This window comes from Tamandua tetradactyla, chromosome X (genome assembly GCF_023851605.1).
Source record: "Tamandua tetradactyla isolate mTamTet1 chromosome X, mTamTet1.pri, whole genome shotgun sequence".
In the NCBI taxonomy this organism is placed as follows: Eukaryota; Metazoa; Chordata; class Mammalia; order Pilosa; family Myrmecophagidae; genus Tamandua; species Tamandua tetradactyla.
The window spans coordinates 113,484,512-113,772,869 of NC_135353.1; the positions used below are offsets into that span (position 1 = coordinate 113,484,512).

At 39.5% G+C, this 288,358-nt stretch overlaps 4 protein-coding genes, 1 non-coding gene and 2 pseudogenes across 21 annotated transcripts; 3 read left to right on the forward strand and 4 right to left on the reverse strand.

Annotated features, from left to right (window-relative positions):
- The first annotated feature begins 15,406 nt into the window (after nucleotides 1-15,406).
- On the forward strand, nucleotides 15,407-15,871 carry LOC143671259 (low molecular weight phosphotyrosine protein phosphatase pseudogene; annotated as a pseudogene).
- Nucleotides 15,872-55,219: 39,348 nt separating this feature from the next.
- On the forward strand, nucleotides 55,220-78,840 carry ALAS2 (5'-aminolevulinate synthase 2). 2 transcript variants are annotated; one of them, XM_077146440.1, is made up of 11 exons: nucleotides 55,220-55,312; nucleotides 60,182-60,377; nucleotides 61,049-61,171; nucleotides 62,003-62,113; nucleotides 66,100-66,322; nucleotides 66,870-67,054; nucleotides 69,641-69,820; nucleotides 72,369-72,533; nucleotides 73,054-73,322; nucleotides 74,399-74,561; nucleotides 78,560-78,840. In XM_077146440.1, the coding sequence occupies exons 2-11, from the start codon at nucleotides 60,197-60,199 to the stop codon at nucleotides 78,721-78,723; spliced, it is 1,764 nt and encodes a 587-aa protein (XP_077002555.1). In that variant the 5' UTR covers nucleotides 55,220-55,312; nucleotides 60,182-60,196; the 3' UTR covers nucleotides 78,724-78,840. The 2 variants fall into 2 exon arrangements, with proteins under 2 accessions (XP_077002555.1, XP_077002556.1); XM_077146441.1 differs by having other exon boundaries at nucleotides 66,870-66,928.
- Nucleotides 78,841-79,630: 790 nt separating this feature from the next.
- APEX2 (apurinic/apyrimidinic endodeoxyribonuclease 2) lies at nucleotides 79,631-87,084 on the reverse strand. 2 transcript variants are annotated; one of them, XM_077145039.1, is made up of 6 exons: nucleotides 87,019-87,084; nucleotides 85,611-85,694; nucleotides 84,786-84,966; nucleotides 84,128-84,274; nucleotides 83,326-83,395; nucleotides 79,631-81,018 (listed from the first exon to the last, which is right to left on the reverse strand). In XM_077145039.1, the coding sequence occupies exons 3-6, from the start codon at nucleotides 84,860-84,862 to the stop codon at nucleotides 80,098-80,100; spliced, it is 1,215 nt and encodes a 404-aa protein (XP_077001154.1). In that variant the 5' UTR covers nucleotides 84,863-84,966; nucleotides 85,611-85,694; nucleotides 87,019-87,084; the 3' UTR covers nucleotides 79,631-80,097. The 2 variants fall into 2 exon arrangements, with proteins under 2 accessions (XP_077001154.1, XP_077001153.1); XM_077145038.1 differs by having other exon boundaries at nucleotides 79,632-81,018; nucleotides 86,515-87,079.
- Nucleotides 86,820-215,357, forward strand: PFKFB1 (6-phosphofructo-2-kinase/fructose-2,6-biphosphatase 1). 15 transcript variants are annotated; one of them, XM_077145050.1, is made up of 17 exons: nucleotides 87,120-87,220; nucleotides 87,931-88,595; nucleotides 137,575-137,700; nucleotides 177,062-177,104; nucleotides 178,890-179,015; nucleotides 181,738-181,831; nucleotides 182,661-182,727; nucleotides 183,579-183,653; nucleotides 184,148-184,204; nucleotides 186,252-186,373; nucleotides 190,567-190,774; nucleotides 193,505-193,651; nucleotides 196,116-196,220; nucleotides 210,888-211,017; nucleotides 213,519-213,581; nucleotides 214,630-214,694; nucleotides 215,064-215,357. In XM_077145050.1, the coding sequence occupies exons 5-17, from the start codon at nucleotides 178,922-178,924 to the stop codon at nucleotides 215,121-215,123; spliced, it is 1,287 nt and encodes a 428-aa protein (XP_077001165.1). In that variant the 5' UTR covers nucleotides 87,120-87,220; nucleotides 87,931-88,595; nucleotides 137,575-137,700; nucleotides 177,062-177,104; nucleotides 178,890-178,921; the 3' UTR covers nucleotides 215,124-215,357. The 15 variants fall into 15 exon arrangements, with proteins under 15 accessions (XP_077001160.1, XP_077001161.1, XP_077001159.1 ...); XM_077145053.1 differs by lacking the exon at nucleotides 181,738-181,831; XM_077145048.1 differs by lacking the exon at nucleotides 177,062-177,104.
- Nucleotides 215,358-216,069: 712 nt separating this feature from the next.
- On the reverse strand, nucleotides 216,070-225,662 carry TRO (trophinin). The gene is given in 14 exon segments (XM_077146705.1): nucleotides 216,070-216,222; nucleotides 216,368-218,505; nucleotides 218,925-219,039; nucleotides 219,590-219,652; nucleotides 220,072-220,114; nucleotides 220,209-220,288; nucleotides 220,991-221,082; nucleotides 221,585-221,664; nucleotides 221,921-221,984; nucleotides 222,101-222,176; nucleotides 222,178-222,203; nucleotides 222,705-223,865; nucleotides 224,181-224,254; nucleotides 225,582-225,662. Coding segments are annotated over 12 exon segments (3,972 nt in total). The 5' UTR covers nucleotides 224,226-224,254; nucleotides 225,582-225,662; the 3' UTR covers nucleotides 216,070-216,222; nucleotides 216,368-216,378.
- LOC143672380 (small nucleolar RNA SNORA11) lies at nucleotides 219,275-219,395 on the reverse strand. The gene has a single exon (XR_013169833.1). It is a non-coding gene; the product is annotated as a small nucleolar RNA SNORA11 (small nucleolar RNA).
- A 40,593-nt stretch (nucleotides 225,663-266,255) lies between the features above and the next one.
- On the reverse strand, nucleotides 266,256-269,329 carry LOC143671145 (NEDD4-like E3 ubiquitin-protein ligase WWP1; annotated as a pseudogene).
- Nucleotides 269,330-288,358: the final 19,029 nt, after the last annotated feature.

Genomic DNA, 288,358 nt, shown 5'->3' on the forward strand with positions numbered 1-288,358 from the left:
TGGAACTCAGCATCAAGGGATTGAGAAAACCTTCTCGACCAAAAGGGGGGAAGAGTGAAATGAAACAAAATAAAGTGTCAATGGTTGAGAGATTTCAAACAGAGTCAAGAGGTTATCCTGGAGGTTATTCTTATGCATTAAATAGATATTACCTGTTTAGTTAAAGTGTCATGAAGAGGCTGGAGGGAACTGCCTGAAAATGTAGAGCTGTGCTCCAGTAGCCATGTTTCTTGAAGATGTTTGTATAATGATATAGCTTTTGCAATGTAACTGTGCGATTGTGAAAATCTTGAGTCTGATGCTCCTTTTATCTACCTTATCGACAGACAAGTGAAATATATGGATTAAAATAAATAAATAATAGGGGAAACAAATGTTAAAATAAATTTGGTAGATTGAAATGCTAGTGATCAATGAAAAGGGAGGGGTAAGAGGTATGGTATATATGTTTTTTTCTGTTTCTTTTTTCTTCTTGTTCTAAATTGATGTAAATGTTCTAAGAAATTATCATGATAATGATTATACAACTTTTTGATGATATTATGAGTTATTGATTATATAACAATAATGGAAAGATCATATGTTAAGTAAATCAAATCAATGAGTTGAGAGAACATATGACAAAAGAGATGAAGGATATAAATAAGACATTTGGTGATCATAAAGAAGAAATTGAGAGCTTGAAAAAACAAATGGCTGAACTTATGGGAATTAAAGGCACAGTAGAAAGGATGAGAAAAACAATGAGGACGTACAACAGCAGATTTTAAGAGGCAGAAGAAAGGGTTAGTCAGCTTGAGGACAGGACATCTGAAATCTTACACACAAAAGAAGAGACAGGGAAAAGAATGGAAAAGTATGAGCAGGGTCTCAGGGAACTACATGACAACATGAAGCCCATGAATATACATATTATGGGGGTTCCAGAAGGAGGAAAGAAAGAAAAATGGGCATAAAGAATAATGAAGGAAATAATCACTGAAAATTCCCCATCTCTTATGAAAGACATAAAATTACAGTTCCAAGAAGTACAACATATACCAAACAGAATAGATCCACACAGACTTACACCAACACACTTGCTAATCAGATTGTCAAATGTCAAAGACAAAGACATACTGTTGAAAGCAGCAAGGGAGAAGTGATTCATCACATAAAAGGGAAGCTTAATAAGTGTATGTGCAGATTTCTCAGCAGAAACCATGGGTGTGAGAAGGCAGTGGTATGATATATTTAAGATACTAAAAGAGAAAAGCTGTCAGCTAAGAATTCTATTTCAGCCAAAATTGCCCTTTTAAAATAAGGGAGAATTTAAAACATTTACAAACAAACACTCACTGAGAGGGCCTGCAAATAACTGTAAATCTCTACAAGAAATACTAAAGGCAGCATTACAGGCAGATAGGAAAAGACAGGAGATAGAGGTCTGGAGAACAGTGTAGAAGTGTAGTGCATCACTAAGAGTAATAAGGGAAAGAAAAAAGATATGACATACAAAATCCAAAAGACGGTACTATCTTTACAGTAATAACATTAAATATTAATGGAATAAACTCCCCAATGAAATGACATAGATTGGCAAAATTGATTGAAACACTGGGCCCACCTATATGCTCTCTACAGGAGACTCACTTTAGACCCAAGGACAAAAATGATTGAAAGTGAAAGGTTGGAAAAAGATATTTCATGCAAACAACAAACAGAAAAAAGTAAGGGTAGCTATACTAATATCCAGTAAATTAGACTTCAAAGGTGAGGCAGTTAAAAGAGACAAAGAAGAATACTATGTATTAATAAAAGTACCAATCATCAAGAAGACATAACAATTACAAATATTTGGGGCCAGAGAGTCCCAAAATATATGAGGCACACACTGACAACACAAAATGGAAAAATAGGCACTTCTACAATAACAATGGAGACTTCAATACAACATTCTCATCAATGGATAGACCATCTAGACAGAGGATCAATAAGGAAACAGAGATTTTGAATAACACAATAAATAATCTACACTTAGACATTTACAGGACACTGAACCCCACAATAACAGTATACACATTTTTCTCAAGTGCTCATCGGTCATTCTCCAGGAGAGAGAACATGTTGGGTCACAAAGCAAGTCTCAATAAATTTTAAAAGATTGAAATTATACAAAACACTTTATTAGATAATAATGGAATGAAGGTGGAAACCAATAACAGGTGGCAGTCCAGAAAATTTTCAAATATATGGAGGTTAAACAACACACTCTTAAACAACCAGTGGGACAAGGAAGAAATTACAAGAGAAATCAATAAATATCTTGAGGCAAGTGAAAATGAAAACACAACATAGCAAAACTTATGGTATACAGCAAAGTAGTGCTGAGAGAGAAATTTATTGCCCTACATGATTATATTTAAAAAGAAGAAAGAGCAAAAATCAAAGAATTGACTACACATGGAGAAACTACAGAAAGAAAAGCAAACTAACCCCAAAGCAAATAGAAGATAAGAAATAATGAAGATTGTATGCAGAAAACAATAGTGAATCAACAAGACAAGAAGTTGGGTCTTTAAGAAAATCATTGTAAACTGAGCTAGTCTGATAAAAACAGACAGAGGATGTAAATAAATAAAATCAGAAATGGGAGAGGGGACATAAGTACTGACCATACAGAAATGAAGGAGATAATAAGAGGATATTGTGAGCAACTATTGGTAACACATTAGACAACCTAGATGAAATGGACAACTTCCTAGAAAAGCATGAACAACCAACATTGACTCGAGGGAAACAGATGACTTGAATAAGCCAATAACAAGTAAAGAGATTGAATCAGTCATCAAGAAGCTCCCAAAGAAAGAAAAGTCCAGGTCCAGGTGACTTCACATGTGAATTCTATCAAGTATTCAATGAAAAATTAGTACCAATCCTGCTCAAACTCTTCAAAAAATTGAAGATGATGGAAAGCTACCTAACTCATTTGATGAAGCCACTATTACCTAAATACCAAAGCCAGACAAACATACTATAAGAAAAGAAAATGACAGACCAATCTCTAGTGAACATAGATGCAAAAATCCTCAACAAAATACTCACAAATCAAATCCAGCAGCACATGAAATGAATTATACATCACGACCAAGTGGGATTTTTTCCAGGTAGGCAAGGCTGATTCAACTCAAGAAAATCAATTAATGTAATTCAGTACATCAATAAATCAAAACAGAAAAATCACATGATCAACTCGATGCAGAAAAGGCATTTGACAAAATTCAATGTCATTTCTTGATGAAAATACTTCAAAGGATAAGAATAGAAGGAAACTTCCTCAACATGATAAAAGGAATAGATGAAAAACCCACAGTTAAAATCATACTCAATGTTGAAGGCTGAAAATTTGCTTCTAAGCTCAGGAACAAGACAAGGATGCCTACTGTTACCACTGTTATTCAACAGCGTGTTAGAAGTTTTAGCAATTAGACAAGAAAAAGATACAAAAGACAGCCAAATAGGGAAGGAAGAAGTAGAACAGTCACTGTTTGCAGATGACATGATACTATATGTCAAAAATCCCCCAAAAATCTACAGCAAAGCTATTAGACCTAATAAATAAGTAGAGTAAATTGTCATGGTATAAAAGCAACACCCCAAAATCAGTAGTGTTTCTATATATTAGTAATGAGCATTTTGATGTGGAAATCAATAAAAAGTTCATCTACAATAGCAACCAAATGAATGAAATATTTAGGAATAAGTTAAACCAAGGTCACAAGAGGCCTATACAGAGAAAACTACAAGAAATTGCTAAAAGATATCAAAGAAGACCTAAGTAAATGGAAGGACCTACATTGTCCATGGACTGGAAGACTAAATATGGTTAAGATGTCACTTGAATACAAATTGATTTATAGATTTGGTGACCATAAAGAAGAAATTGAGAGCTCATAATGGCTGAACTTATGGGAATGAAGGCACTATTGGAAGGAAGAGAAAAACAATGGAGACTTACAACAGCAAATTTTAAGAGGCAGAAGAAAGGATAAGAGACCTAGAAGACAGGACATCTGAAATCTTACACACAAAAGAAGAGATAGGGAAAAGAATGGAACAATATGAGCATGGTCTCAGGGAATTACTTTGTGTGCAAGTAAGGGAAACCCATATCCAAAGGAAGTATCTATTCCAGTTAGAACAAACCAATGCCCCTTCCATGACAGAAGTGGTCCAATGTAATCAACCTGCCACCAGGTAGCAGGCTGATTATCTTGGGGAATAGTGTCATATCAGGGAATGAGTGTGGGTCTATTGCTGACAGACTGGGCACTCAGGTTGGCCTTGGTGAGTGAAAGTCCATGTTGCTGAACCCATGTATAACCTCAAGCCCTACCATCATGCCCACTTTGTTCATGAGCCCATTGGGCAATGGTAGAAGTGGCTGGGGAAAGAGGATGACCTGTGTGCTAGTTTGAAAGGATTATGCACCTAGAAAAGTCATGTTTTAAACCTGATCCAATCTTGGGGAGCAACCATTTCTTTTAATCCCTATTTACCATTATAGATTGGAAACTTGATTAGATTATCTCTAAGGAGATATGACTCGCTCAATTGTGGGTATTAAACTCGGATTAGAGGGAGATGTGACTCCACCCATTCAGGCTGGTCTTGATTAGTTTACTGGAATCTTTCATTTCTTTTTTTTTTTTTTTTTTTTTTTTTTGAGGGGGATGCATTGTCCGGGAATTGAACCCAGGTCTCTAGCATGAAAGGTGGACATTCTAACCACTGAATTACCCATGCACCCTACTGGAATCCTTTAAAAGAGGAACTATTTTGGATAAAGCCATGAGTCATCAGAGCCCAAACAGCCAGAGACTTTTGGAGATGAAGAAGGAAAACACACCCTGGGGAGCTTCATGAAGCAAGGAGCCTGGAGAAAAAGCTTATAGATGTCACGATGTTTTTCATGTGCCTTTCCAGTTGAGAGAGAAACTCCAAACTTCATCAGCCTTTCTTGAGTGAAGGTAAGCTCTTGTTGGTGCCTTAATTTGGACATTTTTATATACTTGCTTTAATTTGGATATTTTCATGGCCTTACAACTGTAAACTTGCAACTTATTATATTCCCCCTTTTAAAAGTCATTCCAATTCTGGTATATTGCATTCTGGAAGCTAGTGAACTAGATCAACTTGTATCCACAGAACAGGTCATCTTATCTACTTGATTATTAAAACATTCCAATGCTGAAGTCACCCTTTGGTGAACATTGGCATGAGACACAAATATCTTCATATATTTTGCCCACTCAGAAAGGTCTATCCACATACCTCTTCACCAGACCTCTTTGTCACAAGTTTTGCAATCATATTCCTTCCATGTCCCTGATCATCCAGGCAAACCATTAGCAACAGCCCATGGGTCAGTATACAAACATACCTGTGGCCAGTTCTCTTTCCAAGAAAAATGAACAACCAGATGGACTGCTCAAAGTTCTGCCCATAAGGAAGATTTCCCCTCACCATTATCTTTTAAGGATATCCCAGAAAGGGATTGTAGTGCTGCAGCTATGCACTTCCTGGTGGTACCTGCATATCATACAGAACATCTGTAAACCAGGCTCAAGTTTTCTCTTCCTCAGCCAAGTGACTGTAAGGAACTCCCCAAGAGGCCATAGCTCTGGTCTGGGAAAGAGATGGCATTGTGGCAGGAGAGGGGGCCATGGGCATTTAGGCCACGTCCCTATGTAATTTACTTGTGCCTTCAGGACGTGCTCAAGCTCTATCTCTTCTATACCATTTCCATTTTATGATGGAGTGCTGCTGTGTATGCCCAGTTTTATGGCCTGGTAGGTCAGACAACAACCAGATCATGATAGGCAACTCAGGTCTTGTGGTAACTTGGTGGCCCATGGTTAAGCATTCAATCTCTACTAAGGCATAGGAGAAGGCTGTCATGGTCAGGTTCATGTGTCAACTTGGCCAAGTGGTGGTACCTGTTTGTCTGGTTGGGCAAGTGTTGGCCAGTCTGTTGCAATGAGGACATTTCATAGATCATGATTATGTCAGCTGCATCCACAACTGATTCCATCTGTAATCAGCCAAGGGGAGTGTCGTCTGCAATGAGTGATGCTCAATCTAATCACTGGAAGCCTTTTAAGGAGGATTCAGAAGAGAAAGGCTCTCTTCTTGCTTTGGCTGGCGAGCCTCTCCTGTGGAGTTCATCCAGACCCTCCATCAGAGTTGTTGGCCTCACAGCCTGCCCTGCAGATTTTGGACTCTATGTTCCCGTGGCCATGTGAGACACTTTTATAAAGTTTATATTTGTGAGTGTTCCCTGTTGATTCTGTTTCTCTAGAGACCCCTAAATAATACATCTTGGTACCAGGAGTGGTTCTTAAGAAATAGAATCTTAAAAATGGGTTTTTATGAATGGCTTTCTACTCTGACTGGACTCAAAGGTACTAAGGACTCTGATTCCCATAATCAGAATGACACTCCCAATCCACGGAGTGAGTTCGCAAAAGAGATAGTCAAAACATCACCATTCAATTCTCCCAATGCTTCACTTGTATGAAGCCAGCTCTGGGGGATAACGCTTTTGGCACCTTTACAGAATTTTGTGGAAATAAGAAGTATAGAGATGTTGGCTGGTTGTTGTTAGATACACTGGCTACATTAAGGAATTGAAGGGATGGGCATGAGGCTTCAAATGAGAAGCTTAAAGGCTGTCTGACAGATGTAGAATCTTCTATGAGTATCCTGAAGGAAAATCTTATTTTCTGTAGCCGTAGACTTGAGATCTCTGAAAATCAAACTCTGAATCTTATTGTTAGAGTAGCAACTTTACAACATGAACTAAAATCTCAATGTTGCATGGTGTCTGCTGTTAAAGTGAGGACATTGATTGGAAAGGAGTGGGATCCTGAAAAATGGGATGGTGACATATGGATTGATAATGATGTCGGAGGTGAGGTTGAAACCCTAGGTCATGCTGAGTCCTCTCTAGATAACCCTGAAATGGTCTGCCCTGAGGACATGGTCACGCCACCTCCAGCCTGCCTTGAGGAGTTGGCCACCCAACCTCCTCCTGAAGGGATTAACCCTGGAGTGATTAATCCTGTTTCACCAGATGAAACTGCAAGTGAATGCCCTGAAGCAAATGGCTTAGAAGATATTTCTAATTCTTTTCATGACCCACCCACACCAACCATCATTTCTTCCAGACCTATAACTAAAGTCCCAACAGGCCCTAAAGGTGAGGTACAAAGTATCACACGTGAAGAGGTACATTATACTACAAAAGAACTGTGTGGGTTTTCCAATTTATATTGACAGAAATCAGGGGAATATGTGTGGCAATGGGTTTTAAGGGTGTGGAATAATGGTGGGAGAAATATAAGGTTGGATCAGGCTGAATTTATTGATACGGGCCCACTAAGCAGAGATTCTGCATTCAATGTTCTAGCTCGAGAGGTTAGAAAAGGTATTAGCAGTTTATTTGGATGGTTGGTTGAAACATGGATCAAAAGGTGGCCAGCATTACCTGAGGTTGAAATGCCAGAGCTGCCCTGGTATAATGTAGATGAGGGGATCCAGAGGCTTGGAGAGATTGGAATGTTGGAGTGGATTTATCATGCAAAGCCTGCTCTTACACCCCAGGAATGTCTGAAGGATGCACCTTTTACCAGAACAGTGAGAAATAAATTTGTGAGACTAGCACCATCATTCCTGAAGAGCTTTGTAGTTGCACTTCTCTGTAGGTCATATATTACTGTAGGAACTGCTGTCACTGAGCTGGAATCCTTAAACACAATGGGGATGACAGGATCCCGAGTTGACAGAAGCCAGGTGGCAGCACTTTATTGCCAAAGACAGGGTAGATGTGGCTGTTATAAAAGACAGCAAATTCAAAGCAGGCATCAGAATTATATGACTCGCAGAGATTTCTGGCACTGGCTAGTAAATCATGGGGTACCTAGAAATACAATAGGGCAGTGTACTAAATTCTTGTTTGAGCTGTATAAACAAAAGAGTTCTAGATCAAGTGAAAAGAAGTCTAACCTAAATTACAAAAACACAGTCACGGCCCCTTAATCAATTTCCAGACTTGAGACAGTTTACAGACCCAGAGCCCCTTGAATGAAGAGTAGGCTAGGTCCTTTAGGGGAGAACCCTGTTACACTGCCACAAATCTATACTGTTAATCTTCCTCCAAGCCTTCCCCAAGGAGACCGACAGACTTTTACCAGGGTAACTGTGCATTGGGGAAAAGGAAATGGTCAGATATTGCAGGGATTATTAGACATTGGTTCAGAAGTGACATTAATTCCAAGGGATCCAACACGTCACTCTAGCCCACCAGTCAGAGTGGGGGCTTATGGAGGTCAGGTGATCAATGGAGTTTTAGCTCAAGTCTGTCTCACAGTGGGTCCAGTGGGGCCCTGGACCCACCCTGTAGTTATTTCCCTAGTTCCAGAATGTATAATTGGCATAGACATACTGAGCAACTGGCAGAATCCCCATTTTTGGCTCTCTAACTCATGCAGTGAGGGCTATTATGGTGGGAAAGGCCAAGTGGAAGCCACTAGAACTGCCCCTACCAAGCAAAATAGTAAATCAGAAGCAATACCGGATTCCTGGAGGGATTGCTGAGATTACTGCCACTCTTAAGGACTTGAAGTATGCAGGGGTGGTGATTCCCACCACATCCCCATTCAACTCTCCTATTTGGCCTGTGCAGAAAACAGATGGGTCTTGGAGGATGACAGTGGATTATCATAAGCCCAACCAAGCGGTAACTCCAATTTCAGCTGCTGTTCCAGATATGGTATCATTGTCTGAGAAAATCAATATATCCCCCGGTACCTGGTATGCAGCTATTTTCTCTGGCAAATGTTTTTTTCTCAATAGATACTAGTAAGGACCACCAGAAACAGTTTGTTTTCAGCTGGCAAGGTCAGCAACATACTTTCACTGTCGTACCTCAGGGATATATCAACTCTCCAGCCCTATGTCATAATCTTGTCTGCAGGGAACTTGATCGTTTCTCCCTCCCACAAGACAGCACACTGGTCCATTATATTGATGATATCATGTTGATTGGACCTAGTGAGCGAGAAGTAGAAACTACTCTAGACTTCTTGTAAGGCATTTGTGTGTGAGAGGATGGGAGATAAATCCAACAAAAACACAGGGGCCCTCCACCTCAGCGAAAGTTCTAGGTGCCCAGTGGTGTGGGGGATGTTGAGATATCCCTTCTAAGGTGAAGGATAAGTTGCTGCATCTGGCCCCTCCTACGACCAAAAAAGAGGCACAATGCCTAGTTGGTCTTTTTGGATTTTGGCAACAACATATTCCTCATTTGGGTGTGCTACTCCGGCCCATTTATCGATTGACCAGAAAAGCTGCTAATTTTGAGTGGGGACCTGAACAAGAAGAGGCTCTGTGACAGGTGCAGGCTGCTGTACAAGCTGCTCTGCCACTTGGGCCGTGTGATCCAGCAGATCCAATGGTGCTGGAAGTGTCAGTGGCAAATTGAGATGCTGTCTGGAGCCTTTGGCAGGCCCCTATAGGAGAATCACAACACAGACTCTCAGGATTTTGAAGCAAAGCCTTACCATCTGCTGCAGATAACTACTCTCCTTTTGAGAAACAGCTTTTGGCCTGATACTGGGCCTTAGTAGAGACTGAATGCTTAACCATGGGCCACCAAGTTACCATGAGACCTGAGTTGCTTATCATGAGCTGGGTGTTATCTGACCCACCAAGCCATAAAGTTGGGTGTGCGCAGCAGCACTCCATTGTAAAATGGAAATGGTATATACGAGATAGAGCCAGAGCAGGTCCTGAAGGCATAAGTAAGTTACATGAAGAAGTGGCCCAAATGCCCATGGTCTCCACTCCTGCCACATTACCTTGTCTTTCCCAGACCAGAGCTATGGCCTCCTCAGGAGTTCCTTACAGTGAATTCACTGAGGAAGAGAAAGCTCGGGCCTGATTTATAGATGGTTCAGCACGATATGCAGGTACCACCCAAAAGTGGACAGATGCAGCATTACAACCCCTTTTTGGGGTGTCCTTGTAGGACAGTGGTGAGGGGAAGTCCTCCCAGTGGGCAGGACTTGGAGCAGTGCACCTGGTTGTTCATTTTGCTTGGAAGGAAAACTGACCAGAGGTACATTTGTAAACTGACCATGGGCTGTTGCTAAAGGTTTGGCTGTATGATTAAGAACTTGGAAAGACCATAATTGAAAAATTGGTGACAAAGAGGTCTTGAGAAGAAGTATGTGCATAGACCTTTCTGAGTGGGCTAAAAACATGAAGATATTTGTGTCCTATGTGAATGCACAACAGAGGGTGACTTCAGCAGAGGAAGGTTTCAATAATCAAATGGATATGATTACCCATTTTGTGGATACCAGTCAGCCTCTTTCCCCAGCAACTCCTGTCATTGCCCAATGGGCTCATGAACAAAGTGGTCATGGTGGTAGGGATGGAGGTTATACATGGGCTCAGCAACATGGACTTTCACTCACCAAGGCTGACTTGGCTACAGCCACTGCTGAGTGCCCAATCTGCCAGCAGCAGAGACCCACACTTAGCCCCTGATATGGCACCATTCCCCGAGGTGACCCACCAGCTACATGGTGGCAGGTTGATTACATTGGACCACTCCCATCATGGAAGGGGCAATGATTTGTTCCAACTGGAATAGACACGTACTCTAGATATGGGTTTATTTTCCTTGCAGGCAATTCTTCTGCCAAAGCTACCATCCGTGGGCTTACAGAATGCCTTATCCATCGTCATGGTATTCCACATAGCATTGCTTCTGTACAAGGAACACACTTCGCAGCAAATGAAGTGCGGAAATGTGCACATGCTCATGGAATTCACTGGTCTTACCATATTCCCCATCATCCAGAAGCAGCTGGATTGATAGAACGGTGGAATGGCCTTTTGAAAACTCAATTACGGTGCCAACTAGGTGGCAATACCTTGAATGGCTGGGGTAATGTTCTCCAGGAAGCTGTATATGCTCTGAATCGGTGTCTGCTGTATAGGGCTCTTTCTCCCATAGCCAGGATCCATGGGTCCAGGAACCAGGGGGTGGAAATGGAAGTGGCACCATTCACTATTACCCCTAGTGATCCACTAGGAAAATTTTTGCTTTTTGTCCCTGCCACCCTGATCTCTGCTGGTCTACAGGTTTTAGTTCCAAAAGGAGGAGTGCTTACACCAGGAGAAACAACAATGATTCCATTGAACTGGAATCTAAAACTGCCACCTGGTCACTTTGGGCTACTCATGCCCCTGGATCAACAAGCCAAGAAGGTGATTGCGTTATCATCTGGGGTGATTGACCCTGACTATTACAGGGAAATAGGACTGCTACTATACAATGGAAATAAAGAAGAGTTTTCTTGGAATATAGGCGATCCCCTAGAGTGTCTTTTAGTACTACCATGCCCTGTGATTAAAATCAATGGAAAACTGCAACAACCCAATCCAGGCAGGACTACCAATGGGTCTGAAACTTCAGGAATGAAGGTTTGGGTCGCTCCACCAGGCAAAGAACCATGGCCAGCTGAAGTGCTTGCTGAGGGTAAAGGGAACATGGAATGGGTAGTGGAAGAAGGTAGTGATAAATATGAACTATGACCACGTGATCAGTTACAGAAACGAGGACTGTAATGCTGTTTTGTTCCTGTTATACTATTTAATTTGTAAGATATCAAGTTTAAGAATGAATGTTACCCAAGGACTTGCACTCTATTCTGGAGAGAGTTAATGTGTGTCCATTTATATACAGGGCAGTTGAGTATTGTTAGGTGAAAGAAAAAAAAATGTGTGTTTTAATGTTTTTTTATTTAGAAATTAGGCATGGTTTAAGGTGATATATATAGCTGCCAAGTTGACAAGGAGTAGACTATCATGGTCAGGTTCATGTGTCAACTTGGCCAAGTGGTGGTACCTGTTTGTCTTTGGGCAAGTTCTGGCCTGTCTGTTGCAATGAGGACATTTCATAGATCATGATCACGTCAGCTGCATCCACAGCTGATTGCATCTGTAATCAGCCAAGGGGAGTGTCTTCTGCAATGAGTGATGCTCAGTCTAATCACTGGAAGCTTTCTAAGGAGAATTCAGAAGAGACAGGCTCTCTTCCTTCTTTGGCTGGTGAGCCTCTCCTGTGGAGTTCATCCAGACCCTCCATCGGAATTGTCAGCTTCACAGCCTGCTCTCCAGATTTTGGAGTCTGTTTTCCCGTGGTCACGTGAGACACTTTTATAAATTTTATATTTGCATGTGTTCCTTGTTGATTCTGTTTCTCTAGAGAACCCTAACTAATACACAGGCCAAGAGCTGTTTCTCAATAGGAGACTAGTTATCTGCAGAGGATGGTAAGGATTTACTCCCAAATCCTAAGGGTCTGCATTGTGATTCTCCTATAGGGGCCTGCCAGAGGCTCCAGACAGCATCTCTATTTGCCCTTGACACCTTCAGCATCATTGGATCTGCTGAATCATATGGCCCAAGTGGTAGAGCAGCTTGTACAGCAGCCTGCACTTGTCACAGCACCTCCTCAGGTTGCAGCCCCCACTCAAAATTAGCAGCTTTTCTGGTTACTCAATAAATGGGCGAGAGCAGTACACCCAAATGAGGAATATGTTGTCTCCAAAATCCAGAGGCCAACTAGGCATTGTGCCTCTTTTTTGGTCATAGGAGGGTCCAGATGCAACACCTTATCCTTTACCTTAGAAGGGATATCTCAACATGTCCCACACCACTGGACACCCAGAAATTTCACTGAGGTGGAGGGGCTCTGTATTTTTGTTGAACTTAATGCCCATCCTCTGACATGCACATGCCTTACCAATAAGCCAAGAGTAGTTGCTACTTCCTGCGCATTACGTCCAGTAAACATGATATCAATATAATGGGCCAGTGCTACGTTTTGTGGGAGGGAGGATGATCAAGGTCCCTACAGACAAGATTATGACATAAGGCTGGAGAGTTAATATACCCCTGAGGTAGGACAGTGAAAGTACACTTCTGGGCTTACCAGCTGAATACAAATGTTTCTCATGGTCCTTATTAACGGCTATTGAGGGAAAAAACATTTGCCAGATGAATAACTGCATAGCAGGTATCAGGGCGTGTGCTGATTTTCTCAAGCAATGATACAATATCTGGAACTGCAGCTGCAATTGGAGTCATCACATGGTTAAGTTTATAATAACCCACTGTCACCCTCCAAGCCCCATCTCTTTTCTGCAAATTCCATATAGAAAGGATGAATGGAGATGTGATGGGAGTCACCACTCTTGCATCCTTCAATTCCTTAAAAGTGGCACTAATCTATACAATCCCTTGAGGAATCCAATATTGCTTCTCATTCACTATTTTGCTAGGTAGGGGCAGTTCTAGCAGCTTCCACTTGACCTTTCCTACCATAATAGCCCTTACTCCATGAGTCAGAGAACCAGTCTGGAGATTCTGCCAGTTGTTGAGTATGTCAATTCCAATTATGTATTCCAAAACTGGAATGGGTACAGAGACCCACTGGACCCACTGTGAGACAGGCCTGATCATTTATCATCTGACTTTCTTAAGCCCCTACTCTGACTGGGTGATCAGAGTGATGTTCTGGGTCTCTTGGAATTAATGTTACTTCTGAACCAGTGTTTAATAAGTCCCCAAATTTCTGATTATTTCTTTTTCCCCAGTGAACAGTCACCCTGGTAAAAGGCCATAGGTCTCCTTGGGAAAGGCTGGGAAGAAAGTCAACAGTGTAAATTTGGGAAAATGTAACAAGATCCTTCCCCATGGGTACCAACCATCCCCGCATTCAAGGGGGTCTGGGTCTGTAAATGTCTCAAGTCTGGGAGTTGATTAAGGGGCCATGACTCTCTGTTTTTGTAATTCTTATTAGCCTTCTGTTCACTTGACCTTCTGCTTATATATTTCAAACAAGAATTTAGTAGACTGCCCATCTATTTTATTTCTAGGTATCCCATGATCTACTAGACAATGCCACAAGTCTCTGCGAATCAGATTATTTTGACTGTTGCTTTGAGTTTGCTGTCCATTAGGGTGGCCACATCCACCTTGTCTATGGTGATTAACTGTCACCACATGGCTTCTGCCAACTCAGGATCTGATCATCCCCATTATATTTAAGGATTCCAGCTCAGTGGCAGTGGTTCACAGTAATACATGACATACAGAGAAGTGCAACTACAGAGCTCTTCAGGGATGATGGAGCTAAACTCACAAATTTATTTCTCAAAGTTCTGGTAAAAGATGTGTCCTCTGGGCATTCCTGGGGTGTGTGAGCAGGTTTTCCATGATAAATCCACTCTAACATTCCAGTCTCTCTAAGCCTCTGGATCCCCTCATCTACATTATACCAGGGCAGTTCTGGCATTTCAACCTCAGGTAATGTTAGCCACCTTTTGATCCATGTTTCAATCAACCATCCAAACAAACTGTTAATACCCTTTCTAAACTTTTGAACTACAATGCTGAATGCAGAATCTGCTTAGTGGGCCCATATCAATACATTCAGCTTGATCCAACTTTATATTCCTTCCATCATTATCCCGCATCCTTAATATCTGTTCCCACACATATTCCCCTGACTTCTGTCTATGTAGATTGGAAAACTCATGCAGTTCTTTTGGAACATAGCATACCTCCTCATGGAGTCACACTTTGTACCTCACCCTTCGGAGCCTGTTGGGGCTTTAGTCTAGTTATAGGTCTTGAAGGAAAGAGGGGTAGTGTGGATGGGTCATGAAAAGAAACAGAATTTCCTTTCAAGCCATTTGCCTCAGGGCATTCCATTGCAGTTTAATCTGATGAAACAGGATTGACTGAACTGCTCCACACACAGGAGTGAAGGTTGTTTCCCCAAAGGAGGTGGTTACAGGTTTAGCAGGCACTGAAAGGTTAATCTATTTAGGTAGAGTTTGGATGGAAGACTCCTCTGGACAGACCGGAGGCCAGGAAGCTGTTGTCTCAAGGCAGGCTGGAGATTGGATGGCTGTTTCCTCAGAGCAGGATGCAGGAGGGGCAGCTGTTTCCTCAGGATGGATCATTACAGGTCTATCTAGTAAAGGCTCAAAAGAGAAAAAGGATATTAAAAAGACACTACGTGGTGCAGTGCAATGATGGCTCAATGGCAGAATTCTCGCTTGCCATGCCGGAGACCAGGGTTCAATTTCTGATGCCTGCCAATATCTCCTCCCCCCCAAGAAAAGACACTATGTGAACATAACAAAGAATTTGAAAGGATGTAAAAATAACAGCAGAACTGATGGAAATAAAAGACCCAATAGAAGAGATAAAAAATACACTAGAGATCAAATTCTGTCGGGTCATTCTGTCTCACACTGTGTTTCTTTTTGCTCTTGAGAAGATGGCCCAGCCACCCAAGTCAGTGGTGTTTGTATGTCTTCATAACATTTGTCAGTCACCCATTGCAGGAGCAGTTTTCAGAAAACTTGTAACTGATCAAAACATTTCAGATAATTGGGTGATGGACAGTGCTGCAACATCCAACTATGAGACGGGAAACCCTCCTGATTATTGAAGGCAAAACTGCATGAAGAAGTATGATATTCCTTTGAATCACATTGCCTGACAGGTTATCAAAGAAGACTTTGCCACATTTGATTATATACTGTGTATGGATGAAAGAAATCTGAGATATTTGCAAAGAAAAGGGAGTGACGTTAAAAAATGCAAAGCAAAAATTGAACTTGGGAGATATGATCCACAAAAGCAACTTATCATTGAAGATCCCTATCATGGGAATGACTCCAACTTTGAGACTATATACCAGCAGTGTATTAGGTGCTGCAATGTGTTTTTGGAGAAGTGACAGTAAAGCTGATCATTGCATCCATGCAATGATCAAAGGAAGCAATCAATGGAAGCAATGATTAGCACACCTTTACAGTGATGATCTGTCAGTCAGTGTGGTAAAAAATGTGATGTTTCATAGCTCAAGGCCACAACATTTTTTTCAATTGACTTATTGTTTCTTATCTTTAAAAATATATAATTCAAAATCAATGTTGTTTTTGCAAAAGAATTCATAAACATATTTGATTCAGATAGCTTTTGGGGTACATTAAAGGTTTTTAAACAAATTGGACCTCTTCTTTTGCCCAATTACAAAAATAGTGGAACAAACAAAATAGTAGGACCACAAAACATAATGTTTTGTAACAACCTTTTTTTTTTCAGTGTTTAATCTTAGGGTACTATCCAGTGATGGCTAGCCTTCTAATATGCTTAATTATGATCTTAATAAGTAATTGAAACATCACTTTCAGCTCCAGGTCAATATCTGAGCCCATTAAGACTTTTAAATAATCTACCTCTTTATTAAGCCAAAAATGTATAGCTTGATGGACAAATGTCCTCTATTCACCTACACCACCTTTTTTTCTTTTATTTTACCCCAGGACCTTTTATTGAATTACATACCCCCCTAGTCATAGGAGTTCACAATCTTGATTGGAAGTATTTTGATTTACAGATTCCCAGGGTGCACATTTATATGTTAAAAGGATAAGAAAGGGAATGATTTATGGTAGAAATCTTTAGCATTAGTCTTATTTTTCTTTATCTAGTTTATTTCACAAGGAAGTCAACTTTTTGCTCCCACTTTGGACCACTTTGCCTCTGAAACTTCAATTAAATCCAGAAAGGACACTGTATGTTATTTCATCTTATGCTCACTTTGACAAATATGTTTGCTTTATATGCATATATAATCCAAATGTCAAATATTATATATTGGCTTATGGGGGAATGCTATTATGTTGAAGTCCTTATAAAACATATTGTATTCTTTTATCAGTTTTTCATTTATAGGTCATTACTGTGTACCTTGAGATAACTGTAATTTCAAATTCACCTGGATATATAACAGAAAAGACTTCTTTCAAAATAAACTGGGAAATATAAAAATACAATTGAGATAAAAAAAATACACTAGAGGTACTCCACAGGAGATCTGAAGAGACAGAAGAAATCTGAAATCCTACGGATTAAAGAACAGGCAGTGAAAAGAGTGGAAAAAGTGCAGCAGAGTCTTAGGGAATTGAAGCACAGCAGAAAGTGCACATACATATGCATCAAGGGTATCCCAGAAGGAGAAAAGAGGGGGAAAGAGGCATAAAGGATATTTGATGAAATAATGGCCAAAAAATCCCCAACTCTTATGAAAGACACAAAGGTATATGTCCAATAAGTGCAGCATACTCCATACAGTATAAATCCTAATAGACCAACTCCAAGACACATACTAATCAAAATGTCAAATACCAAAGACAAAGAGATAATTCTGAAAGCAGCAAAAGAAAAGTGATTCATCACATATAAGGGATGCACAATAATTCTAAGTTCCAATTTTGCATCAGAAACCGTGGAGACAAAAAGGCATTGGTATAACATATTTAAGGTACTAAAGCAAAAAACTACCAGCCAGGAATTATTTATTCATCAAAACTATCCTTCAAAAATGAGGGACAGTTAAAACAGTCACAGATAAACAGAAACTGAGAGAGTTCATGAAGAAGAGACCTGCCCTACAAGAAATACTAAAGGAAGTGCTATAGGCTGAAAGGAAAAGACAGGAAAGAAAGGCTTGGAGGAGAGTGTAAAATGAAGAACTTCAGTAAGAGTAACTAAAAGTTGGGGGAGAGAGAGAGAGGGAAAGGGAGAGGGAGAGAGAAATAAGAAACAACATATAAAAGCCAAAGAATAAAATGGTTGAAGTAAGTACTGGCTTTACGGTAACAACACCGAATGTTAATGGATCAAGCTTACCAATCAAAAGACAAGATTGGCAGAATGAATAAAAATTATGATCCATGAGTGTGTTGTCTACAGGAGATGCACCTTGGACCTAAGGACACAAATAGTTTTGTGCTGGTTTGACTCTGTTTGTTATCTACTCCAGAAAACCCTATATTCTTTTAATCCAATCTTGTGGGGCAGACCTATTGTTGGGTGAGTCTCTTTGATTAGATTGTTTCCATGGAGATGTGGCCTTACCTAGTCAAGGTGGGTCTTAATATACTTGCTAGAGTCCTTTAAGAGAGAGATATTTTGGAGAGAGCCAAGAAAAGCTAAGAGAGAAAAGAAAATGCATTAGGAAAAGCCAGAATGACCCACAGGAGTAGAAAGAGCCATTCTGAAACCAACTCAGGAGAAAAGGGCCAGTAGGCATTGCCATGTGCCTTCCTATGTGACAGAGGAACCCTGGACACCAGCCCTTCTTCAGAGTCAAGGTATCTTTGCTGGATGCATTCATTTAGACATTTTCATGGCCTTAGAATTGTAAATTTGTAACTTAATAAATGTCCTTTATAAAAGCCAATCCATTTCTGGAATATCGCATTCCAGCAATTTTAGTAAACTGAAGCAAGGTTGAAAGTGACAGGCTGGAAAAAGATATGCCATCCAAATAATAAAAAGAAAAGACCTTGAGTAGCTATATTAGTACTTGATAAAATAGAATTTAAATGCAAAACTGTTAAAAGAGAAAATGAAGGACATTATATATTAAGAATGGGAAATCCACCAGGAAGAAAAATCAATCATTTATATTTATACACCTGACCAGGCAACCCCAAAACACATGGGTCAAATGTTGACAACAATGAAGGGAGAAAAAGATGTCTCTACAATAATAGTTGGAGATTTCATCAATAGATAGAATATCTAGACTGAAGGGCTCATCAACAGATAGAATATCTAGACTGAGGATCAATAAGGAAACAGAGAACTTGAATAATATAATAAATTAAATAGATCTAACAGACGTTTACAAAATATTGCAACCCAAAACAGCAGGATATGCATTCCTCTTAAGGGCTCATGGATGATTCTCCAGGATATGCCACACTTTGGGTCATAAAATAGGCCTCAATAAATTTAAAAAGATTGAAATTATGCAAAGCACTTTCTTTGATCAAAATGGAATGAAGGAGCGGGCAATGGTGGCTCAGTGGCAGAGTTCTCACCTGCCATGCCAGAGACCCGGGTTTGATTCCCAGTGCCTGCCCATGCAAAAAAGGGAAAACAAAATGGAATGAATCTGGACTTCACTAATAGGTAGAGAACTATAAAGCCACAAATATGTGGAAGTTAAACAACACATTTAAACTATCAGAGAGTCAAAAAGGAAATTACAAAGAAATCAGTAAAAGCTTGAGACAAATAAAAACAAGAATAATAAATACCAAAACTTATGTGATATACTGTTGGTAGTGCTGAGAGGGAAATTTATAGCCCTAAATGCCTATATTTAAAAAAGAAGGAGCTGAAATCGAAGACATAACTCTAAACTTGGAATTACTAGAAAAAGAGCAGCAAACTAACCACACAGGAAGCAGAAGGGAAGAAATAACAAAGATTAGAGCACAAAGAAATGAAATTTTGAATTAAAAGAACAGAGGATCGGGCAGGCCACGTGGCTCAGTAGGCAGAGTTCTTGCCTGCCATGCTGGAGAGCCAGGTTCGATTTCCGGTGCCTGCCCATGCAAAAAAAAAAAAAGTAAAAGAACAGAGGATCAGCAAAACAAAAAGTTGGTTCTTTGAGAAAAGCAATAAAATTCACAAACCTTTAGCTAGACTGACAAAGTCAAAAAGAGAAGATGCAAATAAATAAAATCAGAAATGAGAGGGGGGACATTACTGAACCCAAGAAATAAAAATTATCATAATATGCCAGCAAGGTAGACAATGTAGATGAATTGGAACACTTCCCAGATATACATGAACAACCTACAATTACTCTAGAAGAAATAGAATACCTGAATAAAAACAATCACAACTAGAGAGGTTGAGGAGCTGATATCATCAACATGGTGACATAAAGAGTTACTGAAATCTCTCCTTAGAGATTCAATGTAAACAAAAATTAATTCTGAATTGTTCAGGACTCAGGAGGAAGACATAGACTTGAGAAGAACCCCAGCAATGCCAAATGGAAGAAAGAGAAAAAATATCAGGTAGAAAACTTCCGTCTCAGACCAGTCACAACTCTCCTCTTCCCCACACTTGAACTCACACAGTGTGGGAGGGAAACAGAAACAGCAGCTGGGATCTCTTCCACCAGGGACACAGAATATAAATTTTCTCATAGCAGTTTGACAGATCCACACCACTTGGGGACCCAGAGGACTAGGAAGGACATTTCAAGGCCCGGACAATGACAGACAAAGAATCTGAGAGAACATGGGCAGACACTGAGTTTCCAGGTCTGGTTTTAATGCCCTTCCCCCACCACTGAGAGAAACAGCAGAGGGCAGCCTGATCCTTGCCTGGAGTTTGGCTGAAAAATAGGATGGATGAAGGAGTCCTCTGCCATGAGTAAAGTGAGGGACACAGCTCCACACTGAGCCAGATTTGGGGAACACCACAGTTCTAGCCCCACCTGGAAAAACACAACTTGGGCAACAGGTTTCTGAGGATGATTAAATTACTGAACAGCACCATCTGCCGGACAGACCAGAAAGTGCAAGGGAAATGAAAGGCTTTGCAGGGAGTTTTCGGAACATGTCCCAGGCCCATAGTAACTTGTCTAGAACCCCAGCCCAGGAACTGACCCCTGTTTTGGCTGAGAAATACAGACAGCCCAACTGCTAAAGCAGTACCCTAAAGCTAACCCAGGTCTTGTGGGCCAGCATAAAACTGAGCACCACTGGAAGAGAGAAGACTTGTTTTATCCCCAAACGGAGACTGTTCTGTAGTGCCCAGTGCTTACAGCCATCCCTGAGGCAGGCAACTGTGGGTGACTGGTTTCTGGGAGAGATTGTGGGGCAGAGCCAATCTGATCACTGGCCAGCAAGAGAGACAACAGACACAGAACAAAGCCAAATAACAAGAAAACCCTAGGCAAAATAGAAAAAATGACCTTCAGAATAAACTAAATAAGAAAATAAGATACCTCAACACCAACAAAAAATCACAACCTATACCAGGAAGCACATACCAGGAAGCATATACCAGGAAGATAAGGCCAAACCAAAGGGACAAATTAACACTTCAACAGAGATACAAGAGTTGAAACAACTAAATAAAGATGTTCAAGTAGATCTTCTAAATAAAATGCAAAATCAAATCAATGTGGTGAATGAACATATGGCAAAAGAGATGAAGGATAAAAAGAAGGCTCTGGGTGAACATACAGAAGAGCTCAAAAGGATGGAAAAATAAGTGGCAGAACTTATGGGAATGAAAGACATTAGAAGAGGTGAGAAGCAATGGAGACATGCAACAGCAGATTTGAAGAAGAAGAAAGGATTAGTGAACTAGAAGACAGGACATCTGAAATACTACATACAAAAAATAGATAAGAAAAAGAAAGGGAACATTTGAACAGGGTCTCAGGGAACTAAATGACAACATGAAGTCCATGAATATATGTGTCATGGGTTTCCCAGAAGGAGAAGTCAAGGAAAAAGCAACAAAAAGAATGACAGGAAATAATCACTGAAAATTTCCAAATTCTTATTAAAAATATAAAATTATAGGCCTAAGAAGTGTGGTGTACCACGAACAGAATAAATCCAAATAGACCTACTCCAAGACACTTATTAATCATATTGTGAAACGTCAAAGACAAAGAGAAACTTCTGAAAGCAGTAAGAGAAGTGATACTCACATACAAGGGAAGCTCAGTAAGACTAAGTCTGGATCTCTTAGCTGAAACCATGGAGGCAATAAGGTTGCGGTGTGATATATTTAAGATCCTGAAAGGGAAAAACTGCCAACCAACAATTTTAGATCCAGCAAAACTCATTCAAAAATGAGGGAGGTTAAAATATTTACAGATAAACAGGCAATGAGAGTTCCTGAAAGAGACATGCTCTACAAGAAATACTAAAGGGAGTGCTACAAGCAGGTAGGGAAAGAAGGGAAAGAAAGGCTTGGAGGGAAGTCCAGAAATGAAGATGTGCAATAAGGGTAACAGTGTAAAAGGAAAGAGAGAGAAAAAAGATATGACAGATAAAATCCAAAAGAAAGAAGGGTTGAAGAAAGTAATGCCTTTACAGTACTAACAGTAAATGTTAATATATTAAACTCCCCCAATCAAAAGACATAGATTGGCATAGTAAATACAAAACAGGAGCCATCTATATGCTGTCTACAAGAAACTCAGTTAAGACACAAGGACAAAAACAGGTAGAAAGTGAAAGTTGAAAAAAAGATATTTCATGCAAACAACAAGCATAAAAGCATGGGGGTAGCTATACCAAGATCAGAAAAAATTAGTCTTCAAATGTAAAACAATTAAAAGAGACAAAGAAAGAAACAATATGTTAATAAAAGGGACAATCCATCAAGAAGACATAATAATCATAAGTATCTGTCCCAAAATACATGAGGCAACACACTGACAGCACTGAAGGGAGATGTAGACACCTCTACAGCAATATTTGGAGATGTCAATAAAACACTCTGATCAATGGATAGAACATCTAGATGAAAGGATCAATAAGGAAATAGAGATCTTGAATAATATGACAAATGAGCTAGACTTAACAAACATTTACAGAACATTGCACCCAACAATATTAAGATATACATTTTTCTTAAGTGCTCATGGTTCATTCTGCAGGATAGACCACATGTTGGGTCACAAAGCAGTTATCAGTCAATATAAAGAGACTGAAATTATACTAAGCACTTTCTCAGATCACAGTAGAATGAAGGTGGAAATCAATAACAGGTGGAAGATTGGAAAATTCACAAATATATGGAAGCTAAACAACAGGCTCTTGAACAACCAGTGGGTCATAAAACAAATTACAAGAGAAATTAGTAAATACGTTGAGGCAAATAAAAATGAGAACACAAAATATCAAAATTTATGGGATGCAGAAAAGGCAGTGCTGAGAAGAACTGCCCTTAACACCTATATTTAAAAAGAAGAAACAGCGAAAATCAAGGAAGTAGTTGCTCATCTGGAGGAACTACAGAAAGAACAACAAACTAACTCCAAAGCAAAAGAGGGAGGAAATAAAGATTAGAGCAGAAATAAATGAAATTGAAAACAATAGAGAGAGAATCGATAAAACTAAAAATTTGCTGTTTGAGAAAATCAATAAAATTGATGAACCCTTAGCTAGGCTGACAAAAAAAAAAGGAGACAGGATGCAAATAAATAAAATGAGAAACAGGAGAGGGGAAATAAGTACTGACCCCACAGAAATAAAGGCGATACTGAGAAAATATCATGAACAACTATATGCTAACACACTAGACAACTTAGAGAATGATTAACAACCAATGTTGACTCCAGAAGAAATAGAAGACCTCAACTAACCAATCACAAGTAAAGAGTTAGTCATCAATAAGCTCCCTAAAAAGAAAATTCCAAGGCCAGACGGCTTCATATGTGAATTATACCAAGAATTCAAGAGAGAAATATACTAGTCCTGCTAAAATTATTTTTTTTACATTTGAGTAGGAGGGAAAGCTAACTCAATCTATGAAGCCAACATCACCTGAATACCCAAGCCAGGAAAAGATACTACAAGAAAAGAAAATTACAGATGAACCTCTTTAATGAATATAAATGCAAAAATTCTTTACAAAATAATTGCAAATCTAATCCAGCAGTACTTTAAAAGAACTGTATACCATGACTGTGAGGGTTAGGCTCTGGAGTCAACACGGCCAGGTGATGTGCCCAGCTGTCTGGTCAAGAAAGCACTAGTTTAACCATTACTGCAAAGATATTTCATGGCTGGTTGATAAAACAGAAGGCTCTTTTATAAAATCATCAATTGATTGAAGCTGTGGCTGATTACATTTACAATCATCTAAGGGACTGTCTCTTACAAATGACAAAATTTAATCACCTCAATTTGATCCAATCATTTGAAGACTTTTAAAGAAGAGAGAATTTTCACTCTTGTTCAGCCAGCCTCTCCTTCAGAGTTTGTCAAGACCCTTCTTTGGAGTTGCCGAATCTCGCAGCCTGCCTGAAGGATTTGGGACTCACATTCCCACAGTTGTGTGAAACACTGTTATGAATCTTATAGTTTCAGATACATTCTGTAGGTACTGTTTCTCTAGAGCACCCTGACTAATACAGCTTGGTACTGGGAGTAGTTCTTGAGAAACAGAATCTTAAAAATAGACTTTTCAATTGTTTTTCTTCTCTGATTAGACTCAAAGGCATTAATGACTCTGTTTACAATAATCAAGATGGCATTCACAGTCCATGGCATGAGTTGGCAATAAGATATGCAAAATATCAATGTTTGATTCTACTTAATGTATGCTTATAGGAGTCAAGGCTCTGGGTGAGTGTTTTTGACACCTCAATGGAGTTTTAAGAAGTATAATGATGTTGGCTGGTTAGTCTTAGATACACTGGATGCAGGTATGAGGGAAAGGGATGAGCTGAAGGCCTCAAATTTGCAACTTAAATGCTGTATAAAAAGTTCTATGTGTACCCTGAAAGATAATCTTAGTTCCTGTGGTCACAGACTTGAGATCTCTGAAAGCCAGACCCAGAGTCTTATTGTGCAAGTAGCAGGTTTACAATGGGAACTAAATTATCAACCTTGCAGGATGTTTGCTGTCAAATTAAGGGCATTAATTGGAACAGAATGGGATCCTGAAAAATGGGGTGGGGACATTCGGGTTGATAATAATGGCAGTGGGGACATGGAAACCCCGGATTCTGCTGCATCTTTGCTAGATAGACCTGTAATGGTTTATCCTGAGGAAATGGCTACCTCACCTCCAGCCTGCCCTGAGGAAATAGCCACCAAATCTTTAAGCTTCCCTGAAGAGACAGCTACCTAACCTCCAGCCTGCTCTGAGGAAACAGCTTCTGGACCTCCAGCTTGCCTTGAGGAAACATCTACCCACCCTCCACTCTACACTGAGGAGTTGACCATCCAAAATCCACCTGAAGAGATTAGCCCTTCAGTGCCTGCTAAACATGTAACCACATCACCTAGGGAAAAAGTCCTCAGTCCTCTTTTGGGAGTGATGAATCCTGTTTTACCATATGAAATTGAAACAGAATGCCCTGAAGTAGTTGGTTGAAAAACACTTCTAATACTTTTCATGGTTTACCCCCACCACCCCTCTTTTCTTCAAGACAAATAACTAGACTGAAGTCCCACTAAGCCCCAAAAGGCAAGGTACAAAGTTCTGACCACTGAGAAGGTACACTATGTTCCAAAGGGAGTGCAGGAGTTTTCCAATTTACATGGACAGAAATCAGGGGAATGTGTGTGAGGATGAATATTAAGTGTATGGGATAATGTGGAAGGAATATAAAGTTGGATCAAGCTAAATTTTTTGATGTGGGCCCACTAAGCAGAGATTCTGCATTCGATGTGGTAGCTCAAGAGGTTAGAAAAGGAGGATCGGGACAAGATGGCAGCTTAGTGAGATGTGGAATTTAGTTCATCCTGCAGAGCAGCTACTAAATAGCCAGGAACAGTACAGAACAACTACTGGGGCTGCATCAGTGACTGGACACACAGCATATACCAATCTGGACAAGCTGGACTAGATGAGACCACATATAGAACTGTAAGTTCCCCAAGCCAGGGAGGCCGGCATCCCTCACCCATGGGGAGGGAAACAGACTTCACTAGCAGCAAGGGCTTAACTCAACCAAGCTCCACTTGCAGAATTAACTAAGAAATTCTAACTACTGAAAATAGGTCCCAGGACAGAGAAACCTGGAATAAGCATTAAAGATAGTAGGAGTTTTTGTCCTGGCAGAGAGGGAGCAGGGCTGATGGAAAAGAACAAGCCCTGAGGCTTTTTAAGTCAGACAGCACAAAGCACTGCAAAAGGGCTGGACTCAGGGCTCTGCGAAGATGATGGAATAAGATAGGTTGAGTTCACCCCTACTCCAAGGAACAACTAGAGAAGGATGAAAAGGTGACTGAGACAGCAATTCCAGGGTGTAAGTGACCTGGGAGGGTCTTCTATACCACATAGGGAGGCCCCGATTAGAAGAGTTGAAGAATTGAGATGCAGAGAATCAGAGACCATCCAGCTGGTGCAAACAGACTAGTGTACCCCCTTCCAAATGGAAGTCCAGAACCCTCAAGAGTGCACAGATGGGGGGCTAGAACAAGGAGGGGTCTACCTCTTTATCCCCCACCCTGCACCCTGCTCCTGTGCTCCTGAGCTGTACCATGTACCCATAGTCCCTGTACCACACCTCTGCAACCCCACAACATGTACCCCATGATCAAAGGCAGAAGCATAGCATCCGCAACCCGTGCCTATACCTGTACTGCAATGCATCACCACACTGTTCTGCCCTACCATGTGCCCCACATTCTGCTCCACAGCCATTCTGCAAATACAAAGCTTTAGACTACTGAAGGAAATCAACTTCCAAAGTAAACCAGTCAAGATATTTACATGCCATAAAGACAACAGAAGATCACTAAGCATATCAAGATGTAGACAGATACAGCCCAGCCTAATGACCAAATTAAAACACTGGAGGAAATAGACTAGCCCAAGGTCAGCACTGCTCCATGGAAAAGTTAGAAAAGGGACATGAAGGCAACTGAGGTGGCTATTCAGGAGTGCAGATGACCTGGGAGAGCCTTCTGCACCACATGCGGCAACCCTGGTTGCAGAGGCCGAGGAGCTGAGAAAAAGCTGCAGTCTGGCATGGAGTCGTGGAGCTGCAGAGCCCATGGGAGTGCATGGATGGGAGCAAGGGACTAGGAAGAAAGCGAAGCTACATTCCTTGGGTGTGCTACCCTCACCAGTGCAGCCCCATGACCAGCGACTCACCCCACACTCCATGCACCTTGGCCCTGTGATTTGCTCCTATTCCCTGTGCTCCAGGCGCCCCCACAGCACCAGCCCCCCGTGCATATACCTGCCCCACACCCCCACCCCAAGTGCAGCCCAACTCACCTCTCCTGCATGCCTCCCAAGCAATACATTCCCCTCCTTGCTCCCTGCAGGTTGCTGCCAGTGTATAAAGGCTGCAGGCACCAACTTCCATGACTAGACTACCCCTGCCCCCCCCACCACCCATAGTGTCACACAGCCTCACTCCACCCCGCCTGAGTTCTGCACATCTGTCTACTACACTCCCAGGCCCACAGTCACATCATTTGGCTCTGGGAACTGCAATTTACAGTAGGCCTAGAACTATACATGCATACAGCCCTCAGCCACACTTCCAGCTCTGAGAAAGTGCTGACCTACGCAGCTGGGTCACATCTGCTCTCAATCCATGAAGGCGTAATGCCTACCTGCTGCCACAGCTCTACCCATGCTGACAAAGGGCCCCATGCCTTAGACCAGCACACACCAGGGTTATGCCCCCCAGATCAGTATACCCACACAGCTACATCCTGACTGGCTGCAAGGAACCCACGTTCAAAAGCACAGCGTAACATCCCAAACCTGTGCCTATATCTTCGCTGAAGCAAATCACTGCACTGAGTGCCCACCCTGTACCCTGCACCCTGCTGTACAACCATCCCTCAAACACAAGGTCTTAAACTACTGAAAGAAATCAACTTCCAAAGTAAATCATTCAAGATATTTATGTGCCACGAAGACAGCAGAATATCGCTAAGCATATCACAATGCAGACAGATATAACCCTGTCTAATGACCAAATTAAAACACCAGAGGAGACACAGACATTGGAACAACTAATCAAAGATGTTCATACAACTTTACTTAATGAAACAAGTAGGATATCAAATGATGTAAAGGAGATCAAGAAGACAATAGAAGAGCATCAGAGGAATTTGAAAGAATAAATAGGAAAAAAGCGAATATATTAAAGACTCTGTTGACCAAATAAAAAAGATACTAGAGGCACATAACACCAGATTTGAAGAGACAAAAGAACGAGTAAGTGATATAGAGGACAGAATAATTGACTTCGAAGACTTAAAACAGCAAATGGCACAAAAGATGGGAAAAAATGAATGGGAACTCATGGAAATGATAGACAAAACAAAGCACACAAATAAAAGAATCATTGGTGTCCCAGAATGACAAGAGAGGAGTAAAGGGCTAGGAAGAGTACTTGAGGACATAATGGGAGAAAACTTCCCAACCCTCATAAAGGACATAAATATACAAGTCAGAGAAGTCCAATGAACTCCAAACAGATTAAATCCAAATAGGCCTTCCCCAAGGCACGTACTAATCAGTCTGTCAAATGTTGAAGAGAGGCAGAAAATCCTGAAAGTGGCAAGAGAAAAACAATCTACTACATACAAGGGAAATCAAATAAGACTGAGTTCAGACTACTCAACTGGCACCCTGGAGGCGAGAAGACAGTGGTATGATATATTCACGATCCTGAAAGAGAAAGACTTCCAGCCAAGAATTCTGTACCCAACCAAATTGCCCTTCAAAATTGTGGGAGAGATTAAAGTTTTCACAAAGAAGTCCTGAAAGAATTTGTCAAGAAGAGACTGGCCCTACAAGAAATACTAAAAAAACTTCTGCCAGTTGAAAAAAAAAAAAAAAAAAGACAGGACAGGGATGTCTGGAGGGGGGCAGAGGATTGAAGAGTACCATTAAGGGTAATTTAAAGAATACAAAGAGAAAGAGGGAAAAGAATATATAGATCTGATAAATAAAATAAAAAGGATGAGATGGTGGAATCAATAAATGCTTTTTCAGTAATAGCTTTGAATGTTAACAGACTAAACTTACCAATTAAAAAACAGAGATTGGCAGAATGGATTAAGAACATAATCCTGCTACATGCTGCTTACAAGAGACTCATCTCAGACAGAAGGATACAAATAGATTAAAACTGAAAGGATGGGAAAAAAATGTTCCATGCAAGTTATAACCAAAGGAAGCAGGAGTGGCTACACTAATAACTGACAAAATAAATTTTAAATGTAAAGACATCATGAGACAAAGAAGGACATTATATACTAATTGAAGGGTCAATTCACCAAGAAGATATAGCAATCATAAATGTTTATGCTCCCAATCAAGGAGTTCCAAAGTACATGAGACAGACATTGGCAAAACTGAAGGGAGTGAAAGATGTTTCAACAATAAGAGTAGGAGTATTCAATACACCACTCTCCTCTATAAATAGAACAACAAGACAGAAGATCAACAAGGAAATAGAGAAGGTAAATAACTTGATAAATGAATTAGACCTAACGGACATATATACATCATCGCACCCCAAGGCACAAGGTTATAGATTCTTCTCTAGTGCTCACGGAGCATTCTCCAGGAGAGATCAAATGCTAGGGCACAAAACAGGTCTCTATAAATATAAAAAATATTGAAATTATTCAGAATACTTTCTCTGATCACAATAGGATGAGGTTGAATCTCAATAACCACCAAAGAACGAGAACATAAACAAATATATGGAGATTGAATAACACTCTCTTAAACAACCAGTGGGTCAAAGACGAAACTGCTAGAGAAATCAGTAGCTATCTGGAGATGAATGAAAATGAGAATACACCTTATCAGAACTTGTGGGATGTGGGAAAGGCTGTGCTGAGATGGAAATTTATTGCCCTAAATGCTTATATTAAAAAACAAGAAAGAGCAAAAAATCAAGGACTTAATAGCAAACCTAGAGGAACTTGAGAAAGTACAGCAAACTAACCCCAAAGCAAATAGGAGAAGAGAAATAACAAAGATAAAGCAGAGATAAATGAATGGGAGAACAAAAAAACAATAGAAAGAATTAATAAAACCAAAAGTTGGTTCTTTGAGAAAATCAACAAAATTGATGGGTCACTAGCAAGACTGACAAAGAAAAAAGAGAGAGGATGCAAATAAACACAATAAAAAATGACAAGGGGTGTGTCATTATAAATTATAAGAGGATACTATGAACAACTATATGCCAACAAATTAGACAACATAGATGAAATGGACAAATTCCTGGAGACACACAAACAAGCTACACTGACTCAGGAAGAAATAGATGGTCTCAACAAATCAATCACAAGTAAACAGATTCAATTGGTCATGAAAAATCTTCCTACAAAGAAAAGCCCAGGGCCAGATGGCTTCACAAGAGAATTTTATCAAACATCCAATAAATAACTAACATCAATCTTGTTCAAACTTTTCCAAAAATATTTGAGGAAAAAGAAACTTTATGTAACTCATTTTGTGACGTTAATATCATTTTAATACTAAACTGAGTAAAGATGCTATAAGAAAGGAAAACTACAGGCCAATCTCCCTAATGAGCAGAGATGAAAAATTTCTCAATAAAATATCAGCAAATCAAATCCAACAGCACATTATAAGAATTATACACCATGACCAAGTGGGATCTATACCCGGAATGCAAGGATGCTTCAACACAAGAAAATCATTTAATGTAATACATTAAAAAATCAAAAGGGAAAAATCACATGATCATCTTGATTGATGCTGAAAAAACATTCAAAAAAAATCAGCATCTTTTCTGATAAAAACACTCCAAAAGACAGGAATCAAAAGTAACTACCTCAATATGATAAAGGGAATATATGAAAAACTGATAGCCAGCATCATACTCAATGGAGGAAGACTGAAAGCTTTCCCCCTAAGATCTGGTACAAGACAAAGATGCCCACTGTTACCACTATTATTCAACATTGTGCTAGCTACAGCAATCAAGCAGGACAAAGAAATAAAAGACATCCAAATTGGAAAGGAAAAAGTAAAACTCTCATTATTTGCAGATGATATGATACTATACTTGGAAGATCCTGAAAAGTCTACAGCAAAGTTATTCGAGCTAATAAACCAATTCAGCAAGGTGGTGGGGTATAAAATTAAAGTGCAAAAATCAGTAGCATTTCTAGACACAAGCAATGATCTGGCTGAGGAGTCAGCCAATGGAAAAAATTCCATTCAAAATAGTAAATAAAAGAATCAAATACTTAGGAATGAACTCAACTAGGGATGTAAAAGACTTGTACACAGAAAACTACATAACATTGGTAAAAGAAATCAAGGGAGATCTAAATAGGTGGTAAGACATTCCTTGCTCCTGGATAAGAAGGCTAAATATAGTTAAGATGTCAATTCTCCCCAAATTGATCTACAGATTCAACACACTACCAATAAAAATTCCAACAACCTACTTTGAAGATTTGGTAAAGCTAACTACCAAATTCATCTGGAAGGGAAGGAGACCCCAAATAGCTAAAAGCATCTTTAAAAAGAAGGAAGAAATGGGAAGATTTACACTCCCTGACTTTAAAACCTATTATAAAGCCACAGTGGGTCAAAACAGCATGGTACTGGCACAAAGACAGAAGCATTGATCAATGGAATCGAATTAAGAGTGTGGAAATAGACCACCAAATCTATGGTCAACTGCTTTTTGACAAGGCCTCCAAATCCTCTGAACTGGGACAAAATAGTCTTTTCATAATTGGGCATGGAATAACTGGATATCAATAGCCAAGAGAATGAAAGATGACCCCCATCTTAGACCCTACACAAAAATTGACTCAAAGGGGATCAAACACCTAAATATAAGAACTAGCACCATAAAGCTTCTAGAAGAAAATGTAGGGAAACATCTTTAAGACCAAGTAATAGGGGGTAGCTTCCTAAACTTTATACCCAAAGCACAAGCAACAAAAGAAAAAATAGATAAATGGGAACTCCTCAAAATCAAATGCTTCTACAGCTCAAAAGATTTTATCAAAAAGGTGAAAAGACAGCCAACTCAATGGGAGAAAATATTTGGAAATCACATATCAGACAAAGGGTTGATTTCTTGCATATACAAAGAAATCATACAACTTAACAACAAAAGAACAAACAACCCAATTATGAAATGGGCTAAAGATATGAATAGCATTTTTCTGAAGAGTAAATACAGATGGCTCAAAAGCACATGAAGAGCAGGCCATGTGGCTCAGCAGGCAGAGTTCTTGCTTGCCATGTTGGAGGCCCAGATTTGATTCGTGGTGCCTGCTTATGCAAAGAAAAAAAAAAGCACACAAAGAAATATTCATTTTTGTTGGCTATAAGGGAAATGCAGATCAAGACTACAATGAGATACCACCTCACACGTATAAGAATGGCTGCTATTAAACAAACAGGAAACTATACATGTTTGGAGAGGATGTGGAGAAACTGGGACACTTATCCACTGCCGGTAGGAATGTATAATGGTGTAGCCACTCTGGAAGACAGTTCAGTGGTTTCTTAGGAAACTAAATATCGAGTTGCCCTATGACCCAACAATAGCACTACTTGGTATATACCCAGAAGATCTGAAAGCAACGACACAAACAGACATTTGCACAGCAATGTTCATAGCAGTATTATTCACAATCGCCAAAAGATGGAAACAAACCAATGCCCATAAACAAACGAGTGGATCAACAAAATGTGGTATACACATACGATGGAATACTATGCAGCAATAAGACAAAATGACATCCTGAAGCACATGACAAGATGGATGAGCTTTGAGGACATAATGCTGAGTGAAATTAGCCAGACACAAAAAGACAGATACTGTATGATTCCACTTTTATGACCAGCATAAAGGTATAAATCAGAGGTACATAATACAGAATATAGGGGATTTAGAGATACATAGAAACTGGAGATGGGTGAACCGTTAGCTAATGAGGTTGAATTCCAATGTAAGGAAAAAGATAAGAGTGAAGGTGATTCTCTGGTGGGTCTAGAAGTAATATAACCATATTGAAGATGAATAAGATTGAAAGGGGTTGTATAGGCCTATGTGTCCCACTGATTCACACTAGAAATATGAATTAGTTCTCGGAAGAATTACTTCAAAGATATGATTCTTGTATAAAGAGTGTTTAAGTCCAGGGTACAGGGGGATAACTGCTATTGCATGTGATGAGCTATGTTCAAAAGGAAACCATCAGCACTACCACAACAGCAGAGGTAAATAATGCGGGCGAGGGACAAGAGTTAAGAGGAGGTTTACATTTCCTATTTGGTGAGTGTGTGTTTATTGGTTTTCTGTCTCTTGGGAACAATGAAATTATCTAAAATTGAGAATGTTGATGGACTGTGGACTTTGGGCCCTCTACATGATGCCAATGAATGCAGGTGGCTGAAGGATGCACTGACGGAGAAGTAGATTGGCGAACGATGGTGTATACTTATGAATGAAGGTTGTGCTTCTACAAAAAGGAACAAAGTCATGAGGCAGGCAACGATGTGAATGAACATGTGGGATATTTGGTGAGACAACAAGCCAGAAATAAATGAACAACAATGGTATGGTCACCTTTAGAAACTGCTTATAAGAAAACAGGGGCCTAGATTGTAAGCTTTTAGAGCAAACACATTAAGTCCGAAGTGGTGATTAATATTTCTGATTTTTGAGAGGCTGTTTTATATATATATATAACCTGATATTCAGAGATAAGAATGAAGCTGAACAGGCTGGGGTTAAAGTCATTCAGAAATAGGGGTAAGGAAGACAGTGTCTATGTTTTAGAACCACACATACTCTTTGAGACCATTGGAAGAAAGGTTTATTTGGTCTGGAACTGAAATTTTCTGTAAGGCATAATCTAACTCAGTCTAACTGTATATCTCATTTGAACAATTGAAACACAGGGAACACAGAATGAGAAAGAGGTCCTTTAATCCTGTATAGATTAGTGTAATGCCTGGAAACATCCTAGACTATATTAAGCAGATAATCAAAAAGTATTGGGAAAGTCCATTGAGCGATGGGAGAAAAGTTATGGAACTATTAAACTTTACCATCAGGGAATCCCCTGATACTGTGTCAAACTTTAGGGACACCCAAATCAATAGGCCATGCCCTCTATTGTGAGGCTTACTCATGTGAAGCTTATGTAGTAGCATAAAAGCTTAGACTACCTATAGGCATGCCTGAGAATTATTTCTGGATGACCTCTGCTGTTGCTCAGGTGTGCCCTTAGTCTCTCTAAGCCCAACTCTGCACATGAAATCATTGCACTTCCCCCTGTGGGAAATGACATCCAAGGGTAAAAGTCTCCCTGGCGACGTGGGAGATGACTCCCAGGGATGAATCCAGATCTGGCACGATGGGATCAACTATTCCATCCTGACCAAAGGGGGGAAAGAAGTGTTATTAATAAAGTATCAGCGGCAGAGAGAGAGTTCAATAGAGTCAAGAGGGTTCTCTGGAGGTGGCTCTTATGCAAGCTTCAGGTAGACCTTGCTACCTATCATAACCTGCCAACCTCCAACCAGGACAATTCCAGCCAATCCTAAAGAACACCTAGGGTAATAGGCAAGATTTGTCAAGGGTTCCATTCAATAGAGTAATTTTCCAGAAACCTACAACTTCCACATGGGTCTCTGGGCCAGATAAGTCCTGAAACCTAGCCCAACTTCTCCATCAAATACATCCATCTCCCTCCTCATATTAGTGATCTTTCCAATATCAAAAATTTAGAATTACCATAGTCAATTCTAAATCCACACCCCTAAAGAGAGATATGGAAAGATCAAAGGTGATGATGGAGTTATACATAGAAGATAGGATTTAACAAATGAATATGAAAGCTGAATCATTAAATTGATATCTCTTTTAGTCTCCCATATTTTAGAGCAGCTAGAAGTAAAAACCTAAAATTGTGGAATTGTAACCCATGCCAAAGTCTGAAATATGTCCTACAACTAATTGTGTTGCTGTGCTTCGAAATTTATATCTTTTTTTGTATCTATGTTATTTTTCACCAAAAATAAGAAGGATAAAAAGTAAATTGTGATGATAAAAAATATTCAAGCCCTCTAGCCTCTTATATTCTGGAGCAACTACAAGGAAAAATATGAGAAGATCGTATCATAGCCCATGACAAACTCTGGGATCTGTCCTGTAACCACTTGTTGAAGAGTCTTTTGAAAGGTATTACTTTTTTAATTTCTTTGCTTTGTATATATGTTATATTATACAATAAAAAAGTAAAAAATAAAAACACTGAAGGAGACAGATTTTGGAACAACTAATTAAAGATGTTCATATAACTCTACTAAATAAAATAAAAGAGAGGGCTAATGACATGAAGGAGATCAAGAAGACACTAGAAGAACCTAAAGAGGAATTTGAAAGAATAGAAAAGTAGCAGAATTCACAGAGATTAAAGATGCTGTTGACCAAAAAAAAAAAATTTATTTGAAATGCACAAAAGTAGATTCGAGAAACTGAAGAAAGAATAAGTGAACTAGAGGACAGGGTTACTGATTTCAAGCACTCAAAACAGCAAATGGCTTATAAGATGGAAAAATTTGAATTGGTTCTCAGGGAGATGATGGACAGAACAAAGCATACAAATATAAGAATCATTGGTGTCCCAGGAGGAGAAGAGAAGAGTAAAGGGTTTGGAAGATTAGTTGAAGATATAATGGGGGAAATTTTCCCAACCCTTAAAAAGGGCATAAATATGCAGATCAAAGAAGCCCAATGAACTCCAAATAGAATAAATCCAAATAGGCCTTCTCCAAGACACACAGAAATCAGTGTCAAATGTTGAAGAGAAGCAGAAAATCCTGAAAGTGGCAAGAGAAAAACAATCTACTACTTACAAGGGAAACCACATAAGACTGAGTTCAGACTACTCAAGTGGCACTACGGAGATGAGAAGGCAGTGGTATGATATATTTAAGCTCCTGAAAGAGAAAGACTTCCAGCCAAGAATTCTGTTCCCAGGCAAATGGTCCTTCAAAACTGAGGGAGAGATTAAAATTTTCACAGCAAACAAATCTTGAAAGAATTTGTCTGCAAGAGACTGGCCCTACAAGAAATATTAAAAGGAGTTCTGTCAGTTCAAAAAAAATGACAGGAAAGGGAGCTCTTGAAGAACACCAGTAAGGGTAATTTAAATGATAAAAAGAGAGAGAAGGAAAAGAATATATAGATTTGGCAAACAAAATCCAAGGGTAACCTGGTGGATTCAAGAAAAGCTTTTTCAGTAATAACTTTGAATGTTAATGGACTAAACTTAACAATTAAAAGATGTAGATTGGAAGGATGGATTGAGAGCTATAATTGAAATATACGCTGCTTACAAAAGACTCATCTTAGATATAAGGATACAAATCACCACTATTAGTCAACATTGTACTAGAAGTTCTAGCTAGAGCAATCAGGCAGGACAAAGAAATAAAGGCATTTAAATTGTAAAAGAACTAAAACTTTCATTATTTGCAGATGATATCACACTGTACTTGAAAAATCCTGACAAATCTTCAACAAAGTTAGTGATGCAATAAACAAATTTAACAAGGTGGTGGAATATAAAATTAATGTACAAAAATCAATACTTCTATACACAAGCAATGACCTAACTGAGGAGTCAGTAAAGGAAAAAAATCTATTCAAAATAGCAACAAAAAACCAAGTACCTAGGTTTGAACTTAACTAGGGATGTAAAGGACTTGTACACAAAAAGTACATAACATTGCTAAAAGAAATAAAAAAGATCTAAATGGATGGAAAGACATTCCCTGCTCATAGACAGGAAGGTTAAATATAGTTAAGATGTCAATTCTACCCAAATTGATCTAAAGATTCAACACAGTACCAATCAAAATTCCAGCAACTGACTTTGACGACTTGGAAAAGCTAGTCACCAAATTCATCTGGAAGGGAAAGAGATCGTGAATAGCAAAAAGCATCCTTAAAAAAAAAAAAAACAATGAAGTGGGAGGATTAACACTTCCTGATTTAGAACTTATTATAAAGTCACAGCGGTCAAAACAGCATGGTCTTGGCACAAAGATAGAAGTATCGACCAATAAAATCGAGTTGAGAGTGCAGAAATAGACCACCAAATCTATGGTCGACTGATTTTTGACAAGACCCCCAAATCCACTGAACTGGGACAAATAAATGGCCATGGGAGAACTGGATATCATTAGCCAAAAGAATGAAAGAGGACCCTTACCTTACACCCTATACAAAAACTAACTCAAAGTGGATCAAACACTTAAATATAAGAACTAGTACCATAACATTTCTAGAAGAAAATGTAGGGAAACATCTTCAAGACCGAGTAATAGGAGGTAGCTTCATAAACTTTACACCAAAAGCACAAGCAACAACAACAACAAAATTAGACAAATGGGAACGCCTCAAAATAAAATGCTTTTGCACCTCAAATGACATTGTCAAAAAGGTAAAGAGGCAGCCAACTCAATGGGAGAAAATATTTGGAAATCATACATCAGACAAATATAAAGAAATCGTACAACTCAACAACAAAAGAACAAACAGCTCAATTATAATATGGGCTAAAGATATGAGTAGGCATTTTGCTGAAGAGCAAATATAGATGGCTCACAAGCACATGAACAAATGCTCATTTTCATTAGCTATAAGTTAATGCAGATCAAGACTACAATGAGATACCACTTCACACCTATAAGAATGGCTGCTATTAAGCGAACAGGAAACTACAAATGTTGGAGAGGATCTAGAGAAATTTGGACACTTATGCCCTGCTGGTGGTAATGTATAATGGTACAGCCTCTCTGAAAGATGGTTTGAGGGTTCCCTAGGAAACTAAGTATCAAGTTGCCCTATGATGCGGCAATAGCACTACTCGATATATACCCAGAGTAGCTGAAGGCAGTGACACAGAGAGACATATGCACACTGATGTTCGTAGCAACATTATTCATAATTGCCAAAAGATGGAAACAATCAAATGTCCATCAATAGATGAGTTGATTAACAAATGTGGTATATACACACAAGGGAATATTATGCAACAGTAAGACAAAATGACATCCTGAAGCACATAACAAGATGGATAAACCTTGAGGACATAATGCTGAGTGAAATAGCCAGACACAAAAGGATAGATAATGTATGGCTCCACTTTTCTGAACATGCTAAAGTTAAAATCAGAGGCTTATAATACAGAATATAGCAGATTTAGAGATACATAGAAGCTAGAGATGGTTCAACACTTAGCTAATGACGTTGAGCTTAAATGTGAGGGAATAGATAGAAGTGAAGGTTGTTCACTAGTGGGCCTATAAGTAATATTACCATATTGAAGGTAAACATGATTATAGAGGGTTGTATAGAACTATGGGTCCCACTGATTAACACTACAAATATAAATAAGTTCTTGCATGAACCACTTCAAAGGCTTAATTCTTGTTCAAGGAGTGTTTAAGTTCAGGGTATAGAGGGGAAATTGCTATTGCATGCTATGGGATATGTTTAACAGGAAAACATCAGCAGTACTGCAGCAATACCAGGGGTAAATAATGGGGGGTGGGGAGGGGGAGGGACAAGAGTTAAGGGGAGGTTTAGATTTGCTGTTTGGTGAAGGTGTGTTTATTGGTTATCTTTGTCTTGGGAACAATGAAATTATCTAAAATTGAGAGTGTTGGATTGTGGACTTTGGACATCATACGTGATGCCTAATGAATGCAGGTGGCTAAAGGATGCACTGACAGAAATATTGGTGAATGGTGGGGTACACATATGATTGGATATTGTGCTGCTACAAAATGTAACAAAGTTGTGAGGCACGCAACATTGTAAATGAACCTGAGGGACATTTGGTGAGGCCAAATAAGCCAGAAACAAAAGAGCAATTATTGTATGGTCTCATTTAGAAAATACTTATAAGAAAACAGGGGCCTAGATTGTAAGCTCTTATAGCAGACACATTTTGTCCAGAGTGGTAATTATTATTTCTGGATTTTCAGAGGCTGTTTTATTCATGTATAACCTGGTATTTAGAGATAAGAACAAAGCTGATCAGGTTAGGACAGGTAATTCACAACACAGGGGTAAGGAAAACATTGTGTATATTTTAGAACCTCACCTATTCTTTAAGACCATAGAAGAAAGTTTTATCCTGTCATTTTCTGTAGCACATAATCTAACAAACTGTCTAGATAGCTCATTTAAACAATTGAAACACAAGGACCCTAGAATAAAAGTAAGGGCTTTTAATCGTGTATAGATTAATGTAATGCTTGGATATATCCCAGAATACATTAAGCAGATAATAAAAAGTATTGGCAAAGTTCCTTGAGGGATGGGAGTAAAAATGTGTAGCTATTAAACTTTATCACCGGGGAAACCCTTGATACTGTGTCAAACAATCATGAGGGAAAATCCTCCCAGTGGGCAAAACTTTGAGCAGGGCACATGGTTGTTCATTTTGCTTGAAATGATAACTGGCAAGAGGTGCATTTGTATACTGGCCCATGGGCTGTTGCTAATGGTTTGGTTGGATGGTCAGGGACTTGGAAGGAGCATGATTGGAAAATTGGTGACAATGAGGTCTGAGGAAGAGGTATGTGGATAGACTTCTCTGAGTGGGGGAAAAATATGAAGATATTTTTGTCTCATGCCGATGTTCACCAAAGGGTGACTTCAGCATTGGAATGTTTTAATAATCAAGTAAATAAGATGAACTTTTCTTGGATACAAGTAATCCTCTTTCCCCAACCACACTCCTGCTATTGCCCAACAGGCTCATGAACAAAATGGGCATGGTGGTAAGGATGGAGGTTATACATAGGCTCTGTAATGTGCACTTCCACTAACCAAGGCTGACCTGGCTATAGCCACTGCTGAGTGCCCAATCTACCAGAAGCAGAGACCGTCACTTAGTCCCTGATATTACACCATTCCCCAAGGTGATAAGCCTGTTACCTCATGTAAGCTTGATTATGTTGTATCACTTCCATCATGAAAGGAGTATGATTTGCTCCAACTGAAATAGACACATATTACAGATATGTGTTTGCCTTCCATGCATGCGATGCTCCTCTCAATACTACCATGTTTGGACTTATCAACATTACTACAAACAACAACTGTTAAAGAAACCAAAAAAAAAAAAAATACATCAGGCTTCAATTAAAGATAAGAACAAAGCCAATGTGTTTGGGACTAAAGTAAATCAGAATATAGCATAAAGGATGACATTGTCTATATTTTAGAACTTCACCTATTGTATGAGACCAAGGAAGAGAGTTTTATTTTGTCCAAAACCTAAATTTTCTGTAGTATATAACCTACTCAACCTTTCTTCATTGCTCATTTAAACAACACAAACACATGGAGCTGAGTATGGGAATGCAGATTTATAATTCTGTATAGCTTAATGCAATGCCCAGATACATCCCAAAATATGTTGGGCAGGTTACTAAAAAGGATTGGCAAAGTCCCTTGAGAGTCTGGAGAAAAAATATGGGATTATTAAATTTTACCACCTGGAAAATCACTGGTACTGTCTCAAACATTAGTGACTCCCAAGTCAATAGGCCAAGACCTTGATCTTGAGGTTTGCTCTTATGAAGCTTATTTCTGTAGCAGAGAATCTAAGCCTACCTATAGTTATGCCCAAGAGTTACTTCCAGAGAACCTCTTTTGTTGCTCAGATGTGGCCACTCTTTCTCCAAGCCCAACAAGGAAAATCATTACCCACCTCCCTTACATGGGACATGACAAGCAGGAATGAAAGTATCCCTGACAATATGGGACATGATTCCCAGGGACGAGCCTGGCCCTTGCACCAGGGGATTTACAATGCCTTCCTGACCAAGAAAAGGGAAAGACATGTAACAAATTAAGGTATCAATGGTGAAGAGAGTTCAAATAGAGACCATTCTGAGAGACCATTCTGGAGGCTAGTCTTATGCAAACTTCAGCCAGATATTCCTAATCACCATGGTTTGTGAAACCCCAACCAAATCCATTCCTGTTAACCCTAAAGAACACCTAGGGCTCTATATGAGAGCCTAAAAATGTTTTACACACTAAGATTACTTTCCAGAAACCTACAACCTCCAAATGATTCCTAGTCCTGAAATCCAGAAGGGCCAACATCTCAAAAACTATTGACTCATTCCAACCCCCATCCCATATTGCTGACACCCCTTTCCAACCAGAAAACATTAGAATGGGTACAAATACCCCTAAATACTGGGAGAAGGATCAAGGAGAAGGAGGAGTTATAAGAGAGAAGGTAGGATTTAACAAGTGAGTATGACTGCTGAATCATTATATTGACATTTCTTTTGGTCTCTGATGTCTTGGAGCAGGTAGGAGCAAGAACCTGAAATTGTGGAACTGTAATCCATACTAATCTCTGAAATCTGTTCTTTAACTATTTATTACAAAGTACTTTTAAATTTATGGCTTAACTGATTATATATGTTATATATTTCACCATAATAAATGTTAAAAAAATTGAAAGCTTTTGCATAAAACCATGTATGCATTCAAAATTGGAATTTCATTTTCTCTGTAAAATAATGTAAATTGTTAGTCTACTCTTAATGAAAGGTTATAAAAAGTTTTCCTTAACCATGTGAGTATGCTGTCTAAAAGATAAAAAATTTACATCATATCAAAATAATATTGTTCGTTAATGTTTATATTAATTTATCATCCTTTATTTCAGAACACGAGTCTTCCACTCTTAAAGGAAAACTGTTACAAAGGATTTGCTCTTTTACCTTTTAAAAGTAAGGTGCAGGAGCCATGGTGACTCAGTGGCAGGGTTCTCGCCTGCTATGCCAGATACCCAGGTTCGTTTTCCGGTGCCTGCCCATGAAAAACAAAAGACAACAACAACAAAAAAAACCTATACAAGTAAGGTGCAAAAATAATTCACCGCATTACATAAAAGTGACTGAAAGTATTACAAAAATTAAAAGAAATTTTCTATCCTATTATTAGCTAAATTTGCATGGGTAAAATGTTTTTCATATGTTTAGAATTCTTTAAAATTCCTAAAAGCTTAACAATGTTCTATCCTAATATTAATCTGTATAATGTTACTATTGCAAGTCATAGAAACAACAGTTACACGACTTTACTCTAAAGCCTCCCTAAAAAGGCATATGGTCAGCTATAAGTAAAAACAATATTTAACAAATAGGACTTTGAAAAGCCACCAAGACAGGTATATATATTGTAGTCTATCTGTTAAGTAACAACCACAGTAAGTGTGTAAAGGTAAAACAGGACAAAACTTCTGCTGTAATTTGTCAAATGTTTTTACTTCTAAAAGTAGTTTCATTTAAATGCTTATAATTTAGGCTTAAGCTGTAAATTTTATAGCAGTGATATTTAATCCTGAGTTTTAAATGTTATTTCTAAATTCCTAAATTCTTCACTCTGTGTATAACCTAAAATTCCCTAGAACTTTAAGTTTTAGGATAACACCTAAAACACAAGACTAAAGGTCTCCAGATCTAAAAATCAGCATTGCTCCACACAGCTATCATTAAAAACCTGTAAATTTTCTATAGGACACTATCTAATTTAACCTGTCTAGTATTTGCAAAGTCCCTTGAAGGACTAAAGAAAAATTAAAACTATTCAACTTCCCCAGCTGGGGAATTCTTGCTATTATCTTAAGCAACAGGGGCTCCTAATTTAACAAGCCAAACTATGGTGAAGCCAAAATCCTACCGCCAGGGACTTTAGCTCTGAAAGCAACACTAATTGCCCTACCATGAGCTCTAAAACTAAGAAAAGACAAAAATCTATGCCTTCTTATTCCTACAGTCGGTTCACCACCAGTGTAAAAATAGCTAGGCTTTCGCTACGTTAAACACTACCAAGAAATACACAATTTCATAAATAGCATGTTCTTGCCAACAAAAATAACTAATTCATTACCCTGGCCATCAACATATAATATTAAAATCTCTCAAGGAAATAACCAGGTTGGCCCAGCAGCTAAAGCCATAGCTGAGCAATCAAGCCCCTTCTAAGCCTCATTCCTACACAACTTAATTTGCCACATGCACCCCCCCCCCTTATTTCTGAGTTAAGCAGGAGTGAGTTACCCAATTGGAATTCATTCTTTTTAAAAGCAATTTTATTGAAATATATTCACATAGCACTATTCTAATATACTAAAAACTGAAAAGGGGTATCTAGTCACTGCAGAAGAGTAACCTCCAGAATGAACTCTTGCCTCTACTTGAAATGTCCCACTCACTGAAACTTTATTTAGTTTCATTTCTCTTCCCGCTTTTGGTCCTTTTGGCTTTCTCAGGTCAACATTGCTAGGGCCAGGCCTCACCCCTTGGAATCATGTCCCATATTTCCAGGAAAATTTACACCCTTGGGAGTCATGTCCCATGTAGTGGGGGAGGGCAGTGAGTTTACCTGCAGAGGTGGCTTAGAGAGAGAGGTCACATACGAGCAAGAAAAGACAGTCTCTGGGGGTGACTCTTAGGCATAATCACAAATAGGATTAGTTTCTCCTTTTCATGAATAAGTTTCGTTAAAGCAAGCCCCAAGATGGAGGGCTTGGTCCATTAAATTGATGGTCTCCAATGCTTGCAAAAACATCAGGAATTCCCTAGTTGGGGAAGTTAATATTTCCACATTTCCATGTTTTCCCCATTCCCCAAAAGCGGCCCTACAAATACTTTTTATTTTCTGCCCAGATTACTCTGGGATGTATCATAGCATCACACTAACCTACACAAACCAACAAGGTCTCACTCCCTATGGAAAGTTCTGTGTAATTATGGCATTCAAATAAACCAACCATAAAAGCCAAATTAGACAATGTGTGCTTTAGTTTGTAAGCTTCTGGAATGCAATATACCAGAAATGGAACAAATTTTAAAAGGAGAATTTATAGAGTTGCAAGTTTACAGCTCTAAGGCCATGAAAATGTCCAAACTAAGGCATCCAGGGAAAGATACCTTGTCTCAAGAAGGCCAATGATGTTTGGAGTTTCTCTTTTAGTTAGGAAAGCACATGGCAACATCTGCTAGCTTTGCCTCCTCATTTCATAAGGCTTCCCCAGGGGCATTTTCCTTCTTCAACTCTGAAAGTCTCTGGCTGCATGTGCTCTGTTGGCACTAAGCTTTTTCCAAAATTATTCCCTCCTAAAGAACCCCAGTAAGCAAGCCCACCTTGCATGGGTTGAGGCACATCTCCATGAAAACCATCTAATCAAAAGTTACCACCTACAATTGAGTGGATCACATCTCCATGGAAACAATCAAAACGATCCCAACCAGCAATATTAAACGACGATTAAAAATCTTGGCTTTTCTGGGGTACACAACAGAATCAAACTGGCACAGAATGCTACAGAAAATATAAATTTTGCACAAATAAACATCTCTTCTATCAGTCTCACACAGAACTTGAAGTTTTAAAACACAGTCAATATCATCCTTTACCCTTTAGTCTGATTTGCTTTAATCCTAACTAGATCAGCTTCATTCATATCTCTAATTGGAGTGTGATCTCTTTTTCAGCATTTTTAACAGTTGTTGTATGAGGTAATGCTGACTTTCATAGCTGTAGAACTCAGGTGTCACACAGATACCCTAAGTTCCAGGGAATGATCAGGTGATACACAAAGAGCTCAGCATCTCAGAATATAGAAATAGCTGTTACAACTCATGAATAGATGTGACTGCAGTAAGAGTTTATAATCTAGGAACCTTTACAATAAGCCTTCCTCTGATACTCCATGCTCTCAAATTCTATTCTTATCATTTACACGTTATTGTCAGCCTATATTAGTGAGGCATTATAATATTTAATTTTATATTTGTGGGGGGTTTTCTGGCTTATTTCACTCAACGTACCCTCCTCAAGGTCTAATTCATCTAGTTGCGTGGCTCACAACTTCACTCCTTCTTGCAGTCACTCAATATTCCATTGCTTGTATACACCACAGTTCACTCTTCCAGTCCATCAGTCACTTCACTGATTGCAAATCATGAATACTACTTCTGTATGCACCAGTGTGCAAATGTCCATTCCTGTTCCAGCTTTCAGTTTTTCAAGTATATGCCTAATACCGTGGTTCCAGGATCATAAAGCAACCCTATATTTAGCCTCTTGTGGAAGCACTACACTGCCCTCCAGAGGGGCTGCACCATTCTACTTCCTGCCAAAAGTGAATATCACACTCTCCACATTTTCTCCAGCACTTGAATATTTCTGCTTATTTTTTAAAAAGTTTTATTCACACATTATACAAGTCATCTTAAATAATCTATGCTTCCCGGCATAATCACATTGTTATGTATTTACCACCACAATCTATATGAGGACAATTCCATTTCTTCTGCAAAGAAAGAAGAGAAAAAAAATGAAGAATAAAAAATAAAATAAAATTGGAGAAACAACAACAACAAGAAACCCATACTCCTCCTTATATACCACTCTTATTGAATTTAGCTTTGGTGCATTGCCTTTGTTACACTGAGTAGACGCACATTACAATATTACTGTTAACTATAGACCCTAGCTTGCATTAGTTGTATTTTTTCCATTTACCACCACATTTTCAACACCTTGCAATGTTGACATTCATTTGTTCCCCCTCATGTTAAACATTTTTATATTTGTACATTTAATCACCATCATTGTCCTCTCTACGTTTCGCTAAGTTATACAGTCTCAGTCTTTGTCTTGTATCTTTCCTTCTGGTGTCATACATGCCCCTAGCCTCCCTCTTTCAACCATACTCACTCCGCTTTGTTCAGTGTATTTACAATATTGTGCTAGCATCAGTTAGTACTGTGCCATTTATTTCTGGATCTTTACAATCAATCCTGTTGAACATTCTTTACTTCAGAATCAAATATCCAGTCTCTTCCCTCTTACTCTCTCTTGATAAACTATGTTCTCAACACTAACTCTCAAAGTTTGCTCATATTATTTCTTATTAGTGACACCACACAGTATTTGTCCTTTTGTTTCTGGCTAATTTCATTCAACATAATGTCTTTAAGTTTCATCCATGTTGTTGCATGCAGCATAACTTTATTGTATAACCTTACTGATAGTCTTCATTTCTACACTCTTCTCCAACCTCTCTCTCCTGTCTTTTCCAATTTACCTGTAGTGTTCCCTTTAGTATTTCTTATAGAGCAAGTCTCTTGTTCATAAAGTCTCCCAGTGTCTGTTCATCTGAAAATATTTTACTCCCCCTCATTTTTTGAAGCAAAGTTTTGTCTGATAATAGAATTGTTGGTTGGCAAAAATTTTCTCTTTAAGTATCATAGGTATATCGTACCACTGCCTTCTTATCTCCGTGGTTTCTTTTCTGCTGAGAAATCCCCACATAGTTTTATCTAGCATCCCTTGTATGTGATGGATCATTTTTCTCTTGCTGATTTCAGAATTCTCTCTTTGTCTTTGACATTTGACAATCTGATTAGTAAGTGTGTTAGCGTGGGTCGATTCAGATCTATTCTGTTTGGGGTACTCTACACATCTTGGATTTGTAATTTTATGCCTTCCTAAGACATGGGAAATTTTCAGTGATTATTTCCTCCAATATTCTTTCTGCCCCTTTTCCCTTCTCTTCTCCTTCTAGAACAGCCATAACATTCTATTCCCTGAGACCTGCTCATGTTTTTCCATTCTTTTCCCTATCTGTTCTTTTGAATGTAGGATTTGAGATGTCCTGTCCTTTAGTTCACTAATCCTTTCTTCTGCCTCTTCAAATCTGCTATTGTAAGTCTCCATTGTGTTTTTCATCTCTTGTATTGTGCTTTTTATTCTCATAAATTCTGCCATTTGTCTTTTCAAGCGTTTGAGTTCTTCTTTATAGTTGCCCAATGTCTTCTTTATATGCTTCATCTCTTTTGTCATATCTTCTCTCAACTAATTGATTTGATTTTTTACTTTATTTAGCATATTTGATTGAACATTAATTTATGGTTTCAACTCCTGTATCTCATTTGAAGTGTTAGTTTTTTCCTTTAGGCCATATCTTCATTTTTCCTAGTATGACTCATAATTTTTTGCTGGTGTCTTGGCATCTGATTTCCTTGATTAGTTTATTCTGGATGTCCTTTCACTCTTTTACCTAGGGTTTTCTTGTTGGTTGGCTTTGTTCTCTATGTGTTCTTTGGCATTCAGTTCAACTTATTCTAGAGCTCTAGCCTAGCTTCTATTTAACTGATCATAATTTTTCAACACTTGTTTTTCTGGTTCTTGCCTTACCTATATGGAACCTTTCTTTTTCAGGATCATATCACCAGATATGATTGACCCAATCGGATTTTCCCAGACCAGAGAGGCCCAGTTCTCAGGAGTAGGCTGTAATCAGTATCAAGTTTCCCTGAGGATGAGATCCAGCAGGTTGTCAGGCTTTCCTGTGAAGTCTATAGACTCTATGATCTTCCTATCCTGCCAAACAGGTATGTTATATAACTCATTTATAGCAGAAAAAAACAAGTAGGGGGATTGAAATGGTCATTGAAAACCTCCCAGGAAAGAACATAAATAGACATTTGCACACTGATGTTTGTATCAGCATTATTCACGATTCCCAATAGATGGAAACAGGCCAAGTACCCATCAACAGATAAATGGATAAACAAACTGTGGTATATACATATGACGGAATATTATTCAGTTGTAGGAAGGAATGAAGTCCTGATAAGTGCAACAATGTAGATGAAACTTGAGGACACTATGTTGAGTGAAATAAGCCAGAAACAATAGGACAAATATTGTATGGTTTCAGTAACAGGAACTAATTTTAATGAGCAAACCCCAGTAGCTAAAATCTAGACTACAGTTTACCAGGAGATCGAAAAGGGAGTAGAGAATAGGCAGATGATACTTAATCTATGCAGAAGGTAAATAAAGTTGAATGTAAACATTCATAACTGGATAGCACAATATTATGTGAGTGTAGCACAATACTGTAAGTGTAACTAACAATATGAGTATGAGTATGGTTGAAAGGGGAAGACTAGAGTCAAGTATGTCACTAGAAGGAAAGCTGGAAGGCAAACATTGGACTGTATAACAGTGAAACCTATAGTGGTAGTTAATTGCAATGACTGTAGTTAATTGCAAAAATATAACAATGTTCTCTCACAAACTAGAACAAATGTACATCACTATTAAAAGGTGTCAACAATAGGGTTGTATATTGAAAAATACAATTCATGCAAACTAAAGACTATAGATAACAGCGACATTGAAATATCCTATCATCAATTGTAACAAAGGCACTATACCGAAGCCGAGCATCAATAATAGGGTGATGTAAGGGGTATGGGAGTTTTTTTCAGAGAAATAAGAATGCTCTCTTACTGATGGTGGCGGGGAATGTATAACTATGTGCTTATACCAAGTGTCATTGATTGTATACTTTGGGTAGATTGTGTGGTGTGTGAATAAAGTTGCTCATTAAAAATTTAAAAATACGTATCTCACAAGAGAGAAAAGTCCAGGACCAGACGGCTTCACAAGTGAATTCTGCCAATCATTACAAGAAGAATTAATACAAATCCTGCTCAAACTCTGCCAAAAAATTGAAGAGTAGGGAATCTACCTAACTCATTCACAAAGCCAACATCATCTTATTACAAAAGCCAGAAAGTTGCTACATGACAAGAAAATTACAGACCATGTTCTCTAATCAATCAGGATGCAAAAATCCTCAACAAAATACTTGCAAATCAAAACCAGCAGCACATTAAAAGACACCATGATAAAGTGGGTTTTATCCTAGGTATGCAAGAGTAGTTCAATGAAAGATAATCAATTAATGTAAAACACTACATTAACAAATTGAAGGGGAAAACCACATGATGATGTCGAGTGACATGTAAAAGGAATTTGACAAAATCAAGCATCCCTTCTTAATAAAAACACCTCTAAATTAGGAATAGAAGGAAACTTCCTCAACATGATAAAGAGCATATATGAATAACACATAGTTCACATCATACTCAATGGTGAAAGATTGAAAGACTTCCTACTAAGATTTGGCACAAGCAAAGGATGCCCACTCTCACCACTACTTTTCAACACTGTGCTAGAAGTTTTAGCTAGAGCAATTAGTAAGAAAAAGAAATCAAAGTATCAAAATTGGAAAGGAAGAAGTAAAACATTCACCTTTGAAGAGGACGTGACCTTATATCTAGAAAGCCCTGAAAAATCTATAACAAAGTTACTAGAGCTAATAAATGAGTTCAACGAAGTTATGAACTACAAGATCAAACAAAAAAAAAACAATAGAGTTTCTGTACACTAGTAATAAGCAACTCGAAGAGGATTTTTTTTGTTTAGTTACTATTTATAATTCTATTATATATATATATATATAATACTATTTATAATAGTAACTAAAAGAATCCAATACCTAGGGATAAATTTAACCAATGATGTAAAGGACTTATACACAGAAAATTATAAAATATTTCTAAAAGAAATCAAAGAAGACCTAAATAAATGGAAAATATTTGAATATATGAGAAGGATCGGAAGACTAAATATCACTAATATTTCAATTCTACCCAAATTGACATACAGATTCAACACTATCCCAATAAAAATTTCAACAGCCTACTTTGCAGAAATGCAAAAGCCAAACATCAAATATGTTTGAAAGAGCAAGCAGCCCTGAATAGCCAAAAGCATGTTGAGAAAGAGAAATAAAGTAGGAGGACTCACACTTTCTGACTTTGAAGCATATTACAAAGCTATCCTAAACAAAACAGCATGGCACTGACATAAAGATAAATATGTTTATCAATGGAATCAAATAGAGAGTTTAGAAATAGACCCTCACATGTATGGGCAATTGAATTTTGACAAGGCTGCCAAAGCTACTGAACTGTGACAAAATAGTCTCTTCAAAAAATGGTGCTGTAGTACTGGATAGCTGTATCCAAAATAATGAAAGAGGATCCTTATTTCATCCTTATACAAAAATTAACTAAAAAATAGATCAAAGACCTAAATAGAAAAGCTAGGACTATATAAAAGCTAACATAAAACTCCTAGAAGAAAATGCAGGGAGGCATCTTCAAGATTTAGCAGAGGTAGTTTCTTAGACCTTACACCCAAAGCATAAGCAATGAAAGAAGAAATAGATAAATGGGACCTCCTCAAAATTAAAAACTTTTGTGCTTCAAAGGACTTTTTCAAGAAAGTGAAAATGCAGTTGATTTGATGAGAGAAAATATTTGGAGACCACATATCTCATAAATATTTAATATCCAGGATATATAAAGAAATCTTACAACTCATCAATAAGAAGATAAAGAGCCCAATTTTAAAAAATAGACAAAAGACCTGAATAGACACTTTTCTAAAAAAGGAATAACAATGGCTAAAAAGCACATGAAAAGATGCTCAAAATAACCAGCTATTAGAGAACTGCAAATAAAAATCACAATGAGATGTCATTTCACACATATTAGAATGGCCAGTATCAAAAAAATTTTAAAGAAGCAAAAAAACCCAGAAAATTACAGGTGTTCCAGAGGCTATGGAGAAATAAGAACACTTATTCACTGCTTGCAGGAATGGAGAACATACAGTCACTGTTGAAGACAGTTTGGCAGTTACTCAAGAAGCTAAGTATAGTTTTGCCATATGATCCAGCAACCTCATTACGAGGTATATACTCAGAAGAACTGAAAGTCAGGACTCGAACAGATATCTGCACAGCAATGTTCATATCAGCATTTTTCACAAAAGATAGAAGTGACCAAAGTGTCCATCAACTGATTAATGGATAATCAAATGTGGTATATACATATGATGGAATATTAGTCAGTTGTAAAAAGGAATGAAGTCCTTATGCATGCTACAACATGGATGAACCTTGAGGATATTATGTTGGGTGAAATAAGCCAGGCACAAAAGGACAAATATTGTATGATCTCTATTAGCAAACTAACAGAGTTAGAATCTTAAACATAGTTTACCAGCGGACAGATCGGTGTAGGGAATGGGGAGCTGGTGCTTAATGTGTACACAATTTCTATTTAGGTTTATTGTAAGGGTTTGGAAATGGATGGTGGTAATGGTAGCACATCATTGTGAGTGTAATTAACAGTACTGAATTATGCATGTGAATATGGTTGAAAGAGGAAGTTTTAGGTTGTGTATGTTCTAGAATGAAAGTTAGAAGATGAAACATTGGTCTGTATAACACAGTAATCCTGTTGTTTACAATGGACTAGGGTTAATAGTACAAGTATATGGATGTTCTTTCATGAATTGTAAGAAAGGTATGACACTAATACAAAGTGTTAATAATAGAGTATATGGGGAAAATACACCTAATGTAAATTTTGAACTATAGTTAATAGTACTATTTTAATATTCTTTCATCAATTATAACAAAGGTACTGCACTAATGTAAAGTGTCAACAATAAGGGTGTGTATGGGGACGCTGTTTTTCTTATATGAATTCTCTGTAAACCTACAACACCTCGAATTAAAAAATAATAATAATTTTAAAAGACATTATGCTAAATGAAAGAAACCAGACAGAATGTACTATGTATTGTATGATTCCATTATATAAAATGTACATATAAATAAAACTAAACATAGATTAGTGGTTACGTAGGGATGTGGAAGGATAGAGGGATTGAGAGGTGACTGCTAAGGGGTATGGAGTTTTTCTTTTTGGTAATGAGAATGTTCTAAAATTGATTGTGGTGATGAATACACAACTCTGTGAATATACTGAAAGATACTGACTGTACACTTTGAATGGATTGTATGGCATGTGAATGTATCACAATAAAACTGCATTAAGGGAGAAAGATCAAAGGTGATGTTGGAGTTATACCGAGAAGGTAGACCTTAACAAATGAGTATGATTCCTGACTCATCATACTGATATTTCTTTTAGTCGCCAGTATTTTAAAGCAGCTAGAAGTAAAAACCTAAAATTGTGGAATTGTAACCCATTCCAAACTCTGAAGTCTGCTCTACAACTAATTGTTGCATTGTGCTTTGAAATTTATTGCTTTTTTGTATATATGTTACTTTTCACAAAAAAAGAAGCCAATTGTGATTAAAAAAAATTTATTCCTTCTGGTCTCCAATGTTCTGGAGCAGCTAGAAGGAAAAATCTGAGACGATGGTATGGTAGCCCATGACAAACTCTGGGATCTGTCCTGTAACTACTTGTTGAAGTGTGCTTTGAAAACTGTTGTTCTTCTTTCTTTGCTTTGTATGTATATTATATTATACAATTTTAAAAGTTTTCAAAAACTGCATTAAAAAAAAAGAAGAAACACAAATATACTCCAAGGAACCATAGTGCACCTGGAATGTGGCTCTATCAGGACTCATGCTGCTCTCTGATTTCACTCTTGAATGAATAGGGGTCATAACTTATGGAGGAGAGAGATGTGATATTAAGACTGACCCTGGATTGAGTGACCCAGCAAAGCTCTGTATTTCTTCCTCACCCCCACTTGTCACAGAGAATTGGACCCATCTTTAACTGGTACAGCCTTTTGGAAAATTACAAAAGAATTTTAAAAGTCTCACACTCTTTGTCTCAAAATCAATACTAATATTAGATTGTAGTGATGGCTGCACAATTTGGTAAACATACTAATAATCATTGAATTGAAGACTTAAAAGGAGTGAATTTTATGGCATGTAGACTATACCTCATTAAAGCTTTTAGAAAATCAATGCTAAGGAAATAATTTAAGGTACAGACAAAGCTTTAATTACCATGATGTCCATTGCAGTGGAGTAACAAAATGAAAAACTGAAAACACCTAAATGGTCATCATTACTGGAAAAACTAAGTTAAAAGTGGAATAGCCACGTGATGGACTACTAAGTGATTATTTGAAAATGTTTGAGAGGTTTGAAGACAAAGAAAAATTATTATAAAATAATCAGTACTTTTCTAAAATATATATATATATACACATATCATATTCTTCAAAAAATCTCACATAAAAACTTAGAAGAAAACATCAAATTGTTACTAGTAGTTATTTTTGTGTGGTGGAATTTTAGTATGTTTTCTATATAAAAAATTTTTATTATTTTATATAGAAAATTTTTTCTAGAGGGCATATTGTTTAAAAATCCACTCATTGCCATTATCCCCATTATCCACTGGGGATACAGAAATGAATCAGACCTAGATCCTGATTCGTGAAGAATTTCTCAGCAAGTAGAAGTCAACTAACATGTAAAGCAAATCAGTGCAGGGAGAGAAGGATCTTTAGAGAAGAGAGTCAGGAAGTGTTCCCTGAGGAGGTGCCATACAATTGCTTGGGACATAAGTTCACCGCCCTCCCACACACTATACTGCCTTCCAAGGAGATGAGAACCATACAACCACTACCCAAAGATAAAGATGAATATTTTCCCATAAAGGAGAGATGACATTAGACTGACCACTCACCCACCCTGACCAGGAATAGTACAGGGAGGTTCAACCTAAGAAGCAATTCCAATGTCCTGGGAAACCCCAGCCACCTTTCTCTATCAGGACAGTTTCTTCTCTAGGATAGCTCATAGGTCTCCCAACCTAACAGTAGGTTTTATCCCCCAGTTTCTTTCCTAGGTACAGGCAGAACACATGGCAGGAGCATAGAAAAAGGAAATGAATACAACATACATTTCTTATACCTGCTCCTGCTAAAGGTTCCAGATCCCCGCCCTCAAGTTGCTTGAGGTCTGATGGGGGAGGAAGACATAAAGCAAATACTGCCAGTACAGTGTGATAAGGTGTTAATATCCACACTATTGAAAGGTCTCCCACAACTAAAAAAGGAAAATATAAACAACAAAAGAATAGGTATATCTTATTCTCACAACCCTATAAGGTAGGTTTTATGATTGTGCCATTTTACAAATGAGGAATCTGAAGCTTAGTGAACCACACAGACACTGAATAAGATAACTGTGGTTAGTCTGGCTTCAGAGCTCATACTTTTAACCCACTATCTTTTACCACCAATCCATTTCAAAAATGGGCAAAAAACAGGATCAGACAATTCACAAGAGGAAATATTCAAATGATGACAAAACATATGAAAAGATATTTAATATAATTAATAATCTATGAAAAGAAAATCAAAGCTACTCTGAGATACCACTTCTAGTGCTTATAACATTAAAAAATATTTTTCAAATTGATAAGAACAAATCGTGTTGGTGTGCTTGTGAGAAAACAGACACATGTACATTCCCATATCCCACTGGTGGTGATGTATAGTATATGTACAGTGAAAATTGGTAGCATCAAACTTTTATATGTCTATATACCCTTTGATCCAGGAATTATTTTTCAGGATGTTATCTTTTTAAAAAATACTCTCACATCTGCCTAAAGTTATTCATTATAACGATTTTTCATAATGGAGGGGAAAAGTCCCAGGAAATAACTTAAATGTCCATCAATAAAGTAATGGTTAAATAAATTATGGCATATTCAGATTCTGGATTATTATAACTCTACAGAATACATCTAATTTATATGGAAACATCTACATGGCATGTTGATATGTGGTCAAATGGGGAAAAATGAAATATAAGACTAATATAGAGAGAATGATCACATTTATGAAAACATAATATCAATGATAATAATCTGCTTCACGGATGAGATTTCCTGGTTATGACATAGTTCTGCTGCTCTAGGAATGAGAGTGGAAGGGAAAAAAGAGAGTGAGAAAAGAAGAACACATAAAAGAGATAATGAGAAGGCAATAGAAAAGAAAAGAAAGGTCACTTCAAAATTTTAACTGTATATTCTGAAAGGGAGAAATGGTAGAGCTTAAAGAGTGTGGGTTCTGGAACGAGTCTACCTGGGTTCATAGCTGGCCACTGTACTTACTAGCATGATAATTATGGTTACATTAGCTCACCTCTCTAAGACCCAGTTCTTTCATCTGTGACATGGGTATAACAGTACCTATCTCTTAAGATCCTTATGAGTCTGGGCTAAATTAATCCATATGAAGTACTTAACAAGAGGTCTGGTGTGTAATAAGCACTTACTCAATATTAGCTGTCATTTCTTTGTAACAGGCAGTATACTAAATGTTTTCTTTACATCATGTCATTGAATTGTAATCCAACCCCGGGATGCAGTGATTATGAAAACTAACTCTAAGAGCTCATCGATACAACACTACATTGTGATATGACTTCAAAGCTTTTCCCACTTGTGCTACAGTTGCTTCTGGTTTTTATTGCCCTCCCCTTTTATAATTGAAGAAACTGAGGTTCAGAAAGATAGTTTTGCTCAAGGTATCTTAGCTGTTTATGAATGGCCTGATTCCAAACTCAAGGAACTCATTCTGTTACTTCATTGAGAGAAGAGAGAAAAGAAAGAACACAGAGAAGGGTGAGCCAGTGCTGGGTAAGGAGGGAGGTGAGAGGGGACTGCTTTGGGTTTTATCTCTAGCAGAAGCCTGAGATACCTTTGGGGCCAAGACAGGGACAGGCTAGGGAAAGGCGGAGTGGGTGGAGCTGAGCAAACGGGGGAAGGGATAAATGCCTGGTTCTGACCCGTAACACCAACCCGTCCTTTGTTCGTCCTCAGTGCAGGGCAACAGGTAAGAACTGCCTTCAGCCTGATGCCCTCTCTCTGGTCTGCCTGCCCACTTCTCAGCTTTCCTTTTTCTGTCTTCTCCCACCCCTATTTTCTCTCATTTGTTTTCAATATCACTCTCACTTCATTTCATCTTTCTCTGACACTCTGACTTTCTCATGTTTTTCCTTCCTCTGAGTTCTTTCAACATCTCTCTCAATCTCTTTCCCTTTTCTGTCTCTTTCATCGGTTCTGTATCTCTCAAAAAGTCCCTGTCTTTCTTTTCCCCTCCTTCTCAGTTTCCCAGTAAGATGTCTTGCTTTTTTTCCCCCCTTCAATTCTCCACCTTTACTCCCTTTGTCTCCCTCTCTCCCTTTGGTTGACAGCAGAGCTCAAAGGGTCAGATCCTAGGGGTCCAGAGCTGGGGAGGAAAACTAAGGGGACGTGGAGATAGTGGGAATGATGAATTGGATAGGGAGAGATTTGGGGAACTGAGATATGAATAATTAGTAGAAATAGGGGGAGAAGGTGGACAAGGAATGCTGTGTCACTGAAACAGCCCTATGGTGAAAGTTCACTGTGGAACCTTAGGCAAGTCATTCACCTTCTGAGAAAAAGAGCTTTGCCTATGATTTCCACAAACTTTCTAATTTTGATGTGATCGTCTAAATTTTTCTGTTCTAAGAATTTCTGATTCTCTGACTCTAGGTATCTAAAATTCTGCTATATTCTTCAGTGGTGGGGAGGGGGTGGGAGGGAGGGAAGTAAGGACTGATGCTTCCAACTCCTAAAGAGAAGTAACTACTGCCTCTCCAGGCCTAAACGTATTGTGCAAAGCAGAGTCACAAAGGGATACAAAAGGGATAAGGACATGGTGATGAATAAACCACTATGTGATGATATTGTGAGTCACTGATTGTAACCAGATCAAGAATGTTTGTAATTCAAGAATGTTTGTATGTTTGTTTATAATAAAAATATTTTTAAAAAAGGGATAAGGAGAGGGCAATATGAAAGATAAGAAAGGAAACCTCAAATTTTTAACTGTGTATACTGAGAGGAAAAGAAGTATAGTGCTTAAAAATTGTGCATTCTGGAAGCAGGAAATGGGAGGAAGAAATGCTGCCATGAGTGGTTTCTGGCTTTCCACTGGGTTAGGACTGTGGTTGGTTCTTCTGACCTCTGGGGACTGCAGATTGGGTGTTGACATGGGACGCTAATTTTAAAGGTGCATGGAAAACCTTTGAGCAAAGATATGTACCTGACCTGAAATTCCACCATCACCATTTTGGGCGAAAGTATTGTTTTAAGAAGACCCCTACAAGGATTACCACACAGTGGGAGCAGAAGTTGTTAAAATGTAGAATGAACTAATGAAGTAGTGAATGAATGAATTTTAATAGTGCCTGACATTCCACTTCAGTTAGAGATCTGTTCCTTTGGTAAAGTCATTGGTCACAGTCAAACTAAAATGGCCTGCATAGGGAATTATATTATGGTGCAGCATAAGGGATTAATGTCTTGGGTCGGGCCATCAGTCAAGAACATATGTAGTACTATTTGAATCATAGATCCATAGCAGTTAAGTTAGTGGGGTCTGGAACCAGATTGCCTAATTCAAATCCTGGTTCTGGTACGTACTCACTCTGTGACCCTGGACAGGTTACTTAATCTTTTTGTGCCTCAGCTTTCTCACTTCAAAATAGAGATGACATTAGTGTCTACCTCACAGGGTTGCTGTGAGGATTAAATGTGTCAATACATACAAAGCATCTACAACAGGGCCTGGCCCAGTAAATTCGCCGTGAGTCTTCTAACTATCAGAACCAGATGGGATCTATATAATTATCTAGTGCAATGATTGTAAGGAAACTGAGGCACAGAGAGGGGAAGTACAGAGTCCAAGTTCACACCATAAGTTATAACAGGGTTGGGACATGAATCAAATCTCTAGCTTTCCAGACTTGGTCTGATATATTCATGGTATGACTTCCTTTGGCTGTACCTTTACTTTCCTAACATAGAAAATGGAAGAAATAAAAAGAATAGCCGGCATTTTTTCAGTACTTACTCAGGGACAAGTGCTCTTCTTTATAGGGATTATTTTACTGAATCTTCACAACATCCCTATGAAGTAGGTTCTCCGTATTATTATCTACATTTTATAGACAGCAGGAAAGTGACTTTTCCAAGGTCTCAGAGCTAGAAAGTGGTGGAAATAGGATCCAAACCCAAGTAGTCTGGCTCAAGAGCCTGTGTTCCTAATACCCTAAATTGCTTAAAATGCTTCCTTGATGCAACTTTACTCACGTTAGTTTTATGATAGGTAGTGGAATGGAATGTAAGCAGAGCCCAGGGTAACTAGACTACAAAGATTGTCACAAAGATGGCCAGGCAAAATGAGGTAGGGGAAATTTCAGCAAAGGTGTCAGAAAAATTAGAGCTAAAGCTTGAGATAGATAAATTGAGAATTGAACAAGTTCTAAGAAGTAGTCTAAATTTTCCCAGAACCTTAGGAATATCATAGCCAAAAGTCCCTCAGAGATGATGGGTTTTGTTTGTTTGTTTGTTTGTTTGCTTGCTTGCTTGTTTTTTTGCTCTGTCTGCTTTGATACACAGGTGGTTGGGTGGGGAGGGGGTAGACCTTAAGCCACCATCATGCCAAGGCAGGATTGGACTTTGCCCCAATCTTGGGGCTTTTACTTTCCACTACATTCCTCAGTGTTGTTGACATTATTGCTGCTGTTGTTGATGTTGGGGGAAGTAGTCTTCAGGAGCCTGGCAACAGGCTCTCTGCCTTGTCTGCTTCTCTCTGGGCCATCCACCCCTCCTGTGCACCAATAGCCAGGGTCAGCCCAAGCCAGATGCTCAGACATGATTTGAGGAAGAGGCTCCTTTTCTCGCTCCTGATCTCAGCTTGGAGAGTGATGGGCCCCAGTGACGATAACCCCTGGGAGCTTTATCTGTGGTCTGCAGACTCTGCTCTGAGTGCTTTGCAGGCAGTGGGAGAGCAGTCATAGCTCCTGATAGGAAGGTAGGCATTGGGTCCAATTCATTATCTACCATGTGAGGTAGGCATTATTACCTCACATTTGGTAGACTATAAAAACCAAGGCCCAGGTAGGGGAAGTGATACATAACAAAGGAGCTGGGGAGCTGGATTGGAATAAGAAAAACTAAATATTTAGTGAAAACTTATTATGTGCCAAGCACTGTCTTAATGTGGGTTAATTCATTTAATCCTTTCAACGTTCTTTTGCCTTTCCCAAACTCAAGATCCACATGTCCTGGCCACAGGGTGCTAGGTTGCTGTGGTGGGCCTGTGAGAGCATGTTGAGGAATGCTCCAGGGTGGAACAAGGGGGAGTGATTGCTTTGTGAGGCAGCAGAAGAGAGGTTGCCATGTGATATCAGAGCCACAGGCTCCTTCTGCTCACATGTCCCTCACAACATAAGCCCTGTATACTGAGGGTTCTGTTAGATTCTGCTTGGTACGTTTTCTGGGGGTGCAAGGACCTTAATCTTCCTCATATTCCTTTATGTCTCCTATTTTCTTATCCCTCACGCTGTCTTACTCTCTGAATATTCCTTTTCCAACTTTTTCTTTCAGTCTGTTTCTTCCTCTTGCTTTCTCTATTTTTCTCTTAGTATCTCTCAGCTCTCTTATCCCCAATCTCACAACCTGCTGTAGTCATCTCTTCATCTCTATCCTTCAATAACTTTGTCATTTTCTCTAATCACTTCTCTCTATCCCTTAGTATTTCTCTCTCATCTCCTTCAATAGGGCCATACTCTTCTTTCCCTAACTCTTCTATGTTGCTCCACCCAATTTTTGGCAGCATTTCTTCTTTCTACCCCAGCCAGATTCTCTCCTCTTTTGCTCTCAGTTACCCTGTTTCCTCTCTATTACCATCACCTGTCCCCTTTTTCCTCTAACTGTGGTCTCATTATCTCCCTCAATTTCTGGTTTTCTAACTCAACTACCACCACCATACCTTTGTTCTCTCTCTACTTTCCTACTTTTTTCTTTCCGAATTTTTCTTTTCCTCTGACTCTATATATCTCTTTCTCCCCTTCCCTTTTCTCCATTTGAGTCCCTGTTCATTCATTAATTTATTCGTAAATTCAGCTAAGTGCCTAGTGTGTGCCACTAGTTTCTCTTTCTTTGGCCTTCTCTCTGCCCCCTTTTTCTACGGTCTGTTTGTCTCTGTCGCTTTCACTGACCCAGCCTCCTGGGGCCCAGTTTCTACCTTCTCCCTTCCCCCTGTGCTTTTTGCCAGAAGAAATAAACAGATAACAAAATACCACTCAGAGGGGCACATGATCTGTAAGACCTGGGGCCTGCCCTGTCTTCCTGTTCCCTTAATCTCCACAAGCTAGTACGAGTGCTCTCAAGCTCCTTCTCCCTCATCTGGCTAGGCCTGTTCAGGAAATGTTTAGGGCCAAGCCTCAGGGGTCCCAGTTATTGTCATCTGTCTGCATTGGCAGGCTGAATACTCACTTATCTGAGGCCAGAATTCTTAGAAAAATTAAGTTGATGGGTTGTCAACTCTCGTACTGCCACACACAAACCCAATTCAATGGTCCTCACCATTACAGAGAAGGTTAATGGAAGGGCCTAAGTTAGAATCCAGGCTTCCTGACTTCCAGTTGAAATTCTTTCCTTCACCCCATTACCTAGTGGTCAGCTTCTTATTTCTTCCTCTCTGGTACCCTATTGATACATTTTAACATTGGGAAAGAAGTTCTTAACCTGGAAGGATAATAGGGCATCTCTGGGGAAAGTAGCAATCACTGGGTAGGAAGTTGAGGGCAAAGGATTGAACAAAGGAATGAACCTTGACTTTTGACCAAGCTTTCATGATGGAATCTCATTTCTTCCACACCTTCTGCAGGACTTCAGGCTCAAGATGGTGGCAGCCGTCCTGTTGCTACAGTGCTGCCCAGCACTTGCCCGGGGCCCCAGAGGCCTCCTGGGCAAAATAGTTAAGACTCACCAGTTTCTTTTTGGCATTGGGCACTGTCCCATCCTGGCCACTCAAGGACCAACCTGTTCACAAATCCACCTTAAGGCAACCAAGGCTGGAGGAGGTAAGAACAGGCTTCTGGCAAATGTGTATTCTGGAGAAATTATGACACAATGTTCCAAGACATATTGACCATCACTACTTAATGATTGGAAGGTTCAAGTGAAAGATGTTAAGGCAGGATGAGCTGGCCTAAAAATACACCTGGAATCTGACTTCTGCCAGGTTCTCTAGAGACAGGCTCATTATCATGTCTCTCACATTCTATATTCTAGTCATGCTGAAACTGCTTAAAACAGCCCGAATCGACCCTGTATCAAGCTTCTGTGCCTTTGCTGTGGTGCTTCTCTCAGCCTCAGATTACCCACTCCCCATCTCTGTTATTTGAGTGTCTCATAATTCTCCTTAGAGAGTCAGCTTGTGCATCACCTCCTCTGAGAACCTGCTTAGACCTCCAGTCTGTTCACTTCCAATTCTGGATCATGTCCCCTCCCTCTTCTGAACTTCTATAGTTTCTGTTTTCTCTCCCATCTTAGCATTGATTACAATGCGTTTTCAGTGTGTATCACTTCCACCAACCTAAGAGCTCCTCTAACACAGGCATCAGACTCATCTGTGTCTCTACTGTAGCCTGAGACAGGGCTTTGGCATACAAGACTAGGTCTCAAAAATCACATTTGAACTGAACTTTTGGACAAAAATGCATACCTCACTTACTCTGTTATCTTTGCATAGACTCTCCATCTTGGACCAAGGGCCATTGTCCCTTCATGCTGTCAGAACTCCAGGATGGGAAAAGCAAGATTGTGCAGAAGGCAGCCCCAGAAGTTCAGGAGGATGTGAAGGCTTTCAAAACAGGTTGGAATCAACCTTCATCTCATCCAACTTTTACTCCTAGCACTTGAACCTATTTCATTGCATTCCTGAGCTAGGCTAATCCAAGGACAGCTAGTACCATCCCATGGTGGGAAGCCCAGTCTTTCCCAAGGGAAACATCATAGACGATAGCTCTGAAATTCACCCTTCTCAACACATGCATGCTCACAGACTCCTGTAACTTTCATTCATTAGTGTAAGGGGAATCCTGTCAAGCTCTGCCTCCTCTCTCCCAGGTGGCTAAATGGCCCACCAGGCTGGCTTCCCACATTTAAGTAAGACTACTCTACGACAATCTGGATTTGCATGTAAGAGAAATCGGTGGGACTGGGTACATCCTTTAGAAGGGTGTGGTGTCCCAGTTAAATTCAACTGGTGCCGACCATTCAAGATAATCATACTTGAGAAATAGCCACACTTAACATCTTTCATGTGTCCCTTTGGGGTATCATTAAAGACAAAAATTTCAAAACCGAATTTTAATGATGTTCAGGAAAGAAGAATAAGATGCACTGCCCTGTATCTACTTCTCAAGTGCAGGACCCAGGGTGGCTACCCCATTTGAGGTGAGGCAAGTTCTAGTGTGGAGGGTTATAATTCACCTCATAGGTTTCCTGACATTATAGGAGTCTCCACTTGTGGATATGAAGAGGCACTTACTTTGTAGAAAATTATTTCTCTCCTCAAAAGCGTTCCCTTCTCATAAACTTGAATTTTCATGTGTTTCCTTGGACTTAAAGAGAACATATGTTTTCTTTCCTTCCCCTACCCCTGCCCTTTCATGGCTGATGCCAACTCTACACTCCCTCTCAGACCTGCCCAGTTCCCCGGCCTCAACCAGCCTGAGAAAGCCACTTCCCAATCTCCAGGAGCCAGGGCAGATTTCAGAGAAGATCACACACTTGGTTCAAAACAACATGACTGGTGAGTTTACTGAGGTGAAAATAAAGAAGGTCAGAACAGGGAATGAGTGTTGAAGCCAGTTTTGACACCGTGGAGGAAAGGGCAAGGGAAGACTCTAGAGCCAAAAGGAGTCTGAGTTTACATTTTAGTGTTGGCACTTGGTGGATCTGTGTGCTTGGGCAAGTAAGTCACTTCCTTTCTCTGCACCTCAGTGGGACTTTAATACCTACCTCTACAGGTTATAATGAGGAGGAAATAAAATTACATGTAAGAATGCGTTTCTAACTTGTTATAAAACCTCATTAAATATTATGTTTATGCCCATTAGTCTCTTCCACCTCTTCTCTCAAAAATTCTCAGCCTTCACTGTTAGCCTTTTCTCCTCTTTTTTATTTATGTATAATCATTTTTTTTCATAATGGGATTTGTTTTTTCTAATATAAAAGGAATATGATGCATTGTAAAACAATGTTCAAAAGATAAAGGAAAGTATAAAGAAGGAAATTTAATCACTCAGGAGTTCCACCATCTACCGTTAACTTTTCATTATATTTTCTTCTAGATATTTTCCTATGGTTAAACACACACACACACACACACACACACACACCACCTCTCCCCTGCCCTTACCCTTGCTTTCAGTAGAAATGTGATCTCATTCCACCTGGAGTTTGGCACTCTGCTTTGTTCACTTAACAATATGTTGTGGGGATCATTGCATGCCCGTAAACATAGATCTGCATAATAATCATTAATGGTTGAAGTGTATTCTGTTGCCTGGATGGAATATCATTCATTTAATTGAGTCTTTATTATTTTGGTTGTTTCCAATTTCTTTTCTTTGTGAGTAACACTGTGATGATAATCCCTTTATACCCACTTTATCCATTTGTTTAATTGCTTTGTTTGGATAAGTTCAAGTGAAATTGCTGAGTCAAATGGTATTTATATTTTTAAGCTTTTTCTAAAGTTAATTTTGAATTTTACAATTAATTCAAAAAGATTTTTTCTTGTAAAAAGTAAAAAAACTTTAGATAAGGCTAAAGTTTTCTTTTTTCATAATAGCATTATTGAGGTATAACTCACATTCTATAACATTCACCCTTTTAAAGAATAAAATTCAACAGCTTTTGGTATATTCATAGAGTTGTGCAACCATTGCCACTATCTAAGTTTAGAACATTTCATCATCCCAAAAGAAACCCTGTACCCATTAGCTGTCACTCCTTATTCGCTCTTTCCTGACAATTCCTGGAAACTATGTATCTACTTTCAGTTTTTATGGATTTATCTCTTGTAGACATTTCATATAAATGGAATTATACAATACATTGCCTTTGTGTTTGGCATCTTTCACTTGGCAAAATGTCTTCAAGGTTCATCCATGTTGTAGCATGTATCAATATTTCATTCTTTTCATGGTTGAATAATAGTCCATTGTATGGATATACCAACTTTGTTTATCCATTGACCAAATGATGGACACTAGGGTTGTTTCCACTTTTAGGATATTGTGAATTATGCTGCTATGAACGTTTGTTTACAAATTGTTGCATGTTCCACTACTAGCTATATCCTAGTAGTGGAATTGCTAGGTCATAATGATAACTGTATGCTGAACTTTTTGAGGAATTGCCAAATTGTTTTCCAAAGCACCGATACAATTTTACATTTCCACTAGCAATGTGGGGTTCTATTTTCTCCATATTATTACCAACACTTGTTATTATCTGTTTTTTTATTATAGCCATCTTAATGGGTGAGAAAAGAAATTTCATTGTTTTTGATTTGCATTTGATTTGCATAGTTAATGATGTTGAGCATCTTTTTATGTACTTATTGACCATTTCTGTATCTTCTTTGGAAATATGTCTATTCAAATCCTCTGTCCATTTTTTCATTGGTTTATTTGTCTTTTTTATTGTTGAGTTTAAGAGTTCTTTATATATTCTTGATAATAGACTCTTATCAGATATATGGTTTGCAGGTATTTTCTCACACTCTGTGAGTTGTATTTTTGCTGGATATTTTAAAGATCTTTTCGTTTTCACTTCTGCTCTGCAATTTTACTAAGATATATCTAGGTATGGATTTATTTTTATTGATCCTACTTGGTATTACTAAAATTGTGGATTAATGTTCTTCAGTTCTAAAAAATACTCAGTCATTATCTTTTCTAATTTTAAGGCTAAAACTCTCTTTGACCACCACTTCCAGCAGCAATCCCTTTTTGCCTCAGACAGGGTAATCATTGTTATCAGTTTGGATTGTATACTTCCAGAAATTTTTCTTTGGTTTTACATACATATAAATGTACTCAAAGAAAATATGTAGTATTGCTCTTTTCAGTTTTTGTTTTTACTAATGATATCTTACTACACATATTTTTGTGACTTTTTGCAATTCATTCAACAATATGCCTTGGAGAGCCTTTCATGTAATACATATATATCTACCCCGTTTTAAAATGCATCATAATATTTTGTAATGTGGATACAACAAAGATTATTTAGATATTCTCCTATTGGGTTGCTTCCAAGTTTTTGCTATTTTAAACAGTGGTATAATAAATTTTCTTGAGTGCACCTCCTCATAAGCATAGGAGAGTGTATCTTAGGATAAACACTGAGAGATGGAAATGGTGGGGTGTAGAGGTGTGCACATTTTCAATATTAATAAATTCTGCAAATTAGCCATCCAAAGTGGCTCAAACTAGTTATCACAGAAAGTATCCATATTTTCACACCCTCTCCAACACTTGATGCTATCAAACTTTTGAATCTTTACCAATACAATGATGAAAAACAATTTTAATTTGATTTTCCCTGATTAAGCAATTTATTGAATGGTCTGGGGTTTTTGCTCATTTTTCTAATGTGTTAAAATTTTTCTAATGGGTTAAAATTTTCTCATCAATTTTTCAGAGTATTTTAATAAATTCTGAATACTGATTATTGGTCTATAATAATTTTCTAGGTATGTCAGTATGTACATTTTAAAGGCTCTTGACACTTATTTCCAAACATCCCTGCAGCAAAAATGCTACCAATTTACACCCCCACAGACCATATAAGTTGTTTTCTATAACAATCATGATTTCTATATCATGTTCTAGAATTTAAAAAGCCTAAATTTAGCATTCAGTATTTCAATATATCTTGAAAACAGGGCTGCCCTATTCTGTGGAGGTAGTGGTTTAAAAAGTGGACTCAGTCGCTTACTTGCTGTTCATGTATTTGCTGCATGATTTTGGTCAAAATAACTTAACTTCTGTATGCCTCAGTTTTGTCATCTGGAAAATGGTGATGCTAATAGAGATTACCACATAGGCTTGTAGTGAAGAATAAATGAAATAATACCTATAGTTTCTAGGAGAGAGCCTTACACACAGTAGGTATCCATTAAATGTTGGCTTTAATAATATAATTAAATGTTAATTTTTAATTATCATTATTACTACTACTACTATAGTAATAATAATACTATTATTGCTGTGTGCCAGATATTCGGTTCAGTGTATTATACGCTATTTGTCCTCAGATGTTCACAGTTCTTCAAGGAAGCTATTAGCCCCATTCTACAGTTTAGGAAATTAAAACTAAAAGAGAGGATTCATGACTTGCTAAGGTCATACAACTAGGAAGTAGCAGAGTGATGAGTAGAAACTAGATCTGTCAATACACTTTCTTTTGAGACTGGAAGTAGTAATTCCCGGAAAGAGTCTGCCATACTAATCCTGAGAAGAAGGATGAGGCCATGAGGGGTAGGAGGCCTAAGTGAATGTGTGAATGAGTTACTGAATGAATGAATGAATGAGTAAGCAGTGGAATGGTTGAATAAATGAGTAGAGAACTACTGTGGTTCAGTAAGTCAATAACTGAGCAAATAAATGAATAAATGGAAAGAAGGAATTGAATAATTAAAAAATCAACAATATGAATAATATATTGGATTAGCAGGGAGAGATATAAAACGAATTATTTTCATCTCCATTTCTACTTCTACAGGAAAGCATGTCTTTGGCTATGACCAGTTTTTCAGGGATAAGATCATAGAGAAGAAACAGGACCACACCTACCGTGTGTTTAAGACTGTGAACCGCCGGGCAGATGCATACCCCTTTGCCGTGCACTTCTCTGAGGAAACTGTGATCTCAAAGGATGTGTCTGTATGGTGCAGTAATGACTACCTGGGCATGAGCCGGCACCCTCAGGTCTTGCAGGCCACACAGTGAGTAGTAGGTTCTGGACATAAGCTGTTGGGACATACCAAAGAGAAGCCAAAGTCACACATGGAAGGCATAGCAGAGCGGGCAGGGGAAACCAGGGTTCCACCCACCACCCCTCTTATCAAAGATCCCCCAGTATATCTAAGCTTTGGATATGAGCCAAGTCAGTCAACATACCACCTCCTCCAAACCTGTGGGTGGCCAGTGCTGTGAAGGAGAAGGATGAGAGACCAAACAAGGTCCACTTTCCATGAGTTCTTAATCTGGCTGGGGAATAAGTTTTGCCAGAGATAGTGTGACCTCCTTTAGATCTTTCATGTTGCTCAAGCTCAACTTAGCTTCTGCCATCTTTGAGTGCCTCCAGCCTGCGAAGGAAAGACTGTGTCTCCCCATCATCCCCAGCCTTCCCTCTTACTTGATCACATAGGATACAGCACATACAACATCCCTAAGTCAACACTGACCTTCATCAGGGGATGAAAATCTATCCAGTTCTTCAGTGCCTAATAAGAATTTCTTTTTTCCTCCCTTCTGCTTTTTCCTCACCAGGGAGACCCTGCAGCGTCATGGAGCAGGTGCTGGTGGCACTCGCAACATCTCCGGCACCAGTAAGTTTCATGTAGAGCTAGAGCAGGAGCTGGCTGAGCTGCACAAGAAGGACTCAGCCCTGCTCTTCTCTTCCTGCTTTGTGGCCAATGATTCTACTCTCTTCACTTTGGCCAAGATCCTGCCAGGTGAGCCTGAGGCCTGCACTAGGTTCAGGGCTGGTGTCCTGCACTATAGCATCCAGTCTCACAGACTCCATTACTCCTTCCCTTTCTTCCTAGTTCACTTGCTTACACAGCCCTTCCTTCTTATCTACCTTGAACATCCCCAAACTTGGATGCTTTCTTCTGTTCTGCATGTAGGCTGAAAAGCACTGCTGGGAAACATTACCCAACCTCGCATAAGGGTAACATGAAATCACCACCTAACTCATCTGGGTTCTAACACTCATTAACAGTCATTTTATGTCTCTACAGCAGCTTTTCAAATCTGTCTCCCTCTTCTCAAACCTCTGACTACCTCTTCCATTCACTCTTAACAAATAACCTCACCTCTTACTTCACAAAGAAGAAAGAAGCCACCAGACAGGAATCCCTTTAACTTACTTCCATAAGATCTCCAAGATTATCTGATAGTTCATCTACCCTTCCGTATATTTTTTTCCTTTTACTCCTTCTATCTAAAGCCTATCCCTTCACCTGTATACTAAATCCCATCTTCCCACTCTCTAACCAATACTGTCCTCAACTTATGTGCCTTGTCATCCTTCCATCACAGTCCCAACCTTGGATAAATACAACTCTCCACTTTCTCTGTGTCCATCTTGGGCTCACATAACTCAGACTAGAGCCATTTAAGTTCATGGTCCCCAATATTACTGGGTCGTCTGTACTGTCTGACAATCCCGTTTCCCTGGTCAGTTCTCCAAGTCTCCACAGCATCTTTGCCAAACCCCTATTCTCCTCAGCCTTCCCACATTTCCATCTCCCTTCACCCTCAGCAACTCCTACTACCCTGAAAATAGAAGACCCCAGATAACAATGTCTTCAATTCATTGCCACAAACTACTTGCAAATTCCAGAGCATTCCAACCTTTCCTCTCCTCACTCCTTCCCTCCTATCACAGTGGGAGAAGTGCTTTTTCCTTCCTTCACCTGGTGCTTTGTGTTCCATTTCCCCAGTACCTCCTCAGGAATCCTAATCAATCAGTTACCTCTCTTCCTCCTGTATCTTCAGCCTCTTCCTCTCCACTGACTCATCCCTTAAACGTGTTTAAGTTTCTTGCACCTTAAAAAAAGAAAACCACAGTTTCAATTTTGCATCACTCTCTAGCTATCACCCTATCTCTCTCCTCTCTGTAACAGGTAAACTGCTTGAGGGAAGTCTCCATACTTCCTCACCTCCTGCTGATTTTTCAACACACTGTAAATACCCCAACTATTTCTGAGAATCTTTTCCCAAGATCAACCATAACCTGCAACTAAACCCAACAGCTTCAGAATTTTTTTTCAGTCAAGTCCCTCCTTAAGCATTAGAATTCAACTTTTTTTCTATCTCCAAAGCCACCATCCTAGCCTAGACCACATCATTATCTAGATTTGACTTTTGACTTCCTGCAGTCGATTCTTCACAGCAGTTAGAATGATGTTTCAAAAATGCAAATCTGTCTTTGTCATTCTCATGCTCAAAACCCTTTAATTGATCTTCATTGCCTTTAGGACCAAATACAAACTCTTTATCATGGCTTTTACAGCCTTCAACACTCTGGCATCAGAATCCTCACCTTTTGATATCTCTTACTCTTTCATTCAGTAATATATTCATTCATACATTCATTCACTCATTTATAATTCAGTTATTTGTTTATCCATTTATTTAAGAAATGTTTACTTAGCACTTACTGTGTACTAGGCTTTACACTGGGTACTAGGATGGAAAGATGAAAAGATGGAATTCCTGCTCTTAAGAAACTCCTAGTTTACTTGTCCTTCAAGGAATTTCCTCCAGGAAATCATACCTCATTTCCCTGGGTAGAAGTGGTCCCTTGCTCCTATAAAATGCCACAGTTCCTAGATGTCAATGCAGTTTGGGAAGTCAGAGATCAACTCCCACCACCAACTGCTCATTTTCCTCTACCCTCATAGCACTCCCCAGTAAAAAGCCCTGCATTCCTCATGTCCTGGAGAAAGCCCTTCCCCTTTCTTGACCTTATCTTCTTCACCTATACATTAAAGGAGTGGTTCTATGGTCACTTATAGCCCTTCCAGCTTTACCATTTCTTGAGTTTATGATTCAAACTTTGAAAGCCTGATAAGTATCCAGTTTTGTAACTATAAGCAAAGGGATGCTACCTGAAGGAGGTGGAATTTTATCTGGGCCAGGAAGAAGTTCAAGTCAACAAGGATTTCCTGGGATAAATCCCTTTCCAAGGCTTGATATTCTGTGCCAGAGAGACCAAGAGAAGGGACCTGGCCTTGTTCTCAGGAAACTCCAAAGCTTCCTGGGAAATTAAACTTTCCCCTACCACAAGACACTCAGAGGTCAGCCCAGGGTTAGATATGTCCAGAGGAAAGTGTGTGGAGGTCAAAATTTCAGGGGGGAAGAGTTCTTCCAAAGGAGGTAGAAGTGTCATAAAGGCTTCCAGAAGAGAAGGAAACAGAGCAACATATTCAAAGGTAAGAAAAGATTGACTCTCTGACCCTTCCTGGTCAGTTCTGAAGTTGAAGTGGGAGTACTGGGACAGAAGCTAAACAGTTATGCATCTGGTTTTTCAGGATGTGAGATTTACTCAGATGCAGGTAATCATGCTTCCATGATCCAAGGTATCCGCAATAGTGGAGCAGCCAAGTTTGTCTTCAGGCATAATGATCCTGACCACCTGAAGAAACTTCTAGAGAAGTCCAACCAAGGGACACCCAAAATTGTGGCCTTTGAGACTGTTCACTCCATGGATGGTATGTACATGTATGAGTGTATGTTTACTAGAATTGTCTCACAAAAACCATGATGATGATAATGGTAACAGCCAACATTATAGAATGCTTATTATGTGTCAAACAAAATTATTAGTGTTTTACATATATTAATTCACTTATTATTCACAACAATTCTGAGGTAGGTGCTATTAGTATTTCCATTCTTTTACATTAGGAAACTGAGACACAAATAAGTGAAGTAACTTACCCAAGGTCAGAAAGCTACTAAATGCCAAAGGATGAGGTCATCATATAATACTCATCTTACAGATAAAGAAACTAAAGTTCAGAGATAGCATCCATGTCTTGCATGACACAGCAAATTGGTGCTAAAGTGGATATTCACCTTAGGATGTATAACACCAACACACTCTCTCCATTAGAAATGATGTGCAAACCTGGTTCCTTCAATGGAAAATTTCACAGATTATGCCTGGGTTATTTTTTTTCAAGGTTTAGTATGAAGCATTGGAATCAAAACAGGTTTTCAAGCCAGGAAAACTTGGGTTCAAATTCCTCTTGTGTTACTTATTGGTTGTATGACCTGGGGTACATTAACTTTTTAATTCTCTGAACCTCAATTTCCCTCAAGATAAAATATTTGCTTGTAAGAATTAGAGATTATGGAAATGATTTCATTTACTATGGTTTAAATAGACATAAATGGCCTCTACCCCTTACCTTCTAAATTCTCCTTATTGAAATGATGCTCAACTACACTAGTGCTGCCTCCCTTGAGCAGAAATCATGTGCCTTAGGCACCTCCTTCTGGATTTGTTTAAGGGAACAGGTCTTCACTTCGTTCTATTTTGTCACTTTTCTAACTGAAATAATGCCCATGTTATTTCCTGATTTAGCCAACTTAAGTGCTATAAGCATTATATTGTGGTTATGTACACAGGCTCTGGAGCCAAACTATCCCCATTCAAATCCTAGCATGCCAACTTACTAGTTCGGGTAAGTTTGTATATCAGTTATCTTATTTACAAAATGGAGGTAATTATAATAAAATAACTGTGAGAATTAAATGAGTTGATACATGTAAGAAATTAATTGTCATGCCCCCTCCCACCTTTCTACAATTGACAATAAAGTAAAACCATCCATTTTTTATAGTTCTATCCTGATACTATTTGAATTCCTTATTTTTCTTGTTAAAACCATTTTGAGACCATGAATGGAGTCCTATTCCTTTTTTGTAGAAAGACTGCCTAAATTGGCCATTCCAGAGCTGAATTTCTCCCACTGAAATGATGTCTGAGCCCTCACGTGGTCTTCTTTGTCTCAAGTTCCACCTACCTCCTGAGAGACGTTGTCCCATTTCATGTTGTCCCATCAGTTGCTCACACTCTTTAAACACAGCCTGGAGCCCCCGTTCCCAAATGAAGAAAGTTTCTTTTGTAGTCCAGCTCCCTGAACCTCAGCAGTTTTAAAGGAGTGGAGAGGGATGGGGAGTGGTAGAAGGTGTGGGTTCTTTTATATATAATGTGCCCACCAAATCTCTATACATAGATCACAGCCATTTGAAGTCCTTATAAACAACTGTCAGCATAGAAGATATCTAGAATAACATTGAGAAAATGGTAAATTTGTGTGGAGAATGGAGGGGAACATACAGACTACTTCTAACTTGCTTTCATCTTAGAGACACTGTGGTCATTCAATAGACTGAGACTGATCCCCGTGGGAGGTAGGCCTTAGGAATTACATTGACAGAGATGAGAGAGAAACTAAAATAATGTCCACATTATTTCTTGACTAGCCAACTTAAGTGCCACAGAGACACACAGAAGAGACAGAGACACAAACTCAGAAAGAGACACAGGACTACAGACAAAGAAAGTATGAAGCTGAGAGATAATTAGAGAGGCAAGAAGAAAGAGATTCACAGTGAGGAAGAAAGGACAGGGAGAGAGAGAGAAGAGAGAAAAGCAAGGATATAGAGAAAAAATGTAGACACAGAAATAAAGATGGAAGTGACACAGAGAGAGAGTGACAGATAGCCCAAAAGATAGAAACAGGGAGGGCCAGTGAAGAATAAAGATATTAACAGGCTGTCAACAGCACCTGGCCAAGGAGTGAGTGGAGTCTGAAATCATGATTGCATTAAACTGGTGACTTTTTTCAATTTATTTAAACCAAGGCATCATCTATGTTAGTACCAACCCTAGGTTTGCAGGAAAAAACACACAAAAGGATACAGAGAAAGACAAATGGTAGAAGCAAGAGTATAGACATTGTCAGAATGAAATAAAAATAGAAAGAGAGTCAAGGCTTGATCTCTATGTACTCCCAAGCTGGGGAATACACACATACACGCACACACATCTGGAGTGGGGGTAGAACAAAGGCAGTTGACATATTTAAAGAAGTTTAGAATAGTTTCAAATGAAGGTGCACACCCTCCTTTCTCTCTACCATGCCCCTTTCTGGCCCCAAGGAGGGATGGGTGGCAAATTCCATGCTGAAAATTGAACCAGGGAAGGTTATGATCCCCTAACTCTGTCCCTTGGCTTTCTTTGCTCAGGTGCCATCTGTCCTCTTGAGGAGATGTGTGATGTGGCCCACCAGTATGGGGCCCTGACCTTTGTGGATGAGGTCCATGCTGTAGGATTGTATGGGTCCCGGGGTGCTGGGATTGGGGAGCGTGATGGAATCATGCACAAGATCGATATCATCTCTGGAACTCTTGGTGAGTGTCTGCCTTGAGCCTTCTTTATATATAATCCAGAGAAGAAGTCCCTTTTCATCCTCCTTTCCAAAGTTGCAGGAGGTATTTGAATAGAATTCACAGCCCCAGTATAGTGTCCTTCTTAGGCTTCCCTCCCTCCACTTTCAGCTCCCTGCAGAGTTGCTGAAAAAGTCTGGGATGGTTCTTCAAGAACTTGTCCAAAATAGCCAGGTTCAACTTGAGTAAGCTGCTCCCCTACCCCCACACTAAGCTTCACTCTTGGCTTTAACCAGCTGATGGTCCCCACCCAACAACTGCCTATCTAACACACTGCAATGGGCAGGACTTTAAAGTCCTATCTGAAAGAAGCAGAATTATCAACTCTGTCTGCCTTATGGACTGGAGAGATGAGCAAAGGGCTGTAGTGGGTGTCTGGAGCCCCAGGTTCTAATCTGCCTGCTTGTATTTCCAGGGGCATAATCCTGATCCTCTTGGGGCTGATAATGGGGTGTGTACATATTCCCCTCCTCCCTGCCTCCAGGCAAGGCCTTTGGCTGTGTAGGCGGCTATATTGCCAGCACCCGTGACTTGGTGGACATGGTGCGCTCCTATGCTGCGGGCTTCATCTTCACCACTTCACTGCCCCCTATGGTGCTGTCTGGGGCTCTGGAGTCTGTGCGGCTGCTCAAGGGAGAGGAAGGCCAAGCCCTGAGGCGGGCCCACCAGCGTAACGTCAAGCACATGCGCCAGCTACTAATGGATAGGGGCCTTCCTGTCATTCCCTGCCCCAGCCACATCATCCCCATCCGGGTGAGACCCCTGCTCCGTTCCTTGCCCTCCTTAACTATCTTTCCTGGTAGCCTCCTCACTCCCAGCAAACCTGTATCTGCTCCTGCCATCAATTCTTGCCTTTCCTATTAACTGTCCTCCTTATTGCCGGCTTTGTTCTCTTTTTGAAAAATTGCCAGCCATTCCGGATTAACCAAACTCTTCCTGGCATCAGCTATCATCTCTTGCTTATTTCGTTGTCTTGACCCTCACCTCACAAAACTGAGCATTTGTGGCCTATTATTCAGTGATTTTCAAACTGTAGATCAAAGCATGAAATCAACTTAGTGGGTTATGAGTAGCATTGAAAACAAAAGAAATAGAATAAAAATGTTGGGGTATGCCACACATAATAAGGGTACCATTTTGTGAGAAATTTGTTTCATTCAGTTTTGCATATATATGTATGTACATGTATATACATATGTCATGTTGTGAAACAAATTTATTACTGAGATTAAGGTTACAAAAAAAATCTGAAAGCCATGTGACTTGCTGCTATTTTAGATTCCCAACTATGTTTGAGAGTTTACTGCCTTTAGAATTGAACTACCACATCTTTCTTAAATGAATTTATGCGTGCTTCTGGGTTTGGATGTGGGAAAGACATTTTTATTATGACTATTTTTGGATGCTCCTTGGGCTAACCCAATATTCCCTGAAAAGACTTCATTTACAAATGCCTGCTTTTGAAAAATTAACACATTGACAGAATCCCAGAGGTGCCTTGGCAGGGCAGGGGGCCAAGTAACTTCTCATCCCAAACCACCCCCAAATTGACACACCGTGAAGTAAAACCACATGCTTGCTAAGCAAACAGCTTCAAGGAAAGGCCCCTAACACCACCTCCATCCCACTCCCTTCAAACTCGATTGCTGCTTCTGAGCGCCTCCTTCTTGATACAAATTCTGGAGCTACCATTTACTAGACCCCTTATGAAAAAGTCTGTCCCCAAATTAAGTGATGTTCCTTGACCTGGTTTCCTCTACCCGCTTAATGGAGCTGGTGATGGTGGGGTCAGGGTGTCAGGTCCTGACAGACCTTTTTCCTGAGCCCAGGTAGGTGATGCAGCACTGAACAGCAAGATCTGTGATCTCCTGCTCTCCAAGCATGGCATCTATGTGCAGGCCATCAACTACCCAACTGTCCCCAGGGGTGAGGAGCTGCTGCGCTTGGCACCCTCCCCCCACCACAGTCCTCAGATGATGGAAGACTTTGTAGGTAAGTCCCCAGCATGGGTGCCTGCAATACTCCCCCTCCCCTCAGCCCCATGATCTGAAGGACAATTTGAGAGGATAGATGCCATTGAGTTTGAGAACTATTTCTGGAACATCTGTTGTATGCCAGGCCCCAAACCAGGGTCACAAATGAATGAGATTCAGCTCTTACACTCTTAGGGCTCCAGTTTTATTGGGGAGACATTAATAGACAGAAACAATGACATAAAGGGATGATCAATGCTCAATAAGATGGTACATAGGGGAGTTGTGGGAGCAGAGAGGGGCCTGACCCAGCTTGTAGGATTCAAGGTAGGCTTTCTAGTGGAGATGATACCTGAGCTAAGTCTTGCAAAGTGAGTGGGACTGGATCTGGAGAAGGAAGAGAACATGAAAGAGTTATTCCTAATAGAGAGAAAATCATGAGGAAAGGCAAAGAGGAGGATGAGAAGTAGCTCAGAATATATCAAGAACAATAAGCAGGAATATACTTTGGTAGGAATGGGGGACGGGAAGGAGTATCAAGCTATGAGTCTACAAAGAAAAAACCAGACAGGGACAAGACTGAGAGCTTACAGAGCTGAACAAAACCTTGGGTTTTACCTTGAAAGATGTTTGTTTATTCAATTCACTTACAGCTTACTGGATTCCTGTTGGGTACATTTTTAAGCACAGAGCCTGGCATAGAGCAGGTGCTCATTCCAGGCCTGTCAGATGAAAGATGTGTAGATGAGTTAGGCATAGGCCCTGCTTTTGGGCAGTCAGTGATTCAGCAGAGGAAGAAGACATTGGGATGGATGGTCCTGGTTGAGTGTGACGAGCTCCAGTACTCTGGAAGCTGGAGGTAGAGTGCTCATTTATGACTGGAGAGTGTGGGGAGGATGAGATTAAGGAAACTGTGTGGGTGAGGAAGACCTTATGCTGCACCTTGAAGGACATGTGGATAAGGGGTGGAACATTCCAGAAGAAGGGAATTCCATGAGCAAAGACCTAGAGATAGGAAAGTGGAGGACATATATTGACAACAGTTATTCTGTTTTGCTGGAGCATGGACAGTGTGAGAGTTCAAGAAAGATAATATATGTAGGTGCCATTCATTCATTCATTCATTCATTCGTTTAAAAACATTAGATAATACGTTGGCTAACATTTATTAAGTGCTTGCCATATTGCTGTTCTAACACTGTTCTAAACACTTGACATGTATCATTAATTCATCTAACGCTCACAGAAACCTCATGAGGTTGAAATACTATCATTATCATGTCTGTTTTATATATGTGGAAATTGAGGCACGAAAATATAGTCACTGGTCCAAGGTCACACAGCTACTAGGTTTAAATTGGGGAGTCTGATGTGAATCTTCATAATCATTAACCACTAGGCCCTACTGCCTCTCTGAGCTGATGAGCCAGATTTCCAGACCCTTTGTTCTGTCCTCTGTGTTGCAGTGGGCTTCATTATAGAGGTCTCAGAAATGTTAGTTTTCTGAGTATTCACTTATGCTGGACCTTTGCAGGGGAAAAATACGAGAAGCATCCACCAAACTCCACCTGTTACTCTACCCCATAACCACTCATCCTGAAATCCTGCCAATCCTCTCTACAATTTCTCTCAAATCTGTTCTCTTTTCTCTACAACCACTTCTTCAATCCATGTCTATGTGACTTCCTCTTATTTGATTTCCCTGTTTCTCTCTTGCTCCTTTCTAATTGCTTCTCCGTACTGACTACCTCAGGGATTTTCATAAAAGTACAAATCTGCCCCCTTGCTTAAACCTCTTCATGGTTCCCTATTGTCTAGTCTCTAGAGAAGTGGTCTCTAAGGTGAAATATGCAAAATGACCCATAGGGTGAGGGAAAAGAATATTAGAATTATTTATTTATTTATTATTATTTTTTGCTTGTTTTGGGTTTTTTTGCATGGGCAGGCGCTGGGAAATGAACCCAGGTCTCTGGCATGGCAGGTGCGAACTCTGCCTGCTGAGCCACTGTGGCCTGCCCTGTTTATTTTTTCAGTTTTAATAGTAGGAAATTAAACATTGATCTTTAATATACATATTGACAATGATACACATGTCTAGTATATAAATACATATATATATTGGAGGTATGTGCTAAAATATTTATACTCATAGGAACGTGCAGTCCAAAGTTTGGAAACCAATGGCCTATAGAACAGCAGTCAATGCCTTCCACATGGTGACCCCTATGCCTTCACCTCTTCTCTGCATTAATTAACTCTACTTCTCCAGTTATACTGAATGACTTGTAATTCCCTCATTTTGCTCTGTTCTCTTACTTCTGGACCTTTGTTAATGTCATCCCTTTCTGATTGGAATGCCTTCCGTTATTCCTTCCTCTGAATGACTCATTTACAGGCATTCCTTCATTCATTCTTTCAACAAATATTTATTGTGTGCCTGCTCTGTGCTACACACTATTATTGGTACTGGGGATACAGTGGTAAACAAAACAGACACAAAATCCTTACCCTTTTAGAGCTTATATTCTACTGAAGGGAAGTATTTAAAAAATTTTAAATACACAAATTATATAGCATATTACTCTTAACTGTGTTGGGAAAAACTGAATAATATAAGGAAGATAGGAAGTGCTGGAGCAGGAGCTATGGTAGGGGTTATTTTGGAGGAGGGTTTTAGTATTAAAATAGAGTGATAAGGGTAAACATCATTTAGCTGACAGTTAACAAAGACATGGAGGTGGTGCAATTAGCTGTGCAGTTATATAAGGGAAGGGCATCTCAGGCAGAGGGAATAGTCTAAGGCAGGGGACTTGTAACACATGAGTATTATTTTTGTATTTGAGGAACAATAAGGAGATCAGAGTGGATGGACTGCTATAAGAAAGTGGGAATGTGACAGAAAATTGAGGATAGAGAGGTAATGTGGGGACAGACTGGATAGATTATTGTAGGTCACTGGAAGGATTTGACTTTCATTCTGAAATGGAGAGCCTTTAGGATTTGAGCAGAGGAGTGACATAATTTGACTCAGGTTTTAACAGAATCACTCCAACTTCTCTGTTGAGAATTGACTAAAAGGTAGCAATGGTGGAAACAGGGAGACCCATTAGGGGACTATTATAATATTCCCAGTGAGAGATGATGGTGGTTCAGACTTGATGGTAGCAATGGAGGTGATGAGAAACAGTCAGATTTTGAAGGTAGAGCCAATGATATTTACAAATAGATTGAATGTCAAGTGGGAGAAAGGGGAAAAAAAAAAAGGATGGTGCTATTATTTTTGGACTGAGCAATTGGAGTTACCATCAACCGAGATGGAGAAGGCTGCAAGTAGAGACTGCTTTGTGGAGAATAGAGATCAGTAGCTCAGCTGTGCTGATGTTAAGGTGCAGGTGTCCATTAGATATCCAGATGGAGGTGTAGAGAGGCAAGTGGATATACAAGTTTGGAACTCAGGAGAGAAGTATGGACTGGAAATGAAAATTTCAGAATCATCAACATATAATGTGTACAGCCATGAGATTACATGAGAACACCAAAGGAGTGAACATAGAAAAGGTCAAAGACAAAGCCCTGGTGCACACCTGAGACACTTCTTACAGCTGGGTCAGGTTCTGTCCTCTGTGGACCCATACCCTACAGGTAGTTCCCCTGATCACAGCACTGATGACACTGTATGGTTCCTGTCAGTGTTACCTTCTTTGCCAGACTGAGGGTTTCCAAGCAAATTAATTCACTTTAGTCTGCAGCATGTCCTGTATTTACAGAGTGGTTAAGACCAGGACAGTATGGCTTCAAATTGTGTCAGATAAATGCTCCCCAATCTTTTACACATCATTAAATGGACAAATGGTAACTTTCATAGCAGACACTGGAACAAAGGAGGCTATTTCTGGTCCTACAGTACTTTGAAAGGCCGAGGGAATCAATTACCTCGCTGCACCTATACTTGAACACAGGAATTAGGTAGACCTAGTCTAACCAATTCTTCCCCTTCACTCCTTCTACCACCTTCAGAGAAGCTGATGATGGCCTGGACCGAGGTGGGGCTGCCTCTCCAGGATGTTTCTATGGCTGCCTGCAATTTCTGTCGCCGCCCTGTGCACTTCGAGCTTATGAGTGAGTGGGAACGTTCCTACTTTGGGAACATGGGGCCTCAGTATGTCACCACCTACGCCTGAAAAGCCAGTGGCTTGGCTTCCCCACCACACCTGCACTTCACTTGCGGCTGGGTCTCTTCCGGTCTTCTGCTTCACTGTGTGCCTCTAGCTGAGTATGAAAATAAAGAGCAAACTGCAGCATTTGTAGTCCTTTGTTGGACAGAGAACAGGCAACTGCACTAGGCCTGACTCCCTCAGACAAGTGGCAAGGCCATAAGGAAACCAAAAATTACTCACTGGTCTGACCACACCATTTAACTGATAGGGAAGATGAGATCCAGAATGGGAAATGGCCAAAACCATAGTGAATTGCAAAAAGAGCTGGGACACTTGGCAGATTTATGTGAAGTGGCTTTCTCAATGGTTTCAACAAAAATCCAGGAATTGGATCTTTACTGGTAGGCCACAGGTAGCTTCTGAATCTAGGTGATAGAGCCTACCCTAACCAAACTGCCTGGAAGGGAGAAGAGAAGTGGCTCACCAAAACCGAGGAAGTATTTTTAAGGGGGAATGGATGTTTTCCTTAGTCTGTTTCTTTCTCATAGCAACTTATAGGACAGGACTTACCAGCACTTCTTCCAAGTTGAGAAAAAAGGCTTGGCTATGGCAAGCAACTTACTCAAGGTAATGCTCTCAAACTTTTTCAAGTCACAGAACACAGAAAATACTGCATGGCACAAATGAGAGACTATTTGCTGAGGAGGCAATCTTCCCTGAGTCTTGTGTGGTTCCAGGCCCTTCCCGGCAGCTCTGCAGGCTGAGGAGTCCATATCTGTCATCTTATAACCCATTTGTGGGACACACTGGCTGGAAAGCTCTGGTTCAAGGCTATGTAGCTCACCTGAAGTTTCTCCCGCCACACACACACCCTACCCACTTTCCTTGCCAATCCAACCTCCACAGTGCAGGGAATCCCTACAACTCAGCGGAGCCCTTAATAGTGAGCACCATTCCTCTGTCTTCCCATACTAGCAAATGCAGTATTGAGGTAGCTCTCTGACTCAACTTCATAGAGCACAAGATGTCCAATGAAACAAAGACACAATTTATTTATGTACAAATACATTCCCCAGCAAGGTAGGCAGATTTGAAATCAACTCCCTAGAGCAACTGGTTCCCATGTGCTTCTGACAAGGTGGGAGTTGGGGTGAGGGGCTGGGTCACAGTATCAAGGCACAAGAAGCTAAAAGATGAAGAGTTAGGAGGAAAAAAAGAGAATAAGGGTGGCCTTGGAGGAGGATGAGGAAGGGGAAAGGAAAGGGTCTTTGAGAGAAGAGTATAAAAAGAAACTGAAATGAGGTCTTGGGGGAAGATGACACTGGCAGCTAAAAAGGAGTGTTAGCTTCAAATAATGTACAGGGTTGAATAACCAGCAGTTCCTGGGTCTGTGTTAGCTCAGCTGGGCCTCCTCCAGAGGAAGAAGTTACAGCGGGAGGAGGGATCAGCAGGAGGACCCTGGGGCCTGGCACACATGTAGAAGTGGCGACCCAGGTTGGGTCCTGGCTTCTTCACAGTACGCATAACACATGGCTCCCTGTGGCCCCCACAGAGGGGCATGGGTGAGGGGCCGCCTAACACAGACTTCCAGAATAAGGTCTGCACCACCTTCTCATCCTTGGTGTTTGAAGCCTTGGCCTGTGCTTCTACCACTTTGGCTGTCACCTCCTCCTCTGGGGTCAATGTGGTCCCAAGGGCACCCATCAGTGGCATGCTAGGACGTTCCAAATCTGCAGAGATTTGGAGACGGCTAGAGGATGGCTGGAAGTAGCTCGTCAGGTTTTTCTGGCCTCTGCTGGAGCCAGCCTGGCTTGACCGAAGCCTGGTTGAACGCACACGGGGGGCTTTGTTTTGGTGCATCTGTACCTGGGTTTGATTGCCAAACTGCAGTGCCGAATGCCCAAACACAGCATCTTGTTTGAGGTGAACTAGGAAGTGAAGGATCTTGAGCTGGGTGCCTGCAAACTCAGGAAGGAAACGGGTACATAGGGGTGGGTATTGTTTTGCAGGAACAGAGGATACACTCAAGACTGCACCCACAGGGCAGTGGTCAGAGCCCATCACCTCAGGCAACAGGAAGGAATCTTGGAAGGAATCTATGACCAGCGCCCTGTCCCCCAGCACATAGTCAAGTCGGGAGCCATAGTTGAGATGGCGGGCACCACTGACCGCTGACCAGCAAGTGAAGGCCCCCTCCTGCTTTGGTTGGAAGCACCGGAAGCTATCGATAAAGGGCCCTACATGGGACCCAGCCTGGCACCCTGGGACACTGAGCAAGTTATCCATCCATTTGCGTCCTGGATCCTCTTCAAAGCATTCCTGAGGAGGTTGGGGAGGGGAATAAAGACAAGCAGAACTCAGATGCCTAGATCTGGAAATGACTTAGACCAATTGCCACATTTTACAGACAAGAAAATTTGGTTGTTCCAATAACTACTGTCCCAAATCATGTAGTCCAGAACTGGTCGAGCTGGGATCAGATCTCCATCCTCACTGATTTAAAAGTCTATGCCTGTTTTCTCCCTCTGTAACAGACTGCATTTACCTTGCATATGTCAATGAATCCCATATCTGAAAATGCCATATCTGAAAAGTTATTTGCTAATCAAAACAATTCCTAGAATTATTCACCAAAAAATAGAAAATAGGAAACTAAAGTTGTTGCCTCTAGGGCATAGTCCCCTAATCTAGTCCTGGAAACCAAGGAGGTTTCCTTTCCAGAAGTGATCTGAAGCTGAGAGATGAAGTTTACCTAGTTAAGAAGATGTTCCACATTGAGGAATAGCCTTTATGATGGGCCTGTGGAGGAAGGGTGCGGTGTACCTGAAAGACTTGAGGGAAAAATACTGTAGGGTCAGAATACCACAGAAGACTGCCATGGTAATCCATATAAACAAGAGATGAGAGTCACTTGGTCTCAGCTGGTGCCAAAGGAGACAGAGAAAAATCGCTGAAATTAAAATATTATTTAGAGCTAGATTCAAAAGTACTTACTGAATGTGGAAAAGGGGTGGGGGGGTGAGTAACGAAGGAGGACAATACCAACATGATTCCCAGGTTTCTGGTTGGAGTAACTGAAGGAATTATAGTGTCATTAAGGGAGATGAGAAGACTAAAAGAGCAGATCTGGTGGCAAGTGGACATAATTTGCTATTTTGGAAAGACTTCAACATGTGACCTGGTACTATTTTCATTTCCTGGAAAAAAATAATATAAAAAATGTACTTGAGAAACCTAGGAAAGTTCTGAACTAAGAATAGAAGGCATAAAGCTATATGAGCCTATCACAGAAAGCAAAAAAAAAAAAAAGAATAGACTAAGTGAATGCCTGATGAAGTATAAAGGAGTGAAGGACTAAAGACATGTTCTTGATAGTGTACAACCCCACCATCACCAGACTATGCACTCATCTCACTTCTGTCCATTTCCCTAGCAGGGAGCCATATCTATATTTATGCGGCTTTTCTGTAATCTAATCAAGAAATATTCCTAGAGCCCCTTCTTTGTAACAGGCTCAGTGCTGAGTTGGTACAGTAATGTCCCAGTGTACATTACTAATCCCTCCCCTTGCTAAGACAAGAACTGGCTTGTAGACTCTATAGCAGTGGTTCTCAAGACTGGTTGTACAATAAAATCATCCTGGGAGCTTTTAAAACATACCACTACCCTGGTCCCATACCCAAGAGATTCTGATTTAATTGGTCTGGGGTGGCATTAAGGGATGGATATTTTTGTAAAAAGTTTCTTGCTCTATGGTGCAGTTGGAGTGTGAGGATCATTGACCTACAAGGATTTAGAGAGGTTAATATGAGAAAAAAGATCTAGAAGCCCACAGCAAGAAAAACCAAAATGAGAATACCATTTGCAAAGGGCAGAGAGGAGACAACATGGCTGGAGTGGCCCGAGTGTACAGGCATGCTGGGGATAGAAATGGAGACTGGGTATGTCTGGCTTAGATGTTTTCTCTGTATTACAGAGGTACAGGGAAGCACTGAAGGTTCATGAGCAAGATATATAGTGTTTTAGGGAAATGATAAGACAATGTGAGGTTTGAGCCTGTTGCACTCTGGCCCCCAAAGGACTCTCCAGCATTCTTTTGCACTTACCTCCCTTCTCCTATTACCCTCTAATAAGAATAAGACTTGTAGCTCTCCCTGCACACCAGGCAAATTCTCACCTTGGAGTCCTGCCCATGATAGAATGCATTGCTCTCCCTATCCCAAAGTTTGTTCTACTCATTTTTTAATATTCAGCAATTTTCAGAAGCCTCTTGTAATGCTCAGGCTAGTTGAGGAATCCCCAAACTCTGCCTCAGCCCAGAGGACACCATTCTGTAAGCGGCTGGTCATGTGTTTGTAACTCACTGCCAGGCAGAGAGCTCCAAGGGGCCAAGAGCTGGATTTGACTAGAAACTGAGTCCCCAGCGCACAGCTCAGAGCCACACCAAGGGCAGGGCCTACAATGTCTATTGAATAAATGACCAATCCTCAGCACTTTGCAAATAGTATTTCAAACTAAGCTCTGTTTTTCTATGAAGAAAGCTGCCCTAGGCCAAAACCTAGCACTGGCTGCCTGGCTGAGCTAAACCAGAGTCATTAGAGACCAAGAGTCTGGAGAGAGTCTTACCAGATTGAGTGCATCCCAGTGGTCAATGGGACGGTGGGCTACGTTCAGGTCACCGAGAATTATCACGTGGCTGAAAAACACAACATGAGATTGTCAACTGGATATCTGAGAAAGAGAAATAGTAGTCCTGGCCCATATACTTTTCCCTGGGCCCAAGAGCTCAGATATATTAGGGCCTTCTAACCAACAGTAACTCATATAGGTTACTTTATATAACCTTGCTGCCTTTCTCTCCTTATCAATTTTGATCTCCAAAGTTCACATTGTTCCCTCAGTTTGATATGACTGCCTTAATGATCTCTACCTAATGGCATCCTCCGGGTCCTTCAAAGTAGTGCTTAGTGTCACTTCCTCCAGGAAGCATCCCTGCTCTAGGGAACTTTCCAGTCCCTTCCCCAGAACTCTTCACCCTTCCCTGACCAAGAATTTTAATTTGCCTAGAGGCACTTTGTCTTCCTCATCTCATTTCATCCTTAAAACTACTCTGTGAGGTAGGGATTCACACACTCATTGGACAAAAGAGAAAAGAGAGGTAGGACTAGCCTAGGGGCTCACAATGAATAAGAGGGAGGGCCAAGATAAGTACTGAGATATCTGAGCACAAAATCTGTATTTGTGCCACTACATCATCCTCACAGATCTTAGGAGAATAGGGCCTATTCAAGGGAGCATACTGGTATCTGCAAGAAGGCTGTGAAGGAACTTAACATAAAGGGTCCCATATCCCTTCCAACAGAGCTTGGCACAGGGCTGGGTATTCAAGAAAAGCTCAAGGAAGTGTTGCTGTCCTGGCTTGCAGTACCTGCCAGCTGCCAAGAGGGCTTCTGCTCGGATCTGCAACAAGCGATAGAAGCGCATCTTAAAGGCCAGACGCTCAGGCTTTCCAGGGTCCGCATGGGGACAGTATACATTGATGAGTGTCAAAGTCCTCTCCTGGCTTTCACATGTGCTGGAAAGAAGAGAAATCCCCCCAAAGGGGCTCATTTTCACACCTCCCCTCCCCTAATACCAACACACAGCTTCCACTTAATGGTTGTCTGTTGGGTGGGAAAAAAGGGCTACATGAAGAAGCTAGCATGCATAGGACTAAGGAACTGACTGCAGGTGAGGAAGAGGGACATCTAGGATAATACCCAGGTAAACCAGATGATGGTGTTGCCATTCACAAAGATAAATACACAGAGAAAGAGAAGCAACTTGGGACAAATGAACTCATCATTAGCTAAGTAGCTTTTGAGGTGCCTGTGGTAATAAAAGTTGGGCTTCCAGGTCACACCCCACTACAGAGATAGGAAATTCAAGGCTCAACGAGGAATACTATTTGCCTAGGGACACTTAGTGAGAAGCCCAGCCAGGAACTTTTCCATGATGAAAGCATGTTTATAGGGTAAGCTTTAGGGTTACCACATTCACAGAACAGAACCTGCAGTGGTCAGCTACATGGGTATGTGGGCTATTACCGGATCTTGTGCTGTGTCAGGAGGGCCCGGCCCTCACTATCCAGAGCCCGAAGCTCCTCTTGGGTGAATTCATCCATGTTTCCATAGCAACCCACATACCCATTCTGAGTGGCAAGCAGGCCACTCAGGCCTTCTTCAGCAGCCACTGGAGTAGCGTTGTCTTTACAGAAGGTGGCTACACCTGGAAACAGATGGGATTCTGAACAGGACGAGCAGCCAACAGCCTGTTACTCACCCCGTCCCCCTCCATTTACCCCACACAGGTCACCTGAGTCACCTTCATAAAGCAGGGGCTCTGTTAACAATTCTCCAAACTCAAGGACTATGGAGGCTCCCTAGAACTTAGGGCAACTCGATTCAAACTCTAGAACCTCAGTTCCTTCACCTATAAAGCCACAAAATAATAATAATAGCTAATATTCTAAGTGTTTTACATGGATACATGGTGGTGTTCAATTAAGTATTTGCTATTACTATCACATGGGTTAATCTGTTTAATCATTGTAACAGCTGTAAGCATTATTGCCATTTTTCAGCTGAGGAACCTGAGGCACAAAGAGGTTAAGTGATTTGCCAGAGGGTACACAGCTAAGAAGTGAGCCAGGGCTCAAACTGACCTGACCCGCAGCCTGGCTCCAGAGCTCACACGATTAATTGCTTCACTAACTGTGCTTCTGAGGTCCAAAGATTATACTTCACAAAGTTTAATTTTATGTGGCTTCAGCTCTGTGATCTAAAAGCTTAATGCTTTTATTACCTTTTCACCAAAATTTCCTTCTATCTGCCTCCATCCCTAATTGAAAGTTTCTAGAAAGCCCCATTTACCTGAATAGCCACTACGGTTGCGGCTGAAGCTGAAATAGGAGTTATAGCCCTCAACAATAGCCAGGGGCTCTGTCAGCACATCCCCTGGGGAAAAAAGTAAGATTAATTCAGAGACAGAACTAGGAACTCACAAACGTGCGCTAATTCCTTGGACACATCAGAGCCAGAGTTGGGAGGGAAAATCTATGATTAGAGAAGGAGCTAGAAAGGTGGCTAGAGAAGAAATTGATGTCAGAATTAGAAGGGGAAAGATTATGGATGGGAGGGGGCATAGTAAGAGCTGGGGGATGGCTAGGTGATAGGAGGGATGTGAGGGTGGGAAATAGGGAGAAAGGAGAGGCAGGGGACTGTAAATTTCTGAGCTGGAGACTGAGGCAGGCAGGAGAGAGAATTAGGGGATCTGAACTGGGGATGGAGGAGGGAGAAGTTAGTGGGGTCTGAGAGGGGGTGAGCAGGAGAGGGAAGAAATCAGAAGATTGAGCTGGGAGTAGGAGATGGGTGGAAGGGAGAGAGAATTAACGGCTGTAAGCTTCCAGTGGGAGATGAGGTGGGAATTAGGGGATCTGCGCTGGGGACAGGAAGGGGGATCTGGGGGGTCTGACTTGGGAGCAGGTGATGGACAGTATATGGAGGGGAATTAGAAGGTATGAGCTGAGGGTGGTAGAATGAGTGGGGATGGGGTTGCGAGGGGGAGGGAATTAGGGTTCTCAGCTGAGGACATGAGGTGGAGTGGGAATTAGGGGATCTAAACTGGGGTGGAAGATGGAGGTTTAAGGAGGAAAGAATCAGGATTCTGAGCTTGGGCTAAGAGGAAAACACTACGAAAGTGAGATGAGATGGTCGGGTACAAAAACTGGCAGAAAAGGCAAAGCATAGTAGGCGTCCTGGATTCTTGAGCGCTCACTGGTCACTTTAGTCTCCTGGAAACAGACGATGTCGGCATTCAGCTTGTCCAAAATGCGCCCCATGGCCACGGCGGCGCAGTTGGTGGGCTCTTGGTTTACAAACCCTTGGAGAGGGCTCCGAATCCCATTGATGTTCCAGCTCACTACACGCAACATTTTTAGGGTGAACTGCAATGCCTGCCAGCGCGCGCCGAAAGTAGCTGCGAACCAACCACTCGCGGATCCTAAGTCAGCCAGGCCCCGCCTTCCCCGCGCGTCTGCGCAGGCGTTCCCTGCCGGCCCAGAAAGGGTAAGACGCACGCGGGGCGGAGCTTCGAGCCACTGAGATCTCGAAAGCGGGAGGAGGGGCTGGGTAGAGGCTGAAGAGATCAGTGCAGAAGCTGAGGAAGAACGAAGGGAGAGAAGGTAGTCTCCGGTTCGGCTGCTGGTTCTCGGGCCGCACACTCGCCCGGATTTCCTTTCTCCTCTGCTCAAAAGTATCCCCAATGTTTCCGGTCACTTACAAACAATGTTTCACCACGTTTAAGCGGCGGAACCCGGAAGCATATCTGCGGCGACGGAAGCCGCACCTCGAATGCGACAGACCGCCCACCTAAGTGCGTAGATGACTGCGGCGCTTGCGTCCAGGGAGTGGCTGATGTTTTTGTGCTTGTCGTACAGTAGCGGAACGCGAGAGTGCGTGAGTCGCCACCAAAATGAGGAACGGTAGTAGGCTCTCTACTGAGATAAGATTCTGGAGTAGGACTAGCAGGGTGGCAGTCTCTGGCTTTTATTTCTTGTTGGGGGCGAAGCGGGGCGCTGTGTCTCAGATCCGCCCTATAGCCATGATCTGACTTGGGCCCGCAGCATCCCCAAGGATGTGTGGCCTGACACGTATTTGCCCTAGGCTCAATTTTGCAGAAAAGTAAAATCGAGACCCAGAGAATTTAAGTGGACTATCATAGCTCTAGAAAAGCAGTGTCTCCCAAAGGAACCCATGGCTCTTCATATATATGATCTCATTTCATACTCAGTAAGGGGCATTGAGACTAAATAAGAGAGCTTGAGAGAATTCCCCTCAGTTAGAAGGAGAGAACCAGTATTTAAACCCTGTCTTAATCAGCTCAAGCATTAGTTTCCTGCGTAAATTTTTCTGACTCCCCCCCTCCCCCCCAGACACACCTCCCCAGCAACATATTTTCTTCTGGGCACCCATATCACCCTATGGTCCAGTCTGTCACAGTGCACAGGCACCACTGATTTCTATTTCTGTTGCCACTAGACTGCCAGAAACTTGACAGCAATGACCATGTCTGATTCATCTTGTTAGTCACCCCACACACAAGACACAGAGCATATTAGGTGTCAATAAATATTTGTTTAAATATCTCTTTAAGTTCCTCACTCAGAATAACAATGTAATTATTTCTTTCCAGAATTCCATATTTTAAGAGTTGTCATCCCTGATGACTGCAAAAAAGACCCAGTAAGCTGCTTTTTATCCTGAAGGACTTCAAGACTACCTCCCAGGTGTTGCCATCAGAAAATACCTCTGCAATTAAAATAAAAATTTTTATGCTTTGAGCATTTTCATGCTCTGGGGGTTACTGACTCAGGATTGAGTCCCAGGAGTAAGATAACTAGGACAAAGTGAATGAACATTTTTCTTGTTCTTGCTGCATATTGCCAAGTTGTTTTCCATTAAGGGATTGTGCTCATTTACTCTGAACACCAGCCTGAAACTCAGCCCCAGGGAAATCCAGATCTTGCTGATCTCCATTGCTGGTTTTAATTTCCCTGTCCTGCAGTGACTTGTTAATATTAGTTCTGACCTCTAGGGCAAGGTGAACACTTGGTTGGCCTGAAGAGAAAAGGCTCTGGGTGGCTCAGGAACTTCTTTGGCAACCACAGCAGCTGATATTTCAACAGAGCGCACACATGCACACCCTTACCAAGGGTACTTCCCCAGCCTTCCCAGCGAACCAATGCCTCTGGGCTCCCTCTTTGATGCCATCCATTGGACCTGCTTTAGGGGTCTGTAAATGCAAGACAGCAAGAACTGGATAATTAGCGATGGAAGAAAAGCCATATAATAGAACAGGTAGGTGAAACAGAATTGGGGGGAAAGAATATATCTATATCTATCTAAATCTAAATCTGTCTACAAGGCTATTGTCTATTACCTTTTTTTTTTTTTTTTACCCATTCTGACCTGCCTTTGTAGGACACTGGCCCAAAGGCCAATTCTCTAGCACCTTTAGAAGTCTCTCCAGCTTGGTCTAGCCCAATTTTGAATGACCTGAATTATAGAAATTATATCTCTTTCCTCCCCATTGATATATAAAGTAAGATTGGTTTGCTGTGACACTTTGAGCAAGTTCTAGCTTCTCTGAGCTTCAGTACCCTCCTCAATTAAATAGAAATGGAGGTATCTAGCCTGCTTCTCTAAGAGGGCTGTCTGAAAGTCAAGAGGGGTGGGAAGATAGGAAACAGCTCTATGGAGACATTTCAGGATTTCCACTCTCAGTCTGAGATTAGTGTTCCTGCTTTTTCTGCAGCTTCCACAGGTAATATCACCCACCCCCTCCAACTGCTCTTCCCCCTGAGCGACTATGGTCTGTAAAGAGCCACTCCTAGGACTACGATATAGTGAGCTTTGGGCCCCAGGCATGAGGCTGAAAATAGTTGGGGGGATGGAGGGCCAAAGCAGTGCTTAAGAAGCAAATGGATCCTAGGCTGTTGCCACAGAAACCCTGTTGTACTGTATACTTTTCCTCCCCCAGAGATAGCCCCATTTTAGAATTTGCAGCTCAGTTTTGGTCTTGAGTGAGTCTCTGATACTGAGTGAACCCTTTTTTTTGCAATCAGTTTATTGGACCTTTTGAAGCAGAACCTAATTCTTCTATTTGTTCTGTTCTGCTTCTTTCAATGTTGAGAAAGCTTTCTAGATGCTACCTTCTACCCTCAGACCAATTAGTACCGCCACCCAGTTCCCTGCACAGCTCTGTTATCTTTGTTGAAGTGGGATTATTTGTCCACATGTTCATTTCATGTAGGGCAGTGAGATGTAGATTGTACAAACACTCATGAGCAAGTGCCTCCTCTGTTCCAGGGTCTGAACTGGACACTGGAATCAGATCAGATCACTGAGGCCCACTCCCCATCCTCAAAGAGTTCATAGTCTAGTAACGAAGCAGATCAATAAAACAATAATGTATACTTTCTCAGATAAATGGGGATATGTGGGCAGTGGGAGTGCCAAAGACAAAGCCTGTCCCAAGGGTACAGGAAAGGCTTCCCAGGAGAGATGACCAATGAACCAAGTCTTCAAATGTGAGTCAGATTTCACTGGGAATCGAAGGTAAGAGAAAGCATTCCAGGCTGAGCAAAGGCCAGAGGCAAGAAAGTACATGGTATATTTTGGGGCCCAGTGAGTAAACCAGTGCAGTTTGATCATGTGGGTCTGTGGAAAGACATGGCTCTCTCCAAGGCTTGATTTTAAAGAGACTTGAATACCAGGTTGAGGCTTTCTCAGGAAGCTTGTTTTGTTTTCCTTTTTCTGGGATCAGAAGTGGTAACAGTGGTAAGAAGTTTCAGAGTTAGTTCCAGGCAGTTTTAAGTTAGGTTTTCAAGACTGGACCCCAGGTTTACCCTTTTAGACTTTACTAAATGCCTGCTAACATTCTGTCTCAGATTTCCTGTAACTAAAATTATCTTTCTGCCTTTTGGCAAGGTCAGGAGGACAAAATTGTTTACATAGAAGACGGGTACATGTGGCCAGCTCCATTACCTTGAAAAAGCCACTTCCCAGACCACAATGTCCCAGTGAAGCAAGTGAAGATGTTTGTAAGGTGCATATAGGATAAGATGGGCCATGGAAAACCTACATACAAGGGTTATTTTTAAGATTATTAGCATTGACAGAGTGATGCTGGTTAGGAGACTTAGAGGATTAGGATTTGTATCTGTTTCGAAGTCTTGTTCTGAGCTAATATGAAAGACCACATTCTTTAATCAAGCTAGTTTGATCAGTTGACCGAAGAAAGGACCTGGACTGGGAGAAATTAGGTCCCCAGTGTTCTATTCTAAAACTGATTTGCTACATGACCTTAGGCGATACTTCTTTTTAGACTTCAGTTTTTTCATCTGAGAGGGTTAGAGGAAATAACCTCTAAGGGACTTCTTGATTTTAACAAGCCTTTTTCACAAGACCAAAAGTAAAAATCATCCTTCTAATTGATTTGCAAGAACTCCCATGTATTATAAATATTAACCCTTTGTCATAATATGTAAATTTCCTTTACTGAGTGATTCCTGTATGCACCACATTACATTAGAAATTGCAGATTAGGCAAAGAGGTAACTGATAATCTCCTTCATAAAGGAAGTCAGCGTTAGATAATATATATTGAGCATTTACAAGTTTGCTATATGTGTGTTAACACACACAATCTTCAACAACCCTAAAGGGGTAGGTACTCTTATCATTCCCATATTCCGGTTAAAAAACAAGCACTGAAAGTTAAGTCTTTTGTTCAGGGTTTCATAGCCAACAAGAGGCAGACGTGGGATTCTGTTCAGCATGGTTCTAGAACCCATTGCTGGATCTACTGCCTCAGTAGGTTCATTTAGATAGGCGGGCTCTGGAATGCTTTGAGAGTCTGGTATGATTTACGGACATGGGCCAGAGGGAATCTAACCTTTGTGTAGACTGATGCTGAGAATGTATTTTAGGGAACTTTGAAAAAGGCAAAATGGAGCAGAGAGCATTAGGGTAAGGGGATGTTGGAGATTTCTAGCCCCAAGAGAGTACCCTGTGTAGCCCAACTCAGTGGGGGAAAAAGTTGCACTGCCTCCTATCCAGTCACTGCAGGATCTTCAGTGGGTGGGAAGGTTGCGAAAGAAAGAGCACAGTTTAGACATCTTCCAGGCGAGCTAAGTAATTACATGAGTTCTGCACATTAAAAAGCCTCAAAACAACTGGGGGGAATGAAAGGGAGACATGGGTGAATGGCCCTTGCTTATAGACTTGTCTTGTATTGAAGCCATTGCTTCCTGCTCCCCACACACACCCTGCTGCAGCCTCCACCCTAAACCTCCATTCCCATGGCTTAACATGAGGAACTTCAGCCAGGTTCTGGATCAAATCACAGTGCTTTTCTCTGTAGGGTCTGCACCCTGTGAGCGGCATCTATTGTCTCCCCTGTCCCACCAGCAATGGCTGTACTTACTTCTCTTCCCAAGATGTCAGGCTTATTCTGATTTATTTAATCTTGGTTGGAAGGAAAATAAAGATGGTCAGATAGTGCCCATCTCTTCAAGAGTTCCTCAGGCAGCATATTTTAGGAAGGAGAAGCCCTATGGCAGGAAAGGCAGCAAAGTCCAGGGTAAGAAAAGGGTTTTAATGCCATTTCCATCCGGAGGGGGAACTGTGAGGCAGTGAACCTTTCACTTCCAGTTCAGGTCTTTGATTGGTAACTCAAAATATTGCACTTTTTTCAGTAGGGACTTTGTGTTTGTTTGTTTTTACTTGCGAACTTTGCATTTCTGATATGGATCTCTGTTTCTGGATTGAAGCTTGATGTTCTACTTGGACCTGATTTTTATTTCAAAGCTACAAAAGCTGCTGAGACCTGCCTCCATCACCTTGGATTCCTGCCTCCCCACCCCACAGGATATAAGCACATGATCCTTGGTCTTTTATTTGCATACTCTACTAGTCCTCTCTTCATTGGAGGGAAGCGACTGGCCAGACCTGGCCTGTCTTGCTGGCTGCCTTCCTTGCTGGGCTCCAACTTATCTCCTTTGTACACAGCTCTTGGAGTTCAGAGGCCTCTGCTGACCTCTGTCCAACCTCTCGCTCTCTGCACCCAAGCTCCCACTGATACATTTAGGAGCAGAGGCAGGCTAGGAGTAGAGAAAAGAGGAGAGGGGACTGGAGACAGACCGTCAGAGGGCTAAAAAGCCCACTGTACCTTTTCTGACATTAGCTTCTTCCTGTCCGCCTGCTGCTGTGGCCACAGCAACAAAAAAAAACAACTGGTAAGGTAGGAAGTGAGGCCCAGTACCTTTTGGACAATAGTGTCATTAGCTGCAACGCTTAAGATGTCCCGAGAGATGGGAGAACTCACCCAAACCAGGCTGCAGAAGATCTGGATTCCACACAGCAGCAGGCTGCAACGGAGAAGGGGCTGTAAGTGGAGTTTGCTTCCATGGGCTTCAAGGTGGCGGTGATAGAGTGGGTGTGGAAGAGGACAGGGCATACCCCCACCCCACCATACCTTCCCAACCTGAAAGTTGGAATAGATGAGCAACTGGATGAAATAGCTGTAGGACAATGAGAAGCTAATGTCAGAAGAGGTGGGGGAAGAATGAGAGACAGGCAGCCAGAAAGAAAAACAAAGACAGAAAAAAATGGGAGTTAGGTAAAAACGGTCTTAATCTAAAAAAAAAACTATCTTAATCAGAGGGGTCTTCAACTAAGAGCTTTTCATTTCTTATCCAGAACTTATTTGGAGTGCTTTTTGTTTGAAATTTGATGTTTCTAGTTTGGAACTATTCAGTGTTAGCCTAGAATGTTTCATTTTGGTGACTGCAGTGAAGTGTCTGGATGTTGGTCCAGTCTGAGCGTGCCTGGGTGAAATAAGGTAATGGTTCCTGGCATCTTGTCTCAGGGGACAGGTGCTGGGTACACAACAGTACCATGTCACTGGTCAGTATTGTTCCTCTCCTTATCCAAGCCTCTTCTAATAAGTCTATACCTGACTGGGTTGGGAAAGGCTGGGTGTCCTGTTTTCTGCATCACCTTCTTGGCACATATGGACACTTTGGCTGCTCAGGAGACTTTAGGGAAAGGGCAGTCTCTCAGGGACAGCCTGCTACTGTAGTCTTCACTTTGAAAATTTAAGAAAGGGCAGGCGCAAAGGAGAAGGAAACAAAACCTGTAAATACTCATCTGGAGATCAAGGAGCCTGGATGAGACTGGGAATTACACCACACCCCCATCCACCCATATACTCTTGGTCCTTTCCAAGGGGCTGTTGGGTTTAGCTGTAAAGCAGGCAAGCCACTCTCTGCATACATGGGTCTTGCAGTGTCAGAAACCTTATATTCTTGGTAAATCTCTCTTTCAGGTTAGAGAGATAATATATATAAATCACCTAATGTAGTCTCTGTCACATAGTAGGTGCTCAATAAATAAATGTGTGCTTACTTTAGTTCTGAGCCTTACTTTCCTCAGCTATAAAACAGGATTAATACTTACCTCTTACTTTCATTTACATGATTCAGTGACTAAGAGGTTATGGACCCAGACTGCCTAGGGTTGTGTCCCAGCTTTGCTACCTCCTGCCTCTGTGACCTTAGACAGGTCTTTTACCTCTCTGTGTCTCAGTTTCCTCATCTGTAAAATGAAGTTAATAATAGTGTTGTAGTGAATATTGGATGAGCTAAAACACATAAAGTTCTTAGAAGAGTGACTAGCACATAGTAAACACTCAGTAAATGTTAGCTAATATTAGTATTATTTAAACGAGAAAGTGAATGTGTGGTTTTTTTTAACCGTCATATCCCCAGCATCAAGCCTGGAGCCTGGCACGTACCAGATGCTCAATACATGTTCACTCTGTGCCACTTCTAAGCTCCCACTCACTGTAGCCAAGCGTGAAGCTCTATGTGCAGTAATGACTGACTGAATTATGTCAGGCCACAGACCAGCCCAGTATTGCCCTCTGCAATGTCTGTCCCACCTCCCATTCTGGGGAGGTCAGGCTGTTGACCCTACAGAGGGCTGAATAACCTTTGCTTGCTTCTCTGTGAAGACCTATCTTGCCCCAACCAGAGATTTGGGGGTGGGGTTAGGGGGTAGGCACACAATCACTTATGAGGTTGTTCTGATAATTAAATGTATTAACATGTGTGCAGTGCTTGAACAGTTGTGTACATTCTTCTGTGACTTGCTTTTCTCATTTGACATTATGTTTATATGTCATCTATATTTATTGTTCCAAGTGCAGTTGTAGCTTATTTAATCTTCTTCCTGTATAATATTACATTTTGTGAATATTGCATGGTTCATTTATCAACCTTGGTTATTGAGTATTTAGGTAGTATCTAGTTTTTGGTTATTATGAACAATACTGCAATGAATGTTCTTATACATTTATTCTGGTGGAGCAAGGCCCTGCATTTTGTCCTTCTTGTTATATTAAGTTTCTTGACTATCATTGGCTCATTGCTCTCTCATAAATCTTAAAATCGGCTTCTCAGGTTACACATACACACACATACACACAGAACATTTGGAATTTGATTGGAATTACATTCAATCAGTAGATTAATTTGAACAAAGTTAACATCTTTGTGATATTGAGTTTTCTGTAAACATGGCATGTCTCTCTGCGTTTATTTAGACTTTTTTCATGTTGAGTGAAATGTTATAATTTAATCCATAAAAGGCTTGCACATAATTGCATAAATGCAAGGTCTTTTAGTACCTTATTTTTTTTTTTGTTATTGTAAATGGTACCTTTTTTAAAAATTGCATTTTAGGGCAGCTTGTTGCTAATGTATAGAAATATAAATGATTTTTGAATATTGATTTTATGAGTGGCAAGCTTGCTAAACTTTCTTAATATTTTGGTACTTTGTATGTAAGTGAAAGTTTTCTTTTTTCCTCTCCAATCCTTACATCTTTTAACTCTTTTTCTTATTTTACTACACTACTAAGACTCCCCACTCTGAACCCGCACATACCATTTGCAGTACAGGAAATAATAGTAGGCATTCTTATGTTGATCCTGATTTTCAGGGGGATGCTTTTAAAGATTCACCATTGAGCAAGGTTGCTGTAGTATTTTTGTAGATATCATGTAATAAGTTAAGGAAGATCCACTTTATTCTAGTTTGCCAATACAAAATTTTAAAGATGGATGGATGTTAAATTTTATTAATTGTATTTTCTGTATTCAGAAAACAGGTGATCATGTTGATTTTCTGTTTTAATCTGCCAATGTGGTGAATTACATTAGAGAGTTATTTTTCATTGAGCTAGTCTTGTATCCCTAGAATAATTAAAAAGCTGGATTTAGTTCACCAACATTTTGTTTAGAATTTTTGCATTTATGTTCATGAATGAGATTAGCTTATAATTTTTCAGTTCTCAAGTTGTCCCCATCTGATTTTGGTATCAAGTTTATACTAACCTTATAGAATTAAATGTGGAATATTTCCTTTCATTCTTTTCTTTGACAGAGGTTGTTCAAAGATCTTACTATTTAAATATTTGACAGAACTTCCAGAGAAAACATTTGGGCCTGATGTCTTTCTTTAGAAGAAAAATTTTAAAAGATACGATGTCTTTAATAGTTACAGAATCACTCGAGTTTGCTATTTCTACTTAAGTCAGTTTTATTAAGGTATGGTTTTTTAAGAATTTTTCCATTTCACTTCAGTCTAAATTTATTTGCATAAAGTTCTTATCTTCCTATCTTTTAAATCACTGTTGCATTTGCAGTTATAGTCTCCCTTTGTTTTAATATTGTTTATTTGCACCTTTTCTTTATTTTTCTTAATCAGTCTTTCTAGAAGTTTGTCAATTTTATGAGTCTTAAAAGAGTCAACTTTTGCATTTTTTTTAATCTTTCTGTTATGTCTTTGTTTTTTATTTAATGTTTTTCTTACCTTTATTCTATTTCTTCCACTTTCCTTGGACTTACTCTGTTGTTCTTTTAACTTTTAGAGTTGGATGCTCATCTTATTAATTTTCAGAATTTCTTCATTTCAAACACAAGCATTTGAATGATATTCAGCCTATTAAAAAGGGCTTATAGGGGTTGCAAGAGTAGTTCAGTGGTAGAATTCTCTCTGGCCATGTGGGAGACCTGGGTTCAATTCCTGGCCCATGCGCTTCCCCCAAAAAACAAACAAAAAACAAAACAAAAATTCAACAAATGGTGCTGCGATAACGGGCTACTCAAATGGCAAAAATGAAATGTGAGCCTGTCATACAGTATACAAAAAAAAGACTTGTATTCCACAGATACAATTGTATGGATATATGAGTTTTACAAATATTTAAATATTTCCAGACTATTTAGTAAATAGGCACTGCACTGAGCTTCCTTAGTCTATCCACTACTGTAATCAATTACTCTGGCCATCTTTGTCCCTTTCTCGACTACAGAGACTTACTGATAATCAACCAGCAACTAAATGGTTAATGCCTGGCATAGCAGGAGGCCTCTAGTACCTGGTGCCAGCCCTTGGGCCAACTTCTGTTTTGAGCAATCAGTGAGTGTTCTTGCCATTTCCAGTTATTCCACTCCTGTCAGAAAACAAACTTTGTTTGATTTAAGTTCTTTGTAATCTGTTGAGACTTGCTTTATGGCCCTGCATATGGTTAATTTTGGTACATGTTCCATGTGCACTTGAAAAGAATGTGCACTTTACAGTTGAGTTCAGTGTACTATAAACTTCAATCAAGTTATGTTTGCTAATCTGGCTCAAATATTCTGTCTGTATTCTTCTGGGATTTGTCTGCCTGTTTTATCAGATACGGAATTTTTCAGTGTGTCCATGTAATTCAGTCAATTTTGAAACTTTATAAATAATTACAAACAGAATTAGAATTGTTATATCTTCCTGGTAAATTGTATATTTTATCAATGTGTAATGAAATTATTTATCTCAAATAATATCTGGCAACCTGAAATTTTTCACATTTTGCCCTACAAACACTTTTTTCTATAATGTTAATATACATACATTACCTTTCTTTAGCTCAATATTTGTCTGGTATATCATTATCTATATTTTTTTACAATTGTTTTTGATTGAGGAATAATTCTGATACCATAAAATTCACCATTTTAAAGGTTACAACTCAGTGCTTTTTAGTAGATTCATAAGATTGTGCAACCATCACCACTAATTCCCAAAAGAAATTGTCAGAAGGACAGACTGAAAGACTTGTGAACTTACATCAATACAGGTGTCGAGTTCACCAGCAAAAGCACAACTCACACAGGCTCTGATGGAAAGAATTTTACTCGCACAGAGAAGAGACAGACTAGTGTCAGCTTTACTAGTGGGCATTGGTTTCCCATAGCCAGTATGTCTCAATCTCTGGTCAACACAGGGAGATGTTCTATGCACTGCAACCCTCTTTTGTGTTTGTGTGCTGCTATAGTGGAGGAACCCTGCTCCCTCCCCACCAGGGACAGATATACCACCCACCAGAATGTGAACCAGCTTCATAAAATATGTCCACCAGTGAATATTTACATATGCTCAAGACAATAGGGGAAGAAATGTACCCTTGGTCCCCTTATCTGCCGTATTTTATCCTGCCAGGCTGGCACATCTGGTCCTGAGCACAGGATGTATTTGTGAGTCCCAGGAAAAGGTGGCAGGCTGTGCTAGGATTGCCCCTGCCACTGAAACCCCATCCACTTTAGAGTCACTCTCAATTTCTCCCTGCCTCCAGCCTCTGGCAACCACTAATCTACTTTCTGTCTCTATGGATTTGCCTATTCTGGATATTTTATATAAATGGAATCATAAAATGTGTGGCCTTTTATGTTTGGTTTCTTTCACCTAGCATAATATTCTCAAGGGTCATTAATGTTGTAGCATGTATTAATACCTCATTCTTTTTTATAGTTTAATAACATTCCATTGTATGGATATAAAACATTTTGTTTATCCATTCATGAATTTCTGGACATGTGAGTTGTTTCCACATTTTAGCTATAATGAATAATGCTGCCGTGATTATTGGTGTGCAAGTTTTTGTGTGGGCATATATTTTCATTTCTCTTGGATGTGTACCTAGGAGTAGAAATTTGTGGCTCATATGGTAACACACTGTATCTAATGTTTTGAAACCTGCAAATGGTTTTTTAAAGTGGCTTGCTTCACCATTTTACATTCCCAACATATGAGGGTTACAATTTCATCATAACCTCACCAAACTTGTTATTGTCCTTTTTAAATGATAATTGTAGCCATCTTAAAGAATGTGAGGTGATTTCTTATGGTTTTGATTTGCAGTTCCCACATGACTAATGATATTGAACGTCATTTCATTTTATGCTAATTGGCTATTATATGTCTTCTTTGGAATACTTTGCCCATTTTTAATTGGATTATTTGTCTTTATGTTATTGACTTGTAAGATCTCTTTATATATTCTAGATCCTAGACCCTTATCAGATATATGATTTGTAAATTATTTCTCTGATTCTGTTGGGTTTTTTCAATTTCTTGGTAGTGTCCTTTGATGTATAGTGTTTAATTTTGATGAAACTTAGTTTATCTATTTTTTTCCTTTTTTGCTTGTGCTTTAAGTGTCATATCTAAGAAACTGTGCCTAACCCAAGGCCACAAAGATTTATGCCTGTTTTCTTCTAAGAGTTTTATAGTTTTAGCTCTTTCTTATATTTAGGTCTTTGGACATTTTGAGATAATTTTTGGATATATGAAGTAGGGGTCCAAATTCATTCTTTTGAATGTGGTTATAGAGTTATTCCAGTGCCATTTGTTGACAAGAATAGTTTTTCCCATTTAATGCACTTGGCACCCTTGTCAAACATCAGTTTTCCATAGATATATAGATTCATTTCTGGACTCTCAATTCTATTCCATTAGTCTTGTATGTCTGTCTTTATGCCAAAATGTTTCCATACTTTGTTCCTTTTCATGGCTGTGTATAATTCCTCTATATGTATATACCACATTTTATTTATCTTTTCATTTGTTGATGAACACTTGGATTGTTTCCATCTTTTGGCGATTGTGAATAGTGCGCTATGAACATTGTTGTGCAAATATATGTTCAGGTCCCTGTTTTCAATTCTTTTGTATATATAACTAGAAATGAGATTGCCAGATCATATGATGGTTCTATACTTAACTTGCTGAGGAAATTGTTTTCCACAGTGGCTTCACTATTATACATTCCCACCAACAATGATCAAATGATCCTATCTTTCCACATCTTCTCCAAAATTTATTATTTTGTGTATTTTTTTAGTAGTATCCATTCTGGTAGGTGTGAAATGGCATCTCATTGTATTCTTTTGCATTTTCCTAATGGCTTATATGTTGAACATACTTTCTTGTGCTTTTTGACTATTTGTTCCTCTTTAGAGAAATGTTTATTGAAGACTTTTGCCCATTTTTAAATTGAGTTGTCTGTTGTTGGGTTGTAGGATTTCCTTATAAATTCTGGATATGAAACCTTTACCAGATATGTGGTTTCCTAATATTTTCACCCATTCCATAGGGTGTTTTGTTACTTTCTTGATGAAGTCCTTTGATGCACAAAGGTTTTCAAATTGTATGAGGGCCCATTTATCTATTTTTCCTTTTTTTGCTTGTGCTTTTGGTGTTAAGTCTCAGGAACCATTGTCTAACGCAAAGTCTTTAAGATGCTTCCTTGCATTTACATCTAGGAGTCTTATAGTCCTGGTTCTTCTACTTAGGTATTTGATCCATTTAAGTTCATTTTTGTTTATGGTGTGAAGTAAGGACCACCTTCATTCTTTTGCATATGAATAAACAGCTTTCCTAGCACCTGTTTTGAGAAGACTGTTCTTTCCCAATCGCATGGATGAGGCACCCTTGTTAAAAATCAGTTGCCTAGAGATGTGTGTATGTATGTTTTAGTTTACTAAAGCTGCTAGAATGCAATATACCAGAAATGGAACATCTTTTTTTTTTTTTTTTGCATGTGCAGGCACCAGGAATTGAACCTGGGTCTCTGGCATGGCAGGTGAGAATTCTGCCACTAAGCCACCGTCACAGTGTCCTGGAACAGCTTTTAAAAAGGAAATTGATTAAGTTGCAAGTTTACAGTTCTAAGGCTATAAAAATGTCCAAATTAAGGCATCCAGGGAAAAGAAAGGCTAGTGTCTGTTACATGGAAAGGCATGTGGCTAGCATTTGCTGGGCCTTGTTCCCAGTTCTGTTGTTTCCAGCTTCTGATACCAGTGGTTTCCTCTTTAAGTGTCTCTGGACCTTTGCTTAACTCTCCGGGGACATAGCTCTGTGTTTTGGCTTGCTTAGCATCTCATGGCAAGGCACATGGCAACATCTGCTGGGCTCTGCCCATGTTTAGGCATCTGCTCTCTCTGTCAGCACTCCAAGTATCACCAAGCATCATGTCTGGGTGATCTCTGAAGCAATTGTTCTCCAAGCATCTGCATATGAGGTTTCTGCAAAATACTTCCTTTCTAAAGGACTCCAATAAACTAATCAAGGCACACCATGAATGGGTGGAGTCACATCTCCATGAAAATAATCTAACCAAAGGCCACATGCACAACTGGATGTGCCACATCTCCATAGGAGCAATCCAATCAGAGTTTCCCATCCTGAACAATAGGTCTGGCCCCACAAGATTGAATCAGGATTAGAACTTGGCTTTTTGGGGGTACATAATAGTTTCAAACCAGTAAAGTACATTTCTGTCTCATTTTGCCAATACCATGCTGTTTTTTAAATGTTTTCATTATAAAATATAACATATACACAAAGCAAAGAAAGAAAAAAGCCATAATTTTCAAAGCACTCTTCAACAAGTAGTTACAGAACAGATCCCAGAGTTTGTCATGGGCCACCATACCATCATCTCAGATTTTTCCTTCTAGTGCTCCAGAATTAGGAAGCTAGAAGGAATATATGTATGTATTTTTTATTATCACTTTTTTCTTTTTTGTGAAAAATAACATATATACTAAAAAGCAATAAATTTAAAAGCACACCACAACAATTAGTTGTAGAACACATTTCAGCATTCGCATGGGTTACAGTTCCACAATGCTTGGTTTTTACTCCTAGCTGCTCGAAAATACTGGAGACTAAAGGAACTATCAATACAATGATTCATCAATCATACTCGTTTGTTAAACCCTACTTTCTCTGTATAACTCCATTATCACCTTTGATCTTTCTGTCCCACACTTTAGGGGGCATTAGGGTTATGTCCATTCTAAACTTTTCATGTTGAAAGAGACTGTCAATAATATGAAGTAGGAAGATGGAACTAGCTGATGTTCTGGAGAGGCCAGGCCCTTTAGGTTTCAGAATTTAGCTGGTCCAGGGACACATCTGGAAGTTGCAGATTTCTGGGAGGTTACCCTAGTGCATGGACCCATTATAGAATCATATATATTGCCCTAGGTGTTCTTTAGGATTGGCTGGAATGGTTTTTTTTTTTTTTTTTTTTACATGGGGAGGCACCGGGAATTGAACCCGGGTCCTCTGGCAAGCTGGAATGGTTTTAATTGAGATTTGATGTTATGATAGGTAGCAAGGTTTAACTGAAGCTTATGTAAGAGTGACCTCCAGAGTAGCCTCTCAACTCTATTTGAACACTATCACAACTGATACTTTATTAGATACACTTTTTCCCCCTTTTGGTCAGAATGCAGTTGTTGATCCCACAGGGCCAGGGCCAGAATCATCCCTGGGAGTCATCTCCCATGCCTCCAGGGAGACTTTCACCCTGGATGTCATGTCCCATACAGGGGGAAGAATAATGATTTCACTTGCAGAGTTGAGCTTAGAGAGAGTAAGGCCACATCTGAGCAACAAAAGAGGTCCTCCAGAAGTAACTCTTAGGCATACCTATAGGTAGGCTAAGCTTCTCTGCTACCTATATAAGTGTCACAAGAGTAACCCTCAAGATCAAAGGCTTAGCATTTTGATTTGGGTGTCCCTAATGTTTGGCACAGTATCAGTGGATTGCCTGATGCTAAAGTTTAATAGTTCCATAGTTTTTCTCTCATCCCTTAAGGGAGTTTTCCAATACTTTATTATCTGCTTACTGTATTCTGGGATGTGTCCAGGCATCACATTAAACTATACAGGATTAAATCATTCTTATTCTGGCCGCCCTGTGTTTCAGTTGTTCAACTTAGCTATCCAGACAGGTTGAGTTGCAGTATATGCTACAGAAAGTTTAGATTCCAGACAAAATAAAACTTTCTTCCTTTGGTCTCAAAGAATAGGTGCTGTTCTAAAATATAGACAATGTCTTCCTTATCTGTGTTCTTAATTACCTTAATCCCAACTTGATCGGCTTCATTCTTATCTCTAAATACCAGGTTATGGATATATAAAACAGGCTCTCAAAATACAGAAATAATAATTACCACTCCAGACTAAATGTGTCTTCTGTAAGAGCTTACAATCTGGGCCCCTTTTTTCTTATAAGCATTTTCTAAAGGAGACATTACTATAATTGTTTTTTGGTTTCTGGCTTATTTTGTCTTACCAAATGTCCCACAGGTTCATTCACATCATTGCATGCTTCACAACTTCGTTCCTTTTTGTAGCAGCACAATATTCAGTCTTATGTATACATCATTGTTCACCAATCTACTTCTCAGTGAATCCTTTAGCCACCTGCATTCATTAGGCATCACGTACCAAAAGTCCACAGTCCACCAACACTCTCAATTTTAGATAATTTCATTGTCCCCAAGAGAAAGATAACCAATAAACCCACCCTCACAAGATAGGAAATGTAAACCTCCCCTTAACTCTTGTCCTTCCCCCCATTATTTACCCCTGGTGTGCTGTGGTATTGCTGATATATTTTTAAATTTATTTATTAATTAAAAAAATAAAATAAAACAACATACATAATCAGTAATTCACAATATCATCACTTAGTTGCATATTCATCATTTCTTAGAACATTTGCATTAATTCAGAAAAAGAAATAAAAAGACAATAGAAAAAGAAATAAAACAAACACAGGAAAGAAAAAAAAAGATCATACGTACCATACCCCTTACCCCTTGCTTTCAATGATCACTAGGATTTAAACTAAATTTATTTTAGCATTTTTCCCCCTATTTTTTATTTTTGTTCCATATGTTCTACTCCTTTGTTGACAAGGTAGATAAAAGGAGCATCAGACACAAGGTTTTCACAATCACACAGTCACATTATGACAGCTGTATCATTATTCGATCATCCTCAAGAAACATGGCTACTGGGACCTAGCTCTACATTTTCAGGCAGTTCCCTCCAGCCTTTCCATTACGTCTTGAATAACAATATGATATCTACTTGATGCATAAGAATAACCTCCAGGATAATCTCTCGACTCTGTTTGGAATCTCTCAGCCATTGACACTTTGTCTTATTTCCCTCTTCCCCCTTTTGGTCGAGAAGGTTTTCTCAATCCTTTGATGCTAAGTCTCAGCTCATTCTAGGGTTTTTCTCAATCCCTTGATGCTGAGTCTTCATTCATTCCAAGATCTCTGTCCCACGTTGCCAGGAAGGCCCACACCCCTGGGAGTCATGTCCCACGTAGAGAGAGGTAGGGTGGTGAGACTGCTCGTTGTGTTGGCTGCAGAGAGGGGCCACATCTGAGCAACAAAAGAGGCTCTCTTGGGGGTAACTCTTAGGCCTAAATTTTAAGTACTCTTACCTGTCCTTTGCGGGGTTAAGTTTCATATGAACAAACCCCAAGACTGGGGGCTCTGCCTATAGCTTTGGTTGTCCACACTGCTTGTGAGAATATCAAGAATTCAACTTGGGGAAGTTGAATTTCTCCCGGTTCTCACCACTTCGCAAAGGGGGCTTTGCAGATACTTTTCCACTCACTGATCAAATCACTCTGGGATTTATCGGGGCATCACTCTGGACAAACCAGCAAAATCTCATGTCCTACCTGAGATTCCAAGTATTGATGGCGTTCAATCAAGCTATCTACATAAGTTATATTAGGAAATGCACTAGTCAAAATATAAATTTTGTAACTAATAAACATTTTTTGCTTTAGTCTCACACAGAAGGTGACATTTTAAAATACTAATTACCATCTATTTTCAGTACCCTGCAATGACATTCCTTTGTTCTTGCTTATGCAAAAACATTTTTAAAATTGTACCTTGTACATTTCACTGTTATTATACACTCTAGACATTCCTAGGTTATACCATCTCAATCTTTAACATGTCTTTCTTTCTGATTTCATTTATGTCCCCAGCCCTCCTCCCTCTATCATTCTCACATGCAGCTTCATTCAGTGTTTTAACATAATTATATTACAGTTAGGTAGTATTGTGCTGTCCATTTCTGAGTTTTTGCATCCAGTCCTGTTGCACAGTCTGTATCCCTTCAGCTCCAGTTACCCAATATCTTACCTATTTCTATCTCCTGATGGTCTCTGTTACGAACAAAATATTCCAAGTTTATTCACTAATGTCAGTTCATATCAGTGAGACCATACAGTACTTGTCCTTTAGTTTTTGGCTAGTCTCACTCAGCATACTGTTCTCAAGGTCCATCCATGTTGTTACATACTTCATAAGTTTATTCTGTCTTAAAGCTGCATAATATTCCATCATATGTATATACCACAGTTTGTTTAGCCACTCATCTGTTAATGGACATTTTGGCTGTTTCCATCTCCTTGCAATTGTAAATAATGCTGCTATAAACATTGGTGTGCAAATGTCCGTTTGTGACTTTGCCCTTATGTCCTCTGAGTAGATACCTAGCAATGGTATTGCTGTGTCATATGGCCATTCTATATTCAGCTTTTTGAGGAACCGCCAAACTGCCTTCAACAATGGTTGTACCATTTGACGTTCCCACCAACAGTGAATAAGTGTGCCTCTTGCTCCACATCCTCTCCAGCTACTTGTCATTTTCTGTTTTGCTGATAATGGCCATTCGGGTGGGTGTGAGATGATATCTCATTGTGGTTTTGATTTGCATTTCTCTAATGGCCAGGGACGTTGAACATCTGTTCATGTGCCTTTTGGCCATTTGTATTTCCTTTTCTGAGAGTTGTCTGCTTAAGTCTTTTTCCCATTTTGTAATTGGATTGATTGTCTTTTTGTTGTTGAGTTGAACAATCTCTTTATAAATTCTGGATACTAGAACTTTATCTGATATGTCGTTTCCAAATATTGTCTCCCATAGTGTAGGCTGTCTTTTTACTTTCTTGATGAAGTTCTTTGATGCACAAAAGTGTTTAATTTTGAGGAGTTCCCATTTCTTTCTTTCTTTCTTCTGTGCTCTTGCTTTAGGTGTAAGGTCTATAAAACCGCCTCCAATTATGAGATTTATAAGATATTTCCCTACATTTTCCTCTGTTTTATGGTCTTAGACCTGATGTTTACATCTTTGATCCATTTTGAGTTAACTTTTATATAGGGGATGAGATACGGGTCCTCTTTCATTCTTTTGCATATGGATATCCAGTTCTCTAGGCACCATTTATTGAAGAAACTGTTCTGTCCCAGGTGAGTTGGCTTGACTGCCTTATCAAAGATCAAATGTCCATAGATGAGAGGGTCTATATCCGAACACTCTATTCGATTCCATTGGTCAATATATCTATCTTTATGCCAGTACCATGCTGTTTTGACCACTGTGGCTGCATAATATGCCTTAAAGTCAGGCAGCGTGAGACCTCCAGCTTCGTTTTTTTTCCTCAAGAAACTTTTAGCAATTCGGGGCACCCTGCCCTTCCAGATAAATTTGCTTATTGGTTTTTCTATTCTGAAAAGTAAGTTGTTGGGATTTTGATTGATATTGCGTTGAATCTGTAAATCAATTTAGGTAGAATTGAAATCTTAACTATATTTAGTCTTCCAATCCATGAACACGGTATGCCCTTCCATCTATTTAGGTCTTCTGTGATTTCTTTTAACAGTTTCTTGTAGTTTTTTTGTATAGGTCTTTTGTCTCTTTAGTTAAATTTATTCCTAAGTATTTTATTCTTTTAGTTGCAATTTAAATGGAATCCGTTTCTTGATTTCCCCCTCAGATTGTTCATTACTAGTGTGTAGAAACACTACAGATTTTTGAATTTTGATCTTGTAACCTGCCACTTTGCTGTACTCATTTATTAGCTCTAGTAGTTTTGCTGTGGATTTTTCAGGGTTTCGACATATAGTATCATATTATCTGCAAACAGTGATAGTTTTACTTCTTCCTTTCCAATTTTGATGCCCTGTATTTCTTTTTCTTGTCTAATTGCTCTGGCTAGAACTTCCAACACGATGTTGAAGAACAGTGGTGATGGTGGACATCCTTGTCTTGTTCCTGATCTTAGGGGGAAAGTTTTCAATTTTTCCCCATTGAGGACAATATTAGCTGTGGGTTTTTCATATATTCCCTTTATCATTTTAAGGAAGTTCCCTTGTATTCCTATCCTTTGAAGTGTTTTCAACAGGAAAGGATGTTGAATCTTGTCAAATGCCTTCTCTGCATCGATTGAGATGATCATGTGATTTTTCTGCTTTGATTTGTTGATATGGTGTATTACATTAAGTGATTTTCTTATGTTGAACCACCCTTGCATACCTGGGATGAATCCTACTTGGTCATGATGTATAATTCTTTTAATGTGTTGCTGGATGTGTTTGCTAGAATTTTGTTGAGGATTTTTGCATCTATATTCATTAGAGAGATTGGTCTGTAGTTTTCTTTTTTTGTAATATCTTTGTCTGGTTTTGGTATTAGGGTGATGTTGGCTTCACAGAATGAATTAGGCAGCTTTCCCTCCACTTCAATTTTTTTTGAAGAGTTTGAGCAGGGTTGGTACTAATTCCTTCTGGAATGTTTGGTAGAATTCACATGTGAAGCCGTCTGGTCCTGGACTTTTCTTTTTGGGAAGCTTTTTAATGACTGATTCAATTTCTTTACTTGTGATTGGTTTGTCAAGGTCATCTATTTCATCTTGAGTCAAAGTTGGTTGTTCATGCCTTTCTAGAAAGTTGTCCATTCATCTACATTATTGTATTTATTGGCATAAAGTTGTTCATAGTATCCTGTTATTACCTCCTTTATTTCTGTGTGGTCAGTGGTTATGTCTCCTCTTCCATTTCTGATCTTATTTATTTGCATCCTCTCTCTTCTTCTTTTTGTCAATCTTGCTAAGGGCCCATCAATCTTATTGATTTTCTCATAGAACCAACTTCTGGTTTTATTGATTTTCTCAATTGTTTTCATTTATTTCTGCTCTAATCTTTGTTATTTCTTTCCTTTTGCTTGCTTTGGGGTTTGTTTGCTGTTCTTTCTCCAGTTCTTCCAAGTGGACAGTTAATTCCTGAATTTTTGCCCTTTCTTCTTTTTTGATATAGGCATTTAGGGCAATAAATTTCCCTCTTAGTACTGCCTTTGCTGCATCCCATAAGTTTTGATATGTTGTGTTTTCATTTTCCTTTGCCTCGAGATATTTACTGATTTTTCTTGTAATTTCTTCCTTGAGTGTGTTGTTGAGCCTCCACATATGTGTGAATTTTCTGGTGCTCTGCCTATTATTGATTTCCAACTTCATTCCCTTATGATCTGAGAAAGTGTTTTGTATGATTTCAATCTTTTTAAATTTGTTGGGACTTGCTTTGTGACCCAGCATATGGTCTGTCTTTGAGAATGATCCATGAGCACTTGAGAAAAAGTTGTATCCTGCTGTTCTGGGGTGTGATGTCCTATAAATGTCTGTTAAGTCTAGCTCATTTATTGTAATATACAAATTCTCTGTTTCTTTATTGATCCTCTGTCTAGATGTTCTGTCCATTGATGAGAGTGGGGAATTGAAGTCTCCAGCTATTATGGTAGATGTGTCTATTTCCCTTTTCAGTGTTTTCAGTGTTTGCCTCATATATTTTGGGGCATTCTGGTTCGGTGCATAAATATTTATGATTGTTATGTCTTCATGTTGAATACTTCCTTTTATTAGTAGATAGTATCCTTCTTTGTCTCTTTTAACTGTTTTACATTTGAAGTCTAATTTGTTGGATATTAGTATAGCTACTCCTGCTCTTTTCTGGTTGTTATTTGCATGAAATATCTTTTCCCAACCTTTCACTTTCAACCTATGTTTATCTTTGGGTCTAAGATGTGTTTCCTGTAGACAGCATATAGAAGGATCCTGTTTTTTTAATCCATTCTGTCAGTCTATGTCTTTTGATTGGGGAGTTCAATCCATTAATATTTAGTGTTATTACTGTTTGGGTAGTACTTTCCTCTACCATTTTACCTTTTGTATTTTATATGTCATATCTAATTTTCCTTCTTTCTACACTCTTCTCCACACCTCTCTCTTCTGTCTTTTCGTATCTGTCTCTAGTGCTCCCTTTAGTATTTCTTGCAGAGCTGGTCTCTTGTTCACAAATTCTCTCAGTGATTTTTTGTCTGAAAATGTTTTAATTTCTCCCTCATTTTTGAAGGACAATTTTGCTGGATATAGGATTCTTGGTTGGCAGTTTTTCTCTTTTAGTAATTTAAATATATCATCCCACTGTCTTCTCGCCTCCATGGTTTCTGCTGAGAAATCTACACATGGTCTTATTGGGTTTCCCTTGTATGTGATGGATTGATTTTCTCTTGCTGCTTTCAAGATCCTCTCTTTCTGTTTGACCTCTGACATTCTGACTAGTAAGTGTTTTGGAGAACGTCTATTTGGATCTATTCTCTTTGGGGTACGTTGCACTTCTTGGATCTGTAATTTTAGGTCTTTCATAATAGTTGGGAAATTTTCAGTGATAATTTCTTCCATTAGTTTTTCTCCTCCTTTTCCCTTCTCTTCTCCTTCCGGGACACCCACAACACGTATATTTGTGCCCTTCATATTATCATTCAGTTCCCTGAGTCCCTGCTCATATTTTTCCATTTTTTCCCTATAGTTTCTGTATCTTGTCGGATTTCAGATGTTCCATCCTCCAGTTCACTAATCCTAAACTCTGTCTCTCGAAATCTACCATTGTAGGTTTCCATTGTTTTTTTCATCTCTTCTATTGTAGCTTTCATCCCCATAAGTTCCGTGATTTGTTTTTTCAGACTTTCCATTTCTTCTTTTTGTTCATTCCTTGCCTTCTTCATATCCTCCCTCAATTCATTGATTTGGTTTTTGATGAGGTTTTCCATATCTGTTCGTACACTCCAAATTAGTTGTTTCAGCTCTTGTATCTCATTTGAACTATTGGTTTGTTCCTTTGACTGGGCAATATCTTCAATTTTCCTAGTGTGATTTGTTATTTTTTGCTGGTGTCTAGGCATTTAATTACCTTAATTAGTTTATTCTGGAGATTGCTTTCACTTCTCTTACCTAGGGTTTTCTTACTAGATGAATTTGTTGTCTGTCTGTTCTTTGACCTTCAGTTCAGCTTTTTCTGGACCTCTAGCTTAGGTTTTGTTTAACAGAGGATAATTTTTCAGTTCTTGTTTTCTTGTTTCTTGCCCTGCTTGTATGGTGCCTTTTCCCTCCCCACCCTTAGGAGGGTCTATGTAGGTATTATAGACTCCAGCCGGGTTTTCTCGGACTAAACTGGCCTCCTATCAGGGGGAAGGAGTCACCTGTGTCCGTTTTCCCTGAGGGTGAGACCCAGCAGGTTAAAAGACTTTCCTGTGAAGTCTCTGGGCTCTGTTTTTCTTATCCTGCCCAGTATGTGGCGTGTCTGCCTGCGGGTCGCACCAGCAAAAGAGGTTGCAGCACTTTTAGCTTTGGAAGACTCTCCCTGCTGGGGGCGTGGTGGAGATGAAGGAGAGGTTGTAGGCTGGTTTTAATGGCTTCAAATTGCCAAGCCCTGGGGTCTGAATTCCTTAAGAGAGGGATTCCACCTAAGTTGGGCTTCACTCCTCCCCTGGGGAAGGCACAGTTGGGAGACAGCCCTGAAAGCAGCCCGTTTCTGCCTATGCCTGGGGCAGTTGCAGCTCGAGAAGTCCCGCTGTTGAACTCAAAGGTGGCCAAGTCTCTGTAGAAACATAGCCACTAAAACCTCCGTTTCCTCCTCTTTCCTCTTTTTCCTTGAGCCCAATGAGCGAACTCCGCCTTGACCAGGTTTAGAGTCTCTTTCCTTTCCCCCTGTGAAGCCGCCTGTGGGGGACGGGTGCCGGGAGCCGGCCACCGCGGCTTGGGGAACTCACAGTTTTGGGGAGGCTTGCAGCCAGTCCAGCTGGTCCAGACTGGGGCACACTGTGTGTCTGGTCACTGACATTGCTCTGGGAGCTGTTCTGTACTGTTTCAGGTTATTTAGTAGTTGTTCTGGAGGACGAACTAAAATGCGCACATTGCTAAGCCACCATCTTGGCCCCTCCATATTTCTGATATTTTCCTGTTAATTATAGCCCATATCGTGCAATAGCAGTTTTCCCCCTGTACTCTGGTCTTTAACACTCTTTGTGGTAGTTCTTGCAAGAACTCATTTATATTTCTAGTGTGAATCAGTGGGACACATAGGTCTATATAACCTCTTTCAATCTTGTTCACATTCAATATGGTAATATTACTTATAGACCCACTAGAGAACTGGTTTCACTTCTATCTATTTCCTTACATTTGAGTTCAACCTCATTAACTAACCATTCACCCATCTCTAGCTTCTATGTATCTCTAAGTCCCCTATATTCTGTAGTATAAGCCTCTGATTCTACTTTTACCCTGTTCATAAAAGTAGAATCATACAGTATCTATCCTTTTGTATCTGGCTTATTTCACTCAGCATTATATTCAAGGGTCATCCATCTGTCTTGTGCTTCAGGATGTCATTTCATATTTCTGCTGCATAATATTCCATCATATGTATATACAACATTTTGTTAATCCACTCGTCTGTTGATGGGCATTTGGATTGCTTCCATGTCTTGGTGATTGTGAATAATGCTGCTGTGAAGACTGATGTACAAATGTCTGTTTATGTCACTGCTTTCAGCTCTTCTGGGTATATACCAAGTAGTGCTATTGCTGGGTCATTGAGCAATTCAGTACTTAGTTTCTTAAGGAAAAGGCAAACAGTCTTCCATACATTCCTACTAGCAGTGCATAACTGTCCCAATTTCTTCACATTTTCTCCCACATTTATAGTTTTCTCTTTGTTTAAGAGCAGCCATTTTTATAGGTGTAAGGTGGTATCTCATTGTACTCTTGATCTGCATTTCCCTTATGGCTAATGAAAATGAGAATCTCTTCATGTGCTTTTCAGCCATCTGTATTTACTCTTCAGAAAAGTGCCTATTCATATCTTTAGCCCATCTTATAATTAGGTTGTTTGTTGTTTTGTTGTTGAGTTCTATGCTTTTTTATATATATACATGATATCAAACCTTTGTCCAATGTGTGATTTCCAAATGTTTTCTCCTATTGAGTTGGCTGCCTCTTCTCCTTTTTAACAAAATCTTTTGAGGTGCAGAAGCATTTAATTTTGAGAAGTTCCCATTTATCTATTTTTTCTTTTATTACTTGTGCTTTGGGTGTAAAGTTTAGGAAACTGCCTCCTATTACTAGGAATTGAAGATGTTTCCCTGCATTTTCTTCTAGAAGCTTTATGGTATTTGTCCTTATATTTAGGTGTTTTATCCACCTTGAATTAATTTTTGTATAGGGTGTAAGGTAAGGGTCCTCTTTCATTCTTTTGGCTATTGATATTCACTTCTCCTATGCCCATTTATTGAAAAGACAATTTTGTCCCAGTTCAGTGGATTTGGGGGCCTTGTCAAAAAATCAGTTGACCATAGATTTGGTGTTCTATTTCTGCACTCTCAGTTCAATTCCATTGGTTAATACTTCTATCTTTATGCCAGTACCATGCTGTTTTTACCACTGTGCCTTCTTAATAAGTTTTAAAGTCAGGAGTGTTAATCCTCCCACCTCATTCTTCTTTTTTAGGATGTGTTTAGCTTTTTGGTGTCTCTTTCCCTTCTAGATGAATTTGGTAATTAGCTTTTCCAAGTCTTCAAAGTAGGTTTTTGGAATTTTGATTGGTATTGCATTGAATCTGTAGTTCAGTTTGGGTAGAATTGACAACTATAATTAACCTTCCTATTCATGAGCAGGGAATATCTTTCCACCTATTTAGATCTTTGATTTCTTTCAGCAATGTTATGTTGCTTTCTGTGTACAACTCCTTTACATCCCTGATTAAGTTCATTCCTAAGTACTTGATTTTTTTAGTTACTATTCTGAATGTAATTTTTTCCTTAACTGACTCCTCAGTTAGGTCATTGCTTGTGTTTAGAAACATTACTGATTTTTGCATTGATTTTATATCATGCCACCATACTGAATTTATTAGCTCAAGTAACTATGTTGTAGAGTTCTCAGGATTTTCCAAATGTAGTATCATGTCATTAGCAAATAATAAAAGAAATAATTACTTCATTTCAAATTTGGATGCCTTTTATTTCTTTGTCTTGCCTGATTGCTCTAGAACTTCTGTACAATGTTGAATAATAGTGGTGACAGAGGGCATCCTTGTTTCTTTCCTCATCTTAGGAGAAAGCTTTCAGTCTCTCTCCATTGAGTATAATGGTAGCTTTGGGTTTTTCATATATGTCCCATATCATATTGAGGAAGTTACCTTTGATTCCTATATTTTGAAGTGTTTTTACCAGAAAAGAATGTTGAATTTTGTTGAATGCTTTTTCAGCATCAATTGAGATGATCATGTGACTTTTCCCTTTCGATTTGTTAATGTGCTAAAATACATTAATTGATTTTGTTGTTTTGAAGCATCCTTGCATTACTGGCATAAACCCCACTTGGTTGTGGTGAATAATTCTTTTAGTGTGTTGTTGGATTCGATTTCCTAGTATTTTGTTGAGGATTTTTGCATCTATATTCATTAGGGAGATTGGCTTGTAGTTTTCCTTTCTTATAGCATCTTTACCCAGTTTGGGTATTAAAGTGATATTAACTTCATAAAATGAGTTAGGTAATGTCATGCTCAGGTTCATGTATCAACTTGGCCAGGTGGTGGTGCCCAGTTGTCTGATCAGGCAAGTTTGGGCCTTTCTGTTGCTATGAGGACATTTCATGGACTTGAATCATGATCATGTTGGCTGCATCCACAGCTGATTGCATTTGTAATCAGTTAAGGGGAGTGTCTTCTGCAATAAGTGATGCTTAATATAATTTCCAGAAGGCTTTTAAGGAGTATTCAGGAGAGGCATTCACTTTTCCTGCTTCAGCCAGCAAGCCTCTTCTGTGCAGCTCATCCAGAACCGTCATCAGTGCTGCCAGCTTCACAGCCGGCCCTGTGGATTCTTGACTCTTCCATTCCCATGGTTGTCCAGTGAACCTCTCCTGAGAGTTGGTTGAGGACCTTCATTGGAGTTGCCAGCATGTGACCTGCCGTACAGACCTAGACCCTTACAATCCCATGGTTGCTTAGTCACCCTCTCCTGAGAGTTCATTGAGGACTTTCATTGGAGTTTCCCATTTATGGCCTGACCTACAGTCCTTGGATTCTGCATTACCATGGTAACATGAGACACTTTTATAAATTTTATATCTACAGATATCTCCTGATGATTCTGTTTCTCTAGAGAACCCTAGCTAATACAGGCAGTGTTCCTTTTTCCTCAAGTTTTTGGATAAGTTTGAGCAGGATTGGTGTTAGTTCTTTTTGGAATGTTTGATAAAATTCCCCTATGACGCTATCTGGCCCTGGGCTTTTCTTTGTAGGAAGATTTTTCATGACTGATTGAATCTCTTTACTTGTGATTGGTTTGTTGAGATCTTCTACTTGTTCCTAAGTCAGTATAGCTTGTAGATGTGTTTCCAGGAATTTGTCTATTTCATCTAAGTTGTCTAGTTTGTGGACATATAGTTGTTCATAGTATTCTCTTATGATTTCTTTTATTTCTTCAGGATCTGTGGCAACACACCCCTTCTCATTTCTGATTTTGTTTTTTGCATCCTCTCTCATTTTTTCTTTATCAGTCTTGCTAGTGACCTATCTATTTTATTGATTTTCTTATAGAACCCAATTTTGGTTTTATTGATTCTTTCTTTTGTTCTTTTGTTCTCCCATTCATTTAACTCTGCTTTAATCTTTGTTATCTCTCTTTTTCTATTTACTTTGGGATTAGTTTGCTGTTCTTTCTCAAGTTCCTCCAGGTGAGCAGTTAAGTCCTCTATTTTTGCTCTTCTTTGTTTTTTTTAATGTAGGCATTTAGGACAATAAATTTCCCTCTCAGCACAGCCTTTGCCACATCCCATAAGTTCTGATATGTTGTATTCTCAGTTTCATTCATCTCCAGATAGCTACTGACTTCTCTAGCAATTTCTTCTTTGACCCACGGTTGTTATAAGAGTGTGTTATTTAATCTCCATATGTTTGTGAAAGTTTCATTTTTTGGTGGTTATTGACATCCAGCTTCATTCCATTGCAATCAGAGAAAGTGCTTTGAATAATCTCAATGTTTTAAAATTTATAAAGACCTGTTTTTTGTTTTTGTTTTGTTTTTTTTGCCCCAGCATATGATCTATCCTGGAGAATGTTCCATAAGCACTAGAGAAGAATGTATATCCTGGTGTTTTGGGGTTGTAATGACCTATATATGTTTATTAGGTCTAATTCATTTATCAAGTTGTTTAACTTCTCTATTTCCTTATTGATCTTCTGTCTGGCTGTTCTATCTATAGAGTAGAGTGGTGTATTGAAGTCTCCTACTATTATTGTTGAAACATCTATCACTCCCTTCAGTTTTACCAATGTCTGTCTCTGTATTTTGGAGCTCCTTGATCGGGACCATAAACATTTATGATTGTCATTTCTTCTTGGTGAGTTGTCCCTTTAATTAATATATATTGCCTTTCTTTGTCTCTTATGATATTTTTACATTTAAAGTCTATTTTATCTGATATTAGTATAGCTACTCCTGCTTCCTTTGGTTACAACATGAATGGACCATTTTTTCCATCCTTTCATTTTCAATCCATTTGTGTCCTTGTGTCTAAAATGAGTCTCTTGTAAGCAGCATATAGCTGGATTATATTTCTTAAGCCATTGTGCCACTCTGTGTCTTTTGATTGGTAAGTTTAGTCCATTAACATTCAAAGTTATTACTGAAAAGGTGTTTCTTGAATCCACCATCTAGTCTTTTGGATTTTATTTGTCAAATCTGTATATTCTTTTCCCTCTTTCTTTTTTATCCTTTAAGTTACCCTTACTATACTCTTCAATTCTGTGCCCTCGTCAAGACCTACCTCCCCTGTGTTTTTTTTTTTCAACTGGTAGAACTCCCTTTAGTATTTCTTGTAAGACCAGTCTCTTGTTGACAAATTCTTTCCAGATTTGTTTGTCTACCAAAATATTAATGTCTCCCTCAGTTTTGAAGGACAGTTTGGCTGGGTATAGAATTTTTGGCTGTATGTCTTTCTCTTTTACGATCATAAATATATCATACCGGTGCTTCTTGCCTCCGTAGTGCCACTTGAGTAGTCTGAACTAAGTCTTTTTTGGTTATCCTTGTATGTCATAGATTGTTTCTCTCTTGCTGCTTTCAGGATTTTCTGTTTTCACTTCAACATTTGACAGACTGATTAGTATGTGTCTTGAGAAAGGCCTATTTGGATTTATTCTATTTGGAGTTCATTGATCTTCTTTGATTTGCATATTTATGTTGTTTATAAGGGTTGGGAAATTTTCCCACATTATATCCTCAACTAATTTTCCTAACCCTTTCCTCTTCTCTTCTCCTTCTGGGACACCAGTGATTCTTATATTTGTACACTTTGTTTTGTCCATCGTTTCTGTATTAGTTAGGGTTCTCTAGAGAAACAGAATCAACAGGGAACACTTGCAAATATAAAATTCATAAAAGTGTCTCACGTGACCGTAGGAACGCAGAGTCCAAAATCCACAGGACAGGCTGCGAAGCCGATGACTCCAATGGATGGCCTGGATGAACTCCACAGGAGAGGCTCACCAGCCAAAGCAGGAATGCAACCTGTCTCCTCTGAGTCCTCCTTAAAAGGCTTCCCATGATTGGATTTAGCATCACTAATTGCAGAAGACACTCCCCTTTGGCTGATTACAAATGGAATCAGCTGTGGATGTAGCTGACGTGATCATGACCTAATCCTATGAAATGTCCTCATTGCAACAGACAGGCCGGCGCTTGCCCAATCAGATGAACAGGTACCACAACTTGGCCAAGTTGACACCTGTCCCTAAACATGACAGTCCACCCCTTGTCAACTTGGCATATATATATATATATATATATATATATATATATATATATCACCTTAGACCATACTTAATTTCCAAATGAAAACAAATAAGCACACATTTTTTCTTTTACCTGACAATACTCAACTGTCTTGCATATAACTGGAAACACATTAAATCTCTCCAGAATAGCGTGCAAATCCTTGGGTAACATTCATTCTTAAACTTGATATCTTACAACTTAAATAGTATAACATGAGCAAAACAGCATTACAGTCCTTGTTTCTGTAACTGATCACGTGGTCGAAGTTCATATTTATCACTACCTTCTTCCACTACCCATTCCATGTTCCCTTTCCCCTCAGCAAGCACTTCAGCTGGCTGTGGTTCTTTGCCTGGTGGGGTGACCCAAACCTTCATTCCTGAAGTCTCAGAGCCATTAGTGGTCCTGCCTGGATGGTGTTGTTGTAGTTTTCCATTGATTTTAATCACAGGGCATGGTAGTACTAATAGACGCCCCAGGGGATCTCCTATATTCCAAGAAAACTCTTCTTTACCTCCATTATGTAGTTGCAGTCCTACTTCCTTCTGATAGTCAGGGTCAGTTACCCCAGACAATAATGTAATCCCCTTCTTGGTGTGTTGATCCAGAGGCATAAGTAGCCCAAAGTGGCCAGGTGGCAATCTTAACTTCCAGTTCAGTGGTATCACTGTTGTTTCTCCTGGAGAAAGCACACCCTGTTTTGGAACTAAAACCTGTAGACCAGCAGAACTCAGGGTAGCAGGGACAGGAAGCAAAAATTTTCCTAGTGGATCACTAGGAGTAATAGTGAGTGGCACCACACCCATTTCCACCCCTTGGTTCCTGGACCCATGGATCCTGGCTATGGGAGAAACAGCACCATACAGTGGACGCTGATTCAGAGCATACACAGCTTCCTGGAGAACATTACCCCAGCCTTTCAAGTTTTTGCCACCTAGTTGGCACCGTAATTGAGTTTTCAAAAGGCCATTCCACCGTTCTATCAATCCAGCAGCTTCTGGATGATGGGGAACATGGTAAGACCAGAGAATTCCATGAGCATGTGCCCATTCCCGCACTTCATTTGCTGTGAAGTGTGTTCCTTGATCCGAAGCAATGCTATGTGGAATACCATGACGATGGATAAGGCATTCTGTAAGCCCACGGATAGTAGTTTTTGCAGAAGCATTGCGTGCAGGGAAAGCAAACACATATCCAGAGTATGTGTCTATTCCAGTTAGAACAAATCGCTGCCCCTTCCATGAAGGGAGTGGTCCAATGTAATCAACCTGCCACCATGTAGCTGGCTGGTCACCTCGGGGAATGGTGCCATATCGGGGGCTGAGTGTGGGTCTCTGCTGCTGGCAGATTGGGCACTCAGCAGTGGCTGTAGCCAGGTCAGCCTTGGTGAGTGGAAGTCCATGTTGCTGAGCCCATGCATAACCTCCATCCCTACCACCATGACCACTTTGTTCATGAGCCCATTGGGCAATAACAGGAGTTGCTGGGGAAAGAGGCTGACTGGTATCCATAGAACGGGTCATCTTATCCACTTGATTATTAAAATCTTCCTCTGCTGAAGTCACCCTCTGGTGTGAATTCACATGGGACACAAATATCTTCATGTTTTTAGCCCACTCAGAAAGGTCTATCCACATACTTCTTCCCCAGACCTCTTTGTCACCAATTTTCCAATTATGGTCTTTCCAAGTCCCTGACCGTCCAGCCAAACCATTAGCAACAGCCCATGAGTCAGTATACAAATGCACCTCTGGCCAGTTTTCCTTCCAAGCAAAATGAACAACCAGGTGCACTGCTCGAAGTTCTGCCCACTGGGAGGATTTCCCCTCACCACTGTCCTTTAAAGACACCCCAGAAAGGGGTTGTAATGCTGCAGCTGTCCACTTTCGGGTGGTACCTGCATATCGTGCTGAACCATCTGTAAACCAGGCCCGAGTTTTCTCTTCCTCAGTCAATTCACTGTAAGGAACTCCCCAAGAGGCCATAGCTCTGGTCTGGGAAAGAGAAGGTAATGTGGCAGCAGGAGTGGAAACCATGGGCATTTGTGCCACTTCTTCATGTAACTTACTTGTGCCTTCAGGACCTGCTCTGGCTCTATCTCGTATATACCATTTCCACTTTACAATAGAGTGCTGCTGTGCACGCCCAACTTTATGGCTTGGTGGGTCAGACAACACCCAACTCATGATAGGCAACTCAGGTCTCATGGTAACTTGGTGGCCCATGGTTAAGCGTTCAGTCTCTACTAAGGCCCAGTAGCAGGCCAAAAGCTGTTTCTCAAAAGGAGAGTAGTTATCTGCAGCAGATGGTAAGGCTTTGCTCCAAAATCCTAAGGGTCTGCGTTGTGATTCTCCTATAGGGGCCTGCCAAAGGCTCCAGACAGCATCTCTATTTGCCACTGACACTTCCAGCACCATTGGGTCTGCTGGATCATATGGCCCAAGTAGCAGAGCAGCTTGCACAGCAGCCTGGACCTGTCGCAGAGCCTCCTCTTGTTCAGGTCCCCACTCAAAATTAGCAGCTTTTCTGGTCACTCGATAAATGGGCCAGAGTAGCACACCCAAATGAGGAATATGTTGTTGCCAAAATCCAAAAAGACCAACTAGGCGTTGTGCCTCTTTTTTGGTTGTGGGAGGGTCCAGATGCAGCAATTTATCCTTCACCTTAGAAGGGATATCTCGACAAGCCCCACACCACTGGACACCTAGAAATTTTACTGAGGTGGAAGGCCCCTGTATTTTTGTTGGATTTATCTCCCATCCTCTGACACGCAAATGCCTTACCAGTAAATCTAGAGTAGTTGCTACTTCTTGCTCACTAGGTCCAATCAACATGATATCATCAATATAATGGACCAGTGTGATGTCTTGTGGGAGGCAGAAACGATCAAGGTCTCTGCAAACAAGATTATGACATAGGGCTGGAGAGTTGATATACCCCTGAGGTAGGACAGTGAAAGTATATTGCTGACCTTGCCAGCTGAAAGCAAACTGTTTCTGGTGGTCCTTACTAATAGCTATTGAGAAAAAAGCATTTGCCAGATCAATAGCTGCATACCAGGTACCAGGGGATGTATTGATTTGCTCAAGCAATGATACTACATCTGGAACAGCAGCTGCAATTGGAGTTACCACCTGGTTGAGTTTACGATTCTCCAAGACCCATCTGTTTTCTGCACAGGCCAAATAGGAGAGTTGAATGGGGATGTGGTGGGAATCACCACCCCTGCATCTTTCAAGTCCTTAAGAGTGGCAGTAATCTCCGCAATCCCTCCAGGAATACGGTATTGCTTTTGATTTACTATTTTGCTTGGTAGGGGCAGTTCTAGTGGCTTCCACTTGGCCTTTCCCACCATAATAGCCCTCACTGCACTAGTTAGAGAACCAATGTGGGGATTCTGCCAGTTGCTCAGTATGTCTATGCCAATTATACATTCCGGAACTGGGGAAGTAACTACAAGATGGGTCCGGGGGCCCACTGGACCCACTGTGAGATGGACCTGAGCTAAAACTCCATTGATCACCTGGCCTCTATAAGCCCCCACTCTGACTGGTGGTCCAGAGTGACGTTTTGGGTCCCCTGGAATTAATGTCACTTCTGAACCAGTGTCTAATAATCCCCGAAATATCTGATCATTTCCTTTTCCCCCATGCACAGTTACCCTGGTAAAAGGCCTTCGGTCTCCTTGGGGAAGACTTAGAGGAAGGTCAACAGTATAAATTTGTGGCAGTGTAACAGGTTTCTTCCCCATAGGGACCTGGCCTCCCCTTCATTCAAGGGGCTCAGGGTCTGTAAACTGTTTCAAATCTGGAAATTGATTAAGGGGCCGTGACTCTGTGTTTTTGTAATTCAGGTTAGACTTCTGTTCCCTTGACCTAGAACTCTTTTGTTTATACAGCTCCAACAAGAATTTAGTAGACTGCCCTTCTATTGTATTTCTAGGCACCCCATGATTTACTAGCCAATGCCACAAATCTCTGCGTGTCATATAATTTTGATGCCTCCTTTGAGTTTGTTGTCTATTATAATACCCGCGTCTACCCTGTCTTTGGTGATTAAGTGCTGCCACCTGGCGTCTGCCAACTCGGGATCCTGTCATCCCCATTGTGTTTAAGGATTCCAGCTCAGTGACAGCAGTTCCTACAGTAATATCTGACCTACAGAGAAGTGCAACCACAGAGCTCTTGAGGGATGATGGTGCTAGTCTCACAAACTTATTTCTCACTGTTCTGGTAAAAGGTGCATCTTCTGGACATTCCTGGGGTGTAAGAGCAGGCTTTGCATGATAAATCCACTCTAACATCCCAATCTCTCTAAGCCTCTGGATCCCCTCATCTACATTATACCAGGGCAGTTCTGGCATTTCAACCTCAGGTAATGTTGGCCACCTTTTGATCCATGTTTCAACCAACCACCCAAACAAGCTGTTAACACCTTTTCTAACTGCTCTAGCTATAACATTGAATGCAGAATCTCTGCTTAGTGGGCCCATATCAATAAATTCAGCCTGATCCAGCCTTATATTCCTCCCACCATTATCCCACACTCTTAAAATCCATTGCCACACATATTCCCCTGATTTCTGTCTATATAAATTGGAAAACTCACACAGTTCTTTTGGAGTATAACATACCTCCTCATGTGTGATACTTTGTACCTCACCTTTAGGGGCCTGTTGGGACTTTAGTCTAGTTATAGGTCTAGAAGAAATGAGGGGTGGTGGGGGTGGGTCATGAAAAGAATTAGAAATATCTTCCAAGCCATTTGCTTCAGGGCTTTCATTTGCAGTTTCATCTGGTGAAACAGGATTAATAACTCTAGGGCTAATCCCTTCAGGAGGAGGTTGGGTGGCCAATTCCTCAAGGCAGGCTGGAGGTGGGGCGGCTATGTCCTCAGGGAAGACTATTACAGGGTTATCTAAAGAAGGCTCAGCATGGTCTAGGGTTTCAACCTCACCCCCAATATCATTATCAATCCATATGTCACCATCCCATTTTTCAGGGTCCCACTCCTTTCCAATCAATGCCCTCACTTTAATGGCAGACACCATGCAAGACTGAGATTTCAGTTTACGTTGTAAAGTTGCTACTCTAACAATAAGATTCTGAGTCTGATTTTCAGAGATCTCAAGTCTACGGCTACAGGAAATAAAATTTTCCTTCAGGATACTCATAGAAACCTCTACATCTTTCAGACGGCACTTAAGCTTCTTGTTTGAAGCCTTAAGCCCATCCCTTTCACCCTTTAATGTAGACAGTGTATCTAACAACAACCAACTAACATCTCTATACCTCTTATTTCTACAAAACTCTGTAAAGGTGTCAAAAACATTATCCCCCAGAGTCTGGCTTCGTACAAGCGAAGCATTAGGAGAATCGAATGATGATATTTTGACTATCTCCTTTGCCAACTCAGTCCATGGATTGGGAGTGTCATTCTGATTACGGGAATCAGAGTCCTTAGTGTCTCTGAGCCCAGTCAGAGTAGAAAACCATTCATAAAAACCCATTTTTAAGATTCTGTTCCTTAAGAACCACTCCTGGTACCAAGATGTATTAGTTAGGGTTCTCTAGAGAAACAGAATCAACAGGGAACACTTGCAAATATAAAATTTATAAAAGTGTCTCACGTGACCGTAGGAATGCAGAGTCCAAAATCCACAGGGCAGGCTGCGAAGCCGATGACTCCAATGGATGGCCTGAATGAACTCCACAGGAGAGGCTCACCAGCCAAAGCAGGAATGCAACCTGTCTCCTCTGAGTCCTCCTTAAAAGGCTTCCCATGATTGGATTTAGCATCACTAATTGCAGAAGACACTCCCCTTTGGCTGATTACAAATGGAATCAGCTGTGGATGTAGCTGACGTGATCATGACCTAATCCTATGAAATGTCCTCATTGCAACAGACAGGCCGGCGCTTGCCCAATCAGATGAACAGGTACCACAACTTGGCCAAGTTGACACCTGTCCCTAACCATGACAGTTTCCCTGAGATCCAATTCAAATTTTTCCATCTCTTTTGCAATTTGTTCTTTTGATTGTTTGAAATCAGTTGTCCTGTCCTCTAATTTGCTTATTTTTCTTCTGCCTCTTCAAATATTCTGTTGTGTGTCTCTAGTATATTTTTGTATTTGGTCTACAACATCCTTAATCTCTGTGTTATCTGCTATTTTTATATTTATTCTTTCAAATTCCTCTTTATGCTGTTCTAGTGTCTTCTTGATTTCCTTTATGTCATTAGCCATCCCATTTATTTTATTTAGTAGAGTTATATGAGCATCTTTGATTAGTTGTTCCAGCATCTGTGTCTCCTCTGGTCTTTTCATTTGGTCATTAGGCTGGGCTATATTTGTCTGCATCATGATATGCTTAGTGATCTTCTGCTGTGTTTGTGGCATGTAAATATCCCAATTGGTTTACTTTGGCATTTGATTTCCTTCTGTAGTCTAAAGCTTGGTATTTGCGTGATGGATGTGGAGCAGGATGCAGGGTGTGGGGTGGGGCACAACAGTTTGGTGTTGCATTGCATCTCAGGTATAGGCGCAGGTTGGGGATGTTACACTGGTGCTTGTGAGTGTGGGTTTTCAGCAGTGGGGAAGATAATGTCTGTGCAGGTGCATAGGTCTGGGGGTGGGGCCATGGTGTGCACTGGTCTAGTGCACAGCACCCTTTGTGTGCATATGCAGATCTCAGGGCCGTGGATTGGCTTTGTTCCTACATGGGCTGGGGACAGATGTCACCCGGCTATGCAGGTCAGCGCTTTCCCAGAGCTGGGGAGAGTAACTGGTGGCCATGCTTGTGTGCAGATCTTGGAGGGCCATAAACTGATGTACACATGTGCAGAGCTCAGGGTGGGCAGGGGTTTCCATGACTGTATGGACTGGGGGCAGGTATAGCCTGGATATGGAGGTAAGTGCCTGCAGGCTTTATGAGCTGTCAGCCTCCTTCAGGGGGCAGGGACTGGGAGGTAGAGCTGGGAAGGTGTAGGGCAAAAATGCACTTTTGCAGAAAAGGTGGATTGGGCTGGGGCAGGTGTGTCAGCTGGCGTTTGGGGTGGGTATGAGCATGAGGGTTGGTTGGGCAGGGGCACCTGGAGTGTGGGGAGGGGGTGCAGGTGATGTGATTCATATGCATTGGGTGTGGGATGTGGGGTGAGTTGAGGGTCACAGGGCTGCTCTGGTGAGGATAGTGCATTAAAGGAACATGGCTTGGCTTACTTCCTGGTCCCCGTCTCCCTGTCCGTGCACTCCTGATGGCTTGGGCTTCTGTATTAGACTGTTTGCCCCAGGCAGATGGTCTCTTGTTCTCTGTTTCTCAGTTCCTCAGCTTTTGCAGCCAGGGCTGCCCTAAGTGTGGCAGAAGACTCTCTCAAGTCACTTACACCCTGGAATTGCCATCTCAGTCGCCCTTCCATCCCATCTCTAGCTGTTCCTTAGAGCAGGGTTGAACTCAATCTCTCCTATTCCACCATCTTCCCAGAACCCAAGGGATTTGTTTTGTAATCAAATCTCAGAAGTGATATCCCCTTGCTTTTGCCTATTCTATTGGAGAGGCACAAATAGTATGCTCAGTCTATACTCAAGGGGTAGGCATGCATGAAAAGAGATAGGGATCATTAGAGGCCATATGATATGCTACCTATTGGACACACTAAATTATTTTCGTGGCCTGTTAATGGGTTCATGAGTCATAATTTGTAAAATACTGCTTCAGGTTTCGAGGTGCTTTAGTGCTTCTTTATTTCTTTGTACCTATACTTTTGTTTTTGTTTCTGACCTCTAGGAATTTCCGTTACTTTTATACCATCCCAGCCATGCTAAACACTTTTTAATCCAACACTTTATGTCTTTTATACTATGAAGGATATCTAAAAGTGTCTTCCAAAATATTGCCAGAAATGGAAATCTCTCCTGGATGTTTTCTGCTATATAAAACTTGAGTAAAATATTGAATTACTTAAAATTATTTGGGACCTTGGGGAGAATGTGATTAGTAGTGGGAGAAATAAGAAAGCCCTATCTACCTCAAGACACTAGATAAGTGGGTGAAAATTTCAAGAAGTGGTTGTTTGCCTAAGTCAGTCTTGGGGGTAAGCTTTTATTTTCAACTTTGAAATAATTTTAGATTTACAGAACTGTGTGCCAATTTGAATCTGTCATGTACCCCAGAAAAGCCATGTTTTAATCCTGATTCAACATTGTAAGTTAGAAATTTTGATTAGATTATCTCCATGGAGATGTGGCACACCCAATTGTGGGTATGACCTTTTAATTAGATGGGGACATGACTCCACCCATTCAATGTGGGTCTTGATTGGTTTACTGGAATCCTTTAAAAGAAAAAACAATTTGGATCAAGTTTAGAGATGACAGAGCAGAGCCAGTGTATACGTTTAGAGACCAAGGCAGAAATAGCCCAGGTGCCAAGCAAGGACTCACAGAAATAACCAGAATCTGAAACAGAAGAAATCTCTGGCCCTAGCAGAGGCTAATAGATGAAACCCAGAGTTTTGTCCTGGAGCAGAGGGAATGCCCACAGATGCTTAGAGAGGAAACTACTGGCATCAGAAACTGGAAGCCACAGAACTGGGAACAAGGATGAGCAGATGCCAGCCACATGCCTTCCCAGATAACCCTTCCTTGAGTCAAGATATCTTTCTCTGGATGCCTCAGTTAGGACATATTTATGGCCTTAGAGCTATAAACTTTGTAACTTATTACATTTCCTTTTTAGAAGCCATTCCATTTCTGGTATATTGCATTCTGGCAGTTTAACAAACTAATACAGTATTATAGCATTCATTTATACCATTCAATGAATTTCCACTAATATTAACACTACATAAGCATGATACATTTTCCAAAACTAAGAAATGAACATTGGTAGATTACTATTAACTACATAAATTTTGGATTTTCTCAGTTTTTTTCATTAAGTTCCTTTTATGTTCTAAGTTACCATCCAGCATACCGCATTGGATTTAGTTGTCATATCTACTTAAAATCTTCTAATATGTGACAGCTTTTCAAGTCTTTACTTGCTTTTCATGACCTTGACAATTCTCATCAGGTATTCTGTAGAATGACACTCAATTTGGGAATGTCTGATACTTTCTTTTTATTCAACTGAGATAATGTTTTTTTTATGGATGAGGTGCCCTACTCACCACATCATATCTGGAGAACATAATATCTGGATGACCTATTCTTGGCAATAACAACTTTTAACACTTGTATAAAGAGGAGGCTGCCATTTTTATATATTTTTTGATGAAATATCCATTCAAGTCCTTTGCCCATTTTAAAATTGTTGTTGCATTGTAAAAGTTATTTTTATATTCTGGATTTTAAAACCTTATCCTGTATATGGTTTGAAACTATTTTCTCTCATTGTTTAAGTTGTCTGCTCACTTTCTTGATAATTTATTATACTGCACAAAAGTTTTTAATTTTGTATAAATCAAATTTGTCTATGGTTTCTTTTATTGCTTGTGCTTCTAGTGTCATATCTAAGAATCCATTCCAAATTCCATGTCAGGATGATTTGCCCCCATGTTATCTTCTAATAGTGTTATAGTTGTAGCTCTTATATTTATGTCTTTGATTCAATTAGAGTTGATTTTTGTATATGATGTGAAGCAGGAGTCTAACTTCATTTTTCTGCATATGGACATCCAGTTTTCCCAACTTTGTTGAAGACACTATTCTTTCCCCACTGCATGTACTTAGCATCCTTGTCAAAAATCAATAGGCTGGGCGGGCCACGGTGGTTCAGCAGGTAGAGTTCTCACCTGCCATGCCCAAGACCTGGGTTCAATTCCTGGTGCCTGCCCATGCCCCCCCCCCCAAAAAAAAATCAATAGGCTGTAGAAGTGTGGGTCTCTTTCTTGACTTTCAATTCTGTTCCACTGAAATCTTTGTCTATATTTGTTCCAGTAAGACCCTGTTTTGTTACTCACATTTTGTAATACAATTTGAAAATGGGAAATGTGTGTCCTCCAACCCTGTTCTTTTTATTCTAGATTTTCTTGGCTATTCGGGGCTACTTGCAGTTCCATATAAATTTGAGGATTAGTTTTTCCATTTCTGCAAAAAAAAAGTGCTGCTTGAATTTTGATAGTGATTGCATTGAATTTGTATATTGCTTTGGGTAATATTGACATATAAACAATATTAACTCTTTGAAACCATGAACATGGGATGTCTTGACATTTATTTGTCTCTTTAACTTATTTAAGTAGAATTTTGTAGTGAAAATTGAAAAGTATACAAGTCTTTTGTTCCCTTAGTTATATTTATTCCTAGATATTTTACTCTTTTAGATACTATTCTACATGGAATTGCTTTCTAAATTTCATCTCCAGGTTACTCCATGCTAGTATATTGTAACACAGTTATTTTTCATGTGTTGGTCTTGTATCCTGTCACTTTGCTGAAATCATATTTTGACTCTAGTAGTTTTCTTAGTAACTCCTTTGGGTTTGCTATATATATGTCATGTCATATGCAAGTAGTTACTTTTACTTTTTCCTTTCCAGTTTGGGTAGCTTTCATTTACTTTTCTCACCTAATTGCTCTGGCAAGAACTTCTAGTATTATATTGAATAGCAGTCATGAAAGCGAACATTCTTGTCCATTTCTGATCTTAGAGGGAAGGCTTTAAGAGTTTCACCATTGAGTATGATGTTAGCTCTAGGTTTTTAATGAATTGGCCTTTATCATGTTGAGAAAGTTACCTTCTGTTTTATTTTGAAAGCTGCCAGAATGCAGTGTACCAGAAATGGAATGGCTTTAAAAAAGAGGAATTTATTAAGTTTCAAGTCGACATATTCTAAGGCTGTGAAAATGCCCAAATTAAAACAAGGCTATAGAAATGTCTATTCTAAGGCACCCAAGGAAAGATATCTTGATTCAAGGAGGCCAATGACATTCAAGGATTCTCTCTCAACTGGAAAGGTACATGCCAAACATGGCAATGTCTGCTAGCTTTCTTTCCTGGCTTCTTGTTTCATGAAGCTCCCCTGGGGACATTTTCCTTCTTCATCTACAAAGATTTCTAGCTGCATTGGCTCTAAAGCTTTTTCTAAAATGGTTCCCTCTTAAAGGGCTCCAGTAAGGAACCCCACCTTGAATGAATGGAGACACAGCTCCATGAAAACCATCTAATCAAATGGAAAACCACCAATCAAACCACAGTTGGGTGGATCACATCTCTATGGGAACAATCAACAAAGCTCCCACCCAGCAATATTGAATGAAGATTGAAGGACATGGCTTTTCTGGGGTACACAGGAGATGCAATCTGGCACATTCCACCCTTTGGACCCCAAAAAGGCATGTGCTTTCCAAATGCAAAATACGTTCATTCCATAACAATATCAGAAAGCATTAAACCATTTCAGTAACAGTACAAATAACAGTGCAAAGTCAGAAACAGTACAAAATTTCATCAAAGTCAGCTACAGGTGTGATCTGTCCTAAGGCAAAATTCTCCACTAGCTCTGGACCTGTAAAGTCAGAACAAGTTATTTGTTGCCAACAAAGAAAGGAGAAACAGTCACAGTATACATATTCTCATTTCCATAGGGAGAAATTGGAAGGAACACAGGGATCACCAGATCCAAGCAGTTTTGAAAACCTGCAGGGTAAACTGCATTAGATTTCAAAGTCTGAGAGTCATTTATCTTGTAGCTTTAAAAAGCAGCAGTCCTACCCTTTCCAAGAGCTTAAGCAGTGGCCCACCTGTCTCTGAATGCAACCTTGAGGGATATTGGGGAGACTGCCTTTTTCTAGGCCTCACCCTCTCCAAGCATCAGGACTGCACCTGGGCTCTCTGCCATCTTTGGAGCACATGCTCAACCCCCTCCATAACAACGTGGTGGCAACCAGGTTCTCCCCAATTCCCAAAGAATGTGATCCACTCTCTCCAAGGCCTGTGACACAACTCTTCTACAGCCAGGAGGTGGAAGGCTGACCCTCTACCTTTGGGGCAAACTCAGCCTCTCCAAATGCTTGGATGGGCCTGCTCTCCTGGCCCATGGTTTCTTGACTCCAGACCTTAAGATTCCATGGTTCTGGGCAGGCCACGGTGGCTCAGCAGGCAAGAATGCTTGCCTGTCATGCCAGAGGACCTGGGTTCGATTCCCAGTGCCTGTTCATGTGAAAAAAAAAAGATTCCATAGTTCTGCTGCTGAAGTTATTTTACCCTCATTTTGTCCCTTTTATGAGACTTTTAATCTTATACAGATCCCACAACAATCTTATTGGCTTTTTTTTCCAGGGTTAGGCACTGGAAATCAAACCCGCGTCTCTGGCATGGCATGCGAGAATTCTGCCACTGAGCCACTGTGGTCCAACCCTCTTGTTGACTTTTTATGTAGTAGGCTTGAATCATGTCCATCAGACAAAAGGAGTTTCTGCAAATCCTTCCTGGATGACCCCATCTCCAATCCTGGCTTTTTCTGAAATGGCTGACTGCTTCCATGTTAAAGTTAAATACTCATATGGGGCACTATTCTTTGGGGTCTCCCTTTCTGGAAACCCAGAATTTTCCAGACCATCTGTGCTGGTTTGAAAAGGTTTATGTACTATAGAAAAGCCATGTTTTAATCCTAATCAACCTTGTGGGAGCAACAGTATCGTCTAATACCTATTCAGTACTTGTATGTTGGAAACTTTAATTAGCTTATCTCCATGGAGATGTGACTCAATCAGTGTGGGTATTAAACTTGATAGGTGGAGACATGTCTCCACCCATTCCAGGGGGGTCTTGATTGGTTTTACTGGAATCCTTTAAAAGAAGAAGCACTTTGGAAAAAACTAAAGAATGACAAGAGAGAAAGCCATGAGATTCTGAGAGAGCAGAATGACAGAGCTACGAGAAAGCCACAGCAGAGTTGAGCAGAACCACGAGGCTGAGCACCCACGCTGCCAGAAACATTGGAGATGAAGAAGGAAAATGCCCCTGGGGGAGCTCCATGAAATGAGAAGCTGGGAGAGAAAGCTGAAAGACTTGGCCACATGCCCTTTCAGCTGAGAGAGAAACCCTGAATGTCATCAACCTTCTTGAACCAAGGTATCTTTTCCTGGATGCCTTAAATTGGACATTTCTATAGACTTGTTTTAATTGGGACATTTTTCTTGGCCTTAGAACTGTAAACTAGCAACTTATTAAATTCCCCTTTTTTGTTGTTTTTTTTTTCTTTGGGGGGGTGGGGTGCACGGTCTGGGAACCAAACCCGAGTCTCCCACAGGTAAGGTGAGAATTCTACCACTGAACCACACATGCACCCTTAAATTCCCCTTTTAAAAGCCATCCTATTTCTGGTATATTGCATTCTGGCAGCTAGCAAACTAGAACACCATCAATTTCTAATTTCTTTATACCCAAAAGTTCGGTTCTCAGCTTATCTCTTTCCTGTCACATTTCACTATAAGCTGCAAGGAGAAACCAGCCTGCACTTTCCACATTTAATTTGGAAATCTCTTCTACTAAATATCCAGGTTTGTGGACTTTTAAATATGACTTCCATCTAAAGCCAGCAGTCAGTTTTGATAAATTTTCTGCAACTTTAAAACAAGGGTTGCCTTCCTTCCAGTTTGCAATAACATATGCATCATTCCTATCTAATGCCTTATCAGAGGTATCTTTAGAGTCCACATTTCTACCAACATTCACTTCAAAGCATTCTAGGCCTTCTCTGTCAGGTACCTCACAACTCCTCCAAAATCCTCACTTTATCCATTTACAAAGCCATTCTAACATTTTGTATTTACAAACCGCAGCACCCAACTTCTGGGACCAAAATCTGATCTAGTTTGAAAGTTTCCAGAATGTAATATGTGAGAAATGGCTTTTAGAAGGGGGAATTTATTAAGTTGCAAATTTACATGTTCTAAGGCTGTGAAAATGTCTGAATTAAAGCAAGGCTATAGAAATGTCCAATCTAAGGCAGCCAAGGAAAGAAACTATGGTTCAAGAAGGCTCATGATGTTCGAAGTTTCTCTCTCAACTGGAAAGGTGAACATGGCGATGTCTGCTAGCTTTCTCTGTTGGCTTCTTGTTTCATGACATTCTCCCTGAGGGTGTTTTCCTTCTTTATCTGCAAAGGTCTGTGGCTGTATGGGCTCTAAAGCTTTTTCCAAAATAGTTCCCTCTTGAAGGGCTCCAGGAAGCAACCCACCTTGAATGTGTGGAGATACATCTCAATTGAAGCCATCTAATCAAAAGTTACCACCCACAATTGGGTGGGTTGCATATCCATGGGAACAATCAAAAAGCTCCCACCCAGCAATTTTGAATGAGTATTAAAAGATATGGCTTTTCTAGGGTACACAAGAGATTCAAACCAGCACACCTATTCCTACTTTTCTGAATGTTTTCATTGAGAAAGGATGCTGGATTTTTGTCGTATATCTTTTTTAGCATTTATGAGATAATCATGTGGTTTTTGTTGATTCATTCTATTTTTGTAGTGTGCTTACTGATTGATTTTTGAATGTTGAACCACCCCTGCATTCCGAAGATGAATCTCAGGGGGTCATGGTATATAAGCTTTTTAATATGCCATTGAATTTTGTTTGCTGGCATTTTGATGAAAAGTTTTGCATCTACATGAATAAAGAAAATCCATTTGTAATTTTATTTTCTTGTGGTATCTTTACATGTCTTTGGTATCCAAGTAATGCTGGCCTCATAAAATGAATTAGGAAGTGTGCCCACCTCTTTAATTCTTTGGAAGAATTTGAGAAAGATTAGTATTAATTCTTTAAATATTTGGTAGAATTCACCAGTGAAACATTCTCTTCCTGGGTTTTTGTTTGGTGGAAGGTTTTTGATTATTGTTTCATCAATACTTCTTACAAGTTTATAATGTTTTCTATTTCTTCTTGAGTCAATTTGAGTACTTGGTATATTTCTAGGAATCATTCCATTTCTTCTAGATTATGTAATTTATTCGTGTACACTTGTTCATAATACTCTTATAATCCTTTTTATTTTGATAAGCCTGTCAGTGATCAGCATTTTCCTTTACAATTCCAGCTATTTAAATTATTTCTCTTTTTTTTATATATCAGTCTAGCTAAAGATTTGTCAGTTTTATTGATTTTCTTCAAAGAATTTTTGTTTTGTTTATGCTCTTGTTGTTTATATTCTCCATTTCATTTATATTTGCTTTAATCTTAATTATTTCCTTCCTTCTGTTAACTATGTTTCTTTTTGTCTTTTTAGTTCATTAATATGTAAACCTAGAGAATTAATTTGAGGTATTTCTTCTCTTTTGAATATAGGCATTCATAACTATAAATTTCCCTCAGTGCATTTCATAAGTTTTGGTATGCTGTGTCTTTGTTTTCATTTGTCTCTACTTGTTTTTTAATAGCTCTTGTAATTTCTTCTTTAACCCATTGGTTAAGAGTGTGCTGTTTAATTTCTATGTATTTGTAAATTTTCCAGTTTTTTTCTGTCATTGACTTCTAGCTTCATTCTGATGTGTTCAGAGAAGTTTCTTTTATGATTTCAGTATTTTAACATTTATTTAGACTCCTTTTCTGTGCTAATATATGTTCTAGCTTAGAAAATGACCCATGTGTACTTGATAATAATGTGTATTCTGCTATTGTTGGGTAAAGTGTTCTATATATGCTAATTTACAGCATTGTTTGATTCCTCTATCTCCTTATTGGTTATCTGTTTCCAGTATTGAAAGTCGTATATTGAATTCTCCAATCACTGTTGCAGAACTATCTATTTCTCCTTATATTTGTCAGTGTTTGCTTTGTATATGTTGGCACTCTGTTAGGTACATATATATTTATAGTTGTTATATCTTCTTGTTGAATTGACTCTTTTTTCAATACATAATGTGTTTCTTTTTCTCTTATAATAGTGTTTGACTGAAAGTCTGTTTTCTCTGATATTAATATAAGCATCACTGCTCTCTTTTTAAAATATTTTTATCCATAAAACAACATAAAAACACACAAACATTCTTAACATGTAAATATTCCATACATGGTATATAATCAATTGCTCACAATATAATCACATAGTTGTGTATTTATCACCATGATCATTTTTTGAACATTTGCATCACTCCAGAAAAAGAAATAAAAGAGAAAAAGGAAAATAACAAAAAAAAGAAAAAGGAAAAAACATCATATATACCATACCCCTCACCCTTCCCTCTTATTGACCACTAGTATTTCCATTTACCCAATTTATTTTTAACCTGTGTTCCCCCTATTATTTGTTTATTTTTTATCCATATTTTTTTTACTCATATGTCCATACCCTAGTTAAAAGGAACATCAGACACGAGGTTTTCACCATCACACACTCACATTGTAAAAGCTGTATCACTATACAATCATCTTCAAAAAATAAGACTACTGGAACACAGCTCTACAGTTCAGGTACTTTGCTCTAGCCACTCCAATATACTATAAACTAAAAAGGTGATATCTATATAATGCATAAGAATAACTCCAGGATAACTTCACAACTCTGATATCTCTCACCACTGACACTTTATTTTGTCTCATTTCTCTCTTCCCCCTTTTGGTCAAGAAGGTTTCCTTAATCCCTTGATGCCAAGTCCTGTCTCATCCCAGTATTTCTGTCCGTTGTTGCCAGGGAAATTTATAGCCCTGGGAGTCATGTCCCATGTAAAAGGGGAAGGCAGTGAGTTCACTTGCCATGTTGGAGAGAGAGGCCACATCTAAGCAACAAAAGAGGTTCTCTGTGGGTGACCCTTGGGCCTAATTATAAGTAGGCTTAACCTATCTTTTGCAGGAATAAGTTTCATAGGGGTGTCCCCAAAGATCGAGGGCTTGGCCTATTGATTTAGTTGTCCCACTGTTTGCTAGAGTATCAGGAATTCTCCAAATGGGAAAGTTGAATATTGCCCCCATTCTCCCCATTCCCCCAAGGGGACTTTGCAAATACTTCTTTATTCACTGGGATTTACCCAGGCATCACACTAACCTGGACAAACCCACAAAATCTCGTGTCCTATTCAAGATTCCATGTAACTAAACTGACCGTACAGGTTAAATTAGGTAATGCACTACTAAAATATAAAGTTTGCACCAAATAAACATCTCTCCTTTTATTCTCACACAGAAGTTAAAGTTTTAAAACATGGATGATATCATCCTTTACCCAGTCCTCTGATATACCTTAGTCCTATCCAGATCAGTTCATTCATATCTCTACTCCATGTCTGATCACTTTTTCAACTTTTTAAACAGTTCTTATATGGGATAATGCTGACTTTCAGAGCTTCAGAGCTCTAATCTGAGTCTTAGGTGTCACATAAATATCCGAAGTTTCTGGAAAAGACCATGTTATATACAAACAGCTCAATTTAGAATTAACAGTTACACCTCCTGAATATATGTAACTGCTGTAAGAGCTTACAATCTAGGACCCTTTGCAATAAGCCCCAACCTCATAACCCATGCTCTTAACTTTAGTTCACTGCATTTTTATATTATAGTTAGTCCATATGATTGAGGCATGATAATATTTGTCTTTTTGTTCCTGACATTTTATTCAACATACAGTTCTTAAGGTTCATTCATCTAGTTGCATGCCTCACAACTTCATTCCTTCTTGTGACCACTCAGTCCATTTATGTATACACCATAGTTCCCCCTTCCATTCCTCTGTTGTTGTACCCTTAGGCCATCTCCATTCATTGTGTCACTGCTCTCTTTTGATTTCTGTTTGCATGAAATATTTGTTCCCTCTTTTCACTTTCTGCCTATTTGGATCAATGGATAGAAGATGAATCTTTTGTAAACAGCACATAGTTGGGTTTCTTTATCTATTCTGACAATCTATGCCTTTTTATTGGAAAGTGTACTCCATTTACATTTAAGGGAATTATTAATAAGGCAAGATTTACTTTGGCCATTTTGCTATTGTATTATAAAAGTCTTATACTTTATTTTGTTCCTCCTTTCCTCCATTACTGCCTTTGTGTTTGGATGTTCTTTTATAATGAGTCACTTTGAATTACTTATCCTTTTCTTTTGTTGTAGATATTTTAGATATTTTCTTTATGGATACTATGGGGATCATGTTAGCATACTATATCTATTACACTTTAGTTTGTGTTGATTCCAACTTCATTTCAATAGCATGCACATAGAAAGTATCTACATCTTTCCATCCCTCCCTTTTATATTGTTCTTGTCACAAATTGCATCTTTATGCATGTGTGCCCAGTTGCAAAGATTTACATTTATTTCTTATGCAAAAAATTTATTTATTTTAAGCCCTATCAGAAGTAAAATACAACATTGCAAATACAAAATGAAATAATACAAACACTTATATTAAACCATATTTTTACTTATACTGGAGATCTTTATTTCTTCATCCTGCATGGAGATATTCTCTAGTAACCTTAAACCTTTCCTTTCAGCATGGAGACTCTTTCTAGCACTTCTTGTAAGGTAGCTCTGGTGATACATAACTCCCAGTTTTTGTTTGTCTGAGGATGTGTTCATTTCTCCCTCATTTTTTGAAGGGCAACTTTGCTGGATATATTATTTTGTGGTACAGGTTTTTTTCTTTTAACATTTTATATATGTCCTCCCACTGCCTTCTGGCCCCCATGGTTGCTATTGAAAAATCATATATTAATCTTATTAAGGGTCCATTATATATGAAGCATCACCTCTTGCTTTTTTAAAGATCCCATCTTTCTCCTTGGCATTGGAAACTTTGATCATAATATGTCTGGGTGTAGATCTGTTTGGGTTCATACTACTTGGTGTTGCTTAGGTATCTTGGATATGTATATTCATATCTTTTACCATATTTGGGTCATTTTCTGCCATTATTTCCTCAAATATTTTTTCTGATCCTTTATCTCCCTCTTCTCCCTTTTTGGACACCTATGAAATGTACATAGATATGTTTAATGGTGTCACAGTTTCCTCAGGCTGTGTTCATTTTTTTCATTATTTTTTTCTTTTGGCTCCTCAACCTGGACAATTTCAATAGTTTTGTCCTCAATTTCTCTGATTCTTTCTTCTGCTCTTCCAATATATCCTTGAAACCCTCCACTGAATTTTTCACTTCAAGTGTATTAAGTTCCAGAATTTTCATTTGTTTCTTCTTTACTTTTTTTATCTCACTGTTGAAATTCTCATTTTGTTCATATATTGTTTTCCTGATTTCTTTTGTTGTTTGTCCATATTCTACTTTGTTCATTGATCCTGTTTATGAGAGTTGTTCTAAGATCTTTTATTGGTAATTCCAGTGACTGCACTTCATCCAGAATATTTTCTATCAAATTCCCTTTTTTTTCTTGTGATTGGGGCTTTACTGTCCTGTCTCCCTGAACATGTTGTAATTTTTGTTGAAAACTGCACATTCTGAGTATTATTTTTTGGTCACTCTCAAAATCTAGTGCTCCTACCTGGAAGTCCACCAGACTAAGAACAAGAAGAAAAAGGAAAAGGAAAAAGAATAAAGGAAAGAGAGAGAGGAAAAAAGAAAAAAAGGTACTATCAAATAGTCAAAACACCCACACCAAAGAAAAAAAATGGATAAATAAACAAGGAAAAATGAGCTACACTGCCTCTCCCTGACTCTTGTTATATGCTGGTGGGAAGGCAGAAGACTATTTTCAAGGCCAGAACCTAAGCCAGCATTCATGCTCATCCCTTAAAGATCCATAAGAACCAAAAATATAAAACAGAAAAAGAAAAAGCTAACCAACCCCAGTCCCTAAAAATAAAGAGAAGTAGCAAAGAGATGCACTGGCTCTTTATGCCCCTGTGGATGTCGGTGTAAGACCAGAAGATGTGGCCTCTGAGAGAAGCTGAGGCTAGCATCTGCTCTAAACCCTCAAGGATCATCTAGATTAAACAATACAAGATATAGAAAGAAGAAACTCAACCATTGCAGAAGTTTATGGGCTCTTTAAGTCCTGGTATATGTTGATGTGAGGCTAGCTGCTGTTGCTGTGGAGAGGGCTGAGTCTATGCTGTGCCTTCAGGTATCTGCCTGGAAAGACACACAGAGAAGTTAATGTAAAAACAGGAAAACATTCAAAGTGCACTAGCTCTTTATATCCAGACAGATGCTGGTGGGAGGCCAGAAGCACTACTGCCCAAAGTGCTGCAATTAAGGTCACCTTCTGTGCTGCTCCGTCACAGATCCTGAGGCCCAATCTCAACCCTCAACCCCGAATTTTAGAGGATGAGGATTCCTCTGCCAGCCCTGATCCCAGCTGGCCATTTCCATTGCTGAGCACTGGTGATTGGTCACTAGTTTGTACTTTTACTTACAAAGGTTAAGCTCTAAGCAGTCTCTCACTTCCTCTGACATTCCTAAAATTGTTCTAAATGTCCATTATGCCTCCAGGGTTGCCACTTAGTGAATTCCATGATTTTTCCAGCTCTTTCATTTTTCTAGTGGTAGGAGTGATTTGTAAAACTTCCTACTCTGCCATTTTTGCATCTGTGCTCATCAGCATTGTTAACCCATTTCCTTGTGAGAAACAAATTTACCATCTAGAGTACAGTGCTTATGTACAGTTCTTTTTTGTCAGTAGCCTTACAGTATCTAGCCAACATTTCTCATATTTATTTATGTTAAGTACTCTATTCCCACTCTATTCAGTGAGGTTATACTTGTTACATAAAATAAAATGGCTGCCTGCGTTGGGCATTGCTGGGAGGGGACCCCCTTATGAAAAAGTATTTTCCAGAAGACAAAAATAATTTCCCTGCAGGGATTTTCCAAGAAAATGGACCAATGGAACACACCCTATAGAACTGCAGATAAGCAACAACTAGTGATAAGCCAGTTTTAGTTCAGGAAAGATGGTTTATCAGATTTGATATGCCATACTTAACAATACATTTCTACTCCCCATTGTAAGACCTCCCTAGGTAAAATTGAAACTTAATGTCAGCAATCAGAACATTTCCTCTCTTACTTCTCTGTTTGCCCTATATAAGCTTACCTTTTGCAGTCTCTCAGCTGAGCTCCCTTCTACTTCTGAATGGGATGCTGCCAAATCTGTGAATCATTCCATAAAACTGCGTGACCATAAATTGCATAAAAAGTTTCTCTTTTAACAGTTTTGGCAAAGAGAATGGAATCCAAATGTGATTGCTGATGATTCTGGAGACAACATTAATGACAGGCAAAGGCACCACTGAACCTCTTGATTTCTCTGTCCTCTCCACTGTCTCCAAGGGTCATGGGTGAGTCTCTCTCAGATCTAATCTCCACTCACATTGTGTATGCACTCTGGTCTCACTAGCTTTTAGTAAAAAATTATTGAATCAATATTATTGATGAGAAGGCTCAAATTTTGAACTGAGTTCCTAGCCACTTTGTGCAGTCTGCAATTTCATCTTTACTACTGCTGGTTTCTTAGTCCTGTGCACAAGGAAAGAAATGACAGTATAAAGATGAGATCCTCAAACTCTAAAAATTTTGATTCTCCACCCTCTGGTACCCTGACATCTTACTTGTTAAGCAAATATGGGGGTTGGAAGCTGTGCATATCTAACAAAATGGCAGAATCTCACCAAGACATCCTAGAGTTGCAATAGCCATTATAAGGAACATTCCAAATAGACAAACTCTCATCTCAGAGGTGCAATTGGAAAAAAAGCACTCCCAAGTTAAACAGGCTGAAAGGGATAACTATTTTAATTGGTACTCAGAGCCCAGTAAGAAATTGCAAGACTCTAAAATAGTTTCAATAAAGGATTCTTTATGAAAGGTAAATAAGAAATTAAAAACTCATGAGAAATCTGTTTCTAAACTCTTGGACTGATACCACCTTTACAAAAATCCAATGAAAAACTTAAGAAATGTGATGCCAAGACAACCAATGAGGGCTGTAGAAAAACTGATTGGATTCCAACTTTGCCATCAGCTTCTCTTTAGGTTCTTTCCCTAATTACTCTGAATACACTAACTCTCTTTCTCATTTACCCTTTTACTTGGAATATGAGGAAGAAATTGAAACTAGATGGGTGTCTTTGAAGTTTAGACCCTCCAACCCTCCACAGACTCTGGGGCTCTGACCACCACCACCTTTAACCTATGTTGAAATATGGAACTCAGAGGCATAATTATTCATAGAAGAATTTAGAATTCTTCTGGCTTCATTTGATTCATGGCAACCTAGCCTATATTATCCTATATACATGCTGGTCTGAACCACAGATGCTAAATCCTGGAAAGCAAAAGCTGATTGGATTAACCTTGAAAGGAACCTACAGGATCCCTCTTGCAACAGTAAATCTGAAGGTCAAATTGACAAAATTTCTATGAGATTGCACCATAAGGCAAAGAAATTCTAACACATCCACAAGGCAGAGTAAGAAGCTACAGGATTCAGTCCTTCAGCCAGAGCAGCTGTTAAACAGGCATGAACTGTCTGCAACAAATTTTTTTTTTAATATTGCAGTACAGTAGGACACTACATCATCCAAGGAAGAGTGAGAGAAAGAGGCTGGTAAATGATGGTAAAGACTAGTATATCATGCTCTCCACAAGGCAATTCATGCCATCCAACCCCCATACTCAAAGCAGGCCATAGGGTCCATCCCCTGGCTAGGTTGCTTGTGACAGAAAAGGACATAAAAATGCATTTTTTGGATCCGGGTGGGCATGGTCAATCACTAATTATGGCTTTTGTTTAGTGGTTTTGAATCACTGGAGTCCCAGCTCTGAAGGTCGTCTTTGTTACAACACACCCCAGACAAAGATGGCTGAGGAGAATTAAAGATGCTGCGCATCCTCAGAGCTGTGGAGACAGTTGAAGGGCTGCATTTTCTGGGCAAGGCAAGAAAGCACAGCTTTGGGGGTCCATGGAAGAAGCTCCCTTCTGTCCTTACTGATCTCCTCCCAAGGGCAGTATGGAGCTGGTCTGCACTCTTCATGGGCCCTTGGCCTTGTTCCAGCTGGAAAAGGCTGACTTGGTATAATCCCCTCTGGTGTGCCCCTCCCCCACCTTCCAGTAAAAAGCAGATTGAAAAGAAAAGGAGTAAAAGAAACTATTGAGGCAGACAGTGCTGGGCAAAGGATTATCTGCTTTAAAAGGCCAGGAATGGTAGGAGGTCTGTCTCCTGGGAAATAGAAGGGACATTCAAAATCCTGTGAACAGGAGAATACCAAAGTGATTAACAAGCACAAGCCCTGGACAAGAAAAGACAGGGAGGTCCCTGCAGTTTTTCTGCCTTCACCTTGTGTGGATCTTCCTGATAGGAGGGTTGAAGCTCAAGTAAACGTCTGTAATATCGTCTGCTTACAAAATCAAGAAAGAGGGCAGGCTGCAGTGGTTCAGCAGGCAGAGTTCTCTCCTGCCATGCTGGAGACCCAGGTTCAATTCCTGGTGCCTGCCCATAAAAAAAAAAAAAAAAAAGAAAGCAAACGTAGAGAGGAGACTTTTGGTAATACAGCCAAATAGTGTAGCTTGAGTTCAGCCCTGCTCCGCAGAAAAGTTAGAGAAGGGATGGGATGACCCATGACTCACCCCACAACCCACGCACCTAAACACTGTCATCAGCTCCCATTCCCTGTGCTTCAAGTTCCCCTGCCCCACCAGCCTCCAGCATGCATACCTGCCCCATATTCTCACACTAAGTGCAGCCCAACTGACTTCTCCTGCACCCCTCCCAAGCACTACCTCCCCCTCCCTGTTCCCTGCAGGCTGTTGCCAGTGCGTGAAGGCTACACTAGCCTCTATACCCAGGCTACATGCGCCCCCCACCCATAGTGTTGCACAACCTCACCCTGACCTCCCAAGCTCTGCACATCAATTTATGGTACTCCTAGGCCCACGAATGCACACAGACCCCCAATGACGTCCTTCAGCTCTGGAAATATCAGTTTACACAGTCCTAGACCCGCATATGCTCACAGCCCTCAGTCACACTTCCCAGCTCTGAGAAAGTACTGACCTGTGCAGCCAGGTCACATATGCCCCCAAAACATGAAGGCATAACACCAATCTGCTTCCACAGCTCGATGCATGCACACAAAGGGCCCCATGGTTTAGACCAGCACAAATCAGGGTTACACTCCACAGACTGGTGTACCTGCACAGCTACATCCTCCCAGGCTGTTGGGTGCCCATGTTCACAAGCACCAGCATAACTTCCTGAACCTGTGCCTATACTTGCCTTGAAATAAATCACTGCACTGTTGTGCCCCATATCATACCCTACTCTGTGCTGTACATCCATCCCACAAACACAAGACATTACACTACTAAGTGAAATCAACTTCCAAACTAAATCAATCAAGATATTTACATGTGATGAAAACAGCAGATCACTAAGCATATCACAATCCAGACAGATATAGCCCTGCAGAGTAAAATACCAGAGGAGACACAGATGTTGGAACAACAAATCTAAGATATTCATAGAGCTCTACTTAATAAAATATGTGGGATGACAAATGACATAAAAGAGATCAAGAAGACAGTAGAATAACATGAAGAGGAAATTGAAAGAATAAATAGAAAAATAGCAGATATTACTGAGATTGAAGTCTCTGTAGATAAAAAAAAAACATACCAGAGGCACACAACACCAGATTTGAAGACATAAAAGAAAGAATAAGTGATATAGAGAACAGGATAACTGATTTCGAACACTCAAAACAGCAAATGGCAAAAAAAAAAAAAAAAGATAGAAAAATTTGAATTGGATCTCAAGGAAATGATAGCCAAAACAAAGCATGCGAATATAAGAATCATTGGTGTCCCAGAAGGAGAAGAGAGGAGTAAAGGGCTAGGAGGAGTAGTTGAGGATGTAATGGGGGAAAACTTCCCAACACTTATAAAGGACATAAATATGCAAATCAAAGAAGCCCACCGAACTCCAAACAGAGTAAATCCAAATAGGCCCTCCCCATGACACATACTAACAGTCTGTCAAATGTTGAAGAGAAGCAGAAAATTCTGAAAGCAGCAAGAGAAAAGCAATCTACTACATACAAAGAAAACCACATAAGACTGGATTCTGACTACTCAACTAGCACCATGGAGGCAAGAAGGCCGTGGTATGACATATTTAAGATCCTGAAAGACAAAGACTTCCCTCTAAAAATTCTGAACCCAGCCAAATTGTCCTTCAAAACTGAGGGAGAGACTAAAGTTTTCACAGACAAACAAGTCCTGAACGAATTTATCAACAAGAGACTGGCCCTACAAGACATACTAAAGGGTTTTCTGCAAGTTGAAAAAATATACAGGAGAGGTAGGTCTGGAGGAATGCACAGAATTAAAGAGTACCACTAAAGGTAACTTAAAGGATAAAAAAGAGGGAAAAGAATATATAGATCTGACAAATAAAAAAAGATAAGATGATGGATTCAGGAAATGCTGTTTCAGTAATAACTTTGAATGTTTATGGACTAAATTTACCAATTAAAAGACACAGATTGGCAGAATGGATTAAGAAATATAATCCAGCTATATACTACTTACAAGAGACCCATCTTAGACAAAAGGATACTGTGCTGGTTTGAAATGATGTATGTACCCTAGAAAAGCCAAGTTCTAATCCTAATCCCATTTTGTAAAGGCAGCTGTTTCTTCTAATCCCTATTCAGTACTGTATGTTTGAAACTGTAATTAGATCATCTCCCTGGATGTGATTTAATCAAGACTGGTTGTTAGGATGGATTTGCTGGAGGCATGTCTCCACCCATTTGGGTGGGTCTTGATAAGTTTCTGGAGTCCTATAAAAGAGGAAACATTTTGGAGAATGAAGGAGATCCGGAAAGAGCAGAGAATGCTGCAGCACCACAAAGCAGAGAGTCCACCAGCCAGCGACCTTTGGAGATTAAGAGGGAAAACGCCTCCAAGGGAGCTTCATGAAACCAGGAGCCAGGAGAAAAAGCTAGCAGATGATGCCGTGTTCACCATGTGCCCTTCCAGCTGAGAGAGAAGCCCTGTCAGTGTTCGTCATGTGCCTTCTCACTTGAGAGAGAAACCCTAAACTTCCTCAGCCTTCTTGAACCAAGATATCTTTCCCTGGATGGATGCCCTTGATTGGACATTTCTATAGACTTATTTTAATTGATATATTTTCTCAGCCTTTAGAACTGTAAACTAGCAACTGATTAAATTCCCCATTTTAAAAGTCATTCTGTTTCTGGTATATTGCATTCCGGCAGCTAGCAAACTAGAACAGATACAAATAGATTGAAAGTGAAAGGATTCAAAAAGATTTTCCACACAACTGGTAACCAAAAAAAGCAGAAGTAGCTATTCTAATATCTGACAAAATAGACTTTAAATGTAAAGACATCATAAGAGACAAAGAAGGACACTATATACTAACTAAAGGGTCAATTCAACAAGAAGAAATAACAATAATAAATGTTATGATCAGGAAGTTCCAAAGTACATGAGACAGACATTGGCAAAACTGAAGGGAGCAATAGATGTTTCAACAATAATAGTAGGAGACTTCAATACATCACTCTCCTCTACAGATAGGACAACCAAACAGAAGATCAACAAGGAAATAGAGAAGTTAAATAACTTAATAAATGAATTAGACCTAACAGACATATATAGGTGGTTGTACCCCAAAACACAAAACTATATATTCTTCTCTAGTACTCATGGAACATTCTCCAAGAGAGATCATATGCTGCAGCACAAAACAGATATTTATGAATTTTAAAACACTGAAATTATTCAAAGCACTTTCTGTGATCACAATGGAATGAAGTTGAATCTCAATAACCACCAATGAACAAGAACATTCACACATATATGGAGATTGAATAACACACCCTTAAACAACCAGTGGGTCAAAGAAGAAATTGCTAGAGAAATCAGTAGCTATCTGGAGATGAATGAAAATTGGAACACAATTTATCAGAACTTATGGGATGTGGCAAAGGCTGTGCTGAGAGGGACATTTATTGCCCTAAATGCCTGTATTAAAAAACAAGAAAGAACAATAATCGAGGATTTAACAGCTAAACTGAAGGAACTTGAGAAGGAAAAGCAAAGTAAAACCAACGCAAATAGAAAAAGAGAAATAACAATGATTAAAGCACAGATAAATGAATGGGAGAACAAAAGAACAATAGAAAGAATCAATAAAACCAAAAGTTGGTTCTTTGAGAAAATCAATAAAATTGATGGGCCACTAACAAGACTGACAAAGGAAAAAAAGAGAAAGGATGCAGATAAACAAAATCAGAAATGAGAAGGGGTGTGTAACCACAGACCCTGATGAAATAAAAGGAATCATAAGAGGATGTTATGAACAACTGTATGCCAACAAACTAGACAACTTAGATGAAATGGACAAATTCTTGGAAACACACAAACAAGCTACACTGATTCAGGAAGAAATAAGATATCTCAACAAACCAATCACAAGTAAAGAGATTCGATGAGTCATCAAACTTTCCAACAAAGAAAAGCCCAGGGCCAGATGGCTTCAGAGGGGAATTTTATCAAACATTCCAAAAAGAAATAACACCAATCCTTCTCAAACTTTTCCAAAAGTTTAAGGAAAAGGGAACTCTACCTAACTCATTTTATAAAGCTAATATAATTTTAATATAAAAACCAGATAAAGATGCTATAAGAAAGGAAAACTATGGGCCAATCTCCCTAATGAATATAGATGCAAAAATTCTCAACAAACTATTAGCAAATCGAGTCCAACAACACATTAGAAGAATTATACTTCACAACCAAGTGGCGTTTACCAACCAAGTGGGAATGCAAGGATGGTTCAACACAAGAAAATCAATTAATGTAATACAGCACATTAACAAATCAAAAGGGAAAAATCACATGATCCTCTTGATTGATGCTGAAAAAACATTTGACTAAATTCAACATGCTTTTCTGATAAAAAAACATTCCAAAAGATAGGACTCAAAGGTACCCACCTCAATATGATAAAGGGAATATATGAAAAACCGATAGCCAGCATCGTACTCAATGCAGAGAAACTGAAAGATTTCCCCTCAGGTCAGGAATGAGACAAGGATACCCACTGTCACCACTATTATTCAATATTGTCCTAGAAGTTTTAGCTAGAGCAATCAGGCAGGACAAAGAAGTAAAAGGCATCCAAACTGGAAAGTAAGAAGTAAAACTTTCATTATTTATAAATGACATGGTACTATACTTGGAAGATCCTGAGAAATCTACAGCAAAGTTACTTGAGCTAATAAACTAATTCAGCAACATGGCAGGATATAAAATTAAAGTGCAAAAATCATAATGTTTCTATGCACAAGCAATGACCTAGCTGAGGAGTCAGTTAAGGGAAAAATTCCAATAAAATAGCAACTAAAAGAATTAAGTACTTAGGAATTGAACTTAACTAGGGATGTAAAGGAGTTGTACACAGTAAACTACATAACACTGGTAAAAGAAATCAAAGGAGATCTAAATGAGTGGAAAGATGTTCCCTGCTCATGGATAGGGAGGCTAAATATAGATAAGATGTCAGTTCTACCCATATTAATCTACAGAATCAACACAGTACCAAACAAAATTCCAACGACCTACTTTAAAGACTTGGAAAAGCTAGTGACCAAATTCATTTGGAAGGGAAAGAGACCTCAAATAGCTAAAAGCATCCCCCAAAAGAACAAACTGGGTGGATTAATGCTCCCTGACTTTAAACCTATTATAAAGCCACAGTGGTCAAAACAGCATGGTACTGGCACAAAGACAAAAGCATTGACCAATAGAATTGAATTGAGAGTGCAGAAATAGACCACCAAATCTATGGTCAACTGATTTTTAACAAGGCCCCCAATTCCTCTGAACTGGGATAAAATAGTCTTTTCAATAATTGGGCATGTAAGAACTGGATATCAGTAGCCAAAAGAATGAAAGAAGAAAGCTGTCTTACACCCTGCAGAAAAATTAACTCAAAGTAGATCAAACACCTAAATATAAGAACTAGCACCATAAAGCTTCTAGAAGAAAATGTAGGGAAACATCTTCAAGACCAAGTAATAGGAAGTAACTTCCTAAACTGTACAACCAAAGTACAAGCAACAAGAGAAAAAAATAGATAAAAGGAAATCCTCAAAATCAAATGCTTCTGCACCTCAAAAGACTTTGGAAGAGGCAGCCAAATCAATGGGAGAAAATATTTGGCCATCAAAAATAAGACAAAGGCTTGATATCCTGTATAAACAAAGAAATCATACAATTCAACAATAAGAGAACAAACAACCCATTTATAAAATGGGCTAAAGATATGAATAAACATTTTTCTGAAGAGCAAATATAGATGGCTCAAAAGCACATGAAGAGATGCTAATTTTCATTAGCTATAAGGGAAATGCAGATCAACATTAAAATGAGATACCACTTCACACCTATAAGTATGGCTGATATTAAACAAACAGGAAACTATAAATGTTGGAAAGGACGTGAAGAAATTGGGACACTTATGCACTGCTGGTGGGAATGTATAATGGTGCAGCCACTATGGAAAACTGTTTGGCATTTCCTTAGGAAACTAAATATGGAGTTGCCCTATGACCCAGCAATAGCACTACTTGGTATATAACGAGAAGAGCTGAAAGCAATAACACAAGCAGATATTTGCATACCAGTGTTCATAGCAGCATTATTCACAATCACCAAAAGATAAAAACAAACCAAATACCCGTCAACACACAAGTTTAATCAACAAAATTTGGTATATACTTACTATAGAATATTATGCAGCAGTAAGATGAAATGACATCCTGAAGCACAAGACAAGATGGATGAGCCTTGAGGACATAATGCTGAGTGATATAAACCAGAAACTAAAGGGTAGATATTGTACGATTCCACTTTTATGACCAACATAAAGGTAAAATCAGAGACTTATAATAGCATATATAGCGGCCTTACAGATTTATAGAACCTAGAGATGGGTGAACGGTTAGCTAATGAGGTTGAACGCCAATGTAAGGGAATAGATAGAAGTGAAGGTGGTTTTCTAGTGAATCTATAAGTAGTATCATTTTAAGGATGAACAAATTTGAAAGGGGTTATATAGACCTACATGCCCCACTGATTAACACTAGAAATATGAATAAGTTCTTACAAGAATTATTTCAAAGATATAATTCATGTACAAAGCATGTTTAAGTCCACGGTACAGAGGGAAAACTGCTATTGTATGCTGTGGGTTATGTTCAAAATGTAAACATCAGGACTACTACAGCAACACAGAGGCAGATAATGGGGCAGGGTACAAGAGTTAAGAGGAGGTTTAGATTTCCTATTTGGCGAGGGTGTGTTTATTGGTTTTCTTTCTCTTGGAAACAATGAGATTATCTAAAATTGAGAATATTGATGGATTGTGGACTTTGGGCACCATATGTGATGCCTGATGAATGCACATTGTGGAAGGATGCACTGACTAAGAAGTAGATTGGTGAACGCTGGTGTATACTTATGAACGAAGGTTGTGCTGCTACGAAAAGGAACTAAGTCGCAAAGCATGCAACGATGTGAATGAACATTTCTTGAGGCAAAATAAGCCTGAAACAAAAGAAGAACAATGGTATGGTCTTCAGAAAATGCTTATAAGAAAACAGGGCCTAGATTGTAAGCTTTTATAGCAGACACATTAAGTCCAGAGTGGTGATTATTATTTCTGGCTTTAGAGAGGCATATATATATATATATATATATATATATGTACCCTGATTTTTAGAGATAAGAATGAAACTAATCAGGTTGGGGTTAAAGTAATTCAGAACATAGGGGTAAGGAAGACAGTGTCTTTATTTTAGAACCACACATACTCTTTGAGACCAAAGAAAGAAAGGTATATTTGATTTGGAACTGAAATTTTCTGTAGCGCATAATCTAACTCAGCCTAACTGTATAGCTCATTTGAACAATTGAAACAGGGAGCCCAGAAGAAGAAAGAGGTCCTTTAATCCTGTATAGATAATTGTAATACCTGAATACATCCTAGAGTATATTAAGCAGATAAACAAAAAGTATTGTCAAAGTCCCTTAAGGGATGGTATACAAATATGGAACCATTAAACCTTAACATCAGGAGTCCTCTGATATTGTATCAAACTTTACGGACACCCAAATCAATAGACCATGTTCTCGTTCCTGAAGCTTACTCTTGTGAGGGTTATGTAGGTATTGGAGAAGTTTAGACTACCTATAGGGATGCCTAAGAGTTACTTCTGGAGGACCTCTTTTGTGGCTCAGATGTGGTCTCACTCTCTCTAAGCCCAATTCTGCAAGTGAAATCATCCCTGCCCCTAGGTGGGACATAACATCTAGGGGTGAAAGTCTCCCTTGTGACATGGGAGATGACTCCCAGGGATAAATCCAGCCTGGCACAGTGGGATTAAAAATTCCATCCTGACCAAAAGGGGGAAAAGAAGTGTAACTAATAAAGTATCAGTGGCAGAGAGAGTTCAAATAGAATCGAGAGTCTACTCTGGAGGTTACTCTTATGCAAATTTCAGTTAAACCTTGCTACCTATCATGACCTGCCAAACCCCAACCAGGACCATTTCAGCCAATCCTAAAGAACACCTAGGGCAATATACAAGATTCCACAAGGGTTTCATGCACTGATGTAACTTTCTAGGTATCTACAACCTCCAGATGGTTCCCTGGTACAGATAATTCCTGAAACCTAGAGGGCCCAGCCTCTCCAGAACATCAGATAGTTCCATTTCCCTACCACATATTAGTGATATATCCCTCCAATATGAAAAATTTAGAATGGCCATAACTCAAACACCTCTAAAGAGAGGGATGAAATGATCAAAGGTGATGGTGGAGTTATACAGTGAGGATAGGATTTAACAAATGAATATGAATGCTGAATCATAAAATTTATATCTCTTTTAGTCTTCAGTATCTTAGAGCAGTTAGAAGTAAAAACCTAAAATTGTGGAATTCTTTAACCCATGTCAAACTCTGAAATATGTTCTACCACTAATTGTGGTTTGGAATTTATTGCTTTTTTTTTGGTGTATATGTTATTTTCCACAAAAAGGAAGGAAAATAAGTCGATTGTGATGAGAAAAAATATTTGAGCAGCTAGAAGGAAAAATCTGAGAGGATCATATGGTAGCCCATGACAAACTCTGGGATCTGTCCTGTAACTGCTTGTTGAAGAGTGCTTTGAAAACTATTGCTTTTTTCTTTATTTGCTTTGTATATATGTTATCCTATACAATTAAAAAGTTAAAAAAAAGCAAACATAGCCAAAGAGACCTCTGACACTTTATCAAGTTGACCAATATGTGCATAATGAAAGTCCTGAAAGAGAAGAAAGGAAGGGGCAGAAGGAATATTAAAAGAAGTAATGACAGAGGGCATTGAAAACTTAGTGAAAGACATAAATATGCAATCCAAGAAGCCCAGAGAACAACAAACATGACAAAGTTGAATAAAAATACACACCATCATTTATTAATGAAACTCAAATTCATAGGAAAAGGAGAGATTCCTGGAACCTGCAATAGAAAAGCAATCGGTTATGTAGAAAGGATTTCCAATTAATTTGAGTGCTGATTTCTCATCTGAAACCCTGGAGGCATGAAGGCACTGGGATGAAATACTTGAACTGCTGAAAAAAACCTGCTAATTGAGAATTTTATATCCGATGAGACTTTTTTCAAAAGTAAGGGAGAGATTAATAAAATCTGAGGGAGTTCACCAACACTAGACCAGCCCTACATGCAATGCTAAATGAATTACTTTAGACTGAAAGAAAAAACACTAGATAGTGTTTCATGTGGCATAAAGAAGTAAAGACCCCCCTGTAAAGGTAACCATTTGTATTATCATAAATGCTAGTATTGTATTCAAGTTTTTGGTATGTAACTCCACTTCTTACCTCCTACTGGTGCTAAAATACAAATGCGTAAATAGTAATGCTAAATATATGTTTTGAACCTATGGTGTACAAAGATGTAATTGGCAAATAGTACGAAAATGGTTGGGGAAAAGAGGGGTATCAGAAAAGTGTATGTGTGTGCTATTGATGTCAAGGTGGTATCGAGCCAAATAGAATTACTATATATTCAGGATGTATAATTTTAATCCTATGGTAATCACAATGAAAATACATGAAAAATACATCCAGATAGAAATGAGAAGCCACTCAGTATGGTACAATACAAAACATCAAATAAATATAAAATTAGGTGTTTTAGTTTGCAAGCTGCCAGAATGCGATATACCAGAAATAGGCTTTTAAAGGGGGAATTTATTAAGTTGAATGTTTACAGCTCTAAGGCTGTGAAAATGTCCAAATTAAAGCAAGGCTATAGAAATATCCATTATAAGGCATCCAGGGAAAGATACCTTGGTTCAAGACGGCTGATGACATTCAGGGTTTCTCTCTCAACTGAAAAGATACATGGTGAACATGGTGACATATGCTAGCTTTCTCTTCAGGCTTTTTGTTTCCTGAAGCTCCCCCAGGGACATTTTCCTTCTTCATCTCCAAAGGTCTCTGTTTGCATGGTCTATAAAGCTTTTTCCAAAATGGTTCCCTCTTAAAGGGCTCCAGTAAGCAAACCCCACCTTGAATGGGTGGAGACACATCTCCATGGAAAGCATCTAATCAAAAGTTACCACCCACAATTGGGTGGGTCACATCTGCATGGACAATCAAGAAGCTCCCACCCAGCAATACTGAATGACAATTCAAGAACATGGCTTTTCTGGGGTACACAACAGATTCAAACCAGCACAGTAAGCAATAGTGGAAAAATTGGATGAAAAAAGCATGGACTTAAAAGTCTAAATCACAAAATGACAGATAATACTCCTGTATTATCAGTAATGAAATTAAATATAAGTGGAGTTAACTCTCCAGACAAAAGGGAGAGATAGAATACATTTAAAAAGCATGACTCAACTGTATGTTGTAGGCAGGAGACTCATCATAAATTCGAAGACAAAAGTAAGTTGACAGTGAAAAGATGGAAAAAGTATATCATGCAAGTAGTAAACAAAGGACAGCTGGGGTAGCTACACTCATATCAGATAAAATACACTTTAAGTCAAAAATAGTTATGAGAGACAAAGGCCGTCATTATGTACTGATAACTGGTTCAGTTCAACAACATGTGACAATTATAAATATATATGCCCTGAACTTCAAAGCCCCAAATATAGGAAGCAAATACTAACAGATTTGAGTGGAGGATAGACTGTTATAAATTGATCATAGGAGGCTTTAATATGCGACTTTCAATAATGGATATAACATCTAACAGAAGATCAACAAGACATTAATGGTGTTCTAAAACAAATAGACCTAACAACCATATATAGAACACTGCACTCTACATCAACAGAATACACTTTCTTCTTGAGTGCACATGGATCATTCTCCAGGATAGACCACATCTTGGGTCCTGAGAGAATCTTAATAACTTAAAAAATATTAAAATCATTTAATGTTGATGCTATAAATCAATAGCAGAGGGACAAAGGGAAAATTCACAAATTTAACAATGTACTATTGGAAATTAGGCAATGAATTATTCAATGGCCAATGGATTAAAGGGGAAATTAGTAAGCATCTTGAGGCAGATGAAAATGAAAATACAACGTACCAAAACATATGGGATGCTGCAAAAGCAGTGCCAAGAAGGAAATCTACAGCTTTAAATGCTTATATTTAAAAAGAAGAGGGTCCATGGGTAGTTCAGTGGTTAGAATGCCTGCCTTCCCTGCGAGAGACCTGGTTTCAATTCCTGGACAATTCACCACCATCACTACCCCCAAAAGAAGAAAGACTGCAAATCAGAGACATAACCTCAAAACTAGATGAACTAGAAAAAGAAGAACAATTTAATCCCACAGAAAGAATAAGTTAGTTAGAGGAAAGGACTAACAAATATTAAAGTGGGGATAACTGAAATAGAGAGGAAAACACAATAGAGGAGTCAATAAAACCAAATAATAATTCTTGAAAAGGTCAATAAAATTGAGAAACATGTAGCTAGATTGATGAAGAAACAGAGAGATCACAAATAAAGTCAGAGAAATCCAAAGGAGAACACTGCAACCAACACCACTGAAATATAAAGAACTATAATAGGATGATTTGAAGAATTGTATGTCACAAAATGGGCAAATTCCTAGAAACACACAAACTACCTACACTGTTTCAAGAAGAAATAGAAAATCTCCGCACACCAATAATGGTTAAGGGATTGAATTGGTGATCAAAACTCTCCCAACAAAGAAATCTCTGTACCACATGGCATAACAGGAGAATTTTCCAAAACAGTCCAAGAAGAATGAACACCAATCCTTCTCAAACTTCCAAAAAATTAAAGAGAAGGGGACACTTCCTAATTTATTCCAAGAAGCCAACACTCAGAAAAGAAAATTACAGACTAGTATCTCTTATGAATATAGAAGCAAAAGTACTCAACAAAGAATTTGCAAACTGAATCCAACAGCACATTAAAACTTATATATGATGATCAAGTGGGATTTATCCAAGCTATGCAAGGGTGGTTCAACATAATAAAATCAATTAAAGTAATACACCACAATAACAGAATGAAAGAAATAACACATGATCATTTCAATTCATACATAAAAAGAATTAGCCAAAACCCAGTACCCTTTCTTGATAAAAACACTTTAAAAATAGGAATAGAAGGAAACTTCCTCAACATGATAAAGTGCATATATAAAAAGCCCACAGCTAGCTTCCCACTTAATGGTGAATGTCTGAAAGATTTCCCTTTAACATCAGCTACAAGACAAAGATACCCAGTGTCACCACTGCTAATCAACATTTTACTGGAACTTCTTGCCAGAGCAATTAGGCAATAAAAAGAAATAAAAATCATCCACATTGGAAAGATAATGGTACAACATTCCCTATTTGCAGATGACATCAGTCCATATAGAGAAAATCCAGAAATATCTGCAAAAAACCTACCAGAGCTAATAAATCAATCCACAAACTGGCAGGAGACAAGATCAACTTCCCCAAATTAGTAGTGTTTCCTTACACAGGCACTGACCATCAGAAGAAGAAATCAAGAAAACAATTCCATTCACAATGGTGCTAAATGAAGCAAATATCTAGGAATAAATGTAATCAAGGATATAAAGAATTTGTACACAACAAACTAAAAAACATTGCTAAAAGAAATCAAGGAAGACCAAAATAAATGGAAGGACATTATTTGTTCATGGATTGGGTGACTAAATATTGTTTAGATGTCAGTTTTTCCCAAAGCAATTTACAGATTCAATGAAATCCCAATCAATATTCCAACAACCTTCTTTGCAGTAGTGGAAGAGCCAATCATCAAATTTATGTGGAAGGTTAAAGGGTTCCAGATAGCCAAGGCCATCTTGAAAAAAATGCGTTTGGAAGACTCACACTTCGTATCTTTGAAGAAAATGTAGGGAAGCATCTTCAGTAATTTGTGTTAAACAATGGTTTCTTAGGTGTTATACCTAAAGCATAAGCTGCAAAAGAAAAATAGATCACTGGGACATCATCAAAATTAAAAACTTATGTGCATCAAAGTAATTCATCACAAAAATAAAGTAACAATTTACACAATGGGATAAAATATTTGGAAACCACAAATCTGATAAAGGTTTAATATCTAGAATATATAAAGAAATACTGCAACTTAACAACAAAAGGACAAACAGCCCAATTAAGAATTTTGCAAAAGACTTGAATAGATATCTTTCCAAAGAAGACATACAAATGTCCACATAGCATATGAAAATGTGCTCAGCATCATTAGCTATCAGGGAAATGCAAATCAAAACAATAAGATATCATTCCACACCCAGGAGAGTAGCTACTGTTAAAAAAAAGAAAATTATTTTTGGAAAATAAATAAAAATTAGTAAATTATGTGGTAATAAATGTGGTATAAAATGTGATAATCTATACATTCATGAAGTCTAAATTCACTAGATCTGTCATATATCAAATTACCCAAGAATATTTCATTGAATATCCATTTTTAAAACAGCCCTTTGTTTCCATTTTTAGTCATCTAAAAATATGTTTCTCTTAGCAAACTACAATTGCCCTGAAGACAAGATTTATGTCCCTTAGAGATTTTTTTCTCTCCCATGAATAGCATGGCACCTAGCACATAAGTTCTTAATTAAACTTAATTTGTAATTCTGATTTTACAACATGTGGGAATCCTTTATTTTTTGTGTGATTGTTCTGTTAACAACTTCTCTAATAAAAATAAAAGTATTCACAAATACTGATGGGGAAGTTTCAGCCCTCATATTAAGAAAATAAATTCAACTTCTCCCATCTGCCCAGAATAAAATTCTGATAAAAATATAAGAATGGGGCAAGGACAGAAAGCCAGCTCTGTATATGAACTAGTGAGCTTTGTATTTCTGTGTTGTTAGTGTTTCTGTGTTTCTATGTCTGACTCATGGCTGAAAACTTTTTAATTGGAGGTCTAAACCCTATATTTGTGTCTGTCTGTATGTTTGATGTATGATGTTTTCCTACCTCTAGAGGGTATTACCAAACTAACTTACAAATTTCCTTAAAAGTACTCTATTAAAATTAGCTTTAAGGTAAGTAAGTTTTTATAATGTAAATTAACATTCCTAAAGTTCTAGGAATTAAGGAAACCAAATTTCTCATATTTCCAGTGGAAAAAATATATATTGGTAGAACTAAATGCAAATGTTTTGGAAAAACTCATTTTCACATAATTCAGATGAACGTTTGATAAACAAGACTAGTTTTAAATTATTAGTTTTTAAAAAATACAGCTATGTCTTCTGAATTGTCAATATTATTGATAATTAAGTCCAATACAAACATTCAATTTTATTCTACTTTTATATGTTCTTCTGAAATTTATACAGGTTATACAGGAACACATAAGCTAGCATTATATCTTTAAGATGAAAAACTGAGTTATTCTGACAAATTTTATTTCAAGAGTAGTTGTGTTTTGTAGGACATTTATTTGAACAGTTTCCAAGATTTTTTTTGTTAAAAAATATCTAGGGCATGCAGGAGGTATTTTTCTTAAAGAAACAGAGAGTAGTTTTGTCTTAAAATAAAATAACTGACTTTTGAGAATGAAAAATAAGAATAGGTATAACAAAACATCAATGGATTTAGGCAGCTGTATAGGGTTTGCAGAAAAGGAATTTCATTTGTTATTATTAAGGGTAAGATTTGATAGGTTTATAATATTTTATAAGTTTTTGTGAGATTTTGTAAGTTCGTATCAGTCATTATCTTCATGCAAGATTAGAATTTGGTTATCTCTCTGTTAAAATGACAAAGTTTACTTGGATTATTGGTCTGCTCTCAGTAAGACATTGTGAAAGTTTTATTTTTCTTTTTGGTAAGCATCCAAATAATCTTCCTAGAAGACAAATCTTCTGTTTCTTATCAGAATCATTTCTTGTGATTTATGTTGACTAAGCACCTTGTATTATTATACAGAAAAAGTCTCACATTTGAAAGAACTCTACCTTGTTTTTGTTTTACAATCATGTTAACACCTCTGTTTACTTTTTAAATCTCTTATTAATATTATGGTTAAGTAGCAAATGAAATATTGTTTCAAAGTGGCCCATTCTCCTATTTATCAAATGTTCAAAACTGACAATTTTGGACATTATGCCTTCTTAAAATTAAACCCTAAGTAACATCAATTTATTTTACACATCCTATCCCACTTCATATTCCAGACAGAACCAAAAGAAACTTCTTATTCTCCAGTCTGACACTATGTTATAAGCAGCTTGTTTTAGTCAGGATTCTCTAGAGTACAGAACCAACAAGAGATATCTGTAAATATAAGATTTATAAAAGGGTCTCACACAACTATGCAGGTGCCAGAACCCCTAGATTATGCTGCAGGGCTGGCAACTCTAATGAAAGGTCTCTATGAATTCCATAAAAGAGGCTGTTTGACTGAAGAAGCAGTGAAAAATTTCTCTTCTCCCTTAAAAGTCTTCAAATGATTTTATTAAATCCAACTGATTGAATTCTCTCATTGGCAGAAGGCACACCATTAGTTTATCATGGCTATAATCAGCCACAGATGCAATAAACTGACTGATGATTTAATAAACCAGCCTTTTGGTTTATTTACCAGCCACAAAATATCCCTGCAGTAATGGTTAGACCAATGCTTGCCTGACCAGACAACTGTGCACCATCACCTGGCCAAGTTGACACCGTAACGTAACCATCACATTCCAACCATTGCCAGCTTGGATGCTATACACATTACCTTAAACCATGTTTAATCCCTAAATAGAAAACAATAACAGACATATGTTTTACCTAATAATACTTAGCTGTCCCGCATACTACCAGAAACAGACTATATCCCTCAAGAATAGGGTGCAAGTCCTTATGTAACATTCACTCTAAAACTTCATACCTATAACTTAAATACTATAACATGAACAATGCAAGTTATGTCACATGATAAGAAGAAAATAAGATACTTTCTTTATGTACAAATACATTCTCATAACAAAACAAGGAGGAAATAGTCATACCATCAGAGTCCTCATGTTATTCAACATGTCAATGGTGACAGTGGGCATCCTCAGTGGCTCACAATATCATCACATAGCTGTGCATTTATCATCCTGATAAGTTTTTAGAATATTTGCATCACTCCAGAAAAAGAAACAAAAAGAAAAAAAATCATATATACCGTACCCCTTACCCCTCCCTCTCATTGACCGCTAGTATTTTCATCTACCCAATTTATTTTACCTTTTGTCCCCCTATTATTTATTTATTCATTCTTTATCCATATTATTTTACTCATCCATCTATACACTGGATAAAAGGAACAACAGACACAAGGTTTTCACAATTCCACAATCACATTGGACAAGCTATATCATTATACAATCGTTTTCAATAATTAAGGCTACTGAAACACAGCTTAACGGTTTCAGGTACTTCTGCCAGCCACTCCTAATACACCATAAACTAAAAAGGGGTGCCTAAATCATGCATAAAAATAATCTCCAGGAAAACCTCTTGACTCTACTTGAAATCTTGCAGTCACTGAGACTTTATTTTGTCTCATTTCTCTCTTCCCCCTTCTGGTCAAGCAGACTTTCTAAACCCTTGATGCTGGGACCTGGCTCATCCACAGATTTCTGTCTCATGTTGCCAGGGAGAATTACACCCCTGGAAGTCATGTCGCACATGGGGGGAGTGCAGTGAGTTCACCTGATGAATTGGCTTAGAGAGAGAGGCCACATCTGAGCAACAAAAGAGCTTCTCTGGGGGTGACTCTCAGGCCTAATTTTTAGTAGTATTAGCCTATCCTTTGCAGGAATAAGTTTCATAGGGTGAGCCCCAAGAACAAGGGCTCATCCTTTTGATCTGGTTGTCCCTGCTGCTTGCAAGAATATCAAAAATTCTACAAATGGGAAAGTTGAATATTTCCTCCTTTCTCCCAGTCCCCCAAAAGGACCTTGTAAATACTTCTTTATGCACTACCCAAATTTCTCTGAGATATATTGCATTATCAAACATACCTAGACAAACCAACAATATCTCACACCCTATTCAAGATTCCATATACTTATGCTGTTCAATTAAAGTGACCATACAAGGTAAAATAGGAAATTCACTACCCCAAATATAAATTTTGCACCAAATAAACATCTCTCCCTTTGGTCTCACACAGAAAGTGAAGTTTTAACATATGGACCATATCATCCATTACCCTATATTCTGATTTACCTTAGTCCTATCCAGATCAGCTTCATTCATATCTCTACTCAGTCTGATCACATTTTCAACCTTTTAAACAGTTCCTGTTTGGGGTACTGCTGACTTTCCACTAACTTCAGAGTTCTACCACTGAGTCTCAGATGTCACATAAATACCTGAAGTTTCCAGGAATGACCAGATTATAAACAAACAGCTCAGTATCTCAGAATTTAAAAGTAACAGTTACAACTCCTGAATATTTGCGACTGCTGTAAGAGCTTGCATTCTAGGATCCTTTTCAAAAGCCTATTACCAAAACTTGGTAATCCATGTTCTCAGATTCAGTTCACTGAGCTTTTATATTACAATTAGTCAATTGTAATCATATATTACAATTATGATTGAGGCATGATAATATTTGCCTTTCTGTTCCTGAATTTCATTCAACATACACTCCTTAACATTCATTCACCTAGTTGCATGCCTCACCCCTTCATTCCTTTTTGTGGTTGCTCAATAGTCCATTGTATGTATGCACCATAGTTCCCCCTTCCATTCCTCAGTCCTTTTGCCCTTTGGCCACCTCCATCCATTGTTGGATCATAAACACTACTGCTGTAAACACCAGGGTTCAAATGTTCATTCATGTCCCCAACTCAGTTCCTCCAGGTATATACTGAGCAATGAGTTTCAGGACCATATAGCAACCCCACACCTAGCCTTCTGTGCAACCACCACTGCCCTCCAAGGGAGCGCACCTCTCAGTTTCCCTACCACTGGTGAATAGGTACATCTCTTTATCAAAATTTTCTCTACCATTTGTTTCTCTCTGTTTCTAGAACACTCCCCAATCAAAAGACATAGACTAGGAGAAAGGACTGGAAAAAAAAAGACTATATATGTATTTTGTCTACAGGAGACTCAATTTCAATCCGAGGACAAAAATAGGTTGAAAGTAAAAGGCTGGGGAAAGATATTTCATGCAAACAACAACCAGAAGAGAGCAGGGGTAGCTATACTAATATCTGAAAAATTAGACTTCAAATGTAAAATAATTAAAAGGGACAAAGAAGGACACTATTTATTAATAGAAGGAACAGTTCAACAAGAAGACAAAACAATCATGAATATTTATGCACCAAGCCAGAGTGCTCCAAAATACATGAGGCAAAACACTGACAACACTGAACGGAAAAGTAGACACTGCTACCATAATAGTTGGAGACTTCCATTCCCTGCATTCATCAATGTATGGAACATTTAGACAGAGGATCTATAAGGAAACAGATTTTGAATAATATGATAAATGAACTAGGCTTAACAGACATTTACAGAACATCACATCCAACAACAGCATGGTACCTATTTTTCTGAAGTGCTCAGGGATCATACACAAGGATACACCATATGCTGGATCACAAAGCAAGTCTCAATAAATTTGAAAAGATTGAAATTATACAAAACACTTTCTTGGATCATAATGGAATGAAGTTAGAAATGAATAACAGTCAGAGGGCCACAAAATTCAAAAATATATAGAAGCTAAACAATGCACTCTTTTTAAAAAAAATATTTTTGTTGATAAAACTTCACATACAAACGTTCTTAACATGTAAACATTCCATACATGGTACAATCAATGGCTCATAATATCATCACATAGTTGTGTATTCATCACCATGATCATTTTTTTGAACATTTGCATCATTCCAGAAAAAGAAATAAAAAAGAGAAAACTCATGCATACATCCCTCTTACCCCTCCCTCTCATTGATTTCAAGTATTTCAACTTATTCAATTTATTTTAACCTTTGTTTGTTACCCCTGTTATTTATTTTTATCCATATTTTTACTCATCTATCCATACCCTAGATAAAAGTTGCGTCAGACACAAGATTTTCACAATCACATTGTAAAAGCTGTATCATATACAGTCGCATCGTAAAAGCTGTATCATTATAGTCATCTTCAAGAAACAAGGCTACTGGAACAAAGCTCTACAGTTTCAGATACTTCCCTCTAGCCATTCCAATATACCATAAACTAAAAAGGGGATATGCATAAGAATAACCTCCAGGATAACCTCCTGACTCTGTTTGAAATATCTCAACCACTCACACTTTATTTTTTCTCATTTATCTCTTTCCCCTTTTGGTCAAAAAAGTTTTCTGAATCCCTTGATGCCTGGTCCTGGTTCATCCTGAGACTTCTGTCCCATGTGGCTAGGGATATTTACACCCTTGGTACTCATGTCCCACGTATGGGGGGAGGGCATTGAGTTCACTTGCCATTACATAACATACTTTTAAGCAACCTGTCAGTCAAGGAAGAAATTACAAGAGTAATTAGTAAATATCTCGAGGCAAAGGAAAATGAAAACACAACATAACAAAATTTATAGGATCTGGCAAAGGCAATGCTGAGAGGTAAATTTATTGCCTTGAATGCCTGTATTGAAAAAGAAGAAAGAGCAAAAGTCAAGGAATGAACTGTTCACTTGGAAGAACTAGAGAAAGAACAGCAAACTAACCCCAAAGCAAACAAAAGGAAAGAAATAGCAAAGATTACAGCAGAAATAAATTAAATTGAGAACATGAAAACAATCAAGAAAATCAACAAGCCCAGAAGTTGGTTCTTTGAGGAAATCAGTAAAATCGATAGACCCTTAGGTAGGTTGACAAAAGAGAAAAAGAGAATGCAAATAATAAAATCAGAAATGGAGGAGGAGACATATCCACTAACCCCACAGAAATAAAAGAGGCAATGAGAGGACACTATGAGCAACTATATGCTAATAAACTAAACAACATAGATGGAATAGACGACTTCCTAGAAAGGCATTGTGCTGGTTTGAAACTATTATGTACCCCAGAAAAGACATGTCTTTTAATCCTCATTCAGTATTGCTGGGTGGAATATTTTTATTGTTTCCATGGAGATATGACCCACCCAATTGTGGGTGGTAACTATTGATTAGATGGTTTCCATGGAGATGTGTCTCCACCCATTCAAGATGGGGTTGCTTACTGGAGCCCTTTAAGAGGAAACCATTTTGGAAAAAGTTTTAGAGCCACGAGAGCCAACAGAACTGACAGAGCTACCAGAACCAACTGAACCCAGGGGAAACCATTGAAAAAAAAGCTAGTAGATCTTACCATGTGCCTTTCCAGCTGAGAGAGAAACCCTAAACATCGTCAGCCTTCTTAAACCAATGTGTCTTTCCCTGGATGCCTTAATATTGGACATTTTTATAACCTTACTTTAATTTGGACATTTCATGTCACTAGAAGTGTAAAGTTTCAACTTAATAAATTTTCCTTTTTAAAAGCCATTCCAGGGTGCACTGGTGGTTCAGTGGTAGAATGCTCACCTTTCAGGTGGGAGACCTGGGTTCAATTCCCAGACGATGCACCCCCCCAAAAAGAAAAGCCATTCCATTCCTGGTAGGTTGCATTCTGGCCACTTGAAAACTAAAACAGGCATGAGCAACCAACATTGACTTGAGAAGAAATAGGTGACCTCAACTAACCAATCACAAAAGACTGATTCAGTCATCAAGAAGCTTCCGATAAAGAAAAGTTCAGGACTAGATGGCTTCATATGTGAATTCTACCAAGCATTCAAGAATTAGTAAAAATCATGCTCAAACTCTTCGAATACATTGAAGAGGAGGGAAAGCAACCTAACTCATTCTATTAAGGCAGCATCACCCTAATACCAAAGCCAGACAAAGATACTACATGAAAAGAAAATTACAGTCCAATCTCTTTAATAATATAGATGCAAAAATCCCCAACAAAATACTGGCAAATTGAATCCATCAGCACATTAAGGTAATTATACACCATGACCAAGTGGTGTATATGTAAGGCTTGTATGTAAAGCTTGTTCAAAATAAGAAAATCAATTAATGTAATACACTGTGCTGGTCTGAATCTGTGGTGGACCCCAGAAAAGCCATGCCTTTTGATCCTCATTCAATATTGCTGGGTGGGAGCGTTTTGATTGTTTCCATGAAGATGTGACCCACCCAATTGTGGGTGGTAACTTTTGATTAGATGATTTCCATGGAGGTGTGTCTCCACCCACTGAAGGTGGAGTTGCTTACTGGAATTCTTTACAAGAGGAAACATTTGGAGAGAGTCCCTATGGACAGTAGGTCTTTGATATGGTGGTCAAGCCAATCAACCTGGGACAGAGCAGCTTCTTCAATAAATGGTGCTTGGAGAACAGGATATCCATGTCTGAAAGAATGAAAGAGGACCCCTATCTCCCACTTTAACAAGAATGTTATGGTTAGGGACACGTGTCAACTTGGCCAAGTTGTGGTACCTGTTTATCTGATTGGGCAAGCACTGGCCTGTCTGTTGCAATGAGGACATTTCATAGGATTAGGTCATGATCACGTCAGCTGCATCCATAGCTGATTCCATTTGTAATCAGCCAAAGGGGAGTGTCTTCTGTAATTAGTGATGCTAAATCTAATCATGGGAAGCCTTTTAAGGAGGACTCAGAGGAGAAGGTCCCATTCCTGCTTTGGCTGGTGAGCCTCTCCTGTGGAGTTCATCCAGGCCATCCATCTGAGTCGTGGGCTTTGCAGCCTGCCCTGTAGATTTTGGACTCTGCATTCCTGCGGTCACGTGAGACACTTTTATAAATTTTATATTTGCAAGTGTTTCCTGTTGATTCTGTTTCTCTAGAGAACCCTAACTAATACAAATAATTAACTCATAATGAATCAAATACCTAAATATTTGAGTTAAGGCCATAAAACTTTCAGAATAAAATGTAGGGAAATATAAATCTGATAGAATATGGATTCCTAGACCTTACACCCAAAGTGCAAGCAATGAATAAAGAAACAAATAATGGGATCTCCTCAAAATTAAACACTTTTATGCATCAAAGAATTTTGTCAAGAAAGTAAAAAAGCAGCCTATGCAGTGGGAGATAATATTTGGAAACCACATATCAGATAAGGGTTAAGTATCCGGAATATATAAAGAGATTCTTCAACTCAACAACAAAAAGCAAAACAACCCAATTAAAATATGGGCAAAAGACATGAACAGACACTTCTCAGTAGAGGAAATACAAATGACTAAAAGGCACATGAAAAAATGTTCAACTTCACTGGCTAGTAGGGAAATGCACATCAAAACCACAATAAGATATCACCTGACACCCACTAGAATGGCTGTTCTAGTTTGCTAGCTACCAGAATGCAATATACCAGGAATGGAATAGCTTGTGTGTGTGTGTGTGTGTGTGTGTGTGTGTGTGTGTGTGTGTGTGTGTGTGTGTGTGTGTGTGTGTGTAGCTTTCCAAAAGAGAAAATTCTAGGAAAATTTGTTCTTTTTCCTGGGAATAATGAAGAAAGCAGGGAAAGTTTGGAGAAAATGGACAAAGAACGTGATTCGTTTTTGTCATACAGATAATCCTAGGTAGCATTTCCACTAAGGTACCCCATTCATGTCTACCAGAGGCTATATACTCTAGAATGCCTAATGGCTTTGTATTAGTCAGGGTTCTCTAGAGAAACCAAGAGGAGATATCTTTAAACATGAGATTTATAAAGGTGTCTCATGCAACCGTGGGAATGGAAGAGTCTAAAATTTGTAGGGCAGACTGTGAAGCTGGTAGTTCCAGTGAAGGCTCTGGACAAGCTCCATAGTAGAGGCATGCTGACTGAAGAAGTAGTGAAAAAGACTCTCTTCTTCTTTAAAGGCTTTCAGTTGATTGGATTATCTCATTGGTGGGAGACAAGTCTTAGTTGATTGCAGATATAATCAGCCACAGATGGAATCAACTGACTGATGATTTAACACACTAGCCTTCTGGTTTATCAGTCAGCATTAAATATCCTTGCAGCAATGGTCAGGCTAGTGCTTGCCTGATCAGACAACTGAGCATAATCATTTAGCCAAGATGACACCAGAACCTAACCATCACAGTCTAATACCTTGTCAGCTTGGCAGCTATACACATCACCTTGAAATACGCTTAATTTCCAAACAGAACACAACAACAAACATGTTTTGCCTAACAATCTCAACTGTCCTGTACAACCAGATATGCACTACATTTCTCCAAAATAAGGTGCAAGTCCTTAGGTAACATTCACTCTTTTTTTTTAAATTTTTTTAATTTATTAATTTAAAAAATTAACAAACAAAAATATTAATTTATCATTCTATTCTACATATACAATCAGCAATTCTCAATATCATCACATAGTTGCATATTCATCATTTCTTAGAACATTTGCATCGATTTAGAAAAAGAAAAAGACAACAGAAAAAGAAATAAAATGATAACAGAAAAAAAAAGATTATACATACCATACACCTTACCCCTCGCTTTCATTTATCACTAGCATTTCAAACTAAATTTATTTTAACATTTGTTCCTCCTATTATTTTATTTTTAATCCATATGTTCTACTCGTCTGTTGATAAGGTAGCTAAAAGGAGCATCGGACACAAGGTTTTCACAATCACAGAGTCACACTGTGAAAGCTATATCATTGTTCAATCATCATCAAGAAACATGGCTACTGGAATACAGCTCTGCATTTTCAGGCAGTTCCCTCCAGTCTCTCCACTACATCTTGAACAACAAGGTGATATCTACTTAATGTGTAAGAATAACCTCCAGGATAACCTCTCGACTCTGTTTGGAATCTCTCAGCCATTGACACTTTGTCTCATTTCACTCTTCCCCCTTTTGGTTGAGAAGGTTCTCTCAATCCCTTGATGTTAATTCTCAGCTCATTCTAGGGTTTTTCTCAATCCCTTGATGCTGAGTCTCAGCTCATTCCAGGATCTCTGTCCCACGTTGCCAGGAAGGTCCACACCCCTGGGAGTCATGCCCCACGCAGAGGGGGATGATGGTGAGACTACTCGTCATGTTGGCTGGAGAGAGAGGCCACATCTGAGCAAAAAAAAGAGGCTCTCTTGGGGGTGACTCTTAGGCCTAGATTTTAAGTAGACTTGACCTATCCTTTGTGGGGTTAAATTTCATATGAACAAACCCTAAGACTGGGGGCTCAGCCTATAGCTTTGGTTGTCCACACTGCTTGTGAGAATATCAAGAATTAAACTTGGGGAAGTTGAATTTCTCCCCGTTCTCACCATTCCCCGAAAGGGGCTTTGCAAATACTTTTCCACTCACTGATCGAATAACTCTGGGATTCATCGGGGCATCACTCTGGAGAAACCAACAAAATCTCATGTCCTACCTGAGATTCCAAGTACTTATGGCGTTCAATCAAACTATCTACATAAGTTATATTAGGAAATTTATATTTTGACTAGTGGAATGGCTTTTTGAAAGGAGAATTTAATAAGTTGCTAGTTTACAGTTCTAAGGCCAAGGAAATGTCTCAGTTAAAACAAGTCTATAGAAATGTCTAATCTCAGGCATCCAGGAAAAGACACCTTGGTTCAAGAAGGCCAATGAAGTTCAGGGTTTCTCTTCTCAAGTGAGAAGGCACATGGCGAACACAGCCAGGGCTTCTCTCTTGGCTGGAAGGGCACATGGTGAACACGGCATCATCTGCTAGCTTTCTCTCCTGGCTTCCTGTTTCATGAAGCTCCCTGGGAGAAGCTTTCTTCTTAATCTCCAAAGATCGCTGGCTGGTAGGCTCTCTCCTTCTGATGGCTGTCATTCTTCTCTGCTTTCTGAATCTCTCCTTTCACCAAAATGTTTCCTCTTTTATAGAATTCCAGTAGACTAATCAAGACCCACATAGAATGGGTGGGGTCATGTCTCTATCTAATAAAGTTTAATACCCACATTCACTGAGTCACATCTACATGGAGATAACCTAATTAATTTTCCAGCCTATAGTACTGAATAGGGATTAAGATAAATGGTTGCTCCCACAAGCTTGCTTAGGATTAAATCATGGCTTTTCTAGGGTACATAAATCCTTTCAAACCAACACAATGGCCATTATAAAGAAAAAATAGAAAATGACAAGTGCTGGAGAGGATGTGGAGAAAGAGGCACACGTATCTACTGCTGGTGGGAATGTAAATTGGTGCAACCACTCTGGAAGACAGTTTGGCAATTCCTCAGGACACTAAGTATAGAATTGCCATATGATCCAACAATCCCATTACTAGGTAAATTTTTAGAGGAACTGAAGGCAAAGACACATTCAGATATTTGCACACTGATGTTTATAGCAGCATTATTTACATATGCCAATAGGTGGAAGCAGCCCAAATGTCCATAAATGGATAAGTAACTAAACAAGCTGTGGTATATACATATGATGAAATATTACACACAGAATAAACTCATGAAGCATGAAACAACATGGATGAACCTTGGGGACATTATGCTGAATGAAATTAGACAAAAACAAAATGGCAAATACTGTATGGTCTCACTAATACGAGCTAACATTAATGAATGAACTTTGAGAATTGAAGTTAAGAACACAGGTCATCAGGAGACAGAAAGAGAGTAGAGTTTGTGCATTTGGTGCTGAAGGAATAAAAAATGTGCAGAAGGACTGATTGTAAAAATTCAGAAATGAATAACACAATATTACCTGATGGTAGCACAATAATATAAATATAGTGAATGGAACCTGTATCTGAGTATGGTTGAGGGAGATTGGCTGGGGGCATAGATGACACCAGAAGGAAAGATAGAGTATAAAGACTGGGATGGCATAACTTAGAAATGCCTAGACTGGACAATGATGGGGATGAAATTTACAAATATAAAAACGTTTTTGCATGAGGGAGAACAAATGAATATTAACATTGCAAGGTGTTGAAAATGGGATGGTATACAGGAAAAAGTACAATCTGTGCAAGCTAGGGTTATGATCAAAAGTAACATTGTAATATACCTCCCCTGAATGTAACAAAGGCATTATGCCAAAACTAAATGTCAACACGTGGGTGATAAAGTGGAGGAATATGGATTCTTTGTGGAAGGAAGGAGATGTCTTCAACTAGATTATGGTGGTGAAGCCATGTCTATTTACTTAGGCCAGATTGTATGATGTGCAAATAAAACTGTTTAAAAAAATGAACAGAAACAAGTACTGGAGAAAATGTGGAAATGAGGTGTACCTGTTCACTGATGGCAGTGAGGCTGAGAGGTACAGCCCCTCTGGAGGGCAGCATGATGTTTCCAGAGGAGGCTAGGGGTGGGCAATATTGCCGTATGATCCTGCAACCCCATTGCTGGATGTGCTGGTTTGAAGCTATTATGTACCCCAGAAAAGCCATGTCCTTTAATCCTCATTCAGTATTGCTGTGTGGAAGCTTTCTGATTGTTTCCATGGAGATATGACCCACCCAATTCTGGGTGTTAACTTTTGATTAGATGGTTTCCATGGAGATGTGTCCCCACCATTCAAGGTGGAGTTGCTTATTGGAGCTCTTTAAGGGGGAACCATTTTGGAAAAAGCTTGAGAGCCACCAGAACTGACAGAGCCAACTGAATGAACAGAGCTCTGGGGAAACCATTGAAGAGAAAGCTAGCAGATCTTGCCATGTGCCTTTCCAGCTGAGAGAGAAACCCTGAGCATCATTGGCCTTGTTGAACCAAGGTATCTTTCCTTGGATGCCTTAGATTGGATATTTCTATAGCCTTGCTTTAATTTGGACACTTTCATGGCCTTAGATCCAAAAACATGCAACTTAGTAAATTCCCATTTTTAAAAGTTGCTCTGTTTCTGCTATATGGCATTCTGGCATCTTGCAAACTAGAACACTAGGTATATATCTGGAGGAACTTAGTGTGAGGGTATAAATGGTCATTTGCCCACTGGTGTTTATGGGAACAGTGTTCATGATTTGCAATGGTATTTACATACAATGGACTTCTGAGTGACCTCAAGAAGGAATGACGTGAGGCATGCAACTAGGTGAATAAACCTTAATAGACAGTATGTTGAATGAAATGGCAGAAGCAAAAAGAGAAATATTAACATCCCGTACTCATATGTACTAACTCTAATATGCAAACTCGGAAAATTGAAGTTGAGAGCATGGGTTATCAGGTTGAGGCCTATTGTAAACGGTCCTAGATTGTGAGCTTTTACAGCAGTCATATATATTCAAAAGTTGTGACTGTTATTTCTAAATTCTGAGATACTGAGAGCTATTTTGTATAACCTGGTTGTTCCCAAAAACTTTGGGTATTTATGTGACACCTGAGACTCTGAATTGGAGCACTGAAGCTATGAAAGTCATCATTACTGTTAAAAAAAAGTTTAAAAAGTGATCAGACTTCAAGTAGAGATATGAATGTAGGTGATCTGGATAGGACTAAGGTAAATCAGAATAAAGGGTGTTCTATCTTGCTAGCTTCCAGATTTCAGTATACCTCAGAAACAGAATGACTTTTAAAAGGGGGAATTTAATAAGTTGCAAGTTTTCAATTCTAAGGCTGTGTGAAAATGTCCCAATTAAAGCAAGTCTATAAAAACGTCCAAATTAAGGCACAAACAAGAGGTTGCCTTCACTCAAGAAAGGCCAATGAAGTTCAGGGTTTCTCTCTCAACTGGAAAGGCACGTGGCAAACTTGGCAGTGTCTGTTAGCCTTCTCTCCAGGCTTCTTATTCTATGAAGCTCCACCAGGGGTGTTTTCCTTCTGCATCTCCAAAGGTCTCTGGCTGCACAGGCTCTGTATCTCTTTCCAAAATGGTTCACTCTTAATGGGCTCCAGTAAGCAACCCCACCTTGAATGGGTGGAGACACACCTCCATGGAAATAATCTAATCAAAAGTTACCACCCACAATTGGGTGGGTCACATCTCCATGGATAATTTTAAAACTCCCACCCAGCAATACTGAATGGGGATTAAAGAACATGACTTTTCTGGAGTCCACAAATTCAAACCAGCACACAGGGTAAAGGATGATATTGTCCATATTTTAAAATCTCAACTTCTGTGTGAGACCAAAGGGAGAGATATTTATTTGGTGCAAATTTTATATTTTGGGTAGCACATTATCTAATTTAACTTGCATGTTCAGTTTGTTTGAACACCATAGTTGCATGGAATCTTGAGTAGGGTGTGAGATCTTCTTGGTTTGTCCAGGTTAGTGTGATGCCCTGATATATCCCAGATTAATTTAGACAGAGAATAAAAAAGTATTTACAAAGTCTCCTTGGGGAACTGGGGAGAAAGGAGGATATATTAAACTTCACCATCTGGGGAATTCTTGAAATTCTCACAACCAATTCAATAGGCTGAGCCCCTGATCTTGTGATTCACCCCTATGAAACTTATTGCTGCAAAGGAGAAGATAAGCCTTCCCATACTTACAGGCCAGTAAAGAAGGTTACTTACTGGTAAGTGTAGGAAGCATATAATACTTTGAAGACTTCATGAAAGGGGAATTCACCCACATCTGTAGGTACTGCAGGTAAAATCTGGTGTCAAGTTCTTGGCTTGGCTTCCTAGCCTCAAGAAGCTTTTAGAAGTTGAACTGAAGGTTCCTTATGAAAATTGCCAGCAAAGCAAACTTTAAAAAACGTATATGGTTGATCACCATTCTTGCTGCACCTATGTAAATTATCAGGCCAAATCTAATGAAACCAGGCATATAGTATGATTAAGAATAATCTTTTGGGGATATTTGGTTGATCTAAAGGGGATTGCGTAGATAGAAATAACGCATTTTTGTGAGTTATCAGATTCTCCTCCTATTCATTGTCTGAGTTACTTTGCGTCCTCTCTGTAAACTGCTTGGTTTTGTTACTTCCCTGTAAATTGAACTGGATCTTGTGATCTTGTATATATTGTCTACCTAAATGCCAGTCAGAATGCTAACTTGGGATATTTTGTACATTGGACCTCAAACTGATAAAAGAGGGATAATACCCCCAATCCCTTAACATATTGTAACACAGCATCATACCTTCCCTAGGAACATATGACCTAGAGGAAACAGTTACAAATGTATCTAAGGTTATGAAACTGAATTTAATACTGCCCTAAAGGCTCTTTAGGCCCTCCAGGCTAAAGATGACAGCTTAGCACCAGTGATCCTGCAAAACACATGGGCTCTAGATAACCTGACTGCTCATGAACAATGTTGCTTAAGTACTGTAGCTTTATAGCAAGTCTTAAAATCGAGTAATGAGAATACTCCAGCATTGTTCTTTGAACTTGATAAAATCATTTATTAATTCTAGGAGATTTTTGTAGATTTTCTCCACAATCATTTGGTCTGTGGATATGGAGAGTTTTATTTCTTCAATCCCAATCTGTATGCTTTTTGTTTCCTTTCTTTTTTTTGTCCTGTAATATTGACCAGGACTGTGACTACTATCTTGTGGGAGTGGATATCTTTGTCATGTCTCTGATATTAGGGAGAAAGCATTCAGTCTTTCACCATAAAGTGTGTTGTTAACTGTAGGTTTTTTTGTAGATATCCCTTATCTGATTGAGAAAGATCACTTCTATTTCTAGCTGTTGAGAGTTTTCATCATTAATGGATGTTGCATTTTGTCAAAAGCTATTTTTCCATCTATTGATATATTCATGGGATTTTACTTCTTTATGATAGATTGCTTTGATTTTCATATACTGAACCACACTTTCATTCCTGGGATAAATGATGCTTTGTTGTGGTGTATTATATTTATTTTTTAATGGCCCAGATATGATTTGCTAATTTATAATTAATTAATTTATTTGATTTTATTTAAAAACACTCAGTATCCAGCAAACATACACTTCATCTTCCCCTCTACCTCACGCCTTGGTAACCTCTAATCTATTTTCTGTCTCTGTAAATCTATTTACAGACATTTCTTATAAGTGAGATTATCATGCAATATTTGTCCTTATGTGTCTTGCTTATTTCACTGGGCATAATATTTTCAAGGTTCTTCCATGTTGCAGCATGTCTCAGAGCTTCATCATTTCTTATGACCAAATAATATTCATCGTTGTGTATGTTCCACATTTTGTTTATCCATTCATTTGTTGATGGACATTAAGTTGTTTCCACCTTTTGGCTCTTATGATAAATAGTGCTCTAAGCATTGGTGTACACATAACTGTTTGAAACCCTATTTCACTTTCATACTTAGAAGTGGAATTTTTGGGTTCTATGATAACTCTATATTTATAACCTTTCCTCTTTCTTGATAATGTCCTTTGATACGCAAAAATGCTTAATTTTGATGTAGTCCTGTTTATCTATATTTTCTTGCTTGTGCATTTGGTGTCCATTATGGAATCCCAGGTCATGAAAATTTGCCCTTATGTTATCTTCCAAGAATTTGCACTTTTAGCTCTTATATATAGGTCATTGATCCATTTTGAGTTAATTTTTGTATGGTGTGAGGTAGGGATCTAATCTCTTTGTTTTACATGTGGCTATCCAGTTTTTCCAACACCATTTGTTAAAGACTATTCTTTCCCCATTGTATGTACTTAGAACCCTTATCAAAAATCAGTTGGCCATAGATGTGTGGGTCTATTATTGGGTTTTCAATTCTGTTCCACTGATCTATATGTCTATCTTCATGCCAATATCACACTGCTTGATAACTGTACCTTTGTAGTACAACATGAAATTGGGACATGTGGGGGGAGGTTGGAAGATTTTAAACTGCAAATTCAATTTCAGCAATAGTTATGTAGGAATGTAGATTATCTTTTTCATTTTGTATGAATTTTGACAGTTTGTGCTTTTTGAGGAATTTGTCCATTTCCTCCAAGTTGTCCAATTTAAATGCTTGCAGGTGTTAATTATATTCCCTTCTTATTTTAATATCTGCTTGTTTTTATCCCCTTTCTTTCCTCACATTGTTTATTTGCATATTCTCGCCTTTTGTCTTTGCCAGTCTCGCTAGAGGTTTAGAGGATTTAGAGTTTTAGATAATTTTTTTAAAAAGCCATCTTTTGGTTTTATTCATTTTCTCTATGGGATTTTGGTTTTCAATTCTATTAATCTCTACTCTTATTTTTATTATTTCTTTCCTTCTTCATTTGAGCTTATTTTGCTCTTTTTCTAATTTATTAAAGTAGGATCTTAGATTATTGATCTGAGAGCTTTCTACATTTCTAATACAGACATTTACTGCTATATATTTTTTCTAAGCACCACTTTAGCTGCACGCCACATATTTTATATTATATATTCATTTTCATTCACTTTAAAATATTTTACAATTTTCACTGAGATTTCCTCTATCACTGATTAACTATTTAGAAGTGTGTTGTTTATTTCCAAACCATTGGAGCCCTTCATGTTATTTTTCTGTCATTGACTTTTAGTTTAATTCCATTATCAGCTTGCAATATACTTTATATGATTTCAATTATTTTAAATTTCTTAATCCTTGTAAAATGAAACAGGATATGGTCTATGTTAGTGTATGTTTTATGAGCACTTGTAAGAAAAGTATATTCTGCTGTTGTTGAGTGAACTATTTTATAAACATCATTTAGATGTAGATGGTTGATGGTATGTTCAGTTCTTCTAAATAATGGCCAATTTTCTGTCTGCTAGGTCTACCTATTACTGAAGTAAGAGAGTTAAAGTCTCCAAGTATAATTGTGGAATTGCCTATTTCTTTTTTCAGTTCTGTTAGTTTTTGATTCATATGTATTTGAGGCTCTGTTATTAAGTGTATATGCATTTAGGATTGCTTGCTTTGTTTTGTTTTGTTTTGGTGCATTGACCGCTGGCCTTTTATTTAATATGTTGAGTCCCTCTTTATCCCTAGTGATTTTCTTTACTCTGAAATCTACTTTGTTTGAAATTAATATAGCAATGCCAATGCCTTCCTTTTGATTAGTGTTTATGTGGTATATATTTTCCATTCTTTTACTTTTAATCTACATATATCCTTATGTTTGAAATGAAATTCTTAAAGACAGCATATAATTGGAATATGGGTTGTATTTTGCCTAAAAATAATTTGACTGTCTTACATTGCTGTATGCTTATCATTTACCTTTAATATAATTGTTTATAATTATATTTGGATTTATGTTTATCATTTTCTTATTTGTTTTCTGTTTGTCCCCTCTTTTATGGTTATTTTTTTCCTTTCCTGCCTTCTTTTGTATTATTTGAATAGTTTTATCAGTTTATGTATTGTGATTTTTATTGTTTGTCTTGTTTTAATATTTTTAGTATTTGCTTAGATTGATAAATATGTACTTAACTTTCCATTGTCTGTATAGAATCAATATTTTCAGATTTTTACTACTTCAATATAAATGTATAAACTGTACTTTATAGACATGTCACTTTATGCTTCTCCCTTCGTGCTATATTTGTCTTATATATTACATCTAAATGCATTGAGATTCCTATTACACAGTATCATGCAAAGTTATGCTTTTTGCTTTCTACCATCCAACATGTTTTAGAGAACTCAAAAAGATCTGAAAAATCTATTATATTTATCCAGATATTTACCAATCTATATTCTTCTTCCTTCACTCCTGATGTTCTAAGTTTCTTCGGATGTCATTTTTATTTGATCTGAAAAACTTCTTTTAGCACTTCTCTTAGTCTAGGTCTGCCAACTACAAATTCTCTTAGCTTTCCTACCCTGAAACATTTTTATTTTACCTTCTTCGTGAAGGATATTTTAGAAGGGTATAGAATTTTGAGTTACAATTCTTTTCTCTCAGTTCCATAAAAAGATTGTATCGGTTCTCTCTGCTTCTAGGATTTCTGTTGAGAAACACTCAGTCATTAGAATCATTGTTTCCTTATAGGTAATTTGTCATTTTTCTCAAGTTGCTTTCAAAATTATTTCCTTTTCTTTTAGTTTGTAGCAATTTGATTATGATATGTCAGGACATGGATTTCTTTGGTTTTATCCTATTTATGATTTGGTCAGCTTCTTCAATCTCTAGGTTTCTGTTAATCAACAAACATGAGCAATTTGGGGCCATTCTTTTCTAAAATACTTTTCCAGGTCTTCTCTCTTTGTTTTCTCCATCGGGAACTACAATGACATCAATATTAGTCTTTTTATATTGATACCCAGATCCCTGAGTCTGTGTTTCTTTAATTCCCCAATATTTTGCTTCTCTGTGTTCAGAGTGGATAACTTCTACTGATCACTCTTCAAGTTTATTGACTCTTTTTTCTTGTCATTTCTGTTCTGCCATTGACACCATTCAGTGAATTGTTTTATTATTTTTGTAGTTTTCAGTTCTAAAATTCCATTTTCTTGTTTATATCTCCTACTTTGTTACATCTTTCTCTTTCAATATTTATTTCAGGACTATTTTTGATAGTTCATTAAAGCATTTTTATAATAGGTAACTTCAGATAATCTGAACTTCTGTGTTGTTTCATCATTCATGTCTGTTGTCTTTTTCTATGTAAATTGAGATTTTCTTAGCTATTCACCTGGTGGCTGATTTTTGTTTGTATCCTGCACATTATGAGCATTGCTATGAGACTTTGAATTTTGTTGGTATTCTATGGAGGAAGTTGATATTTTTGTTTTATATCCATCCTGTGTATGCACTGCCCAGTGATCTCTCTGGGACGTAGGTGGAGGACTATTGATAGTGCAGCTTCCTATGCCTTTAGTATGCCTTTGGTATGCTAATTAGGATCAAACCAAAGCACTCAGATCAGGAATGAGTTCAAGGGTTCAAAACAACTTTGTACAATTGCTTTTGTAAGTTCTTCCTTCTATTTTATCTTCCCAATACTTTCCCATTCCCTGGGCTCCCATTTTTTGTCCTCGTTTCGGAAATCACCAACTCTCCAAAGCATCACTTCCAGAAAAAAATTGCAAGAGGAGAGGGAAAGGAAAACTACTATGAGATTTAGCTGTACCTCTTGGCACCATGGCTCTACCTAGAGGAAGTTCCCATCCTTCAGAGTTTTGATTATTGGAGAATCCCATTATGAGCTGTTCTTTCTGCTAGAGTTTAATTCTCAGTTTCCAGTCACATTGAATTTAGGCCCAAGATACCAGAGTAAAAAAATGTTGAGCTCACAATTCTTTAGATGATGCTTCTAACCCTGGTGTGCTTCCTTGATCCACCTTCCAATATACACTTTTCAGTTTTCAACTATGTTTCCATGCGTTTTATCAAGGTTTTTAGTTGTGTTAGAGGGAGATAAAAGAAGATTCCAGAACTGAAACAACTGTATGTTTTTTGTACTGTATGTTTTTGTAGACAGCACATAGTTGGGTTGCTTTTTATACACTCAGACAATCTCTATCTTTTAGTGTGTTCAAGCATGATCTAGTTTGCTAGCTGCCAGAATGCAAGATACCAGAAACGGAACGGCTTTTAAACGGGGGAATTTGATGAGTTGCTAGTTTACAGTTCTAAGGCTGAGAAAATGTCCCGACTAAAACAGGTCTATAGAAATGTCCCATCAAAGGCATCCAAGGAAAGATACCTTGGTTCAAGAAGGCCAATGAAGTTGAGGGTTTCTCTCTCAAGTGGAAGGGCACATGGCGAACACAGTCAGAGTTTCTCTCTCATCTGGAAAGGTACATGGTGAACACAGTCAGGGTTCCTCTCTCATCTGGAAAGGCACATGATGAACACAGCATCATCTGCTAGCTTTGTCTCCTGGCTTCCTGTTTGATGAAACTCCCCAGGAGGCATTTTCCTTCTTTATCTCCAAAGGTCGCTGGCTGGTTTTCTCTACTTCTCATGGCTATGTTGTTCTCTGCTCTTTCTGAATCTCTCATTCTCCAAAATGTTTCCTCTTTTATAGGACTTCAGAAACTAATCAAGACTCACCCAAATGGGTGGAGGCATGTTGTCACCTAATCCAGTTTAACAACCACTCTTGATTAAATCATGCCTCCGGGAACATGATCTAATTAAAGTTTCAAGCATACAATACTGAATAGGGATTAGAAGAAATGGCTGCCTTTACAAAATGGGATTAGGATCAAAACATGGCTTTTCTAGGCTTCATACATCATTTCAAGCCAGCACAAAGCAATTCATATTTAAAGTAATTTTTGATGTAGTTATATATTAAAATCTGTAATCTTACTGTTTATTCATTGCATTTGTTTTTTCCCCTCATTTTCTGCCTTCTCTTGTTTTATTTGAACATTTTTAATGATCCCACTTCATCTCCATTATTTAATTATCTTTATACAACTTTTCAAAAAAACTTTTTTAGTGGTTGCCCTAAGGGTTTACAATATACATTTTAAAATAATCTAATCCCATCTTCAAATATTACTGTATACTGTATGTGAAGTGCAAGTACCTTAAAACAGAATATTCCCTGTTCTTTCCTCCCATTAGCTTCTCTAATTGTTGTCATTTATTTCATTTTAACATATGCTATAATCACCCAATACATTGTTAATGTTATCACTTTAAACAGTCATATCTTTTAGAACAATAAGGAACAAGAAAAATAAAAGGTTATGTTTTGTCTTCATTTTGTCCTTCCCCAACATTCATTTTAGTTAGCTGTGCTGGTTTGAAGCTATTATGCACCCCAGAAGAGTCATGTTTTAATCCTGATCCAACCTTGTGGGGAAAGCCATTTCTTCTAATCCTGATTCAATACCGTAGGGTGGAAATTTTTATTAGATTGTCTCCATTGAGATGTGGCACACCCAATTGTGGGTGTGACCTTTTGATTAGATGGAGATGTGACTCCACCCATCCCAAGTGGGTCTTGATTAGTTTACCCAAATCCTTTAAAAGAAAAAACATTTTGGAGAGAGCTCAGAGCTGACAGAGAGAGAGCAGATATAGATGCTTGGAGAACAGTTTCTTCAGAGAACAGAGACATGGATGTTTGGAGATGCTTGGAGCCCAGCAGATGTTGCCATGTGCCTTCCCATGGGACGTTAAGCAAGCCAGAACCTTGAGAGAGCCAAGGAAAGCAAGAGATGAAATCCAGCCCCAGAGAAACAAAGTGAGGAAACACCACAGGAACAGAGGCTGAAAGTAATGGTGCCCAGGTGCAAAGGACCAGCAGAAAGGACCAGAAAGGACCAGCTTTCTCAACTGACAGAAGTTTTCCAGGCCCATTGGCCTTTCCTGAATTAAGATATATTTCCCTGGATGCCTTAGTTGGGACATTTTCATAAGCTTAGAACTGAAAACTTGTAACTTATTAAATTCCTTTTATAAAAGCTGTCCATTTCTGGTATTTGCATTCCGGCGGCTTAACACACTAATATATTAGCTAAAGCTGCTGGAATGCAATATACCAGAAATGGGTTAGCTTTTAACAATAGGGATTTATTAGTTTACAAGCTTGCAGTTCTGAGACTGGGAAAATGTCCAAATTAAGGCATCAACAGGCCATCCAGTGATCCTGAACTCCTCTGTCCCATGGCAAGGCACATGGTGGCATCTGCTGGTTCTTCTCTCCTGGGTTTCATTGCTTTCAGCTTCTGGCTGCTCCAACTGTAGCTTACTTTCTGAGCTTCTGTGTCTTTTTCTCTGTCTTCTGTGTGTTTCTTTCTCTTTATCATCCCCTTATAAAGGACTCCATAAGAGGATTAAAATCTGCCTGAGACATGCCTCAACTGAAACAACCTAATCAAAAGGTCCCACCCATAATAGATTTGTACCCACGGGAATGGATTGGTTTTAAGAAAATGATCTTATGAGGTCCATTCAGCTTCAAACTACCACTGTATTTTTCCTTCATTTATGTAGATACAATGTTCTGACTTAGATCATATTCCTTCTGCTTGAAGAATTCCCTTTAACATTTATTGTAAGTCTCATCTGCTGGCAATAATTTCCCAGTTTTTGTTGGTCTGAGAGTCTTTATTTTGTCTTTATCTTTGAAGGATATTTTTGCTGAATTTAGAATTCTAGATTACCATGTTGATTTTTTTCCATTTAGTGCATTAAATCTCTCACTCCACTCTCTTCTTGTTACAGTCTTTCTGACAAGAAGTCTGCCACACTTCTCCTTATTCTGTAGGTAAGGTGCTCCTCCCCTTTCCAAATGCCTTTAAGATTTTATTTTTGTATTTTTTCACAGTTTGAATTTGATATGTCAAATTTTTGTTGTTGTTGTTGTTTGTTGTTTATACTCGTTGGGGTTCTGTGTCTTGGATCTGTGGTTTTGTATCATTCACTAATTTTCGAAAAATGTTGGTCATTATTTCTTCAAATATTTGTTCTGCCTCATTTTCTCTTTCTCCTCTTTTTGTTATTCTGATTTTGCATATTACATCTTTTGGTATTGTCCTACAGTTCCTGGGAATTTTGTTCTGTTTCTTTTTGTTGCCTTTTTTTTCCTCTCTGCATTTCAGTTGGGAAGTTTCTATTGACCTATCTTAAGTTCACTGAAACTTTCCTTAGCTGTGTTGAGTTTACTGACGAGCACATTGAAGACATTCTTCAGATCTGTTATTGTGTATTTTATCCCTTGCATTTCCATTTGTTTCTTTCTTATAGTCTCCATCTCTCTGCTGAAGTTACTAATCTGATCTTGAATGTTATCTTCCTATTCCAGCAGAGCCTTTAACATGTTAATCATAGCTATTTTAAATTCACTTTCTGATAATTTCAGCATCTGTGTCATATTTCAGGCTACTCTTCATGACTGCTTTGATTCTTCAGACTATGTTTTTTTCTTGTCTTTGTTCTCCCTGGAGACTATCTCCTGCAGCTCCTCCAGATGTATTCCACTCTTATTTTTTATTTATTTACTTTTGGCATGGGCAGGCTCTGGGAATCAAATCTGGGTCTCCAGCATGGCAGACGAGAATTCTGCCACTGAGCCACCATTGCCCACCCTCGACTCTTATTTTTGTTTAATGCTTTTTTAACCGTTAGTGGGGAATAGGAGATTAGGAGCATTCTATGATGAACAGATTAAGCCTGTCTTCGACAGCCAAGTTTATCCTGAAGTCATAAGTGTTCCTCCCCCTCCTCCAGGTGTGATGCTAGGCTTATAATGGATTCTTGCCCCTTTTGGGGGGTTAGAACATTTTTCTCTGTTTTCCAATGCCAGCTGCAGTGAGTTTCTTCCAGCGCCCTCAGTCTCTGTTGCCCTTCCTTCTGCAAATTTAAATTTTTTTTTCCTTATGAGTGATAAAGTAGATTGGTCTGGGCAGAATTTTGGTGGTCTTGGCCATTGCCCTCCTCCAGCTGCAACGAGTTTCTAACCAGTGCTGTCAGGCTACAGTTTTGTTGCCATTCTAATTGAAAATTAAGGATTTTGTTCCATGTGAGGAGATAAGGGAAATGGTCTGGGCAGAATTTCATCAATGGCTGCTGTTCTCCTCCCCAAGCTACAATCACAGAAGACCTTTCTCAGGATCCTCCCTAGTCTTCCCTCTTAAGACCTGATGAGATTCCTGGAAGAAAAGTCTGCAAGATGGTGTGAAATCACATATATCTGTAGCCCTCAGAGGCTTCACACTCTCACACTAGCTCACAGCCAGCCTTTAGCAATTGAATAATTTTTTTTGCTAAATCTTATAGGTTTATATGGCATTTGGTGATTTCTTTGTCAGGTAAACAAATGTTTAGCCCATGTTTCTTCTTGCAAACATCTGTCTCTATAGATTTTGGGTTAACTGTTGTCCTGCAAACTCAGTTTTCTGTTGATATCAATAATATGTTTGCAATTTTTCCAGATTTTTTTTCTTGTTGCAAGGGTGGGAGAGATGCTCTTTTCAACTCTACATTTCTGAGCTGTTGTACAGAATGTTGTATGAACCCGAGGACAATATTTGAGGCTCTGTTTGTCTTTCAGCATCTATCCCCCAGTTTACCAATTCCCCCACAATGGTCATCATGGTGGGTTTACCTGCTCGAGGCAAGACCTATATCTCCACGAAGCTCACACGGTATCTCAACTGGATAGGAACAGCAACAAAAGGTATGTCTTTGGAACCCTCTGCTCTACAACTCCCCATGGTCCCGTACATCGCCTTACAAGCTGAAAACACAATGAGGTAGCAGGACTCAGAAAATCCAAACCCCTTTAGCACCAGAATTCCTCATCATCATTATGACCAGAACTAGGACTATTACTACTACTACCAGTACACTCGTAAATTTTACAATTTCTCGAGCATATATTCTGTGCCCAACCCCATGCCAGGTGCTTGGCAAAAAATGAATAAGATCAGGTGTCTGCTTTCAAGGAGCTCCATTATCTCCAAACAACTGTATATAACTATTTGTATTACTATAACAATACTATTATTTCTATTACCATTGCCATTTCATCACCTTCATAGTTGAGGAAATTAAATACAAAGGAGGCGAAATGCTTTGCCTAAAGGAACATGTCCAGTAAGTGATAGAAACAGAATATGAACCCAGGTTTGTTTCATTCCAAAGCCTGACAGTCACAGTACTGGGTCTAGTGCTTGGCTTTACTGATGGGAAGAGAAAAGAATCCTACATTGGTGCTGCGCTCTCCTTTTCTCTGTTCTCTTCCTCTCCTTTTTCTTTCTCCAATCCCAACAATGCATCTGTATGCCTCTCATTGTCCCTCTCTTTCTCTCCAAGTCTTCTCTTTTTCTCCCATGTCTTCTTTCCCTTCATCTATTTTCACTTTCTCTAATTCACTTGTGAAGAATTCCTGAAGACCTAATCTGGACACTAAGGATGCAAAATTGAATGAGACCTACACCCCAATTTTGAAGAGTTCTAGATCTGCATAAGATTAACTCATATGATCTGTATAGGAATACTTCATGTCACCTTGGAATCCTAGAATAGTATATTGAGGGTACTCACAAGAAGGAATGACCAACCAAAAGGCAGTGGAAGTTTCCTGAGCTGGGTCTTGTAGGAGGAGTAGGGGATTGGCTGGAAGAGGAAAGAAGAAACAGCCCACATGGATGACTGTAAGTTCTGAGGAGTCTCTGCTGAAAATGGAGGTACATAGGACATTGGGAAATGGTTCTCTTCCATGATGCCCCTGCTTCCTGTCTGTTCCACCATAGTCCATTCTCACAGAGGCCTTCAAGGTCATATTTGGAAGCACAAAGCTGGCCATGCCTACAGTTTCTGAGAGACCCATTGGCCTGCAGATTTAAATCCAAGCTCATTAACCTGTCATTTAGGCCGTGCCAGCCTCTCAGACATCAGCCACAGTCCTGATCACCCTTCTAACATGTTCTTCCTTCTGCCAATGCCATACCTCAGCTCAAGCTATTCCTCTATCTGGAGCCTTTGTTCCTCAGTGCACTCCTCATGCCTACCTGCAAAGGGCCTGCTTATCCTTAGAGGCATGATTCAAAATACTCTTTTCTCCAAGAATCCTCCTCACATCATCCCAAGTGAAATTAGTCTCTCTTTCCCCATCTTTTGCATGGTTTCATGATGGCTTTGCCAAAGCACTTAACAAACTGGATGGGAGCTCTCTTTTACTTGTTTGCTCTCTATTCCATCTGTTGGACTGACTGTAAGCTCCTTGAGTCCTCAACCATGAGGATCTGGTTTATCTCTGAGACCCCAGAATTTATGACCTGCTTCACAGTGTAGGCATTGGAAAGTATTTGTTGAATGAATGAATGAATGAGTGAAATATTTTATTACCTCATTTGCCTTTATTACTTTATTCCCCTTTCTCCTATTTGCCTTCTATCTTCTCTGGTGTTTTACCCCTACAGATGGAAATCTATGGTCTAGAAAGTGCAGTAAATTTAGACTCTCCCTCATGATACAGATAAATGAAAGAACATTGGACTAAGAGTCAGGAGGCCAGTTTAGTTCAGCCACCAGCAGACTCACCGTTTGATCCTTGGCTATTTGTTTTACTTCCTGGATCTCAGTTTCCTTATCTTCCCAATGGAGTGGAACACTAAAACTATTGTAGTTTATCTAAAGTGAAGGAGTGGAAAGACAACTGTTTTAATTTCTTGACTGCTGAAATAAAAGACCATGGGTAATGGGTTGGGTTAAACAACAGAAATTTATTGGCTCATGATTTTGAGGCTAGTAGAAATCCAAAAGCAAGGCATCATAAAGATATTAATTTCTCTCAGAAGAGAGATCCTCAGCCCCTGGCTTTTCTGTTACGTGGCAGTGCACATGGTGGCTTCTCCCGGCTTCTCTGGATTCCACTGACTTCTGGCTTCTTCCTGTGGCTTTTTTGCTCTGTGTCTGAATTTCATTCTGCTTATAAAGGACTCCAGTAATAGGATTAAGACCCATCCTAATTCAGTTGGGCCACACCTTAACTAAAGTAAACTCTTCAAAATGTACTATTTTCAATGGGTTCACACCCACAAGAGTGTATTAAGATTATGAACATGTTTTTCAGGGGTACATAGCTCCAAGCTACCGCAACCATGAAATTTGGAGCCAAGCAGACTTGGGTTTGAGTCACAACTCTCCATTCATTAACCATGAAAGTTACTTCCTATCTCTGAACTTCAATTTCCCCATTTGTAAAAGTGCATTTGACCCCTACTTTGCAGGGTTGTTATAAGGAGGAAAAGAGTGGGTAGCCATAATTTGAAGCTTTATAAGCACATTATATAGTTACAAATTGTACCTGCTACTACCATCAAGGTCCCTCCCAGCAAAGATATTTCAACCACTGGTATCCTCCCGACCTCTTCAACGGGGCTCCCTGCTTTCAGTGTTTAATTTAGGCCAGTATCGAAGAGAGGCAGTGAGCTACAAGAACTACGAATTCTTCCTCCCAGACAACATGGAGGCCCTACTTATCAGGAAGTAAGTATATAAGTATATGACCTTTTCGGGGCCTGTGCTGGCCCCTGGATGAAAAAAAAAGCTTTTATCCCAATATTGGGAGAATGGGACAGAGCAACTGGGTCAGGGAGGAGGCCCTCTAGATTCTCAGAGGGTGGTTGGGACAGCAATTCAACTATTCTGCCCAAAGTCTGTTTCTGACCATACCTATCCCCTGCTCAAGAACCTTTAACAGTGTCCTACTTCCTACAAGAAAAAGTGAAAACTTCTTAGTCTAGCTTTTGAAACATTAGTCTTGGTAACTTGGCCTACTCCAGTCTCTCCAGTTTTATCCAACCTCAAGATCTTTCTATGAGCAGAAGACTCTACTTCTAGAGTAGAACCTGTGTGTCATTTATTGATCCATGCTCTCACCATAGGACCTAGCAAAAATTAATCATCAAAGATGTTTTGCTGAATATGCAGATATATTGCCACTGTCATGCTAATGCTTGCATTGTATCTCGTACCAAGCATGCCTCGTACACTTCCAGGTTCTACATAGGTTCATAAACCAGTTTAGCCTGAGTTCCACTCACCCAAGCTTTGGAGCCCTTACTATTATGATTTCTATCATTAATCAACTTTTTCTGAGTATATTGCTTTCTTTCTGCCCCTAAGCTGTGCACACTGAGCCCCATTCTACTGTAATCCTGTGCTTTGCATAGTGCCTAAAACATAGGACACCCTATGCAGATGTTTGATAAATGAAAGGGTTAATGTAGGACATATGAGAGATGTAGAATATAGTACAGAAAGAGGAGGAGCTCATCCTGGGGGGAATCTCTGTTTCTTTCTTGGTCTTTTTCAGGCAGTGCGCCCTTGCAGCCCTTAAAGATGTCCATGACTATCTCAGCCATGAGGAAGGCCATGTTGCGGTAAAGAAATTTGTATTTTTTCCTTGAGTTTCTGCTTGAATGAAGAACAGCTAATATGTACTGAACATTTACTATGTGCATTATTCTAAGAGCTTTGTATATATATATATATATACATATATTTATATGTATATATGTTTATATATATATAATATATATATATTTGTATATATTAATAATTTTATAGTCCAGAAAAATGAGGCACAGAGATATTTAATAATTTCCCAAAATGGTGCAGAGTTGGAACCCAGGCTGTGTAGCTTCATAACCCACACTTTTAACTACTGTGCCCTACCTCTCCACAAGCTATTCAGCAGGACCATACTATAATTGAATGTCAGTTATAGGACAAACATTTTTGAGTTCTAGAGACTTGCTTAAACATCTAGTCAGTTTAATCTCATCTACCCTTGTGATAGGATTTGCAAATTCTAAAGGATAAAGCAATCCTTAAATTATCCCTTCTGTGTTGCTGAGGGTAGGGGGTTGTGTTTCCTCTTCTTGAAGACCTCCAATATGATATGGAGGGAAGAAGTCTGAGCTAGGAGTTGGGTGAACCAGTTCTAGCTATATTCTGTCAACAATTCTCAGTGATCTTGGTTCACTCTAGGTATAAGTTTCTTCACATATAAAATAACTTTAATGAAAACACAGACTTGTCCTCTTGCATTGTTTCACCCACAAAATCTGGTGCATTTCTGAGCAGCTAGTAAGGGCTCAATGGTGCTTTTGAAATTGACATAGGCCCATTCCAAATCCTTCTTGATCCTGTTCAAACAATGGACAAAGAGTAGAGGCTCTATTAATGCCAGACCCCAAGTAAGCCAAACTCATCACCTACCTGCCCCTAGGTTTTTGATGCCACTAACACTACCAGAGAACGACGGTCACTGATTCTGCAGTTTGCTAAAGAACATGGTTACAAGGTACAGTGATACTCCCACTCTTATCTAGAACTTACTTATCCAGCACAAATCCTGAAGAAAGGCAAACCAGGGGACTCAGAGCAACCAAATCAGCTTCCATTGTTTCAAACACTTTAATTTGGTTCTCTGGCTTTCCATGTCACAGTTAGACACAGCAAATCAGAACAGAAAAAGGGAGGTGTCACAATAGGCAATGGAAGATGATAGCTGACAACCTGTCATGATGGGCGATGGGGGTGAAAAAGAAGAGAGAACAGAAAGCATGTATAAGAAGTAAAAACCAGTAAAAGCACAAAACAACAATCTAGAGACATTCAATTGAGAGCCAATTTGCCTCTAAAACTCAGAGGCGTGAAGGCTCCACTATATGAGAACATTATGTTTTCAGAGAAGCCCCTGGGGATGATTCAAAGAGAGTGAGAAAGGGTTGAGCTATGTTTGACTCTTATCAAACGCAATTCCAGGCTGGAAATCTCTCTTCTGTTTCTTTATAGATCTTTTTCATTGAGTCCATCTGTAATGACCCTGACATCATTGCAGAAAACATCAGGGTAAGGAGCACCAGTTGCCCTTTTTCCTTACTCTGCCTTGGGCTTGAATAATGCTTAAAAAGACTTCTCTGAGAGTAAAGATAGTACTCCAAGATCTCCCTAAGCTTCTCCTTCCACTTCCTATATGAAGCATTCCCTAATTATCCTGGTCCACAATGATCCTATGAAATTAAATGAAGCTAAACGATTTAGAGCCCCTAATATGCACCAAGCACCAAGCTTGACGCTCATGTATTTTTCACAATGAACCTACCTGCTAAGGATCATTTCAGAGTTGGAGAGATGAAAGTGAGGCTTCAAGAGGATACGTGAATTGCCAAAGGTTCATACTGCTGGAAAGAGGTAGAGCTGGGACTAATTTTCAGGCTTGGCTGTCTGCCTCAAAATTCTGTGCTCTTTATTCTGCCCTACAATGTCTATCAAAGCTGTCACTGCCCTTAGATTCTAGGCATGTGTCTAGTACCAGATCACTTTACCACGTTTATTATTTAACTATTTCATCAAATTACTGGAGCTCAGGGACAGAAGAAACTTGAATCCTCCTTCAGTCCTCCCTCAAATACTTGAACTCTCAACTAACTGCTTGTCTAAATTTTCTTTGTATGCCTTCAGTGACAAAGAGGCTCATTGCCTTCAAATTCAGCCCAAACCATTAAGCTGCAATCTTTCTCCCTGTAATTTCTGCCCATTGATCATATTTTTACCTTTTAGGGAACAGAAAATGTCCAATCTCTCTCTTCCCTCTTCATCCACTCATCCCGCCATCCATTCATTGATTCAACAGAAATTGATTATAAACCTAGGTGGGGCTAAGAACCATTCTGGGCATTAGAAATAAAGAAATGGATAGAGGAGAGGTCTGCCCTTGAACTCTCAGTCTAGTGAGGGAGACTGACAAGTATATAAACAGAATTCTGTGAGATCAGTGCTGAGGAAACAAAGTAGTCTGTGGGAGCATAGTTGGTGACCTTGAATGCGGGGCAGGGATAGATCAAGGAAGACTGTCCATGGAGGTTATAGTTGAATTGCATCTTGAAGGATGCATAGCAGTTTGGCAGGCAAAGAATGGTACATGAGAGAATAGCATGCATCAAGTATGACATCTCCAGGGAACTATAAATAGCTTAGATTGGCTTAAGCAAAACATGTAGAGGAATAGGAGATCAGTGGGAGATAAGGATGAAGAAATCATTGACGTCCAATTATGACAATCCATGAGCCACATACCAAAAGAGTTCACATTTTTTTCCTAAAAGACATCGGGAAATGGTGAAAATTTTTAAGCAAGTAAATGCCATAGTCAGGTATGCCTGATAGAAATATCCTTCAGTCTGCCAGAATGGGGAATACATTAGAAGTTACAAAACTGTAGACAGAGGAATCAGTCAAAAGCTATAGTGAGCATCCAGGAAACAGAGAATGGAAGCCAATAAGAGAGATATTTAGAAGGCACAGCAGAGAGGATTTAGTGACTGCTGAGAGGTTGGGGATTATAGAATGAAGACATCTAATATGACTCCCAGATTCATTTTATGCTTAGGGGACTGAGGGTGGATGATAGTGCCATTCACTGAAATGGGCAATGTGAGAGACAAGGTGATTGTAGAGGATTAAGCGATCCCAGCACTTCAGAGATCTAAAGACAAAGGGTCACATTCTCCCAGTAAATACTTGATATATGTAAGCCATTATGACTCTAGGACAAGATCTCTAGTTCCTATTCCTTCAACCAGTTTTCACCTCACAATTTCCAGTCCTCTTACAAATGTTCTTCTTAAATATTGTGTGCTCTGGAATTGAATATAATGTAACAGGCCTACTTTGATCACACAGAGATAGGAATAAAGAGCTACCCAGTCCTAGCTGCTTTTCAATTGACTGATTTTGTAAATTTGGGCAAGACCCTTTCGCCACATTTCAGTTTCCTTACTTTTATAATAAGGGTTGTTGTACTTGATAGTCTCTAAGGGCCCTTCCTAAGGGCACTGTCAGAGTCTCTGTCTCCTACTGTCTTCCTGGGCCCCTCTGTCCTTCTCCCTGCTCCCAGCAAGTGAAACTTGGCAGCCCTGATTACATGGACTGTGACCGGGAAAAGGTTCTGGAAGACTTTCTTAAGAGGATTGAGTGCTATGAGGTCAATTACCAGCCCTTGGATGAGGAACTGGACAGGTAAGAGCCCAGCATCACAAAATCCAGGTCTGGGGTTTTGATGTCCGGTAGGACCTGGGGAAGTGTCCTCTCTCTCTCTCTGGGCCTCAACTTTTATGTCTATCGTATCAGGGAGCTGAACTTGATGAACTGTTTTTAAGGGTCCTTCCAGCGCTACTTATTCATGAGGCAGTGAGATAAGTGACATAGTGCTTTTCTGAGAATATGGATAAATAAGGGCCCTGATCACTGGAAACAAATGCCTTCCTCCTACGGTAATTGCTGTTATCATTGCAAAAGCAGTCTTCATGTAGCGTGAAAACCAGGAACGAGGCCGCAGGCCTCGAGGTTCCGCGAAGTTAGAACAGGCTGAGACTAAGGATCCGTAGTTTCGGGAAGCAGGTTTTATTAGCTCGTCCGCACAAGGTCCCAGCTGAGTCACCTCAAAAGTCTGAGCCCCAAGCAAAAGGCAACCTTAGCTTTTATAGACTTTTTGACATGATAAAGACAAGGTACACAATTGGCTGATTTAAGTTGAGAATGGCCCAGAGCTGAACCATTGAGGGGCCCCCACCCCAGGAATGTCTTCTTTTGCCTATGTGTATTTTTACCAGTTCCTGAAGGCTAGGGGAGGGGGTTTCTATCCCAGGAAATGAACCTTATCTCACTTGCCTGCAAGGAGAGGGGGTTTGGGGATTTTCCACAGAGAGCACAGCTAAACCAGAAAGAGGGCAAGGCCTGCCTGCTACATTCACACATGACTGACATTTCAGTTTCCAAACATATTCACCTTTTTTGTTTAATTGAATCCCCACATCAGCCCTGTAAAGGAGGCTGAAATAGATCTTACAATCACAAGTTTTCCAGAAAAGAAAACTGAGTGTCAGAGAGCAGAAACCACTTACCCAAACTCCCACCATAGGTCAGAAGTAGATCTAGGTTTCTAAACATATTCTGTCTCTTAGTCATGTCTATTCTCACAACATTCATGTATCTCTTCAATCAACAAGTATTTAGCTCTTTGGACCACGGTGTATGTGGAAGATGTAAGTAGGGGCAAAAGAGGTAGTCTTTATCTAGCTTCCATAGTGGCTATTGATATGAGAAGCCCCATGAAAAGCATGAAATTTTCAGCCATAAGACCAGCTAAAGATTGGAAAGGTGTTAGCTGACAGTATAGGACAGATGTGACTTTTAGACATAGGGTGTTTCCAAAACCCTCCTCTCTTTCAAAATGCAAAATACATTGTGTTTTAGTGCATGGGTAGTTTAGTGGTAGAATTCTCACCTGCCATGCAGGAAACTGGGTTCGATTCCTGGCCCATGCACCACCACCCCAAAATGCATTGTGACAAGAAGGGACCCTGGTCACCTACACCCTTTGGAACCCAAATGAGAAGTGTAGAAAGGCCTCAGTGGTCATTGTCTCTCTAAGGAGTTTTAAAAGCGTCCTTACAACCTTGCCCAACCAAAAACCTGAGAGACAAGCATTGTTTTTGCCCCACTGTTGAGATGGGAAAACTGAAACCAAGATCAAGGCAAAGGCTTACCTGAGACTACACAATGAGTCAATGACAGAACATATACTCAAACCTAGATCTCCAAACTTTCAGTCTGAGTGGCCCCCTCCTACATCCCTATATCATAAAAAGTGCCACATGAGGCTTGGACTTTCAGTACAAGGGGCTAGATCTTTTACGTACAATTGTGCAAGTTGTTCACTATGCAAGGGCACTCTGAATAAGGATAGCCTTGCTTCCTCACCAAGACGTATACTGGAGTAAAGCTGTGTATACTCTGAGGAAGGAGCACCTTTTTCAAATTTACATAACAACCCCATATGGGTTAACAGCAGCCCTCTTGAAAGAAGCTTGAAAGAAGGGGGTTAAAGTGAAAGAATGGCATTGAGAGAGACCCCAGCCATTCTGGGCCTACATTCCTAACAGGATATCAGTTAGTGTTTGATAAATCAGTTTGGGCCCGAAGAATACAGATCTGTGGGTCAGCTTTATTGAATCATTTATCCATCAACAGATGTTACACTCCATGCATCAGGGTTCAGCCCTTGAGCTCTGCTGCAGGAACCCAAAGAGAAAAAAATCTGTCCCTGCTCTGACAGAATGTCCAGCTGGTTGGGGAAGATAACGAGTACATAGTTGTTCAGAATTGTGGGGTCAATAAACCAAGAAGGCTGTAGGAGCAAAGAGTTAACAACCCAGACCATCTTGGAGAAGGAAGTTCTAGAAGAGGTAGATTACTCAATAAGTGGACACAATATGTGCAAGATAAAAGGGACCAAAAAAAGAAGGAATGAAAAATATCTTAAAGCTTTTGATATATAGTATTTTAAAAACAGCATCAGAGTAGTCAAGGTGGGAAAATAAAACCAGAACTTCGTCGGAACTCTTTATACTTATTATATAGTTTATAATTTTTTAATTACACATGATGGTGAGGTGGGCAATAGCTACAACATTTTTGATGTGGAGAGCCTCTGAATGACTTCCTCTGATCCTGGCCTCAAAAAAGACTTCCAAAAGGAGGTGGATATGCTAGCTCTTGAGGAATGCATGCATAGGAACTCAACTTTGGAAATCAGGTTAGGAACAGCTGTTCAAGCAAAGGGAACAGACTGAAAAATCCTATTTAAGTCTGAGTAAGAGGAGAGGAGTACAGAGAGAATGCCAGGGGTAATAGCAAAGGCATGAAGGATAAAATGAGATAGATAAGTTATAGGTATGGGCATGAGATGGTGAGGTAAGTAAGGTCAGTGCATGAAAGCACCAAGAATGTCAGGTTAATCTGAGGAATTTGGAAGTTCTTCAAGTTCTACCCAAGACCTAGTGTCAGGAACAGACAGTAACTAAGCAACAAGGCCAAATCAGATATTTCTACCTCTTGTTTCTGAGGATCCTAGGAGAGATGGTGAAGAGGGGAGTATTCTGTAGTTTAAATCCCAAGTCTACTTCTCCATGACTAGGTGACCTTGAGAAAATCACTTTCCCTGTGACTCACTTTCCTCACCTATAAAACAAAGATGATCATCTCTGCTCCCTAGGATGGTGTTCTCGTTTGCTAGCTGCTGGAATGCAACACACCAGAGACGGATTGACTTTCAATAAAAGGGGATTTATTTAGTTAATGTATGATTCTTCAGGGGAAAGGCAGCTACCTTTCGACTGAGGTTCTTTCTTACATGGGAAGGTACAAGGCGATCTCTGCTGGCCTTCTCTCCAGGCCTCTGCATTCCAACAACTTTCCCCGAGGTAATTCCTTTCTGCATCTCCAAAGGCCTGGGCTGAGCTGCAAGTGCTGAGATGAGGTATGCTGAGCTGCTTGGTCTGTGCTACGTTGAGCTCTCTCATTTAAGCACCAGCCAGTTAAATCAAACATCATTCATTACAGCAGGCACGCCTCTTAGCTGACTGCAGATGTAATGAGCAACAGGTGAGGTTCATGTACCATTGGCTCATGTCCACAGCAGTACAACTAGGCACCTTGACCTACCAAGTTGACACCTGAATCTAACTACCACAGATGGTTATCAGGATTCATGCACTTTAAATTTCCCATGCCCTGCAAGATGCACAGAAATTGTTCAGCAAATGCATGCACCCACTGGGAACCCATTGGACATGGTTGAAAGGACTGTGCCTGATGAGTGTGGTGCAGATCTAAAGGACTTCTCTTGGAAGACCAAGGGAGAAGCTTTCTGAAACCAAACCCAATAGTCACTGCCTTATCTCCCTCAAGTTATTACAGCTATTTCCATTAACCTGGTTTTGTTGTTCCGCACCCAAGGTTACTGGTGTCACCTCATTGCCCCAGCCCTCCTCACCCCTTCCCAGGGACTTCCCTCAACTCCTTTCCGTCCAGTTTTATTATCACTCTGTGATTACTCATTAGTTCATGACAGAGCACAGAAATGAGGGGCAAAGAAGGGGCTTGGAGCAGGGACCAAAAGCTCCTTAACTTGTGGCTATTTTGTGTACTTGATGTTGTGAACCGCCTCTGTATCCCATGCCCCAGTACTTGGAACACTAGGGCAAGTACACCGAATAAGACAAGATATGGCATTTTGGAGGAAAAATAGGTGAGAACTGGGCTGTGGAGGAGACTTGAAAACAAGGTGTGTGGTCGGGATTTCTCTTGGGAATAGCCCCACCACCATCAGTCCCCTGAGCTGCCCTTGCTCCTGCTTGGATCTGGCTTAGCCACCTGTCCTACATCAAGATCTTTGACGTGGGCACACGCTACCTGGTGAACCGAGTGCAGGATCACATCCAGAGCCGCATGGTCTACTACCTCATGAACATCCACGTCACACCCCGTTCCATCTACCTGTGCCGGCATGGTGAGAGTGAACTCAACCTCAGAGGCCGCATTGGGGGTGACTCCGGCCTCTCAGCTCGAGGCAAGCAGGTAGGCAGAGCCCAGTGCACACATTGGGGGTTGGCTGGACCAGCCCAGGTTAGGTGGGTATGGATGGGGTAGGGACTGTCTGGGCCCTGAGGAGGGGGTACCCAGTGATGAAGTAGAAGCAGATTCTGGTCACTCTGGCTCTTCCATCCTCTCAGTTTCTCAGTCTTTTAATGACTCCCATGTGCCAACTGCATCTACTACCTTGGTCCTGGCACTCAATGCCTGCCCAAATCTGGTTGCCTCTCAGGCCCCATTACAATGGACCAGCCTCTGCCCCTGCCTAACTGATCCCCTCATTTTTCTCACAACTCTATGCCTTTGCTTGTGTAGTTTCCCCACCTAGGCTTCCCTATTCTGTCCCCTCTGTCAGTTAGTGACCATCAGCAGCATACACAGCTATCCTGAAATGTCCCCCACTTGAATCCATTGTCTCCTCCCTGACTCAAGGCTGATGCTGCATTCTCCACCACCACTACCCCATGCACAGGTCATCACACTGTCAGCACTTGTCCCCACCAGCTACTGCTTCCCTCCTGTCCTCCCTAATCCTCACCTCTTCCAAGGCACAAAGCCTGGCCCAGGAAGCTGTCTCTTAATGCTTCTCCCCTCACAGTCTGGTTACTTTGCCCTGAGCTCCATTTCTCCTACTTCTGGCTCATCTCTGCTGTTCTCATGGCATGGGTCTCTTCTCCCAACAGAGCAGAATGACCTGTACATTATGGATACTGGCTAAATAAAGGGATAATTTCCCCAGCATTTGCTTATAGCCTGGGCATGTCATCACAGATATTGTTCTTGCTGGGAGGATCAACTGGGATTGAGACAAGTGGAAAATGAACTTCAGGAAGGAAGGAGGTCCCTCATATATTGAACATCTATCATGCACAGCAACAGTGTCATCTGCTTCCACATGTGTGACCTCATTTAATCTTCACAACAGCTCTATGGGGTGGGCATTTCCATCATTGGTTTATGAATAACAAACTTGAGTCCCAGAGATGAGTGGTGAGTTGTCCCAGGCCACTAAGCCAGTAAGAGACAGAGCAAGGACTGAAAATCAGGCATTTCCGGCTGCTCATTCACATCCCTTCTGTAGAGGTGGAAGGTACCCAGGGCAGGGCCCTGGACCAAAGGCTCTAGTAGTTGTGGCTCCCTTTCTGCTACCTTCAGAATTGAAGTCACTCATGTTCTACTTGGGTCTGACCTGGTGAATCGAATGTAGGATCACACTCAAGTCTGATTCCACCTCTCTTGCTTCTCAGAGAGAAGTCAGGGGTCTCTTGGTTTCTACCTGGCCCCCTGATGGAGCCAGCCACAGACTCCTGTCTGCACTGTTTAGGGATGCATTTGGATACATGTCAGCCTGCAGACAGCATGCCTCCTTCATACACAAGCATGCACACTATCTCTTTCATGGGTGATCCATGGTTTACAAAACACTTTCCTATTGAATCTAAACTATAATTTCAGTAGCTATCACTCATGTAGTACCTACTGTGTGCCAGGGAGTGCTCTGGGTGCTCCTCTTCCACTATACAAGTTTACCTTCACAGAGAACAAGCTGGATTAGCTAATGCTATTTGCATCTTACAGGCAGCAGGTATGAGACCAGAGAGGGGCAGAGACTTGTCTCAAGGCACGTGGGGATGGTACAATAGAGCTGAGAGAATTTAACCCACATCTCCTACCCCCATTTAAAGGCTCCTTCTACTGGAGCACAATGACTGCTGATTCGTAATATATAATTAAAACATATACATAAAATGCCTGTCTGTGTGTGTCTGTATGCATTTGTGCTGATGTTCCTAACACACACCATCTGTGATTAACAACATACCTATACACAGAAGAACAAATCACTTGCTCATCTGGGCTCCTAGAGCCCTTTATCATTCTCACTATTGTAGACCACCTCACTTTGCCATCATTATTTCCTTCACTTGGACTGGATGTGACTTAAGAACAGGAACATCCCAGCATCCATCACAGAACACACAAACTGAAATGCATACTTAAATGTCCTGGTACCAGGACTCCTGCTCAAGCAATAAAAAATTCACAGAGTCAAAGGGACATGCTTCCCCAAATCCTATACTCTCCCTTCTAGACCACATTGTGGTGCCATAATCCTGGATTCCCTATCCATATGGCCCAGAGTCTGCTTCCAGTGCTCGCATGGGCCTATTCTATCCTGTCTCCTGGTGGTAGGATATGTCACAGGAGTGTGCCTAGGCTCAGGGATGGCTAATAGACTGCTTATAGAGCATGGGGATGTATGTAGGTGGGGTGGGGATGGATTTTGGATATGACTGAATTATCCACACATAGGTACTCAAGATACCTGGAAATATAGAATGGGACCAGGAATGGAAAGGGAAGGGAAGTGGACTGTGTATTCTTGTCTCAGGCTCCACAATTGTTAAAGGTGAGCCTCTTTGAATGAATGAATAACCAATTGGGAGTTCAGTGAGCAAGCATCAATGGACAGACATATAAACACATGCTTACACATATACATACATAAACACACATCTTTTCTATTTTCTTGACCCTTAGTCACATGGGAAAGAGTATAACTTTTATAAATTGGGAACTCAAACTCTGCCTTGTTCATCACCACTCCACCATTTGTGGCAGATCTGAACTTGTTCTCATGACTATGTTGTCCTCTCTTACCTCTCTCTTTCTCTTTTCACTCCCTCTCCTCCTCTGAATCCCCCTGCACCTCAGTATGCCTATGCTTTGGCCAATTTTGTTCGGTCCCAGGCTATCAGTTCACTGAAGGTATGGACCAGCCACATGAAGAGGACAATTCAGACAGCTGAAGCCCTGGATGTCCCCTATGAGCAGTGGAAGGCCCTGAATGAGATTGATGCGGTGAGATGGAGGGTATTGGATTCCCAGGGGTGGGGTGGGGAGTTGACACTTGGGTCATCCCCTGGGTTGCTTCTGCTAGTAATTAAGCAGAAAGTCCTCACAGTCAACTATGTGCCAGGCACTATCTTGGGGATCCAGTGAAGGCAAGAACAAACAAGGTCCCTGCCATCAGGGAGCCCAAAGGTGGATAGTAAACAGGATGTTGTATCTCTGTGACAAAGGCTTGTGGGAGGGAGGAAGTACAGGAAATGTAGAGGTCCAGAAAGTGAGAGTGCTCTCTACAAGACTTGGTGGTGGGAGATTTACAAGGAAAGCTTCCTAGAAGAAGATGAAGGTGAGAAATAGCAAAATTGTGGAGGCAGGAAAATAAATTTTAGTTCTAGGGACAAAGAACAGCTCATGTGAAATTCCAGACGTGAGAGAGAGTATGGCATGTTCATGAAATGGAAGGAAAGTCTAGCAGAGAGGTAGGGACAGGGATAGTGATATCTTTAGAGACAGGAAATGAAACTAAAGTTGAGAGGTTTGGATGCTGTCTCAATAGCAATGAGAAGCTGTTGACATGATCTGAATTAAGAAGCAGTGGTCTCAATGTGATTTACATTTTAAGAAGTCCACTCTTGGCCACTGTGGAAAGTAGGAGAGAATAAGGCCAGGATAAGCGTGTATACCAGTAAGGAGAGGGATGTATTAGTCCAGGCAAGAGGTCAGGGCATGTGAACCAGAATAGTGGCACTGAAGATGGAATGAAGAAGACTTGGGGAATATTTCAAAAGTCTTAAGTGATAAGTGAAGCTATGGGCACACAGAAGTCAGGGCAGAGCACCTAGCCCAGCCAGGATCTGCCTGGCAGAACTGATGCCTAGTTGAGGCTTGGAAGTTAAGTAGCAGTGATCCAGGTTGAGGAATCAGGAATGGTACTCCAGTGAGAAAGCAACAAAAGTAAAAAAAAAAAAAAAAGTAGTGTATGGGTGTGTGAGTGTAACTGCTAATGTTACACTGTGGGGATGGAGAGGGGAAGACAACGGAAAAGGTTTGAGAGAAATTTAGGTGATAGAATCTAAGGAATTGCTGTGGCAGCTAAAAAGGGTTTATAGTGCAAAGCTATATGTAGGCTGGGGTGGGAATTCAGTTCCTCACCCCTGAGGAAAATCTGGTAGATAGGCTCAGGAGACAAGAGTCAGAGGTTGCTGCCCCCTACAGAAAAGTCTAATTGGCATCTACATACCCAAAAGGAAACCTGATAAACCCAACATCACTTTCCACCACCAGCAGCAGACACCTCACCTCTGGGGATTTCTCAGTGTACTTGGAAAGCTCTCGTGTGATCCTGAGGAACTCATTCTCTGAGCCCACAATTCCATCATTGGGTGCAGAAAGTATATTTTCCTAAGGCACATGCTAAAGTCGTTAGGAATTTACTAATTTTTGCTCTGAAATGTCTGTGGAAACCTGTTTCTTCATCTGCCAGAGGTCACAGAGTAGAAACTGGGAGAGGAGGGATGGTAAATGCTATAAAAATGGGGGGGGGTCTTGCTTTGGATGTGCACACACACGCATGCGCTTGCAAGAATAGTCAAAGATACTCACCACAGGTGTGCTCACACTGACACACATACACTTCACAGACACATGGATCCACTAGTCAGACAGGCACCCTCATTCACATCTATCAACCACATCTACACCATGCATGCAAACACATGCATACCAGAGACATACACACCTAGAGATGTATGGATACATTCACCATAGACATGTGTACATTTTTTGTATACATATACATTATGTTGGCACAGACATGCACGCAGTGCACACACATGAACTCAAGCACATTACCAAAAATTCACACAGACTTCTGACATGCATGTACTGTACACAGGGCCACTGATAGGCATATCCCTAGAGACATAATTGGGGACACTTACAGATACACATACCACAAACACACATACTGAGACCTACATAGAAAGACATACCACAGGGACACCCATATGAGTGTATACTCAGCTGCTCAGACACCCTGTACACACACAGTTACACACAACCACACTGCATATGCCAAGACAAGTATACATACAAACACAAGGCATAGGTCCTTAAACATACCACAGGCATACATCATATAAACACACTGTGCACACATCTGCAAACATAGTCCAAATCCTTATATATTTATAAAAACACATATATGTATAATATTTACCTACAGAGATGATCATAGCTAAACACCACAGATAGTCACTATACACTTAACCTGAACACATCAGATACATACACTCACTCTCCCACACAGCCACACATCTCATGTGCACACATACGTGCCCACTCTCATACAACAGGCACAAACCTAGAGTTGTGTTCACACAGACCTAGATGCTCATGGATTAGTGTTCCACAATCACTGGTCTCAGAACTATTGTAAAGACTTGTGGAGTTCTCCATATGAATACTTCTGTCTCAGGGTGTCTGTGAAGAGATGACCTATGAGGAAATCCAGGAACACTACCCTGAAGAGTTTGCACTACGGGACCAAGATAAATATCGTTACCGTTACCCCAAGGGAGAGGTAAAGTTTGAATGGGCAGCCTGGTTCCTAGGACTTCTCCCTAGTTCCTCCATTCCAACTGCCAGGATTCCAAAGTTTCCTAAACAGCTTTAGAAACAAAATAAAATGTATTCTGCTTTATTGTATAGCCGTTATCCCGTAAGACACATGACTTTCTGGCCCTTGGTTGTCTCAGATTCCTAGTTATAGGCTACAGATTCCTCTTTTTAAAAAGCTACATTTTTGTTTTTCCTTTCTGCTTTCAGGAAAACCCACTTTATCCTTGACCTTGTTTCTGGCAGTCCCTCACTGAAGGCTCTTAAAGTGGTTCACATGCTTTAATTTCCTGATATTTTGTTGCCAAGTTGCCTGAAGCTCCAGCCTCTCTGGGCACTTCCTTGGAGTCCCAAGGAAGAATAGCTAACAATTTAATCAACTGTATTGCCTCCAAATGAACTGGATTATCAGTTCTCTTTCCCCTTATGGGGTGAATCCTCACCCCTTTCAGTTTAGCTCCACTTATCTAGTTCCACACTTTAGAGTATTTATTTATCATACTCCATTTCTGATTTTAAAAAATCTGGGAACAAGTACCAGAAAAGCAAGACACCTGGGAAGATAGAATAATAGATATCTTGTTCATTTACATAGCACTTTCACATTTTTATCTTCATTCTCAAAAATGACATTATAAAGCCAATCTTAATTTGCCCTCATTTTACTTTATATATTTTGTGACTATGTTAATTAGATGCATAAAATTTTAAAACAATTCTATGTACTTAATGAATTGTACATTTTATTTTATTTTGTCATGACATAACCTTTTTTAACCTAATAATACTTTTTGCCAAAAAAAGTATTATAACTATATAAGATTTCTTCTGGTTACTGTTTACCTAGGTCATCTTCATCTATTCTTTTACATCCAATTTTCTGTGTATTTTTGTTTTGTATCTCTTGATTAAGTAGCTTATAATTTGATTTTGTTTCCTTAACACCAAACTGAAAATATTTTTTGAATGATGAATTTAGTCCATTTACTTTTATTGTAATTGCTGATTTATTTTAGTTTATTTCTATTACCTTGTTTTGAGCTCCATTTTTCTTTTTTAGCTTCTCCTGTCTTCTAAAGGATTGATAGACTTTTTACACCCATATATAAGTTTTGAGCTTTGATTCAGTTCTTTTAGAGGTTAGCCTTAATGTCTTTATTTGCATGATTAACAAAATCTAAAATCAATCAGTATCTCCACCCTTCTAAAACATTATAAACTTGAAAACTCTGGTCATTCTTTCTCTTAACTTTCATGTTAATTGTGTGCTGTATTTTATTTCAAACTTGAGTTTTAAGATCCAAATGAATTATTACTGTTGCTGTTATCATTATTATCTTATACAGGCAATGTTTATTTAGATTTAACTACAAGTTTACCAAAATCTTTGACCATTCTTTCTTCTCACATCTAAAGTCTTCCTTCTCACATCTAAAGTCTTCCTTCTGGGTTCAATTTTCATTTTCCTTTAGAAGTTTCTTTATTGAGGATCTGTTGGTAGTAAGCCCACACTTCTTTTTGTCTAAAATGAAGGATCCCTCAATTTTGAATGATACTCTAGCCGGGTATAAACTCTAAGTCAACAGTTGTTTACTATCAGCTTATTGAAGATACTTCCTTTAATATCTTCTGACTTCTTATGTGGGTATGAATTTTTTGATCAGTCTAATTGTTGTTCCTTTTATCTCTGATTGCTTTTAAAGTCTTCATATCTTTGTTATCTTTACGTTTCACTCTGATGTGTCTAGATATTGATCTCTTTTGATTTAGCCTTCTTGGGATTAGATGGATTCCTGAATCTGAGATTGGGATTCTTCAGAAATTCCAGAAAGTTCTCAGACATCATATCTTTAAATGTCCTATTCTCACATTCTTTCTATAATCTCCTTGTGAAAATACAATTAGATGTATGCTTGTCCTGCCTCTATCTTTCAGGTATCAACTTCTCCTTATTTTCCATCTCTGTGTCTCTTTGTGGAATTCTAGGTAATTTCTTCAGATCAGTCTTCTAACTCACTGTTTCTTAAGTTGTATCTGATATGTTGTTAGCATCATCCATTGAGTCTTTAATTTTGATGAATATATTTTTCATTTCTAGAAATTGTATTTGGTTCTTTTAAAATCTACCTAATATATCTGATATTATGTCATTTCATCCTTATATTTTTTATTAGAGAAGTTGTAGGTGTACAGAAATACCATGCAGAAAATATACAATTCCCATACACTTCTCTCTCACACACACAGTTTTCTTTATCAAAATTTTGCATTAATATATCTTTATTATAATTGATGAAACAATATTACTGTAATTATACTATTAACTATAGCCTATGGTTTACATTAGGGTTCATTCTTTGTGTTGTATAGTTCTATGTATTTCCCCTGTGAAATTACATACAACCTAAAATTTCCCATTTTATCTACTTTCAAATATATACAATTCAGTGGCATTAATTGCCTCCATCACCAACATCCATTACCAAAACATTCTGTCACCCCAAAACAAGTGCTGTGTGAATTAAATTATTAACTCCCCATTACCCACCCCACATGGCCCCTAGTAATCTATATTATAGCTTCTGACTTTCTGAATTTGTGTATTCTAATTATTTCATGTAAGGTAAATCATAAAATAACTGTCCTTTTGTGTCTAGCTTATTTCTCTCAACATGATGTCTCGAAGGTTCACCCGTGTTGTAACATGTATCAGAGCTTCATTTCTTTTTATGGCCAAGTATTATTCCATTGTATGTATATACCACATTTGTTTATCCACTCCTTTGTTGATGGACATTTGGGTTGCTTCAGCCTTTCAGAAATTGTGAATAATTGCGCCATGAACACTGGTGTATAAATATCTGTTTGAATACCTGCTTTCAATTATTTTCAATGTATACCAAGTAGTGGGATTGCCAGGCCATATGGTAATTCTATACTTAACTTTCTTTGGAATTGCCAAACTGTTTTGACACTGCCTGCACCATTTTACATTCCCACCAACTAGGTACAAGTGTTCCTATTTCTCCATATCATCTCCAAAACTTGTTATTTTCAATTTTTAATAGTAGTCATTCTAGTAGGGGTGAAAAGGTATTTCCTTGTGATTTTATTTTAATTTTTAAAATACTTTGTATTGAAAAATTGTGGGTTTAAAGATCAGTCATGAATAAAAAACAGGATTCCCATACTCCTTGCATTGATGTGGAGCATTTGTTACAATTTATAATAGCACATTATTATAATTGTACTATTAACTAAAATCCATAATTTAATTTAGAATTTACTGTCCATGTAGTATAGTTGCATGGACTATTCTTTAAATTTTTATTCTTTACCATACATACAATCCAACATTTCCCGTTTTAATTGATCCAGATATCTGTTTCAGTGCTTATAATTGTGTTCACAATCATCTGCTATCACCACCACCATCCATTACTAAAACATTTCCTTCATTTCAAATAAAAACCTTGTACATTTTAAGCCTTACCTTCCCTTTCCCTATACCTACTCTGTTCCTTGGTAACCTATATTCTAAGTTCCGACTCTATGAGTTTTCTTATTCTAATTGTTTCAAAATGAGTAGATCATACAATATTTTTCCTTTTGCGCCTGGCTTATTTCACTCAAGATGATGTCTTCAAGGTTTGTCGATTTGTCACATATATCAGGACTTCATTCCTTTTTTTGACTGAATAATATTCCATTGTGTGTATATGTATACATACACACACACTATATTTTGTGTATCCATTGGTTGATCAATAGTGAGTTGCTTCTCTCTTTGGCAATTGTGAATAATGCTGCTATGATCATCAGTGTGCAAATGTCTGTTTAAGTCCCTGTTTTCTATTCTTTTGTGTATATATCTGGCAGTGGAATTGCTGGGTCATATGGTAGCACTATACTTAGCTATTTGATGAACCTTCAAACTGTCTTCCAGAGAGGGTGTATATATTAGTCATGGATCTCTAGAGAAACAAAAATAGCAAGATATATCTGTAAATATGAGATTTTATTTTTAAAATATCTTATGCAACTATGGGGATGCACTATTCCAAATTCCATAGGGCAGGCCACTAGGTAGCAAGTCTGAAAAAGGACGTTGATGAAACTCTCCAAGAGAGACTGGCTGGCTGAAAAAAGTGAAAGTTCTCTCTTCCCCCTTGAAAGTATTCAACTGATTGGATTAAATCCAGCTGATTGAATTCTCTCATTACCAAGACACTCCTTGAGTTGATCATAATTGTAATTAGCCACAGATGCAATCAACTGACTGATGATTTAATATACGAGCATTCTTGTTTATTAAACAGCCATGAAATATCCTTGCAGTAATAGTTAGACCAGTGCTTGCTTACCCAGACAATTGGGCACCATCACCTGGCCAAGTTGACATAAGAACCTATCACAATGCACCATTTTATGTTGCCACCAGCAATGGATGTGTGTTCCCATTTCTCACACTTGTTATTTTCTTTTGTTCTTTTATAAAATAGCAGCCATTTTAGTGGGTGTGAAATGGTATCTCATTTTGGGTTTGATTTGCATTTCCCTGATGGCTAATGATGTTGAGCATCTTTTCATGTACTTTTTTGGCCTTTGCTATACATTCTTTGGAAAGATATCTGTTGAAATCTTTTGCCCATTTTTAAGCTAGGTTATTTGTCTTTCTGTTATTAAGTTGAAGGATTTCTTTATATATTCTGGATATTAATCCTTTATCAGATATGTGGTTTCCAAATATTTTCTTCCATTATACACATTGCTGTTTTACTTTCATGATAAAGTCCTTTGAGGAACAAAAGTTTTTAATTTTTATGAGGTCCCATTTTTCTATTTCTTCTTTCATTCCTTGTGCTTTGGGTGTAAAGTCTAAGAAATTATTGCCTGACACAAAATCCTGAAGATGCTTCTTTCCTATGTTTTCTTCTAGGAGTTTGATGATTCTAGCTCTTATAGTAAGGTTTATGATAGATTTTGAATTGATTTTTGTATATGGTGTGAGATAGGGGTCCTCCTTCCTTTTTATGCAAATGGAGATCCAGTTTTCCCAGCAGCATTTGTTGAAGAAAATATTCTTTCCCGGTTGAATGGTCTTTGCCACTTTGTCAAAAATCAGTCAGCCATCAAAGTGAAGGTTGATTTCTGAGCACTCAATTCTATTCCATTGGTCTATATGCATGTCCTTGTCTGAGTATCATGCTGTTTTGATTAGCATGGCTGTGTAATAAGTTGTAAGATCAGAAAGTGTGAGTCCTCCAATTTTATTCTTTTTTTCAAGATGGCTTTAGTTATTCCAGCTCCCTTACCTTTCCATATAAATTTGATGATTCACTTTTCCATTTCTGAAAACAAGTTTGTTGGAAATTTGACTGGGATTATACTGAATCTATAAATTACAGTTTATCTTAAGAATATTCAATTTTCCAATTGTGAACAAAGAATGTCCTTTCATTTGTTTTGGTCTTCTTTGATTTATTTTAGCAATGTTTTGTAGTTTTCTGTGTACAAGTCCTTTATATCCTTGATTATAGTTATTCCTAGATATTTGATTCTTTCAGTTGCTATTGTGATTGGAATTTTTGTCTTGATTTCTTCTGCAGGCTGTTCATTGCTTGGGTATAGAATCATTACTGATTTTTGCATGTTAGTCATGTACCCCATCACTTCGCTGAATTCACTTATTGGATCTGGGAGCTTTGTTGTGGATTTTCAGGGTTTTCTGTATAGAGAGAGGATCATATAATCTGCAAGTAGGGAAAGTTTTACTCCTTCCTTTCCAATTTTGATGCCTTTTATTTCTTTTTCTTGCCTGAGTGCTTTGGCAAGAACTTCCAGTACAAATGCTGAATAACAGTGGTGAAATTGGGCATCCTTGTCTCATTTCTGATCTCAGAGGAAAAACTTTCAGCCTCTCACCACTAAGTAGGATGTTAGCTGTGGAATTTTCATATGTGCCCTTTATGATATTGAGGAAGTTTCCTTCTGTTCCTAGTGTTCAAAGCGTTTTTATCAAGAAGCAGTGCTGTATTTTGCCAAATGACTTTTCTGCATCAGTTAAGATGATCAAGTGTTTTTTCCTTCATTGTGTTAATGTGGTGTATTACATTAATTGATTTTCTTATGTTGAACCAATCTTGCATACCTAGGATAAATCTGACTTGATCACGGTGTATAATTCCTTTTTTGTGATGTTGGATTCAGTTTGCTGGTATTTTGTTGAGGAATTTTGCATCTATAGTCATAAGAAATATCATTCTGTAGTTTTCCTTTCTTGTGGTGTTTTTTTTTTTTTTTTTCGCTTTTGTTGACCTTGTAGAATGAGTTTGGGTGTGTTACATCCTCTTCAATTTTTGGAAACATTTGAGCAGAATTTGAGTTAAGCCTTCTTGAAATGTTTGGTGTAATTTCCCTGTGATGCCATGATGTTCAATGCTTTTCTTTGTTAGGAGATTTCTGATAACTGATTCACTCTCTTTTATAGTAATTGACTTGTTCAGATCTTCTATTTCTTCTTGAGTCAGTGCAGTTAGTTTGTGTATTTCTGAGAATTTGTCCTTTTCATCTAGGTTATCCAATTCATTGGCATGCAATTGTTCCTAGTATCCTCTTGCCGTCTTTTTATTTTAGTGGGATTGGTAGCAATGTCCCCCTTTTCATTTCTTACTTTCATTATGTGCATCCTCTGTATAATTTTCTTTGTCAGTCTACCTAAAGGTGTGTTGATTTTATTGAGCTTTTCAAAGAACCAGCTTTTGGTTTGATGTTTTTCTCTATTGGTTTGTTTGTTTGTTTTCTGTTTCATTTATCTCTGCTCTAATACTTAATTCCTTCCTTCTGCTTACTTTGGGTTTAGTTTGCTTTTCTTTTTGTAGTTCTTCCAGTTTTGAGGTTAGATCTCTGATTTGAAGTCCTTCTTCTTTTTCAATGTAAACATTTACAGCTTCTAATTTCCCTTTCAACTCTGCCTTCAATGCATCCCATGTATTTTGATATGTTTTAGTTTCATTTTCATTCACCTAAAGATATTTCTTAATTTCCTTTGTAATATCTCTTTAATCCATTGATTGTTAAAGAATACGTTGTTTAATTTCCACACATTTGGGGACTTTCCAGTTCTCCCTCTATTTAGTTATTGATTTCTAGCTTCATTCAGTTGTGGTCAGAGAATATATACTGTATGTTTCAGTTTGCTAAAGCTGCTTTAGCAAAGCAAAATGGATTGGCTTTTACAAAGGGGATTTATTAGGTTACAAATTTACCATTCTAAGGCCATCAAAATGTTCACATCAAGGCATCAACAAAAGGAAAGAAATGCTGATCTTTTCCAGGGTTTTTCTGTCATATGGGAAGTCACATGGCAATGTCTTCTGATCCCTCTTGCCTGGGTTACTTTTCAAAATAGCTCTCTTAGCTCCTGTGGGTCATTCTGGCCTCTATTAGGGCATTTTCCCTCTCTGAGTTTTTGTGGCGCCTCTCTTAAGCCTCTCCGGGGCAAACTCGGAATTTCATCTCTTAGTTTAGCATCTCCTGGGGCGTTTTCTGTCTCTAAGCATCTGCACTTTCTCCAAACTGGCTCCCACTTAAGGGGCTCCAGTAAGTGAGGTTCTCTGGGGGTGATTCTTAGGCCTAAGTATAGGTAGTCTTAGCTTCTTTTTTGCAGGAATAAGTTTCATAATGGCAAGCCCAAAAGATCAAGGGCTTAGTTTATTAAATAGGGGGTCCGTAATGCTTTCAAGAACATCTTGAGTTTCCAGGTAGGGATGTTTAATATTTCCATATTTCCCCCTCTGTCCCTCAAGAGGACTTTGCAAGTACTTTTTAAATTTCTGCCTGAATTTCTCTAGGATGATTCAGGGTACTACATTAACCTATACAAAATAATAACATCTCTATCATTCCCTGTTCAATCTTCCATGTAACTATGGTGTTTGAATAAACTGACCATACAGGTTAAATTAGATAGTGTGCTACAGAAAATGTAAATTTTTTACCAAATGAGCATCTCTTCCTTTGGTTTCACACTTCACAGAAGTTGAAGTTTTAAAATACAGACAGTATCATCCTTTACCCTGAATTCTGATTTACCTTAGTCCTTACTACATCAGCCTCATTCATATCTCTAATTGGAGCCTGATCTCTAACAGTTAAATTTATTCCTAAATATTTTATTCTTTTGGTTGCTATTGTAAATGGAATTTTTCTTGATTTCCTCATCAGTTTGTTCTCATTATTGGATAGAAACACTACTGAGTTTTTGGTATTGATCCTTTACCCTGTCACTTTGCTCTACTCAATTATTAGCTCTAGTAGCCTTGCTGTAGATTTTTCAGGATTTTCAACATATAGTTCCATGTCATCTGCAAACAGTGAGAGTTAAACTTCTTTTTTTTTCCAATGTGGATGCCTTTTTTTCTTTTTCTTGTCTGATTGCTGTGGCTATAACCTCCAACAGAATGTGGAATAGCGATGATGACATTGGGCATCCTTGTCTTGTTCCTGATCTTAGAGTGAAAGCTTTCAATCTTTCCCCAATGAGATTGATGATAGTTGTATGCTTTTCATATAGTCCCTTTATCATGTTTGAAAAGTTCCCTTCTTTTCCTATCATTTGAAGTATTTTCATCAAGAGAGGATGTTGATTTTTTTCAAATACCTTTTCTGCACTACTTGAGATGATCATGTGGTTTTTCCACTTTAAATTCTTGATACGGTGTACTACATTAATTGATTTTCTTATGTTGAACCCAGCCCTACATACCTGGAATAAATCCCATGTGGTCATGGTGTATAATTCTTTTTATGTGCTTGTGGACTCGATTTGCAGGGTTTTTTTTTTTTTGAGGATTTTTCTGTCTATATTCATTAAATAAATTGGCCTGTAATTTTCTTTTCTTGTAGTATCTTTGTATTGCTTGGGTATTAAGGTGTTGTTGAGTTCATAGAATGAGTGTTCTAGTTTGCTAGCTGCTGGAATGCAATATACCGGAAATGAAATGGCTTTTAAAAAGGGGAATTTAATGAGTTGCTAGTTTACAGTTCTAAGGCCCAGAAAATGTCCCAATTACAGAAAGTCTATAGAAATGTCCAATCAAAGGCATCCAGGGAAAGATACATTGGTTCAAGAAGGCCGATGAAGTTCAGGGTTTCTCTCTCAAGTGAGAAGGCACATGGTGAACACAGTCACAGTTTCTCTCTCATCTGGAAAGACACATGGTGAACATGGTCAGGGTTCCTCTCTCATCTGGAAGGCACATGGCAAACATGGCATCATCTGCTAGCTTCTTCACCTGGCTTTCTTTTTCATGAAGCTCCCCAGGAGGCATTTTCCTTCTTCATCTCCAAAGGTCACTGGCTGGTGAACTCCACTTCTCGTGGCTATGTCGTTCTGCTCTGCTCTGTCTGAATCTCCTCCTTTCTCCAAAATGTTTTCTCTTTTATAGAACACCAGAAACTTATCAAGACCCACCCAAATGGGTGGAGACATGTTGTCACTTAGTCCAGTTTAACAACCACTCTTGACTAAATCACATCATCCAGGGAGATGATCTGATAACAGTTTCAAACTTACAGTATTGAATAGGGACTATTCTACCTTTATGAAATGGGATTTTGATCAAAACATGCTTTTCTAGTGTCCATACATCCTTTCAAACCAGCACAATGAGTTAGGTAGCTTTCCCTCCTCTCCAATTTTTTAAAGAGTTTTGGCAGGATTCGTACTAATCCATTCTTGAATGCTTGGTGGAATTCACATATGAAGCCATCTAGTCATAGACTTTTCTTTTGGGAGGAGCTTCTTAATGACTGCTTCAATCTCTCTACTTGTGATTGATTTGTTGAGGTTGACTGTTTCTTCTCAAACCAAGGTTGGTTATTTATGCCTTTCTAGGAAGTTGTCCATTTCATCTTCATTGTCTTTGTTTATTAGCATTTAGTAGCTCTTAGTATCCTCTCATTGCCTCCTTTATTTCTGTGGGATCACTGATTATGTTCCCTCTTCCATTTCTCATTTTATTTATTAACATACTATCTCCTTTTTTTGTCAGCCTAGCTAAGGGTCCATTAATTTTATTGATTTTCTCAAAGAACCAATTCTGTGTTTTTTTATTTCCTCAATTGTTTACATATTCTCAGTTTCATTTATTTCTGCTTTAATCTTCATTATATTTCTTTCCTTTTCTTTGCTTTGGGGTTAGTTTGCTGTTCCTTCTCTATTTCTTCCATGTGAACAGTTAATTCCTTGATTTTTGCTCTTTCTTCTTTTTTTAATACAGGCATTTAAGGCAATAAATTTCCCTCTCAGCACTGCCTTTGCTGCATCCCATAAATTTTGATATGTTGTAATTTCATTTTCATTTGCCAAGAGATACTTATTTCTCTTGTAACTTCTTCCTTGACCCACTGGTTGTTTAAGAGCGTGTTATTAGCCTCCGTACATTTTTGAATTTTCTGGCTCTCTATTATTGATTTCCAACTTCACTCCATTATGAGTGAAGAAAGTGTTTTGTATTATTTCATTCTTTTAAAATTGATTGAGATTTGCTATGTGACCCAGCATATAGTCTATCTTTGAGAAGGATCCATGAGCACTTGAGAAAAACATGGGTATTGTGCTGTGTTGGGTGTAATGTTCTGTAAATATCTGTTAAGTCCAGTTCATTTATCATATTATTCAAAATCTCTGTTTCCTTATTGGTCCTCTATCTAAATGTTATATCCATTGAGGAGAGTGGGAAATTGACATCTCCAACAATTATGGTAGAGGTGTCTAATTCTCCTTTCAGTGTTGTCAGTATTTGCCTCACGTATTTGGAGCACTCTGGCTCGGTGCATAAATATTTATGATTGTTATGTTTTCTTGCAGAATTGTTCCTTTTATTAACGTAGTGTCCTTCTTTGTCACTTTTAACTGTTTTACATTTGAAGTGTAATCTGTCAGATGTTAGAATAGCTACTCTTGCTTTTTCTGGTTGTTGTTTGCATGAAATATCATTCCCCAGCCTTTCGCTTTCAAACTATTTTTGTCCTTGTATCTAAAGTGAGTCTCCTGTAGACAGCATATAGATGGGTCCTGGTTTTTCATCCATTCTGCCATCTATGTCTTTTTATTGGGGAGTTTAATCCATTAACATTTAATGTTGTTACTGTAGAGCCAGTTTTTCTTCTACCATTTTTTCTTTTGAATTTTATATATCATATCTAATTTTTTTCTCTTTTTACCTACTGATAGTCTTCATTTCTACACCCTTTCCCACACCTCTCTCTCTCTCTCTGCCTTTTCCTATCTGCCTGTAGTGTTCCCTTTATTATTTCTTATAGAGTTGGTCTCTAGTTACAAATTCTCTCAGTGACTATCTTAAGATATTTTAATCTCGTTTTTGAAGGACAGTAGTGTTAAAATATAATTCTTCGTTGGCAGTTTTTATCTTTCAGAATCTTAAATATATCATACCACTGCCTTCTCAGCTCCATGGTTTCTGCTGAGAAATCCACACATAGTCATATTGAGCTTCCCTTGTGTGTGATGGATTGCTTTTCTCTTGCTGCCTTCAAAATTCTCTCTTTGTATTTGACATTTGACAATCTGATTCTTAAGTGTCTCATGAATATGTCTATTTGGATCTATTCTGTTTGGGGTATGTGGCACCTCTTGGATCTGTAATTTAATGTCTTTCATAAGAGATAAGAAATTTTTGGTGTTTATTTCCTCCATTGGTCTTTCTGCTCCTTTCCCCTTCACTTCTCCTTTGGGACACCCACAACATCTATATCCATGTGCTTCATTTGCCTTTGAATTCCCTGAGACCCTGCTAACATTTTTCCATTCTTTTCCCTATCTTTTCTGTTGTGTGTAGGATTTCAAATGTCGAGCCCTTTCATTCACTAAGCCTTTCACCTGCCTCTTCAAATATATTGTGGTATATATTTCCATTTTTTCTTCTCTTCTATTGTGAATCTCTTCACAATAAGAATCTCTTCATTCTTATACATTCTATGATTTTTCTCAAACTTTTACATTTTTCTTTATGTTCCCAATATCTTCTTTATATCCTCCCTCAACTCATGGATTTGGTTTTGATGAGATTTTGCACGTCTGTTCAAACATCCTGAATTATTTGTTTCAATTCCTTTATCTCATATTAACTGCTGGCTTGGTCCTTTGACTGGACCATATTTTTGATTTTCCTAAAATGATTCATTATTTTCTGGTGGCATCTAGCATTTGATTTCCTTTGTTTATTCTGGTTTTCACTCTTTTTCCTAAGATTTTCATGCTGGATGATTTTGTTCTCTATCTGTTCTTTGACATTCAGTTCAACTTATTCTAGACCATAGCATAGGTTCTGTTTTACTGACCAGAATTTTTTCAATTCTTGGTTTTCTGTTTCCCTGCCTATATTGAGCACTTTCTTTTTTTGAGGAGAGTCTCCTCAGATATTATCAACCCCAGTCAGACTTTCCCAGATGGGTGAGGCCCACGTCTCATGAGAAGAGAGTCACCAGCACCAGTTATCCCTGAAGGTGAGATCCAGCAGGTTGTCAGACTTTTGTATGACGCTTCTAGACTCTGTGCTTTTCCTATCCTGCCCAGTATGTGGCACTTGTCTCTCTGCAGCTTCCCACCAGAATAAAGTGATGTGGTGCCTTTAATTTCAGCAGACCCTCCCTGCCAGGGTTGTGGTTGATACAGGAAGCTTTAGCAGGCAGCTTTGGTTGCTTCTGTTTTCTAGCCCCTGGGGCCTGAATTTCCTGAAAGAGGGCCTCCACTTGAGCTGGGCCCCATCCCTTTTCTTGGTCAAGATATGTCCGTTATGGAATTAACCCTTTTTACCTGACTATTACTTTGTCTCTCAGACATGCCTTAGTTCTGCTTTTGCCTGGGACGGTGCTAGAGCCTGAGAGTGGTTACAGTTCTATCTAATGAGCTGTTAAGAGGTTAAAAAAAAAAAAGTCAAAAAGTCTTTTCAGAGCCAGATCCCTGCTCACCAGATTTACCAATCAAGAGCTTGAGTTGTTATGTGGCTCCACGTATTGCTAGGCTCTATGTGCTCCCTTTTCTTGGGGTCCAGCCCTTTTCCATGGTTTTGTGCTGTCCAATTCAAATAGCCTCTGGTTTGGGTTTTTTTTTTTTTCTTTCATCTCTGCCCCCTCTCTGCCAGGGCAAAAACTCCTGGTTCCTTTAGTGCTTATTCCAGGTTTATTTGAGCTCAGGGCCTGTTTTCAGTAGTCAGAATTTGTTAATTAATTCTGCAATTGGAGCTTAGTTGAGCTAAGTCCTTGCTGTTACTAAAATATTTCCTTTCCTCTTGGGGGAAACCAGCCTGCTGTGCCTGTTGGTTTAAGGCACCAGCCTCCATGGCTTAGGAGACTTACAGTTCTGTGTGGTATCTCAGCCATTCCATCTGTACCTGACTGGTGTACACTGTGTGTCAAGTCACTGATGTCCCCCCAGCAGTTGTTCCATACAGTTCCTGGCTATTTACTAGCTACTATGGAGTACAAACTAAATTCCACACCTCGCTATACTGCCATCTTGCCCCACCTACTTCTTCTGCTGCTTGGGAGTTGTGAATAATGCTGCTATGAATATTGGTATACAAATATCTGTTTGAGTCTCTGGTTTCAATTATTTTAGGTACATACCTAGAAGTGGAATTGCTAGGTCATATGGTAATTCTATCAGACATATTTATTTTAGGTTGTACAGCCTTTATCTTAAGGTTTTAGAGTTTTCTTCTTATTGTTTTGCTTACTCTCCCTCATGGTAGCTTATTTCTATGTGTGTTATAGGAACTCAGGTTGGCAAAAATTTATCTATGAGAATCCCATGCCCTTGAGTTGAGAGAATTCAGAGAATTTCCATTTCCTCCTTTTAGGCACCCCTGGGAGCTAACAACTTGGGACCATTTTTTATTAAGCTCTCAGCTTGGCATTTCTAAACTACTTAGGTAGTATAATTTTGAACCACTTAAGGGTAAGCTGTGGTTATGCATCCTTAGAAGAGGTTTTTTGCTAATTTTCTTTCACCATTAGCCAAGCAGAGGCAGAATCATTTCTTTTTGCCTTTGCCTATGGATGAATAATCTATACTTTCATTAAGCCTATAGCCCTGTGAGCATCTCAGATTTATATGGAGGCCTCAGTCCCAACTCCCCACCTTGTACATACCCAAGGCCTTTTCTCCTCCTTCTATAAAGTTTTTAAAACCCAACTCTCTTGGTTACAGAGATTGGAAAATCCCTCCAGGTCAGCTATGGCTAATACATCCACTTACCACTTACCACCTTTTCAAGGTTTTTCTTTATTTTGGCATCCTATGAATTTCCCTTCTTTTTCAGCCATGCAGTCAAGAAGCCATTAATATTTTATCTAGCTTTTTCAGATGTTTTATAAGAGAAATTATATTATTATTGTTATCTAGTCCACTATATTGATTGCCCCCATTTAACAGATTAGAAACTAAGACCCTAAGAAGAGAGTGAATTGCCTAAGGTCATACTGCTGGGGTAACATTGAGCTGACACCATAACTAAATTTTTCTGAGTCCCAGTTTAGAGATACTCCTCTCTGGAAAAATGTTTCTCATCTTCCTTTCTTACCTAAGTGTTTTTCTCACCTTTAGTCTTATGAAGATCTGGTTCAGCGACTGGAGCCAGTTATAATGGAGCTAGAGCGACAGGAGAATGTACTGGTGATCTGCCATCAAGCTGTCATGCGGTGCCTATTGGCCTACTTCCTGGATAAGAGCTCAGGTATCCCCTCATCTCTATTCTGACACATGGTGAGCTGGATGTGATTTGAGGCTCTGACACCAACACTTTGTGCTTTATCTTGGTGGATAAACAGTGTCTAGAATCTGAATGTTTCAGTTAATATTCTTGTTCTATCACATACTGGCTGTATGACCTTTGGCAAATTACTTTAAACTCTCCAGCCTCAGATTCCTCACCTGTATAATGAGAAGAATAATGGTGAGTTTTAAAGAAGTCAACATAAGACAGTTCATGACACATAATACGGGCTGTATAAGTGTTAGCTGCTCTTAGTAGTATTAGTAAGCTAAAGTCTTCAAAGCCAACATTAATGGTCTGCCTCAAACTTAAAAATCTGAGCCAGCATTTCTCTGGAGCATGCTGTCATCAGGTGGTAGCGGGGTCTGTCAGGCTACATGATCCTGATTATAGTTTCTGTCTTTGCTGTAAGGATAATTTCCCCAAGACGGTGATATTTGCATTAAAATTTTTTTCAAATACTTTGTTTTTTATAAAATGTCTAGACATTGTATTTGCATAATACTATCTATTGCTTACATACATTGAACTGCAAAGTTGGGCAGGTAGCCTGGGCTATTGTGTGACCTACAGGTGTGAGGATCTATTTTTAATGTGCCTGCTGAAGTGTTGGCATTTCAAGGTATTTTGAGGGTGCGTGAAGATAATGGAAAATGATATTTGAACTCTGCAATGTCCTGTAAACTTGGATCTTTTTCACAATGCTAGCTTCAAAATAAAGAGTGTACGTAATGAGGAGTCATCCAGAATTGAAACCCAGAAAATTTGGGAGATTGACATTGGGCAAGTCATTTCCTTTGCCTGCTCCTCAGTTTCCTCTCTGGTAAAAGGTGATGGAGTATGGGGTAGGGGTTTTTGGGTGGCTAGATTTCTGATACTGTTTGCATCTCTACTGTTTGGCACTATCTTTTGAAACTTAGGCAGGCATAATAACCCCCATTTTCTGGATGAGAAAATGGGGGCTCAGAGGTGACGTGACGTGCCCAAGTTCAGAGGACTCCAACTGGCAAGGTTAGGATTTGATCCCAGGTGCATTCCAGAGGTCCTCCCTGCTCAGATATGAGTGGAGCATGTGGGGGGCATGTGTCCTCCTGTTCCTATACTACTTTATTCACTTCTTGCATATGCTCATGCACAGGGTCACATCAGCTGCCCACAATTGCCCTGGGATCTGAGCACGGCAGGACAGATGTTCTTACTTACTCCCATGACTCAGGTGAAGAAGCTGAGGTTCAGAAGGATGATGTGACAAAGATTGCAGACCCACAGAACCTCAGAGCCAGGGCCCCCTCAGAGAACTCTAGTCCAATCCTGTGCTATGAGAGATGGGAAGGGCCAGAGAGAGAAGAGGTCACTTTTTGAGGCAGTGGCAGAGCTGAGTCAGAGATCTCAGGCAAGTCGTTTCCATTTTCTGAGTTTGTTTCCTCATCTGTACAAGGGGCAGCAGTGAACTCCTCAGAGTGAGCGAGGATAGAATGAGATAGGGAACAATGAGTGCTTGGCACAGGGCCTGATGATGATGATGACAAAGATGGGGAAGAGAAGCAGGACAGCTGCCCAGGGAAACACCAAATCCAAAGTCTCAGGAGGCTGGGAAGGCAGGAGGATGGGGCAGGCCTTAAAAGCCAAGGATGAACCTAAGGGGCAGGAAAGCCATAGGGGTAGAATTTTGGCTAAAGGACAAGAGAAAGGGAGTTGTATATGCATCCTGGGTGGCTGGGTGGGTGTTTGTAGTGGAGGGGAGTAGATGGGCGTGTCACCCCAAGACACCCTGAGGCCCTCGAGGGCAATGGCAGCAGTCTGCTTTGGGCAGAGAATGCATCCCAGCCTCAGGAAGGCCTGAGTTTGAGTCCTGGCTCTGCCACTCCCTGGCTTTCTGACTTTAGTTAAGTGTCTTGCCCTCTTGGAGCCCTCAGATTCCTGATCCACAGAAAGGCCTAATTGTCCCCTTCTCTCAAGGCTGCTTTTGAGGAGTCAGAGCAGGCCTGGGCTGGGGAGAAAGCTTTGGAAGCCACTGAGTGCCATGTACCCCTCCTTCAGGGACCCAAGCACATAGTAGAGTTCCAGGAAACACTGCTGTGGGCCTTTGTGGTGAGGGAACCTGTGGAAAGACCAAGGCTATTGGTGGGTGGGAAGCCTGGCTTGGCCTCACGTTTGCCCAGTTAGTGAGGACGTTAACTATCACCAAAATGGCCACCCTGACCCTCCTGTGGGGCCCACAATCTGACCACATTCCCTAGGGCCCTCTTTCTTTCCCACTCCTAAGAACTCCCTTTCTGCCCTCTTCCTCCCTGCCCAACCTTCTGTCAGCACAGCAGAGTGTGGAAGAGTCGGCCCCTGGTGTGATGAGGCAGCCCCGGGAAAGGGGACATAGAAGGGAAGAGCCCTGAAAGCCTGCAGGCTAGGGTGGCAGTGCTCTCCCCAGCACTGTTCATCTCTGATGGCTGCCTTCTCTTTTCCAGATGAGCTGCCATATCTCAAGTGCCCTCTGCACACTGTGCTCAAACTGACACCTGTGGCTTATGGTGAGTGTTCCCATCTCATCCAAGGAGGGGCACATGTGCACAGCAGCGTCCTGGGGGACGTTAACTTGGTGGGTAGTTGGTGGAGGTGAGACTGGGGTTACTAGGATGAGATCAGTGAAGGACCGGGATGCCTCAAAATCTGGGACCTGGCCCCAACTTTCTCTGTTTCTGCAAGAGCACCAAGCTGCAGAAGGGGTTACACACAGCAAGAGATGAGTTTCATAAGTTTGGTTGGATGGGGGATGGACAAGGTGAAGGACATGTGCAGATGGGACTGAGAGTCCCAAAGGAGAACAAGGGAACAACTATAGATTAGGTACAGATGAAAGAATGTCCTCAAAGACCAGCCTGGGAAGATTAGACTCTGTCCTGGGCCATTAAGCAGCCATGAAAGGTCCATGAGCAGGGAAGGGAGAAAATCAAATCTGTTTTGGGGTGTGAACAGGGCAGACCAGCATACTGAAGCTTAGAGTGGGGTGCAATCCATGGGGATGGAGTTAAGGAGGCTTCCATAGGAATTGGGCCTCTGGGAACCCCTAGGTCCCATTGCTGTCTCCATCTTTCTTCTTCAAGCTCCCTAGAACTCCCTTATTACCTTCGACAACTCTGATGTGGCCTTAACACATTGTTCTGAAAATATATTTTACTTGAGACTAACTGTTCCAAAGCAGTGGCCTCAGATCTTTTACCACTTCAGTACCTAATATGGCTCTGAGGATCCATAGAGCTCCATCAATAGCATATAGATTAGATTGCTATATCACAGACCACCAAAACTGGGAGATCATCTCCTCCTGTGTTTACAAATAAGCACCCAAGACTCAGAGAACTCAGAGACTATCAGGAGCAGAGGTAGGAGGACTACCTTTCTACTACTTCTTGGGTCTGGGTTCTTTCTCACATACCACATAGATAATCTCTCTTCAGAGCAGTCACAGCCTGCACACAGTGGGAAATTGGGGTGTAGTTGGTGATGGGGAGGGGGACAACACCTCAGGGAAGCCCTGTGATCACTTGGGGACTTGCTGATGGGTTGTTCTTTTCTGAGGCTGCAAAGTGGAGTCCATCTACCTGAATGTAGAAGCAGTGAACACACACCGGGAGAAGCCTGAGGTAGGTGGGGGACTTCTGTGGCTTAAGCTAGCTGTGGACACAGCACATGGTAAAAGCCCTCCTCCCCAAAGAAAGTTACCTCCTTGCCAGTCCCAAAGTCTCGGTGTTTCTCACCAACCTATAGAATAAGCAGCACCCAGAAATGAAGGAATCACAGCCCAAACCTGACATCATAGAAATGGAGAGTTACAGTAGCACCTGTCAAAAAAGGCCTCAGGCTGAGATTTTCTCCAGGCATTCTTGAGGGAGGTTCAGCATTCAGGCCTAGCTGAAAGAGGGGAGCCTGACTGTGAGAACAAGATACAGGGGAGGGCCTGGGGCTCTACACTGCTGTCTTCTTCCTATTAACCCTAGACTCTCTCCTGTCAGAATGTGGACATCACCCGGGAGCCTGAGGAAGCCCTCGACACAGTCCCTGCCCACTACTGAGTAGTTCTCAGGAGGTCCAACTGTTGTATACCTTTTGGAGAACCTATTGCTGCTCCTTCCTGAGAAGACTACAGCCTTGGTCTCACTGAGAAACCTGTTTCCAGTGAAGAAGTTCTTAGCTGTTCCAAAAACAGATCTTGACCACAACGAAAGGAACTGGCTAGCTCTGGATGAAACTTTGTTTTTAATTCCTATTCCCTTATCAATAAAGACTTAGAGGTGATCATTGTGAAACCTTTTCCATTGTTCTTAAGATCCTGACCTTGTAATGTGGCTCTGGCATTGCAGGGGTAGGAAAGGAGTGAGGATTTCCTGGAGGGAAGAGTTCTGGGATAGTTCTTCTAAAGATGGGGGAGGAGAGAGGCCTTGTTTCTTGGAGGGCAGTCTTCTCTTCTCCAGCTCTTGATGCCGCTATCCTGAGTGATTTCACTGTCCATAGGAATGATCCAGCCAATTTGCTGGCTTCCCAGGTCCATAAGCCCCTCAATTTCAGTGACCATCTCCTCCTCTTCAGTCACCTACTCCATGGACCTTGGCATCATCTAAACTTCTCCCACTCAGACCTCCCCCTCTATCTTTCTATTTATACCCAAACTTCTCAAATTGAAACTATACTTACTGTCTAGTCCCTTCTCCCTCTTCTTTCTGCTTCAGGCCCACACCCCTCCATATTTTTACTCAGGCTACTGTCCCCTTGCCTGCCCCATTACCCCCAGATTTCTATCCTATTAAAGTCATACCTACCTTCTAGTCTAAAGCTGCAGCCCTACCTTCCCCAAAGAGCTATGCTGATCTCTAGTTCTTCAATGCACCCAAAATGTCACTCACAGCAACCTAAGCACATTAAAAAAAAAAACAGAAAGAGTTTTCACTTCATTTTGAAAATTTAATGTAACTCTGACACCAAAAAATGACAGCACACAGAAAACAAACAAGAAAGCAGGAACACTAAACAAATTTTACATAACATGTCACCTTCAGCAAACTGGTAGTAGCTGCGTAGACTGCTGTGTGGAAAAATATTCCAAGGATATACCTTGGCTCCATAAGAAGGACTGCAGCAATTCATTAGCAGTATCTGTAAACATGGGAAATAAACCTGAAAATAAAACACCAAACAGGAACACACATTTTAGCACCAATATCTTCATTGCCCCCATCCCCCCTTGCCTCGGTTTTCTTATAACACCTCCCAGCTCTTATACCCTCCTTACAGGCCCTGGCTGTGGAAATGTCATAATTACCTGAAACCTCACTAGCCATAGGAGAAGCTGCAGGTTCCAAGGCTGGTGGCTCCACCAACAAAGCTAACACTGCTGCTCGGTCCACCACTGAAACCAGCACGGGGGCCTGGTCCACTGCTGAAGCCAACAATAGAACTCAGTCCAACATTGAAGCCGGTGCCGGTGCCGGTGCTGGGTTCACCAGTAAAGCTGGTGCTGGTGTTGGGACCACTGCCAAAGCCAATGATGGTACTCAGTCCTCCATTGAAGTAGGGGTTGGGCCCACCACCAAAGCCATTGCTGCTGCTAAGGCCACCTCTAAAACTAGCACTGGTGCCAAGTATGCTGCCAAAACCAGCATTGGTGCCCAATCCATCACAAAAGCCATCGCTGGTGCCCAGTCTTCCACCAAAGCCAGTGGTGGTGCATAGCCCACCACCAAAGCCAGCCCTGTTGCTCAGTCCACCTCTGAATCCAGCACTGTTGCTTACCCCACTGCCAAAGCTGAAACTGGCTCTGGTGCTAGATCCATCACCAAAGCTGGCACTGGTGGCACCACTGAAGCAGGCACTGGTGCTTGGAGGGCCACCAAAGCAGAGGCTAGTGCTAGACACACTGCCAAAGCAGAGGCTGGTGCTAGGAGCACCACCAAAGCTGATGCTAGTACTACGAGTACCACCACAATGGAGGCTGGTGCTGGGAGCATTATCAAAGCTGACACTGGTGCGGGGAGTATCACCAAAGCCAATGCCATTGCTGGGAGTATCACCAAATTCACCAGTGGTGCTAAGTGCCCCACTGAAGCCAGCACTGGTGCTGAACGTACTGCTAAAGCCAGCGCTGGTGCTGAGTACACTACCAAAGCTGGCAGTAGTGTTGGGAGAGCCATCGAAGCATATGCTGGTGCTTAGTGTGCCACCAAAGTCAGCACTGGTGCTGGAAGAGCCACCAAAGGAGACACTGGTGCTGAGCGTACCATCAAAACTAGTGTTGTTACTGGGAGAGCCACTGAAGCAGATACTCGTACTGAACGTGCCTCCAAAGCTAGCACCAGAGCTAGGAGAGCCACCAAAGCAGATACTGGTGCTGAGTGTGCCACCAAAGCCAGTGCTGGTGCTAAGTGCACCACTGAAGACCATGCTAGTGCTGGTTGAAGTGTCAAAGCTGGTGCTGGTACTAAGTATACCACTGAAGCCAGCTGTGGTGGTGAGTGTACCTCCAAAGCCAGAGTTGGCTCCACTATTGAAACTGACACTGGTGTTGGGTGGGCTATTGAAATCAGAGCTGGCTCCATCACTGAAGCTGGCACTGGTACTGGGTGTACCACCAAAGTTGATGCTGCCTTCACTGCTGAAACAAGAGCTGGTACTGGGAACACCACCAAAGCTAATGCTGGCTCCACCACTGAAATTAGCACTTGTGCTGGGTAAGCCACCAAAGCTAATGCTGGCTCCACCACTGAAGCTGGAGCTAGTATTAGGTATGCCACCAAAACTAATGGTGGATCCACCACTGAAGCTGGCACTGGTGCTGGGTGCACCACCAAAGCTAATGCTGGCTCCACCAATGAAATTTGCACTGGTACTGGATATGCCATCAAAGCTAATGCTGGCTCCACCACTGAAGCTGGAGTTAGTGCTAGGTATACCACCAAAACTAATGGTGGATCCAGCACTGAAGCTGGAGCTAGTGTTAGGTGCTCCACCAAAACTAATGGTGACTGCATTGCTGAAACTGGCACTGGTACTGGATGCACCATTGAAGTTAATGCCAGCTCCTCCAGTGAAGCCACCACTGGGGCTGGGTGCACTAGCAAAGCCAATACGAGCACTATCACTGCGGCTATCTCTGGTGCTGTCTCCTCTGCTGAAGTCAACGTTGGTGCTGGCATCTGCATTTTCTTGAGCTCTGGTCTCAATTTCAAATGAGAATCTGCTCCAGGCCTGAGATTCATCGCCTAATTCTTCTCTTGTCAGGCAGTCGATATCCATGTCATCCCAGTTCCAGGACCCAGCCACAGCTTCCTCTCCAATTCCCATTTGGGCTCTTGCCTCAGCCCTGGCCTCAGCCTCAGCCACAGCCACAGCTGCAGCCTGGACTTCCATCTCCACAGCCTCCCGGTACTGAGAAGCCCAGTCCTTGGGATCTTTCTTCTGCACCTGAGATAGGAATGATAATCATTATAAGGAAAACGGTCCCTGTAATTATGTATTAAGCACCAACTATGGACTTTGTATAAAACTAATGGTAATAATAAGAATTTTTAGTTATTGGCATTCATTATCTGACAGTCCTAAGATCTCATTTCAGCTCTGTTAGCTTAAGTGCTGTGTACTGTGGACAAGTTATTTAACCTCACTGAGCGTAAGTGTCTTCATCTGTAATATGAGAAATGATAAGAGTAGGTAGGAGGAATGAAAGAGACAAAGTAAACTATGTCACTTGCAGCATTCTGGAACATAGAGGCTGCATAATGTTCATATACAAACTGCAGGCTACTCATCCCTGCATAGAGCCTGTCCCAGCCAGGAACATGCCATTCCCTTGATATGCCAGATCTGGGCAGTTCTCCTATTACCTTGCATGCAAACTTGAGGACTTTCATCTTGCTAGTCTCATGGTAGGAGCACAAGCCCCAGAAGAACTCATACTCAGGTGGTCTGCTGTTGGGGACCCTCTTGTACTCCAGGTACCTTGGAGAGAGGAAATGAAACTTTGCTTCTAACCAAGCAAACTTGTTGTCTAACCACTGGGCACCAGGTCGCAACCTCCCCAAAACAAATACTAAACTCAGCTCCTGAAGAAGGATTTCCAAGAGCCAACATTCCTAGATTCACTCCCAAACACAGTTCATGGTCTTTGCCTCCAGTATTGAGACATTTCCCATTGGTCCTGTGTATAACAGTGACTTGGTGTTGCAGGGGAGGCATTTGTAGGGTATGATGTCACAGGGAGAACAAAGTATCCTGCCACCTGTAAGGTGTAAACCCAATTTCTGTTGGGTATTTTTAAACAGAGAAGTCCTTCAAGCCTGCTCTGAGCAAACCCCAAAGCCTTCTGTTTGGTCTGGTTGATCCCAGGTAAGGTTCACCTATGGGAACTATGGGCATGTCACAGTTCTCAAACACAAGATACCCATCCCTCTACATCCACTGTAAGAAAAGGGCTCATTAAGCACTTTCTGAACTAGACCAGCACATCAGAATACTTCAGGGACAGACAAAGTCCCAAAACACAACTTACTTCTGCTTCACAAACTTGTCTGTGATGAACTTCCTCACTTCCCCAAAGAGCGAGTGTTGCACCCTGACAATGGGAAAAATAACCCATGAACAGAGATTAGAACTGCCCAGATGAGGGCAAAGTCATTTCACAACAGGAAAGAGACCTCCTCAGCAATTGGTTCAGTCTCAAAGAAGGTAGGATGGTAGAAAGCACGCAGTTTCACTAGAAGCAGGCAGTTTAGGCCAGATAGCTCTTTGTCAGGGATGCCCTGAAGGTCTATTTTAGATTTCTGCTTAGAATAGACAGTGGATATAGAGAAGAGAGGAAGCAGAGAGTTCAGGACCATTTCCCCATCCACCCAGGTCAGAGCCCTAGGCCCTCTACCCCGTCTGGAACCTCCCACCTATTCCACCAGACCACCAGACTGATGCAATCCTGGGACCATCCTCTCTTGCCAAAGGACAACATGGCCAACAAGTGCTGAGAGAGCCCAATCATACCCAGGGCACAGCCCCAACTTGTGCAGCACCTCCCAGATGACAGCTGCAAGGGGAGGCAAGAAAGGACAAGGGACAGAATATGAACACATGGAATTTAGACCATGGCCACCCATTCAGCTGCAGGCCCAGCCACTCACCCTCATTGGCCTTGTTGCCATTCATAAAAATTACACTCAGAATCACCATGAGAAGACCTAGTTTGGGTGTGTCCTTCGTCCTAAGGGAACAATAGGACAGAGAGAAGGTTTATGTCTAGAAACCATTTGCAAAAGACATACCAACCAGCTCACTAGGCTAATTTCTCCTGGATTCCTTAGGGTTGGAAGAATTCTGCTCCAAGCTCTTTGTCAGCCTGGGTAAGGCACACAGATTTTTGAGGTTCAGTCTCCAATCAGTAAAATGGGGAAAATCACATCCTCCCCTACCCAGGTTTCCAAGAGGATGGAGAATGCCTGTCAAACTGACACAACACAGGCATTCAGTCAGTGTGAGTCCCTTCTCTCTCCCAGACCCATCCACCTTAACAGAACACTGGGTACAGCCTCACTAATGACTCTCTTGCACTCGTGATCTGCCCACACCAAGAAGCCCTCCCTTGAGAAGCACTCTAACAAAGCCAGGCCTGGCACCCAGTAGGAAGAGACAAGCAATAACAGGCTTGCTCTCCCGGGAAGCTTCTGGAGGAACAGAAAACCTTACTGCAGGAATGCCCTACCCCATGCTTCTATGCTTTTCAACCAATAAAAACCAGGCACAACAATGTGTGCAGGGCTCCGACTCTGTGGGAGCTGGAATACAGCTTATAAAACCATGTCTTTCCTGACTCTCTAAGAAGATGTAGGAGAGACAACATGGAAGGGGTAGTAGCATGGACAAAAGCAGAAGCCCTCCCTTCCACCCAATCCCTTTCCCAGCTTACGTTCCCAGTATGCCTGCCGAGGATTCCTGAGTGCTGATGAGAATATACAAGCTACTTTGCTTATCAATTTCCTTCAGATTGACTCGAAACATCTGCCAAGTAAAAGAATAGCCTGTGAGATCACAAAATTCAGCCTATGTTTCTTTCAGCTTCCTGAGCATCCCACAGCTCCCCATATGCCTAGGGGATTTTGTGTGAGAAATGAGTGCATTTTAAGCTCTTCATTAAGTGCCTGGCACACAGTAAACACACAACAATGTACTATTGTGATCAACATTCTCTTTGGAATTTGTGGAAATTTGGGGAGAAAGAGTATGTGGAATGGAAGGAAGAGGTGAGCATATGAAATCAATAATAAGATGTACCCAGTAGTGCACAAAAGTCAGAACTAAGTTAGTGGCTTGGGTCCTAACTATGTTTTTACCTCTGACTTGCATGGCTAGTTTATGACTCTCCCAAGGCCACCATCTTCCTATCTGCACAGTGATGGGGCTGGATTAGTGAGTCTGTGTAGCCCTCCCCGGAAGGACATGTACATCTTTGTTCAATTCAAGGCTTGTCCATTGAACCCAACCCCCAGAGCTGCCTCTTCACCTTCTCCAGAGCATAGCTTGCTCATTCAATGATCTCTGGGAAATATTCATCATATTCTTGGATGACGTCTTTCACCATGTCTACAGGAAGGGAGAGGTGGAAGCAGCTGGGCTGAGCAGGGGCCACAGAACTGTAGCTCTTTTGACAGCCTGTGGGGTCAGTGCATCAAGAGCCCTGAACTGTGTTAATGGAGGATGCCAGCCATGGCATAGTGTGAGGAAGGCAAGGTGGAGATATGAAAAAACGAGGCTATAAAGGTAAAAGTGTTACCCCCGGGCACTGGGAGAAAGGGGAGTGGAGTGGAGAGCTCAGGTAGGAGGGTTGGTAGGACTCTACCTGAGCGTTTGATGGGGATCTTTGTCTGGTCCTTAACCACCAGGTATTTCACCAACTTATTTGCCTGGGAGAGGAGGAATAGATGAGGAGATCTCAATATGTTTGCAAAAAACCTTGGAAGGACGGCAGTGAAGCAGGCAGGTGAGGAAGAGAAGAGACTGAGCAGCATTGGATTCTTACCCTTTCTTGCAAAATGGCCACATCCCGGGGTAGTGGAGCGCTCTGGCTCCATGGGATCTGCCTGTAATTACCGCCACCTCTCATTCCCATTCAGATGCTTGGACTGCATCATCAGAAAGAAGGAAGGCCCAGAGTCACCAGGTGAAAGAAATGGCTCTATATCCTCATCCTGCCTCCTCAAAACCCTTCCCTGTAATGAATCCTAATCCATCTATTATTTACTTTGTTTCCTGGACTTGTTTTTCACTGCTGGGACTATGATCCCTAGTTGATAAGAGTTACTTTCAAGACTTAAAGACATAGCCTTGTGAATGTACCCAACACAAAGCCTGGCACATGGTCGTCACTATGTAAATACAAGTTGAATTACATCCAGATTGTAGCTAAGAGTATGGATGTCTTATTTCCTCATAAGTCTGTGTACTACCAGGAGGTAGAAACCATATCAGATTCTTCTCAGCATTCCCCATAGTCTAGCTGAACACTGGAACTGGCTGAAAGTAAGAAGGCTCAGCAAACTCTTATAGAAGAAATGAAAAGCTAGGAAGAGAGGAATGGAAAAGGAGAGGTGCAAAGTCGAGGATGGGGATGTCAAAGATCTCACCTTTCTGTTCCTCTTGCCCCGGGTCCTGGTTGTGGGCTCCAGACTCAACTGAGCCAGGTAGTCATCTGCCAGGGCCTGGATAGCAGCATCAACCTGAGTCTCAAGGGCACTTATGTTGGCCTGAGAGGTAGCCATCTTAGCCTGGATCTCTTGGTTAGGAATCTGGGTCTGGTGTTCAGCTGCCTGGATCTTAGCAACAGCTTTCCAAGCCCTGGACTCTCTCTTGCCCCAGGGAGTGACTGCTAGAGCTTGGTTGGTGATCATGTGAGAGGCAGTTGGGGTCTCATAGATTTCAGAGGCAGAATTTGGACCCTTACTAGCAGCCTTCTTGCCCTTAGATATTTGGGGCCAGATAGCTGTTGCTGAGGCCTCAGTCTGCCTGGTAGCTGCCTCAGTGGCATTTGGGACCTCTAAGAGCTCAGTGTCAGAATTTGTAGCCTTCAAAGTTACTTTCTTGGCTTTGGAGGCTTTCTTGGTTCGGGTGAGGGCTGCTGTGAACTGGGTATTGGCTATCTCATTGGTAGTTTGGCCACTGATGGCAGTTGGAACCGGTGAGATCTTAGCAACACTAGTTGTGGCCTTATTAGCAGCTTTCTTAGATCTGGAAGTTTTCTTAGGCTTGGTGGAGGCTATCAAGGCCTGGGAATTGGCTGACCCATTGGCATCTGGAATCCGGATACTCTGAGGGATGACTGGTAGGTTTAGGGTCTGTGTTGGTGAGTTGACCTGTGTAGCAACACTCTCAATGCCAGTTGAGATTTGGGAGCCTTGGGCTGCTTTAGCAGTAACTCTCCTTGTCTTGTTGGCTTTCTTAGGCTGAACAGTGGCTGAAGAAGCCTGAGTACTGGCTGCCTCATTGGTAGCTGGAGCCTGAGAAATATGGGTGATGACTGACAGGTTTAAGGCCTGAAAAGTTATTTTGGGCTTGTTGGTGGCAATCTCACTGGTAGGTGGAACTGGAGGGGCTGTAGTAGCCTTAACAGGGGGCTTCTTTGCCCTGCTTTTCTTAGGCCGGTTGGCAACTGGCAGGTCCATGGCCAGAGGGTCCTTGGTTGCCGCCAGCAGGGTATGCATCAGCAAGACACTGTCCTCTTCTGAGGCCTCAGTCTGTATATCTGGATGGAAGGGAAGCCCCAGGCTCCCAGGGGGAAGCAGAGGGCCCTACACACTTAGGATTATAATCCTCTGTACCATTCAGTCTCCTTACAGCCCACCCTGTTCACAAAGGCCTCCCCTCCCTCTGAGTAGTAATTGATGTTGGAAGAGAACTGGGGAAAGGAGTAAGAGAGCAGAGTATAGATAGAGTCAGGCAGGTTTTTCTCTTCTTCCCCTCTACCATGCAAGAGTTGGGGGTGGGGGGTGGGACTGAGAAAAGCTGGGCAGGGAATTATGCAAGTGCAGGGTGATAGGGGGCCCAAGAGCAGTAACTAAACTCAGGACAGAAGATGGCCTGGTGAGAGTGCAAAGAGGTCTCACCTGGAACCGGGACATCCTATAACCGTAGTCATTCCTCCTATCCATCTCTCTGTGAGGCTGGGTAACAGCTGAGCCTGAGGGAAAGGGGCCTGAGTTAGGGAAGATTGAGGGGGAAGGGGTGTTTCATCAGCCATCTCGCCTGCCCTAAATGGGGGAATCTCACCTAACCTTAGACCCCAAACCCGTCAATTCCTGGGTTCTGATACCCAGAAACCCAAGCAATTTGGTTTCCCAGTAATAATTCCTTTGCCTCTTATAAAACCTGCAAGTCAATTCCTACGACCCCGCCCCTTTGCCCAACACACCCACTGCCGCAATTCGCTAGTGCGCGCGCGCTGGGGAGTGGGGGGAAGGAGGGGCGGGGTATCTCCATCTCTGGCCCACTAGCTTTCCCAATACAAGCCTTTCCTCAAAGCCTTCAGCACGCCTGCGCGCTAGTGGACCGGACTGTCTCTAACAAGCTCTTTCCCAATCAAGAATTCCACTCTCCAGACAGCAGGACATCACCACCCTAGCCCTGACACCTACTAACTGCATGTCTCGGTCCAACCCTTCCCCCAACACCGGCCCCCTCACGCTGCTATGCAGTACTTCTTCGCGCTGCCCCTACCCCAACACCACCCACCTCTCCTCTGCAGTACATTCATGCACCGCCCCTTCTCAATACGCCCCCTCTCTCCGCTCTGCAGTGGTTCTCCGCACTGCCCCTTACAACCCCTCCCTCCGCTCTGCGGTACGTGTGCGCACAGTACCCTCCCCAATATCTCTAATCCCTTCCACGTCAGCAAATGCCTCCTGGTCCTACCTTTCTGCAACACTGATACCTCACCCCCAAATCCAATGGTATTAAGCTTTTGTATATTTCTTGTTCCCGAACACTACCAGGCCGTGTCCCTTTTACAGAACAGAATCAACCAAGTCCTAGCCCCTCCTTTCTCTCGCTTGAGCCTGGCCTTTTCAGCCGTTCAAATAGGATTTTCTCCGGGTCCCGATCCCTACTTTCTGTGGCCCAAACCGGGTCTTGTCACCTTTCTCCAGCCTGAACGGGGTCGTACTCTGTCTCATCGTTCTCCCGAACTGGATCCTGCTCCTTTCTTTTACTGTCCAAACGATTTCCGTCCCTCCTTTCTGCGATCGCAACCTGGTCCCGAGCCCTCCTTTCTGTGGCTCGAAGCGAGTCTAGGTCTCTCCTTTCTGTGGCCCAGAAGGAATTCTGCCCCTTCCTTTCATCCCACGCGAACAGGTCCAGCCACCTCTAAACCCTACAGCTTCCAAGTATTTAGGTCCCGAACCTCCAGCGGGTTTTCTTCAAACCTCAAGTACGTTTAGAGTCAAGCACGTCGAAACCGCAAGCCAGAGACCTACACAGGGTCTTTGCTAAAGCTGGACACCTCAGCTCACCTCGTCCTCTTAAGAGTCCAGAAAGCGTCCGCTCTGTCCAAGCCTCTCCTTAGGTCTGCGCTTGTAACCCGCCCCCACCCCACCTCCCCTGGCCGGAAGTGGTCCTGTCTCTCCTCCTCCAGAGGCGGGGGCTCCATCCCTGATTGCCTCTCCCCTCTCCAGCTCTCAGGGTTCAGCGTTCCATTCTCTTCAGTGTAGCTCCTCTATTCTATTTACTACCCCTTCTTCACTCTTGTTTTCCATTTAGTTTCTCTGTTCGGCGGTCAAAATCCCCTTCATATTTACACCTACCCTTACCCACTACGAGGAATGTGCATCTCTAAGCTCCCAAACCAAATCCTCCATCAGACCCCTCTATCCCAACGCTAATTACATCCTGTGTTATTATAGTGTGAGTCTGGGTCACTCTCCCCGAGGAGCTGCTCTGGGACCAGGGAACCAGGTCATATTCATTTCTGTTTACCTTAAATATGACCAGATTAAGACCTATCAAAAGCTCTAAACACTGAAAAGATAGGGTACCTCCACATCATGTATAATCCGTAATACAAGCAACAAATGTTAGAAGGTCTAAGATTTTTATTTGTCCAGTGATGACAGCATTAATGCTTTTACAAAATACCAAATTATTGGGAAAAAAAAAACTATTGGCCCTGCATTTTTTTCTTTACTGGCAAACCAAGCAATTGTTTATTCTATTTCTTGTGAAATGGAGCACTGTTCCCCAGTGCAGGAAACAGTTCTTCTCTGGCATATAGTCATTTATTTAGTTATTAATTATTTGTTGAACACACAGCTATGCCAAGGCCCTTCTGAAGCCTAGGCAAAAAAGAAAGTAAAGTGGGATTGGGATGCCTGTCCTTAAAGAAGTCACATCCACTATCTCTGTTGTTCTTCTTTAAACTTTTAATTTTGAAATAAATTCAAACTTACAAGACAGTTGCAAGGTATTTCTTTTAGCAGTCAGAAGCTAAAACACTTGGAACCCACCAATTTTAGCATTTTGCAACATTTTTGAACCATTCTATCTATCCAACCATCTATAATCTACCTATATCTATCTTTTTCTATTTTCTGAACATTTGAGAATAAGTTGTATATGCCATGCTCTTTTAATACTTAACACTTCCATGCACATTTCTTAATAACAAGAATATTCAATTATGTGACCACCTTAAGTGCAGTTATCAAATTCAAGAAATTTAACATTGATATAAACATAGAGTCTATATCCCAATTTTTTCATATACCTCAAAATAATGTCCTTTTGAGCATCTTCTCCTCCCTTATTTGATCCCATTCAAGATCATGCATTTTATTTCTTGCCATTGTTCCTTTATGTGTTTTCTTTTTTTTTAATTGTGGAAACATATACATATATATATGTATATATATATAGTAACATATATATATAAAACAGAAACTTTCCCATCTCAGCAAATCTCATGCACACCATTCATTGGAATTATTATAGTTTTGGTTTATAACTCTACTTTTTACTTGCTACAAGATCAAAAAAGTAAATCCATAAAATGTAATGATAAATCAATGGTATATCATTCACAATGTTGCAGTACCCTCAGCACCATCTATTACTAGAATTTTCCCATCACTCCAAGGAGAAACCCTACACCCATTATGCATTAACTCCCAGTTCTTCCTGACCCTTTTCCTGGTAACTCTATTGTACTTTTTGTCTCTATAAATTTGCATATGCTCCAACATTTTCTTTGTAGTTACCTTGGAGCTTAAATTTAACATCTTAAATCTATAACAATCTTGTTTGGTTTAATACCAACTTAACTTCAATAGCATGCACAAGATATATTCCTATATTCCTCCAACCCACCCACCTTTATGTTTTACTCATGACATATTACATATTTATCCATTATGAGCCTCAAACCATTGATTTATCATTACATTTTGTGCATTTACCTTTCTGATCCTGTAGCAATTAAAAAATAGAGTTACAAACCAAAACTACAATAGTACTGGCATCTATATAAACCCTTTAGTAATCTTTACCAAAGATCTTTATTTCCTAAAACAACTTCAATCTATTGACTAATGTCCTTTCTTTCAGCTTGCAGAACTTCCTTTAGTATACAGATAGGTTGAGTTACATTTGTGCTACATAAAATACATAAAATTTCAGTTCCAGACCAAATAAACCTTTCTTCTTTATGTCTCAAAGAGTATGTGTGGTTCTAAAATACAGACAATGTCTTCCTTACCCCTGTGTTCTGAATTATTTTAACCTCAACCTGATGAGTTTCATTCTTATTTCTAAATATCAGGTTATATATATATCAGCCTCTCAAAATCCAGGAATAATAATTACCACTCTGGACTTAATGTGTTGGTTACAAAAGTTTACAATCTAGGCCCCTGTTTTCTTATAAGCATTTTCTAAATGAGATGATACCATTGTTGTTCTTTTGTTTCTGGCTTATTTTTCCTCACAAAATGTTCCACGTGTTCATTCAGAACATTGCCTGCCTCACGACTTTGTTCCTTTTTTGTAGCAGCACAACATTCATTCATAAGTGTACACCATCATTTGCCAATATACTTCTCAGTCAGTGCATCCTTCAGTCACTGCATTCACCAGGCCTTGTGCATAGTGCCCAAAGTCCACAGTCCGTCAACATTGATTTTAGATAATTTCATTGTTCACAAAAGAAAGAAAACAAATAAATATTTTTTGGTGAGGGCCAAAAATAGGAAATTTAAACCTCCTCTTAACTCCGGTCCCTCCCTCCATTATTTACCTCTGCTGTTATGTGGTAGTGTTGATGTTTCCTTTTGAACATAGCACATAGCATGCAATAGTAGTTTTCCCCCTGCACCCTGGACTTAAACACTGTTTGTACATGAATCATGCCTTTGAAGTAGTTCTTGCAAGAACTAATTTATATTTATATTTCTAGTGTTAATCAGTGGGACCCAGAGGTCTATACAATGTTTTTAATCTGTTCGTTTTCAATGTGGTAATATTACTTATAGATCCACTAGAAAACCACGTTCACTTCTATCTATTCCCTTACATTGGAGTTCTACCTCATTAGCTAACAGTTCACCCATCTCTAGCTTCTATGTATCTCTAAGTCTCCTATATTCTGTTTTAGAAGCCTCTGGTTATATCTTCACCATGGTCATAAATGTGGAATCATACAGTATCTATCTTTTTATGTTTGGCTTATTTCACTCAGCATTATGTCCTCAGGTCTCATCCATCTTGTCATGGCCACCAGGATATCATTTCCTCTTACTGCTGCATAATAGTCCATCGTATGTATACACCACATTTTATTAATGCAGTCATCTATTGATGGGCACTTGGATTGCTTCCATTTTGGTGACTGTGAATAATGCTGCATGAACAGCAGTGTACAAATGTCTGTTTGTGTCACTGCTTTCAGCTTTTCTGGGTATATATCAAATAGTGCTACTGTCAGATCATAGGGCACCTCGATATTTACTTTCCTAAAGAACTGCCAAACTGTCTTCCATAGTGGCTGCACCATTATACATTCCCACCAGCAGTGCATAAATGCCCAATTTCTCCACATCCTCACCAGTATTTGTAGTTTCTTGTTTAATAGCAGCCATTCCTATAGGTGCGAGGTGGTATCTCACTGTAGTCTTGATCTGCATTTCCCTCACAGCTAATGAAAATGAGCATCTCTTCACATGCTTTTTACCGTCTATATTTGCTCTTCAGAAAAATGCCTAATCATATCTTGAGCCCATTTTACACTTGGGTTGTTTGTTCTTTGGTTGTTGAGCTTATGATTTCTTTAGGTATACAGGATATCACATCTCTGTGTGATTTCCAAATATTTTCTCCCATTGAGTTGGCTATCTCTTCACCTTTTTGACAAAGTCTTTTGAGATGCAGCATATTTTATATTGAGGAGTTCCCATTTACCTATTTTTTCTTTTGTTGCTTGTGCTTTGGGTGTGAAGTTTACTAAGTTACCTTCTATTACTAGGTCTTGAAGATGTTTCCTTACATTTTCTTATAGAAGCTGTATGGTGCAAATTCTTATATTTAGGTGTTTGATTCACTTTGAGTTAACTTTTGTATAGGGTTTAAAGTAAGGGTTGTCTTTCATTCTTTTGGCTACTGATATCCATTTCTCCCATGCCAATTTATTGACAAGATTATTTCATCCCAGTTTAGTGGATTTGGGGGCTTTGTCAAAAAATCAGTTGTCCATAGATTTGGTGGTCTATTTCTGCATTCTCAATTTGATTCCATTGGTCAATGCTTCTGTTTTTGTGCCAGTACCATGCTGTTTTGACTGTTGTGGCTTGTCCCTTTCCCTTCAGAAGAATTTGGTAACTAGCTTTTCCAAGTCTTCAAAGTAGGTTGTCGGAATTTTGATTGGTACTGCATTGAATCTATTGATCAATTTGGGTAGACTTGACATGTTAACTATATTTAACCTACCTATCCTTGAGCAGGGTATGCTTTTCCACCTATTTAAGTTTTCTTTGATTTCTTTTAGCAATGTTATGTAGCTTTCTGTTTACAAGTCCTCTACATCCCTAGTTAAGTTCATTCCTAGGTACTTGATTCTTTTAGTTGCTATTTTGAATGGAATTTTTTCCTTAACTCACTCCTCACTTAGGTCATTGCTTGTGTATAAAAATGTTACTGATTTTTACACATTAATTTTATATCCCACCACCAACTGAATTTGTTTATTAGCCCCAGTGACTTTGTTGTAGTTGTTGAAGGATTTTCCAAGTATAGTATTATGCCATCTGCAAATAATGAAAACCGTATTTCTTCCTTTTCAGTTTGGATGCCTTTTATTTCTTTGTCCGGCCTGATTACTCCTGCTAGAGCATCTAGTACAGTGTTAAATAATAGTGGTGATAGTGGGCATCCTTGTCTCATTCCGGATCTTAGGGGGAAAGCTTTCAGTCTCTCTCCATTGAGTATGATGCTGGCTATGTATTTTTCATATATGCCTTTTATCATATTGAGAAAGGTAACTTTGATTCCTGTCTCCTGAAATCTTTTCATCAGAAAAGGATATTTCATGTTGTCGAATGCTTTCTCATCATCAATCAAGATAATCATGTGATTTTTCCCTTTCAGTTTGTCAATGTACTGCATTACATTAATTGATTTTCTTGTGTTGGAAACATCCTTGCATTCCTGGTATAAACCCCACTTGGTCGTGGTATATAATGCTTTTAATGTGTTGTTGGATTCGATTTGCTAGTATTGTGTTGAGAATTTTTGCAGCTATTTTCATTTGGAAGATTGTCCTGTAGTTTTCCTTTCTTGTAGCATCTTTACCCGGGCTTGTTATTAAAGTGCTAGCTTCATAAATTGAGCTAGGTAGTGTTCCTTTTTCCTCAATTTTTTGGAAAAGTTTGAGCAGGATTGTGGTTAGTTCGTTTTGCAATATTTTATAAAATTCTTCTGTGAAGCCATCTGGCCCTGTGCTTTTCTTTTTAAGAAGATTTTTGATGACTGATAGACTCTCTTTACTTGTGATTAGTTTGCTGGGGTCTTCTGTTTCTTCTTGAGTCAGTGTAGCTTGTTTTTGTGTTTCCAGGAATTTGTCTATTTCATCTAAGTTGTCTAGTTTGTTGGCATATAGTTGTTCATAGTATCATCTTATGATTTCTTTTACTTCTTCAGGGTCTGTGGTAACGACACCCTCCCATTTATGATTTTGTTTATTTGCATCCTTTCTCTTTTTTTCTATGTCAACCTTGCTAGTGGCCCATCAATTTTATTGATTTTCTCAAAGAACCAACTTTGGTTTTATTGATTCTCCCTATTGTTCTTTTGTTCTCCCATTCATTTAATTCTGCTTTAATCTTTGCTATTTCTCTTCTTCTATTTGCTCTGGGGTTAGTTCGCTTTTTTTTCTCAAGTTCCTCCAGATGAACAGTTAAGTCCTTGATTTTTGCTCTTTCTTGTTTCTTAATATAGGTATTTAGAGCAATAAATTTCTCTCTCAACACATCTTTTGCTGCATCCCATAAGTTCTCATAAGTTGCATTCTCATTTTCATTTGTTTTCAGATAGCTACAGATTTCTCTAGCAATTTCTTCTTTGATCCACTAGTTGTTTAAGAGTGTGTTATTTAATCTCCATATATTTGTCAAAGTTCTCATTCTTTGGTAGTTGTTGATATCCAGCTTCATTGCATTGTGATCAGAGAAGATGCTTTGAATAATGTGTTTAAATTTATAAAGACCTGTTTTGTGCCCCAGTGTATGATCTATCCTGGAGAATGTTCCATGAGCACTAGAGAAGACTGTGTATCCTAGTGTTTGGGGGTGTAATAACCTATATATGTCTGTTAGATCTAATTCATTTATCAAGTTATTTAACTTCTCTATTTCCTTGTTGATCTTCTGTCTGCTTGTTCTTTTTATAGAGGATAGTGGTGTACTGAACTCTCCTACTGTTATTGTTCATCCATGAATCACTCCCTTCAGATATGCCAATGTCTGTCTCATGTACTTTGGAGCTCCTTGATCGGGAGCATAAATATTTATGATTGTTACTTCTTAGTGAATTGTTCCCTTTATTAATATATAATATTCTTCTTTGCCTTCTATGATATATACAAGTCCATTTTGCCCGATATTAGCATAGCTACTCCTGCTTTCTTTTGGTCACAACTTGCAAGGAACATCGTTTTCTATCCTTTCACTTTCAATCTATTTGTATCCTTGTGTCTAAGATGAGTCTCTTCTAAACAGCATATATCTGGATTATATTTCTTAATCCATTTTGCCAATCTGTATCGTTTAATTGGTAAATTTAGTCTGTTAACATTCAAAGTTATTACTGAAAAGGTATTTCTTGGATACACCATCTTATCATTTAGATTTTATTTGTCAGATGTATATATTTTTTTCCTTCCATCTCTTTGTATCCTTTAAGTTACCCTTACTGATACTCTTCAATTCTGTGCCCTCCTCCAGACCTTCCTCTCCTATCTTTTTTTTTTTCCAACTGGCAGAACTCCCTTTAGTATTTCTTGTAGGGCTGGTCTCTTGTTGATAAACACTTTGAAGATTTGCTTGACTGTGAAAATTTTAATCTGTCCCTTAGTTTTGAAGGACAATTTGGCTGGGTACAGAATTCTTGGCTGGGAGTCTTTCTCTTTCAGGATCTTAAACATATTATTCCACTGCCTTCTCCCCTCCATGATGCCAGTTGAGTTGTCTGAACTCAGTCTTATGTGGTTTCCCTTGTATGTAGACTGTTTCTCTCATCGCTTTTTAGGATTTTCTGCTTCTCTTCAACATTTGACAGACTGATTAGTATTTGACTTGGGGAAAACCTATTTGGATTTATTCTATTTGGAGTTCATTGGGCTTCTTTGATTTTCCTTTATAAGGGTTGGAAAGTTTTCCCCCTTTATATCCTCAACCAATCTTCCTAGCCCTTTACTCGTCACTTCCCCTTCTGGGACACCAGTGATTCTCTTATTTGTGCACTTTGCTTTGTCCATCATTTCCCTGACATCCAAGTCAAATTTTTCCATATTTTTTGCCATTTGCTGTTTTGAGCATTTGAAATCAGTTGTCCTGTCCTCTAGTTTGCTTATTCTTTCTTCTGCTCTTCAAATCTGCTGCTGTGTGTCTCGAGTGTATTTTTAATTTGGTCTACAGCATCTTTAATCTCTGTGATATCTGTTATTTTCCTATTCATTCTTTCACATTCCTCTTTGTGCTCGTCTAATGTCTTCTTGATCTCCTTTGTGTCATTATCCATGGCATTTATTTTATTTAGTAGTGTTATATGAACCTCTTTGATAAGTTGTTCCAAAGTCTGTGTCTCCTTCAGTGTTTTCATTTTGTCATTAGGCTGGGCTATATCTGTCTGCATCTTGATATGCTTAGTGAGTGTGGTAGTCAGGTTCAGGTGTCAACTTGGCCAGGTAAAGGTGCTTAGTTCTGTTGCTGTGGTCATGAGCCAACGGTACGTGAATCTCATCTGTTGCTGATTACATCTTCAGTAGGCTAGGAGGCGTGCCTGCTGCAATGAATGATGTTTGCTTTAATTGGCTGGTGCTTAAATGAGAGAGCTCAACGTAGCACTGCCCAAGCACCTCAGCATACTTCATCTCAGCACTTGCAGCTCAGCCCAGGCCTTTGGAGATGCAGAAAGAAATCACCCCGTGGAAAGTTGCTGGAACCCAGAGGCCTGGAGAGAAGGCCAGCAGAGATCACCCTGTGCCTTCCCATGTAAGAAAGAACCTCAGTTGAAAGTTAACTGCCTTTCCTCTGAAGAACTATACATTAACTAAATAAATCCCCTTTTATTAAAAGCCAATGTGTCTCTGGTGTGTTGCATTCCAGCAGCTAGCAAACTAGAATAGATTTGGTACCGGGAGTGGGATGCTGCTGCAGTTTGCAAATACCAGATATGTTGACACGGTTTTTTGGATGGCTAAGCGAAGATTTTAGAGGAACTGTGAAGAGAATGATGGAGAAATCCAGGAGTGCTTGAAGAGACTGTTGGTGTAAACGGAACCACTGCCAATCTGGACAAAGGGGGACACAAAAGGGACAAAATGGAGTTTGCAGAGTGAGAACCACCCTTCCAACATACCCTGCCTTCTGCCAATGCCTTATCTCAGCTGAAGTTATTACTCTACCTGGACCCTTTGCTCCTCACCCCACCTCCATACCTGCTTGCAAAGGGTCTGCTTATCCTTAGAGGCATGATTCAAAATTCTCCTTTTTCTAAGAATCCTTCTCACATCATTCTAAATGGACTTAGTCTTTCCTTCCCCCCTCACTCTTGTTTGTGACTCCATGACACTTCTGCCAAGAAACCTCAGCCAGTAGAGTGTACCCACCCATGGAGAAGGTGAGTTTGCCCTAAGGGCAGAGGATGAGTCTCCCATCTCGTTGCAGTGAAAGAGTTATGCTGCCTCAGGCTTTTGAGAAGGTATAGCACACTCTTTGGGGACTGGGGAGAGCCTAGATGCCATCACATAGAGGGGTTGAGTGTGTGCTCCGGAAATGACAGAGAGCTCAGATGTGGCCCTGATGCTTAGAGAGGGTGGGGCCAAGTAAAATGTGGTCTCCTCAATGTCCCCCAAGGTTGATTTGGAAAGAGGTGGGCCACTGCATAGGCCCTTGGAAAGGGTGGGACCGCCACTTTCTAAAGCTGAAGGATAAATGACTTTCAGACTTTGAAATCCAATGGTGTTTGCCCTGCAGGTTTTCCTTCCAATTTCTCCCTATAGATCCTGTGACTGTCCTTCCTTTGCATATTGGCACCAGATAACTTGTTTTGAGATTCATAGGTCCACGGCCAGAAAAGAATTTGTGCCATTTTAATATCGTTTAAGGTGATGCATATAGTTGCCAAGTTGACAAGGGGTGGACATGTGGTTGTTAGGTTCAGGTGTCAACTTGGCTAGGTGAAGGCACCTAGTTCTGTTGCTATGGACATAAGCCAATGGTACATGAACATCATCTGTTGCTGATTACATCTGCAGTCAGCTAAGAGGTGTGCCTGCTGCAATGAATGATGTTTGCTTTAATTGAATGGTGCTTAAATGAGAGCTCAACATAGCACAGCCCAAGCAGCTCAGCATACCTCATCTCAGCACTCACAGCTCAGCCCAGGCTTTTGGAGATACAGAAAGAAATCACCCCGGGGAAAGTTGTTGAAACCCAGAGGCCTAGAGAGAAGGCCAGCAGAGATCACCGTGTGCCTTCCCACGTAAGAAAGAACCTCAGTTGAAAGTTAGCTGCCTTTCCTCTGAAGAACTATACATTAACTAAATAAATCCCCTTTTATTAAAAGCCAATGTGTCTCTGGTGTGTTGCATTCCGGCAGCTAGCAAACTAGAACAGTGAGCTTCTGTTGCCCTTGCAACATGTAAATATCTTCATTGCTTCACTTACTAAGTTGATTTCCTTCAGTAATCTAAAGTTTGTATTTGCAGAATGGATGTGGAGCAGGATGCAGGGCATTGGGTAGGGCACATCTGTGCGGTGATGCTTTGCAGAGCAGGTATAACACAGGATGGGGATGCTATGCTGGTGCCTTTGAGCATAGAGTGCATGTTGCCAGATTGTAGAGATACATAGGGGCCCATGGGTATTAGGTGCAGCTCGGGCAGACCTTGGAATGCAGGAGCAGGGTGCAGCATCTGGGACACAGAGGTAGAGTGTTCCTAGTCCCAGGCTCCCCATCCATGCATTCCTTAGGGCTCCAGACTTCTATTTGGAAAGGGGTGCGCTAGGCTGTCTGCAACAACAGAACAGTTTCTGGTTCTCTGCATCTCAATTCTTCAACTTTTGTTACCAGGCCCTCCCTATATGGTGCAGAAGTCCCTCCAATGTCACTTACACTTTAGAATCACCACCTCAGTCGCCATCCCATCCCTTCTCCAGCTGTTCCTTGGAGCAGGAGTGAACTCAACCTATCCCATTCCACCATCTTCTTGGAACCCTCTATTCCGTCATCTTCCTGGAACCCTGGGTCCAGCCCTTTTGCAGTATTTTGTGCTATCCAACTCAAAAAACCTCGGTTTTTATTTTCATCAGCCTTGCCCCTTCTCAGCAAGGGCAAAAACTCCTAACTCTTTTAACACTTATATTGGATTTATCCAAGCTGGGGTCCTATTTTCAGCAGTCAGAATTTGTTAATTAATTCTGCAAGTGGAGCTTGGCTGAGCTAAGCCCTTGCTGCTGGGAAAGTTTGTTTCCTTTCCCTTCTGGGAACCATGTTGCCATGTCCATGGGGGAGGGGCACGGGTCTCCACAGCTTGTGGGACTTACCATTCTGCGCGGGGTCTCAGTAGGTCCAGCTTGTCCAGACTGGTGTAGGCTGTGTGTCCAGTCACTGAAGTATCTCCAGCAGTTGTTCTGTACTGTTCCTCAATATTTATTAGCTGCTGTGGGGGATGAACTGGAAGATAAACTAAATTCCACAACTTACTAAACTGCCATCTCACTCCTGTCTCCTGAAACTATATTTTGTTTCATTTCTTTTCCTCTTTTTGTTCAAGAAATCTTTCTCAATCCCACGATGTCAGGGCAAAGCTCATCCCCAGGAGTCAGGTCCCATGTTACTAAGAGATTTACTCTCCTGGGAGTCATGTGCCATATAGGGGGGAGGGTAGTGAGTTTATTTACAGAGTTGGCTTAGAGAAAGAAGCTACATCTGGGCAACAAAAGAACCTCTCAGTGGGGGTGACTCTAAGGCATAATTATAAGTAAGCTTAGCTTCTCCCTTGCAGGAATAAGTTTCATAATGGCAAGACCCAAATCAAGGGCTTGGCTTATTAAATTGGGAGTCTCTAATGCATGAGGGAATATCAGGAATTTCCCAGGTGGAGAATTTTAATATTTCCACATTGTCCCCTCCATCCCTCAAGGGATTTTATTTTCTGTCCAAAATACTTGGTTGTGTCAAGGTATTGCATTAACCTGCACAGAATACAAAGTATTCATTCCCTATTCTAGGTTCATTGTAATTATGTATTTTGAATAAAGAGAAATAACAACATGTTTTTGCAGGTTAATCTTGCACCTTGAAAAAATGTTGAATGCTTTTTTTTTAAGCTCTTGCAACTTTATTCTTGATTCTTTGGGAGATTTTCTATATATAAAATCATGTCATCTGCATAGAGAAGTATTTTTACTTCTTCTTTCCTACTTTAGATGATTTTATTTTTCTTTATTTCCTAATTGCTCTGACTATAACTTGTAGTAGAGTTTTTGAATAGTGGTTATGAAAGCAGGCACCCTTGCCTTGTTCCTTATCTTTTAAAGCTTTCTGTCTTTCACCATTGAGGATGTTTATTCTTAGGTTTTAATAAATACTCTTTATGATGTGAGAAATATCCCTGTTTTTCTGATTTTTTTTTAAATCATTTAAGGGCATTGGACTTTGCCAAATGCCTTTTATGCATCGATTAAGATTATCACTTAGGATTTTTGCTTCATTTTATTAATGCAGTTTATTTCACAGTTTGATTTTCTTATGTTGAACTATCATTACATTTCCAGGGTAAATCCCCCAAGATTATGATACATAATCATTTCAGTTTGCTGTTGAGTTTGATATGCTAGCATTTTCCTAAGGATTTTTCCTTTGATATTCATAAGGTATGTTGGTCTGTAATTTTCTTTTCTTGTAATGTCTTTATCTGGCATTGTATCAGGGCAATGTTGGACTGGATATGTTCTCTTTTCTCAAGTTCTGTGGAAGTGTTTGTGAAGGATTGGTATTAGTTCTTCTTTTAATGTTGGTAGAATTCACCAGTGAAACCATCTGAACCTGGGCTTTTCTCTATTGGGAAATTCCTAATTATTCAATCTCTTACTTGTTATATGTCTATTAAGACTTTCTCTTTGTTCTCAAGTCAGTTTTGAAATTTTTGTATTTCTGGGAATTTGTCCATTTTATCTGTTATATACTTTATTGACATGAAATTGCTCATAATATTCTCTTATGAGCCTTTACATTTCTATGAGGTCGGTTGTACTGTCTCCACATTCCTTTCTGATTTTAGTTATTTTTGTCTTCTCTCTTTTCTATTTGCCTATCTAATTAGAAATCTTTTAAATTTTTTGATCTTTTCATAGAACCAACTTTGATTTCATTGTTACTCTGTACTGTTTTTCTTTTATTTCATACATTGTCACTCTGTCCTGATTCTTCTTTTTAGTTTCTCAAATCTAGTGTTGATACCCTTTAGTGAATTTTTTATTTAAATTATTGCTCTTTCCTGCTCCTGAATTTCTATTTGGTTGCTTTTTAAAACTTCTATCTCCATATTGAAATTTTCATTTTTATCATATATCATTTCCTTGATTTCCTTTAGTTTTTGTCCATGTTTTCCTTTAGCTCATTGAGCATATTTAGGAGCACTGACTTAATATCTTTGATTTGTCATTTCAATGTTGTGCTATCCTTGGGTATAGTTTCTGTCTCTTTATTTTATTCTTTTGATTCATTTGATCCTTTCCTTTCTTTGCATGGCCTTGTGATTTATTGTTCAAATTTTGACAATTTAACGTTGTAATGTGTTGGCCCTGGGAAAATTATTCTCATTTTTACTCAGGGTTTTTCTATTATTGAAGGCTGTAGTAGTCTATTTTCCAAACCCTTTTTGAGAAGAATATATTCTTTGTCATGTCAAGATGTTGAAATCTCTGTTCCTTTTGTTTGTATTCAGCACATGCTATGACAAAGATTTTCTTGTTTGCCATAGTTATAAGAAAAATAAAAAACTCCTCTCCTAGTCTTTGCAGACTGCCTATGTCTTGAAGCTTCTTTCAGTGTTTAGCCCAGCTTGCACCTTGATTATAGATCAGTCAGAGATAAAACTCTGGTTCTTTGCATATATTTTCTGAATGTGTATCTTGATCTATGTACTTAGCTTTCTAACCTCCCCATTTACACAAGTGTTCCATATTCCCCAATTTCCCAAGGAAACTGTCTATAACCTTTTCTCCCACAGCCTAGGGGCTCACTTGTACATCTCAAATGCAAGCTTTCATCCCAGGCAATAGAGGCTTGATTATCTTTCCTTACAGGGTTTTTGCTGTAAGTCTGCCATTACTTTGACTTGAGTGAGACCCAGGACAATTAAAACAGAGACAGGTGCCTGGGTTCAATTCCCAGTGTCTGCCCATGCATAAAAAAAAAAAAAAACGGAGACTGGTGCCGTATATCAGTCCTTTAGATAAAAACCAGATAGGATGGACTAGACATACATGCCCATTAATTTTCAAATGTGGCCTTTGCTGCTCCCTCTGGAACCAGGAACCAGTGATCCTCACTAAGAATGCAGGCTGCCATCTTTACTATGATTTTTTTTCTTTTTTGCATGGGCAGGCATCAGGAATCAAATCCGGGTCTCTGTCATGGCAGGTGAGAACTCTGCTTGCTGAACCACTGTGGCTCACCCTCCTATGATTTTTAAGACATTTAAAAATGTATTCAGTATTTCCTTGGTTGCCATAGACCTTTGACTGTTTTCCGGATTTCTGAGAAAGTTGTTTCTGACAGCTTCTGCTTGTGTTCTATGTTTCCATGGAGTGACAAAAATTTGGATCCTCCTAGTCTGCTGTCTCGCTGATGTCCTCTAGTGGAATCTAGTGAAATACACTAGTAAAAATACTAGTGTATTTTTTATTTCAGTTATTGTACTTCTCAACTCCAGAATTCCTACTTGGTTGTTTTTTAAAATTTCTATCTCTTTGTTAATAATCTCTATTAAATGCAACAGTGTCATCATCCTACCTTCTTTATTTCTTTAATAAAATTTTCCTTTAGTTCTATGAACATATTTATAATGACTCCTTCTAAACTGTTTCCTGTTAAACCTCATATCTGGATGCTCTCACAGGTAGTCTCTGCTGTTTGTTTGTTTGTTTGTTTGTTTGTTTTGGTGTATGAGTCACACATTCCTGTTTCTTTGTATGTCTCATTTTTTTTAGAAACTGGACATATTACACAATATATTGTAGCAACTGTATTACTGAAACCCCTCCCCAGGGTTTGTTATTGGTGTTTGTTAATCTGTTTACTGACTGACTGGATAATGTTAGTGTTCTCTATCTCTTCCTTTCCCCCCTCACACAGTTGCTCCTCAAGAACCACAGCTTTGGGCATTCCGACAGTCACCCTGGAATGATTGCTGTATTGGTAGGGCTTTCTTCCTCTCTTTCCCTGGTCACACCTAATTGTTAAATTCCACTAATTACAGTGATTCCTCAACAAGTTAATATATTCAAATTGTGGTTCCTTCTTCTCATTAGATTAGCTTCTGATGTCCATAGTTAATATTCATTCTTACCCCTGGGGTGGTCCTACTTATTCCCCAGTCCCTTCTGCAAGCCACAGAATTAAAGAGTAGGCTGTGTCTGCATTGATGCATGAATTTCCTCCCAATTCCCTGTACCATGACGTTCACTGTTTTGTGAGTGTCCCTAGATTTAAACTTGTCCATAATCTGTTGCAAATGAAATCAGCTCCTTTGGAAAGTGATTATGAGCTATGTGTTTTTTCACCTTGCTTCTCTCCCAAGACAATATCTCTGATCCATGGCTATGGAATTTGGGGGAACTAACTTCTGAGTGCCACCTCTCACTTGGTGGAAGGGGGTAAAGTACTTAAACCCACTCTGCTTGCCTGCCAAGATGGATGAGGGCTACTGGGGCCCGTTATTCTCAGCATGTCATGCCCAATGTAGAGCCCCCATTCTGTGAGTGGCAGTTTAGCAGAATAATGGAGCCACCACTTCTCAACTGCACTCACCCAGGACTTAGCATCAGCAACACAAAGCTTACATCAGGAGGAGAAATGCTTCAGTCCTGCTCCTCCTGGGAAGAAAACCCTCCACTGGGAGTTGGAGGAAGAGGTTGCTATATTTTCTTGGCTGCAAAAATCTGGAATAGAGTCTACTAGCTAGAAAAGAAAGGAATGGAATGGTTGTCATGGTCAGGTTCATGTGTCAACTTGGCCAAGTGGTGGTACCTGTTTGAATGGTTGGGCAAGTGCTGGCCTGTCTGTTGCAGTGAGGACCTTTCTTAGAATTAAATCATGGCCATTTCAGCTGCATGGACAGCTGATTCCATTTGTAATCAACCAAGGTGAGTGTCTTCTTCAATGAGTGATGCTTAATCTAATCGCTGGAAGCCTTTTAAGGAGAATTCAGAAAAGACAGACTTTCTTCCTGCTTTGGCCAGTGAGCCTTTCCTGTGAACTTTGTCCAGACCCTCTATCGAAATCATTGGCTTCACAGCCTACCATGTGAAAAGTGGACTCTGCATTCCCATGGTTACGTGAGACACTTTTATAAATTTTATATTTGCAAGTGTTTCCTGTTGATTCTGTTTCTCTGCAGAACTCTAACTAATACACTGATCTCGGTTCAAATACTGAATACTTTTTCCTTTATTATTAAATTTTTATAGATTTTCTTGAATAGACGTTTGCCCTTAGGAACATTTCCAGAAGCTTTAAATAGTTGATATATATAATTTTTATCAGTTTCACTGTGGAGCACATCAGCTCAGTGCCTCTGCTGTCATTCTGGAAGTAGGTCTCCCTGATTCTTGATATTGGTGATTTTGTATTCTCTTTGTCAATCTTGTTCATCAATTTTATTGATCTTTTGGTTTGATTGAATTTTTCTATTGTTTTTCTGTTTTATATTGCTATTTAATTGATTTCTTCACATATTATTTTCTTTTCTCTATTTGATTTGCTTTTATTTTGCTTTTTATTTTGCTTTATTCTAAGTATCATTGAAAAGGAAACATATTTATTTAAGAACTTTGTAATTTTTAACATGTGTTTAGTGCTTAAAGCTACCCTCTGAGCATTACCCCAGCTGCATTTCAGAAAATTCTATATTCTGTTTTCATTTTCATTCTGTTCAATATCATTTTTATTTCCCTTAAGACTTTTCCTTGACTCATGGATTGTTTAGGAGAGTTTTATTTATTTTCCAGGTGTTTGGAGATTTTTCTGTTGTTAATATCATTGATTTTATTTTGATTCAATTATGGGCAGAGAACATACTCTGTATGATTTCAACTATTTTAAATTTATTGAGGTTTGTATATGACTCAAGGTATGATCTATCTTGGTGAATGGTCCATGTTCACTTGAAAGGACTGTGTATTCTGCTTTTGTTGGTTGGAAAACTCTGAAAATGTCAATTACACACCACTGATTAATGATGTTGTTCAGTTTTCTGTCTTTGCTAGTTTTCTCACTAGTGGTTTTATCAATTATGGAGAGAGGAATATTTAAGGGCTCCACTATAATTGTGGATTTATCTGTTTCTTCTTTCATTATGGTCTGTTTTTGCTCCATGCATTTTGAAACTCTGATTTTTGCTACATATACATTTAGAAGTGCTATGATTCTTAGTGAATTGACCATTTTATCATTATGGTGTTCCTCTATGTTAATTTTCTTTGTCCTTAAGTCTACTTTATCTGATATTAGTAGAGCCACTCCAACTTTTCTTTGATTGGTGTTTGCATGGTATGCCTTTTTCCACCTAGCAACAGTTAACTAATCTATGATTATATTTCAAATGTTTTTCTTATCACAGCCTATATGTGGATCATGTTTTTGTCCCCTCTTCAGAAGTGTACATGAATTGGTGCATTTTTACTATTTACATCAATGTAGTTATTGATATGTTCAGATCATTTCCTTTTTTTTCCTGGCAAGGGTGTGCTTCAGGAATTGAACCTGGGCCTCTGGAATAGCAGGCAAGTATTTTGCCACTGAGCCACCACTGTACTGCTTAATATGTTCAGTTTAAAGCTGCCATTTATTATCTGTTTTCTACTTCTACTTCTGTTTTTTCTATACTCTGTTTCATTTTCCTGCTATCATGGTCAGGTTCATGTGTCAACTTGACCAAGTGGTGGTAGCTGTTTGTCTGGTTGGACAAGTGCTGGCCTGTCTGTTGCGATGAGGACATATCATAGAATTAAATAATGATCATGTCAGCTACATGCACAGCTGATTCCATTTGTAATCAGCCAAAAGGGAGTGTCTTCTGCAATGAGTAATGTTTAATCTGATCACTGGAAGACTTTTAAGGAAGATTCAGAAGAGACAGGCCCTTTCCTGCTTTGGCTGGCGAGCCTCTCCTGTGGAGTTCATCCAGACCCTCCATCAGAGTTATTGGCTTCACAGCCTACCCTGCAGATTTTGGACTCTGTGTTCCCACAGTCATGTGAGACACTTTTATAAATTTTATATTTGTGAGTGTTCCCTGTTGATTCTGTGTCTCCAGAGAACCCTAACTAATACATCTTGGTACCAGGAGTGGTTCTTAAGAAACAGAATCTTAAAAATGGGTTTTTATGAATGGTTTTCTACTCTGACTGGACTCAAAGACACTAAAGACTCTGATTCCAACAATCAGAATGACACCCCCTATCCATGGAGTGAGTTGGCAAAAGAGATAGTCAAAATATCACCATTCGATTCTCCTAATCCTTCACTTGCACGAAGCCAGACTCTGGGGGGAAATGTTTTTGACACCTTTACAGAGTTTTGTAGAAATAAGAGGTATAGAGATGTTGGTTGGTTGTTGTTAGATACACTGGCTACATTAAGGAGTGAAAGAGATGGGCTTAAGGCTTCCAATGAGAAGCTTAAGCATCATCTGACAGATGTAGACGTTTCTATGAGTATCCTGAAGGAAAATCTTATTTCCTGTAGCCATAGACTTCAGATCTCTGAAAATCAGACTCAGAATCTTATTGTTAGAGTAGCAACTTTACAACATAAACTGAAATCTCAAGGTTGCATGGTGTCTGCCGTTAAAGTGGGGGCACTGATTGAAAAGGAGTGGGACCCTGAAAAATGGGATGGTGACATATGGATTGATAATGATGTTGGGGGTGAGGTTGAAACCCTAGACCATGCTGAGCCTTCTTTAGATAACCCTGTAATAGTCTGCCCTGAGGACATAACAGCCCCACCTCCAGCCTGCCTTGAGGAGTTGACCACCAACCTCCTCCTGAAGGGATTAGCCCTAGAGTGATTAATCCTGTTTAAGCAGATGAAACTGCAAATGAAGGTCCTGAAGCAAATGGCTTGGAAGATATTTTGAATTCTTTCCATGACTCACCTCCAGCACCCCTCATTTCTTCCAGACCTGTAACTAGACTAAAGTCCCAACAGACCCTTAAAGGTGAGGTACAAAGGATCACACATGAAGAGGTACATTATACTCCAAAAGAACTGTGTGAGTTTTCCAATTCATATAGACAGAAATCAGGGGAATATGTATGGCAACAGATTTTAAGAGTGTGGGATAATGGTGGGAGGATTATAAGGCTGGACCAGGCTAAATTTATTGATATGGGCCCACTAAGCAGAGATTCTGCATTCAACATTATAGCTTGAGGGGTTAGAAAAGGTATTAACCATTTGTTTGGATGGTTGGTTGAAACATGGATCAAAAGGTGACTGACATTACCTGAGGTTGAAATGCCAGAACTGCCCTGCTATAATGTAGATGAGGGATCCAGAGGCTTAGAGACATTGGAATGTTAGAGTGCATTTATCATGCAAAGCCTGCTCTTACACCCCAGTAATGTCCGGAGGATGCACCTTTTATCAGAACAGTGAGAAATAAATTTGTGAGACTAGCGCCATCATCCCTAACAAGCTCTGTAGTTGCACTTCTCTGTATGTCAGATATTACTGTAGGAACTGCTGTCACTGAGCCGGAATCTTTAAACACAATGGGGATGACAGGATCCCAAGTTGGCAGAAGCCAGGTGCAGCACTTAATCGCCAAAGACAAGGTAGATGTGGCTATTATAATAGACAGCCAACTTAAAGCAGGAGTCAAAATTATATGACTCAGAGAGATTTGTGGCAATGGCTAGTAAATCATGGGGTACCTGCAAATATAATAGAATGGCAATGTACCAAATTCTTGTTCAAGTGGATAAACAAAAGTGTTCTACACCAAGTGAACAGAAGTATAATCTGAATTACAAAAACATGGAGTCACGGCCCCTTAATCAATTTCCAGACTTGAGACAGTATACAGACCCAGAGCCCCTTGAATGAAGGGGAAGCCAAGTCCCTTTGGGGGAGAACCCTGTTACACTGCCACAAATCTATACTGTTAATCTTGCTCCAAGCCCTCCCCAAGGAGAGTGACAGCCTTTTACCAGGGTAACTGTGCACTGTGGAAAGGAAATGGCCAGATATTTCAGGGATTATTAGATGCTGGTTCAGAAGTGACATTAATTCCAGGGCACCCAAAACATCACTCTGGTCCACCAGTCAGAGTGGGCTTATGGAGGCCAGGTGATCAATGGAGTTTTAGCTCAGGTCCATCTCACAGTAAGTCCAGTGGGTCCCCGGACCCATTCTATAATTATTTCCCCATTTCTGGAATGTATAATCCATATAGACATATTGAGCAACTGGCAGAATCCCCACATTGGCTCTCTAACTCATGCAGTGAGGGCTATTATGGTAAGAAAGGCCAAGTGGAAGCCACTAGAACTGCCCTACTTAGCAAAATAGTAACTCAGAAGCAATTCCAGATTCTTGGAGGGATTTCAGAAATTACTGCCACTCTTAAGGACTTGAAGGATGCAGGGGTGGTGATTCCCACCACATCCCCATTCAACTCTCCTATTTGGTCTGTGCAGAAAACAGATGGTTCTTGGAGGATGACAGTGGATTATCGTAAGCTCAACCAGGTGGTGACTCCAAATGCAGCTGCTGTTCCAGATGTGGTATCATTGTGTGAACAAATCAATACATCCCCTGGTACCTGGTATGCAGCTATTGATCTGGCAAATGCTTTTTTCTCAATAGCTATTACTAATGATCCCAGACTTAGTTTGCTTTCAGCTGGCAAGGTCAGCAATATACTTTCACTGCCCAATCTCAGGTGTATATCAACTCTCCAGCCCTATGTCATAATCTTGTCCGCAGGGACCTTGATCGTTTCTCCCTCCCACAAGACAGCACACTGGCCCATTATATTGATGATATCATGTTCATTGGTCCTAGTGAGCAAGAAGTAGCAACTACTCCAGATTTGCTGATAAGGCATTTGCATGTCAGAGGATGGGAGATAAATCCAACAAAAATGCAGGGGTCTTCCAGCTCAGTGAAATCTTTAGGTGTCCAGTGGTGTGGGGCATGTTGAGATATCCCTTCTAAGGTTAAGGATAAGTTGCTGCATCTGGCCCTTCCTATGACCAAAAATGGAGCACAAGGCCTAGTTGGTCTCTTTGGATTTTGGTGACAACATATTCTTCATTTGGGTGTGCTACCCTGGCTCATTTATCGAGTGACCAGAAAAGCTGCTAATTTTGAGTGGGGACCTGAACAAGAGGAGGCTCTACGACAGGTCCAGACTCCTGTACAAGCTGCTTTGCCACTTGGGCCATATGATCCAGCAGATTCAATGGTGATGGAAGTGTCAGTGGCAAATAGAGATGCTGTCTGGAGCCTTTGGCAGGCCCCTATAGGAGAATCACAACTCAGACCCTTAAGATTTTGGAGCAATGCATTACCATCTGCTGCAGATAACTACTCTCCTTTTGAGAAACAGCTTTTGGCCTGCTACTGGGCCTTAGTAGAGATTGAATGCTTGACCATGGGCTACCAAGTTACCATGAGACCTGAGTAACCCATCATAAGCTGGGTGTTGTCTACCCACCAAGCCATAAAGTTGGGCATGTGCAGTAGCACTGTATTGTAAAATGGAAATGGTACATAAGAGATAGGGCCAGAGCAGGTCCTGAAGGCACAAGTAAGTTACATGAAGAAGTGGCCCAAATGCCCATGGTCTCCACTCCTGCCACATTACCTTCTCATTCCAAGACCAGAGCTATGGACTCTTGTGGAGTTCCTTACAGTGAATTGACTGAGGAAGAGAAAACACGGGTCTGGGTTACAGATGGTTCAGCATGATATTCAGGTACCACCTGAAAGTGGACAACTGCGGCACTTCAACCCCTTTCTGGGGTGTCCTGTAAGGACAGTGGTGAGGGGAAATCCTCCCAGTGGGCAGAACTTCAAGCAGTGCACCTAGTTGTTCATTTTGCTAGGAAGGAAAACTGGCCAGAGGTGCATTTGTATACTGACTCATGGGCTGTTGCTAATGGTTTGGCTGGATAGTCAGGGACTTGGAATGACCATAATTGGAAAATTGGTGACAAAGAGGTCTGGGGAAGAAGTATGTGGATAGGCCTTTCTGAGTGGGCTAAAAACATGAATGTATTTGCATCCCATGTGAATACGCACCACAGGTTGACTTCCACAGAAGAAGGTTTTAATAATCAAGTGGATAAGATGACCCATTCTGTGGATACCAGTCAGCCTCTTTCCCTAGCAACTCCTGTCGTTGCCCAATGGGCTCATGAGCAAAGTGGTCATGGTGGTAAGGATGGAGGTTATGCATGGGCTCAGCAACATGGACTTCCACTGACCAAGGCTGACTTGGGTACAGCCACTGCTGAGTGCCCAATCTGCCAGCAGCAGAGACCCACACTCAGTCCCCGGTATGGCACCAGTCCCCGAGGTGACGAGCCAGGCACATGGTGGCAGTTTGATTACATTGAACCACTCCCTTCATGGAAGGGGTAGCGATTCATTCTAACTAGAATAGACACATACTCTGGATATGTGTTTGCTTTCCCTGCATGCAATGCTTCTGCCAAAACTACCATCCGTGGGCTTACAGAATGCTTTATTCATCGTCATGGTCCACGTAGCATTGCTTCTGCTCAAGGAACACACTTCACAGCAAATGAAGAGTGGGAATGAGCACATGCTCTTGGAATTCTTTGGTCTTTACTATGTTCCCCATCATCCAGAAGCAGCTGGATTGATAGAACGGTGGAATGACCTTTTGAAAACTCAATTAGGTGGCAATACCTTGAAAGACTGGGGTAATGTTCTCCAGGAAGCTGTATATGCTCTGTATCAGCATCCACTGTATGCTGCTGTTTCTCCCATAGCCAGGATCCTTGGGTCCACAAACCAAGGGGTGGAAATGGGAGTGGCACTACTCACTATTACCTCTAGTGATTCACTAGGAAAATTTTTGCTTCCTGTCCCTGTGACCCTGAGCTCTGCTTGTCAACATGTTTTAGTTCCAAAAGGGGGAGTGCTTCCACCAGGAGAAACAATGATTCCATTTTTTAACTGGAATCTATGACTGCCACCTGGTCACTTTGGGCTACTCATGCCCCTGGATCAACAAGCCAAGAAGGGGATTGCATTATTGTCTGGGGTGATTGACCCCGACTTTCAGGGGGAAATAGGACTGCTACTACACAATGGAGGTAAAGAAAAGTTTTCTTGGAATATAAGAGATCCCCCAGGGCATCTTTTAGTACTACCTGTGATTAAAATCAGTGGAAAACTGCAACAGCCTAATCCAGGCAGGAGTACTGTTCTAGTTTGCTAGCTGCTGGAATGCAACACACCAGAGATGGATTGGCTTTTAATAAAAGGGGATTTATTTTGTTGGTTCTTCAGAGGAAAGGCAGCTAACTTTCCACTGAGGTTCTTTCTTACGTGGAAGGCACAGGATGGTCTCTGCTGGTCTTCTCTCCAGGCCCCTGGGTTTCAACAACTTTCCCCGGGGTGATTTCTTTCTCCATCTCCAAGGGCCTGGGCTGAGCTGCAAGTGCTGAGATGAGGAATGCCAAGCTGCTAGGCTGAGCTATGTTGCCATCTCTCATTTAAGCACCAGCCAATTAAGTCAAACGTCGCTCATTGCAGCAGACACGCCTCCTAGCCGACTGCAGATGTAATTGGCAACAGATGAGGTAGACGTACCATTGGCTTATGTCCGCAGCAACAAAATTAGGTATGCTCACCTGGCCAAGTTGACAACTGAATCTAACTAACACAAGTACCAATGGGTCTGAAACTTCAGGAATGAAGGTTTGGGTCCCCTCATCAGGCAAAGAACCACGGCCAGCTGAAGTGCTTGCTGAGGATAAAGGGAACATGGAATGGGTAGTGGAAGAGGGTAGTGATAAATATGAACTACGACCACATGGTCACTTACGGAAACAAAGGCTGTGATGCTGTTTTATTCCTGTTATAGTATTTAAGTTGTAAGATATCAAGCTTAAGAATGAATAGTACCAAAAGACTTGTACCCTATTCTGGAGAGAGTTAATGTATTTCCAGTTATGTGCAGGACAGTTGAGTATTGTTAGGTGAAAGAAAAAAAATGTGTGTTTTAATGTTTTTTATTTAGAAATTAGGTATGGTTTAAGGTGATATATATAGCTGCCAAGTTGACAAGGGGTGGACTGTCATGGTCAGGTTCATGTGTCAACTTGGCCAAGTGGTGGTACCTGTTTGTCTGGTTGGGTAAGTGCTGGCCTGTCTGTTGTGATGAGAACATTTCATAGTATTAAATCATGATCACGTCAGCTGCATCTACAGTTGATTCCATTTGTAATCAGCCAAGGGGAGTGTCTTCTGCAATGAGTGATGCTCAGTCTAATCACTGGAAGCTTTTTAAGGAGGATTCAGCAGAGACAGGCTCTCTTCCTGCTTTGGCTGGCGAGCCTCTCCTGTGGAGTTCATTCAGACCCTCCATCAGAATTGTCAGCTTCACAGACTGCCCTGTGGATTTTGGTCTCTGCATTCCTGTGGTCATGTGAGACACTTTTATATAAATTTTATAGTTGCGAATGCTCCCTGTTGATTCTGTTTCTCTAGAGAACCCTAACTAATACACCTGATTAGCTGCATTTGGAAGTGTTACCGATGTATCAATGGCAGAAACTACTCTGACATCCTGGTTTATTACCAGTCATGTTACCAGCAATGACTCTATGGTGTTGTTACCCTAATAAGTGTCTGCTTGAGCCTGGAAGGAGAGCCGAGAGCAACAGCTTTACTTTCCAGAACATCTTAGCAATAGTTCTTTAATTTCATTTCTAAGATGAACTCTCCAAGACTATTTGTTCTGAATTGCTAGTTCTAAATTTTAGATGTTGATTTGAAACCCTCTGTAGTTTTAAACATACATTTTAGCCAGGACTTTGTGATAGATTCACTGTGGGAGTGGGAAGGATATAATGGGCTTCCCTAGCCTTCCCTAATCATTGAAACATCCAAAAAATATGGGTGGTCTTCAAGTCTGAGAAGTCTGGTTTTATATTGGTTGGACCCCCAAGTTTGAAAATTAGTCACACTTTCTCTCTATTCCTTCTCTCCTTTTTGAAAGTGCAAAAATAAAGTGAAAATTAGGCAAAGCGTTTCTTAAACCATTCCAATGTTTAGAACAAACAACACAGTGACTTCTTTTGCAACCTGGAAAAGATTCAATAATTTACTAAATCTATTTCAATACATAAAAGTAAGCAATTCATATCTTAATGTTCTTATTCTCTTATAAGAACATGAATGTTCTTTATGTCCTTTGCTTTAAGTAGGTAAATATGAATCTGTCTATCTATATATACACAGCAAGAATTTCCTTAAGATTCTTTATGACTTTAACTCAATGACAAATTAATTTTCTGGTCAAGAATTTTTTCATTGGGCTTAATTAAGACCATTAGCACCAGGCAATGAAAACAGTAAATATCTGATGGCTGTCCTTGTGTGTCCCATTTCTGGGATCACAGAGTGGTGGGCCTCATCTGTGTTTAGGGGACATGAATTGATTTGATTGGCACTGCATACTCTTTAGTGCTCCCTTTCTTTTGGTTCTCATCCCTGCCTAATGTCCCTCCACCACCACCTTTTACTAAATGTTCTGCCCTGACCTGATCCAAGGAGGCCATCCAACCCACTTTATCAAATGGAGCTGCCAATATATATTTGCCTAATAATATGAAAAAATGTTTTCCCCTTTCTCTACAAGGTTGGCTATTCAGGACCCCTTAACTTTCAAAATAAATTTGATAATTGGCTTTTCCATTTCTGCAAAAGAGGCTGTTGGAATTGTGATCAAGATTGTATTGGATCTGTAAATTAATTTGGGTATTATTGACATCTTAAAAATATTTAGTCCTCCAATCCATAAACACAGAATGTCCTTCCATTTATTTAGGTCTTTTAAAATTTCTTTTGGCAATGTTATATAATTTTCTGCATACAAGTCCTTTACATCTTTGGTTAAATTTATTTATCAAGATTTTATTCTTTTAGTTGCTATCTATAATGGAATTTTTCCTTTATTTTCTCTTCAGATTGCCCCTTGCTAGTGTATAGAAACACTTGTTTTTTCTGTGTTGATTTTGTACGTTCTGAACTCATTTATTAGCTCAAGCACTTTTATTGTAAAATATTTGGGACTCTCTATATAGGGTCATGTCAGCTGCAAACAGTGAAAGTTACTTCTTCCCTTCCAATTTGGATGCATTTCATTTCCTTTTTGGCCTAATTGCTCTAGCTAGAATTTCTAGCACCATGTTGAATAACAGTGGTGGCAGTGGGCATCCTTGTCTTGTCCCAGATGTTAGATGGGAAGCTTTCAATCTTTCACCATTGAGCATGATTTTAGCTGTGGGTTTTTCATATATGCCCTTTATCATGTTAAGGAAGTTTCCTTCTAATATTATTTTCTGAAGTGTTTGTATCAGGAAATGATGCCAGATTTTGCCAAATGAATTTTCTGTATCAATCAAGATGATCATTTGTTTTTTTCCCCTTGATTAGTGAATTAATCATTCACTAATTAATAACATTAATTAATTTTCTTATCTTGAGCCTACTTGATCATGTTGATTACTTCTTTTAATGTGCTGTTGAATTTGATTTGCAAGTATTTTGCAGAGGATTTTTGCATCTGTATTTATTAGAGTAACTGGTCTGTAATTTTCTGTTCTTATAGTATCTTTGTCTGGCATTAAAGTGATATTGGCTTCATAGAATGAGTTAGGTAGTGTTCTCCTTTCATCAATTTTTTGGAAGAGTTTAAGCATGATTGGTATTCTTCTTGGAATGACTGATAGAATTCATCTTTGAAGCCATCTGGTCCTGGACTTTTCTTTGTTGGGAGGATTTGATGAATGATTCAGTCTCTTTACTTGTGATTGGTTTGTGCTAGACCTAGCTTTGCAACTTGGTCACCTCTTACTGACACTGTGCATGGTGGGAGAAGATGTTCCAGTAGGTGAAGTCAAATATGGCGATTTCCACTAGCAGTAGCAGCAGCACGAGAGAGAACAGGCAGTGGGCCCACCAGCTGGACCCAAACCCTAACATGGGGCTAAACCTAGCTGTGCTCTGGGACCTCATGCTGACACCTGCAGGCTGAGCTGCCCCAGGAATGCAGCCCCAGGACCCTAAACAATGCACTGTTAAACAACCAATGGATTAAAGAAGAAATCATAATTAGGAAATATCTTGAGGTGTATGAAAATTGAAACACAACATACCAAAATGTATTGGATGCAACAAAAACAAAATGCTTACATTCAAAAGAAATGTAATGTTCCCAAATCAAAGACTTAATCTCACATTTGGAGGACCTAGAAAATGAAGATCAAACTGAACTAAAATTGAACAGAAAGAAGGAAAAAAATATTCGAGTGGAGATAAATGGAATAGAAAAAAAATCAATAGAGAGACACAACAAAACCAAAAGTTGGCTCTTAGAAAAGATCAATAAAATTGGCAACCCTAAACTAGATTGACAAAGAAAAAAAAGAGAGGGTACATATAGCAAAAATCAGAAACAAAAAGGGGGACATTACATCTGACCCACTGAAATAAAAAAGACTCTTAGAGGATAATATGAACAACTGCATGCCAATAAATTATATAACCTAAATGCAATGGACAAATTCTTAGAAAGAAACTACTTAAATTGATTCAAGAAGAAACTGAAGACTTCAGCAAACCAATTTCAAGTAAAAAAAATTGAATCAGCAATTTTTAAAAAAAATCTCCCAACAAAGAAAACCCCAGGACCAGATGGCTTCAAAGGAGAACTGTACCAAACATTCAAAGAAGACTTAACCTCAATTCTGCTCAAACTCTTCTAAAAAATTGAAGAGGAGGGAACACTCTAATTCCTTCTTTGTGCCCACATCACCCTCATACCAAAGCCAGATAAAGATGCCACAAGAAAAGAATATTACAGACCAATATCTCTTTGTATATAAATGATAAAATCCTCTGCAAAATGCTAGCAAACTGGGCGCACGGGTAGTTCAGTGGTTAGAATGCCCGCTTTCCATGTGGGGACCTGGGTTTGATTCCCAGACCATGCACCCAAAAAACAAATGCTAGCAAACCTAATCCAACAGCAGATTAAAGGAATTATACTCCATGATCAAGTTGGATTTATCCCTGGTATGCAAGAGTGATTCAGCATAAGAAAATCAGTTAGCATAATACGCAAAATCAACAGAATAATAAAAACACACATGATCGTCTCAGTTGATACAGAAAAGTCATTTGACAAAATCCAACATGCCTTCTTGATGAAAACACTTAGAGCACTGGGAATAGTAGACATCTTCTTCAACATGATAAAGGGAACATATGAAAAGCCCACAGCTGACATCCTATTTAATGGTAAAACACTAAGAGCTTTCCCTTTCAGATCATGAATAAGACAAGGATGCCAACTGTCACCACTGTTATTCAACATTGTACTGGAAGTCCTTGGCAGAGCACTTACACAAGAAAAAAGAAGAAATCGAGAAAAAAATCCATTCATAATAGTAACGAAATAATTAAATATCTAGGAATAAATTTAATCAAGGATGTAAAGGACTTGTATACAGAAAACTACAAAACATTGCTGAAAGAAATAAAAGACCTAAATAAATGGAAAGAAATTCTGTGTTCATGGATTGGAAGACTAAATATCATTAAGATGGGAATCCTACCCAAAACAATTTTCAGTGACTTAGTTTTTAAAAATAGGGTATGGAAAGAAAACTGATAACTTCATGGTGTGGAAACCCAATAAACATTACCTTAACCTGCTGATATGACATAAAACCCATAACACGAGTCTGATCATGAAAACAAAAATCATAGAAATCCAAACTGAAGGGCATTTCATAAAACACCTAACCAGTACTCTTCAAAACTGTCAAGGTCATGAAAAACAGAAAAGACTAAGAAACAACCACAGACAAAAGGATACTGGGAGACATGACAAGTAAATGCAGTGTGGTATCATAGATTAATTCTGAAACATTAAAATGTTTCATAATTCTGAAACATTAAAAAAGACAATAATGATGCAGTGTGGTATCATAGATTAATTCTGAAACATTAAAATGTTTCATAATTCTGAAACATTAAAAAAGACAATAATGATGAATTCAGCCCACATGTACTATTTGTGGTTCCAAGCTCTCCGACCCAGGTGTGAGGCTGTGAGAGGAGAGTTGTTGCACCTGTGGAATGGGATGCCATAGTGAAAGTATGTGCACAAAAAAACAAAGCATCTTGGAGACTGCACTTTGACTTGGTTGGAATTGGGCCAGTGAGACCATAGGAGACCATAGGAGACCTTAGGAATAAAGCCTTGCAAGGACTGAGGCCAATTTGAGTTAGACCTTAGTGGGAGAAAGATATCTTTGGGCAACTTAAGAAAAAATGTACAGGTAAGGATGCGGTAAAAGTGAGTTGTATGGATTTTCCAGATGGAGGCCAAGAGCTGTCAAGAGTGCATGGACAGGGGGCGGGCCACGGTGGCTCAGCAGGCAAGAACTCTTGCCTGCCATGCCAAAGGACCCAGGTTCGATTCCCGGTGCCTGCCCATGTTAAAAAAAAAAAAAGGGAGAGAGAGAGCATGGGCAGGGAGAGGGGGACAAGGAAGCACCAGTGTAAAGTCCACGACCTGTGCATATACTTGCACTACAACATGTCACAAGACTGTTGTGCCCAAAGCCACACACCGCATCCTGCTCCATACCTGTCCCACAAATACAAAGCTTTAGAATACTGAAGGAAATCAACATACAAAGTAACCTATCAAGATGCCACAAAGACAATAAAAGACCACTAACCATGTGAAGTTGTAGACAGATAAAGTCCAGTCTAATGATGAAATTAAAACAGTGGAGGAGACACAGACCTTGGAATAACTAAACAAAGATGTTCATATGACTTTACTAAATAAAACCAGTAGGACAGCTAATAATATAAAGGAGATCAAGAAGACATTAGAAAAGCATAAAGAGAAATTTGAAAGAATAAATAGAAAAATAGCAGATATCACACATATGCTATAGACCAAATAAAAGATATACTAGAGACACACAACAGCAGAATTGAAGATGAAGGAGAAAGAATAAGATAACTACAGGACAAGACAACTGATTTTGAATGCACAAAAGAACAAATGACACAAAAGATGGAAAAACTTGAATTGAATCTCAGGGAAGTGATAGACACAACGAAGTGCACAAATATAAGAATAATCAGTGTCCCAGAAGGAAAAGAGAAGAGTAAAGGACTAGGAAGATTAGTGGAGGATATAAAGAGAGAAATCTTCCCAACTGTTGTAAAAGACATAAATATACCCAATGAACTCAAAATAGAATAAATCAAAATAGACCTAACCCAAGATATATGCAAATCAGTCTGTCAAATGTGAAGAAAATCCTGCAAGTGCAAGAGAAAAACAATCTACTACATACAAGGGAAACCACATAAGACTGAGTTCAGATTACTCAACTGGCAGTCTGGAGGTGAGAAGGCAGTGGTATCATGTACTTAAGATGCTGAAAGACAAAGACTTCCACCAAAGAATTCTGTACCCAGCCAAATTGTCCTTCAAAACTGAGGGAGACAACTCTGCAAGTAAGATCATTGCCCTCGTCCTACATGGGACATGACATCCATGGGTGAAAGTCTCCCTGGATGATGACTTCCAGGATGACTTCCAGGGATTAATCTAGACCTGGAACCATGGGATTAATCATTCCATCCTGACCAAAAGGAGGGAAAGAAGTGTAACTAATAAAGTATCAGTGGCAGAGAAAATTCAAATACAGTCAAGAGGCTACTCCAGAGGACACTCTTATGCAAGTTGCAGTTAGACATCATTAACTATTATAACTTATCAAACCCCAGCCAAAATCATTGTAGCCATTCCTAAAGAACACCTAAGGCAATATATAAGATTCTACAAAGTTCCACACACTAGAGTAACTTTCCAGAAACCTACAACCTCCAGATGGGTCCCTGGACCATATAAAGCTTGAAACTTAGTGGGCCCAGCCTCTAAAGAATATCAACTAGTTCCATCTCCCTACTCCATGTTATAGATAGATGCTTCCAACATGAAAGAGTTAGACTGGCCATAGCCCAAATACCACTAAAGAGAGGAATAGAAAGATCAAAGTGATGGTGGAGTTATACAGAGAAGTTAGGATTTAACAAATTAATATGATTGCTGAATCATTAAATTGAAATCCCTTTTTGTCTCCAGTGTCATAGAGCTACAAGAAGTAAAAACCTAAAATGGTGGAATCGTAATCCATGCCAAACTCTGAAATCTGTTCTACAACTAATTGTGGTGCTGTCTTTGAAATTTATACATTTTGTCACAAAAAAGAAGAAAAGTCAATTGTGATGATAAAAAAGTATTTACTCCTTCTAGTCTCCAATGTTCTAGCTCAGCTAGGAGGAAAAATCTGAGATGATGGTATGGAAGCCCATGACAAACTCTGGGACCTGTACTGTAACTACTTTGTTGAACAGTAATTTGAAAATAATTGATTTTTTTCTTTGCTTTGAATACATATTATATTATACAATTAAAAAGTTTAAAAAACTGAGAGAGAGATTAAAATTTTCACACATAAGCAAAGGCTGAGATAATGTCAACAAGAGACTGTTCTAAAAGAAATATTAAAGGGAGTTCTGGCAGCTGGGAAAAAAAGACAGGAGAGGGAGGTCTGGAGGACGGCACGGAGTTAATGAGTACTAGTAAGGGTAACTTACAGGATAAAAAGATAAAGAGGGAAAAGGACATATAGATCCCACAAATAAAATCCAAAGGATAAGATGGTGGATTTAATAAATGCTTTTACAGTATAACTTTGAATGTTAACAAACTAAACCTACCAATTACAAGATACAGATTCACAGAATGAATTAAGAAACATAATCCAGCTAAATGCTGCTTACAAGAGACTCATCTTAGACACAAGTATACAAATAGACTGAAAGTGAAAGGATGGAAAAAGATGTTCCATGCATGTTGTAGGCAAGAGAAAGCAGGAGTAGCTATACTAATATCAGACAAAATAGACTTTAAATGTAAAGACTTCATAAGAGGAAAGAAAGACACTATATATTAGTAAAAGGGGCAATTAACCAAGAAGAAATAACAATCATAAATGTTTATGCTCCCAAGCAAGGAGCTCCAAAATACATGAGGGAGACACTGGCGACACTGAAGGGAGTGATAGATGTTAAAACGATATTAGTAGGACACTTTAATACACCACTCTCCATATGGACAGAACAACCAGACAGAGACTCAACAAGGAAATAGAGGAGTTAAACAATCTGAAAAATGAATTAGAAGTAGCAGACATATATAGGTTGTTGCACCCCAAAACACCAGGATATACATACTTCTCTAGTGCTCATGGAACATTCCCCAGGATACATCCTATGCTGGGGCACAAAGTAGGTCTTTATAAATTTAAAAACATTTAAATTACTCAAAGCACTTTCTCTGATCACAATGAAGTGAAGCTGGATATCAATAATCACCAAAGAGCAAGAATTTTCACAAATATATGAAGACCAAATAACGCACTCTTACACAATGAGTGGGTCAAAGAAGAAATTGCTAGAGAAATCAGTAGATGATCTGGAGATGAATGAAAACAAGAATACAACATATCAAAACTCATGGGATGTGGCAAAGGCTGTGCTGAGAAGGATATTTATTGCCCTAAATGCCTGTATAAAAAAGAAAAAAGAGCAAAAATTGAGGACTTACCTGCTCACCTGGAGGAATGGAAGGAAGAACAGCAAACTTACCACAAAGCAAATAGAAGAAAAGAAATACCAAACATTAAAGCAGAGACAAATGAATGGGAGAACAAAAAAATAGAAAGAATCAATAAAACCAACAGTTGGTTCTTTGAGAAAATCAATAAAATTGATGGGCCACTAGCAAGGCTGACAAGGAAAAAAAGAGAAAGGATGCAAATAAACAAACTCAGAAATGAGAAGGGGTGCATTGCCACAGACCCTGAAGAAATAAAAAAAAAATCTTAGGAGGATACTATGAACAAATAGTTGCAAAGAAACTAGACAAGTTAGAAGAAATGGACAAATTCCTGGAAACATACAAACAAGCTACACTTGCTCAAGTATAAATAGAAGATCTCAACAAATCAATCACAAGTAAAGAGATTCAAACCATCATGAAAAATCTTCCTACAAAGAAAAGCCCAGGGTCATATGGCTTCACAGGGGAATTTTGTCAAACTTTCCAAAAGGAACTAACACCAATTTTGCTCAAACTTTTCAAAAAAATTGACGAAAAAATGAACACTACATAACTCATTTTATGAGGCTAGCATCACTTTAATATCAAAACTGGGTAAAGATGCTACAAGAAAGGAGAACTGCAGATAAATCTCCATAATGAACATAGATGCAAAAATTCTCAACAAAATATTAGTAAATGGGATCCAATACCACATTAAAAGAATTATAGTGATGACCAAGAGGGGTTTATATCAGGAATGCAAGGATGGTTCCACACAAGAAAATCAGTTAATGTAACACAGTACATTAACAAATTGAAAGAGAAAAATCACACGATCATCTCGATTGACGCTGAAAAAGCATTTGACAAAATTCAACATCCCTTTCTGACAAAAACACTTCAAAAGGTAGGAATCAAAAGTAACTGCCTCAGCATGATAAAGAGCATATATGAAAAGCCCATCATCAACCTTATACTCAATGGAGAGAGACTGAAAACTTTGCCTCTAAGTTTGGGAATGAAGAAAGATGCCCTCTGTCACCACTATTATTCAACATTGTGCTAGAAGTTCTAGCTAGAGCAATCAGGTGGGACAAAGAAATAAAAGGCATCCAAATTGGAAAGGAAAAAGTGAAACTTTCATTATTTGCAGATGACATAATATTATACTTGGAAAATCCCCAGTAATATACAACAAAGTTACTTGAGCTAATAAACAAATTCTGCAAGGGGGCAGGTTATAAAATTAATGTGTAAAACTCAGTAATGTTTCTATTCACAAACAATGACCTAACCAAGGAGTCAGTTAAGGAAAAAATTCCATTCAAAATAGTAACTAAAAGAATCAAGAGTCCAGGAATGAACTTAACTAAGGATGTAAAGGACTTGTACACAGAGAACTACATAACATTGTTAAAAACATGAAAGAAGATCTACATTCCATGCTCGTGGATAAGAAGTTTAAATATGGATGTCTATTCTATCCAAATTGATTGGTAGATTCAATGCAGTACCAATCAAAATTCCAACTTACTTTGAAGACTTGGAAAAGCTAGTTACCAAATTCATCTGGAAAGGAAAGAGACCCCAAATAGCAAAAAGCATCCTAAAACAGAAGAATGAAGTGGAGGACTAACACTCCCCAATTTTAAAACTTATTATAAAGCCACATTGGTCAAAACAGCATAGTACTGGCACAAAGATAGAAGCATTGACCAATGGAATCGGATTGAGAATGCAGAAATAGACCACCAAATCTATGATCAAATGATTTTTTTTTTGCATGGGCAGGCACCGGGAATCGAACCCGGGTCCTCTGGCATGGCAGGCAAGCATTCTTGCCTGCTGAGCCACCGTGGCCCGCCCTCAACTGATATTTTGACAAGGCCCCCAAATCCACTGAACTGGGATGAAATAATCTTGTCAATAAATGGGCATGGGAGAAATGGATATCAGTAGCCAAAAGAACGAAGGAGGACCCTTATGTTACACCCTAATTTAATACAAAAATTAATTCAATGTGGATCAAACACCTAAATATAAGACTAGCACCATAAAGCTTCTAGATGAAAATGTAGGGAAACATCTTCAAGACCTAGTAATAGGAGGTAGCTTACTAAACTTCACTCCCAAAGCACAAGCAGTAAAAGATAAAACAGGTAAATGGGAACTCCTCAAAATCAAATATGTTGCACCTCAAAAGACTTTGTCAAAAAGCTGAAGAAGCAGCCAACTCAATAGGAAAAAATATTTGGAAATCACACATTGGACAGAGGCGTGATATCCTGTATACATAAAGAAATCAAGCAACCCAACAACTAAAGAACAAACAACCCAATTATGAAATGGGCTCAAGATATAATTAGGCATTTTTCTGAAGAGCAAATATAGATGGTGAAAAGCATATGAAGAGATGCTCATTTTCATTAACTATACCACCTCACACCTATAAGAATAGCTGTGTGCTGGTTTGAAAGGATGTATGTCCCCTAGAAAAGCCATGTTTTAATCCTAATCCCATTTTATAAAGGCAGCCATTTCTTCTAATCCCTATTCAGCATCGTATGTTTGAAACTGTAATTAGATCATCTCCCTGGAGCTGTGATGTAAGTGAGAGTGGTTGTTAAACTGGATTAAGTGACAACATGTCTCCACCCATTCAGGTGGGTCTTGATTAGTTTCTAAAGTCTTATAAAAGAGGAAACATTTTGGAGAATGAAGAGATTCAGAGAGAGCAGAGCAGAACAACATAGCCACAAGAGGCAGAGTCCACCAGCCAGAGACCTTCGGAGATGAAGAAGCAAAATGTCTCCCGGGGAGCTTCATGAAACTGGAAGCCAAAAGAAGAAGCTAGCAGATGACGTTGTGTTTGCCACGTGCCCTTCCAAATGAGAGAGTAACCCTGACCGTGTTCACCATGTGCCTTTCCAGATCAGAAAGAAAGTGTGACTGTGTTTGTCATGTGCCTTCTCACTTGAAAGAGAAACCCTGAATTTCATCGGCCTTGTTGAACCAAGGTATCATTCCCTGGATGCCTTTGATTGGACATTTCTATAGACTTGTTGTAATTGGGAAATTTTCTCAGCCTTAGAATGGTAAATTAGCAACTTGTTAAATTCCCTTTTTTAAAAGCCATTCTGTTTCTGGTATATTGCATTCCAGCAGCTAGTAGACTAGAACAGGCTGCTATTAAACAAACAAGAAACTATAAATGTTGGAGAGAATGTGGAAAAATTGAGACACTTATGTACTGCTAGTGGGAATGTATAATGGTACAGCTGCTATGGAAGACAGTTTGGCAGTTCTTTAGGAAACTAAATATCAAGTTGCCCTATGATCTGGCAGTAGTACTATTCAATATATACCCAGAAAAGCTGAAAGCAGTGACACAAACAGACATTTGTACACTGATGTTCATGCAGCATTATACACAATTGCCAAAAGATGGAAGCAATACAAGTGCCCATCAACAGATGAGTGGATTAACAAAATGTGGTATACAATGGACTATTATGCAATAGTAAGAGGAAATGATATCCTGGTACACATGACAAGATGGATGAGATCTGAGGACATAATACTGAGTGAAATAAGCCAGGTACAAAAGTATAGATACTGTCTAATTCTATGTTTATGACCATGGTAAAGATATAATCACAGGTTTCTAAAACAGAATGTAGGGAACTTGCATAGAAGCTAGAGATGGGTGAACCGTTAGCTAATGAGGTTGAACTCCAATTTAAGGGACTAGATAGAAGTGAATGTGGTTCTCTAGTGGGTCTATAAGTAATATTACCATATTGAAGGTAAACATGATTGAAAGGGGTTGTATAGACTCATGTGTCCCACCAATTAATACTACAAATATAAATAAATTCTTGCATGAACTACTGCAAAAGTATGAATATTGTACAAACAGTGCATGATTTCTGGGTATCGGGGGAAAATGATGTCGCATCCTCTGGGTATGTTTAGCAGGAAAACATCAACAGTACCACAGTAATACCAGGGATCCATAATTGGGGGAGGGGCAAGAGTTAGGGCGAGTTTTGAATTTTCTATTTGGTGAGTATGTGTTTATTGGCTATCTTTCTCATAGGAACAATGAAATTATCTAAAATTGAGCATGTCAATGGACTGTTGACTTTGGGCATTATACATGAGGCCCAATAGATAGAGGTGGCTGAAAGATTCACTGACTGAGAAGTAGATTGGTGAACAATGGTATAAGCAATATGATCGAACACAATGCTGCTACAAAAAGGAAAGGAGTTGTGAGGCATGCAACAATGAACCTGTGGGACATTTGGTGAGACAAAATAAGCCAGAAACAAAAGAGCAAATATTGCATGATTTCATTTAGAAAATACTTATAAGAAAATTGGGGCCTAAATTGTAAGCTCTTATAGCAGTTACATTTAGTCCAGAGCAGTCATTGTTATTTATGGATTTTGAGGGGCTGTTATAACCAGGTATTTAGAGATAAGAACAAAACTGATCAAGTTGGGATTAAGGTAATTCAGAATACAGGGGTAAGGAAGATATTACCTGTATTTTAGAATTTCACCTGCTCTTTGAGACCAAGGAAGAAAGTTTTCTGATGTCCAGAACCCAGGTTTACTGTAGCCCATAATCTAACTCAACCTATCTGGATAGATCATTTAAACAATCCAAACACAGGGAGCCCAGAATAAGAATGAGAGTCTTTAATCCTGTATAGCTTAATGTAATGCCTTGATACATCTTCAGAGTATTTTAAGCAGATAATAAAAAAAGTATTGGCAAAGTCCCTTGAGGGATGGGAAGAAAAACATGGAACTATTAAACTTTATCACCGGGGAAACCCCGGATAGTGTCAAATATTAGGGACACCCAAATCAATAGGCCAAGCCTTGATCTTGAGGCTTGCTCTTGTGAAACTTATCTATGCAATAGAGAAGCTTAGCCTACCTATAGGTATGCCTAAGAGTTCCTCTGGAGGACCTCTTTTACTGCTCAGATGTGGCCTTCCTCTCTCTAAGCCCAACTTTGCAAGTGAAAGTCTCCCTGGCAGCATGGGAGATGACTCCCATGGATGAGCCTGGCCTTGGCACCATGGGATCAACAATGCCATCCTGACCAAGAAGGGGAAAAGAAGCATACCAAGTAAGGTATCAGTGGCTGAGAGAGTTCAAATAGAATCGAGAGGCTATACCGAAGGTCACTCTTATGTATGTTTCAGTTAGACATTGCTTCCAATCATAACTTGTCAACCCCCAACCAAAACCATTCCTGCCAATCCTAAAGAATACTTTTGGCATTTTATAAGATTCTACAAAGGTTGCATGCACTAGGGTAACTCTCCAAAACCTACAACCTCCAGATGGGTCCCTGGACCAGATAAGTCCTGAAATGCAGAGGGACCAGCGCTTCCAGAACATCAACTTTGTTCCATCCCCCTATTCCATATTACCCACAGCCCCTTCAAACATGAAAAAGATAGAATGGTCATAGCCCAAATACCCCTAAAGAGTAGAGAAAGATCAAAGGTGATGGTGGAGTTATACAAAGAAGGTAGAGTTTAACAAATGTGTATGAATGGTGAATCATTATACTGATATTTCTTTTAGACTTCAGTACTTTAGAGCAGCTAGAAATAAAAACTTAAAATTGTGGAATTGTAACATGTACCAAACTCTGAAATCTGTTCTACAACTAATTGTTGTGATGTACTTTGAAATTTATTGCTTTTATGTATAAAAGCTTTTATACGTACTGCTTTTAATTAAAGAGAAGGAGGAGTGTAACAGAGAAGATAGGATTTAACAAATGAGTATGATTGCTGAATCATTATTTTGATATTTCTGTTGGTCTCCAGTGTCTTTGAGCAACTAGGAAAAAAAAATCTTGGAACTCTAACCCATACCAAACTTTGAAATGTGTTCTATAACTACTTGTTAAAATGTACTTGGAAATTTATTTTTTTATATATATGTTGTATTTCACAGTAAAAAAAAGTTTACAAAAATGAGTTGCATGATAAGTATTACTTCATGTATAACAAGCACAGCAGGAAAACAAAAACCCTTGTATTTAACTTTATTTTAGGGTTTTTGCCTTTGTGATTTCTTTTTTGATACTAGCCTAACATGCATGTGCTGTAAAATAGTTAAACAGGGAAATAACTTGATGGCTAGCTTTGTTTAATGTTGTATGAAATTTTCATGAACAGTTCAAGCATAGTTATTAAGGACATGTGTACTAAGTTGCTGTAAATGGAAAAAAGTTTTATGAATTGATTTTCAAGAAAAAAATTGTATGCTTTCATTATCTATTTATATAATATATAGAGATAGCAAGAATTCTCTGTACTAGCTTTGTGACCTTTCTGTAAATCTAAAATTATTCTGAAAAATATTATTTAAAAAAATATATAGAAATTGCCAGCTGAGTTTAATTTGCCCTTCCCTATATGCATTTTTCCTGCAAAATAGTATGTTTTGACATGATTTTTTTTTAAGATCCTTAAACCTTACATACACTACAAACCTTACATACCCCAAAGCAGAACTAAAACTTCTTAGGCACGCGAACACTAAAATTGGCAGTATGATTTGAAGTTCCTAGAGAAATTTGAAAATTAAATGAGATAATTTATCTAAAGCAGTCTGGAAAGTCCTTTGCTGATCATAAGTGGGCAATACATGTAAACTCACAAATTTTTGCTTAGGCACTTAGTAATAAATTTTAGTTATCTTTTTCTATTCAACCAAGTGGATCACTGCTTTTATTTAATCTTTACTATGAATTTGTAATAAAAATACAGAATACAATCTAAGTTAATATGTGTAAAAATAAAACTATAGGGAAATTAAATTGGAAACTAGTATTTTCATTATGTACTTAGCTATGAAATATTTACAAATATTACATTCTAAGAGGTCATTTTCATGGTTATAAAACTTTTTAAGATAATTTAATGGAATTTGTAGTACTGAAAGCATGACACAAGTTGGAATTTAAATTTCTGCTTTAGTAGAGAAGCTCAGCTTGCTTAAAGTAGCATTATCATTCACATTAGATTTTAATTTGTTGTACATCTTTGTAGTTCAGCAAATGCCCTTAATAATAGAAAAATTACAAAGTATTATTTACTTAGGACAAAAATAACTATATTTCCATAAAAGTGGAAGGGGAGAACCCAAATTTTTTAATGTGGTCATTTAATTAAGTTACATAGAATTTTCATGAATTTAAGAGGAATGTAAATATATAAACACTAATAGAAAATCATTACTTTGATATTTGAGTGTTCAAATGCTTATGTAACTCTTCAGTCCATCTGGTTTCATAAAAACAAAATCTTGAACACAAACAAAAGCAGCAAAGTTTGCATTATTTTATGTGTTAAGTATTAAATTGCATAAATTTATTATGAATTACATTTAAAGAATATTACAGCTGTATAAACAAGAGTACAGATTTGTTTGAGCCTTTTTAATTCTTCAAATGTCAGCATCCCAAAGTAGCATGTAAATAAACATATGCTGTTTGATGAATTATTTCCAATTTTTATAATCCTTTAAATGGCATTAGTTCTAGTATATGACTTTTATGCAAGTTAGGTTTTACTCATTACTTTTTATTACTGATGTAGCAAAGAGAGAAATTTTTCAACTGTTGTGTTTATTTAAAACAAACTGACAGTTTCAAGCACTTGTCTTCAGAAAAGCCAGCACATTTTTTGTCATCCTCAAAGTAAATTTGGCCTAAGCCCTTAATACCTTCCTGAACAACCATGTAACTAAACCCTCTCAGATGTTGCATAAGGGAAAAGAATATGGAGCAATTTGCACTTTTTCCCTTGGAAAACACAAACAAGTTAAGCAAATCCAGCTGTTTTTGAAAGAACAGCTGTCGTGTTTAATACAATAGAAGCTCTATAGACTAGAGCCACCATCACATATGCTTATATAGATACATAATAATTATTTTTTAAGTTAGTCTCTTGCTTGTTTCAAAATTTAAGGTTGAACTTTTCCCTGGTTAGTCACTTAGAGGGAAAAATAAATAAAGTAGAGAAGGATGAATTGTTCTGCATACTTCTGTGTAAGGACCAAAAACATACTCATAGAGGTTCAGAAAATTCACCATACAGAATGAACAGCTTACATACACTATCTTTGCAATTTTTCTTGGTTAGGGTATTTAAATGCAAGAGCTCCTCCAAGACAAAGAGACACATTCACTCTTGTCCAAATCCCTCTGTCTCTTCTATTGCAAAAAGAAACTTTTCTTTTAGTTGTTCACAACTCTTATGTGGTGGTAGATCCAAGCAATTAAAACATGCATGGCTTCTTGGTAACAGGTATCTTTGCATACTTTTTCAAAGCAAAATTTTTGAGGTCCATTATTTCCCATAAGCTCAGCAAATCTCCCTAGAGGTAAACATCAGGTTCTGGTGATAAACTGCAGTAGTCACATTTTTACTTCATTGTCTCTCTTTCACAAACTGCCCAAATCAAATTATTTGCTTGCTGTTTCTTGTATAATGCTGATAAACAGTGTTTTTCTGCCAATATGCCAAGTCAAGCTTCTGCATGCCACACAAAATAGCCTCCAATTCTTTTTCTTCAAAATACTACAACCATTGAAGGAAAACAACTTCATTAAAACCATCAAGGAAAGCTTTATTCTCTTCTACTCCTCGAGAAAAATGCCATTTTGCCATTGAACCAATATATTCATGTTTATTTTCTCCAGTCACCAGGATTTTGGAACCTCCCAATTTAAGATCATGTGAAGTAACTTTTCCCAAAATCTCCATCCAACTAAAAAGTACATTCCTAAGATACATTCTTTGATTTTATTGTCTTTTATCCATTTACAGGAGTTAAAAGATTCGGTATCAACGGATACTGGATTTCAAATCCTTAATAGCAAGTTTTTAAATTTGGCATATGCTTGTAGAATGGCAAAGAGAAATCAGTATCAATAAACTTTCCATGAAAAAGTGCCATAGCAATAAAGTGACCAATGAAGCAAAAATATGAAAGATAATATGGATTAGTGATTGATGCTGGATTTATCTGAAGACAGTAGTTGTTCCTGCCAGTATACTCAAATAATACACTGAGTTCAAAATTTCATATGAAAGTAAGATAAATCATTCTCTTGCTAGACCACCATAATCAAGCCCCTCTCATCTAAATATTGCATATAATTACATCCTCAAGTGATATGTTTTTAATACCATAATCAGTTGGAAAGAATCTTCAATCAATATCTGCCAAGACACACCGATCTTCATGTGACTGGGTAGCACATTAGACTGGCACAAAAAAAAAAAACAAAACAGAAATGAGCAAGTTTCCACTAAAGCTGCATTCATAAGTAATTTGTGAACTACCTTTCATTACAGATGGCTTCCTACTGAGAACATATCTGAATGTTGTTGCTCCTCTTTTATGGTCAACCAAGTACTTACTGCCTTCTTGAATATACCTAATTTCCCAACCTTTGGGCAGGGGTTCTTCATTCTGTAGGTCTTGGTTCTTGTATCTTCCCTTTGGGTTGTTTCTGTTATGATTCACAAAGTAAAGCCTTTTTGCCCAGCCTGGTGGCAAAGGCCCATATGGGTCATTTTCTGCAACTAACATTGAAACTAAATAGAGGTATCATTGGTTGTACTGTTGCATGGCTCCTTGTAATTGGTTCCACTGAGAATACTGGTGTTCAATGTTTCAGATAGATTCCATGGTAGGCTACTGTCATGTTATTGTTCTGGCTTTATGGTCCACATAATAAACTCTTCATGATCATTGGCTCGTCTTTCCCAAACTGGAGGTAAAGTCTGTGGTTTCTCTGATGTGGTCTTTAGGGTATTACAATAATATCAGATTCTACCATGAAGATCTTTTCTCTGTTCCCACCCTGGTGGCAAGGTTTCTGTGTTAGCATTTCCAAACTGTTGCTGTACAGTTCTCCATACCCATCTGGCTATCTTAATTTGGTTGCTTCAAAAGCAGAACTATTTCCAGAATTAAAAGTGTCAGGATCTAACATTTTTTTTATCTCTTTTTTTTTTTATTAATTAAAAAAAGAATTAACAAAACAATTAGAAATCATTCCAATCTACATGTACAATCAGTAATTCTTAATAACATCACATAGTTGCATATTCATCATTTCTTAGTACATTTGCATCTATTTAGAAAAAGAAATAAAAAGACAACAGAATAAGAATTAAAACAATAATAGAAAGAAAAACAAAAAAAACAAAAACAAAAAACCTATACCTCACATGCAGCTTCATTCAGTGTTTTAACATAATTGCATTACAATTGGGTAGTATTGTGCTGTCCATTTCTGAGTTTTTATATCCAGTCCCGTTGTACAGTCTGATCTAACATTTTTTAATTCATATCTTATTGCTGCACTGGTAAAAGGAATACATTTATTATTTTCTGAGGAAGTCAGTATTTCTTGAACTGGAGGATCTTTGACAGTAGTTCTAGTAAAATTTGAAGACAAGGTGGTTTCTTCAGAAACTACTGCAGTCTCCATGGCTGATGCATTATCAGTTGGTGCAGATGAGGATGACTCACCATTAACAGTGTCATTGGCAGGCTCAGAGGTGAGTGGTTTTGGAGTTGGTGTATTTTGGGGTCTGGCAGTAACCTGAGATGGAGATGAATGTGTGTTGTATCCATTAACTGCATGGGAACAGCATGAGTTTTAAACTACAGTGTTTGTAGGTACATACTCATCTATTCCATTAATACCTTCAACAGCCAACCTGGTAGCTGTCCTTGCTGAAGGATTTCCATTTTCATGTAAAGCATCACAATTTTGCTGTATCTCTATGGTTAAAGATGAGCTGCAGTTTGTCAGATTTTCTTACTCAACTATCAATCCATCAAATACAACTGTCAATTCACCAGTTGCATTATGACATTTTTGTTTTCCAAGGAAAGTTTTAATTGTTCTTTCATGCTTTCTAATTTTCTATTGTATATTAACAGAGCTTGCTTCAAATCTATAGCTGCTCTTCCTAATGCTTCCTATCCTTTAAAAAGGTAATGACTCCAAACTTGATATTCCAATGTGGTCTGTGGGGTCATATTTACAGTTTTTATTCATCCCATTTTGGATTAGAAGTACTATTGGATTTGGCTGTTTTATTAATTTCTTGATCTACAACTACTTCTGCATACATTGTTGTTCCAAACCAGTTCTTTTTTCATTTTAGTTTACCTGTTAATGTAACCTTCCACTGTGGTCATTACTAGTTTTGGACCTTGGTGAAGCAGTGAACATGTCCCAAAATTCAGCTTAAACCACATACCAGGAATTGTGCTCGACACTGGGAATACAAAGATGAGGAAGACACTTTTCCTTCCTTCAAGAAGCTCATTGCCTACTGAGGAGACAAACCTCATGGGAAACCACTTACTCCCCATAGTCAGGCAGCCACGATAGTGGGGCCTTCCGCAGTGGGTGCCTTCACCCTTCCTTGCTCAGGATTGCCATCTCACAACAGGTGCTGTGAGCTAAGCTTGCAGCCACTTGGAACCCACAAGCCTTTAGCTATTCTTATATATATGTGGTAAAGTGCACAATATCATATGTGTACAACTCAGTGAATTTTCAAAAGCTGAACATACCCATGAATTCACCACCCAGGTAATAAAAGAGAACATTACCACCACCCAAGGAAATGCCTCACACTTTCCAGTCACTATCCTTCCCAGGTTGATCACTATCCTGATGTCTACTATAAATTTAATTAATATAAATTAATCTTGCCTTTTTTGAGCTCTATACAAGTGGAATAATGCAGTATATACACTTTTGTGTTGGCTTATTTCATTCAAACTTATACTCATGGAGTTTACCCATCTTGTTGCATGTAGTTGTTAGCCATTCATTTTCATCACTATAGTATTCACTTGTGTGAATATATTACATTTTTTATGTACCCATTCTACTATTGATGAACATTTGAATTATTCATTGCTTTTACAAAGTAATGCTACTATGTGATTCTTACTAACGTCTCTGGGCACATGTGAACACATTTCTACTGCTTGAAATTAGGAGTGTAATTACTGTTTCATAGGATATGCATGTGTTTCTTATTCTCATTATTTGTTCTTATTTTATACCAAATATTTTGCAATCACTGCATATAGTTCTCACAGAGACCCTGTGAGGTGGGTGGATTTCTCCAGTACCACGTGCAACTTCCCAAATCCAACTTCCTCACTTCTCAACTGAGGTAGGTAGGCTAGATTTGTTGTTTCCAAACTTGCCTGAATAACCTAAACTGAAGGTTTTTTGGAACTGAAAGGCTGTAGGTATGCTATATCTCTTCAGGATATAAGCACACAACACTAGCAGTCCAGTACTAAGAAATAAAAAAAAAAATCTGTAGTAGCTAGAGAAAATACTAGTGGGGCATAATCTGATAAAGATCCAGTTGTCAATCCCTGACAGGCCACTTATCCTTGGTACTGTAAATAGAATGACCAAGACTTCAGAGACACCCCTAAAATCTCTTGTCAAATATGCCAAATATGTAAGACTCTTTATTGTCAAATAAAGACTCTTTATTACTTACATAGGCAGCAAAAGGAAGATTAACCAAAGGTGCCAGCTTTTCATAGTCCTTATCCCACACACCGAACACCACCCTGAAACAAAAGATCCAGATAATTGCAATACAAATTGTGGAATACTCCATTGCTGAAGAGCCAACTCCAGACCACAGGTAAGCAGTTTTATATTTTACAGCTGTATTCTGGGTGGGGTGAGTCAGAAAACCTCATACCTCTTAAGTATCTGGGAGGTGAAAGGAAACTAGCTCATCACTGTCTCCCAGGGAATATAGGAAGGTGAGTAGGAGATGGTTTTCATTCATCTCATGTTCAGGGAGGATCACAAGGTGTCCAACCAAGATCAGATAAGCTTTGGTTCAAGCCTTTGCCTATGGAGCATATGTGAACATATGCAAAGTCGTCAGGGCACATTGGCAAAGCAATTTCCCTAGAACTCTACCTCCACCCTTGCAATCTTTGACATATTCATCTAATAATTTGCTTTTGAAGCATAGGCAACCCCAGCATATGCTTTAATTAACTGTACTGATAGAGGCTTATGCAAAGCATATTCTGATGTTGTAGGCACTATCAGATAAAAATTAACAAGACTATGACTCTCAGTAAGGTGATAAGGCCTACTTGGAGGGTTGACTACAACAAGGCTCTCCATCTGTAGCCAAGTCCATTAAATATGCCATCCAGGTATAGTAAGAAGTGTTGGAAATAACACACACACCACTTTGGTCAGCAGGAAATCCCAGGCAATATGATTGTCCATTACCACTCATTCTAGAGCATTTAGAGTGATTGTCAGTTAAAAAATTAACAAAAGTGTCCAGCAATTGTAGGATTAGACTTAAAGGAATCACATCAGTGCCCAGAAAGGTAATTTTCTTCTGTTGTGTCAAAAGGAGGTTGATCAAGATGGTGGTTAGTGAGGTGTATGATTTAGTTTGCCCTCCAGAGCAGCTAGTAAATAGCCAGGAACAGTACAGAACAACTGCTGGGGCCACATCAGTGACAGGAAACACAGTGTACCCAAGTCTGCACAAGCTGGACAAGCTGTGAGCCAACCAGAAATGTGAGTTGCCCAAGCTGCGGTGTCCAGTGCCCCTCCCCTATAGGCTACTTCCCAGAGGGAAAAGGAAAGAGACTTTACTAGCAGCAGGGGCTGAGTGGAACCAAGCTCCAATTGCGGAATTAATTAACAAATTCTGACAACTAAAAATAGGCCCCCAACTCAGCCGAACCTTGAATAAAAGCTGAGGTTGCTGGTTTTTTGCCCCAGGGCAGAGGGGGCAGGGCTGTCAGAAAAAGAAAAAAAAAAAAAAAAAAAAACAGAGGTTTTTTTTTATTGGAAAGTACAAAATACTTGAAAGGGTCTGGGCCCTGAAGGAAAGGAGGGGGCACATAGAACGTGGAAATACACAAAGCAATGTACCAATTTAAGCTCTTGATTGGCAAGCCCAAGGAACGGGAGTCCCGCTCTGAAAGGAACTTTTTTTGTTGTTTCTTTTTTATGGCTGTGTTTCTGCTGCTTGACTGCTGTTTGGATACAGCTACAGAGCTTTTCAGTCTACAACTGCCCCAGGCATGGGCAGAATTAAGCTTGTTTGAGAGTTTGTCTGGCGGCTGTGCCTTCCCCAGGAGTGGGTTGAAGCTCAGATCAGGTGGAATCCCTCCTTCAAGGAATGCAGACCCCAGGATCTGGAAAACTGAAGTGATTACAGCCATTCCAGAACCTCTCTTCTGTCTCAACCATGCCCCCACCAAGGAGAGTCTGCTGAAGTTAAAGGTACCACATTACCTTATGCTGGTGGGACTCGCAGGCAGACAAGCACGACATACTAGGCAGAATAGAAAAAACACAGAGTCCAGAGGATTCATAAGAAAGCCTTTCAACCTGCTGGGTCTCACCCTCAGGGGAAACTAATGCAAGTGACTCTTTCCTCCTGAAAGGAGGCCAGTTTGGTCTGGAAAAATTTTACTTGGGTCTATAATACCTAAGTAGAACCCCCTAAGCGGGTGGGGTGGGAAGCACCATATAAGAAGTGTAAGAAACGAGAAAACAAGAACTGGAAAACTCTGATCTGTTAAACAAAACCTAATCTAAAGGTCTAGAATAAGCTGGACTGAATGTCAAAGACCAGGTAGGCAACTAAGTCAGCCAACAAGAAAATCCTAGGTAAAAATAGTGAAAATGATCTCCAGAATAAACTAATTAAGGAAATTAAATGCCTAGATGCCAGCAATAATTAATGAATCATGCTAGGAAAATTGAAGATATGGCCCAGTCAAAGGAACAAACCAACAATTCAAATGAGATACAGGAGTTAAAAGAATTCAGAATGTCAAATTGAAAACCTCATCAAAAATCAAATCAATGAATTGAGTGAGGATATAAAGAAGGCAAGGAATGAACAAAAAGAAGAAATCAAAAGTCTGAAAAAAACAAATCTCAGAATTTATGGGAATGAAAGGCACAGTAGAGGAGATGAAAAGAAAAAAAACAACGGAAACCTACGATGTTAGATTTCAAGAGGCAGAAGATAAGATTAGTGAACTGGAGGATGGGACACCTGAAATCTGATGAACAAAAGAAAATATGGGGAAAAGAATGGAAAAATATGAACAGGGACACAGGAAAAATAATGAGAACATGAAGTGCATGAATATACATGTTGTGGGTGTCCCAGAAGGAGAAGAGAAGAGAAAAGGAGGAGAAAAACTAATGGAGGAAATTATCACAGAAAAATTCCCAACTCTTATGAAAGACTTAAAATTACAGATCCAAGAAGTTCAGCATACCCTAAACAGAATAGACCCAAAGAGATGTACTCCAAAACACTTACTAATGAGAATGTCAGATGTCAAAGAGAAAGAGAGAATCTTGAAAGCAGCAAGAGTAAAGCAATCCATCACATACAAGGGAAGCCCAATAAGACTATGCATAGATTGCTCATCAGAAACCATGGAGGTGAGAAGACACTGGTATGATATATTTAAGATACTAAAAGAGAAAGACTGCCAAAGAAGAATTCTATATCCAGCAAACCGTCCTTCAACAGTGAGGATGAAATTAAAACATTTTCAGACAAAAAATCACTGAGACAATTTGTGACCAAGAGAATGGCTCTGCAAGAAATAATCAAGGGAGCATTATAGACAGATAGGAAAAGACAGGAGAGAGAGATGTGGAGAAGAGTCTAGAAGTGAAGACTATCAGTAAAAATAAAAAGAAGAAAAATTAAACATATACAAAATGCAAAAGGCAAAATGGTAGAAGAAAGTACTGTCTTTACAGTAATAACACTAAATTTTAATGGATTAAATTTCCCAATCAAAAGACATAGTCTGGCAGAATGAATTAAAAAACATGACCCATCTATATGCTGTCTACAAGAAATGCATCTTAAACCTAAGGATAAACATAGGTTGAAAGTGAAAGGTTGGGAAAAGATATTTCATGCAAACAACAATCAGAAAAGAGCAGGAGTAGTTACAGTAATATCCAACAAATTAGACTTCAAATCTAAAACAATTAAAAGAGAAAAAGAAGGACACTATGTATTAATAAAAAGAACAATTGAACAAGAAGACATAACAATATATATATTTACACACTGAGCCAGAGTGCTCCAAAATACATGAGACAAACACTGAAAGGAGAAATAGACACATCTACCGTAAGAGTTGGAGACTTCAATTCCTCACTCTAATAAATGGACAGAACATCTAGACAGACGATCAATAAAGAAACAGAGAATTTGAATAATAGAGTAAACTACCTAGACTTAACAGACATTTATAGAACATTACACCCCTCAACAGCAGGATGCACCTTTTTCTCAAGTACTTGTGGATCATTCTCAAGGATAGACCATTACTGGGTTGCAAAAAACAAGTCTCAATAAACTAAAAAGGTCCAAATCATTCAAAACACTTTCTCAGATCATAGAGAAATGAAGTTGGAAATCAATAATAGACAGAGGGCCAGAATATTCACAAATATATGAAGGCTCAACAACATACCCTTACATAACCAATGGGTCAAGGAAGAAATTACAAGAGAAATCAGTAAATACCTCAAGACAAATGAATGTGAAAACACAACATATCAAAATTTATTGGATGCAGCAAAGGCAGTGCTAAGAGGGAAATTTATTGTCCTAAAAGCCTATATCAAAAAAGAAGAAAGAGCAAAAATCGAGGAATTAACTGTCCACTTGAAAGAACTAGAGAAAGAACAGCAAACTAACCCCAAAGCAAGCAAAAGGAAAGAAATAACGAAGATTAGAGCAGAAATAAATGAAACTGGGAACATGAAAACAATTGAGAAAATCAACGAAACCAGAAGTTGGTTCTATGAGAAAATCAGTAAGATTGATGGACCCTTAGCGAGGTTGACAAAAAGAAGAGAGAGGATGAAAATAAATAAAATCAGAAATGGAAGAGGAGAGATAACTGCTGACCCCACAGAAATAAAGGAGGTAATGAGAGGATACTGTGAACAACTTTATGCTAATAAACTCGACAATGTAGATGAAATGGACAACTTCCTGGAATGGCATGAACAACCAACATTGACTTGCGAAGAAATAGATGACCTCAACAAACCAATCACAGGTAAAGACATTGAATTAGTCATTAAGAAGCTTCCAAAAAAGAAAAGTCCAGGACTAGATGGCTTCACCTGTGAATTCTATCAAATATTCAAGAAAGAATTCATGTCAATCCTGCTCAAATTCTTGAAAAAATTGAAGAGGAGGGAAGGCTATTTAACTCATTCTATGAAGCCAACATCACCGTCAACCAAAGCCAGACAAAGATATTTCAAGAAAAGAAAATTACAGACCAATTTCTCTTACGTATAGAGATGCAAAAATCCTCAACAAAATTCTTGCAAATAAATCCAGAAGCATGTTAAAAGAATTATACACCATGACAAAGTAGAATTCATCCCAGGTATGCAACGATGGTTCAACATAAGAAAATCAATTAATGTAATACACCGTATCAACAAATCAAAGCAGAAACACCACATGATCATCTCAATTGATGGAGAAAAGGCATTTGACAAAATTCAACATCATTTCTTGCTGAAAACACTTCAAAGGATAGGAATAGAAGGAAACTTCCTCAATATGATAAAGGGAATATATGAATAACCCACAGCTAGCATCATCCTCAATGAGGGAAGACTGAAAGCTTTCCCCTTAAGATCAGGAACAAGAAAAGGATGTCCACTATCACCATTGTTATTCAACATTGTGTTGGAAGTTCTAACCAGAGCAATTAGAGGAGAAAAAGAAATACAAGTCATCAAAATTAGAAAGGAAGAAGTAAAACTCTCACTGCTTGCAGGTGATATGATACTACACATCGAAACCCCCGAAAAATCCACGGCAAAAGTACTAGAGCTACTAAATGAGTACAGCAAAGTGGCAGGTTACAAGATCAACACTCAAAAATCTGTAGTGTTTCTATGCACTAGTAATGAACAATCTGAGAGGGAAATCAAGAAAAGAATTCCATTTACAATTGCAACCAAAAGAATAAAATATTTAGGAATAAATTTAACTAAAGAGACAAAAGACCTATACAAAGTAAACTACAAGAAACTGTTAAAAGAAATCACAGAAGACCTAAATAGATGGAAGGGCATACTGTGTTCATGGATTGGAAGATTAAATATAGTTAAGATGTCAATTCTACCCAAATTGATTTACAGATTCAATGCAATACCAATTAAAATTCCAGTATACCAGAAACAGAATGGCTTTTAAAAGGGGGAATTCAGTAAATTGCTAGTTTACAGTTCTAAGGCTGAGAGAATGTCCCAATTAAAATAAGTCTACGGAAATGTTCAATTAAAGGCATCCATCCAGGGAAAGATACCTTGGTTCAAGAAGGCTGATGAAGTTCAGGGTTTCTCTCTCAAGTGGAAGGGCACCTGGCAAACACAGAGTTTCTCATCTGGAAAGGTACACGGTGAACACAGTCAGGGTTCCTCTCTCATCTGGAAGGGCACATGGCAAACATAGCGTCATCTGCTAGCTTCTTCTCCTGGCTTCATGTTCCATGAAGCTCCCCGGGAAGTATTTTCCTTCTTCATCTCCAAAGGTCGCTGGCTGGTGGATTCTGCTTCTTGTGGCTATGTTGTTCTGCTCTGCTCTCTCTGAATCTCCCTTTCTCCAAAATGTTTTCTCTTTTATAGAACTTCAGAAACTAATCAAGACCCACACAAATGGGTGGAGACGTGTCGTCACCTAATCCAGCTTAATAACCACCCTTGATTTAGTTACATCTCCAAAGAGATGATCTAATTACATACAGTATTGAATAGGGATTATTCTGCCTTTATGAAATGGGATTTTGATTAAAACATGGCTTTTCTGTGGGACATACATCCATTCAAACCAGCACAGTCCCCTATCTTCAGTATTATAAGCCTCTGATTATATTTTACCATGGTCATAAAAGTGGACTCATACAGTATCTATCCTTTTGTGTCTGGCTAACTTCACCCAGCATTATGTCCTCAAGGCTCATCCATCATGCGATGTGCTTCAGAACATATTTTGTCTTACTGCTGCATAATATTCCATCATATGTATATGCCACATTTTGTTGATCCACTCATCTGTTGATGGGCATTTGCTTTGTTTACATCTTTTGGCGACTGTGAATAATGCTACTATGAAAAATGGTGTGCAAATGTCTGTTTCTGCCTTTGCTTTCAACTCTTCTGGGTATATACCAAGAAGTGCTATTGCTGGATCAAAGGACAACTCGATGTTTAGTTTCCTAAGGAACCACCCAACAGTCTTCATAGTGGCTGCACCATTATACATTCCCACCAGCAGTGCACAAGTGTCCCAATTTCTCCACATTCTTTCCAAAATTTGTAGTTTCCTGTTTGCTTAATAGCAGCCATTCCTATAGGTCTAAGGTGGTATCTCATGGTAGTCTTGATCTACATTTCCATTATAGCTAGTGAAAATGAGCATCTCTTCATGTGCTTTTGAGCCATCTGTATTTGCTCTTCAGAAAAACACTTGTTCATATCTTTAGTCCATTTTATAGGTGGATTGTTTGTTCTTTTGCTGTTGAGTTGTATGATTTCTTTGTATATGCAGGAAATCAAGCCTTTGTCTGATACGTGATTTCCAAATATTTTCTCCCATTGAGTTGGCTGCCTCTTCACCTATTTGAGAAAGGTTTTTGAGGTTGTTCTAGTTTGCTAGCTGCCGGAATGTAATATACCAGAAACGGAATGGCTTTTAAAAGGGGGAATTTAATGAGTTGCTAAGTTTACAGTTCTAAGGCCAAGAAAATGTCCCAATTAAAACAAGTCTATAGAAATGTCTAATCTAAGGCATCCATCCAGGGAAAGATACCTTGGTTCAAGAAGGCCGATGAAGTTCAGGGTTTCTCTTCTCAAGTGAGAAGGCACATGGTGAACACATCAGGGCTTCTCTCTTGGCTGGAAGGGCACATAGCAAACACAGTGTCATCTCCTAGCTTTCTCTCCTGGCTTCTGGTTTCATGAAGCTCCCCAGGAGGTGTTTTTCTTCTTCATCTCCAAAGGTCGCTGGCTGGTGGACTCTCTGCTTCCTGTTGCTGCAGCATTCTGTGCTCTCTCTGAATCTCCCATTCTCCCAAATGTTTCCTCTTTATAGGACTCCAGTAAACCAATCAAGACCCACCCAAATGGGTGGAGACATGTCGTTACCTAATCCAGTTTAACAACCACTCTTGACTAAATCTCATCATCCAGGGAAATGATCTGATTATAGCTTCAAACATACAGTATTGAATAGGGATTATTCTACCTTTATGAAATGGGATTTTGATTAAAACATGGCTTTTCTAGGGGGCATACTTCCTTTCAAACCAGCATATTCCACCCTCTGGCCCCTAAAAAAGACATGTTTTTCACATATACAAAATACATTAATTTCATAACAATATCAGAAAACCTTAAACCTTTCAGTAGGAATACAAATGAAATAAAAAGTTAGAGACAGTATAAAATCTCATCAAGTCAGTTATAGGCATGATCTGTCCTAAGGCAAAATTTTATCCATTTGCTCTGGACCTTTAAAACTCAGAGCAAGTTATTTGCTGCCAACATACAAAGGAGGAACAGTCATAGGATGCATATACACATTTCCATAAGGAGGAAGGAACACAGGGGTCAGCAGACCCAAGCAGTTTTGAAAACCTTCAGGGCAAAGTCCATTAGATTTCAAAGTCCAAAAGTCATTTATCCTTGGGGCTTCTGACAGCGGCAGTCCAACCCTTTCCAAGGGCCTACACAGAGGCCTATCTCTCTTCAAATGCAACCTTGGGGGACATTGGGGAGACCACCTTTTTCTCAGCTCCACCTTCTCTAAGCATCGGGGCTGCACCCAGGCTCTCTACCTTCTCTGGGACACATGTTCAACCCTTCCATGTGGTGGCAGCCAGGCTCTCCCCAAATCCCAAGGAATGTGCTTCACTCTCTCCAAGGCCTGAGGCACATGACTCTCACACTGCACTGAGGTGAAAAGTCCATCCTCTGCCTTTGGGGCAAACTCACCCTCTCCATGGTGGGTCCTCTCTCTTGGCCCGAGGATTCTTGACTTCTGACCTCAGCTTCCATGGTTTTGACTCTGAAGTTATTTTTCTTCCAATGTGTCCCTTCTCTGAAACCCTCTGTCCAGAGTGGCAGTGGCTCTGTTTATACAGGTCCCACAGCAGTCTCATTGGCTTTCTATGCAATAGTGTTGGATCATGCCCATCAGATACAAGGAGTTTCCACAATTCATTCCTGGAAAACTCCATGTCCGATCCTGGCTTTCTCTTAAATGGCTGAGTGGTTCCACATTTGGCCAGGACCTCATGTGGGGTACTATTCTCTAAGGTCTCCCTTCAGGAAGCCCAGAATTCTCCAGAACATCAACTTTGGGTTTCTTTGTACCCAAGAGTTCAGTTCTCAGCTTATCTCTTTCCTTTTGCTTTTCACTGTAAGCTGCGAGGAGAAACCAGGCTGCACTTCCGACGTTTAATTTGGAGATCTCTTCTGATAAATATCCAAGTTCATGGCTTTTAAAATCTGCCTTCTTGCCCAAGCCACTAGTCAATTTTGTCATATTATCTGCCATTTTAAAACAAGGCTCGTCTTCCTTCCAGTCTATAGTAACACACGCCTGATTTCTGTCTAAGGCTTTATCAGAAGTGTCTTTAGAATCTACATTTCTACAAACAGTCTCTAGGCATTCTAGGCCTTTTCTATCATTCTTATCACAACTCTTCCAGAATCTTCTGTTGTGGGGCGCACTGAAAGAGAGACCACACAACTCAAAACTACAAGCCAATTTGGAGTCTTTATTAGCCAGTCGACGACTGCCTCAGAAACCTCCAAGAAGGAAGATTCAGAGAGCAGCCAGAGGTTTTCGAGGTGTGCTTACAAAGGCTAAAATCATGTTGTGGTTTTGCAGTTGCTAGCAAGCAAGCATGATCATGGAAGCAGAAGAATGCCATTAGCTGTTGCCAAAACACATCCCGTTCCCTCAGTTTCCTAACATTGGTTATTATTTAATTCTTAGGGACATTCCGCCCCAATGTTGTGGGGACTTTCCCTGCTTGGGTCTGATTGATTGCTCCTGCTTGGGCATGATTGATTACTCCTGGCCTTCCACATCTTCCCCTTATCCATTTAAAAAGTAGTTCCAATGTGTTTGGTATTTGCAAGCCACAGCAGCAGCACCCCACTTCTGGTATCAACATCTGTTCTAGTTTGCTAGCTGCTGGAATGCCATATACAAGAAACAGAATGGCTTTTAAAATGGGGAAATTAATGAGTTGCTAAGTTTACAGTTCTAAGGCCAAGAAAATGTCCCAATTAAAACAAGTCTATAGAAATGTCTAATCTAAGGCATCCATCCAGGGAAAGATACCTTGGTTCAAGAAGGCCGATGAAGTTCAGGGTTTCTCTTCTCAAGTGAGAAGGCACATGGTGAACACATCAGGGCTTCTCTCTTGGCTGGAAGGGCACATGGCAAACACGGTGTCATCTGCTAGCTTTCTCTCCTGGCTTCCAGTTTCATGAAGCTCCCCAGGAGGTGTTTTCCTTCTTCATCTCCAAATGTCGCTGGCTGGTGGATTCTCTGCTTCCTGTTGCTGCAGCATTCTGTGCTCTCTCTGAATCTCCCATTCTCCCAAATGTTTCCTCTTTATAGGACTCCAGTAAACCAATCAAGACCCACCCAAATGGGTGGAGACATGTTGTCACCTAATCCAGTTTAACAACCACTCTCGACTAAATCTCATCATCCAGGGAGATGATCTGATTATAGCTTCAAGCATACAGTATTGAATAGGGATTATTCTACCTTTATGAAATGGGATTTTGATTAAAACATGGCTTTTCTAGGGGGCATACTTGCTTTCAAATCAGCACAGAGGTGCAGAAGACTTTGATTTTGAATAGTTCCATTTACCTATTTTTATTTTGTTGCTTGTGCTTTCGATGTAAAGTTTAGGAAGCTACCTCCTATTACTAGGTCTTGAAGATGTTTCCCTACATTCTCTTCTAGAAGCTTTTTGGTGCTAGTTCTTATATTTAGGTGTTTGATCCACTTTGAGTTAATTTTTGTGTAGGCTGTAAGATAAGGGTCCTGTGTCATTCTCTTGGCTATTGATATGCAGTTCTTCCATGGCCAATTATTGAAAAGACAATTTTGTCCCAGTTCAGAGAATTTGAGGGCCTTGTCAAAAATCAGTTGACCATAGATTTGGTGGTGTATTTCAGCACTCTCGATTCGATTTCATTGGTCAATGCTTCTGTCATTGTGCTAGTACCATGCTGTTTTGACCACTGTGGCTTTATAATAAGTTTTAATGTCAGGGAGTGATAATCCCCCCCCTTCGTTCTTTTTTTTTTTTTTAAGGATGATTTTAGCTATTCAAGGTGTCTTTCCCTTCCAGATGAATTTGGTAGTTAGCTTTCCAAAATCTTCAAAGTAGGTTGTTGGAATTTTGATGGGTACTGTGTTGAATCTGTAGATCAACTTGGGGAGAATTGTCATCTTAACTGTATCTAGCCTTCCTGTCCATGAGCAGGGATTTAGATCAATTTAGATCTCCTTTGATTTCTTTTAGCAATTTTATGAAGCTTTCAGTGTACAAGTCTTTTATGTTCCTAGTTAAGTTCATTCCTAAGTACTTGAGTCTTTTAAGTGCTACTTTGAATGGAATTTTTTCCTTAACTGACTCCTCAGCTAGGTCATTGCTTGTGTATAGAAATGTTACTGATTTTTGCACATTAATTTTACGTCCTGCCACCTTGCTGAATTTATTTATTAGCTCAAGTAACTTTGCTGTAGATTTCTCAGGATCTTCCAAGTATAGTATCATATCATTTGCAAATAATTAGTATTTTCCTTCTTCCTTTCCAATTTGCATCCCTTGTATTTCTTTGTCCTGCCTAATTGCTCTAGCTAGAACTTCTAGCACAATGTTGAATAATAGTGGTGACAGTGGGCATCCTTGTCGTCTATCAGATCTTAAGGGGAAGGCTTTCAGTCTGTTTCCATTGAGTATGATGCTGGCTATTGGTTTTTCACATATTCCCTTTATCATATTGAGGCAGTTACTTTGATTCCTATCTTTTGGAGTGTTTTATCAGAAATGGATGCTGAATTTTGTTGAAGGCTTTTTCAGCATCAATCGAGATGATCATGTGATATTTTCCCTTTTGATTTGTTAATGTGCTGATTATGTTAATTGATTTTCTTGTGTTGAACCATCCTTGCATTCCTGGTATAAACCCCACTTGGTCATGGTGTTAATGTGCTGTTGAATTTGATTTGTTAATATTCTATCGAGAATTTTTGCATCTATATTCATTAGGGAGATTGGCCTGTAGTTTCCTTTCTTACAGCGGTTTGGGTATTAAAATGATATTAGCTTTAAAAAAGTAATAAAAAATAAAAAACGACATTAATATCATAAAATGAATTAGATAGAGTTCCTTTTTCCTCAATTGTTTTGAAAAGTTTGAGCAGGATTGGTGTTACTTCTTTCCAGAATGTTTGATAAAATTCCCCTGTGAAGTCATCTTGCCCTGGGCTTTTCTTCATAGAAAGATTTTTAATGACTGATTGAATCTCTTTACTTGTGATTGGTTTGTTGAGATCTTCTATTTCTTCCTGGATCAGTATAGCTTGTTTGTGTGTCTCCAGGAATTTGACCATTCCATCTAAGTTGTCTAGTTCTTTGGTGTATAGTTGTTCATAGTATCCTCTTATGATTTCTTTTATTTCTTCAGGGTCTGTGGTAAAGCACCCCTTCTCATTTCTGATTTTATTTATTTACATCTTCTCTCTTTTCTTCTTTGTCAGTCTTGCTAGTGGCCCATCAATTTTATTGATTTTCTCAATGAACCAACTTTTGGTTTTATTGATTCTTTCTATTGTTCTTTTGTTCTCACATTCATTTATCTCTGCTTTAATCTCTTCTCTTTTCCTATTTGTTTTGGGGTTAGTTTGTTGTTCTTTCTCAAGTTCCTTCAGGTGTGCTGTTAAGTTTTCGATTTTTGCTCTTTCTTGTTTTTTAATACAGGCATTTAGGGCAATAAATTTCCCTCTCAGCACAGCCTTTGTCTCATCCCATAAGTTCTGATAAGTTGTATTCTTGTTTTCATTCATCTTCAGATAGCTACTGATTTCTCTAGCAATTTCTTCTTTGACCCACTGGTTGTTTAAGAGTGTGTTATTTAATCTTCATATATTTGTGAATGTTCTCGTTCTTCGGTAGTTATTGAGATCCAGCTTCATCCCATTGTGATTGGAGAAAGTGCTTTGAAAATTTCAATATTTTTAATTTATACAGACCTGTTTTGTGCCCCAGGATATGATCTATCCTGGAAAATGTTCCATGAGCACTAGAGCAGAATGTATAACCTTATGCTTTGGGGTCAATGACCTATACATGTCTGTTGGGTCTAATTTATTTGTCAAGTTATTTAACTTCTCTATTTCCTTCTAGATCATCTTGACCTTCTGTCTGATTGTTCTATCTATAAAGGAGAGTGGTGTATTAAAGTCTCTTACTATTGTTGTTGAAACATCTATTGCTCCCTTCAGTTTTGCCAATGTCTGTCTCATGTACTTAAGAGCTCCTTGATTGGGAGCATAACATTTATGATTGTTATATCTTCTTGGTGAATTGACCCTTTAATTTAGTATATAGTGTCCTTCTTTGTCTCTTATGATGTCTTTACATTTAAAGTCTATTTTTTTTGGTATTAGTATAGCTACTCCTGCTTTCTGTTCGTACAACTTGCATGGAATATTTTTTTCCATCCTTTCACTTTCAGTCTATTTGTATCCTGTGTTAAGATAAATCTCTTGTAAGCAGCATATAGCAGGATTATGTTTCTTAATCCATTCTGCCAATCTTTATCTTTTAATTGGTAAGTTTAGTCCATCAACTTTCAAAGTTATTGCTGAAAAGGCATTTCTGGGTTCCACCATCATATCTTTATTATTTTATTTGTCAGATCTATGTATTCTTTTCCCTCTTTCTTTTTGCATTCTTTAAATTGCCCTTAGTGGTGTGCTTCAATGCGGTGCCCTCCTCCAGACCTCCCTCTCCTATCTTTTTTTTTCAGCTGGCAGAACACCTTTTAGTATTCCTTATAGGGCAGGTCTCTTGTTGACAAATTCTTACAGGATTTCAATTTTGAAGGACAATTTGGCTGGGTACAGAATTCTTGGCTGGAAATGTTCTAAGAAATGATGAATATGCAACTATGTGACAATATTGTGAATTGCTGATTATATATGTAGAACGGAATGATCATATGTTAATGTATTTGCTCGTTTGTTGTTAATTTTTTTAATTAATAAATAAATAAATTTTTTTAAAAAAAAAGAATTCTTGACTGGAAGTCTTTCTCTTTCACGGTCTTGAATATATCATATCACCTCCTTCTTGCTTCCAGGGTGCTAGTTGAGTAGTCTGAACTCAGTCTTATTTGATTTCCCTTGAATGTAGTAGATTGTTTTTCTCTTGTTGCTTTCACGATTTTCTGCTTCTCTTCAACATTTGATGGACTGATTAGTATGTGTCTTGGGGAAAGCCTATTTGGATTTATTCTGTTTGGGGTTCATTGGGCTTCTTTGACTTATATAGTTATGGCCTTTATAAGGGTTGGAAATTTTCCCTCATTATATCCTCTAGTACTCTTCCTAGCCCTTTACTCCTCTCTCCTCCTTCTGGGATACCAATGAGTCTTATATTTGAGTGCTTTCTTTTGCTTATCATTTCCTTGAATTCCCATTCAATTTTTTCCCATCTTTTGTGCCATTTGCTGTTTTGAGTCTTCAAAGTCAATTATTCTGTCCTCTATATCACTTATTCTTTCTTCTGTCTCTTCAAATCCTGTGTTGTGTGCCTCTAGAATGTTTTTTATTTGGTCAGCAGAGTCTTTAATCTCTGTGATTTCCTCTATTTTTCTATTTATTCTTTCAAATTCCTCTTTGTGCTCTTCTACTCTCTTCTTGGTCTCCTTTATATATTTGCTATCCCACTTATTTTATTAAGCAGAGTTATATGAACATCTTTGATTAGTTTTTCCAATGTCTGTGTCTCCTTTGGTGTTTTAATTTGGTCATTAGTCAGGGCTATTTCTGTCTGCATTGTGATATGCTAGGTGATCTTCTGCTGTCTTTGTGGCATGTAAATATCTTGATTGATTTATTTTGGGAGTTGATTTCCTTCAGTAGTCTAAGGTCTTGTGCTTGTGGGATGGTTGTACAGCAGGGAGCAAGGCACGGGGTGGAGCACTCAGTATGGTGATTAGTTTCAGGGCAGATATGGGCACAGGTTGGGGGTATTACCCTGATGTTTGTGAATGTGGGTGCCCAGCAGCCAAGGAGGATGTAGCTGTGTGGTTGGGGGGGTGTAACCATGGTGTGTGTTGGTCCAAGGCATGGGGCCCTTTGTGAACATGTGTAGAGCTGTGGAAGCAGTTAAGTGTTATGCCTTCACAGATTGGGGGCAGATGTGACCCAGCTTCACAGGTCAGCACTTTCTCGGAGCTAGGAAAGGAGGTTGAGGGCAGTGCACATATGTAGTTCTAAGACTGCTGGAAAGTGAAGTTCCCAGAGCTGAATGACATGATTGGGGGCCCGTGAGCATGTGTGGGCCCTGGAGTGCCATAAATGGATGTGCTGAGTGCAGGGAAGGTGGGGTGAGGCTGTGCAACACTATGGGTGGAGGATGGGAGTAGACTTGGTATGGAGTTTAGTGCCCACAACTTTTATGTGCTGGCAACAGCTTGCAGGTAACAGGGAGGGGGAGGTAGTGCTTGGGAGGTGTGCAAGAGAGGTGGGTTGGGTGGCACTTGGAGTGTGGGTTTGGGGCAGGTATATGCACTGAGGGCTGGTGGGGTAGGGTCACCTGGAGCGCAGGGAATGGGAGAAGGTCATGGGGTGTGGGATGAGTCGCTGGTCACGGGGCTGAGCTGGTGAGAGTAGCACACCCAAGGAAGTTTCCAGCTCTGAGAAAGTGCCGACCTGTGCCTGGCTTATTTCCTAGTCCTGCACTCCAGTTCGTGCATTCCCTTGGGCTCCACAGCTCCAAGCTTCCACAGCAGGCTCCAGCCTTCTACCTCTCAGTTCCTCGGCCTGGGCAACCAGGGCTGCCACATGTGATCCAGAAGGGTCTCCATGTCAGCCTCACTCCCGAATCGCCACCTCAGTCACCCTCCTGTTCCCCCTTCAACTTTTCTGTTGAACAGGGCTGATCTTGAGCCACTCTAGTTGGCCATCTTCCCAGAAGTCTTCTTCATTTTAAACTAATGTAAATCAGACTAAAGCATATATGATAATATTGACTGTATTTGAAAGCTTCAGTTTCTGTGTGAGACCAAAGGAAAGGATTTTATTTGGTGCAAAATTTATATTTTCTGCAGCACCTTATCTAATTTAACTTGTATGGTCAGGTTATTCAAACACCGTAACTACATGGAACTGTAAATAGGGACTGAGATCTTGTCGGTTTCTACAGGTTGGTGTGATGCCCCAACACATGCCAGAGAAATCTGGGCAGAAGATTAAAAATTATTTGCAAAGTCCCCTTGAGGGACTTGGAAAAAAGATGGAAATATTAAACTTCCTTACCTGAGGAAGACAAGCATTGGGAACTGCTGATTTGATGGGACAGGCCTTCACTCTTGGAACTTGCCCTTGTAAAACTTACTCCTGCAAAGCAGAAGCTAAGCCCACTTATGATTATGCGTAAAAGCCACCTCCAGAGAACCTCTTTTACTGCTCAAATGTGGCCTCTCACTCTAAGCCAACTCTGCAGGTGAATTCATTCCCTTGCCCCCTACATGGGACATGACTTCCAAGGGTGTACATTTCCCTGGCAATGTGAGACATGATTCCCAGTGATGAGACTGGCCCTGACATCATGGGAGTAAGAAAACTTTTAAGACCAAAAAAGGGAAAATAAATTAAACAAATACAAGTTTCAGTAGGTGAAAGATTTCTAAAAGAGTTAAGACGTCTCTCTGGAAGGTATTCTTATGCATTTTATTGATATCCCTTTTCAGTTTTTGGTATGTTGGAGTAGCTAAAGGGAAATACCTAAGACTGTTGAAATGTAATCCAATAGCCTTGACCCTTGAAGATGATTAAATAAGTATAGAGCTTTTGAGGTGTGAACATGTGAGTATGAACACCTTGTGACTGACATTCTCTTTCTCCAGCATATGGCCAGATAATAAGAAAAATAAATAAATAAACAACGGTATGGGATGGGGAGACAGAATAGTTGGGGTGTTCCTTTTACCTTTATTTTTATTGTTTTTATTGTTTTTGGAGTAATGAAAATGTTCAAAATTGATTGCAATGATGAATGCACTGCTTTATGATGATACTGTGAACCACTGATTGTACACTTTGGATGAACACATCTCAATAAAAAAATTCATTGAAGAAAAAAGAAACTACAACATCTATGTGAGACCGAAAGAACAGATGTTTGTTTGGTGCAAAATATCTATTTTCTGTAGCACAGTAATTTAACTTTTTTTTAATTTAACTTTTATGATCAGTTTACTCAAACCCCATAATTATAGGGAACCTTGGAAAAGGAGTGAGATTTTGTCAGTTTGTACAGGTTAGTGTGATGTTCTGATACATCCCAGAGTAATTTGTACAGAGAATAAAAGTGTATTTGCAAGTCCCCCTTGAGGGACTAGGGGAAAATGTGAAAATATTAAACTTCCCCATCTGGGAATCTTTTAATATTTTTGCAAGTATTAGGGACTACCAATTTAATAGACCAAGCCCTCTATCTTGGGGCTTGCCCTTATGAAACTTATTCCTGCAAAGGAGAAGCTTATATTTATGCATAAGAGTCACCTCCAGAGAACTTCTTTTGTTGTTCAGATGTGGCCTCTCTCTCAAAGTTAACTGAGCAAGTAAACTCTTGCCTTCCCCTCTACATGGTTCATGGCTCCCAGGGGTGTAAATCTCCCTGGAAATATGGGACATGACTCCTGGTATTGTGGGATTGAGAAAGCCTTCTTGACAAAAATGAGGAAGAGAAATAAAACAAAATAAATTTTCAGTGGCTGAAAGCATTCATATAGAGTCAATAAGCCATTCTGGAACTTATTCTTATGCATTATATAGGTATCCATTTTAGTTTTTATTGTACTAGGATAGCTAGAAGGAAATACCTG

Coding starts and splice junctions, on each gene's coding strand:
- ALAS2 (XM_077146440.1), top strand. CDS start 60,197: ATGGTGGCAGCCGTCCTGTTGCTACAGTGCTGCCCAGCACTTGCCCGG. Junction 62,114..66,099: donor GGTTCAAAACAACATGACTG/GTGAGTTTACTG, acceptor CTACTTCTACAG/GAAAGCATGTCTTTGGCTAT. Junction 72,534..73,053: donor TATCATCTCTGGAACTCTTG/GTGAGTGTCTGC, acceptor CCCTGCCTCCAG/GCAAGGCCTTTGGCTGTGTA.
- APEX2 (XM_077145038.1), bottom strand. CDS start 86,671: ATGTTGCGTGTAGTGAGCTGGAACATCAATGGGATTCGGAGCCCTCTC. Junction 84,275..84,785: donor CTGACACAGCACAAGATCCG/GTAATAGCCCAC, acceptor TCTTCTTTCCAG/CACATGTGAAAGCCAGGAGA. Junction 83,396..84,127: donor GCCCTCTTGGCAGCTGGCAG/GTACTGCAAGCC, acceptor TGTGTTTTTCAG/CCACGTGATAATTCTCGGTG.
- PFKFB1 (XM_077145040.1), top strand. CDS start 92,600: ATGTCCCGAGAGATGGGAGAACTCACCCAAACCAGGCTGCAGAAGATC. Junction 182,728..183,578: donor ATGAGGAAGGCCATGTTGCG/GTAAAGAAATTT, acceptor ACCTGCCCCTAG/GTTTTTGATGCCACTAACAC. Junction 196,221..210,887: donor ACCGTTACCCCAAGGGAGAG/GTAAAGTTTGAA, acceptor TCTCACCTTTAG/TCTTATGAAGATCTGGTTCA.